Source organism: Xenopus laevis, chromosome 8L (genome assembly GCF_017654675.1).
Source record: "Xenopus laevis strain J_2021 chromosome 8L, Xenopus_laevis_v10.1, whole genome shotgun sequence".
NCBI classification, from domain to species: domain Eukaryota; kingdom Metazoa; phylum Chordata; class Amphibia; order Anura; family Pipidae; genus Xenopus; species Xenopus laevis.
In genome coordinates this window covers 27398256-27686613 of record NC_054385.1, presented here as the reverse complement: position 1 = coordinate 27686613, position 288358 = coordinate 27398256, and the positions used below count along the sequence as shown (strand labels likewise).

At 40.5% G+C, this 288358-nt stretch overlaps 8 protein-coding genes across 14 annotated transcripts; 5 read left to right on the top strand and 3 right to left on the bottom strand.

The window, feature by feature from the left end:
• The first annotated feature begins 64693 nt into the window (after window positions 1-64693).
• On the top strand, window positions 64694-70194 carry LOC121396918. 2 transcript variants are annotated; one of them, XM_041572575.1, is made up of 2 exons: window positions 64694-65086; window positions 69706-70194. In XM_041572575.1, the coding sequence occupies exons 1-2, from the start codon at window positions 64894-64896 to the stop codon at window positions 69849-69851; spliced, it is 339 nt and encodes a 112-aa protein (XP_041428509.1). In that variant the 5' UTR covers window positions 64694-64893; the 3' UTR covers window positions 69852-70194. The 2 variants fall into 2 exon arrangements, with proteins under 2 accessions (XP_041428509.1, XP_041428507.1); XM_041572573.1 differs by lacking the exon at window positions 69706-70194 and adding an exon at window positions 68384-69437 and having other exon boundaries at window positions 64721-65086.
• Window positions 70195-90183: 19989 nt separating this feature from the next.
• ercc6l.L (excision repair cross-complementation group 6 like L homeolog) lies at window positions 90184-96657 on the top strand. Its single transcript, XM_018229606.2, has 2 exons — window positions 90184-90409; window positions 92474-96657. Exons 1-2 carry the CDS (start codon window positions 90315-90317, stop codon window positions 96426-96428), a joined length of 4050 nt encoding a protein of 1349 aa, XP_018085095.1. The 5' UTR covers window positions 90184-90314; the 3' UTR covers window positions 96429-96657.
• Window positions 96658-101440: 4783 nt separating this feature from the next.
• pin4.L (peptidylprolyl cis/trans isomerase, NIMA-interacting 4 L homeolog) lies at window positions 101441-105685 on the bottom strand. Of its 2 annotated transcripts, none has more exons than XM_018228828.2 (4): window positions 105531-105684; window positions 104590-104657; window positions 103737-103856; window positions 101441-102218 (listed from the first exon to the last, which is right to left on the bottom strand). In XM_018228828.2, the coding sequence occupies exons 1-4, from the start codon at window positions 105667-105669 to the stop codon at window positions 102060-102062; spliced, it is 486 nt and encodes a 161-aa protein (XP_018084317.1). In that variant the 5' UTR covers window positions 105670-105684; the 3' UTR covers window positions 101441-102059.
• Window positions 105686-121003: 15318 nt separating this feature from the next.
• On the bottom strand, window positions 121004-230901 carry nhsl2.L (NHS like 2 L homeolog). Of its 5 annotated transcripts, XM_041572571.1 has the most exons (9): window positions 196853-197622; window positions 189629-189664; window positions 141801-141938; window positions 137306-137457; window positions 131448-131643; window positions 128083-128262; window positions 125609-127861; window positions 124332-124461; window positions 121004-121729 (listed from the first exon to the last, which is right to left on the bottom strand). In XM_041572571.1, the coding sequence occupies exons 1-9, from the start codon at window positions 196914-196916 to the stop codon at window positions 121414-121416; spliced, it is 3465 nt and encodes a 1154-aa protein (XP_041428505.1). In that variant the 5' UTR covers window positions 196917-197622; the 3' UTR covers window positions 121004-121413. The 5 variants fall into 5 exon arrangements, with proteins under 5 accessions (XP_041428505.1, XP_041428504.1, XP_041428506.1 ...); XM_041572570.1 differs by lacking the exons at window positions 189629-189664; window positions 196853-197622 and adding an exon at window positions 227688-230901; XM_041572572.1 differs by lacking the exon at window positions 189629-189664.
• Window positions 230902-231054: 153 nt separating this feature from the next.
• On the bottom strand, window positions 231055-237897 carry rps4x.L (ribosomal protein S4 X-linked L homeolog; the record flags this gene model as incomplete). Its single annotated transcript, NM_001091472.1, is given in 7 exon segments — window positions 231055-231203; window positions 231318-231475; window positions 234353-234524; window positions 234950-235047; window positions 235993-236173; window positions 236444-236521; window positions 237611-237897. Coding segments are annotated over 7 exon segments (792 nt in total). The 3' UTR covers window positions 231055-231101.
• Window positions 237898-239128: 1231 nt separating this feature from the next.
• On the top strand, window positions 239129-242548 carry bmp15.L (bone morphogenetic protein 15 L homeolog). Its single transcript, XM_018229611.2, has 2 exons — window positions 239129-239992; window positions 241475-242548. Exons 1-2 carry the CDS (start codon window positions 239683-239685, stop codon window positions 242302-242304), a joined length of 1140 nt encoding a protein of 379 aa, XP_018085100.1. The 5' UTR covers window positions 239129-239682; the 3' UTR covers window positions 242305-242548.
• Window positions 242549-245171: 2623 nt separating this feature from the next.
• LOC121396917 (liver-expressed antimicrobial peptide 2-like) lies at window positions 245172-250829 on the top strand. The gene is made up of 3 exons (XM_041572569.1): window positions 245172-245500; window positions 248782-248963; window positions 249909-250829. The coding sequence occupies exons 1-3, from the start codon at window positions 245444-245446 to the stop codon at window positions 249946-249948; spliced, it is 279 nt and encodes a 92-aa protein (XP_041428503.1). The 5' UTR covers window positions 245172-245443; the 3' UTR covers window positions 249949-250829.
• A 7115-nt stretch (window positions 250830-257944) lies between these two features.
• Window positions 257945-266608, top strand: LOC121396916 (protein kinase C delta type-like). Its single transcript, XM_041572568.1, has 9 exons — window positions 257945-258628; window positions 259692-259804; window positions 260110-260259; window positions 260503-260594; window positions 262206-262268; window positions 262644-262782; window positions 264054-264236; window positions 264547-264675; window positions 264884-266608. The coding sequence occupies exons 3-9, from the start codon at window positions 260113-260115 to the stop codon at window positions 265007-265009; spliced, it is 879 nt and encodes a 292-aa protein (XP_041428502.1). The 5' UTR covers window positions 257945-258628; window positions 259692-259804; window positions 260110-260112; the 3' UTR covers window positions 265010-266608.
• Window positions 266609-288358: the final 21750 nt, after the last annotated feature.

Sequence of the window (288358 nt, the reverse complement as noted above, 5' to 3'; positions counted from 1 at the left end):
GCCCAACAGGTTAATTTTGGCTCATATACACAAATTCAATCAATGAAAAAAAAAAAAACAGGCTGAAGAGCAAGGCAATGACACTGGCTGTAAAACTGCAGACACCAAAAAAAAATAAAAAATTCACCTGGGGCTGTTTTGGTGCTTAGTGTCACAACAAAATAAAAGTGTCTGAATCAGCCCCCCATAAACTAATGGTAGTCATACACGGGTCAATAAAAAAATAGTCTGCGGTTTATTGGCCAGTATATGGGGCTCTCTTGCAGGCTTCCCCTCGGTTTGATGATGCAGTCCCTGCTCCACCTGCATTCCCAGTGTTGTGATCCAATCATTGGGCCCTATTTTCATTAACTCAATATTGCCAACTTAAGGTAGGCATATCAGGGCAAGATCCACTCGTTTGGCAACCTCTCCAAATGAGCGGATCGGCCATGTATGGCCACCTTAACACTGATATTAAAGGAAAACTTAACCCCCAAAATGAATACTTAAGCAACAGATAGTTTATAACATATTAAGTGGCATATTAAAGAATCTTACCAAACTGGTCTATATATTTAAGTGAATCTTGAACCTTTTACATCTCTTGCCTCGCGACACCATTTCGTGATGCTCTGGGTGCTGCCTCAGAGATCACCTGACCAGAAATACTACAACTGTAACAGGAAGAAGTGAGGAAGCAAAAGACAGAACTCTGTATGTTAATTGGCTCAAGTGACCTAACAAGTATGGTTTGTTGGTTTGTTTGTGTGCACGGTGAATCATACGATCCCAGGGGACGGCCCTTATTTTTTAAAATGGCAATTTTCTATTTATGATTACTCAATGGCACATGCTACTAGAAAAGTATAAGTCGAAGCTCTATATAAAAGATGTAAATAGCAAGAGTTCCCAGGGAAAGTTAAACTGAGAGGGAGTGACAAGCATAAGGGGAGAATCAGCAAAAATGGCAATGGTGGAAGGAAAAGGTGTCAGCAGGTGACAGGCCCTGGAGATGACAGGAAGACAGAGCAGGAAGTAAAGCAGGGGAGATCCCAGACCAGGAAGTAAAAGTAGGTGGAGATGGAAGAATTGTTCAGACTATTCTAGAAGGTGGCAAGGGATAAATGTGTTAGTAAGAAATTAACAAGTCAAGATAAAAAAAACCTAGATTGTAGAAGAAAATAAAAGAAAGAAAATGATAAAGCAGGAGGGAGAGGGAGACAGCTGGCAGGCTCCCATCTACAGCTGCCGGCCGAGCTGCTTCCTTTGATAAAGCCCTTGGCAGAACTCCCAGTTCTTAATGTCTGGCATGCAAGTTACGCCCCAGACTAGAACAACCCCTGGCCTGCCCATCCCTCCCCCCTTCAGGGCCTTTGTACAGTGAGAGACAACACAAATAAACAAGACCAAGAGAGGCGGTAAAAAAAAAACCTGCAGTAAAGCCCATTTGTTTGGAAGGCGATGTCTGACCCTGTTTATGCTTTCAACAAACATGTTTTTATGAGTGTGTTTTGGTATAGATAGATCCGTGTGCTTTACTGATCGCACATTGTTGCAGAGAATATAGACGGGAACTAGGGCCAAATGTCTCGCAAGCTTCCATATTCAGATATACCCTTTGCTCTTCTACTGAACTAAGCATCATTTCCACCTGCACGCCTGAGCCATAGTTGGTTCAGTGACCGAGGGGGCAAAAGCAAAACAGCCTTAAAAGTGTCATTTTGTAGTAGATAGAGCAAAGCCAAAACACTGCATATGCATATGGTAAAGGAAGTAAAACTGTAGATTATAATGCATAATGTACCCCCTACTTAAATTTATATAGATATAAGCAGTTACCTTGGAGTTATGTGACCTGTATAAAAGCACTCAGCCTGCGGCCTCACTCCTTGGTGTCTAATCCTATCTTTGTAAATTACAGTAGGGGGTACATTATCCACTATGTAACTTGTGATGCTTTAACTTACCCTACACTGCAGCTCTTAAAGAGGTGGTTGTAAGCAACTTTTTTTTAGTTTTTTAGTTATTTTTTTGTAATTTGCCTTTTTCTTCTCCAGCTTTCAAATGGAGGTCACATCTAAAAAAAACAAATGCTCTGTAAGGCTACACATTTATTGTTATTGGTGCTTTTTATTACTGATCTTTCTATTCATGCCCTCTCCTATTCATATTCCAGTCTCTTATTCAATTCAATCCATGGTTGATGCATGGTAATTTGAACCCCAGCAACCAGATTACTGAAATGGCTAAATAAAAAAGCTAAATAACTTATAAACCACAAATAATAATAAAAACATGAAAACCAATTGCAAATTGTCTTAGAACATCACTCTCTACATCACACTAAAAGTTAACTCAAAGCTGAACAACCCTAAGCATAAAATATTCTGGTTTTGGGAGCTTAAAATGGAGGAGGCTTTGATCATGGGACATTTCTGGGACAATTGTGACTCCGGGCCCATTAAGACAGAAGACTCTCTATATTTAAACTCTAAACAAGCTCATGGGGGTATTGAAGGTGTTATTCCCCTACAGACACCTGTATATGATGAAGGGGGCAGGGTGTCACTTTTAAGGACCAAAGAATATACAAATCACTAGGCCTCTGAGTGCAATTAGTTTATAGGTTGTGTTTTTTTCCACCAATAGATCCTGCCCAATGTGTGCGTTTGTGCATGTGTGTGTGCTAATAGGCATGAATGGGATCTGTTTACAAAATCGGTAATGCTAAATGATTGAATAGCCACAAGAAGCATTTCCTAACAGTGTATAGCTTATGTAACTGAACATAATACAGAGTCCATTGTTAATGAAGTTGAAATGCTCTGCCTATTGAACAAACCCGATACTCTACATCACTTTACGTGTCTCAGCCATGCACTGTGTGCATTATGCAACATTTCAGATTACAGATGCCTGTGTAGAAGTGTGGGCCTGCTCAGACACTCTCCTGTTTATGGACAGTTATATAACTTTTCGCACAGTCTGGCTGTAAGCCAGGGCTGACTGACATGAGTTTTATATATCACACCAGATGTTGCTGAGTGTGCAGGAAGAGGTTTCCTGACAGCAGGGAGCAACATCAGAGGTTACAAGGAGTTAACCAAAGTGGGGTTTGACGTGTCTAGAAAGCTCGGATGTCCCTGCCTTCATTTAGTTTATTGCAAGGTCATTACATGGTTATCAGTATTGGCTGGTTGGGATCTGCATCCATTTTCAGATAGTTTTTAGCTTTTGTTGCACTGGGTAAGTGGCTGCACTTTGGCTGGAGTCCAGGAGTTACACCTCAACCGTCTAATTACCATGGCATCGCCCATTCCTGATAATCAGTCCAGTTGCATGTTGCAGGGCTGCTTAGAAAGAAGTGCAACCTGCAGCATGCATTTGATTACATTAAAGAATGGGAATTGCATTTTTGGGAGCAGTATTAATAGGATTACTTGGCAACTCTGTCTGTTTGTAGGCAAGAACCAAGGAGTTCCTGCATTACTGATTTAGCCCAGCAAAACAAAAAGGATTCAGGTATCCTGCCTAGGCTGTTGGGGTGAGCATCTGATAGAAGAGTGGGGACTCTGCATGAGAATGGACTGCTGAGAGTATAGGTATATTAATCTGGTTAGACTATTAGTGATCATGAGAAGACTTTCTGCCCACTGCTACTGTGTCACTTTGCCCTTCATTTCTATGCAAGCATTATGGTGTCTTTGTGTCTCTCAACACTGCTCTTCCACCTGGCCTTGTATTCTGCTGTTTTGTCACTTATCTCACTGTACTGTCCCGGCATTCAATGAAATATTCACAGCCTAATTCAGATGTGTTATTTTGCAATTGTCCCCTAAAAGTCAGCCCAAGAACCCCCCCCATAAATTCCCTGGCATATTTCTCACTCACATTAACTTTAATAACATACGGCAGGGACAGACAAGGCACATGGGAGCTATTTATAAGTTTATCTGGCATTTAAAGAGATTCTTATTTGGTATTTCCCTCTGTGGTTATATTCCATCCCATGTTCAAACATTTTGTCCCATAGAAACAAAACATAAAGCCCACATACTCTCAGTATGCTCTAAAATCAATGTGTAATCTTCATATAACCATTGGCCACCTTGCAGTGGGGTGACAGATTGGGTGATATAAAGGGGGGTGTCTGTTGGCACACTTTTTATTAGATGAATGTGCAGCCGCTTGATAGTGGCTCATCCCTCTCACTTGAAAGATACTCAGCCACAAGCCACACATACACCACTCACTGCTGAATAAAAAGGTTGCTTGCTCATCTTGAATAAAGAAGCTAGAGTTTTTATAGACTCTAAATGACTTTCATACTGGCCTCATTTTGTAGTTGGCTAAAGTGTCTATAATGCCCAACAGTAAAAATCCACAATAAAGCCAAATCAGTGGTGAGCTAAGCATGCTGGGAGTTGTAGTTCACGGATACTTGAGGTATCTGCAAGCTCAGTTTGAAGGCCTTGATTCTGTAGTTATCTCTCCAATTAACTCATTTGCAAAGAGCAGGTTAGGTAATTTCTAAAAGTGCCAACCAGTGGCAGAAACCTTCCTGGCAGCAGCAATATAAGATGAAAACATGTCTGCCTGACAGTACCATCTGGTGCTTATTTATAAACTGAACAATTTATGGGAGAATTTTATCCAGAGTAACATTTAGATGGTTTTAGCAGCAGCGGATTTAAAAAGGGACAATGCTTTGTCTGCTTTACTGCCCCTATAACCCTTCTTTTAACTGCTTATAATGCCCCTCTATCCATTCTTTTAAATGCTTATAATGCCTCTCTATTCCTTCTGTTAACTGCTTTACTGCCCCTTCTTTCATCTGCTTTACTTCCCCTCTTTCATCTGCTTTACTGTCCCTCTTTCCCTTCTTTTAAATGTTTCAATACCCCTCTATCCTTCTTTTATCTGCTTTAATGCCCCTCGATCATTTCTTTTAACTACTTATAATGCCCCTCTATTCCTTCTGTTAACTGCTTTACTGCCCCTTCTTTCATTTGCTTTACTTCACCTCTATCCCTTGTTTCATCTGATTATAATTCCCCTCTATCCTTTCTATCATCTGATTAACTGCCCCTCTATCCCCTCTATTAACTGCTTACAATGTCCCTCTATCCATACTTTCATCTGCTTTACTGCCCCTCTATCCATTCTTAAATGCTTATAATGCCCCTCTACCCCTTCTATCATCTGCTGTACTGCCCCTCTATCCCTTCTACTACGCTCTTTACTGACCCTTCTTTCATTCGCATTACTGTCTCTCTTTCCTTTCTTTTACCTGCTTTACTGACCCTCTATTCCTTCAATTAAATTACTTTACTTCCTCTATATGCCTTCTTTTAACTACTTTACTTCCCCTCTATTCTTTCTTTTAACTACTTTACTTCCCCTCTATTCCTTATTTTATCTGCTTTACTTCCCCTCTATCCTTTCTTTTAACTGTTTTACTTCCCCTCTATCCCTACTTGTAACTGCTTTACTGCCCCTCTAAAAAATAAAATGTGGTTTGGAGGTGAATTTTGACAGTAACATGGATTAAACATTCGTAGTATGCGCACTGTGTACATGTTTCTAAAGCTAAATATTTGTGTTAGAATACACATGACTGCGCATTTATTACTGACAGTAATTGCCTATATACTAGCGGCTCCTAGATCAGCAACTACATGGCTAAAAATTGGTTGTTCTGTATCTTACTGGGGTACATCAGCTGTTTTTGGAATCTCAGCTTCCTTAAAAAACCAAGAATAATAATTTAAAAAAAAAGCTGGAGGGCAGCAAGTTGGATATCACTACTCTGTTTATTCCCGAGAAACTATTATGGCACCCACAAATGTTTACCAGCATTTTACTACTTGGAGTTGATTCTCTGGTCCGTGGGATCAGGAATCCGACACCCACTTTCATATTTTTAAAAAGTCTATTAAGAGGCTTGTTTATAGACATTCCAGCGTCGGATTAAATTCCCTTGTCTTTTGTTGAGTATCACAGGCAGAAAATGTGCCTGATGTTTCTGATGGCCTTAAAGGTTAACAACAAGCGGCTATTCTAATACTTCTGTATAAACTTTGAGAAGTGATGACGTGCCATAGAGCAAATAAATAAGTGCCATAGCGCAAATAAATAAGTGCTATACGACAATAGATATTAACTGTATATTAAAGTCACTGTCCCCTGAGTTTGCGAGTTCTGCTGCCACTGACAAATGCTTATCAGGATCACTTTAATTTATTTATTTTCCATGTAAAGACTGATCCATGGCAGGGCGTGCCTCATTTGTTTTTTTCACTGATACAGAAAGGGAACGCAAGGGCGCCTACTTATCAAAGACTGAAAAAAACAGTACTTGTTTTTTCTCTCTTCCTGCCTGTCTCCCAATGTTGCAAGGAAAATGAGAATTTTAAAGGGATACTGTCATGGGAAAAAAAAAATTTTCAAAATGAATCAGTTAATAGTGCTGCTCCAGCAGAATTCTGCACTGAAATTCATTTCTCAAAAGAGCCAACAGATTTTTTTATATTCAATTTTGAAATCTGACATGGGGCTAGACATACTGTCAATTTCCCAGCTGCCCCAGGTCATGTGACTTGTGCTCTGATAAACTTCAATCACTCTTTACTGCTGTACTGCAAGTTGGAGTGATATCACCCCCTCCCTTTCCCCCCCCCCCCAGCAGCCAAACAAAAGAACAATGGGAAGGTAACCAGATAGCAGCTCCCTAACACAAGATAACAGCTGCCTGGTAGATCTAAGAACAACACTCAATAGTAAAAACCCATGTCTCACTGAGACACATTCAGTTACATTGAGAAGGAAAAACAGCAGCCTGCCAGAAAGCATTTCTCTCCTAAAGTGCAGGCACAGGTCACATGACCAGGGGCAGCTGGGAAATTGACAAAATGTCTAGCCCCATGTCAGATTTCAAAATTGAATATAAAAAAATCTGTTTGCTCTTTTGAGAAATAGATTTCAGTGCAGAATTCTGCTGGAGTAGCACTATTAACTGATGCGTTTTGAAAAAAACATGTTTTCTGATGACAGGATCCCTTTAAGCAAAAAAAAACAACTATTTGTTCATTGTCAAAAATCATTGTCCACAAACAAATGTAAATATTTTCAGTATCAAATGTGTTTTTCAATTGTATCCTATTAAAATTTAACATGCAAAAATAAAGTTGTTTTTGTTCAGAGAAGAGCAACTAAGCTGGTAAAAGGTATGGGGAATCTTAGCTATGAGGAAAGACTGGCCAAGTTGGGGATGTTCACGTTGGAGAAGAGGCGCTTAAGGGGTGATATGATAACTATGTATAAATATATAAAGAGATCATATAATAATCTCTCTAATGCTTTATTTACCAGTAGGCCTTTCCAGCTGACGCGAGGGCATCCATTCCGATTAGAAGAAAAGAGGTTCCGCCTAAATATTCAGAAGGGGCTTTTTACAGTGGATGCGGTTGGATGGCTTTTTAGCAAGTGAAGGAATACAGTACAAGTTGATCCAGGGAATAGTCCAATTGCCATTTTGGAGTCAGGAAGAAATTTCTTCCCCCTCTGAGGCAAATTGGAGAGGCTTCAGATGGGTTTTTTTTCCTTCCTCTGAATCAGCTGGCAGTTAGGCAGGTTAAAAAAAGTCAAAAGGTTAAACTTGATGTACGTGTGTCTTTTTTCAACCTAACTTACTATGTTAAATTTTCTATAAATGCTCAAAATATAAAAAAAAAACCCTTGGCCCCTCCAGACTGAGAAGCTTATTACCCAATGGAGCCCACCAAACTCCTTCTCAACTGATATCTGGCCAAAGGTTTGTCAGATATATATCCAGCAGGATGGAAAATCCCATAGGGTAAGAACCACATCAACAGGTCTCCAATGGGTCTACATAGGCTCAGAGAAGAATCCAATGCTCGTTCCAAGGGACAAACAACCAGATAGACCCAATTTGGCCCAGTGACTGGGTGCAAACATTAAGTAAAGAGCTTTAGTTATATTGCTTTAAACTACTGTTTGGTTGTGAGCTTATAATTAAAGGGCTAATTTACCTTTAAGTTACCTTTTAGTATGTTTTAAAATGGCCTATTCTTAACAACTTTTCAATTAGTCTTCATTTTATATTTTTAATTATTTGCCTTCTTCTTTTGTCTCTTTCCCAATTGAGTAGGGCAAAGAGACATATTAAACCTCTGATGCTGCATATTTCTTTCATTAAAGCTGAAAATCCCCTTTAATGATACTACTTTGTAGAGGGCGTACGGCTTGTGGGCAAAATGTCCAATAGTTTAAGGCACTTAAAGACTGGGAGCATGAGGCTGACAACTGTAAAAGTACATTTCACCTGCCAGACTCATAAATGTTCTATTGCTCGTGACTCTTTGCACACTTTATGAAGGATGATACAAGCCGATCTTTGACGCTTTCCAGTTAATCCCCAAACAAGCCCTCAGGTCCAATAAGATAATGTGATTCCACCTGGACATGTTATAAATTCAGAACATTTAAATCTGTTGCTTCTAAACTTGGCAGCTGCTATGGAGTTTTCCAGCTTGCATGGCTTCCTAGGAAAGAGGCACACAAGCAGATCCACGTGAATTTATATTTAATCCAGCAATATCTTTACTGCCATGCAATAAATTAATCTTCTTAGTAAGCACACGGGCTATAATAACTAGGGATGCACCAAATCCTAGATTCGGTTTGGGCTGAATGTAAGTGCCTGACAGAACCAAATCCGAATCCTAAAAATCACTCTGCACACATGGTTCTCTTTAACCCTTTCTGGTGCTAATTTACATATGCGAATTAGGGTTCAGCCGAATATTTTATAAAAGAGTCGGGATTCAGCCGAATTCCAAAATAATGAATTCTGTGCATCCCTAATAATAACCCAAGCTAAAGTAGTGAATTCTGTGCGTCCCTAATATTAAGCCAAGCTAAAATAGAGAATTATGCACATCCATAATAATAACCCAAGCTAAAATAGTGAATTCTGTGCATCTCTTATAATAAGCCAAGCTAAAATAGAGAATTATGTGCATCCATAATAATAACCCAAGCTAAAATAGAGAATTATGTGCACCCATAATAATAACCCAAGCTAAAATAGAGAATTATGTGCATCTATAATAATAACCCAAGATAAAATAGTGAATTCTGTGCATCCCTAATAATAGCCCAAGCTAAAATAGAGAATTATGTGCATCCATAATAATAACCCAAGCAAAAATAGTGAATTCTGTGCATCCATAATAACCCAAGATAAAATAGTGAATTCTGTGCATCCCTAATAATAACCCAAACTAAAAAAGTGAATTCTAATTGCTAATTACCTAGTTACCATGCATTGATTCGAATAAGAGGCTGGACTATGAATAGGAGAGAGCTTAAATTGAAAGATGAGTATTAAAAAGTACCAATAACAATAGGTGTGTAGCCTTACAGAGCATTTGTTTTTCAGATGGGGTCAGTGACCTCCATATGAAAGCTGGAAGGAATCAGAAGAAGGTGAATAATTTAAAAACTATAAAAAAGAAAAGATGAAAAGTTGCTTAGAATTAGCCATTCTATAACATACTAAAAGTTAACCTAAAGTGGAACCACCCCTTTAACAAGTATGCCTGCCCTATATATGCTCATCTATAGTAGAGCTGTGTACCAGTGTACCAGTTGTGGTTACTTTGGTGAATAAGGTGCAACATACTTTGAAGAGCCCTAGAGGGTGTAGGTACAGGGCTCCCTTTGCGTGTTGCACCTAAAGGTGCCCCTTGTGACACCTGAATGTCACACAAACAGCATTAATAGAGCTGCATACTCAGGAACACCCATACTGAGGCCAGTGCTCATTTCTTCTAATTTCTGTAACTGGGAACAAATGTTTTGCCATGGGTAAATTTGAAAAAAATTCAGAATATCTGACATAGGTGAAAACCGTATTTTGTAGGAGCTGGCAAGTTCATTTCCAGCTTCCTAGAAACCCTATGTTACTATGTTACTGCCTTATTGATTTTGGGTGCCAGTGAAATGAAACCCAATTGAATGTAAGGCCAGTGTCATGAATTATAAGCAACTTACGGTAGTTACCTATAAGCAAAGGAGTATTTGTGCACTGCTGGTTCTGACTCTTGAAGCAATGTAGCAGAATGTAACAGTTCCCTTACACAGAGCCCTGGGAATACCATACACCAAGATGGAATTTGCATGTAAGAGCAAAGAGAGTGAATGGCTGAACTTGTTATTATATAATAGCCTATAATATATCGAGGAAGGAGGTCTGACCTTAGGACATGGGTTTTCCCATAATGTAGGAGTGAAGTCACATGAGAAAGATTCATACTGAGTAACTTGGTTTGCCTTTCTGTGATATTCTAGATGGAGTTCCTTGCTGACTTTTTAACTTATAAAGAAGCAGTGGCTTTACTCTTGGTAAATATGATTTATGAGGCGTTGAAAGGTGATATTTTGCATGCAATGTTCTGAAACATGATTCTGCCTTCAGACACAAGAACACGCTGCAAATTCTATCCATTCCCAGCAGCCAACCTGCCTGTGGGATATAACAGAGGGCCTGTAGGCATTTCTGATTGGATTTAGTCTGTTTGCATCTGGTCTGAGCACCTGTTCAATGAACCCTACACTCAATAAACAAACACTATTTAATGTGTTTCCAGTGTTTGCTTAAAGCACCTATAAAAGGAACTGCTCTGATTCTGATCTACACATTCCTCTTCATTTAGTCAACTATACAGCAGTCTATAGAAATAGCTAGAGCACAAGCTGACAGTGAAAACAACAGCCACTAATGGTCATTTAAAGGAGAAGTAAAACTGACTTCATGCCATAATAATCCTGTCTGGGTTTCTTCACTCTAAATGAATGTATTTCTCTTTTAAAACACAACCAGGAGGTCCCCATGTTGGCATTGTTGTTCTTCTACAAATGAGTTCCATTTGCTACTTTTTATTGTTACTGTATAGTTTATTATTCTGCAAAAGAGGAAGCTGCCCTTGGTGTATAATTGTAGGTAAAATACACTTTACGAGCGATCATAAAGCTGCAAGTTCAGCCAGCTGGCGAAAGCTTTATGTACATCGTGTTGCTGTTCCTGCAGGGACTGGTATTTGAATTGGCTGCAGGTTTGTCTGTCCCCAGGCTGGATCTAATGGTTTGATTAGACTCAGTTTAGTGATAGACCTTCCACTCAAGAGGGATTACATCACAAAAAAGGGAAATTTGTGATTAGCACTCATTTGTTGGAGTACAATGAAGCTGTGACCACAACATTCATACAGACAAATACAAGAGGTCCTCTGCACTCAACCCATTATCAATATATTAAGGACATTGAGACATTTTGTGCCTCAAGCTACTAAAAAAGCCCTCCTCTTCAATGGATAGATAAATAAATAGATTGATTTATAGATAGACAGACAGAAGACAGATGGCCCAATGTCTGACTGATGGTGTTTTGCACTCCTAATTTTTGGACAAAATGCTAAAATAGATAGATAGATAGATAGATAGATAGATAGATAGATAGATAGATAGATAGATAGATAGATAGATAGATAGATAGATAGATAGATAGATAGATAGATAGATTGTGAGCACAATTAATGGGGTGGTTCACCTTTCAGTTAACCTTTAATGTGTTATAGAAGTAACTTTTCAATTGGTCTTCATTATTTATTGTTTATAGTTTTTGAATTATTTGCCTTTTTCTTCTGACTCTTTCCAGCTTTCACTGACCCCATTTAAAAAACAAATGCGCTGTAAAGCTATAAATGTATTGTTACTGACACTTTTGATTATTCATCATTCTCTCATATTTATATTCCAGTCTGTTATTCAAATCTATGCATGGTTGCTAGAGGTAATTGAACCATAGCAACCAGATTGCTTCAATTTCAAACTGGAGAGCTGCTGATTAAAAAGCTAAATAATTCAAAAACCACAAATGATAAAAAATAAAAACTAACTGCAAAGTGTCTCAGAATATCACTCTCTACATTCAAAGGCGAACAACCCCTTTAATTTAATTACATATGTATTCATGCTATAAAATACCCTTAACTACAAATGATATACGCTATAGGTTTTTGCATACACAGTATTTCTTCAAGCAGAAATCTCCCTGTCCCGACTCCACTGCCTTTTATAGTCTTAACTTGTCCTGCTGGCGATAGGCAGTTGGCAGTTACTTTAATGACAGAGAGTACGTGGGGTGATATTTCTACATTTCCCCCTTAAAAATGTATACCCTGTTTCTCTACTGTGCAGACTGCAGATTTGGAGCATGCCTTTATAAATTAAGTATGATAACAATCTGGAATCCACTGTTGTTTCCCTTCATCACTTTGGCACAGTAGACAGACAAAAAATGTCTGTATCATCAATCTCTCTGACTATGCAGACTGGCTGATTGCAAAGAAGAAGATGAGATCCAGATAGCAATATGCCTTATGTAGCACTGTCACTCACACGGCATAGGCATACAGTAAGTGCCTTCTAATAGATCACTTTGTTCTCGACAGACCGCAACTTGTAAAACCATCCGAAAGCCGAGGCTTTGCATCATAGACAAGTCCTATCCACTTGGACGGCGACTTGGAATATTATACATACACGTTGGACAGCATATTCCGCATAGTGTTCTTCACATTCCTTCTTGGCAAGTTTATGCCTAAGGCAAACAATTAACAATCCCTCCTACTCCTCTGCATCTCCTGCACGCTATGTGCATCCTTATCACTGTATGTATTAGTCTTTTTGGGTATTGGGGCATGTTAAGCAGGGCGTATCTCTCCTCTATAATCTCTCTGCACACACATTATGTCTTGTAATAGACATCAATATCTTTCTGTAGCAGCTTTATTGTAAAGACTTTTTTATTTTTTAAGATTTTTTTTGGATATGTGCCTAAGGGCTCTTACATATGGGAGTTTCTCATCGTATTTCCCTGCAGCTAATAAATCTAATTCTATCCATCGTACCACACTAAAACCTGTTGTGGATGAGCTGTGTTAACTCATGCGTGATGGAACGCATAAAAAAATCACAGCACGGGGAACATATCTAGAAATGCTGTGTATCAGAGTCCTTGCTCCTTCCCCAAAAATTGGCACCCTGTGCCCCTTCTGAATTCTGATCTATCAGAGCAACCATGCATGCATCCTGCTTGCTTTGCCCAATATAGTTTAATTTAGGGGGGGGGGGGCGATAGGTATATTATGATATAATACACAAGAATATCCAGTAAATTATATCCTATGTATAAACGGTGCTTAGTGATGTCATCGGTTATAATCGGTGCTTAGTGATGTAATCGGTTATAATGGGTGCTTAGTGATGCAATTTCTGTCTTATGACTCACTTAAGCTTGTTTGTTATAATAAAGTACCCCCTGTTGTAAAATATGAGGAGTATTTAGAAGAGAAATAATTAACATTATGACCTCCACTATAAGTAGCATTACCAGTAAGTAAACCCTACCTTGTCCTATAATTTATAGTTATACTATTTGGCACAGTACGTTTTGTTCTGTACAAATGGAAGCTGCCATTTTTATGGTTGACATGGATTCTCAGATTTGAATGTAAAGCCCCCCCCTTGAAGTTGGACATTCTACATGGAAGTGCCCTTGTTTCATTTCACAAGAACATCCCTGCAAAACTATATCTGTAACTTGTCAGTATAACGTATGAAAGAATGATTTAATGAATGAATGAGTGCGAGTGCTGCTAAGGGCCTAGTTAAAATCCCCTGTAACCTTGATGGAGTCACTTTCCCTGCCTCGTGCTTGTAGCCTATGAGTGTAGCCTCTGTAGGGAAAGGCCTTGCTGTACCTTGAAAATTCTGAGAAAAGCTAAATGACATCATATAAGAAGTTATTATTGGAACATCAGTGTCAAAGCCGGGACCTTGCAGCCTCAGCAACTGAATAGTTTTAGGTTTGCAGGGATGACATGCAGCCTTCAGAACTGCATGTTCCAATAACCAGTGGCTAAGAACATCTCTGTATAACTAGGTTTTATTATGGGGGCAGATTGCCATATTTATCAAACCAGATTGAAACACCATTCTGTTCTTTAGGGTGCAACACCCATCTGAATTGTTAAAATTCAAGGGGGGGTTAACATATTGGGACACTTGGAAATAAGCTTGAGTAATCCTAAGGTAAAACCGCAGGGTTATCTGAATCCAGGAAGTCCATAGAAAGTGCATAGAGTTCATAAGACTCCCTGTAGAATGCTTGCACAGTATTTACTGTATTTTATAACACTGCTGCAATACTTTGAGTGCAGATTTTATACTGGCTTGGGCCATGGTATATGAAGCTCATCAATTCAAGGAGTGTTTTGATTTTCTGCAGAGAAAATAACCATCATTGCGGTCCACACTTCTCTGCCTGCATTTATGCACAGCTCCTTTATATTGTCTCTTTCAGGAAAATAAGAATGTTTTGCTATAACAGGTCAGTTATCATCAAGGTATCGGAGGTGCTGGGCTCAAACATAACTGCTTGGCGAGGCAGCGCAAGCAGCAAGTCATTATTGTCCACCAGAGGACTCTCTTTTACTGGGGTGAATGGATAAGTCAAAACCAATGATTGTAATGAATGTAACTGGGGAATTCATAAACAAAAATAAAAACAAAACACCATCCTTCAGGCTGAATGCTACAATAAAATAGGTCCTAGAGATACAAAGTGCGTGGACTGTATAACCCCAGTCAGTCAATGATGTTCATGAACACCTGGATGAACTACTGGGGGTGGGAAATATTGTCCATGAATTAACAGACAAGATGGAACTAAGGTTTTTAACATATATAGAATGTACATCATCCTTTATGGGGAGCAGTATAGGTATTAGTTGGGTACTACAAGTGACTCAGTATCTCAGTATCTTCTTAATATTTGTTATTCTCTGACATTAGAGAGTGACAAGTGTAAAAAAAAAACATATTTCAATGTATATTTAACGCACATTGATTGTGATTGTTAGGAGACCACTACCTGCCCAAATGCAACAGCCTCAATACATTTTTGTGGAGGAGGAGTAATGTTCTGGGACTGTTTTTCATGGTTATGGCCCCTGGTTCTAGTGAAAGTAAGCCTTAAAGTCACAGTTTACAATAACATTCTTGACAATTCTGTGCATTCCACTTTATGAGAAGGCTCTTTCCTGTTAAGGAAATTATGCCCCCAGGCACAAAACAAATTCTGTATACAATGTGTTTACTTAAAGGAGAACTCCACAAAAACATAACTTGAGCTTTCTGAAAAGTAAACATAATTTCAAGCAACTTTGCAATATACATCAATTGAAAAATATGCAGACTTTCTTGGTTTTTAATGGTTTCTGACAGTTCCCTAAGCCTAGCCCCTACTCTCCTGCTGATCTTTCTGACTACTTTGCTAAGCTGACTGACTACTGTTACCAGCCATATGTCCTCAGCCTGCATCCTCCAAACCCCACAATTCCCTGCACATGTCATTTCAATAAGGACAGGAACGTTACAGTACAATGCATTGTGGGCTATGTAGTGCCTGCATGCTGTCTGTAAGCTGTGGAGAAGTTGTTACAATGTGTAACATCAGTGTTTAAGTCCCTCCTTCCCTGCCAGGATTTCAAATGATGCAGAAAGAGAAGAACTGTTAAACAGCTGGATTTCAACATAGAAAATGGCATTTATTCATACTTTTTGAAGAAACAGGTAACTGTGATGGGTATATTAGGGGTTTCTGTGTTATGTGGGCCTCTTTATCAAATTGTGGTTTGGAAGCTGGAGTTCCCCTTTAAATTAGTAGAAAGTAGAAAGTCTTGACTAGTCTTCAAAGAGCCCTGCTCACAACCCAACTGAACCCATTAGAACTCCAACTACAAGAACGGTCTGATCCCCAATATCAGTAGCCAACCTCACTAATGCTCTTGTGTGGCTGGAAGAAACACTTCTAGAGGAGAGCCTTCCCAGAAAGGTGAAAGATTTTATAACTATATATATATATATATATATATATATATATATATATATATATATATATATATATATATATATATATATATATATATATATATATAATATATATATATATATATATATATATATACATATATATATATATATATATATATATATAAAAGGGCCAGGTTTACTATCCAGGCACCCCTAGGCTGGCTCAGCTAGTCCTCTCCTTCCCCTTCTCCTCTCCGTCCCCTCCCCTGTTCCTCCGGGGAACTATTCCGGTTGCAGCATTTACTTGATACCGACACGTTCCTATGATTTTTATAGGAACGTGTCAGTATCGCTTTAAAGCGGTTCTGTATTAGATACAAATCACAGATTGTTGATATTTAATATATAACTTTATCCCACAGAGGCCTAAGATAATGCCCTGGTCTAATTTTTGACATTTAATAAAATAAGTTGAATTCCCACCTTATGCACATGAGAGTACTGAGCTGACAAGCACTGCAGTGACCATAAAAAGCACTCCTTGTGGTTTCTGCCAAAGCTGAATCATCTTTATAAGCTAAAATAGTAAATATACAGGGAGATTTGGAAATAAGGAAGAACAGATTCAGTCATATTGGTCTCTTCCTATAGCAGATGTGAGCGACTACGTGAAAGCATGAAGCTGGAACTCTGACCTGACATGATTGCTTTGTGTTTACATACGCCCTGCTGTACAATACCATGGAACTGTTATTAGGGTTAAAGGTGAAGCTACTGTAAGACATGTTATGAAAGCTCTAAAAGTGATGCAAACTCAGCAGTCGGGCCTCAATTTAAAGAAAAAATAGATTTTTTTGTATATCTCTAACATTGTTATTATGCCATGGCAATCTACAGCCAATCCAGGTGCTGGAAAGGGACATTATAGAGGCCATTGTTGTTGATGAAAAAGGGGCAGGCTCACATCAATATGTAATTCATTTGCCAGTCTGCTGGTTGAAGCAGACATTTGATTGGTTACTGCAGGTTATTAGATCCACGAGCAAAAATTGAGCACTTTTTTATTATAGGGTCTTAGATTCTATTCTCGGCAGCCAGGACACTACTCTGCAAGGAGTTTATATGTTCTCATTGTTCTTTCTGGGTTTCATCAAGGTACTTTGGTTTCCTTTCACACTCCGATAACATACAGGCATGTTAATTGGCTCCTGATGATACTTACTATTGTGTGTGTGAATGTGATAGAGACCCCTGAAATGAATGCACAATGTTCAGAATATGTTGGCAAACTATAAATGAAGGATAAGGATAATATAGAACAAGCCATAACATTCTCACAGCCAATCTGACCAAAACTCCTATCTCCTATTCACGTTGGGCAACTAAAATCATCTGTGTGGCACTGACCTTAAAGGTGTTATTTTATCTCTCTCTCTCAAGCTCGCTCTTTCGTTATCTTTTTATAAATACACAGTTATGTATTAAGTGCAACGCAGATAATTTCCCTGTTTCCACTGAAAATGTCATAAACAAGGCACCTAGGTCAGTTGGCTTAACCTCTGAATGACTGTTGCGTGACTGATAACAAAATTTATGACTTTGAGATAATTCACCTTCTGTAAGGAAAGTAAACCTTCTGATTCTTTCCAGTAAGTGGTGCCCCAGAGATTCACATTGAAAATAACCTAGTGGGATACAGTCATTATTATTTTTATACCTACTGATTTCTCTTATCTAGGACAAGAAAACCTGCAGTGCGGCCAGTTCTCATTGAGTTTCCCTTCAGCATACAGCACCATTATGCCATAAATTCTTTAAAGGTAAGGGCAGAGACACACGCTAAGATTCAGGGAGATTTCTCCCCGAACTGCCTTCCCCCTGGCTAGAATTGAAATTGGCGGGAGGATGGCACTCGGAGCGTTTCGTTTTCCGAAGTCGCCCGAAGTTGCCTCATGAGGAACTGCAGGCGACTTCCGAAAACAAATTGATCTGAGTGCCACCCCGCCGGCGATTTCGATTCTAGCCGCTGGGAAGGCTTTTCGGAGAGATTAGTCGCCCGAGGAAGAGGCAATTTGTTGCCGGGCGACTAAATCTCCCCGAATCTTCGCGTGTGATCAGGTGGGACAAAAAAGGAATATATAATCTGATTGATCCAAATGTGTTTGTGATAGAGGTGATTGTGCTTCTGTGGAGATATCCAGAAAACATGCCATGCAGTTGGGGTATAACTTGAGGGTACTGACACATAAAGAGATTAGTCGCCCCCAAAATAAATCTCCTCCAAATGCTTTCCCACTGGTAATAATGTAAATTGCCAGTGGAAAAACATATGCAACACTTCGTTTTTCCAAAGCCACCTGAAGTTGCCACACAAGAAAGCTACTGAGGGCATCTTTAGAGGCAGAGATCTCCAATGCTAAAGGGCAGAGGTGAACAATAATAGATATTGGGCTAGGTTTTGACATAGTCATTTGTGAATTAGGGGAAATTAATAGCTGGTCTGAATTAATGGTAAATATCTGCTATCTGGTTGTCACCAACCAGCCTTAAATCTGGAAAAGCCTACATTCTAAGCAAAAAGGCCAAGCAGTAGTTAGCATTGGTGCCTTCCAACACTGGGGTGCTGGCTTCAATCTCATCCAGGGCACTATAGCCATGACGTTTGTATATTCTCCATGAGTCTGTGTGAATTTTCAATTGGTGAGCTAATGCAACTCACCATAGTGTATATGTGTGGTAAGGTCTTAAGACTCATGAGAATGGTGAACTGTAATATCTGTAATGTGCTGTGTGAGCAGTAGGCACAATATGAATAAAGCAATCGGAAGCTGGGAAGAGAGATTCACTGCCAGTTCTTGCCATAGGGGGTTGTAGCTATTACGTTAGAACATTTTGCAGTTATATAGTTGGGCAGGGATTACAAAAACGCATGCCAAGTGTTTCCAGTGTTCCAGGTTGGAATATAGCACTACTGTTTTATAGGACTTAAAGTGGCTATAAACACACAAAAACCGCACATGATTATGTATACGTGCATGCAAGGGTGTAACTACAGAGGAACCAGACCCTGTGGCTGCAGGGGGACCCAGGAGTTATTGGGGCCTCATGAGGCCCTAATTCATATACAATTTCAATCAATATTAGTAAAACAGGTCAACCTCTAGACATTTTGGGGGTCTGAAAAATAACTTGCTGTGGGGCCCAAAAATATCTAATTACACCACTTTGTGCATGTTGGCCTGCTGATCCCAAACATTATACATGTACTATGGATATCAGACTCTTCAGGGATTGGCCAGGTTTAAACATTTCATCTGCCAATGCACTGTGTTAGCCAGTGCATGGTGCATCGACACATGAAGGCAAAGAGGAGGAAAGGCAGTCATGCAGCATTTGGCTCGGTCTGTTCAGCCCATGGGCCTATCTGTCGGAGAATATATTGAATCACATACATTAAAGGGATTCTCTGTCGTTTTTATTTCTAAATTACACTATTTACACTGCAAATAGTTCACACTACCACAGAAAATTTCATTCCTGAACCATCAATTTTTTTTTTTTTTTTTTTTTGTAATATTGGTGTGTAGGCAGCCATTTTAGGTCAGTTTGCCTGGTCATGTGTTTTCAGAAAGAGACAACACTAGGATGGAACTGCTTTCTCGCAGGCTGTTGTTTCTCCTATTCAATGTAACTGAATGTGTCGCAGTGGGACCTGGATTTTACTATTGAGTTTATATACTATATGTTTCCAATGACAATATCCCTTTGCGGGTACAACTGTATATCTGCATGGATTCCTCCGCTCAGGGCAAAAAAACCCTACTAGGCATTTCAGGATATCTCTCTGACAACACCTACGGCAAGAGATATGGCTGTCCTTCAAAACTATTTGAATGATAAACTCAAATGTTCTATGTACTGTTGACAAGTTAGCCTTGTTTTGCCCTTCAGAAATCACTAAATGACAGTTGTCAATGGTGGGGGCTAGTCCACTAGAATTCTAAGTTTCTGCAACAACAGATCAGTAAATCAGTCATGGGGACAAGCAGATGGATATTATATGGGATTGGCCAGTGCAGAGCCTGAGCCAATTTAGAGCACATCACACACAGACCATTGTATTGGTCAGGGCTGACACTAGAGCAGGAGATGCTCATCTTGGGTGCCTCCACCTGTTGTACTACAAACTCCAAGCTTCCCCCCAACAACTGCAAGAAGTATGAAAAATAACTATAACCCTTACTGTCAAAAATGAAGTTTAATCACAGAAGCAAGGGTACTGACAATAAAGGGCCCGTAGTGGCTTAAGTTACAGAAGGCTGCATCAGCTGAGACGCACACTGGTCATGCTACACTAGTGTTTCCCAAGTAACAAGTCATGTCACATAGGAATTGCTGAGAGGACAATCTGTACTGCTGTCTAGATGCAGGTAAGTTGCATCCGTAACGGATCACTGTCATCCTATCGCACTTGACCACTGGTTGATTGTGTTGGGCCACATACACAAATTACACACCAACACCATCTTTTTGGCCATTCCTCTGTTATATGCTCATTTGTACATTTTACTGCAGCTCAGGGGACATAAAAAGAAGACTATTTCGACTATTCACTGACTAGACTATTAGTTTGCTTAAAGGAGTTGGTCATTTTTCATTTCTTTTATGATGTAGAAAGTGATATTCTGAAACAATTTGCAATTGTTTTTCATGTTCTATAATTTGTAGTGTTAGAGTTATTTAGCTTTTTATTCAGCGGCTCTTCAGTTTGCATTGATTTGACTCGACTATTGATAGACTCGAATATCAAAAGGAGAGGCCTGAATATAAATATGAGTAATAAAAAGTAGCAATAACAATAAATGTGTAGCCTTACAGAGCATCGGATTTTAGATGGGGGTTAGTGACCCCTATTTGAAAGCTGGAAAGAGTCAGAAAAGGAAGGCAAATAATTGAAAAACTATTCAAAAAAATGAAGCCCAGTTGAAAAGTTAACTCTGGTTTACACTGTATATAAAGAAAATCAGTGTACACTCTGACAGTGTTTTACACAGTAGCAGGTGCAACCCTGGGTCTGAAGCGTGTGTACCCAGGTAGACACAGAATGGTTCCAACCAATGTGCTTTCCTGCTACCTTTAGAGTTTCAAAAAGCTTTTTTATTGAATTTAAATACAATAACGCCTTTCACTGGTAGCATTCTGCAAGTCCATGTATGAAAACTCTAAAAAACCAAAACTGTTAAAACTGCTGTGAACTAAGAGGGCTGCAGCAGCCTAAACTCGCTCTTGTTATTTCATTAACACCCAGTGATTTTAGCAGTGGGTGATTTATGAACAACATGTTTGATTTCTTCTGCATGGAAAGTACCTGCAGGTGACTGTCACACCAAAGTACAGGTTACGCTTAACATAAACCAGAATGCTTGAAGTTGGGGAAAGGAATGTTATTTTGCAACGTCCTTGCCAGAAGATTCCAGAAAAGCAAGGGAGAAAATGCATTCACCAGCTTGCAATAGGCTTCTCAGAAACCAGCACCAGCAACATCACATATCTATCTTTAAAAACACAAGGACAACATTTCTTGTCTCTATGAACCAAATCTTATAGACCTTGCCCCCAGCAGACATGTTATATTTTTATGGATAAATCATCTAGTGTCCTCTTACGTCTTGACAAGATGGGAACAAGCTGTTTTATACCCCCTAACGATTCTGAGCTCTAGAAATTCTCTGGATATTGTGCTGACAGCCTACGGGTGTTGTAGGGTGCTTGGATTTGTACATGACAATTGACAACAAACCAGGAGCAACACTGATATAAAGCGTTTTTGTCATTCGTCTTGCTCTGCTACACTTTCTGTCCACCATGCTATTACTAATTGTGGGGTCCAAAGCTGGGGCTCCTATAATGACAGTTTTCAGTTTATACACCAAATGGCTCTGTGCCAATATGTTTCTTTTCATTCATTAAAACTGAATGGAAAGAACAAGCTTTTTTAATCACATTACCAACAGATCCTCCTTTTCCCTTTCCATAGTTTTGTTTTATTAACTTTCTTGATCCACAGAGCAGCTATTCAGCCTTCTAAACTGGATTAAAAAAAACCCATGGCATCAATGCACAACAGGCTCTTTAACTCGGTGCAAATTATTCGATTATGCCCAAGAGTTTATAGCTGGCATACTTTGTTTTATCTTATCAACCTGACAGTGTGTATGATTTCTTTTCAAAAGTTACCTATAGGTTATGTTGATCGTTTTTTGCTGATAGTTCTACTTTTGTAAGTAATTGTCGCTTGAAGTTCCTAAACCTGACTGTTTTGCCAACCTTACTGTCCCTTCTTAACCTATCAGTTAAAGTTTCTAATGCTAACGGACTATGATAAATAATAAAAAAAGGTTATTTTTTGATGTCGGTATATCTTTAATTGTACCACCTAGGAGGTAGGTCCAATGTCTTCTACTGTGTCATATTTCCTTCCCCCCTGCTCAGAAATCTCTAAGAACTATGACTTACCTGTGAAAAAATAATAAGATGGAGAGCATGGTCTGGTCAATGTTACTGTTGCAAATGCCCTCATTGAGAAGATAACAGGGATCCCTCACCACAGGCTCAAGGGAGTCCTGCCTCATGATGCTATTGAGCTTGTCCGCATTGAGGTTTTCAAAGACCAGCTTCTCTCGAAGCTGGCGAAAATTGCTGACGGTAGGACTGCCCAGGTTGTTGTTCTCCCCGCCGCCTTCTTCCATGTCACTTCTGTTGGCCAGGTCCAAGCAGCAGCTGCAGCAGTCCAAGCCAATAGGCGAACGGCAGCCGTCTTCCTCTGACATGCCTGAGATTGGCTCCCCTTTAAAAGCTTTAAAACTTTAAAAGTTTTCTTTTTCCAAACTGCAAAAAAAAATATGAAACAAAAACAACAGTAAATTGCCTGATAACACACAACAAGTATAAACACAGACAGTTTGTCTGATCTGGTTGCTAGAGATAAAGGGAAAATTCCCCCAACTGATGCGACTTGCCTTCCTCTTTTTAGTTTCACTGTAAACTTCTGGGCTTGACACAGCGGAGGCAAATAGAAAATCCAGCTCTTGTGTATCAGCTGAAGTTGAATGTGAACACACACACACCTCTTTCTCCTTGAGCCTGTAGAAACGGGAAGGAGCTTCTGTCCCTCTGATTGGCAGAGCCCAGTCGTGAGAGGTTAAAATACAGTCCTCTCACTCCCCCAGAGGCACAGCTTCTGTGCATAGATTTTACGTAAGAGGACACAAGTGCAGGAAGGGACAGCAGTGCAGAACTGTGTGCTGCTCAGTAGGAGACAAATGAGATCACTCTCTGTGATCTCTATAAAGAGCAAGCCCTGGTGTGTGTGTGTGTGTCTGTGCAGTTTTTAGTTCAGTAGGAAACCCCTCCCAGGGGTGTACAAGTGAAACCTTCCCGTTTGGCTTTTATGACTATCAACAAATCTTGTTATCAACAAGATTTCTTGCTAACAAGGAAACCTTGTCTTGTTTTCTGCTTTCCACACCTGCAATTAAATATATAGTCCTCCTGTTTTCCCAGCTTATTGGCTGCCTCAAAGCCTAAGTTATAGCACCTGTAGAGCAATATTTTATCAAGAGTTAATTACAGGTATAACAGATAGGTATGGGATCTGCTATCCAGAAACCTCCTGCTCCCCCCCCCCACATAATCGCAAGTCACCTGAAACAAGCGTGAAAATCACAATTGAACCGCATGTGACGCAGAAAAAGCAGTCCCAGCCCCCCCCATGGATCAGATCCTTTATACACAGGTCCCCAAGCATTATCCTTATAATAAATCCTTTACATGTAGTCTGACCTTTATTTTGACAGAAATGTGATGTTAATGTTTTTTTACTAACTAGGCCCCAGCTCTTAGATGTCCTATAAAGTCCTTAACCCTTTTTCTGAGAAAATGTTTCTGGACAGTTTCATAATGAAATGAGTTACTAGGAGAAACACAACAGAAGTTGCATAATTTATTTGCCTGACTATGAAGTAATTGGCAATGACAGCTTAGCTCTCGCAACTAGTGTTGAAAAACTCCCAGCTTAACTACAGCACCAAACTGAATCAGACACTGGCTGTTGTAGTTCTGCAGCATCTTAAGTATATGTCGGCATGTACATAATTATAAAAAGCCAATAAAAAATATAGCAATCAATAAAAAATAGCTACAAAGGCTAAGTGCTGCATCTAAACAGTTTGCAATCTAACAGCAAAAAGGGTTTCTGTCCCTGAGCTGGATAAAACAAATATGAAAATGGCAAAATTCTCAAAAGCAAAAATCACTATTGTTCATCAGGCTGATTGCTGTGAGCCAGTTTAAGGTGTTTTAGATACATTGTAATCAAGGAACATCCTCATTTTAAAAGACATAGAGCTGGCCAAACATGGGCTGATAAATGCTAATATCAATAAGTTATTGGCCTGTGTATGGGGCCCTCCGACAGGTTTCTCTGACTGATATCTGGCTGAAAACCAGGCGGATATCGATCTGACAAGTTAAATAATACCATCAGAGCAAGGGCCACAATGTTTACATATAGTGACATCCTCACTGTGAAAAACCACCTAAACTGCTTCAAAAGTTCTTTTCCTCTAGTCTAGTCTAAAGGGGTGGCCTTGGGTGCACCTTGGTGCCTCTGGTGGCTCCTTGATGCGGTCTTCATTTTTGACCCCCTGTATTCCTGTTGTTCCCCCGAGGGCCCACTGATCAGATCAGCCCAATATCACCCACCTCAAGTGCTGAATATGTGAAGACAAAGTACATGAGATTTGTCGCCCACAGTAAATCAGCACTACTGTGGGCGAGAAACCTTCTAAAAATGCCTTCCCCTTTCCTAAACTTCAGATTAAATCAAAGAAGCCCTGGAATTACCAAGTATTTTAAGGAAGTGGTCGATTTACTTTTGTCTGTTGCGCCTAAATGTGCAACTGGCTCAGTGAATCACATGCTAACACCAATTCTGGCACCCCAAGATTAACTAGAAATGATGCAATTCACACTCACGTTAATGCCAGCAAAACACAATTCCAACTTGCTTGCTATTTACCATCACCAATGCAATTCTTGTGTCTGAACTGGTGAATTGGACTCAAATTGCAGGACATGCTTGACCCACACATCACTAAAAAGTTCCCTAATATTTATATATTAAAATTATTTATTAAAGCCTAATAAAAATATGAAAAAAAGAACACAAAACATTGATTTCTGGAGTTTACACAGTTGTAAAAATCAAAACATTTTGCTTGTGGCTGTGGCAACTTGACTTTATGGCCATTTTTGTTTATATAGTCATCTCAAATATGTGGGGCCTGTACAGACCATAAATTGCTAGAAAATAGAACAGATGTGTTTTTGCACTACTTCCATTTTTTGTTACTGAAGACAAAGTGAATTTGTAACAAATATGTGTTTTTTCTGTAATGGAATGTGAATGAATCTGCTTACCTTTACAAATACTTGACCTGGGAGGTGTCAAAATGCAGCCTCAGCCCTAGAGAAGCTTGCCAAGTATTGTTTTGCTAGGTGAGAGGCCAGCCTTCTTTTATTTGGAAAAAAAATGAAAAAACATTTGTTTACAGTAAAAAAAAGGGGGACATAGAAGCATGAGTCTCTCTATAACAGGGATCCCCAACCTTTTTTACCCATGAAATAGCCACATTCAGATGTAGAAGGAGTCTGGGAACAATGCAAGCATGTTCCTGGGTAGTGCAAAATAAGGGTTGTGATTGGCCATTTGTCAGCTACAAGAGGTTCTGTTTGCCAGTACACCTAGTTTTTATGCAAGCTAAACTTGACTCCGAATCAGGAATTCAAAAATAAGCACCTGCTTTGAGGCTAATGGGAGCAACATTCAAGGGGTAGGTAAGCAACATGTTGCGCACGAGCCACTGGTTGGAGATCAGTGCTCTATAACTTTACTGGAGTTCTCTCCAAATTAGAATCTGGGGCTTCTTTCTAAACACTGGACACATTTTGCTAACTATTGGGAGATGAGTAGTAGTAGGTAGTAGTCCCAAACTGTTGGAAGGGTAGTATTGTTGGAGCACATCTTAGGTGAGAAATAGGCTAGCAAGTACAGAAAGCATTGGCTCAAATAAGGAGTGAGTTGCATATTGGCCCTGAGATGAAGCCACAGATACGCATGTAGGGCTCTAGGCTCATGTTAGTCCAGGGAAACCACAAAGCTTGATTAGGAGCACTCAAAGCTATACAGCATGTTCTAACACAACAGGGTTTGTAAGGGAGAATAGAACCTATCTGGGGTGGGTTTGTCATAGGCCAAGGTATGCCACATGGCTGTTACAGAGCGGAGAGAGAGAGAGAAAAAGATGTGGGTGGAGGGTGAACTGAAGAAGGGAGAAAGTGATTGGCTGGACTGTATAGTTATTTTGAGAAGAGTCACCAGTGTTTGGAAAGAAGAGTCACCAGTGTTTGGAAAGGCTATACTATTTGACCATGATTGTAGAGCAGTGGTGCAATAATATGTTAATGTTGGTTTATTGCAACAGTGTGTGCAACATGTTCTTTCAAATGTAAAGGCCTAATACAAATGTATTTTTTCTGGCAAGTCAAGCTGTGCGTGGCTTATAGGTTGTGTTGAGAATTTAAGAGTATGATTGGATAAAGAGGGAAATGTGGCAATGGTATGGGCTGGCAAGAACATGGCAGAAGGAATTAAAATACACTAGCAAGGTTAGCTGGAAAAATATAGGAGAAGCATAGCAATGTTTTTTATGGCAAGTAAAGGTACAAATATGGGTGGTGTGGAGAAACAAGAACAGACAAAATAAAACAGGCAAATATGGGCTGAAAGAAGATAGGCAGAAACAGTTGGCGTTAGACTAGAAAATGTGAAAACAGTGCTGACTGGCAAGAACAGCTGAAACAAAGCAGAAAAACGCTGGCATGGATGGGCCTGATGAGAAGCAAACGCTGGCATGAAGCACGCTGCCAATAAAACAGGCAGACACTAGAGTTGTGTGGACTTCTGAAACATGGGTACTAAAACTGAGTCATTTATTATCTAGAAATGCCTATACTTGTTCAGTAAAATTACTCATAATACCCAAAGGTGTTATGGTTAATAAAATTATATAACCTGTCCTTAAATGCCACAGAAAATTATCTTGTTTTTCAAAATGGAATGTTTGGCAATCTATTAGTCACTGAGACATGTTTAATTGGGTCAGTGTCAGAACCATAAAACAATGAAAGGCTATACAATAAAATTATTTCTAGGAAGATCTTAAAAATCTAGCTTCCAGATGTATAAACCAACCCAAGTGATTATCAGGAGGGCTTGGAAAGCAGCACTACCCTGTCTAATACATTCTATGTCCACACACTGTGGAGTGTGACCTCCAGGAGACAACAGCGTCCCCACGTCACATCTCATTTACCAGCCCAGGGGACACTATTCCCAATCACTATCTTGCCTGTAACGTTCCTCTCCAAACATGACAGGGAACAATTCAGACAAGAAAAACAAAGGCTTGGTTGGATATCTGATGTAAATCTATCATGACAAGCTGTATGAAGTATGGAAGTGTCTTATAAGGAAAGCAGAAGTTGTTTTAGGCAAACTATTTTCGATAAGCCAAATACATAGCTGTAATACAGCCCACAAAATCCGAGGGCTGATTCAATATCCTAATGTGATATACCAGGGAATTTTCACCTGGCGAAGTGTGGTGATGTGAGCGAAGCCGTCGCTGGCGAATTTCAAGAGGTTAGTGAATTTGCCCCTATGGCTGGAGGGGAGGAGGGAGGGGGTTCTATGTAGGGTAGGGGGGTATGTGTTTTTTAACTTTAGGGTTTAGTTATCCTTTAAGGGGGACCTGGCTTTTAGGCACCCCTGATTGTGGACCTGTACATGACACTAAAGTTCAGGAATAGTAACCACCTGTTCCATCACTCTCTCTATTGTAACCCTCAAACAGAATTCCAGTACGTGCACTTACATCAAGTTAAAAGCAAAATTTTATTTGAAGGAGGGCAAGGCAAAAAAGTTACATGTGCCGCTACGACTTTCTTGGTCAGACCCATGCTGGTCTCTTTTTTTGTGTTTGTTGCAGAATGGTAAGAACTTTCAACAGTGGTCTAAAGGAAAACCAAGAGGTGGTATATTCCTGGCCCAGCCTGCATGGCAGTACTGTTCTTTGGACTCCAAAGCATTTATGGGCTGGTTCATGGGATTTGCTTCCTAGAAGCCCAGTTTCCAAAATGGTTGTTTTATCCACCCTGCACAAGTGTGGGCTGGAAAGTTAAGGCCTGGAAGCACACAAAATTACGTGGCCCTACAGCCCCACAAATTCAACATAATTTGAATTTGAAACAGAGTTTACTTTTATTTAAATTCAGTATTTTACATAATAATTTTACATAATACAGACTCACAACCTTAAATGAATTTTAAAGACCAGAAAAAAGGAGAATAAAAAGACTATGAATAGAAATAAACACAAAAAAAAATAAGACTTGGGGGTTATTTATTAAAATCTGAATGATAAAATCTCAAAAAATTCGACTTTTTGTCACTAGTAGTGATGGGCGAATTTGCGCCATTTCTCGTCGCCAAAAAATTGGCGAATTTTGTGCGAAATTCGCAAAATGGCAAAAAATGTGCGAAACGTCGCCGGCGTCTCGTTTTTGACGCCGGCGGCCGTTTTTTATGCCAATTTTCGTGGGTGTTTCGCGAATTTATTCACGGGCGTTTCGCGAATTTATTCGCGGGCGTTTCGCGAATTTATTCGCTGGCGGCGAATCGCGCAAATTCGCCGCGAATCCGCGCCTGCCGAATAAAAATTGCCCATCACTAGTCACTAGAATTTTTAGAGGTATTTTTTGAGATTTTTTATTCCCCGATGCTGCAAAAAGGCAGAATATGAAAATCCGCCATTTGAGACCTGTCAATGTCCTGTATAAGTCAATGGGAGAGGTGCCTATCTCAATTTGAAACTTTTGTGGTCTGCAATGGGTTTAGTTCGAAAATCTGACATTTTCAGGGTTTCAGGCAAAAACTTGAAAAAACTAGAGCAATTCAGAAAAAAAACTGTAGAAATTCATGAAAAGGTCTGACAAATTCTAGCAATTCGGAGTTTCTCTCGATTTTATTGAGTTTTTCAACAATTGGAGTTTTTTTCATTAATAAATAAGCTAAAATCGGGCATGGGAGGTTGGTCGTGTTTTTTTATAATAAAATTTTAAATGAATTTTAAAGACCAGAAAAAAGGAGAATAAAAAGACTATGAATAGAAATAAACACAAAAAAAAATAAGACTTGGGGGTTATTTATTAAAATCTGAATGATAAAATCTCAAAAATTCGACTTTTTGTCACTAGTAGTGATGGGCGAATTTGCACCATTTCTCGTCGCCAAAAAATTGGCGAATTTTGCGAAACGGCAAAAAATGTGCGAAACGTCACCGGCGTCTCGTTTTTTGACGCCGGCGCCCGTTTTTGATGCCAATTTTCGCGGGCGTTTTGCAAATTTATTCGCGGGCGTTTTGCGAATTTATTCGCGGGCGTTTTGCGAATTTATTCGCAGGCGTTTCGTGAATTTATTCGCTGGCGGCGAATCGCGCAAATTTGCCGCGAATTCGCGCCTGCCGAATAAAAAATGCCCATCATTAGTCACTAGAATTTTTAGAGGTATTTTTTGAGATTTTTTTTTCCCCGATGCTGCAAAAAGGCAGAATATGAAAATCCGCCATTTGAGACCTGTCAATGTCCTGTATAAGTCAATGGGAGAGGTGCCTATCTCAATTTGAAACTTTTGTGGTCTGCAATGGGTTTAGTTTGAAAATCTGACGTTTTCAGGGTTTCAGGCAAAAACTTGAAAAAATTTGAGCAATTCAGAAAAAAAACTGTAGAAATTCATGAAAAGGTCTGACAAATTCTAGCAATTCGGAGTTTCTCTCGATTTTATTGAGTTTTTCAACAATTGGAGTTTTTTTCATTAATAAATAAGCTAAAATCGGGCATGGGAGGTTGGTCGTGTTTTTTTATAATAAAATATGACATAAATTCGGATTTTAGTAAATAACCCCCTAAGCGAAACATTGCTCAGAACTGGTACCTCTAAAAGTCCCATGCAAAATAATCACAAGCTACAATATTAAGATCTTCAAAGGCATGAAACATTAAACAATTATTAACAAGTGTGTGTGTCAAACCACTCATGAATGTAATTTAGTTTCCCTTTAAAAACCTGCCCACTCACCTTTTAATTTATGCATGATAATTGCCAGTATTCCTTGCAAAAGGAATTTTATAAATTCCACGGCTGAAATTTTTAATACTCATATTTGAGATTTCAACATGTACTGTAACTGTAATGCTGTGCCTATGTCTCTCCAGCTTCTGTACTCCCAGCACAAAAAATATTCTGGATAGTACTGCCTCTAGCTGTAGTACCTCTAGTAGTGATATGCACAAAATTGTGAACTAAAAATGGTAAGGCAATTCACTGATGATGGTGGTGATGTCTTTGGAGGTATAGGTATGGGACCTGTTATTCAGAATCATCGAGGCCTGGGGTTTGCCAGATAAGGGAACTTTGCGACCATTCTTTAAGTCTAATAAAAAAACATTTAAACATGAATTTAACCCAATAGGATAGTTTTGCCTCTAATAATGATTAACTATATCTTAGTTGGGATCAAGTACATGGTACTGTTTTATTGTTACAGAGAAAAAGGAAATCATTTTTAAAAGTTACTTCCTTAAAATGGAGTCTATTGGAGATGGCCATCAGGTAATTTGGCGCTTTCTATTTAATAGGTTTCCAGATAACGGATAACGAAACTGTACAAACAGAGATTAAAAAGTATCTGTAGTAGTAGCAAGTAGAGAAGTTATTTACAGTGCTGAAGAACATAAGATTCAGGTCAATCCTTCAGACATCAGAAAGTGCTATAGTATTTATGGAGCCATTCTAGTGCTTAGGAAGTCTCTTGCACTAATTCAGTTGGTCTCTTGCATTAATATCTCCCAGATGCTGCTGTAGTTTCCTGACGCTTAAAGACGAGACTTCAAAGAAAGGCCTGCTTTCAGAGATATGTCTATTCAGGATAAGGGTCTCATATGGTGCTGAAGGCAGACACTTAGAGGAAAGCTCAGTACTAAATGAATCCCTAAAGGAGACGTCTAACCAGAAAAGCAGATATTGATTTCAGTAGCAACACATTTACACATAACTTGTTGAATTATTACAGGTATGGGACCTGTTATCCAGAATGCTCTGGACCTGGGGTTTTCCAGAGGTATTTCTCTAATTTGGATCTCCTTACCTTACCTCTACTAAAAATCATTTAAACATTAATTAAAACCAATAGAATAGTTTTGCCTCCAGTAAGAATTCTTATTTGAGATCAAATACAAGGTATTGTTTCATTACATAGAGAAAAAACATTTAAAAATCTGGAGCCTATGGGAGATGGCCTTCCCATAATAAGGAGCTTTCTAGATAATGGGTTTCCAAATAATGGATCCCATGCCTGTATATAAATGTTGCTTAGAATTACAGTACAAATTACAAAGAGGTTTTTTAAATCATTAAACAGAATACGCTTATTTAAGAAAGCAATTATCGAAGCACTGCATCACTACTGTGGCTCCCTGCCTTATCGCTGATCTGTCGATAACAGGAAATTATTCTGTGCGGATTCTTAAACCCACACAGAATCATGGGGGTTTTCATGAACAATATATCAATATTAAAGGAATGCCTATCTCAGGTTCCGATGTTGATTGGTGCTACTTCCTGAGTGCTCAGTACATCAGCAAGTTTGTTTATTTTAGTACAGTAATGCCAGTATTGCTGGGATATATAATCCAGAATAATTGGAACCTGGAGTTTTTGTGGTTAAAGATTTTAACTGAAATTTGGATCTCCATTCCTTAAAGGGGTTGTTCACTTTTAAATTATCTGTTAGTATTAAGTAGAGTGGGATATTCTGAGATAATTTGCAATTGGTTTTCATGTTTTATTACTTGTGTTTTTTTTAATTAATTGGCTTTTTATTCAGCAGCTCTCCAGATTGCAATTTCAGCAATCTGGTTGCTAGGGTCAAAATTACCCTAACAACCATGCATTGATTTGAATAAGAGACTGGAATATGAATAGGAGAGGCCTGAATAGAAAGACGAGTAATAAAAAGTAGCAATAACAATACATTTGTCGCCTTACAGAGCATTTGTTGTTTAGATAGGGTCAGTAGCAAATAAATAATAAGGCAAATAATTTAAAAACTATAAAACATAAATAATGAAGACCAATTGAAAAGTTGCTTAGAATTAGTCATTCTATAACATACTAAAAGTTAGCTTAAAGGCTAACCACCCTTTTAAGTCTGCTAAAAAAGAATTAAAAAACATTAAATAAAGGCAATACTACTGTTTTACCACCAATATGGATTGATGCAGCTTAGTCACCATCAAGTACAAGCTACTGTTTTATTATTACAGAGAAAAAGGAAATCATTTGAAAAAATATGAATTATTTGTTTATAACGGGCTGTATTGGAAATGGCCTTCCTGTAATTCAGTGCTCAGTGGATAAACGATTTCTGGATAAGGGATCCTATACACGTATGTGCAATGTTTCCGGGAGGTAACGCTTAGAAGAGCCACCTTATGGGTAGACTAGGAACTAGGAACAAGGCCAGCATTTTCAGAACCCTGGGACTTGATTATTATTAACTTTGTTTTCGAGTTTTAAACTTGAAAGCAAGCAAGTCGCAGGTAAAACTTAGTCCCTGTGTAAAATGTATAATGAAGCAGTAGAATTCTTAATGACTGGCCAGACCAGGGATGACTTTGAAGTAGTTGGCCAGCTTGAATATATTGCAATAGATGGACAAACAATCCCTGTTTTGTTTAAGGCATTTTTTAGTAGCTTAAGGCACCAAATGTCAAAGGGGCACCTTTACTAAGGGTCGAATATCGAGGGTTAATTAACCCTCGAAGTAAAATCCTTCGACTTCGAATATGGACTACGATCAATGGAAAAACGATTAAATCCTTCGAAACGAACGATTCGAAGGATTTTAATCCATCAATCGATGGATTTTCCTTCGATCAGAAAAAGCTTAGAAAACTTATGGGGAAGGTCACCATAGGCTAACATTGGAGCTCGGTAGGTTGAAAGTGGCGAAGTAGGTAGTCTAAAAATTTTTTAAAGAGACAGTACTTCGACTATCGAATGGTTGAATAGTCAAACGATTTTTAGTTAGAATTGTTCGAGTCGTAGTCGAAGGTCGTAGTAGCCTATTCGATGGTCGAAGTACCCAAAAAAAACTTCGAAATTCTATGTTTTTTACTTCGAATCCTTCACTCGAGCTTAGTAAATGTGCCCCTTAATGTCCTAAATATATTGGATTGAGTGCAGAGGACCTCTCGGGTCACAGCCTCATTGCACCACTGCTTAACGGTTTTAAAATTAGTGGTGAGCAGGCCCGGACTGGCAATCTGTGGGTTCTGGCAAATGCCAGAGGGGCTGCTGTAAGATGCCATAGACACTTACTATTTAGTGGGCTGGTGGGGGCTGTTTGGTCCTCTGTGTGGCCTGTTAAGAATATCAGTCCAGACCTGGTGGTGAGCACAACTTTCCCTTTTTTACTATTACTCTATGATATGGGGTTAGTGGATACCCATTTCTTTCTCCTACTATAACATACTAGAAGTGGCTAATGATGTGCATGTTAAAGTTGTATTTTTACATAGTACTATTGCATTTTAATAATGGCATACACATGGCCGCCTTCCAGATTCTCTAGTTCAGGCACATCATCAGTCTATTTTTTTAATAAGGCTTACTAATCCCTGCTACCTGGTTTAAAAATCCCTGGCATGCAGGTGATCCTGACTCATTTTTGGAGGGTTTTCCTTCTAGGCAGATCCTAATCCCTTTTCATGCTTCCTAGTCTGTAGATATTTAATATGTTTTAGGAGTCTCACTGGTTGAGGGTTGCAGTTAATAATCATGAGAGCCCTTAAGGACCCCCATCTGGAGAATCGGTCATACATGGAAGCACCTTTGTTCTGCTCCACAAAGAGAGCCAAACAAACTCTTGTTGTTTTTTCAAAACCCATAATTGGTCACGGGAATGTTGTTTAAAATAAATGTATGGAGGTGGTGAAGCAGATTAAAATATTTGATAATAAACCAATAAAAGCAGCACCAAGCAATTAGGCTTCAGAACGCTGGCTTGGTTTGTGGCTCCTGCTTCATTTAATGCCGTGTTCATGCGGAACATTCATAAAGGAATTGCTAATTACATACTATCTGTAATCAGTCTGGGCTGTGCTGCTTCTCCCCTTGCACACATAACAAGAACGGTAACTCAATGATCTATATGTTTAAGATCTCTATATCTTAAAAGTAGCAGCTATTTTTTCTGCATATTTGCCAAGTGAGGTCTAGATCATTCATCTGACAACCAGAAATTTATACTGTCTTATGATTTGTTCAAACTTCTACTCAGAATGCCCGTAAACTGTATTGACCATGTAGAGAGCTATAAACTATCCAGACATAATGAAGAATGGGCAGGGGATCCAAAACTATGTGTCATCTTCTTAGGCTAATTCAACATTGGACTGAAAATCAGTCTACTGAAATACACAGGCCAAGTATCAGCCCCTATGCTAGCATTAGCCTCCTATCCTGCCTGCACCCAACAATTTTGTTGGCCCAGGTGCAGGCACATGCAGCAGTTTCAGTACCAAATGCAAGTCTGCATTCTCACACCAAAATCTGCACCTAGGCCAACAAAATTGTTCCAGGTGCAGACAGACAGGAGGATAATGTTAGGTGCTAATTCTCAGAATGTCCAGCTCAAAGTGTGCTTAACACTAATAGCCATCATGGGAAGGTTCATGGCAAGGAAAGGGTTATTAACCAGTATTATTCTTCCGGGTCCAAGTTGAATGCAGGTAAAGCTACAGGTGGGAAAAAGTTTGGACATTGGCAATCCACGTGACAGACACAGGTGAGTATAAAAAGCCGGTCACAGTGCGGCTTCTTGTGACTGCATGAAAGTGGAAACAGTTGGATGAAGCTGGGGAATGTTCTGTGTGCCCTTTCCCTTAGGTACACATCCGCCAGGCCCAGACTGGCAATCTGTGGGTTCTGGCAAATGCTAGAGGGGCTGCTGTAAGATGCCATAGACACTCACTATTTAGTGGGCTGGTGGGGGCTGTTTGGTCCTCTGTGTGGCCTGTTAAGAATATCAGTCCAGACCTGGTGGTGAGCACAACTTTCCCTTTTTTACTATTACTCTATGACATGGGGTTAGTGGATACCCATTTCTTTCTCCTACTATAACATACTAGAAGTGGCTAATAGCAGAGGTGCTGCTATAAGGTCCCATAGAAAGTCAGTATTTAGTGGGCCTCTATGTGGGCTGATTGGGCCTCTGTGTACCTGAAATGCCAGGGCCTATTTTAATTCTCAGTCCGGACCTGCACCCCCCTGAATGGATATGGACAACATTTAAGTTCCAAGCAATGCATTAGTTAATATGTCATGCCCTAAACCAACAATCTACAGGTCACCATGCAATCTGCAGCCATTTTAAACATGTACAAACTGAGGGTCATTGGCTCCCAGGACATAGCACAAACCCACTGAGAATTGATTAATGTGAACACTTCAAATCATTAATACGCCGACCCAAACTGGCATTCCACATTTGTGATAGAATCGCATATCTGAAAATGTGCCTCATGTCATTCATAAAAGTTATGGAAAGTCTTTGGTTATGAACATAAGAATGTTTTTGTTTCCCTTTAAAACAAGGTTTAGGAAAGCACACTGGAAACGAGAAGACAAAAATGAGATCAGGGATGCTGTCAGTCCCCTGGGTTTATATGTATATCAGCCAGAGGAGACAGCTGAGAGTAATTAAAACTAGAAGCTACAGTTATCGAGACATCTATGGGAAAACAGAATGATTGGCAGACTAATTGCTCAGTGTCTCAGGTGGCAGAGACATCAAAACCTGATACACAGGTTCCAACCCATCATGAAACTGTCATTTTATTTTGTCTAATGCTTTTCACATTCATAGGTGTGCTAGCATGCATGAAATTCTCACAGTTCCCTGCTTTATTTGTGCTTCCATTTTATGCTTTGCTGTACATAGTACGCAAGCACCATTAAAAAACACACACACAAAATCCTCAATCCACAAACACAAAGTACTCAATGCCTGGGTGCTGGTTAGAATATGTATAGATATCAAAAACAACAACAAAACCGCACTCACAGGTCTTCTTATAGTGAAAAAAGTTTTTTTTAAAAACATCGAAAAGAGCCAAAATCACGAAAACAGCCTAAATTGAAGTCCTGAAGCGGCAAAAAGACCCAAAGTCACGAAAACTGCCAAAATTGAAATCCTGAAGTGACAAAAAGACCTAAAGTAACTAAAACAGCCGAAATTTAAGTCCTAAAGCAGCAAAAAGATCCGGTCACAAAAACAGACAAAATTGAAGTCCTAAAGTGCCGAAAAGACCCAAAGTCCAGAAAACAGCCGAAATTGAAGTCCTAAAGGGGCAAAAAGACCCGAAGTCACGAAAACAACCAAAATTGAAGTCCTGAAGTGCTGAAAAGACCCGAAGTGATGAAAACAGCCGAAATTGAAGTCCTGAAGCAAAGACCCAAAGTCACAAAAGTAGGCGAAGTTGAAGTCCTGAAGCCATGAGTTCAATTCTACTGAACACCAATTTGTGTTTTTATATTTTTTTAATCCCCTGGCCTCCAATGTATTATTTTAATATCCTATAGGCCCCTGCCACCAATGTTTTTTTTAACTTGTAAGGGGGGCCATGGCGCCAATGTATTTTTTAAAAAATATTTTTTGGGGCCCCAATTTTTTTTAACTTGTATGGGGGCCCTGGCGCCAATGTTTTTTTAAAAAAAATATTCTTTGGGCCCCAATTTTTTTTTAACTTGTAAGGGGGCATTGGCGCCAATATTTTTTTTTTTTACTTATAGGGGGCCCTGGTCACCAATTATTTTTTTTAACTTGTAGGGGGGCCCTGACCACCAATTTTTTTAAAAAAAACTTTTAAGTGGGCCCTGGCACCGCCGTTTTTTTTTAACTTATAAGGACTTATAAGGGGCCCTGACCATCAATATCTTTTTATAGCATGTCTGTGTGGGGGGGTTACCTTTTTTTAGCACTGATATCTGGTCTTTTAACTGTTGTGTGGATCACACAGTGGGTGGGATCTGGGGTAGGGCCAGGGGGCCCCAAAAATTTTGTTGTATGGGGCCCCGTGATTTCTAATGGCTGCTATCCATATATATATATATATATATATATATATATATATATATATATATATATATATATATATATATATATATATATTTTTGATTGTTATTTTTGGCACAGAGGAACAAGACTGTGGAGGCCTCAGGGTTGCAGCTGGAACACCTTGATCAACTACATAGCATAGTGGCATCTGGCCATACATGATTCATAGTTTTGTTCTGCTTGGGTACTCTACAAGGACTTGTATTTTAAAACGCAAGAACACCACCCTTCTTTCGGTAACTTCTTTCTGACACAGGAGATATTGAGGAATGCAGGCCAATTGCAAGATGAATTCCATTACCTAAAGCTTGAAAGTGATCTTATCTGTGAATAGGGATGTAGCGAACGGCGGAAAAAATGTTCGAACATATTCGCGAACTTGCGTCAAAAATGCGAACGGTTCGCGAACGTCGCGAACCCCATAGACTTCAATGGGAAGGCGAATTTTAAAAGCTAGAAAAGACATTTCTGGCCAGAAAAATGATTTTAAAGTTGTTTAAAGGGTGCAACGACCTGGACAGTGGCATGCCAGAGGGGGATCAAGGGCAAAAATGTATCTGAAAAATACATTGTTGACACAGCGCTGCGTTTTGTGCTGTAAAGGGCAGAAATCACACTACATTTCTAAACTTGTGTAATAAACTGCTTTAAAACGTCCGGCGTCTACATGCCAATCAAGTCGTGTAAAGGTTACAGCCTGTTCACACGCAAAGACAAAACGCGGTGCTTACTGCAACGCAAAAAAACGCAAAGAGCTTTCATGAATGATACCGTCAAGTGAGCAAATAATAGTTTTTAATTACTAGTTGCTTGTCACCTCCAGGATGTTCGTCCTGTTGGTGGCAATATTTCTGTAGTGGTGTGTTTAGCAGTCACCATGCTTGTGCGCACGTGCACGGTCAGGCAGAGGTAATTCAATGTACAGTGAAGTGAACCAAAAAACACTGATTCTGCAGTGTGGGCCCAGTTTTGGTCTACTTTATTGATCACCTGCGGTGACCATAAAAGATGCGATTTTGCCACTGTTGCAGAACCCTGAAAAATTAGGCATGTGTACTTTCCTGAAAAATTATGTTTTTTTGTCGCAGCCACTGAAGCACAGAGGCCAGAAAAAAATATGCCATATAAATGCTGAAAATATGAATTTTTTTTGTCGCAGCCACTGAAGCACAGAGGCCAGAAAAAATATGCCATATAAATGCTGAAAATATGAATTTTTTTTTTGTCGCAGCCACTGAAGCACAGAGGCCAGAAAAAATATGCCATATGAATGCTAAAAATATAAAAAAATTTTGTCGCAGCCACTGAAGCACAGAGGCCAGAAAAAATATGCCATATGAATGCTGAAAATATGAATTTTTTTTGTCGCAGCCACTGAAGCACAGAGGCCAGAAAAAATATGCCATATAAATGCTGAAAATATGAATTTTTTTGGTTGCAGCCACTGAAGCAAAAAGTTTTGATTAAAATGAAACCAGTAGGGTTTGCACCCTAGTTTGTAACGGTGGCGGAGGGAGGAGGACGCTAAAGGACAGCTGTGTGTGGAGTCATGCGGCGTGCAGAGAAGGACAGCTGCATGGGGAGTCAGAAAAAGTCTTCCGGCGTGCAGTAACCCTCCGAGATCCATGCCTCGTTCATTTTAATAAAGGACAGGTAATCCACACTTTTGTGACCTAGGCGAGTTCTCTTCTCAGTTACAATCCCTCCTGCTGCACTGAAGGTCCTTTCTGAGAGGACACTTGAGGCGGGGCAAGACAAGAGGTTCATGGCAAATTGTGACAGCTCTGGCCACAGATCAAGCCTGCGCACCCAGTAGTCTAGGGGTTCATCGCTCCTCAGAGTGCCGATATCTGCAGTTAATGCCAGGTAGTCCGCTACCTGCCGGTCGAGGCGTTCTTTGAGGGTGGATCGAGAAGGGTTCTGGCGCTGCCTTGGACTGAAAAACCTTTGCATGTCTGACGTTACAGAGTGGCCAAAGTGCATTGTCCTTGCAGGTGCGCTCGTGGCAGGATTACTGGCACCTCTGCCCCTGGAATGTTGATGAGTTCCTGAAGTGACATCACCCTTAAAAGCATTGTACAACATGTTTTGCAGGCTGGTTTGTAAATGCAGCATCCTTTCGGACTTGTGGTACGTTGGTAACATTTCTGCCACTTTATGCTTGTACCGAGGGTCTAGTAGCGTTGCGACCCAGTATAGGTCCTTCTCCTTAAGCCTCTTGATACGGGGGTCCTTCAACAGGCATGACAGCATGAAAGACCCCATTCTCACAAGGTTGGATGCAGAGGTATCCATCTCCGCTTCCTCGTTATCAAGGACTATATCATCCACGGTCTCCTCCCCCCAGCCACGTACAAGACCAGGGGTCGCCAAAAGGTCACCACAAGCCCCCTGGGAAGCCTGCTCCTGTTGGTCCTCCTCCTCCACAAAGCCACCTTCCTCCTCTGACTCCACTTCTGACACCTCTCCCTGCGTTGCAGCAGGTGCCTGGGCTCGTTCTGGTGATTCCGACCAGAAATCGTGCGCTTCCTGCTCCTCGTCACGCTGGTCTACAGCCCTCATCTGTCACTCGTCGCACGGCACGCTCCAGGAAGAAAGCAAAGGGTATTAGGTCGCTGATGGTGCCTTCGGTGCGACTGACCATGTTTGTAACCTCTTCAAAAGGGCGCATGAGCCTGCAGGCATCGCGCATAAGCACCCAGTAACGGGGGAAAAAAATCCCCAGCTCTGCAGATCCAGTCCTACCACCCAGGTCAAACAGGTATTCATTGACGGCTCTTTGTTGTTGCAGCAGACGTTCAAACACGAGGAGCGTTGAATTCCAGCGAGTCTGGCTGTCGCAAATTAAACGCCTGACTGGCATGTTGTACCGCTGCTGAATGTCAGCAAGGCGTGCCATGGCTGTGTAGGAACGTCTGAAATGGGCCGACACCTTCCTGGACTGCCTGAGAATGTCCTGGAATCCTGGGTACTTCGAGACAAAACGTTGGACTATTAAATTCAGAACATGTGTCATGCAGGGCACATGTGTTAAATTGCCCAGTCTCAGTGCTGCCAACAGATTGCTTCCGTTGTCACACACCACTTTTCCGATCTTCAGTTGGTGTGGGGTCAGCCACCGATCAGCCTGTGACTGCAGAGATGACAGGAGTACAGATCCGGTATGGTTTCTGCTTTCCAGGCACGTCATCCCCAAGACAGCATTACAACGGCGTACCTGGCACGTCGAATAGCCTAGGGGGAGCTGGGGGTGCACAGGTGTGGAGGAGGAGGACCCAGCAGCAGAGGAGGAGGAAGCAGAGGAAGAAGACGAGGTAGAGAGCGAAAAAGGAGTAGAGGTGGTGGCAGAACCGCGTGCAATCCGTGGCGGTGACACCAACTCCACTGTTGTTGTTGAGCCACGCATTCCCTGCTTCCCAGCCATAAGCAAGTTCACCCAGTGGGCAGTGTAGGTGACATACCTGCCCTGACCATGCTTGGAGGACCATGCGTCAGTAGTCATATGGACCTTTGCCCCAACACTAAGTGACAGAGATGCGGTGACTTGGCTCTGCACATGGTGGTACAGGTGTGGTATTCCCTTCTTGGAGAAAAAATTGCGGCTGGGTACCTTCCACTGCGGTGTCCCAATTGCTACAAATTTGCGGAAGGCCTCAGAGTCCACCAGCTGGTATGGTAAAAGCTGGCGGGCTAAGAGTGCAGACAAGCCAGCTGTCAGACGCCGGGCAAGGGGGTGACTCGCAGACATTAGCTTCTTACGCTCAAACATGGCCCTCACAGAAACGTGGCTGGGGGCAGATGACTGGGAACTGGTGGTCAAGGTGGAAGGCGGAGTGGAGGGTGGTTCAGACGGGTCAAGGACAGCAGAGGTAGAGCAGTAAGATGCTGGACCAGAAGGAGGGTGGCTTTTAGTTTGTCTGCTGCCTTTGAGGTGTTGCTCCCATAGTGCTTTGTGCTTGCCTTTCATGTGCCTTCGCATAGAAGTTGTACCTATGTGGGTGTTGGGCTTCCCAAGACTCAGTTTCTGACTGCACTCATTGCAAATTACAACGCTTTTGTCAGAGGCACACACATTAAAAAAATCCCACACTGCTGAGCTTTTTGAAGCTGACAATCTGGCGGTAACAGTAGAAGTTGGCGGCAATGGCGGGTGCGTTGGCCGGCTGACCACAGGTGCCGATACATGTTGTTGCCCTACTGTTCCCTGCGAGCTGTCCTCCCTGCTTCTTCTAAGTCTTATTCTCCTCCTGCCTCTCTGACTCTCCGTCTCTCCATCTGAACTATCCTCCTCTTGCTCTCTTCTACTGGGCACCCACAAAACATCAATCTCCTCATCATCATTCTCCTCAGATGCATCAATTTCTTCTAACAGCTCACAGAAGGAAGCAGCAGCGGGGACCTCCTCATCACTCATTATGTCCATCTCTGTTGTGTTGTCTGCCAGAATTATATCTGGTGTAACGTCCTCATCTCCTTCATCTTCTTCTGCCAATAATGGTTGCGCATCACTCAGTTCAAGAAACTCATGTGTAAATAACTCCTCTGACTCCAGTGAAGAAGGGGCGCCGGTGGTGGAGGAAGTGTTACGTGGGGTGCCCATAGCAGAGGAGGATGAGGATGTTGTGGCAAAGTTAGAAACGGTAGAGGATGGGGTGTGCTGTGTAAGCCAGTCAACTACCTCTTCAGCATTTTGGGAGTTCAGGGTAATTGCCTTTGTAAAACTGGGCAAATTCCTAGGGCCACAGGATAGCATAGCAGCACGGCCCCTAGTGCCTCTGCGTGGCGGCCTGCCTTTGCCTGGCATTTTTTTTAAAACAACAACAACAACTCAGGTGGTGTTTCTGGAGACGGTATTATTATTGATATTTAGACAGAATGTGAACAAGCTCACACAGCTAGGTGGCAGTTGTTTGAAGAACACACTGGGCAAACAATGCCTGCAAGGTCAACGTATACACTACAGCAGTGGATACAGAATATATTATTGCTGCTTGAAAAACGTCACTCAGGTGGTGTTTCTGGAGACGGTATTATTATTGATATTTAGACAGAATGTGAAAAAGCTCACACAGCTAGGCGGCAGTTGTTTGAAGAACACACTGGGCAAACAATGCCTGCAAGGTCAACGTATACACTACAGCAGTGGATACGGAATATATTATTGCTGCTTGGAAAACGTCACTCAGGTGGTGTTTCTGGAGACGGTATTATTATTGATATTTAGACAGAATGTGAACAAGCTCACACAGCTAGGTGGCAGTTGTTTGAAGAACACACTGGGCAAACAATGCCTGCAAGGTCAACGTATACACTACAGCAGTGGATACGGAATATATTTATTTAGCCATGGAGTGCTCTCACAATTTTTCCTTTTTGTATTTTGTATTGTAGCAGATTTATTCTGTTTGGAAGTTCAGCAGCTATGCTGCAGGCCAGGCTTCCATGTGGTTGTAGCACCCCCATACCTGTCTCTTTAAATGGTGTAACAATGCCTTTGGAAATGGGTGTTGGTCTGGGCAGTTTCTCTCTCTTAAAAGCCGCAAGCGGGGGAGGATTAATCTCATGGAACCAATGCTGGGGTCTAGGTTATCTCTCCCCTTTGAAAGCTAATGGCGGGGGAGGACTAAGCCCTATGATGAAAACCAATGCCCAGGTCGGGAGACCTTATTTTTCAGGTAATGCTCTTATGCCGGGAGGCTTTAGCATTTGAAATTATGACCAGAGGTAAATAGTTAGGGACCGCCATATGGGTTTTACCTTGACGTGGTATGGTGGCTTATCAATCTTATGATCATAATTTTGTAACTAAAAAACCCCCTGTCTTTGTAAATACATGCATCTGCATAGATTACTGATATGACAGGGGCCCAGGGAATGTGCATTGATCAATTTTTCTTCTTTTTTCTATGTCTGTAGTTAATTTGGCCAGATCAGTAGCACTTCCAATGTATTTTAGTACATTTTTATTTAGCCATGGAGTGCTCTCACAATTTTTCCTTTTTGTATTTTGTATTGTAGCAGATTTATTCTGTTTGGAAGTTCAGCAGCTATGCTGCAGGCCAGGCTTCCATGTGGTTGTAGCACCCCCATACCTGTCTCTTTAAATGGTGTAACAATGCCTTTGGAAATGGGTGTTGGTCTGGGCAGTTTCTCTCTCTTAAAAGCCGCAAGCGGGGGAGGATTAATCTCATGGAACCAATGCTGGGGTCTAGGTTATCTCTCCCCTTTGAAAGCTAATGGCGGGGGAGGACTAAGCCCTATGATGAAAACCAATGCCCAGGTCGGGAGACCTTATTTTTCAGGTAATGCTCTTATGCCGGGAGGCTTTAGCATTTGAAATTATGACCAGAGGTAAATAGTTAGGGACCGCCATATGGGTTTTACCTTGACGTGGTATGGTGGCTTATCAATCTTATGATCATAATTTTGTAACTAAAAAACCCCCTGTCTTTGTAAATACATGCATCTGCATAGATTACTGATATGACAGGGGCCCAGGGAATGTGCATTGATCAATTTTTCTTCTTTTTTTCTATGTCTATAGTTAATTTGGCCAGATCAGTAGCACTTCCAATGTATTTTAGTACATTTTTATTTAGCCATGGAGTGCTCTCACAATTTTTCCTTTTTGTATTTTGTATTGTAGCAGATTTATTCTGTTTGGAAGTTCAGCAGCTATGCTGCAGGCCAGGCTTCCATGTGGTTGTAGCACCCCCATACCTGTCTCTTTAAATGGTGTAACAATGCCTTTGGAAATGGGTGTTGGTCTGGGCAGTTTCTCTCTCTTAAAAGCCGCAAGCGGGGGAGGATTAATCTCATGGAACCAATGCTGGGGTCTAGGTTATCTCTCCCCTTTGAAAGCTAATGGCGGGGGAGGACTAAGCCCTATGATGAAAACCAATGCCCAGGTCGGGAGACCTTATTTTTCAGGTAATGCTCTTATGCCGGGAGGCTTTAGCATTTGAAATTATGACCAGAGGTAAATAGTTAGGGACCGCCATATGGGTTTTACCTTGACGTGGTATGGTGGCTTATCAATCTTATGATCATAATTTTGTAACTAAAAAACCCCCTGTCTTTGTAAATACATGCATCTGCATAGATTACTGATATGACAGGGGCCCAGGGAATGTGCATTGATCAATTTTTCTTCTTTTTTTCTATGTCTGTAGTTAATTTGGCCAGATCAGTAGCACTTCCAATGTATTTTAGTACATTTTTATTTAGCCATGGAGTGCTCTCACAATTTTTCCTTTTTGTATTTTGTATTGTAGCAGATTTATTCTGTTTGGAAGTTCAGCAGCTATGCTGCAGGCCAGGCTTCCATGTGGTTGTAGCACCCCCATACCTGTCTCTTTAAATGGTGTAACAATGCCTTTGGAAATGGGTGTTGGTCTTTCTCTCTCTTAAAAGCCGCAAGCGGGGGAGGATTAATCTCATGGAACCAATGCTGGGGTCTAGGTTATCTCTCCCCTTTGAAAGCTAATGGCGGGGGAGGACTAAGCCCTATGATGAAAACCAATGCCCAGGTCGGGAGACCTTATTTTTCAGGTAATGCTCTTATGCCGGGAGGCTTTAGCATTTGAAATTATGACCAGAGGTAAATAGTTAGGGACCGCCATATGGGTTTTACCTTGACGTGGTATGGTGGCTTATCAATCTTATGATCATAATTTTGTAACTAAAAAACCCCCTGTCTTTGTAAATACATGCATCTGCATAGATTACTGATATGACAGGGGCCCAGGGAATGTGCATTGATCAATTTTTCTTCTTTTTTTCTACGGAATATATTATTGCTGCTTGAAAAACGTCACTCGGGTGGTGTTTCTGGAGACGGTATTATTATTGATATTTAGACAGAATGTGAAAAAGCTCACACAGCTAGGCGGCAGTTGTTTGAAGAACACACTGGGCAAACAATGCCTGCAAGGTCAACGTATACACTACAGCAGTGGATACGGAATATATTATTGCTGCTTGAAAAACGTCACTCAGGTGGTGTTTCTGGAGACGGTATTATTATTGATATTTAGACAGAATGTGAAAAAGCTCACACAGCTAGGCGGCAGTTGTTTGAAGAACACACTGGGCAAACAATGCCTGCAAGGTCAACGTATACACTACAGCAGTGGATACGAATATATTATTGCTGCTTGGAAAACGTCACTCAGGTGGTGTTTCTGGAGACGGTATTATTATTGATATTTAGACAGAATGTGAAAAAGCTCACACAGCTAGGCGGCAGTTGTTTGAAGAACACACTGGGCAAACAATGCCTGCAAGGTCAACGTATACACTACAGCAGTGGATACGAATATATTATTGCTGCTTGGAAAACGTCACTCAGGTGGTGTTTCTGGAGACGGTATTATTATTGATATTTAGACAGAATGTGAACAAGCTCACACAGCTAGGTGGCAGTTGTTTGAAGAACACACTGGGCAAACAATGCCTGCAAGTGCACTACTATTGGTGCACTACTATGAAGAACAGCAAACAGCACTGGACACGTTAAAGAACAGTAAGATAAGTAAAATAAAAAAATATATATGTATATTAAAAAAAAAAAATTACTCTGGTTGGTGCTGAACTACTAGGAGCAGCACACCAGTCCCACTCCCCAACACAGCTAGACTAATAGCACTGGGCTCTTATAGTAGCAAAGTAAAAAAACAAAAAAGAAAATAAAAGCAGTCCTTACAAGGACTATTGGGTTACAGGCAGCAGTCAGCAGATGAGAGATCAGCAGCAGGACAGCTGCCCACAGCAGCTACATACAGAGCACTGTAGTAGAAGGTAGATTACTAGCCAGCAAAGCTACCTAACCTAAAATGTCCCTCAAATCCCTGCAGAGTTCTGTCCCTACAATACAGAGCAGTATCAAGTAGATTACTAGCCAGCAAAGTTACTATCAACTGTCCCTCAAATCACTCAACAGCTCTCTCCCTACACTAGCTCTTCCAAGCACACACAGGCAGAATGAAAAAACGCTGCAGGGCTTCAGTTTATATATGGAAGGGGAGTGGTCCAGGGGGTGTGGGGGTGGTCCAGGAGGGAGAGCTTCCTGATTGGCTGCCATGTATCTGCTGGTCTGGGGTGAGAGGTCAAAAATAAGCGCCAGCTAAGGCGAACCCAAATTGTCGAACGTCGCGCGACGTTCGCGAACATTCGGCGGACGCGAACAGTCGATGTTTGCGCGAATTAGTTCGCGGGCGAACAGTCCGCGACATCCCTATCTGTGAAAATAAGAGATACAGTATATTGATAGGCCACATAGAAGTAGTATGTACTGAACGGCTAGATGTCGATCGGGCACACTTAAAAATTCAGTTCGATCGCAGCCGCATCTGTTCGTGATCCGACCGCCTGTATTGGCAGCATTATAATCTGATTGTTGGGCCCTAGGGCCCACGTTCGCATTACCCAGCTATTGCCCACCTCAATGTGGGCATACGGAGTAGAGATCCGCTCGTTTGGTGAAATTGAGCAGACAATCCATTAGCATGTGCAATGTTGCTGACACTCAAAAGACTAATAATCAGAATGTGGGGGTGCTGCTGTGAACAATTTTGAAGATCTTTACTCCTACCTCTGGACTGGTGTATTAAAATCTCATTTTATAAAACACCACATTTCTACCCATATCCTTTTTTACACTTGAGTTCTCATATAGAGCTACGTTTATCTATATATTAGACCTATATCTATCCTATATGTAAAAGGTTTTGAATGCATTCGTTACTCTATGCTGGAAACATTTTTTTTACCATTTGTGAAATACAATTGGTTTAGATTTAGTAAAAAATTCCTTAAAGAAAAAAAATACATGAATGCAAAGCACACAGCCATTCCATTAGTGTGATGGTAAGACTAAGGGAGGAAAAAGTGGTGACAATCGTGCCAATAAACAATAGCAGGAAGAGGCTGACAGTCTACATTAAAGGAAAACTATACCCCCCAAACAATGTAGGTCTCTATTAAAAGATACTGAGTAAAACAGCTCATGTGTAAAACCCTGCTTCATGTAAATGAACCATTATCATAATAATATACTTTTTTAGTAGTATGTGCCATTGGGTAATCATAAATAGAAAATTGCCATTTTAAAAAACAAGGGCCGCCCCCTAAGATCGTAAGATTCACTGTGCACACATACAAACCACATGTAAGGTCACATGAGCCAATTAACAGACAGAGTTCTGCCTTTTGCTTCCTCACTTCTTCCTGTTACAGTTAGTGTTGTAGTATTTCTGGTCAGGTGATCTCTGAGGCTGAACAGATAGAGTCACGAAATGGTGGCTCAAGGCAAGAGATGTAAAAGGGCAATATTTATGTAAATATATATTTCAGTTTGGTAAGATTCTTTAATATGTTATTCAATTTGATATAAACTATCTGTTGCTTAAGTATTCATTTTGGGGGTATAGTTTTCCTTTAACTACAATCAACTTCTTGAACCTGGAATGCAAGATATCGTTATATTTATTTACTTTGCCATTACAAAGAAGATGGCTTTTTCAGCTCTACTGGTGTCTGCCATAGCCCTGACCCAGCAATCAAATGTGGAGGAAGGAGAAGGATTTGGCCAGTTTTAAAGGTTTTAATCTATGAGACTGGAACAGAGACCTGGCCAGCAACAGCCTTGATGAGAATTTTGTTTCAGGGTGACCGATAATCCCCCATCAGTGAAAAATTATGTTTCATGATAAGTTCTATCTGTAGAGCCAAGCAAAAGTTATGGGTGTTGATGTAATGTGAATATCTGTATGCATATGAGTGTAACAATCATCATGAATATAAAATGATTATTTTGAGGTGTCTACTAAAAAAAGTGATGGAATTAGGTACTTCTCTCTTTCCCAAACTGCAGAAATGCACCCCCTGTTGGTAGAGAGCGTGTGTGACAGCCTGAAGGCCACTTAGGGTGAGATTTGCAAACAATGACTGAATGTCACTTAAGCTGGCCATAGACGCAAAGATCTGATCGTACGAATCGAGGATTCGTACGATTTTCAGACCGTGTGTGGAGAGTCCCGTCATTTTTCGTCCGGCGGAGATCGGTCGTTTGCTCGATTGGACAGGTTAAAAGATTTCTGTCGGCTGCGGGTAATATGTCTGCGTGTATTGCCGTTCGTACGATTTTCAGAGGGAGACTGTCAATAGCTTTGGTCGAACATAACTCGTATGATTGCTGTCAGGGGCAGAACATCGGGCTGGTCTGTTCTTTTGTACTTTATTTGATTGGAATGGTTATTGGCAGGTCGGGAGATGGGGTAGTCCGATCGTACGTTGATTCGCACGATCGGATCTTTGTGTCTGTGGTCAGCTGAGATTTGGGGTGAACACTTATTTGCCATCCTAGATATTCTTGGAACTATGATTGAATGGCTCAAGCAGCAATTTGTTTATGTATCAGTTACAATCAGAGGTGACTACTTAGCACACCCCTGTTCAAATAAACCTAAAGGCATTCTGTCACAGAAAAACAATGTTTTTTTCAAAATGCATTAGTTAATAGTTCTACTCCAGCAGCTTTCTGCACTGAAATCTGTTTCTCAAAAGAGCAAATAGATTTTTTAATATTTAATTTTGAAATCTCACATGTGATTGACATATCAGTTTCCCAGCCCCCCTACCCTTCTGTCCCCTACTTCCCCGCCGTAACTGTAACAAACTTGCCTCCCTCCAGGATGCCAATATGCAGGTGTTAATACAGAGAGATAATCCTGCAATAGTCTTGGGTTGAGGATTATCTGTTTTGAACAATTGGCCTAAAGCAAATGCAGAGGAGCCCGAACATCTTGCCCGAACAAATGGAACGGTACAAAAATCATCATGCAAATCTATGACCTTCTTTATCTATGACCTTCTTTACCTCATTATCTTGGGGTAGAAATTTGCAGGTAACACTGGCATTGGATTTAGGCAAAGGTTAGGTATATAGGTTTGATTTGTGATCAATTTTTTCTTGAGTTTATTGCAGGAAAGGCAATAGTCCCCCAAACACTGTGTCAGGCCTCCACCAAATAAAAGTAAGCTCCATGCCAACAGTCTTTCAAAAGAAGCATTGCCTTGTGAATCATTTGTGACAGGCTGCAAAGAACGCCGTCAGTTGTTTCTGATCAGATGGAAGAAATCACAGTGCACATGGCTGCTAAAAATAAACTTTCCGAGCGAGCAGAAAATTAGACTAAATTAAAAGCACTATAGGAAAGCATTTTCCATGACTCCTTAAAGTGCAACATTTTTCAGAGCAAGCAGCTAAAGCAGGGCGATTTTTTTTTAAAGATATATCCTGCTACTGAAGGCACATCATAAGTAGGAAGGGGAACCTAAAATCACTGTACTTTTGAAATCTTGTAGTAGGCACAAAAAAATTCTTATCTAAGCTGATTTTGAGTGCTTTGTGATTCCTGGTTGCCAGTCTCCTGATCCTGTGCCAATGCACCATTGGTGGCCATGTATAAAAACATAATAGATATAAAAAAGATGGTCAAGTGGCTATAGGTAAAGATAGCAATAAGTAGAAGACGTGATATCCATCAAGGGGAGACGGGGACATGGAGAGATGGGACAGTCCACATGGAGAGATGCTACAGTCAGGGCTGTAGCTACCATATAGGGATCCAAGGGTATAATATACAGTATATGGATCTTAAGCGTGTGCTAAGTGACATAGGATAAAGGAGGTGCCTGCTCCAAAGAGCTTACAATCTTTTCTCAAAATAGAACTGATTCTCTAGTTTTATTTCTCATAGTGAGCCTAGCAGAAAACAAAAATCATCACATTCCTTTAAAATCTCAGCTTGCGCACTTTCTATAAAGAGTTTGCTGACTGCTGATAACATCAGGCCCATATTTTATTTCTACAAGAATAGTGCTAATGAGGCTTGCTCACTCGCTGAGGCTCTAATTGCTGAGAAATTTTGATGCTAAATAGCACTGTAATCCAGGGAGAGCCTGTTCGTAATCTCCAAATGTCTCCGTGGATCGCTTTGGTGTTTGTGTTGTTTTGCCAAGTACAGTCGTGGGAGGTTATTTGTGAGGTGATACAGCACCTCTTGTAGGACTCGGTGCTGTTCTAATTCCCTATCTGTGGCTAAAAATAGGAGCTTCTGTACTCAAATGCTGGCCAGACAGAGATACCAGCTGAACAGGTCTGTTAGAGGTTACCTCCAATATTTAAAGAGATGGATATTAAATTTGTTAGCTGTTGCTAGTGTAATAATAAGGGATGCCATTTTGGCAAACAAGGATCTTACAACATATTAACAAACTGGGGTTACAGAATAAAAATGGGATCAGAAGGCCCTACTCTGAAAACCTTAAAATCTAGATAATAATTGAAAGATAAGGATGATGAAAACATTAAGTTTGACTTCTGATCAATCAAGATGCATTGCTAATGCTTCACTAATAAAGTGGGTCTTTAGGGAGAGTTTAAAGGTTTGAAAATAACACATATATTATATATACAACAATAGTATGATAGTGTTCCAGAGATAAGCAGAAGTGTGGGAGAAGTCTTACAGTGGGAATGGGATGAAGTGATGAAAGCAGATGAGAGGCGAAGTTTAGACCACAGGTTGCATGAAGTGAAGGAATGTATTTGGGGATCAGAGCAGAGACATAAGTAGGGGCTTTATTGTTGAGGGCCTTCAATGTTAGTGTTTGTAATTTGAATTTGATTGGAGAAGAAATTGGCAGCCAGTGAAGAACTGGTGTAAAGTGGTAGTGGGCAGTCAACTTAAAAGAGAAAAAGTGGCTGGGGAAGGGGACTACTATGTCCAGCAGGCTTCCCAGTCACAGGTTCTACTGTATGGTTGCTACACCACTGCAGTGGGGGAATTTTTACAGTAAGTGATGAGATAGATGAGTCCAGCAGCAGGGTTTAGAACAGATTCAAATTGTGAAGATGGGGTATTGGAATGGAGTAAAAGTTGAAGCTAAGCTGGGGTAAGGTTGTATAGAGTCAATTGTGTGCAGTGATAGGATTTGGCAATGGTGCGGTGTAAAAGATGTGTGGAAGTCTAAAGGTGGCCATAGATGCAAAGATCCGCTCGTTTGGCCACATCGCCAAACGAGCGTATCTTTCCCCGATATGCCATTAACAAACATGGCTATATCGGGGGTAATCTGATTGTTCGGCCGTATGGCCGAACGATCCTATTACGATGTGCCGTAGTCTCCGGCGGGATCGGTCGGGTCAAAATCAAACCCGACCGATCGACCAAACGTCCGATCCCTGGCGGACGAAAGATGTCGGCACACGCCACACACGATCCGAAAATCGTACGAATCCTCGATTCGTACGATAGGATCTGTGTGTCTATGGCCACCTTAAGGCCTGTGTTTTTAATGGATAAAGAATTAGGTGACACTGGGTAAGGTCAAAGGCAAAGACAGGTTTTGCATGCTATTCCATTTAACTTTGCTAATATTTATCTGTAGATCTAAAAAATAGACTACCAGCATGAAGGCCATTTACCAACAAACAGTTTCCCTGTACAATTACTATGCAGTGCACTTCAGTGTATTCCACAGTATTACACCACATGTTAACATTTGCCTCTCTGCTTCTGTGCCCATCGGAGATGGAGACCAAAGTTGCAAACAGAAAAGATTATGGGTCTGTGTGCAACATTCTGAATTTTAGCAAAGCCCATGCAGCCTATGAACTCAATGCTGAAGCCCTTTCAAGCTAAAGAAAGAAAACATTCCACTTGTGTTTTCCTGTCAGAGCAGGAAGGAGCCGCTGAAAATAATGGAAAAGCCTCTCACGAAGAGCAGAAGTGTTATTGGCAAGATTACAGCGAATTAGGGACAGCTAGTTATGAAGTGAACGTACTTGTAGTTTCACACTACAGATATGCAACCTGTTATGTAGAATGCTCGGAACCTGGGGTTTTCTGGATAGTGAGTCTTTCAGTAATTTGGAGCTTCATACCTTAAGTCTACTAGAAAATCATCTGATCATTAAATAAATAGAGAAAAGGAAATCATTTTAAAAAAAAATTATTTTGGATAAAATGGAGTCTATGGAAGACAGCCTTTCTGTAATTCGGAGCTTTCTAGATAACGGGTTTCTGGAGAACGGATCCCATAAGTGTACTAAAGATTTACCAGCTAATATGGCATTAACGGGCTGTTAATACCACATTAGCAGGTAAATCTTAAGTACAGGTATGGGATCTGTTATCTGTTAATAACGCATCACTACCTTTACAGTTGTTTATAAGAACCTTATAGAAATATAAAGAAATGGTAGGAACAACCATACAGAGATAATTTGTACACAGGTCTTAATAAATTCTTTCCATGAGGACAAATTATGAACTACAGTTAACAAAAAGTGTTAAGTGTGTTGCTCAATTAACAGTCAATAGTGTAAAGTTACTGAATTTATATATGATTCTCTCGGAAATGTTTTCCAGCTATTTGTAGTGATGTCAGGCAGTTTAAGGCTAATTTAAGGGGCACATTTACTATGGGTTGAATAACCCTCGATATTCGACCATCGAAGTAAAATCCTTCGACTTCGAATATCGAAGTCGAAGGATTTACCGCATTTACTTTGATCGAACAATCAAAGGAAAAATTTCGAATCGATTGGAAGGATTTTAATCCATTGAACGAAGGATTTTCCTTTGATCAAAAAAAGCTTAGAAAGCTTATGGGGCAGGTCCCCATAGGCTAACATTGGTGCTCGGTAGGTTTTAGGTGGCGAAGTAGGTAGTCAAAGTTTTTTTTAAAGAGACAGTACTTGGACGATCGAATGGTCGAATAGTCGAAGGATTTTTACTTCGAATCGTTCGATTCAAAGTCGTATTCGAAGGTCGAAGTAGCCAATTCGATGGTCGAAGTAGCCAAAAAAAACTTTGAAACTTCGAAAGTTTTTTTCATTCGAATCCTTCACTCGAGCTAAGTAAATGTGCCCCTCAGTGTTGATAAATAATCCCAGCACTAAACTACAGCAAAACTGGAAGTTTAAATTTTTACAAACTAATTATTTTCAGGTCAGACAGACCTAAGGTGGCAACTGAATCATAGGATTTGAACAGGTATGAGATTTATTATCTGGAATGGGGGTTTTCTAGATTAGGGAGCTTTCCATAATTAGGATCACCAGACGTTAAGTCTACTCAAAATGATTTAAACATTAATTACATTCAATAGGATTGTTTTGCTTCCAATAAGGATTAATTATATCTTAGTTGAGATCAAGTACAAGGTATTGAGCTATTATAACAGGGAAAACAATATCATTTTTAAAAAGGACAAGGAAAATATTTTTATAATTACCACATCATGTAATAGAGTGCCCCATGGTGTAACTAATTGCTAAGATGTTTTTTCAAGAAGCCACTCTGTTCTCTTGTATTGCCCTGTGGAAGCTAACGTTATCTCTTCTTTATCGGCACAGACATTTTCTTCTTGTGACGTAACCAAGATGGTGCCGTGAATAAAATGCGCATGCGTCTAATTATTCCCCCCCCAGTCGCTTTGGAGGAGGCTTGTGGCTGAGGCTTGTTTCTTTTCCTTTAAATTATTTGATTAAAATAGGGTCTATGGGAGATGTAATTCGGAGCTTTCTGAAAAACTGGTTTCCGGATAACAGATCCAATACCTGTACATCAAGCTAGTTTCGTTACAACAACGAACAGCACAGCATCCAAAATTCAAATCAGTTTATTTTTTCCAGATTTGTAAACTGGAAGTTTCTGGCAGTGGTTGAATTATTCAGGTGTGAATATGTTTCACTTATTCTGAAGTTGGTGACTTGCACAGTCAACTACAAACTGACTAATGCAACGTACCACTCTTTTACAAACAGGCACGCAAACCCTTCAGGATTTAAGTTTGAATTGAATGCATTTCCCCTTAAGACAATGATCCTAAACATTGCTTTTCCTCTACAGACATTACACTGAATATCTTTGCAAAAGGGAAAGGCAAACTATAACACAAGGCCAACTCTGAAACATTATTGAGGCATTTTACTACTAAACATTAACAAACTTTTCTTGATTAAGTATTATGAATGCTAAATAGTATAATTTTGTTTTAAAAGTATAAATTGAGTAACAGACTATTATTTTTGTGGTGAACGGTGAATATTGTATTTGCAGATATACAATTCTGCGCACACATATGGCCACACTTTAGTACTTTACTACTGCCATGAAGATTTCGTTATAAAAATTCATTTAACTGTCTCAAATTTTAAAGGAGAAGGAAAGTTACAATAACTGGGGGTGCCAAAAGTTAGGCATCCCCCCAATGATTGTATTTCCTTACCAGATACCCCAGGCCGGTGCTTCTGTTAGCAGAAAACTGCACCCGGGTTCATCTCAGTGAGCACCATAGTGCAATCCTCCTCCACTTCTTCCTCTGTTATCCCAGGGCAGACATGTTTATGCATTAGAGTGAAAAAGCTGGCTTTGGCACCTGGCTGAAGGAAGAAGAAGCAGAAGGGGGGCCCGGCAGGGCTGCACTTTTCGAAGAGCCGGGCCCCCCTTGACAGCTCCGAATCTGTGCTGTTCGATCGAAGTCCCGAACAGCCGAATGCGGAAGTGCCGAACAGACGAAGTCCTGAAGCCGCAGAAAGACCCGAAGTCACGAAAAGAGCCGACACTGAAGTCCTGAAGCGGCAAAAAGAAACAAAGTCATGAAAGTAGCCGACACTAAAGTACTGAAGCGTCGAAAAGACCCGAAAACAGCTATAATCGAAGTCCTGAAGCCACGAGTTCAATTCTACTAACACCAATGTGGGGTTTTTTTTAATCCCCTGGACACCAATGTTTTATTTTAATACTCTATAGGCCCCTGCCAATTTTTTTAAAAAAAATATTTTATGGGGCCCCGATTTTTTTTAACTTGTAAGGGGGGCCTTGGCGCCAAAGTTTTTGAAAAAAATATTTTCTGCGGCCCCAATTTTTTTTTTGAACTTGTAAGGGGGCCCTGGTGCCAAGGTTTTTTTTTAAAAAATATTCTTTGGGGCCCCAAATTTTTTTTGGTGCAAATGTTTTTTTTTTTAACTTATAGGGGGGCCCTGGTCACGAATTATTTTTTTAACTTGTAGGGGGGCCCTGACCAACAATTTTTTTAAAAAAAACTTTTATGGAGGGCCCTGGCACCACAGTTTTTTTTTACTCATAAGGGGGTCCTGACCATCAATAGCTTTTTATAACTTGTGTGTGTGGGGGGGTTACCTTTTTTAGCGCTGATGTCTGTGTGGTCTTTTAACTGTGGTGTGGGCGGGATCTGGGGTGGGGCCTGGGTGTACGGGACCCCTTGATTTCGAATTGCGGCCCTGCTGAGAAGAACCCTGGGCCGGGGTTTTCTGCAAACTGAAGCACTAGCCCGGGATAGCATTTAAATGATTTAAATGGGGGGGGTGCTCTCCAGTTTGAAATTTCAGCAGCTCCCTCATTGCTAGGGTACAAAATAGACTAGCAACCAGGTAGTGATTTGAAAGAGAGACTATGAATAGGGTAGGCCAGGATAGAAAGTTACAAAAATAATATTCGCTGAAATTGCTGCCGCATAAAAAGCTGAATAACAAAAAACACAAATAAAAAATGAAATAAAATTGTAAATTGCCTCAGAATATCACTCTCTACGTCATACTAAAAGTTAGTTCAAAGGCGAACAACCCCTTTAATACTTTCTGAACGTGAGTTTGTTTTACAATAGTTGCCTTTATTCTCATTCCAGAGCCGTAAAATTACAACTCTACAAAAGAATAAAACAAGAAAAAAGGGAATGAATTCAGTTCTAACAGTAACTTCAAAGAACTGCAAGATGTCTGGCATACAGATATGTGTGGTTGCAGAGAGACAGACAAGTATAGGCAACATTAGACAATTCTCTAAATACCTAAACCTAACAACACCAATTTCTCATTAGTAGTTTTATTCTTTTCCTACAATACATAATTAATTAGGGCGATATTGTTGTCTTGCTGAGCCTGATCTATTTGGTCGCAAGATACTTTTTTGGGGAACCATTGGCCTAAAGCTCAAATAAAACATGATTAGAACTTCTGTACTTTATATACATTGGCGTAACTACCGGGGGAGCAGGGGGTGCGATTGGGCCAGGGCCCGCACCCCCTCAGGGCCCCCGGCAGCTCGCGCGCCACTGACTCTGCTGCTGACTGATTCTGTGCAGAGAAAATAGCGTATGTAGGAGGACGGGGGCCTGGCTGCACGTCCCGCGCCAGGGCCCGTCCCCCTCTAATTATGTTACTGTTTATATAGTGAATTTACTGTACCAGTACAGAGATTCAGCAGTCCTGAAACAGTAAAAAAGCATGTCTTCATGGCATACTTAGGGCTTTACCATTTTCTAATCTTCCCACAGCAGCTACCCATCTTGGATCTTGTTAGTCCATCTTTTGAATGTCAGTAACATTGCATATGCTTTGTTTCAGGGCCAGAACTAGGGGCAGGAAGAATAGGCGCCCACCTAGGGAGCAATCATGGGGGGGGCGCACTTTTAAGGGGAACTTTTTTTCATTTTTTACAACCCTGTTTTGCTTGGCCTTTAAACACCCTGTTTCAACCCCCTCTTGCCCGTGATTCATACTGTGGACACTCCCGCGTCCCTATCGGCAGCTGCTGACACAGGTGCAGATTTGTGGTCAATATCTGGGCTGCTGCTTGCACAGGTAAACAGATGATTAGGACCAATATGATGGATTTTTGGCTGCTGCTGGCACAGGTACATATTTGGGGGCAATATTATGGATGTTTGGCTCCTGCTGGCACAAGTACATATTTGGGGGCAATATTATGGATTTTTGGCTGCTGCTGACACAGGTGCAGATTAGGGGCAATATGAGGAATTGGCTGCTGCTGGCTCAGGTACATTGGGCAATATGGTGGCTGCTGACACAGATACACAGAAGTTTGGGGCAATATGATGGATTTTTTTGGCTGCCGCTGGCACAGGTACAAATTGGGGGTAACAATATGATGGATGTTTTGGCTTATGCTGGCACAGATATAGATTGTGGGCTTAGGGCAATATTATGGATTTTTGGCTGCTGCTGGCACAGGTATAGATTGGGGGCAATATGAGGGATTGATTGCAATTGGCACAGGTAAAAAGGGGGACAATGTTATAGGTGTTGGCACAGGTACAAATGACGGCAATATGATAGGTGCTGGCACAGGTACAAATGGCGGCAATATGATAGGTGCTGGCACAGGTACAGGGGGCAATATGAATGGTAAGGTGGAAAATGGTAATGCAGGAACAGGTGGGGGGGCACTGATTGAAGCCCTTGCTTAGGGTGCCAAAATATCTTGACCCGGCCCTACTCCGTGTGCTCTGGGCTGCTATTGAAAAGCTAAGCTTAGGGGTTGTCGGAAATTAGCAAAACATTAGTGAAAAGTAGAGCTCCATCTGTCCTAGAAGCTTTAACTACAGGGATGATGAGGGTCGCGGTGGCCTAGGGCTGGTACAGAACCCCAAAACGTAATGTGTAACTACATCTGGACAAAAGTTTATGTTGTCTTTTATAGGCTCAACCTAAACACCCTGCCTGCATTGATTTTAGAAAGAGCCATTAGTTTCTGCATATCGGACTTTCTGGAATACAGATATAGCAGCCTGTAAAACATTGAGGTGCTCCCAGCTATTTTCTATTTTTGGTATGGTTCACTACTCAACCCCATTTTAGATTATAGTAAGCATTTCCTGCAACATAACCCATGCTGTTTTGTGGACCATAGCACACCATCTCTATTGAGTATAATATCCCATGTTGTACAGCTCAGCTAATTGTCAGTGTGCCACTTGTAGGAATATTTATGTGTTTTAAGTGTAATTTAGGCATGGATTCTGCAGTGGGGCTGTAATTTCTATCAGCAATTTCTTCATATCATTAAAACATAAGGGAGAACCAAGCACTGTCTTTCTGTAATTAGACATTGGAGTAGCATCCTCCAAATGTAAAACATAAGCACAGTATATTAGAAATCACAAAAATGTTCTGTGACTATTTATACAGGTTATAAAACTTAAAATGCACATGTTTTGTTGAGTCATGACATAACGAGGCAATTATTACAACTGATGACATCAATAAGCACTGTTTATGAGCATGCATTACAGGTTATATGTGGCTTTTAAGCGTTTTATGCAAATTAATTCTGCAACCTGCTATAATGAATAATAATACATGCCAATTCAGGTAAACACATATGAAAAACAAAGTCTGGACTCAACAGGGAAAATGTTGTTTTGGTCTTACAATTTACACATTTTATTTGCATTCTAATTTATTGTGCACACTTCAGAATCAGACCATTGTTCACACTTACTGATAATGGGTTTCTACCTAGGACAAACTAGGAAGGACACATAGCTACTATAATGACTGTCAACTCAGAAAGCTGGATCTTCTGAAATACAGAATGTGTTGATTAATTACAGGTATGGGACCTGTCCTTTTACACTAGGGGTGCCAAACCTTAGGCACCCCAAGTGATCGCATTTTACTTACCTATCAGGAGAAAACTGTACAGGCCCAAGGTTATTCCAGCGAGCACCACAGAGCGATCTTCTCGCGGCTGCGCATGTACAGTAGAGTTAAAAGCCAAGCTTTCAGGCTCATACTTTCAGGCTAAGAGAAGCAGATCTGCCCCATGCTTCAGATTCATCCATCTGAATTGTTTCCACTTGCTGCAGTCACATGCAGAGGAGCAGAGGTCACCCTGAAAAGTTTTGTTTCCATTTGTGGGCCGACCTTCACATCGCTCTGCTGCATGTGACTACAAGCTAGCGGATCTTATTATTAAAATCAAGAGAGCTGGGGCACGGAGCAGATCCACTTCTCTCAACCATAAAAAAATATGCAAGAGCAGCTAGGCGTGGGTGAATTTGACCCGTTTTGTTTGGCAAAAATTTGCTGCCAGCGAAATGTCGCAGACGGCCATTAAAGTCCATGGGTGTCAAAATTTTTTTGACATGCATCATTTTTATTTTGATGCACAACGCCATACAAGTCTATGGGCGTCATTTCCGTGGCGAAACAATTCGCCCTTCCCTACAGCTGAGTCAACGTACCATGTGCCCTTAGCCTTAACTGTGCACTACAGCCAACAATGCATTAGGGCTCTTACACATGAGCGTTCCGACCTGCGCTCCCCTGCGTTCCGTTTTTTGGCGTTCAGCCGCAGGGGAGCACAGGAATAGACGCAAGTCATTATTTGAAATGGGGCTGTACTCACTCAGGCGCATGTAGGCGCCGAACACAGGAAAAATGCAGCATGTTGCGTCTGAACCTGCGTTCGGCGCCTACACGCGCCTGAGTGAGTACAGCCCCATTTCAAATAATGACTTGCGTCTATTCCTGCGCTCCCCTGCGGCTGAACGCCAAAAAACGGAACGCAGGGGAGCGCAGGTCGGAACGCTCATGTGTAAGAGCCCTTAGTGTGTAAATTGCTGTCAACATTTCCTTTTCGTTATTCTTAGGCCCTGTGTACATATTGTGGGTACAATAAAAGCCTGAATTAGTTGAATTCTCAGAAAAAGTTTTGGGCCTTGTACACAGCTTAGTGGGAACATTAGCTGTAGAGTGTACATATGATCATTGGCAAAATCCATAAATGGGTTCACCTGATGCAATTGTTCAGTTTGCAGCTGGATGATGGGGTATCAACCAATAATCTGGTGGTCTGGCTCTGAGGTCAAGCTGACAAATCTTGCCAAATGTACTCAGTACCCAAGTTGTTTTTACCCATAGCAATTAAACCAACCTTTCTCAAAGAGAGAGAGAAAGCAGTTGTTTATAGATAATATATAGTGCGGCAAGCCCCAATAACAAAGGCACTTCTATAGGGGTAGCCAAACCATTGGAATAGCATTACAGTGAACAGCCTGAAAACACATACAGTAAATGCTGCTTGTCTTTGACATTCTTGTATAGCAACATATCATTACTTTTGGTTCAACCTTTTCATATGAAACACAGTAAAAGGCAATGTTCCATAAAAAAAAACATTAATTACACATTTACTTACCATACACATGCAGTTTCCCTCACGTGTCTCCTTCTACCGACCACAATTTCTGAAGAGTAATTATTACAGTACAACCCATCCATCTTTTAGGAATAGTAGTTTTTGTAATGAGTGTCTTCAGCAACTATCAAAAGAGAACACAAGAAAAACTGTGTGACACAGAACTCTGGGACTTGTTGATTAAAGGGATGAAGAGCAATGAAACCTCCCAGCACTCTGGCTATGAACCTATGGTTTGTACTGTGCTCAAAATACAAAGTGCTGCTGTAGTACTATAAATAAAATAAGTAGTATATTATTTGACCCCATCAGAGAAAGCAGCATGGCAGTTCCTACACATGAAAACAAACTGAAATCCTCATGTGCATATAGAATCTAAACTTAAGGGAATGTATACTGCTCCCATAAGCAGTTTATGTTTTTCTTTTGAGACTGTCAATGCGTGTTGAGAAGCAGCATTATTTTAAGGTCCCCCTATTCCTAAGACAAGTTGCCATAATAAAATGCTTGGAACTGTCAGTCATTGCTATTACAGTCAGTGGAAATAGTGGCTAATGTAGCAGACTGGCAGGACAACTGAAGATATAAATGGACAGACCTATGGCAAACCTTTTAATGAGTTAGGGGCCTCTTTGAAACAATAAGGGGGCCAATTTATTATGGTTTGTATTTTTATTTTTCTCAATTCCAACTTTTTAGCACTAACAATCTTGCATGTGTTATGTTATAGAACGGCTAATTCTAGGCAACTATTCAATTGACCATCTTTCATTTTTTTTTTTTTAGTTTTTAATTTTTTGCCTTTTTGCCACTGACCCCATCTAAAAACAAATGTATGGTTATTGCTACTTTTCTTACTCATCTTTCTATTTGGGGCCTTTTGCTGTACATATTCTGGTCTCGTATTCAAATCAATGCATGATTGTTGGGGTAATTTGGACCCTAGCAGTCAGTTTGCTCAAATTGCAAACAGGAGAGCTGCTGAATAAAAAACAAAATAACTCAAAATCACAAATAAAAACCAATTGCAAATTGTCTCAGAATTTCAATCTCTACATCATACTAAAAGTTATTTTAAACGTGAACAACCCCTTTAAGCTTAAAACTCTAATGTGAAAGTACTCCATCTAAAAGTTTGCAAGGTGTATAAATCAAAAGAAGCCGCTTGTAAACACACAAATAATATGGAGTAAATGAGTAAATAAATTTTTAGTAATCTGCGGAATTATTTACCTTATTATTTACTGGGCCAGTGGAGATAATAATGATAGAAACAGCAAACTGAGCAATGAAAGTTGAGGTGTAAATTGTCTTCACAGTTTGAAAGCGTGCCATGTTGCTAGATTAACAAAGCTAATAAAACTGCCAGTGTATGGGAAGGGAGTGCTGGCCTTCCATAGTTTTTTCCTACCACACCCTTTCCTTTCAGAGCTGATCATAAGTGAATAAAGAAAAAAAAGAGATTTAAAATCAGCCATTTGCTGATTCCCATGTAAGTAAGTGTGAATGTGGTGGATTAACCTCCTGCACTGAGAATAGGTGGCCGCCCAAAACATCATGTTGCTCACCTTCATTTCCTCACCGCAGAGTAAATATGGGGTAATCCCTGAAGATTGTTTATGCGCCATGCCTTTATTATTGCTTCTAAAGCCATGGCAAGGCTGAGCCATCAGAAATTCCACTCCAGACAAAAACATAACACACACTACGCAGACTTTACAACAAGGCTTTTCCATGGCAGTACTTCTAGTTAGATGCTACAAGATTTTGGGTTTATATATATTTTAAGAGATAGCAAGAGTGAGATGGTGGGTGTAGTGCATTTACCTCACCCTATAGGTAATAGCAGACATGTGTAGCATGGTATTTAATAATAAAACACCATTAAAACTTGCTGTATCTATGTACACAGGCCCAGACTGACAATCTGCAAATACCAGAGGGCTCCGAACAGATCCCCCCTTATTTATCAATACATTTTCCCAAAAAATTCAAGTCTGGGCAAAAACACCTAAGAAAATTTGAATCATGCAAATTTTTCATATTTTTTTTGCACGAAACCCAGCGGAGATCATGATATAGCGTTGGGACTTCTCCCACTGACTTATATACAACCTCGGCAGGTCTGAAATGCTGGATTTTCCATTCTCGGGGTATTGAGTCAAGTCAAGAGAGTCAAGAGTCAAGAGTGAGTTTATTGTCATTTCATCCATAAACGTTTGTACAGTACAAAGTGAAACGAAACAACGTTCCTCTAGGACCATGGTGCTACAAAACACAACATAGATGTACCGGACAACAGACATAAAGTGCAAGTGCAAAATATGCAACTCCTGCAAGACAGGTCAGCACAGTGCAGGGACAGGACAATACAGTGCACACTCAGCAGATGTAATATGTTAAGTAAATAATGCTAAACGTCAGACACGATGGGTGTATCATTGTGACATAACAGTAGCAAGAACATGATAAAGAACATGACAAAGTGCAGATGTGCTCATAGGGAACAACTGTTTCCAATGGCTATTCATCCATACAATGGTGTACAGTGGCTGTGTAACATTGTGGTATATAGTAAGGTCAGATGGAGTGTGTGTGTGAGAGAGAGATCTGTCCAGTCCCTGAGTATTCAGGAGCCTTATGGCTTGGGGGAAGAAAAGGTTACACAGTCTGGTAGTGAGGGCTCTAATGCTGCGGTACCTTTTTCCAGGTGGCAGGAGTGTGAATAGTAAGTGTGAGGGGTGTGTTGGATGAGCCACAATGTTGGTGGCTTTACGGATGCAGCGAGTGGTGTAAATGTCTGTGATGGAAGGAAGAGAGACACATATGATCTTCTCTGTTGTCTTCACTATCCTCTGTAGGGTCTTGCACTCCATGACAGTGCAGTTCCCAGCCCAGTCAGTGATACAGCTGATCAGGATGCTCTCGATAGTCCCTCTGTAGAAGGTTTTGTGGGAAAGAGGCCCTTTAGTGGGGCCGAATGAAGTTAGGCTGGGGCCCCCTCCCCCTGGTTTGTGCGGGTTGAGGCACTCCTCACTCCTACCCCTCCCACCCCCCTTTTGGCTAGAACAATGGGCTAGTAAGTCTCGGCGGGAAAAAGGGGGGCGGGAGGAGGGAGCTGAGGGGAGTGCCGTGGGGGTGGTTTAGGGGTTAAAAGGAGAAGCAGAGCAGGAGAGCAGGCATTAACTGTTGTTTTTGTCTAACCTTACTAGGTGCAAGATGGAGCAGAAGCAAGAACTTCGTCCGGCAGGAGAGAAGAGGAAGATACTCAGACCCCACAGGTTCCGGGAAGATACAGGAGTAGCAGGGGAGCCTTTGAGAGGAGAAGAGAGCGGTGGAAGAGCGTCTATTTCCCAGCCGAAGAGGAGACGTCTGATCGCCAGCGGGGAAGATGCGGAAGTGATCGGTTCGGCTGAGACATCGCGAGATTGGGAGCGGGATTTCGACGACGGAAGCGACGGTGAGGAAGATTCGGCTGGCATTCGGCGGCAAGTCAGCGAGGAGGCAGGAGTTCCCGGTGAGAGTTCGGGCGAAGGTCTGGTGAGTGTTGAAGAGGGTTCAGGGGGGGGGAATGGGAGGGGGGGGACCTGGCAGCGGGGGGGGAAAGAACGGGGAACGGGGGGGCGGAGCAGCGAGAAACGGAGGGGGGGAGGAACCGGGTAAGCCCAGAACAAAGCCCCTCAGCAGGCCCAAGCCGTTAGGCAGGACCAACCTACTGGGTAAGCCCAAACCCCTAGGCAGGCCCAAACCCCTATGCGGGCCCAAACCCCTATGCGGGCCCAAACCCCCAGGCGGGCCCAAATCACCCAGCGGGCCTAAACCGCCCAGGGGGCCCAAGCCATCCAGCAGGCCCAACTTGCATAGTAGGCCAAAAAAGCCCATTAGGCCCATAACTAACAACAGGCCCCCGGCCCTCAGCAGTTCCACGGCCACTAGTAGTACCCCGGCCACCAGCAGGCCCACGGACCCTAGCAGGCTCACAACCCCCAGCAGGCAAACGGCCCCCAGCAGGATGGGGTGCCCCAGCAGGACCACGGCCCATAGCAGGCACAAGGCACCCAGCAGGCCTAAGGTTTTAAAGGGTTGGTCAGGACCCAACATAAGGGAGACGGAGTTCGGCAACACCGTCCCACATAGGGAGGGAGCAGCATTTGAGGAAGGGGATTGCGAGTGGGTGGAGGAGGGGGAAGGATGCAGCTGGGGAGGGTACATGAGGGACGAGGGGGAATGGGGGATGGAGGCAGCAACCACCAGCAGCAGCATGGCCCACAGTAGGATGGGGCCATCATCAAGAGGGGGGGGGAGCTCCAGGCTCAGGGGGAGCAGATCGGGGGGCAACGGGGGTTTCTGGAGGGGGCCAGCCCCAATGTTCCGCGAAATGGTCTCAGCCAGGGATGGTTATGGCTTTGGGGGGTGGGAAAGGGAGTATGATTTGTATGGTGGGCAAGATGAACAGGCATATCCGAATGACATGCAATTTTTCCCCATAAGCAGGCAATGGGTGAGGGGGGGGGAGGTCTAGTCAGTGGGAGGATTATAGGCACAATGGTAATGGGATGCCGAGTTTCTATTTCAGAAATAGAGAAGAGGAGGAGAGCTGGCGGCAATGGAGGAAGGAAAAAGAAATGAGGATGGAAGAAGCAGGACCTTCTCGGAGACATAGAAGTGGAACGGGGCAAGCGGCACAGAAGGAGGTGGCGGTTTCACAGGAAGTAAGAGCGGCAGGAGGGGTCAGAGATGCATCTGTTGGTGAGTTGAATGAGCAAAATGCTTTTGATTCTGAAACAGATTCAGAGGACTCAGAGAATGGGACAGAGAGTGAGAAATTTTTAGCAGTCATGAAGCGGTATTTTAGAAAGACTATGGGGGGGAAGATAGTACAAGAAAGCGGAGTAGTAGGTTCGGTTATGGGGGCAGCAGACACATATGCTTGTGCTCTAACGGACACATCTGCTCATTTGCCAAGAAAGGTAGTGAGAAATATAGAAGCGGGGAAATTTGTGGATATATATGAGATAACGAGGGAGGCAGTGCAGTCCAAAGAAGAAGGGGAAAAAACAGTTGAAAAGGGCAGAAAGAAGTCTATTTTTGATTGGTTGAAAGGGTTTTTCGTTTTTGCTAGTGTGTATTTAAAGAAGCAACCAGAGCAGTGCTTGAATGTGATAAAATATATGGATACGATAGTGGATACATACTTGTTTTACAAGGGGTCATCATGGTTTGATTATGACAGAGCTTTTAGGAAGAAAATGGTCAGTTGTAAGATGTTGTCTTTTGGGCAGAAGGATATTGATTTGTGGACTAGATGGGTGTCCAGGGAAGGTAACGCAGTTGGCAATGTCAAAGTGGGATCCGCATTTAAACAGAGGAATGTATGTTTTGCGTACAATGAGAGGAGATGTAGTAGGGGATTTGCGTGCAAATTTAAGCATGCGTGTTTATCATGTGGAGCTTCGCATGTGGTAGGTGATTGTTTGAAGAAGGGGGATAATCAGGGATTTAGGCAGCCTTTTCGAGCAGCTACACAGAAGAGCGGAAACGCCAATTCAGACGGAAAGGCTAAGTGAGGCTTTGGCAAATTATCCAGACAGGAAGACAGCAGAATTTTTGGAAAAAGGTTTTATAGAAGGTTTTAGGATACCAGTATTAACCCCCCCCCCGCCAAACGAGAAAGTAAAAAATTTGAAATCAGCTAGTAATCATCCAGAGGCACTGAAACAAAAGATAGAGAAGGAAGTGGGCTTGGGTAGGATGGCAGGCCCATTTAGTGAGAAGCCTATTGCAGATTTGGTGGTGTCACCATTGGGAATAGTACCGAAAAAGGAGACGGGGAAGTTCAGAATGATACAACATTTGTCATACCCAGAAGGGGGATCAGTTAATGACGCCTTGGATAAGGAACAGTGTAGGGTACAATATCAATCATTTGATGAGGCATTGGAGGAAGTGAAGAAGTTAGGGGGAGGGGCATTGTTAGCAAAAGTGGATATTGAATCTGCATTCAGGTTGTTACCTTTGCATCCAGACAGCTTTAAATTAACCGGTTGTTGTTTTCAAGGAGAATTTTACGTTGATCTTTGCTTGCCAATGGGTTGTGCCATTTCTTGCTCTTATTTTGAGATGTTTAGCAAGTACTTGCATTGGGAATTGGATAGAAGGACAAGGAATGGAGCTACAGCACATTATTTGGATGATTTCTTGATTATGGGACCTAGCAAATCTGATATCTGTAAGAATAATTTGAGGATATTTTTGCAGTTGCTAAGGGAGCTGGGAGTGCCTGTGGCGGAGGAAAAAACAGTAGAGCCAACCACAAGACTGATGTATTTGGGAATTGAAATAGACACAGAGGCTAAAGAGTGCAGGTCGCCTAAGGACAAGGTTAAAAAGATGAGACAGGAGGTCAGGACGGTGTTATCGGCAAATAAGGTAGCCTTAAGGGACATGCAGAGGGTCCTGGGCTTGTTGAACTTCGCCTGTAGGATCATACCAATGGGTCGTGTTTTTAATAGGAGGCTAGAGAAATCTACAGCAGGAGTTAAGAAGCCTTTTCACAAAATAAGGGTTACAAAGGATTTGAGGGAAGATTTGGTCGTATGGGATAGTTTCTTAGAGAATTTTAATGGAATTCGTTTTGGAGAAAGGAGGTTCAGGCTAATCAGGAAATAAAGTTGCTTACGGATGCAGCAGGCAGTATTGGATTTGGTGCTTACTTGGCAGGGCAATGGTGTGCGGCAAGGTGGCCGCGGGCTTGGCAGGAGAGTGGTTTGACAAAAAACTTAACTTTGCTGGAATTATTCCCCATTTTGGTAGCGCTAGAATTATGGTCGAAAGAGTTGGAAAATAAGGCAATTAAGTTTCTTACTGATAATATGGGAGTAGTTTATGCGGTAAACAACTTGTCGTCAGATTCCATGCCTGTTATTCGCTTATTGAGGCATTTAGAGCTGGTGTGCATGAAATTTAATATATCTTTTAGAGCACAGCATGTCCCAGGGGTGCAAAACACATTAGCAGATGCACTGTCAAGGGAAAAGTGGGATATTTTCTTTAAACTGGCACCGAATGCGTCAAAAATAGCTCATGTATGCCCTGATAATCTGTGGCAGTTGGTGACCCAATCCTAGAAGATCTATTTGAAAGGTCGGTATCAGAAAAAACTGTTTCTACCTACAAAAGGGAATGGGAAAGATGGCAGCTATTCTGCAAGGATGGTAAGAACGACGAAAATGTGAATGTATTGTTAGCATTTCTAACAGAGTTAAGAAAAGAAGGAAGGTCAAAAGCGGGGGCAAGTACAGCATTAGCAGCAATTGCTCATTTTTCTATAGCGCACGGGAAGTTAGACATAACGCATTCCCCAGTAGTAAGAAAAATAATGAAAGGATGGGCAAGGATGGAAGGAACAAGAATAGATAAAAGGGAACCAATAATAGAGAGTAGGTTACAGCTGATATTGAGGTCGTTAGAAACAGTTTGTTTGAACAAATTTGAGTGTGTATTGTTTAGAGCAACTTTTGCGTTAGCATTTGGGGGGGCATTTAGGATAAGTGAACTAGTGCCTCCTTCTAAGAAGACAATGGGGAAGGGTTTAATGCTTAAGCATGTTTTGGTGCAGGAGGAAGAGGTTTTGGTATACATTGCTAAGTCAAAAACGGATCAGTTGGGCAGGGGAAAATGGGTTAGGATTGAAAAAACAGAAGGGGTAACGTGCCCAGTGAGAGCAGTAAAAGAGTACATGAGAGTAAGGCCAGCGGGATTTCAGTGGTTTTTGATACACGAGGATTTATCTCCTATTTCAGCTTTTCAGTTTTGCCAAGTGTTAAAGAAGGCAGTGGTGGCCAATGGTTGGGACCCAAGTAAGTTCGGGTCGCATTCTTTTAGGATAGGGGCGGCAACGGAGGCCGCAATGAGAGGAGACAAGGAGGAAAGAATAAAAGACCTAGGGAGATGGAGGTCGAGAGTGTTTAAGAAATATATTCGACAGGTAAAAGGGAAGGAGTAGGAGTATAACTGTGGTTGATGTCTGTTAATTCGTGTTTTTAGCAGGGGGTACAACTCCTTGCAGAATCGTGGTCATAGGCCATTCATTTGTTTATTGGGCAAGCAGACATGCAGCAGGGCAAGAATGGGGGTTACCGGAGGAAAACATGAAGACTGCATGGCTGGGCTGGAGAGGTATGAGGTGGGAACAATTGAAAGGTAGGTTGGTCTCTACCCTCCGACAATGTGAATTTGTTGATCTGCTAGTGATACATGCAGGAGGAAATGACTTGACAGTAGGAAAGACTCCAGCACTAATAGAGGCCATGAGACAAGATATGGAGGAGGTGATAGGAAACCCGAAGGTGGGGAAGATAGCATGGTCGGACATTATACAAAGGGGAGAATGGAGAGGAGCAATTGACCCTAAAGGTGTGGAGAAAGCAAGGAAGAAAGTAAACAGAGCCATGCACAAAATCATGTATTCCTCCGGTAATGGGATAATAAGGCATGAGAATATAAAATACAAGCAAAGAGGTCTTTATAGATACGATAGAGTGCATTTATCACGAGAGGGTTTGGATTTGTTTTTGAAAAACATTGGTAATTTTGTGGAGGAATGGTGGAGGTCACGGGCCAGATAGGTGGGCCATGGAAAAAGGATAGTAGGCACCCTTCCCTATTTTTCCAGTGGGTGGCGTCAGCACGGCTCCGGAAATGGTGAGATTTACAGTGCAGGCCTACCCTTGGAGAGTCACTAGCGTGGATCAGACTGAGACTGCACAGTCTTGTCTGAGTTCAGCTGAGAGGCTGGGTTAGCGCCACTATTGCACATGATAGGGAGCAAGAGGATGGGTAACCGTAGGTCACAGAGTGCGTTTTGCCCTGAATCTCTGCTCCCTGTAAGTCGGTAAAGGTATGGGCGGAGGCCCAGAGGAAATGATAGGAGCCGCAGCTGTGGGTCAGGGGTGCCTAGTCCTTTGGTGAATTTGTAAATAAAGAACGTGACCTCCACAGATTTTGCCACTATTCATGTGTTTGTGTTTTTATTTAATTGAAATGTTATGATTCAGTTAAGGTAAAGTTAAAAGAAGGGAGTAGGGGGATCCTTAGCCTAGTGGGAAAGAGGCCCTTTAGTGGGGCCGAATGAAGTTAGGCTGGGGCCCCCTCCCCCTGGTTTGTGCGGGTTGAGGCACTCCTCACTCCTACCCCTCCCACCCCCCTTTTGGCTAGAACAATGGGCTAGTAAGTCTCGGCGGGAAAAAGGGGGGCGGGAGGAGGGAGCTGAGGGGAGTGCCGTGGGGGTGGTTTAGGGGTTAAAAGGAGAAGCAGAGCAGGAGAGCGGGCATTAACTGTTGTTTTTGTCTCCCACCCTCCCACCCTAGGAGAAGATGGAAGCGAAATATGGTACTCCAGGGTTCTTGGAACCGATCGCCTTAGAGGGGTCAGGAAGGAATTTTTCATCAGGATGCGAATTGGATATAAGCTCCTGAGTTTTTTGCCTTCCTCTGGAATGCCATTATCTGTGTAGGTCAAAGATAGTTGTTCCCCTGACGCAGCTGCGGTTCCACATTGGGCGTCAGCACGGCTCCGGAAATGGTGAGATTTACAGTGCAGGCCTACCCTTGGAGAGTCACTAGCGTGGATCAGACTGAGACTGCACGGTCTTGTCTGAGTTCAGCTGAGAGGCTGGGTTAGCGCCACTATTGCACATGATATGATGTTTTGCCCTGAATCTCTGCTCCCTGTAAGTCGGTAAAGGTATGGGCGGAGGCCCAGAGGAAATGATAGGAGCCGCAGCTGTGGGTCAGGGGTGCCTAGTCCTTTGGTGAATTTGTAAATAAAGAACGTGACCTCCACAGATTTTGCCACTATTCATGTGTTTGTGTTTTTATTTAATTGAAATGTTATGATTCAGTTAAGGTAAAGTTAAAAGAAGGGAGTAGGGGGATCCTTAGCCTAGAGTATGGATGGTGGGAGATTTGATTTCCTCAGCTTGCGCAGGAAGTAGAGGTGCTGTTGGCCTTTCTTGGCTAAGTAGCTGGTTTTGTGGGATCAGGAGAGGTTCTTCCCCAGATGGACACCAAGGAATTTGGTGCTTTTGACGATCTCCACATTAGAGCCGTGGTCACTCCTAGTCTTCCTAAAGTTAACAACCATCTCCTTTGTTTTGTCTACATTGAGAGATAGGTTGTTGGCTCTGCACCAGTCTGTTAACCGCTGCACCTCCTCTCTGTATGGTGACTCGTTATTATTGCTGATGAGACCCACCACGGTCATGTCATCAGTAAACTTTGTGATGTGATTTGTGAGGTGCATGGCTGCACAGTCATGCGTCAGCAGAGTGAACAGTAAAGGACTAAGCACACAGCCTTGAGGGGCTCCGGTGCTCAGTGTGGTGGTTCTGGAGATGATGTTTCCAATCCTGACTGACTGAGGTCTGTCGGTTAGGAAGTCCAGAACCCAACTGCAGAGGGAGGTGTTCATTCCAAGCAGGCTCAGCTTTTCTATCAGATGCTGAGGAATGATAGTGTTGAATGCTGAACTAAAGTCTATGAACAGCGTTCAAATGTAGGTCTCTTTTTGTCCAGATGAGAGAGGGCCAGATGGAGGGTGGTGGCTATTGCATCGTCTGTTGAGCGATTTTGACGGTATGCAATCTGTAGGGGGTTCAGTGCTGGTGGCAGCAGGGTTTTGATGTGTTTCTTGACAAGCTTCTCAAAACACTTCATGATGATGGGGGTGAGTGCCACAGGACGGTAGTCATTGAGGCAGGACACTGATGACTTCTTCAGCACAGGGACAATGGTGATGGTTTTGAAGCACTTCGGGACAGTGGAGGTGTTCAGGGAGATGTTAAAGATGTCAGTGAAAACATCTGCCAGCTGATCTGCACATTCTCTTAGCACTCTTCCAGGGATATTGTCTGGTCCTGCAGCCTTCCGTGGGTTTACTCTTTCCAGAGTCATCCTCACGTCAGCCACCGTCAGACGCAGTGCCTGGTCACTAGGCAGAGTGATGGTCTTCCTCATTCCTCTGTTGTTCATTGCTTCAAACCGTGCATAGAAGTCGTTCAGCGCATCTGCAATGGAGATGTCACTGTCACAGGCAGATGGTGTTGACTTGTGGTTTGTGATAGCCTGGTTGCCCTGCCACATGCGCCGTGTGTCGACATTCTCCTGGAAGAAGCTGTGTATTCTCTGAGTGTATGCGTGCTTAGCTACTCTGATGGCACGAGAAAGTTTGGCTCTCGCTGTTCTCAGGACGACTTCGTCACCTTCCCTGAAAGCAGAGTCTCGGGCCCTCAGTAACACACGTGCCTCTCCAGTGAACCACGACTTCTGGTTGAGGTGTGTAGTGATGCACTTGGAGACAGTGACATCATCAATGCACTTTGTGATGTAACTGATTACAGATGATGTATACTCATCCAAGTTGATGTAGTCGCTGTAGGTTGCAGCCACCCTAAACATGTTCCAGTTAGTGCACTCAAAACAGTCCTGAAGAGCAGTCATGGCTCCTGCTGGCCATGTTTTCACCTGCTTCAGAACTGGTTTAGAGTGCCTGATGAGTGGTCTGTATGCTGGCATAACAGAGATGTGGTCTGAGTATCCGAAGTGTGGGCGGGGCTCTCCTCGGTACGCAATGGAAATGTTTGTGAAAACCTGATCCAGCGTGTTTGGACCTCTCGTAGCAAATTCCACATGCTGATGGAATTTATGGAGCACTGACCTGAGATTTGCATGGTTAAAATCTCCAGCGATGATAATAAGTCCATCTAGGTGAGTGTTTTGTATGTCTGTGATAGTGCTGTACAGCTCCCAGAGCGCATCTTTGGTGTTCGTGCTTGGAGGAATGTAAACTTCAATAATATGAATGGAGGCAATCCAACGGGGTAAATAAAAGGGTCTGCACTTCACAACAACAAACTCCACCAGTGGTGAGCAGTGGCTGGACACAAGTACAGAGTTCCTGCACCATTTTGTGTTGATGTACACAGACCACCACCATGATTCTTACCACTCAGAGCAGCGACTCTGTCAGCTCGAACCGTGACTAGCCCATCCAGCTGAATGGTGGCATCTGGAACTCTTTTGCTGAGCCACGTCTCCGTGAATACGAATATGCAGCAGTCTCTGAATTCACGCTGGGTAGTTTGCTGGAGTCGAATGTAGTCCATTTTATTTTCTATGGAGCAGACGTTAGACAGTAGTATGGATGGGAGAACGGGTCGGCTGGGGTTAGTTCTTAGCCTAGCACAGACTCCTGCTCACTTTCCTCGCTCTCGTACACCGTTTCCGAGTGCTTCTCTATAATAAAACAAAAAAAAAAATTGTGTTTTTGTATTCACTGAAAATTCAGATTTTATAGTAAAAAACCTAAAATTTTCAGAGTTTTTTGCATTCGGACTTTAATAATAGTGTACTTGAAATGCCAGGGTCTATTTTGAATCCCAGTCTGGACCAGTTTGTGCATGTATATATATATCTACAGACAGATGGAGAAGATTTTTTCATACATCAGTTGCACACATATACATTTCAGTGAGAAAAAGGGGCATGATTGTGTATTCAGATAAATTATGTATAGTTGTTGTATATCAGTAGAGGCCGGATGTCTGGATAATAAACAAATGTATGCAATGAGAAATGAAAATCATCCAGTAATGTTGTAGAATTGTGAGCTTTTCAATAGCAATATATAATTGCCACCGGTTAATTACACTTTCATTGGGCCCTCCTATCCTCCTGTCTGATCATGTAAGCCTTGTTTGTTAATCCATTTTTTAAAATTATATGTATGTAAAGTGCTGTGTAACTCACCATCGCTAAATTAATGTTGATTATTTTAAAGGGGACCCGTCACCCAAAATTTTTTTTCAAAATCCTATTTTATCACATTAGTCAAGCAAAATGAACTTTAATTGCACTACATAAATTATTTGAATCTTGCTTCCTTCAGTCTGGGATTTCAAAATGATAGCAAGCAGGCAGCAGCCATGTTGTGGACACTGTTATTAAGACAAGCCTTGTATCATCTCAGAATCTTGTTTGTGCACCAGAATGGGGGACCTGATGTCCATCCCCATGCCCTGGCTACACAATTAAATGGTAAAGAGAACGGGGGAATGTGGGGAGAGCAGTCAGTGACATCTAGGAAGTGCTGAATGGAAAGTGAAAGTAATTGTCTGCCCCGCCTCTATGCCACGGGCATAGAGGAGGGGCAGACAATATTTGATTGACAGCTGAGATTTTTAAATGAGCTTACAACAGCTATGAATGCTTTAATAAAAAATAGAAATTGGATTTCATGTTTAATTTGAAAAGGACTTTTATTATACAGATTTTTGTGTCTGGGTGACAGGTCCACTTTAAATACTGGATACTGAAACCCCTTATAGGGAAACTGCTGATCTGTTTCAAATAAAGCAGCAAATGCAGCCCCACAATAGTTGCTATAAGGTGTTCCCAGAAGCGGACAATTTGTCTTGTCATGCTGAGCACATCAGGTACTAAGGAACAGCACGGTCTTACCTGTGTCAGCACCTGCCCCTCTATATTTGCAGATGGAGGGTCAGCGTGACAAAAACACTTTTACCCCACCTATGCTTAGATCGGTACATCCAGGCTTATAATAAGTATTTTATTGAGTATGATGCATTTATTTATTGCTACAAAACATCTTGCTCTTTTAGACAGAGGCCTGTTCAGCTGTTATATTTTGCCTTAGGATGGGAAATAAGATGTCTCCTTTTCTATTATAGTGTCATGATCTTTCCATAGCAGCCCAGCATGTTATCCACTCTATTTAAAATCACGCCACATAAATAATTTCAAAGATTATATTTCTGCACGTCATTCACGTAATTTTGGCGTGACTAATATTCTGGTAGCTTTTAAATGGCAAGATTAAGTCAGCCGATTGCAGGAGCAGCCTTCTCCTGGCAGGCAGACGTGTGCCACTCTTCTGCACAGGGAAGCACAGGACTGTCAACAGAGAAATAAACAGGGCAGAATTCACATTTTAATATCAAAAATAAGCTTCAGTTTCTATTCCTGAGTTTGATATCACTACATTAATGAATTCTGCTTAACTAGTTTACTGTGCAAAGCATGTTAAAAGGTCACGTTGATGAGGGGGGTTATTTATCAAAGGTCGAATATTAGAGTTTTATACACCTCGAAAGAACTCGCAACTCGAATGGTATCTTATTTAAGAAAAAACTTGAATGGAAAAAACCTGATTCTGCTAGGAAGAGTTGCGAAACCCGAATACTTGAATTAATTAATTAAGTTTTCCACAGGAAAAAACTTGAATCGATCGAATTATTCGAGTTTTCGGGCAAAACCCTTCCAAATAAAACTTCGAACATCATGCAAAGCTGTTAACATCTTCAAATGGTGCGTGGAGACCTCTGCCATTAACTCCTACATTACCTCGATAGATTTTAGATGTGTGTATTTTTGGATTCTATTTCTAAGATCAGGGTATAAAAAAAATCTAGAAAAAAGGTTTTTTTCAATAAAATTTGAAAAATTCAAGTTTTTTTTTACCTAAAAATGTGAGTTTTGGCCCAAAAAAAAAACAAATCGAAAATTTTAATTTTCGAGTTCATTCAAACCTTAATAAATCCGCTCCCAGAAGTAGTAATCAGCACGGCTTCATGAAAGACATGTTATGTGACACAGATCATACCATGACCTGGATGAATGAAAATCTTCATAGTCATCATGTGACACACATTGACTTGCCTTTTATGAAGTTGGACAGAGGGGTTGCAATAGATCAATATGAATTTTGCCAAAGAGTTTGATATAGAGCTGCATAAACGACTGCAATCTAAACCAAGGTCTGTTGGTCTTGGTTATTATGTTTGCACATGGATAGGGAAGAGGTTGATGGATTGTGTAAAGAAAATTGTTGTCAAGAGTCTATAGTCAGATTGAAGTTCTAATATTTGTACCTCTGGGTTCTGTATTTGGTCCACTTTTACTTAGGAGAAGAGCACTGAAAGCAACATATCTGTGTTTTTCAAATAGGTAATATGGACTGCTAAATGGCAGATGAGATTTGAGTGAAGAAGATGTATAGTTCTGCACTTGGTATTTAAAAAATTTGCAGGCTACTTGATACCACAATTGGACCAAGATAAGTTAATCTGCCAAGGGGAAGAGCCTAGGAATGCCTTTGAATAAGTGTAGCTACTGCAAACAATGCAATGCAAGTCAACAACAGCTAAAAATAGAGGTATATATTATTAGGAACGAGAGGGGAAATCTGCCATGATCAAGACGGGAATTCGTACAGATGAGACTTAGCCGCTACTATACCTCCCATGAAGTTGGAAAAAGAGTTGATCCCAGTGGCAGGAGAGAGAGAGAAAATGTAGCTTTCACAAAGCAGAGGTACCATATCAGCAAAGAACAAATCAGAATCAAGAATCATACAAGGTCAAGGCAGACAGCAGAAAAGGGTCAAAGATCAGGCCGGGGTTCAGGAACCAGGGTAGTGGAAAAGGAACAAGTCAAGTTAGTGACAGAAGCTATTAGTTTGGAAATAACAGGCTCAGAGTCTCACCAGTAGGTGCAAGACTAGCGGGTCTGAGCATCCTTTTAAAACTTGTATGCATGAGTCGATATGTGGGTCAAAGTATTTGTGTGTCACGGCAGAGACCAGAACACACAGTGGTGGAGGCCTGACGGAATGAGTTCTAGACATGACTATGAGATATAGGCTTGTGCACTTTAAAATAAATATAATTACCACTTATTAAACTGTGTCATATTGGGAAGAGTTCCTCCCCAGTGTGTCTCAAGTGCAGAATATTTCTACATCCTATTTGGGAGTGTCACCCAGTCAAAAATGATTGCCAAGAAATAGCAGAATTTACACTGGCAGAATTAGCTTTAACAAGATTACTATGCCCCAAGGTCTGCCTGTTTAGACTTGTAGAAGGACTAAAAAACACAACATGGATGCCGATGTATCTTCTTCTGTTTTATATGAAACAGCTAGTAGCTATGACCAGGATGAGTCTAACGTCAACTGCATTAAAAAGATTGAACTGTATAAACTAATATACAACAACAGGATCATATAACAAATTTGAATGCATATAGGGCCCTTGGCTAAACTCTATAACCAGTGGGCTCAGTATGATTAACTGGAAATGTTGCAACAGAAACTCAGCTTCTTGTGCAAGAAAACCCTTGCCACAAACTTTTTTTCCCCCTTTATTTTGTCCTAATACTTTCCATCTCACTACAAAGTCAGCAGCCTTGTTTTGCTTAAGGGCAGAAAGCACTGCCAAGCTTACCAGATTTGGTCAGGCAGTTTGGTCAATGTCTACCATACTGTCTTACCATCTGGGTATGTTTGGAAAGTTGGGGGGCCTGTTCAGACAATTGTACATCCAAGGAGTCGGACTCTCTGTCCTGGCCAAAAATTTCCAGTGTTCGACAAGGAAAAGGTGGAGGGAAGGAGACACAACAGGATTCCCCTGAATTGACTTGCATTAAACGCAAAATGCAGTGTTGCTTTTTTTGTAACATCACAAGTTCCTTGTTAAACTGACAAGTCAAGCCGGCAGAAATTTTCTTTTTGCAACTGACTGAAAATGACATTCGGGACTGCAGTTCAAAAACAATAGGAAGAGCAGTAAATTGGGCACCTCTGTGCCTGAGAAGTGCCTACAACATGACTTTTCCACAACCATTACTTATGGTTTCGGCACACCAGAACAACATAAAACTCAGTCACGTTTGTGTTAATTATAAATAACAACTTAAACTTATTCACATACACAACATAAATTCACATAAAATTATATGATGGATCCCAACAGGAAGGCAAAAACATAAAAACATAATTTCCTCAGCCCAACAAAAAAATTTTTGCATGTAATATGGTACCAACACTATACTAAATAATACATTACGATCACTTTACAGAGTTAATTATTATTCACCATTCCCACCCGCATTGTAGCTTATGATCCATAACACATTCACTATGGTCATCAAAAGATTTGGAGTGTAGATGGAAACCCAACTCTCAGGAAGAACATACAAACTCATTTGCAGATAGCATCCAACTGGATTTGAATTTAGGACCCCAGCACTGCAAGCCACCTGACTATATACACCACTGTGCATTTGTGCTGCAAACAGTGCTTGGGTGGGCTATGCCTATGAAAGGCTGAAGATATTGCTCACAACAGTGTGCCAGTTTCTTAGAGCCTCTCATCACTCCCAGGCCCTTGTACAGTACATTGGTAATTGCGCAATGGGAGTATGGGGCTCAGATAGTCAAAGTACAGTGCTATGTTTAAAGGGAGTTGTTATGATAACCAAGAAAAAGAGAAAAGCTATTTAAAAGGGAAATCTTTAAAATGGTTAAAAGAGATTACCAAACGGTAGTAAACAATGTGAAATACAAGGAACTCTAAATTCATTGTACCGTGTTTATAAGCTTACCGTTTCAAACGGTGTGTCTGGCTGCACATGCCCCAGACCTTCAGCAATAGGGAGTAAATCCCTGGCAAAAATAGTGACAAGCAGCAATCCAGAACCTCAAAATTGTAGAATCCAGGAGTCCATTGTTTAAATATAGTAGACTTTAATTTTACATTATGATTAAAAATAAACATCCTTACGCATTTCGGGTCACAGAGGGACATTTAATCATAGGCTCATGTGTCCCCCTGTGACATGAAACACGTAAGGCTGTTTATTTTTAATCATAATGTAAAATAAAAGTCTACTTAATTTAAACAATTGACTCCTGGATTCTACAAGGTTGCGGATTTCTGCCTTCCTGTCACTATTTTTGCCAGTGAAACATCAGTAGTATATAGGAAAGCTTTTTGATACAGATATCTAGTTTTTGGATCAACTAGCAGTTAGGCAGGTTGAAGTTGATACAAGTCTTTTTTTAACCTCATGTTCTAAGGTACTATGTATGTATTTCAGGTTTTGTGTCAGTATACTACAAACCAGCTGATAACAGTATAAATTACAAGACTGTCGAATGAGAGCATTGTAGCCACCCGTGGGCTTGTCTTTTAGAAGACATAAATGAATGGCTACGAGTGATAATCAAAGAAATCCCTCCATTGGCACTCACGCGTGTAATTAAGTATATGTATTTACTACAGTTGTACTACAGTTTTCTTTTCTTCCAATGGTAGATACAGGACAGAAGGGTATTTTATAATATATTTTGTTGTGTTTGATATATTAACCATCTAGGTAGCTGCTGAAATTCCAGACTGGGGAGCTACAAAAAGCTAAATCATTAAAACACACACACAAATTAAAAGCAAATGCAGATTGTCTCAGACTATCACTGTCTATCTTCATAATATGAAATCTTATTTTAAAGGTGAACCACTCCTTTAGCTCCCAACTATAATACTCTCTGTGTCATTGGGGTTTCTTATTGTGATCTTTAATGCTCTGCTAATAGCCCATTCAATGACAATCCATTCTCCATCTCAGGCACTTATATCCCTGGTATTTTTGGGTCTTCATACCCAACAGTCCAGTTTTCTGTGGGGCAGTCCCGATTTTGATAGCTCAGCCTGCAGTCCCAGATTCATAGTAAACTGTCCTGAGTTTTCTTTTATTCCCTGCAGAAAAAGATACAACGTTTCTCAAACTTAATCAGATAACAGGCTTTTGGCAGAGAGCCCAGAATACTCAGCACCTGCACTTAAATACAATTGTAACTATTTAAGATAAGCAGGTCTCTTGGGAGAAACAAAAAATGGAGCTTAAAGGGGAATTTCACCTTCTGTAGCAAAGCTGTAATAATACATAAAACATTGCCCTAACACTCCCAGAAATGTGTTAGACTTTCCATAACCTGCTAAATTTTGTAGAATATGGTGTATTATGGAGTGTAGCCAAAAAATTGTGTGGTCAAAAAAAAAAATTTGCAGACCTTTTTGTCCCTCGTTCCTTTTTCAGCACAGCTTTGTAAGCACGCCATCACAAAATATTGGGTGCTGAGAATAAAGGGACATAAATTGAACACTAAGGGGCTGATTTATCAAAGGTCAAATGTTAGAGGTTTTTTTTACCTTGAATGAACTCAAATGACTTCGAAAAAAACTTTAATGTTTAAAATTTGAACTAATATTACCAACTCGAATTGAATTCGACTAAACTCGAATGGCGTTTTTTCCCCGAAAAAAACTTGAACGCCTGGAAGGCTATTAACATCTTCAAATGGGTCACTGGACCTCTGCCATTGACTTGAACTGGGCAGGTTTTAGGTGGCGAATAGTCGAATTCGAGTGAAGGTATGATAAATCTCGAATTCGAGTTTAGATTATTCCAAACTCGAATTTGTGAGTTTTGACCAAAAATCCAATTCGAAAATTCGAATTTGAACTTACAATTCAAACCTTAATAAATCTGCCCCTAAGTCACTTTAACAGAAGCAAGGTTTACCAAAGTACGTGAGAAGAGCACTTTACTTTATCTGGATGGTTCATTTCTTTTTAGGATTAACCGTAATAACTGAATAATGAACAGTGCATACAGTCAAGATTTCTGGGACAGGAATTCAATTGCATTGGTGGATTTCATTTCCCAAATGTAAGTGATGTAAGTGCAGTATCTCATGAAATGCTGCGCAGAAGATATTGGTACACTGGCCAAAACCATTTCCAAATTCTTACTACAGGCACTTTCATTTTCCTGTTATGTTGAAAGACATTTCTACAAAAAAAGGAACATGCTCATGTAACCACGAAGGTATATATTTATATAAAAAGAAAAAGCAACATTTATCTAAAAATTTATGTTTATGGTTACACAAGAAATATAGCTCTCATATTAAATGGAGTTGTTCACCTTTACATTTTTTCTGCAGCATCTCTACAGTTTGGAATTTCAGCAGTTATCTAGCTGCTAGGGTGCAATTTACTCAGAGGAACCAGGACATTAAATGAGAGACTGGAATATAAATAGGAGAAGGCCTAAAGAGATAAGTAACATAAAGTAATTATTGCAATAAAAGTATACCCCCATGAACCATAATTTTTGGCCGATGGGAAATAAGAAGGCAAATAATTCAGGAATAATGTAAAAAAATAAAGGCCAGTTGAAACGTTGCTAAGAATAGGCTATGCTAAAACATAAAAGTTTCCTTAAAGGAGAACGAACCATTTTACAAGTGGGGTTTACAACTTAGGCACTCCCAAGTGACTACTTTTACTTACCTGAAACCCCGGGCCAGTGCTCTTATCAGCAGAAAACCGCACCGGCCGTGGTTCTTCTTTCTGCTTCCTCTGTTTTCAAATTTCCCGGAGCAGACGCATGCGCAGCAAGTTTGGCTGTTCGCTCTACTGCACATGCACAGCTGAGAGAATACCCGAAGAAGCAGGAAGAGGATTGCTCCGTGGTGCCCGCTAGAAGAATCCCGGGCTGGTGTGTTTTTTTACTGATAGCAGCACCAGCCGGGGTGTCAAGTAACTCAAAATAGTCACTTAAGGGTGCTTAACTTTTGGCACCCCCAAGAGTAAAGGTGGCCATACATGGAGAGATCCGCTCGTTTGGCGACATCGCCAAACGAGCGGATCTCCCACCGATATGCCCACCTTGAGGTGGGCAATATCGGGCTGATCCGATCGTGGGCCCTAGGGCCCAACGATCGGATCCTAGCGAACGCAAACGGGCGGTCGGATCGCTGGACCGCATCAACGAACAGATGCGGCTGCGATCCGACGGGATTTTTAGTCCCATCCGATCGAGATCTGGCCGACTTTCGGCCAGATCTCGATCGGGGAAGCCCGTCGGGGGCCCCCATACACGGGCCAATAAGCTGCCGACTCGGTCTGTCGGCAGCTTTTATCGGCCCGTGTATGGCCACCTTAAAATGGCATTCCTTCTCCTTTAAAGGAGAAGGTGGCCATACATGGAGAGATCCGCTCGTTTGGCACCTTGAGGTGGGCAATATTGGGCTGATCCGATCGTGGGCCCTAGGGCCCAACGATCGGATCCTAGCGAACGCAAACGGGCGGTCGGATCGCGGGACCGCATCAACGAACCGATGCGGCCGCGTTCCGACGGGATTTTTAGTCCCATCCGAAAGAGATCTGGCCGACTTTCGGCCAGATCTCGATCGGGGAAGCCCGTCGGGGGCCCCCATACACAGGCCAATAAGCTGCCGACTCGGTCTGTCGGCAGCTTTTATCGGCCCGTGTATGGCCACCTTAAGATGGCATTCCTTCTCCTTTAAAGGGAGTGTTTTTTTTTCTAAATTCTAAAATAATTTTCTCTACTATATAAAATGTAATTACTAATCCAACAAATGTATTTTTTTAGTTGTAATATTGGTGTGTAGGCAGTCATCTCAGGTCATTTTGCCTGGTCATGTGCTTTTAGAAAGATCCAGTGTTGCACTATGGAACTGCTTTCTGACAGGCTACTCAGTATAACTGAAGGTGTTGCAGTGGGACCTGTATTTTACTATTGAGTGTTGTTCTTATATCTACCAGGGAGTTGTTAAGCAATAAATCCAGCAGCACTCCGATATGTGAATCAATTATTTATTCATGCCATTAGCAGGGAGCTGTTATCCCTGTTGCTGGGGGGGGTATGGAGGGGGGGAAGGAAGGGGTGATATCACTCAAATATGCAGTACAGCAGTAAAGAGTGACTGAGGTTTATCAGAGCACAAGTCACATGACTAGGGGCTCCTGGGAAAGTGACAATACTGTATGTCTAGCCCCATGTCAGATTTAATTGCTTTAATTTAATAACATTTCAGGCAGGAGACTAAGTATTGATTGGTCAAATGCACTGCTAGGGCCCCCCCCCCCCCGTATTCTAATAAATCCTGTCCAATTTAGCTTTTAACACACAGACTCACATCTACTTGTTTGCTGATTGTTGATCAGTTCAAGCCACTGGCTATTAGCATGTATGGCTAGCATTTGTTTGGAGACATATACAGAATAGTATTTCTGAGGCGGTAAGGCAGGACTCGCATATGCGTTGGCTACTGCCACTGTAACATGTCAATTTTTTTTTCAAGTTGTTACATGTCAAACTGCCCTTTCTTTTTTTGAGGTTACAAATAGGTTATATAAGTGGGAATAACATCCTTTCAATTAGAAATTGATGCATAATTCATAATGCACAGGGATCCAGCTAAAGCATAGTTCAGCTCCCACACAGAGCCCTGGGCATTGGACAAACACTAGCAAGAACGACAGTAATGTACGGGAAAAAATCTAAAAAGGCCCATTACAGATAAAAAAGCTTGTAGGCCATGAGATATGGCGGTAACGAATGGCAACCCATTATGTAAACAGCAAGTGCAAAATGATGTTTTGAGCCAATCCAAAATAACACAGTGCACATTTACAAACCTTACAAAACAGTGACATCTTATGGTTTAACACACAAATTACAGACTGATAAAAAGCAGGAAACTGCTCATCTGCACCTTCATCTGTAACAACACAGAAGCTGCGCACACGCTGTTCACTATACCACATCAAAGCATCTTTCATTACTGCATGACAAATATCTAAAACAATTCCTCCCCACCTAGACTGTAAGCTCTACGGGGCAAGGACCTCCATCGTCTTGTCTCTAAAGCTCCCCATAGACGCGACGATTCTTCTTGCCGAACGACCGATTTTAGGGAAGCCCGACCAATGCTTCAAAATTATCGTGCGGTTAGTGGGATTCGAACGATTGCACATCTTACGATTTTTCGGCCGACATCTGTCAGGAAATTGATCGGCCAGGTCAAAAAATCTTTGTCGGTCTCAGTGCAATCTATCTATGTTTGCAGGGCCAAGCAGGCAGCTCCCCTTTGTTTTCCTGGCAAATTGGTCTTTTTAGTTGATGGTAAATTCATACGATCGTACGACCGTTCTGAGGAGATCGTGGTCTCACGATCAGGATCTGATCTTTTAAAAAATCTCAACATCTATGGCCAGCTTAACACTTAGAACTTACGAATATATTTTACTTGTACATACAGCATTGTGCAGTGGAACAATACATTAAAGGGGTTGTTCACTTTTCAAACACTTTTTTCAATTCAATTGTTTTCAGATTGTTCACCAGAAATAGACTTTTTTCAAACACTTACTTTTTACCGTTTTTACAAATTCTAAGTTTAAAGTTTAATGTCCCTGTCTCTGGTGTTTGAGTCTGGCAGCTCAGTAATTCAGGTGCAGATTCTGAACTGTTGCAATTTTGTAACATTTAGTTGATACATTTCTCAGCAGCATCTTGAGAGTATTAGCAACTATTGTATCAATTCTAACAGCTGTCTTTAAAGGGAAACTCCACTCAAACATAACTTAAGCTTTTTGAAAAGTAAACATAATTTCAAGCAACTTTGCAATATACAAACAGACTTTTCATGATTTTTAATGGTTTGGAACAGTTCCCTAAGCCTAGCCCCCTGCTCCCCTGCTGATCTGTCTGACTACTTTGCTGAGTTGGCTGACTACTGTTACTTTGTATCAGCAGCCATCTGTCCTCGGCCTGCATCCTCCACACCCCACATTTCCCTGCACACGTGATTTCAATAAGGAACGGAACATCACAGTGCAATGCATTGTGGGTTATGTAGTTCCTGCTTGCTATCCATAAGCTGTGGAGAAGTTGTTACAATTTATATCATCAGTGTTTAGTCCCTTCCATGTCAGGATTTCAAATGATGCAGAAAGAGAAGAATGCTAAACAGCTGGATTTCAGCATATAAAATGGCATTTATTCATAATTTTTGAAGAAACAGGTAACTGTGAAGGGTATATTGGGGGTTTCTGTTATGTGGACCTCTTTATCAAATTTTAGTTTGGAAGCCGGAGTTCCCCTTTAATGAAGGGATTCTGCTCAGCTGGGACAAAGATAAGAAATGTATCAACTAAATGTATCCATTTAGAACAGTTTAAAGGGTCAGTGCCCCCCCCCCCTTCCCAGAGCTGCTTGAAGGTGAAAAATTAGACTTACACTTCAATATAAGAAAAACACATTGAAAATAGAAAGTAATTGGAAAATTTCTTTATTTCTGGTGAACTATCTGAAATCAACTGAACTGAAAAAAGTCTTGAAAGGTGAACAGCCCCTTTAAATGAGATGTAAACATTAAAAACAAGAAAACTTGCTCAGAGTGCTATTCTAAGCACTTTTGCTTGGTTTCCAAGATTTTAAACATTTTTGACAATGGGTTAATGTGATGTATTTTGTAACAACAATGCCACCTGCTGGTCATATGGTCAACATGCAAAAAGATATATTCTTATAACGACCCCATCAAAGTCACCCCTGAGGAGTTCCCAGACCACACTTTAGGCGTGTATAAAGAAGAACATTGCTTTAGTGTAAACTGGTAGCATCCGCTACTACCGGGAGTCTATCCAAAGTAATTTCCCTCTCTAACCCCAGTAATCATAATCTTAGGGGAATGCTTAAGAACAAAAATTCAACTAGACGAAGAACACAACAGCAGAGAGAGAAAATATCACCCACCCATGAAACAGTTTTCCAGCCACAGAGATGGCAGAAAGATTCGGTCATTGTCATGAAATGGAAGGGGCCAGTTATCATTACACAACACAAAGTTTCCCTTGGTTTTAGAAACCCTGGCTGTGGATGAAGATTCAATAATGGCAGGTGAGAGGGGATGCTAGTGCTTTTGGTAAGGGAGTGAGTGTATGCAGTAATCTGCGATGTTGAGTGTGTAAGAGTATACATTAGTTAGAGGTCTTTTATTTGATTGTCTGGACCCTGTTTTGGTGATGATACTGCAGCCTGTCGTAGAAGTGTACGTGGAAGGATAGATAGGTTTCGATCTGCAAAACTTCTTTAATCGTGAGTGTCTTTGTTTTACAGATAAGGTCTTGTCTATTGACTGGGGTTGCTGTGCGTGATGTAGGGTGGAATGTAAAAGGACTGGTCTTGTTGTGTTCTTTTCAACCTAGGTGTCTCTTAAACAGGTCATACCCTACTATGTGAAAAAAAAGTGGTAGAGAAAGACCTTCATTCTTCAGGTGACTGGAGATGCAGGTGCATGTGGTAGAGCAGGAGTGCCCATACTTTACTTATGCGAGGTCTATTTTAGTGATGTTGTCCCATAATGATCTAAATCCATGAAAGTATTGTTAGCATTCAGTTCCATGGAAAATATTACTTAAATGTTGGTTTATGAGAACATGTATAATGTTATATCTAACTTCTATTTCTTATTTAACCTTAACATAATAAATATCTGAATGAAAAGCATGAAATAGGAGGGTGATTTAGACAAGCTGTTTGTTGACAGTGTCTTGAGATCTACTGATCACTAGTTAAAGGTCTGCTAGTATACTCCGATCTACCTTTTGGACAACCCTGTGGTAGAGGTTTCCAGCAGAGAAATGTTGACAAGTAATACAATTTAAAACACATTAAGGTCTATGGAACAGGGTGTGTTGTAACCACTGCTGTGCTCAGGTGGAAAAAAACAGCAGTTAAGGTGAGAAAACGTAGATGTTTGTTGAGCAGAATTAGCTATTACTGCTACAGTGCACCATGATTAGTACATTTGAAGAAGTGTTTTGTCTACTAGGCAAGTGTGACGGGCAATTTTGGGTCCTTCTTTCAGTCTGAGCACAGCAGTTGTCAAATAGTCCCATAAGCATAAAAGTTTTGCTGGAAATAGTGTCTTGAATCAATACATGCATAAAGAGTAAAAAAAAAAAAAAAAAAAAGAAGGCAACATACCAGCTACTTGAAACTTGCACCTTGCAAAGATGACTTCCCAGGTGCAATCCAAGTCCACACTCTCTAACTGAATTCCCATTACTTATTTAGCTTGGTTCAATGTGGGTGAAGTCAAGATATGTTACATAGTTCATGATGAGGCTTCTAATACTGTAATAGGCCTGACATTGCATATCTGGAAAATGATGCTTCCATCTGTCACTTTGCACTGCCACCTCCTTTTTGAAGATGGCAATCTGCAATACAGAGAAATACATAAAGAAATTACAAACCAGTTATTTGATCACTAACAAAACGTCTCCGTGACTCTATCTCCTGGAACGTTTTGTAGCATGGTGACTGAAGAAATAAAAGGTTGATTTCTATGCAACTGATTTCCATGGCGACTCTGCATGTAATTTTCTCTGTTCCGGAAAAGCCTGTAGTTTGTCATGATACCTGCATTGCCCATACCAGAACCAAAGACATCATGATTAAGGTGACATTGCAGCAAATTCTGTCATTTCAGCTTCTGCTTGGGTGAAGATTGTTGGCATTTGCAGTTGCACAGAAGAAACTACCATACAGCTGGCTCTGTGCACAACCAGAAATCTACAAATCTCTGTGGACTGTCATTAACATACTGCTGTGCCAAAGACTTAAGATATTTAACACCTTGCTTGTAACAACAATTGCATGAATAACATACACTCAGCTCACCTGCTACATATTTATGATGCTATGTGCCAATGTGTGCCAACATTGTAGACCTATGTTGAAGATTAAATAGTGCCACATTAATTGCAGGTAACAAAAAGACCCTTTAGCAAATGGCATATGCAGCTGTAGAGTTTGTGATGAATGTAGTGTACAAGTCGCATCACATTTCTGCATATCAGGGCAGTTCCATAGTAAGTGCAGGAAACTAGCGATAGGGGCCTTGGGCAGATGGGGTGCCATTCCTCTCCCTGAAATGCAATTCTTGGGGTGTAAGATAACTTTAGTGCGTGAATAATTTTAAGTTATATTAGGTTGTGTCTAGTGCTTGCTAAGGGTTGGTACAGGTTGTCTCTAACCTATTCCCAGTCATCGTAGTATTTTTGAAATGCATTCTTGAGAGAGGTTTCGGTCTGACAGGTTGAGCTTAAAAGAACTAAACCTTAAAAATGAATATGGCTAAAAATGCCATATTTTATACATTAAACTTATTGGACAAGCCTAAATGTTCAGTTTCTCAATAGCAGCAATGATCCAGGACATCTAACTTGTCACGGGGGGGGTCACCATCTTGGAAAGTGTATGTGACACTCAGATGCTCAGTGGGCTCTGAGCAGCTGTTGAGAAGCTAAGCCTAGGGTTGGTTGCAAATTGGCCTGTGATATAAGCTGATGCTAAAGGACTGATTATTAAATTCTCATGCTAGTTGCACTGGTTTCTGACTAGTTTCTGCATATCTAAACTCTGACAGGCCAGGCTGGGAGTTCACAGGTTACAGAGGCTCAGGTTCACTGGGTGCCCTACAATGGGGGTGTCAGGCAAAAGCAACCTTGTCTTATTACTCAGATTCACATGCCCTCCTGTTGGAGGACAAAAAAAGATTTCTATCAAAGTTCCTAACTTAATTGGCTTTTGGCAGAGAGCCCAGAATATGTGGGAGGTGCACTTTTGTGCAAATTGTTACTTTTGAAGCAACTGTAATAATTAAAATAAGCAGGTCGCTTGGGGAAACTGTGACTTGCACCTTATAGGGCAATTCACCTTCATTAGGAAAACACATAAAACCCGCTGAAATGTATTCAAACTTTCATAACCTGCCGAATGTTTTAAAATAAACAAGGCAATTAGGGGTGTGGTCACAAATATGGGTGTGGTCACATTATCTTTGTGCCCTGAAGCAGCACTACATTAAAGTGGACCTGTCACTAAGTCCTTTTCAAATTAAATACAAAACCAAAATTCTACTTTTTTATGAAAACAACCATACCGCTTTTAAAGATATTTAAAAATCTCAACTGTCAATCAAATACAGCTGTCTCTTTTTATTCAGCATTTCCTAGATGTCACTGCACTTCTTACATTTTCCCTCCCTTCCCCTTCCCTCACCTCCAGTGTGACAGGCTTTTGGGGTGATGTGACAAGAGTCAATACAAATGGTGGAACTGTGAGAATATCAGTGTAGCACTTATTTGCATGGGGGGAATAGGAAGACATTAGAATACAACTCTAGGGTACAGCAGCTCTATTTTAGGCTGTTAAAAACTGTAACCTCCACACCAAGGGGCAGATTTACTAGAGGGCGAAGTGGCTAACGCTAGCGTCAATTCGCTAGCGTTACTGCCCGCAGGGAAATAGCCAATTTACTAACAGGGCAGGCGTGACTTCGCTAGTGAAAGAGGTCATTCCCACTCTATCTCCAGGCGACAATTCGCTCTGGCGAATGGACGTTACTCCGCAAGTTACCTCTTTCGCCAGACTTGCCTTCGCCAGCTCAGACCAGGGGAAGTGCTCTGGAGTGCATAGATCTTCCTCAATCTTCTGTTACTAACATCATAATTTTTAGTGGAAAAAGCTTCTAAGTCCAAAAAAAGCTGGCGTCTTTTCCTTTTTGATAGTCTGCAAAAGTCCTTAAAATTTGTTTTGGGTAACCGGGTTCCCCCCTACATTTTCTAACATATGGAACATTAACTATACAGTGGGCTCATGTGTAGGGCATTATAACAACTTTATTTTCTTTATTAAGGTTCCCTGGAATTGTGTAATGTAATGTATTTGCTGCAACATATACGTCCATTTAACTTTAAATTTCCCGCTTTCAATTGCTTGCATTGCCAAAGTAACGCTAGTGAAACGTCGCAAGCGTTTGGCACCAACAACGAAACCCAGTGAATTAGCGTTGTCTGAGCGAATTTTGGACTTGCGAAGTGTAGCGATCTGTGCAAAGCAGTCGCTGCTGAATTTTTGCCCTCAAGTAAATCTGCCCCCATGTTCTCTGCTATGAGGTAGATTACTACATTGAAACTGAGGGACAGGGAAACTATTTGTCAGTTCCCTGTAAATAAGATACAAAACAACTTGTCAAGTGTACATAAAGGCTCTTACTGATGAGCGGTTGAAGCTGCGCTCCCCTGCATTACGTTTTTCTGCATTCAGCTGCAGGGGAGCGCAGGAATAGACGCATTTAGCTTTTTTCAATGGGGCTGTACTCACACAGGCGCGTGTAGGCGCCAAACGCAGGAAAAATGCAGCATGTTGCGTCTCAACCTGCGTTTGTGCTTACACGCACCTTTGTGAGTACAGCCCCATAGAAAAAAGCTAAATGCGTCTATTCCTGCTCTCCCCTGCGGCTGAACGCAAAAAAACGGAACGCAGGGGAGCGCAGCTTCAAGCGCTCGTCAGTAAGAGCCCTTAATCCGTTCAGCCATTAGCCATGCAGGCTGTGGATTCCATGTGTTCGGTTTTAGGGGGTGAGGTGGAAACCCTAATACAGCACCATATATTATTCATTATTGACACATTATAGGGGTCTATGGGTCTCCTTTAAAACCACTGGTATCTTGCTTTTTTAATTAAGGGTCACCACCAGAAATATTAATGCCACGAAACCGGCAGCCTCTTACAGCTGAATCTTTGTAAATACCACCTGGACCGACATATTGCTGTTTTCGGCCCAGAAATGGCTTGTAAACCATGTGGCCTGGTTAAGAGAGTCTTCGCACTGATCAGGGCCATATGCTGCCATTAAATTAGTTATGACACGTTCAGTGCAATTGCTTCAGAGAACTAGGCTGCCCCTACTACCTCACATTTCAGTCCTTGCTTCAGGCTCTGAGGAGAGCGCACAAACAACGGTAGAACCTAAATAAAGCTAATCTACGTCTTTAACGCGCAGCGCCAACCCATGTTACACCCTCCATTCCCACAGTGGCTGTAGGACTACAGTTCCCAGCATTCTTCAGAAGCCGGGTAAGTTTTGTGACGAGTTGTAGCTGTACCACATGATTTCTCATAAGCGAGGGCTGAGTCTGACCAGCTTTTGTAATTACGTCATGCGCCGCGTACACATGGAACGCAGCCCGCCCGCCTTCTCCGCGCTGCATTCTGGGTAACCAATTTAATCTTGACCGGCTCTTGTAGTTACGTCATGCGCCGCGTACACATGGAACGCAGTCAGTCTGCCCCGCCTTCTCCGCGCTGCATTCTGGGTAACCAATTTGAAGGCGAAGCGGGCTTTTGTTATTTGCTTCTTTGCCGCTTAGTCGTTCCTGGCATTTCCAGTCATGGAAACGGAGGAAAGGTCGTTGACTGGCTCCAATCATCCGGAAGATCAGTCCAGGAGCCAAGTGGACCCTGAGCAAGCAGAGAGATATGAACTGTAAGTAGTTAGTGGAAATGTGTGTCAGTGCCCAGGCCCCTATAGAAATGGAAATGCGCACAGACATGGGGGTGGTCATTATTGATACCCTTTGAAAATGGAAATTTGCTGCTGCTATTATGTGTGGCTTATATATATATATATATATATATATATATATATATATATATATATATATATATATATTGTGCCCAACTTGCAGTATCCCTTCATTTTATCATAAGAGCTCGATTATTATATACCCATCAAGGAGCAAAGCCTTATTGATTTTATGTGTAAAGGGGAGGTTCGCTCTTAAAGTAACTTTTCATATACAGCGCTGCAAAATATGTTGGCGCTATATAAATACACGTTAATAATAATATGCTGTAGATGGATCTATGCCAACAACCTGTCAATGGGTCCAGATAGCAGCTCAGAGTAAAAAGAAATTAAGATAAATTGCAGATTGTCTGCGAATAATACCCTTTACATCATACTTAAATTTATTGTAATGGCATGGCCATATTTTGGAGATTTCTGGATAACTGATTTGTAAATCGTAGTTCTCTCAAATCTGTGTGTAGCAATAATTATATTGGTGGTCATGGAGCATAATGTAATATTAAGTATAAGGCTGTAGGCCAGGTTCTTTTAAGGATCATGCCACACAGGGCATATTCTCTGCAGGCATCTGTCAGCTGGCTGAGAAGAACCCAATTGTGGCCTACAGCCTGTCATTTGCATGAATGAAATCAAATCAAGTAATTAAACAGCAGGGTTTAATTGGAAACTAATTAGAGGGATGCTGTCATCAAAATGCATGTTGTTTACATTGACATGACTTCACGTTAAACAAGTGGGTATTATTGTGGGTCTTTCACCTTGTATGTGTACTATCAATTATAGTGTCTGCATCACTTCCCACAGCATCACTCTCCCTGTCGGATATAATAATTGCTGCCACACTTCTTTTCTCCAGCTGTTGTTAGTCTAAAAGCAGTGATCCCCAAACTATGGCACGCGAGCAACATGTTGCTCTCAGTGGCCTCAATGCAGGTGCTTATTTTGAATTCCTGGCTCAGAGGCAATGCAAAACAGATGGACTGCCAAACAGAGCCTCCTGTAGGCTACCAGTCCAAATAGGGGCTATGAGATAGCCAGTTGCAGCCCTTATTTGGCACCCAGGTACTTTATTCATGCTTGTAATGCTCACAAAATCTTTTTACATTTGCGTGTGGCTCACGGATAACAAAGTTTAGGGACCCCTGGTCTTAACGTCACAACTTATTGCACAAGAAAAGCCTAGGCTAGAACACATGCTGCTTATTAGAGTCTTTGTTGTGCTTGTGTCCGATCAAAAACATGGAGTCTGCTAACAGGGAACCAGCAATTTCAGTACTTGATTATATTTGATTTAGCTTCAAAAATGTGTCTCTTTCCAAAATATTAATAGGGGTCATTTGCATAAACCTTGGGCAAATGTTCAAGAGCTCAATCCTTACTGCTTATTAAAGGAGCACTTCTGCCCCATGTCTAATCTGACGTGAGGTGCAGAGCACAGCATAAGCAGGTAAAGGCTAGCTATAGAGCAGGTCGTAACGATAGGACCTGCATCTGCGGCTACTCCCTAATTGCTCATCTGAATGATTCCAGCCCCACAGGGGGCTGTGAGATAGGTATGTGCCTCCCCTCTCCCACCCTTCAGCACTGCTGTATGCAGTCAGTGCTGTATTCATGGGGATGGCCGTAGGTCTCTGAAACAGACTGCACCGTTTGAAAAGAAAACCTTGTATTGGGCTAAATTAGCCACTGTGCCACTGATTTACATGGGAACTTGTTAACATGAAAAAATGCCATTTACAGTTTCTTGATTTCTGAATTGCTCAGTTAAAAATCATGTTTATTTCTCTTTTGAGGTCAGACCCTTCCTGTAAAATACATTTATAATTCCCAGTGTACCAATATTTGTATAGCTGTTGAGCACAAAAAAAGCCCAAAACGTTTCACTAGGACGTTTCCAATTTGTGGTGTAAACAAATAAAATCTGAACTGTTTTAACCATTTCATTCTGTTTTTCTACAGTTATGTGAAGAAAGCAAAACAGGAAGCCAAGAGTGGAAACCTCTCAAAATCAATTGAGTTTTTCCTCAAAGCACGTGAAATTCATCCCAGTGAAAAGATAAACAGTCGCATAGAGAAACTGCAAGAGGCGCTTCAACAACTGGAGCTGCAAGAAGAACAAGATGATGAATTTATTGATGTTTTAAACAGCGGCTTCATGATTTATAATGAATTGTACAATAAGCTTTTTGAACATCAAAAAGAAGGCGTGGCATTTCTCTATAGTTTGTACCGTGATGGCCGAAAAGGAGGGATACTGGCCGATGACATGGGCTTGGGCAAGACTATACAAGTTATTGCTTTTCTTTCTGGGATGTTTGATGCTGAGCTCACAAAATGTGCTCTGCTGGTTATGCCTACCACCCTAATCAGTAATTGGATGAAGGAGTTTATGAAATGGACCCCAGGGATGAGAGTAGCAGAATTTCATGGTGCCAGTAAGAAGGAAAGAACAAGAAACCTTGAAAAAATTCAAAGAAAGGGCGGCATTATAATTACCACTTACCAAATGCTGATAAATAACTGGCAGCAACTGTCTAGTTACAATGAAAGAGAATTTGAGTGGGACTATATCATTCTAGATGAAGCTCACAAAATCAAAACCTCCTCCACAAAAACAGCCAAATCTTGCCATTCGATCCCTGCAAAAAACCGTATCCTTTTAACAGGCACCCCCATCCAGAACAACCTTCGTGAAATGTGGGCATTGTACGATTTTGCCTGTCAAGGGACATTACTTGGAACTTCAAAAACCTTTAAAATGGAGTATGAAAACCCAATAACTCGTGCTAGAGAGAAAGATGCCACACCTGGCGAAAAGGCACTTGGGCTTAAAATTTCTGAAAACCTTATGAAAATTATACAGCCGTATTTTCTTCGTCGTACAAAGAGCGAAGTACAACATAAAAAAACATCTGGACAGCCTACCAGAGAGCAGGACAAGAGTCGAGGCCCCTCCATGCCGTCCCTGACGAGAAAAAATGACTTTATTGTGTGGGTGTATTTGTCTACAATACAGGAGGAGGTATATCGAAAGTTTATATCTCTAGACCAAATTAAGGAATTGCTCATGACTACTCGATCTCCTCTAGCTGAGCTAACTATTCTAAAAAAGCTGTGTGACCATCCCAGACTGTTGTCTGCTAGAGCATGTATTCAACTTGGACTAGAAGGAGATGATTACCATTCCAATGAAGAAGGTGACCATGAAGCAGTGACAAAGTTTGATCATCTTTCTGATGAGATTTTGATTGAGGAATCTGGAAAGCTAATGCTTTTGATAGATCTTTTGCATAAACTAAGAGACGAAGGTCACCGTACCCTAGTTTTTTCTCAGTCAAGAAAAATGCTTGACATGATTGATCGCATTTTGTACAACAACAAATTTAAAGTTATGCGTATTGATGGAACTGTGAGCCTTCCAGAACGGGAGAAGAGAATAAGCATGTTCCAAAGCAACAACAATTATTCTGTATTATTGCTAACGACACAAGTCGGAGGTGTGGGATTAACGCTAACTGCAGCTGACCGAGTTGTCATTTTTGATCCCAGCTGGAACCCAGCCACAGATGCTCAGGCTGTTGACAGAGCTTATAGAATAGGACAACAAGAAAATGTGGTTATTTACAGACTCATAACATGCGGCACCGTGGAGGAGAAAATCTACAGGAGGCAAATTTTCAAGGAATCTTTGATCAGGCAAACAACTGGTGATAAGAAAAACCCTTTTCGTTATTTTTCAAAGCAAGAGTTAAAAGAACTGTTTTCTCTGGAGGATACACGAACCTCCTCTACACAGATTCAGCTTCAAAATATGCATGCAGCCGAGAGGAAAACGGACACTCGCCTAGATGAACACATTGCATATTTGCATACCTTGCAGATTTTTGGCATTTCTGACCATGACCTTGTTTATTCCAATGAACTGTCTTCTCAAGAGGACTATGAATGTGAAAATGAGCACGATGATCAGTATATTGAACAGAGGGTTCAGAAGGCTCATGAGCTGGTGCAGATGGAATCACAGCTGAATGAGCAACTGATGGACCAAATCAGGAAGGGTACTGAAGGTGCTTGGTTGAGGCAGATACCAACAGCTCCAGAGAAACCAAAACAAAGAAGTCTTCCCAAAGAAAAACACAGCCCCCCGCCAGTAACCGTTGATCTTACAGAGGATGATGTTGGAGAAGTCAGCTGCGTCATGACTAGTTTAGTAATTAATGATTCTAGTGGAGAAGAGGATGAAGATCTACCTGCAGCACCTTTTAGCACAAAGCCCCTGAACGAAAACAGTCATTCTTGTGATACTTCTCATGCCACTGGCCCATTAAAGTTAGAAAACAGTCTACAGAAGAGTCCTGAAAAAATATTCAGTGTGCAAGAAGAAATCATTGATTGCGACAGCTCTGTTATAGAAACTGATGATAAGAATACTCCAAGCTTTAAAGATGATAGCAGCGACCCTGCTCCTTCAGTAACAGAACATGTTTCTTATAGTCAACCAACAAAGGATTCCGATATTCCAATTTGGCATGTGGAGCCAGAGATAGCTAATAAATTAAGACAATCTTTCGGTAATAGAACTGAAGAACTTCAAGAGTCTTGTGGACCTGACATGGATATGAAAGATGGACTGGAAGCTAGCCTGTCTGCATCAAAGTCCCATTTGCCTTGTGACTTTAACCTTGTACTGGATGATTCTATGGAAAGAGATGAATGCAATGTATCAATGGAAGGGTTAGAATGTGCCATGGAAATATCAGTAGCAGCTGACAAGAATGCTATTTTAGTGCTGGAAGATTCAGTAGAGAACACAAGTCAAAGAAATGTCTTGGCCATATCTATGAACTCTGAGAAAGGTGATATGGTAGTAGTGGACGATTCCATGGACAACACAAGTCTAAGAAATGCCTTAGCAGCTTCTGACAAAAGAGCATTGCTAGTGTTAGAAAATTCTTTTGAAGACTTAAACCCAGAGGGTGATATATCTGAAACGTCCATGAAACTGGAACTAAAGAAAAATCTAAATGAATCAATGGAAACTGCAGATATCCGCATCAAAGACTCCCCCTTTGAGGAGGACATAAAAACCTTTCATGTAGGTGAAGGCCCTGAGACCGGTAACAATGAATTACAAGCCAGTGTTCACTCCGACAGTGAAGAAGAGTTGGTATTTGTTTCCAAGAAGAAAACTGCAAAAAGAATCTACTCTGATAGTGAGGATGAAACCTCAGTGTATGTTGATGAGAATGACAAGGTATTTTCTCCTTTCAGTAGTCCTTCTTCTGTTAAAGGAATAACTGCCTCAACACCAAAATTGGATAAGTCTATATCAGACTCATTATTCCCTCTCCGAAAAAGTCTTGGGCGTCGTAGATCAATAGCATCCAGAAGATCCCTTGTGCATGTAGCAGTAGAGGAAGCAGCAGATGTGAATGACACAATTCAAAGTTCAAGTGCTGAAGAGAGTGGAGGAGAGGAAGATGAATTCATCACATCAGAAGCTGAAGAGGCTGAAGAGGAAGAATCCGTGCAAACTGAAGAGGAGCCAGTAGGGGAGACTCTGCCCCATGAGGAAAGCATTTCACAGCATTCAGAATATTATGAATCTGACAGTTTTATAGTAAAGAGTTCATCTGGCCAAGAAGAGGGCAGTTCTTCTGATGAGTCAACTGGAGAGGATCTATTACCTGGCGAACAGATAGATTACCTTGCCCTAGAAAATGCAAACCTTAAAGGAGATGTTTCACTTAGTGAAGATCCTTACATCACCCTTGTGAACCGTGGCAAACGGCTCATGGATGCTGGGAAATGGAAAGAAGCACTTGATTGCTTTTTAGAAGCACTGGACATAAAACCAGGAGATCCTGAGATAATGATGATAACCTTGAATCTGTATAGGCAACAGCCCCGTTAAGAGAGAAACTATTTATAGATTCATATATATAATTTGTATGCTATTCATAGTTTTGTCCAAGACTGTGCAAGTCTGGTGTTGATTTGATGACTGAATCACAAGATCAGGAAGTTACTGACAACAGAATTGATATCCCTGTTTCAGAGCCGATATGTTAATTGATTGTACAGAAAAGTTAAAGAGGAACTGTAACATGAAGAGAATACAATAAATTGTAGTGTATGTTTAATATGATAGTCTGTATTGGTTTCCTTACAGGTATTTTATATATTTAAAGGGGTGGTTCAACTTTAATTTAACTTTTAGTATGTTCTAGAACTTTTTTTATTTTTTTAATTAATTAATTGCCTTCTTCTGACTCTTGCCAGCTTTCAAATGGGGGTTACTTGCCCCATCTAAAAATCAAATGCTCTTTGAGGAAACACATTTATTGTTATTGCTACTTTTTACTACTCTCTTTTCTATTCAGACCCTCACATATTCAGTGCATGGTTGCTAGGGTAATTTGGACCCTAGCAACCAGACTGCTGAAATTACAAACTGGAGAGCTGCTGAAAAATAAGCTAAATAACCAATAAAAAATTAAAACCAATTGCATATTTTCTTTGAAAATCACTTTCTAAAACCTACTAAAAGATCCTTTAAAGGTGAACAACCCCTGGAAAGAGTTTCTCCACCTAACATTTTTTTTTCTGATTTTACCTGCCCTAATTGGCTGACTCCAGCATGGGTCAGCAATTTGCATTGCGCTACTGATAAGCATGATTGCTTTGCTTATGGAAGTAAAAATGTTGGATTGAGAAAGCACTGTCAAACTATTTATATCTTTAAACTGCATTTGTGGACTATAATTAAGTATCCACTACAGTTTAGGTGGCATGCCCCCCCTTCAGTTTCCAGCATCAGTAGGGTAAGTATATACAGGTATGGGATCCATTATCCAGAAAGCTTGAATTACAGAAAGACATCTCCCATAGACTCAATTTTATCCAAATAATCCACATTTTTAAAAATGATTTCCTTTTTCCCCTCTAATAACAAAACCGTCACTTGCACTTAATCTCAGCTAAGATATAATTAATCCTTGCTGGAAGCAAAAGCATCTTATTGGGGTTATTTATTATTATTATTATGGTAAAAGGTCTGTAGTACAGAAACCCTCAGGTCTGGATATATATATAAATATATGTATGTATGTGTATCTATCTAAGGAAATTTCAAAAAATGAAACCGTGAATTGGATTCTAGGCACTTTTTGTTTTAGGGACGCTACATGTTCCACTTAAAGGGGAGCTAAAGTATTATCAGTTTTAATAGAAATATATATATTCTCTCTCTCGATTTATCACAATGTGACATTAGAGTTCACCACAAAAATCTCCCCCACTTACAATTCAAAAAATCCCATAGGAATGAACTGAATTTATCAAATAGTGCAATTCCACTCATTGATGAATACGATTTCTAAAAAATCCCAATTGGGGTGGTGGGCTCTAATCTCACATTTTGATAAATCTGACCCATGGAGCTGGTAGGGCATTTTACCAGTTTGTTCACTGACTAAAAATACCAAATTCTGCCCTGACAACTCCTATTGTGTTCAAAGCACCAGCACTAGTGATTTCACATGGAAATACACAAGCAGATTCAAGAAAATCTCTTGGATTGCCAGTGCTGTCTCTTTCACTTGATTCCCATTGAACTCTTTAGGTCTAAAGTTGTTTTCTCATCCTCACTAAATCATTATTTTAACATATTCCTGTGTTATGTAGGAACTCCAAGCCATTCTCTCTAGGCAGCCAATCATTACCATCCAGAGCAGACTCCTGCTCCTAAGGCTATTCTGTGCTTTTAGCTTTATACAAGCTGGTGTTTGTGACTGTGAAACTTTGAGCCCCACAGCACTGGTTGCATGAAAGCAGAGCTCAGGGCTGAAGTCTGCCAGTAATTGGTTGTGCAAGGGAAGACACAATATCAGGCAGAAATAATTACAAGAATTCCTGTAATATCAGTAGATAAACATTGCAATGCTGAACAAATGAACATAAACCAGTTTCTTTGACTTGATTACCATTCATGTATAGGAACTTTAGGGATGAAATGTTACTGTTATAAATGTTAAAACTTGTTTAAGGTAAACGGCAACTTTGCACAAACTGTAATTTCCTTTAGCAGTCGGTCTCACCTTGTAAGTGTGAGAAAGTGAAACTTGAATAAGGAAAAGGTGAGCACTGAAACATTTATTTTCATTGAAGGGGATGGTTCACCTACCTTTAAGTTAATATTTATTATGTTACAATTCTAAACAATTGCTCTTCAGTTGGTTTTCAATTGGTCTGCACTATTTATTTTTTATAGTTCTTTAGTTATTTGCCTCCTTCTGACTCTTTCCAGCTTTCAAAAAGGGGGTCATTGACCCCATCTAAAAAAACCATTGCTCTCTAAGGCTACAAATTTATTGTTATTGTACTTTTAATTACTCCCCTTTCTCTTCAGATCCTCTCCTTTTCGCATTCCAGTCTCTTGTTCAAATAAATGCATGGTTGCTAGGGTAATTTGGACTCTAGCAACCAGATTGCTGAATTTGCAAACTGGAAAGCTGCTGAATAAAAAGCTTAATGACTAAAAATACACAAGTGAGAACCAAATGCAATATCACGCTCTACATCATACAAAACGTTCATTTAAAGGTGAACAACCACTTTAATTAGAAAATTTAGATGTCCTTTAATGTACATTTTCTTATTTTAGTGGTTTTTTTAAATATTAGACTCCTGATAGTAGGCTTTCTGTTCAGTAGCTCTCTTTGAAGTCAGAGGGTAGACCACCCCAACGGGCTTGTTCAGTCAGTTGAGCCTTGTATTAGCAGTCTAAAAATGCAAATATCTTAAATCGCTACTAATAGAAAATTATTGTAAATTGCAAATGTGCTTAGAGAAGCACCCTGGGTAAGCTTCCATTTTCTGGGTTTAGCTCTACTTTAATCTGTAAACCATTTCCTTGGAGAAGAAATAAACTTGCTTAAAAATGGATGCACTTTTGGAGTACAATAGATTTACAAACAGGTGTTTCACATTCACAGCATCCACCATAAATTCACCCTGGCATCTACTTCTGAAAAACTTTACTAGCTTCTTTTGATAGATGCACATCACAAGCAAAATATTGATTGTCCTCTACTCCTCCTGTTAGATGTTGCTCCCAAAAGCATCATATGAACTGGTTATTTGATACTCTGCCTGCCAACACATAGAATGGAATTAATCATCAGCAACCAAGACACAAGCATATAGCCCATTAACAGTTCACAATAAAACCCCTCCATTTTGTTCTTGAAATACACGTGGTTCTCCATATGGCTTGCGTAGGCACAGAAGTGTGCGGAGCAAATGTTTTGAGGTCCTTTTGGCCTAAATATTGTGCAAGATCTGGCGAGGTTGAACCACAAAAGTGCCTTTTCAATTATGAATTAAATAAATCTGCTAAAAATCATTTAAAATCAGTTACAAAGTAATGTTTTATTAGAAAAAAAAAAACATATTGGTCACAATGGATTTATTGGGAGATGGTCTAATAATTATATACATACTAAAGAGATTACCTTTGTATATAGCAAAAACATAAATTGTCAAAAACAGGTACAGATGTGTTTTTGCTTCATCACGGTTGTTCACATTTGAGTTAATTTAGTATTATGTAGAGAGTGATATTCTGAGACAATTTGCAAATGGTTTTTATTTATTTTTTTTTATTTGTGGTTTTTGAGTTATTTAGCTATTTATTCAGCAGCTCTCTAGTTTGCAATTTCAACAATCTGGTTGCTGTGGTCCAAGTTACTGTAGCAACCCTGCATTGATTTGAACAGAAGAGGGCCTGAATAGAAAGGACAATCAATTTGTAGCCTTACAGGGCATATATTTTTAAGATGGAGAAGCTCTGTGCTACTATTTTCCCCAGGGTGGTGCATTTTTCCCTAAAAAAAAAACACGTACTTTGCCATTTCTCAGTATCTGCAAAGAGCTAATGAAACACAAGCAAATGTCCCTACAGCTGGCCATAGACGCATAAAATCGTACAAACATTTGGACGATTCATGGACTGTGTGTGTGGATCATACCATGGCAACGGTCATTTAATCCATCAGACAAGTTTAGAAGATTTCTGTCGCTAACGATAAGATCTCTGCATGTATTTATTATCTAACGATATCGGTGAGAGACTGTCACTACTATTTGTCTGATATAACTTCAATTATATGATTGCTGTCACTTAATGCCCTAAATATGATGTGATTTGTTCTCTTTACTACTTTATATTAATCTGAATAGTTAGTTGTAGTATGTCAAATAAGGGCTGTTATTGGCTGTTTGGTAGCCCCTATATGGACTGGCAGTCTACAAGAGGCTCTGGTTGGCAGTACATCTGTTTTTTTTACAACCAAATCTTGCTTCTAAGTCTGGAATTCAAAAATAAGCACCTGCTTTGAGGCCACTGGGAGCAACATGTTGCTCGCGAGCTACTGGTTGGGGATCACTGCTCTAGAACGTTCTTTACCTTCAAGTATGTGGAAATGGAAAGTGCCATTTAAGGGGATATTTATTGCAGATCGAGTTGTGTTTCTCAATTAATTCGAGTTTTCAAGTTGATTTTTTTTGGTCAAAACTCACATTTTCAGGTAAAAAAAAACCTCAAACGCTGTCGGTCATGTAGGAGTCAATGACAGAGATCCGTTGAACCATTTGAAGATGTTAATAGCCTTCATGATGTTTCCGGTTTTTCTGGATAATTTTGCCCAAAAACTCAATCAGTTCGTTTTTTCCTGCCAAAAACTTGATTAATTCAAGTTTTCAGGTGATTAACTCCGTTCTCACTTATTTGAGTTTTTCCCATTCGAGTTTACTCGAGGTATAATAAACTCTAGAATTCAACATTTGATAAATAACCCCATTAATTTAGAGGTGCATTTACCAGACAATATCACACGTAATATATGAAATCAAATCCAACTCCAATGATTTAGAAAGGGTACTTTATGCATTTACATAAATCTGAAAAAGAACGTCCAATAATCAATATGTTGGTGCCATGAGGAATCCAAGAATGACATCTGGACCATGACAGAGGAATGGAGTTTTATTGTAGTAGCAAAATTTATAGTAAGTGGGTTCATACATGCACTGACAGTCATACAAAACATTTTCAGTACCTGTATGTTGGGGGGGGGGGGGTTGATCCTGACTTATATCTATGTAGTATGGATATTTGTCAGTCAGACATACTGGAAAATGCAATTTGCTGGTGCACCATATCTGTCAGTGACTGCTGCATTTGCAAATGAAGAGGAACCATGGTGATCCTTCACTTCTCATAGTTACAGTCACTCAGACTTACTCACCAAATAAATGAAATAAAAGAGCAAACAGATTATGGCCACGTATACCTGTCCTATGGGCCAAATTTCAGATATAAACAAAAGTGGCCAAATCAGACCAGTCTCTGGAAGGACGGGTTAGGGTCTATTTTGCTCCAGTATTTTAACTCTATGGTATCTGGTGGGAGTTATGGGAAAGTTGTGGGCTGTCTTTCAATACATAGAATTGCTAGGGTAGGCCATTGTCCTGATTTGTTTGCTTATTTTCTTCCTTCCACCATAATAATATGATAGCCAAACTTTGTCTTTACGGGAGGATCAGTGTAAACAGGTTTGTCCATTGTGCTGACAGAAAGAGCAAAAGCAGCATCTTGAAAAGGTCCCACCATGGAGCCCCTTGTCATCCAGCCCAGATCCCCCTGGAAAAAGTGGTGAAATAAAGCAGGTGTTAAAGAGTTGCTTTTTTCTCCGTTATACCCAAATTGCCATAATTCTAAAACTGCATGTCACAAATCTGGGCCTCGCTCTGCTAGACATGAACAACTGCTGTGCATATAGTGGAATTTTCCCTTGCCTAGTTAGCACATACTCAGGGGCTTATTTATGAATTGGGAGCAGGGGAAACTGCTTCACTCCACTTATTAAAAGTTTAAAGTCAGCAGGGAGAACATATATGCAGACTGGCTATTCAAATAAGACTGTGTATGTGTATATATATATATATATATATATATAGTCCAAAAAAGTAGAGGTGCACACTGGGATTTGAAAAAGGTCTTAGACAGAGACCGAAACGTCGACCAGTTCCTTTTAATGTAACTTATAATAAAGCTGAAGTTTTAACTGTTTTTCAAATCCCAGTGTGCACCTCTACTTTTTTTGGACTATTGGATACTACAGCCACAGTAGGTAGCACCTGGGTCTATATTGTACCTGTGAACGGAGTGCGCTGGATTTTTTGGATTTTATATATATATATATATATATATATATATATATATATATATATATATATATATTTATTTAATTTACCCCACAGTTGCCAACACAACAATGGAGAAATAGCTGCTGAGCCAAGCCAAACGTTAGAAGTATAAAGTTGCTGAAATCTTTAAAATATGTAAAATATATTTAAAATAGCTAAAAATAAAAAACTTCTAAGGAAATTTCAAAAAGTGAAACAGTGAATGGGATTCTAGACACTTTTTGTTTTAGGGACACTACGGCAGATTTATCAAAAGTCAAGGTTAAGTTTCGAATGAAAAAAAAAACGAATTTCGAGCTATTTTTTGTGTACTTCGACTAGGGAATAGTCCAAATTCGGTTATAATTTGAAAAAAATTTGAATATTGAAATTTATCATGTACTGTCTTTTTAAAAATTCGACTTTGACCATTCGCCATCTAAAACCTGCCGAATTGCTGTTTTAGCCTTTGGGGAACCTCTTAGAACCTATTTGGAGTCAATTGGTGGACTTTGAAAAATCTAATTTTTTTGGGAAATATTTAGCATCTAATTTGATCGAAAGCACTATTCCTTCAATTTGTACGATTCTAATTTGGCCCAATACGGACCTATTTGATCGAAAACTGACCAAAAAAATACTGACTTAATTTCGGTTGGTCTTTTTGAATTTCGAAGTTTTTTTATCAGTTATAATAGAAATATTTAATCCAAAATATAGTTACTGTCAGTGCCTTTGCTCCAGGTATATAGCCTGCATCTACTGCAGGATTGTTCCATTTGTGGTTGTGGACCTTTTGGGGTGGTTTTGCTGGTCTCCATATAGCGCAGAAGAGATATTAATGGTAATGACTGTTGCATGGACACACCACTAGGATTTATTATGTACCGGCCTGCTCTGCCCCAAGTTGTAAGTGACATTAACAGATCATACTAATAATATGGAATATTATATGATTTAGATAAGGCCATACCCCTTGCCTAGCCTTGTCCTCGCTGTACTGTGTTGCCACCTCACTGAAGCGCACACCAGACTTCAGCTTCTCCATGGCCTCCATTACCTTGCCGTGCTTCTCACAGAGAATGTGTCTCACCTGGGAGTGAGAAAATTCAGAAAATGTCAAATTCACACTAGTGTATTTCTGAAGTTGGTTCATGACTTCACGGCCCAGTACAATTTTGAAATAAGAAGGCATACGAGTACAGCCCTCTGATTCCTGCAAAGTAACTCCAGGTTGAATTTAACAAACAAGTGTTTTCACAATAAAGCTTCCATCACACAAGATCAGTAGTTGTTAGGTTTAGCTAAACTCTAAGGGCACACACATGTTCCCTCTGCTTCTCTCCACCTAATGAATATTAATAAGGAGGAGAGAAGAAAATGCACTGCCATCAGCACTTTGTTTCTGCATTGAAAAGAACAGTTTGCACTTGTGTGCAGCTACACAGAGCCGATTGGAGAACTCCGCTCTGCGTTGTCGCACACAAGCGAAAACTTTTCTTTTAAATTCAGAATCAAAGCACTGATGGCAGAGCATTTTCTTCTCTCCTCCTCATTAGTTAGTATTCATTAGGCAGACAGAGGCTGAGAGAATGCATGGGTGCCCTTGCGCTAATAACAAATGCTGCAGTATCAAGCTGCACATTTGGAATAGTTAGAAATAAATGGTATTGTTTTCTGAGAAAGTTGTCTATCATCCCACCACAGGAAAGAACCCATAACCTTCCAGCTACAAGTAGCAGTTAGTAATCTCCCTATGTGCCATACACCAGGCTCTTACAACCCCCAAGAAAAAAAAATATATAAAATTACAAATAATTATTTACCTTGACAGCATTTCCCCCTTTGGGTGTTTGTGCTTTCTTATCAGCTGCTTCCCCACTGGCTGCTCCACCTAAACCACAGATGAAAATAAAAATAGTAAGCAAAGTGGGGTGTGTGAATAGGGATGCACCGAATACAGGATTCTGTCTTTTTCAGCAGGATTCGGCCGAATCCTTCTGCCCAGCCGAACCTGAATTTGCATATGCAAATAAGGAGCGGGAGGGAAATTGTGTGACTTTTTGTCGGAAAACAAGGAAGTAAAAAATGTTTTCCCCTTCCCACCCCTAATTTGCATATGCAAATTAGGGTTCGGATTCAATTCCGCATTCAGTCGAATCATTCGCAAAGGTTTCGGGGGTTCGGCCGAATCCAAAATAGTGGATTGGTTCGTCCCTATTTGTGAGTTAAAGTATGTTATCACAACACAGCTCACGAGAGGAAGTTACATTGGTAACTTTATGATACTTTCATATAGGTTAGATATAATTGTTTAGCTATAAACTCAAGATATTAACTCGAGATGGGTTCAACTGTATAACCCATACTGCAGCACAAGGTTTTTGTGTCAGCAAATTTCTGTGCACAGGACACTGTACTTCTCACTGGGAAAGTCATGCAGCCAAGGGACCCTTCAAAACTTAGAAACAACCCAAAAGCTTAAAAGCTGTGGCAGATGTTTGGGGGCAAATATTTTGGCTAAAATACTAATTTAATTAGTAATATAACAGATTACATAATATGTATTAGATATACACCTCAGCATACAACTGAAGAGAAAAGGGCTGGATCTGAGGCATTTTATGGGATTCCTATGGCATGTTGAATTAAAGGAATCACTTTCTGTTCAGAATCAACATTAAATATTTGTAGGCAGATGGTCAATTCTAACAACAGCTTCGGGGGAGAACTTGGCCTGTCTGCCCCGAGAACTCCAGGAACGCACCTAGGCTCGTTGTGTTCCGGATATCCCAGCTCTTGTTGATTACCTTTTGCTCCCTTTCCACCCTTCCCCTTTGGCGGCATGATTTCTTCCAAATTCCACGATTATTCCAGGCAACAGTGCTGCGACTTCCGGCGCACATGTGACGTAATCTGTTCTTGGACTTACACTTCCGGCCTGAATTGATGGGCGCATCTTATAATGCCGGAACGCATAACTGGGTCGCAAACAGGAAGACATCCCGCATTTCTATTTGAAGTTTCGTATTTGGTGAAAAATGGATTATGCCGCCGTTCCATATCTAAATAAATAAATCTAATAAATATATACCCGTGATTTATTTAGTTCTCTCTTTATTAACCAGTTGTAGCAGGAAATAATGTCAGTGGTGGTAGAAAAGATCTGGTAGGAATGTATGTAGGCTGTATTAATAAGGGTAGATAAAAAGTAGTACTTACTTGTATGTAGACTATATTAAAGGGTGGTTCACCTTTCAGTTAATAGAATGGTTAATTCTAAGCAACTTTTCAATTGGTAATCATTTATTTTCTATAAGTTTCTAATTAATTGCCCTTTTCTTCTGACTCTCTACTGCTTTCAAATGGGGGGTCGTTGGCTCCATCTAAAACACAAATGTTCTGAAAGGCTAAAAATGTTTAATTATTGCTACTTTTTATTACTCCTTTTTATTCAGGGCCCCTCGTTTATATTCCATCTTCTTATGCAAATCACAATGCATGGTTGCTGGGGTAATTTGGACCCTAGCAACCAAATTGCTGACATTGCAAACGGAGAGCTGCTGAATAAAAAGCTAAATAACTCAAAAATCACAGATAAAAAACAACTGCAAATTGTCTCAGAATATCACTCTCTACGTCGTACTGAAAGCTCATTTAAATGTGAACAACCCCTTTAATGAAGGTAGATAAAAGGTAGTAATGAATAACTTTATCTAGGAAATAATATACAGAGTAATATACTCTACATTCCTACCCATAGTGATATTAGGGTCAAGCTACTCTGCCGAAAAACAACTAACTTTAGTTAACATTTGGGGGCCCATTTACTTAGCTCGAGTGAAGGAATAGAGGAAAAAAACCTTTGAATCGATTTTTCGTTCGATTGAACGCATATCGCTAAATACTTCGACTTCGATATTCGAAATCAAAGGATTTAACTTCGACAGTCGAATATCGAAGGTTAATTAACCCTCGATATTTGACCTTAAGTAAATTTGCCCCTTGGTATGCTATAGAATGTCATGTTCTAAGCAACATTTCAGTTGGTCTTCATTTTTTATGTTTTATAGTCAGTTGCTCTCTTCTTCAGCTTTCGAGCTGTCACATGGGCAACACTGGCCTAAGTACGATTGCCTTGTGAGTCTACAATTGTAATGATAGTGTTACTTTTTATTACTTATCTTACTATTCAGGCCCTCTGGCCTCTCCTATTTATCTTATAGTATTCCATGCAAACGAATGCCTGCTTACTAGGGTAAATTAGTAATGCCTGCTTGCTAGAGTAAATTAGTCTTTAAGCAACCAGAAAAATACTGAAAAAAAGCTTAATTATTCAAAAACCATATAAAATGTAGTTGTAAATTTTCTCAGAATGTGACATCATACTAAAAGTTCATTTACAGGCAAACTACGCCTTTAACAGAGTCGCTTAATAATAAGTTGGTTCTATATGGCAAATTCTCTTCTTTCTGTCTCTCATTTACTTTTATTTTGGAAAAGTAGTTGCTCCCACAAAGTGATTGTAATACAATGTCTGGCCATTTAAAGCTTTTCAGGGTATCCACAGGTTAAACAGTATATGTCAGATGGGTTTCTCTAGGAAGACTTGTTACTCCAACCCATATAAACATATACTCACTGGGAAAATACCATTCATTGGCAGTAAAGCAGTGTGTTTTTTCAGGACCTTTGTCTCCTCTTAAACTTTCAATTTACTCTTGTACTATAAAAAAAATATATGGTGCAGCAGAGAGCAGAAAAGGGGAAAGCAAAAAATGGCAGAACCAAAAAGTATTCCAAAGGGGTATGAGATGAACCAATAATAATAATAACCCTACTGAATTGACTTCCAACAACACCTTTATTTACTTTCTGTAGACTATCAGGGATTGTCTGTGATATCCATGTCGTCTCTTGGTGATATTTGTCATTTGCTGCCAGCCTTGTTGAATTCTGGTTCCAGTGGCTGCTGGGGTGTGGTAAACGTTGAAAGTTGAAGCCTATGTTAAAATTACTGTGTTTGCCATCTGTGTATTGTCCTTTGTCATTTTAAACCTGTCTGGGTATAGTAAGTGAAACATAATATTGTGTTTTTTAAGAGTAGAGGTGACCTGGGAAAACCTTTTGCACCTTTGCACTCCACCGAGAGGTCCGGAAATGCTTCTATCACAGCGCATTCAGTAACTAGCTTGTGTTTTGCACAGAAGGCTGGTATGAGTTGTTCTGTGATTTGGTAAAAGTGCAGCCTCATTTATTGTCTCTGTAGGAGCATTTTGTGAAGCTGCTTTGGGATAAGGAGGTCTATGTGCCCTGTCACTCAGTAGGTATTCTCGTGGGGCATCTGGCAAAACAGTTTGCAGTAAATTGATCACATATGTCAGAAGGTCCATGCAGGAATCTTTTATGAAACACCTTTTATTTTTAGGTTGTTCCGCTTGCTGTGATCTTTAAGACTTCAAGTTCTTTTTTTCAGCCTTCCTATGCCTAGGTTCAATATGAGAACTCACTTTAACGGGTGGTTCACTTTTAACTTTTAGTGTGTGTAAAATGGCCAATTATTTGCAACTTTTCAATTAGTCGTAATTATTTATTTTTTATATTTATTGAAATATTTGCCTCCTTCTTTCTCTTTGCAGTTTACAAATGGGTGGTCACTGACTCCATCTAAAAAAATGCTCTGTTAGGCTTCAAATGTATTGTTATCTACCTTTTATTACTCATCTTTCTATTCAGGCCCTCTCCTCTTCATATTTAAAGGTGAACAACCCCTTTAACTCCACCATCTTTTTATCCAGGTGATCCATTGGGTCATCCAGTTACTTGCTTTCCATCCTGATGCCTCTATACCCCTGAAGTCTTCCTGCAAGTTTCCCCTGAGTGTGGTATGTCTCACAACATCATTGGGGTGACAGGAGCCATTTTAGGAGGGTTTAGTGCAGGGGTCCCCAACCTTTTTCACCCGTGAGCCGCATTCAAATGTAAAAAGAGTTGGGGAGCAACACAAGCATGAAAAAAATTCCTGGGGATGCCAAATAATGGCTGTGATTGGCCATTTGACAGTCCCTATGTTCACTGGCAGCCTACAGGAGAATCTTTTAGGAGGTACACCTGTTTTTTTCCAACCATCCTGGAATTCAAAGGATGTTAGAACAGCATTGTATGTAGCAGACAGGTGGTGTCGAAGGCCCCGCCTCTGTTCAGGGATGGTTTCTCCACCTTGACATGAATCGCCTCTTTCACGCCTCGTTCAAACCAGTGGTCTTTTTTATCTAAGATTTGGACCTTGCTATCTTCAAAGGAGTGTCCCTTGTCTTTTAAGTGTAGAAAGATAGCTGAGTTTTGCCCTGTAGAGTTCGCTCTCCTATGCTGAGCCATTCGCTTGGAGAGCAGTTGTTTTGTCTCCCCAATGTATAGATCTGTGCACTCCTGTGCAACTATATTTAAATACAAGGAACTATGTATTTATATCTGTCTATCTGTCTACTATCTATCTGTCTGTCATATATTGATCTACCAGTCATCTATAGATCTATGTATCTATTATTAGGGATGCACCGAATCCACTATTTTAGATTTGGCCGAACCCCACGAATCTGAATCCTAATTTGCCTATGCAAATTAGGGCTGGGAAGGGGAAAAAATGTTACTTCCTTGTTTTGTGACAAAAAGTCACGCGATTTCCCTCTCCGCCCCTAATTTGCATATGCAAATTAGGATTCGGATTTGGTTCAGTCGGACAGAAGGTTTCGGCCGAATCCAAATCCTGCTGAAAAAGGCCGAATCCCGAACCGAATCCTGGATTCGGTGCATCCCTATCTATTATCTATCTATCATCTATCTATATATATATATATCATCATCTATCTGTCTGTCTATCTATTCTCTATGTCTGAACTGAGAATAAATAGTGACTGTCTATGGCATCTTAAAGCAGCCCCTCTGGTGTTTGCCAGAAACCACAGATTGCCAGTCCAGGCCTGAGCTTGTTTGAATGAGGCTTTTAATAAATGAGGATGGATGACTTGCATCCATTTTAGTGCTACTGCACTTGTTTTGGTTTTTTTTTTGCCTACCTCAATGCAAATTTATGGAAGAGCAAGAAGTATCTTGGATGCAAGTACCTTTAATAAATGGAGTCAGTTCATGCACCAACTGCATCCATATTTGTGCGACCACAACTATAGTTGACGTAAATGAGTCCATTAGTCAATAATATCCCTTAAAGAAGAGATCTGCTATAAGGAAACCATATTTTACTGTATTTTTTGTTGTCATATGTCATGGATATAGAAAATGTATAAATATAATTTATTAAAAATGTTGTTCTGTTGACTAAATAATCAAGTTACTATTCACTACCTCCCTCTCAACAATCTGTCCATCTTCTTGGTGCCAGTTCTTATCTTGGACAGTTAAGCTGAAAGCGGGCCAAATCATCAGTTTATTGGACTGTGTACGGAACCTTTCAATAGGCCTCCCCCAGCTGTATATCAGATCTAGCAAGAGACCTATTAAAATGGCTTTTTAATTGGTAAGTTTAGTTCTTACTCATAGGGGCTTGGCAGAGCTGAACTACTGGACATACCTCTTTTATATAAAAGAGTAGGAGTCCCTCAGGAAGGGGGGTTGAATCCGAGAGCAGAAAAAGTTCTTAGAGACTAAAACAACATCCATTTATTCCAGGTATTGGAAAGCAGTTTCCAAGCACTATATCTATGGAAATAAGTCAAATCAACTGGACTTGCTGTGTTTTTTCCTTGAAGACGTTTCACCAGTCATCCAACTGGCTTTCTCAATTCAGAATAACTTGTAAATCTTCCTTCGAGAATATATATCCTCTGGAATGTTGCTCCAATCAGCATAATCTGTTTCTCATAATCCACAATGATGTCATTAGGTTAGGTGTTGATTGTATTAGCTAAATTTGAGTTTTGGTGTGTTATTAAACCTTCCAGAGTGTCCGTGGGCCTATCGGCTCCCAGCGGGAGAAGTCTGGACCAAGGATGAAGCTTAGGGTAAAAGTTCAACAGTGTCCAAAAGGGGTCTGGCGAAAGAATAGTCAAATTCAGACAAGGATTCAGTAGGCAGGTAGAAGAGTAGCAAAATCCAAGTTCAGGCAGGGTCAAAAGGTTTTGGAATCAATAAGCAGCAAATTTAGCAGCACCCAGGAACCACACAGGAAATCCTATTATCAGGCATTGAACCCATGACCTCAGCGTCTTTTATTTCAAATCTTCGAGCTGGAAGGATGACATCATCGCGCCGTCGGCGAGATGCCTGCGTTGCTACCCACGTGGCACAATGGCGCCGCCATCTAACAGAGATGGGAGTGCCATCGGGCACTACTGACACAGGGAGAGGTGCCAAAACAGCATTGTATGTGGCAGACAATAGATGTCGCACCCCACCGCCCCAACTGCCTCTTTTGTACAGTCGCTCTCCCGGTCTAGAATTTGGACTTGGTAGTCTTCAAACGTGTGTCATTTTCCCTTTAGATATAGGTACACAGCTGAGTTCTGACCAGAGGAGGTGGCTTTTCTGTGCTGTGCCATATGCTGGTGTAACTGTTGTTTGGATTCTCCCACATACAAATCAGAGCACTCCTCACTGCACTGCATACACAATGTTACTCTTCTTGTGCTTTGGGGTTGGGTCTTTTGGGTGAACTAGTTGCTGCCTCAGTGTGTTGCTGGGTTTAAAGCAGAAAGGGATGTGTTGTTTATTAAAAATATATTTTTTTTTTAAATAAAAAATTCAAAAGTTTTTACGACACCCCAGCTAAATATGGGAGGACCAAGTTCTTTTTCCTGTCCTGTTTTCCACCTTCACCAGTAGTGGTGTTATTACGGACATACGTTTGAAGACTGGCAAATTCAAATTCTAGACCGGGAGAGTCTTACAGAAGAGGTATTAAAGAAGCCATTTATGTAAAAACTGAAAAACCAAATTTCAATAGAGGCAGGGGGGTGTGACACCGACATCTATTGTCTTCCACATACAATGCTGTTTTGGCACCTCTCCCCAGGGCCGCTTCTGCCATGAGGCAAGGTGAAACCCTTGCCTCAGGCGGCAGCGAGCGGCCAGTTACAAGGGGCGGCAAAAAGCCGCCTCTTGTAACTTTAAGAGCCGAACTTCTGGGTTTTAACCCGGAAATTCGGCTCCGCTAGTGCAAAGAGCGCTATTGCGCTCAATGCACTAGCAATACTGCCCCCTGAAACCCGCTCCGACGCTAATTTCTAAGCGCGGAGCGGGAGAGGAGGGGGGCGGCATCTGGGCTGCTGCCTCAGGTGGCAGCAGCCCCAGAATCGGTGCTGCCTCTCCCTGGAAGGTTTAATAACACATTAAAGTTCCAATCTTGACATCATTGTGGATTATGATAAACCGATTATGCTGATTGGAGCAACATTCCAGAGGATATCTATTCTCGAAGGAAGATTTACAAATTATTCTGAATTGAGAAATCCAGTTGAATGACTGGTGAAACATCTTCAAGGAAAAACACACAGCAAGTCCAGTTGATTTGACTTATTTCTATAGATACACCATAACCTGGATGAATGAGAATCTTCACAAACATTTTCCAAGCAATAATTATTTCTAGCCATTTGGCAAAGAACCAGCTTTAATTTACATAAGGATCGCTTGAACGTTAGTTCGCAAAAATCTGTGCTTTAACCAAAAAAGTTTCCAATAAATAGAACATTTACAGCCTTCTTTTCCTATGGTCTAATATGCATGAGTGTGGGAGGAATAATTCTCACTGTAATTACCATGACAGCTCTATCAGAATGTTCCCTTTGCCTCCCACTCACAGTTGAAGGAAAGGGGTAGCATGTACCAAGTAATGTACTAATGAAATGCTTATCTGAATATTGGCAGTGTATCCATGTAGAGCAATTTACAGTGAACATTAAAGAGACTTTACCATGAATAATTCTACCTGCAATCCTAAAACAGTGTAGTACTTATCTTGTGTCATTCTTTTAACCCTATAATAATCCCTTGGTGGAGGCAGTGTGTGGGTTATGTGACAGATAATTGCCCCTTACAAAACTTGCTTTGCTTAATTGCTTTGTATTAATGTATAGGGCCGTGGATTCTAACCCTGAGCCCTACAGTACTGGGAGCTGATATGCCTGGCCCTTTACCATCCATCATTCATTGACCTACATGCATATATTAGTATTTGTGAATGCTGTATTATTTAGCATTTTGCCTACAGGCAGTCTTGAATCTCTTCTCTTGAATCAGTAAATGATTGATAATCAGAATATACAGTATTATAATTTTATTTGCAAGACGTACCCTGGGCAAATTATGGGGTCACATGGGCCATGTTCAGAAGGAACAGGCCTTTAGTAGCAAGGCTGCAGGATGCAAGTCTGAGATATAGTAGGGGCTACTAAAGGGTGTATATAGGGATTCATACAGTTCCATTCCTTCAGTTGACATTGATCAGTTTCTCTTCATAAACTCTTGTCACAGATTGCGAGGAAGACAGTATACAATTAATGCAATCGGTTCTTAGTGTCAAGCCAAGTTACCAGTTAAGCAGGCCATACACACACCAATAAAAGTTACTGATGCAGCCCCTCAGCTTATCAACCCATGGCGCCTTGTGAGTGTCTTGCCAACTAATATCTGACAAGGCAGATGTTCATTGGAAAGGTAAGAGTTGCACCAGCACCTTCTTTGACAGGTCTCTGTAGCCCCACGGTATGAGCCAGCCATTGGCTTTAAGATGGTTATACACAGCAATATCACCAAAAGAGTGAACCGCAACCTAGTTTGAGTCATCCGTGCACATATGGAGCCTTGCCGAATGAGTATTGCATTAACAAGCTGATGTGGCCCTTCCTTGACTGTTTTTTTAAACCTGCCTGATAGCCATGAGCCCTGTTTTCAGCCTGATGCTGGTCAGGCAGGCCCACCTGGCGGCTGTATACATGGGCCAATGAACTGCTGACTAGACCATGTATCTAATGACAAATATCTGTAAGCATAAGGCCAAATTAAGCCCTATTGAAACTTAGTGAAGTAAAGACATGGGCTGTAAACCTAAATAGAACAGGGCTTATTTATAACTATACAGGCAACATGCAAAGTGCAAAAAACAGGCCAAACCTACCAATTCTGTGTACCCTGCCTTCCTGACTAAAAATGCCACAGGTCCCCATGCTCCCTTTTCTTTTCCATCCCCTAACCTGGGAGTCACCCAGACGCACACATTAGGGAGCAATAATGTGGCAAGTGCACCCAGACCCCGGGAATATGTACTGAGTGACCCCTAACATGTTGCATAATAAAAGCAATTTTCATTTTAAGTAATTTTCCACTATACCTGAATTATAATTGTTCAGTGATTTAAATGTAACTTTAATTGAGAGTCTAATAAAAAGCAGTATCTGTCTGTTCTTTGCTATTCTCTGTCCTGCTACTCTTGACTAAATATACCACTGACCCAATGTAGCAGCCATTTGCACTCTTCCTGCCAAGACATTTCCCACAATGCCCTGTACACTTCTAAAATTCTTTTTTAAACAGGTTAACCATGATTAAGTACAGGTATGGGACCTGATATCCTGAATGCTCGGGACCTGGGGTTTTCTGGATAACGGATCTTTCCGTAATTTGGGTCTTCATGCATTGTCTACTAGAAATTAATTTAAACATTAAATAAATCCAATAGGCTGGCTTTGCTTCCAATAAGGATTAATTATATCTTAGTTGGGATCAAGTACAAGCTACTGTTTTATTATTACACAGAAAAAGGAAATCATTTTTAAAAATTTGGATTATTTGAATAAAATGGAGTTTATGGGAGACAGCCATTCCATAATTCGGAGCTTTCTGGATATCGGGTTTTCTGGATAAGGGATCCTATACCTGTACCTTGCAGGTACAAAATGCGCAGGGCCGGCCCTATGGAGATGCATTTATACTTTTAACTATGATTAACATACTTTTGGCCCTGTGGATTCCTGTGGAGTGCAGTGTAGCCCTTTCTTTTTGCGGTTTATTTCGGATTGCTGCTCCCTGAAGCTGGGGATCTGGTGCACCTGGACCACATGATTAACTTGGTGAGATATTTACTTTTCATTCTGGAGCTTCCAGCTGTGCAGAAAATAGCAACTGACAGATACACACTGCTCTCAATAGCAATTACATTTACAAATAATATATATTATTTGTAATATTGGAAATATTACAAATACTGGAAAGTTGCTTAAAATATGTTCTTTCATTATGCAAAATATTTGAGTTATACCCTATAACAGCCATGCTATCATTCAGACAATTCTAGGACAAAGAAAAAAAATGGACACCTTTCTATTTAATAAACTGATACATTTTATTACCTGGATGCAAAATAAAAAGCAGTATGTATCAATACTTTGGAAATTGTACACAAATTCAGTTCATAATCATTGTTGACAATTGATCCACACAAATGAAAAAAGCAGAATAACCTATGAAATGGCAGGGCTGACCTCAGAAATGAAGAATCAGAAAGTAAAGGCAAAGTAAAGGCAAACTCAGTTCATCATCATAGCACACGGCTCCGACGGCGACACTTGAATCAGAGATCAGCATTTCCATTAATTACAAAGTACAACATCCAGAAATATATATATGTATTTATATTGTATATATATATTTATTTATAAAATACATGACTGCACCTGTGTGGATTGAAGATAACAGGATGATACAACATTAATCCACATTTAAGAGTACAGTGGTCATTTTTACATTGGGGAGGGGGTTAATAAACTCTTTTAGTGCTTTTCATTCTTTTTCCCTTTGTTTCAATGCATTAACTTAGCTCCATGTTTACATGTGGAATAATGCCGTTTGGGGCTGAATAAAAGGGCAAGAATTAAAATCACAGCATATTTTTTAATTTTATTTTGGAGTTAGGAAGGAATTTTTTCCCCTCTGAGGCAAATTGGAGAGGCTTCAAATGGGGTTTTCTGCCTTCCTCTGGATCAACTAGCAGTTAGGCAGATTAAAATAGAGTTAAAAGGTTGAAATTGATGGACGTGTGTCTTTTTTTAACCTAACTTACTATGTTAACATTGGAGACAAACATCACCGGGGATGCTACCCATAGCAGATCCTCGCTTTTGTTTTCTAACTTGTAGGTGGAAATCTAATTGTTGATATTTGGCTATGGGCAACATCACCAGTGATGTTTTTTCTCCAATGTTTTACAAAGCAAAAGTAGATCCCTAAATCCAGAACAGCCCAAACAGAACAGTTTTTTTCCCCTTTATATATTAGAGATATGGCACAGGACATTTCATGGCATGTCAGCTATCCTCATAATAGTGAAAGGAAGGTACCCCTGCCCCATATGATGTACATGGACATTGTTAAACTGGGCCAAAATACTCTGCTGAAGGCCTGAGATCAGCCTGTGTGTCCAATAACAGACACAATACACTATTCTTTTTCCACTTTGCCACTTTTCCATCTGCATTTGCCCCAAAAAATACTATACTTCCAGTATTCAGAAGCCCTGTATTAATGAGGGTCTGTCGTTGAGAGGCTTCCCACCTCCCACCCCCTACCAGTGGCTGTAGCTTATAATAGAGCCCTGTACTTCCACCCCTGGACATAGTTCTGAATCTAAAATGGGTATTTGGTGAGATCTAGTGCAGTAGCTTAATTCAGAAGCAAATGCCTCCAATATGAATTTCACTAAACTGAGTGGGCACAGAGGTTTTGCAGCTAATATAAATATAATGGTATGGCAACATGACAACATGTGCGAGTATGTTTATACATTAGCACTTGTTGCATTGTTGCAGATATGCCAAAATAATATATAAGATATATGAGTATATATGTGAACAAAAATATGCCAAATATGAATACTAATGAAATGAATGCTGAGGTTCCTAAAGAGAATAAAGTTTTACTAGTATAATAATACTGTGACATCAGTAAATGTTATCAAAGTGCAATGAAAAAAGTTCAAGGCTGTTTGGCCGAAATGCTGGAGCTGCAGCTTTATAGAAACTTAAAGGGACAGTATATCACCTGGTTCAACATGAGTGCAATGAATAGGGCTTTTGCCGACGTACTTTTTGCCTATGATTTAATGCACAAAAAATATTTTTGCACTTAACAGGGAAACTGACGCTATGTTTGGTCCTTGCAAGGTAGATAATTCCATTTCCAGTGCACAGATAACCCCCTGCACAATAGACTCCTGCTAACAAAACAGTGACATCAGTGGGGTAAAGGAGGAGTGCTGTATTTCGGTTTGGTGCCAGTCTAGGAACTGGACCTAACCCCACTGGCACTTGCACAGTATGGAGGTGACATTATGTCACTTCTGTCTGTGCATGGGTTATACCAAGTAACCCCCCTCCTTAGTTGGGGAGAATTGTTTTGTAAAAATTTTTATTTACCATATTGGCACCCGAGGCCTTCCCCCTAAAACTGCCTCCCTAGGCACAGGCACTCAAGAGCATGTATGGTAAATACAGCCCTGTGTATACTTATAATCCACCTGCCTCACAAGACCCAAACATGGAGTAGCTTCAGTTTCCCTGATTGCCCTAAGTTTAAGGGTAGTGGCACACGGGAAGATTTGTTGCCCATGATTTAATCTCCCGAAATTGCCTCTTCATTGGCAATCACCAATATAGCTGGCGTTATCACAAAATAGCCCAAAGTTGCCTCTAGAGGACACTTCGGGAGATTTAGCGATGTTGGGCATACCACCATCAATTTCAATAATAGGCAATGGAGAGGCATTTTCATGAGATTTGTCGCCTGCAGCCACCACCCTAAGTAACAATAAAAACCTTAGATGTTAGTGAATAAAACACTAGACGAAAAATATGTTCAGCTCAAGCCCTATTCAATGCACAAAGGGGTATAGTGCCTGTTTAACCGCAAACACTTTCATGCCCCTAAGATCAATAACAAGGCAGTAAGTACTCATTCCTACTAAGGTGCCTATTTACTAACATTTGGGAAAACATTATCTGGGTGCAAAAAAGCAACATGTTGGTAGGGTGACTTGCTACACTGTTAGCCATGGGCAAGGTGAGAACCCTGCTTCAGGCAGGGGTGCTTTGCCAATGAGGCAAGTTGAGGCTGTCGCCTCAGGCGGCAGCGCCCCACTAGGTACCAGGGGCAGCAAAAATGCTGCTCCTGGTACATTAAGAGCGAATTTCCAGGGGAGGGGGGGGCAGCAGCAACTGCTGCTGCCTCAGGCGGCGGAGGGGCCAGGATCTCCCCTGGCTTCAGGCAGCACTTTACCAGAAGCATCAAAAAACTGATCCTGGTATTTTTAAAGGCCAAATATCTAGAAAATTGTCTGTTTTAGTGCAGAGAGCACAACTGGCCTGTCTACAAATTCACCACCGCCTTCCCTCACCACAGTCGACGTGCTGGTGGTAAGCTTTGGTGGGTTGCTTTAAGAGGCAGCAATCCCAGAAATGCCCTGGCCATCGTTTATAATGGTTTATGTCAACAGCTTTGGTTGGCAAGTATAAAACTGCTTTACTCAATCACATTTTTAAGGGGAAAAAAAAAATTTGCAAAATAAAAATGCAATCTTCACCTGAATTCTAATGTTTACCTGAATACTAATGTTAGTAAATAGATTTCCTATGATTACAACGTAGTTATAAGTGCTTAGCTGTTTTTTTCAAGTGCAAGAGAAGAATTGCACATGATACTCAGCGTTACTTCATGAAACCCAGTGTTTCCTCCAGTAACCTCTTCTGAGCTGGATCTAGAAAATGGGGAACCACAAAACTTGGGTGCATTGTGTGCCTAAAGAAATACTAGAATTGTTAATGAGTCAGGATTATCCAGACTGGGGATGCCTTTTGATGTAGTTGGTCAGCTTGATTATATTGCAATATAGGGACAAACAATCCCTGTTTTTGTTTAAAGAAGTCCACCTTTAAACTTTTAGTATGCTGTAGAGAGTGATATTATTATTATCATTATTATTATTATTTAGCATTTTATTCAGCTGCTCTCCAGTTTGCAATTTCAGCAGTCTGGTTGCTATGGTCCAAATGACCCCAGCAACCATTCGTTGATTTGAATTAATGACTGCCATATGAATAGGCGAGGGCACGAATATGCGATAGTAAGAGATGAGTAATAAAAATTAGCAATAACAATAAATGCGTAGCCTTAAAGACAGATATTTTATAACATACTAAAACTTATCTTAAAGGGGTAGTTTTGCTTTAAGTTAACTTTAGGTATATAAAATGGCTAATTCTAAGTAACTTTTCAATTAGCCTTCATTTTTTTTTTATTTGCCTTTTTCTTCTTCTGACTCTTTCCAGCTTTCAAATGGTGGTCACTGACCTCATCTATAAACAAATGCTTTCTGAGGCTACAAATTTATAGTTATTGATACTTTATATTACTCATCTTTCCTATTCATATTCCAGTCTCTTATTCAATGCAATGCATGCTTGCTAGGTTATTTTTGGACCCTAGCAACCAGATTGCTGAAATTGAAAATTGGAGAGCTGCTGCATAAAAACCTAGATAACGCATAAGCCACAAATAATAAAAAATTAAAACCAATTGCAAATTGTCTCAGAATATAACTCTACATCATACTAAAAGTTAATTTAAAGTGAACAGTCCCTTTAAAGACAAACCATTTGTTAGTAGCTTTAGGCACAAAACGTTCTATATATATATATATATACAGTATACTGTATATTGATATGCGTGAGTGCAGAGGATTTCTTGTCTTTGTCTGTGTGCATTGTATGCTGGTACTGACCTCCAGTTGTAGCAAAACAATATAAAGCATAATGGCCTTCAGCCAAAGAGTTTAGAGCTTAATCTCTGGTCATTCTTAGAAATAATCTTCTCTTTTACCCAACCTGAAACATGCATTTTTTTGCAGAATAATGACAATTTTACGGGCTAGTAACTGACTGGAAATTGTATATGCATCATGGTTCATTTATTTACTTAAACCTACAGACCTGGGCACTCACATTACTACAAAGCATTGCCCCAAAGTAAGACAGGAAGAGTCTGCGCCAGATAATACAGCAGAGCGGAGTACTCATGGCAGCAACATGTGCGTGATATTAGTCCCTCCTGGGGACCAAACTGAACAATCCCCCCTTTATCTAGCACCCAAGTGTACCAATGGCAGTGACGTGTGTTAAGGGGTTACACCTGAATGAGCACTACCCTTTTTAATCAAACATCCATATTAAAAGAAAAAATAAATAAACTGAATTTGGAAAGAAGGAAAACAGTCTTGATGCCAGGAATTACTGGTAAGAAACAAGTCTCTCATTATCAAAAATGTAACGCCCCCTGAATTGTATTCATCTTTTTAAGACATGAAGTATCTCACATTCACACCCAATAAGCAAAAGTGCTTTTTTTCATTAGCACCATCCCTTGATTGTCAACTCACAGCAACAAATTCAATGTCCTATTCATCCCATTCTCATTACCGTAATTAGGAAAAAACAGTTAAAGGTAAAATATCCCCTTTTTATAACTAGGGCCCATCTTCTATTTGATTTCCTCCAAAGGGACAGCATTGCAGCATCTGTTATTGTTGCCATAAATAATTCTTCCTTCCCTGTATTTGGATTTCAATGGACGCTTCTATGTTGCTTTCCTCAGCTCTGACCTCTAGATGGTGATATTGCTATCTGTATATGTGAAGAATGGGACAATGTCTTGGTTAAATAAACCCAGCAATGTCCAAATGCATAGCAGGGTTGGTTTGTGTGTCCCAGTGGGTCCCATCCAAGAACAATTTCCACAAGCTCTTTGTTATTTCTGCATCTAATTGTAGGCCCCCAAGGTCAGGTTCTCTGGTGGGCCCTAGGAGGGCCAGTCCTGCACTATGCTATGCTATGGGCTGTGCTTGACTACTTTCATGTCTATTTAAGGGGAAAGTTTAATAAAATAAAAAATTTTATTACTACGATTATTATTACACGGGTCTACTCAATTTATATATTTGCTTGTCCTTATGGGATATCATTTCCTCTTACACAATGAGATGGGAAATGGGTGGCCAGCCCTGTGTCCTAATTTCCTAAAATAGCAGATTATTACTGGCTAACATTTTAGTGCCAAGTCATACAAAAATTATTGTATGTATGTGTAAGTGCTTCCACTTCATTGTTTTTCTCCAACAAACTGGACCATCTAAGTTCAGTCAGCATATAAGATATATTGGAGAATAATGCAAAAAAAGCTTGATATCGTTATAGAAATGTTTTGGATTTCATGCAGATGTCCCTGTACATTCCAGTAAAGAGATGGTGATGGATGCCACAATATTAATACATACACTTACAGTATTGTATATCAGTCCATAAGCTTGGCACAAGATGACCTCATGGAAGGTCCATTCAGCTAATGTCATCTTAGGAAGGGAGATTCAGCACTACCTGCTAATTAAAAAGCCTTTTTTTTAATCAGGTATCTGCCAAAAGAGAAAAGTATAGTTCTGCAATTTCACTCAAGAACATTTTCGCATGAAGTTACTCAGTAGAACATTGTCCCCCCATTAGAGGATGCGCAGGAATTGTGGTTTCATAAGTGTTCATTCTGTATAGTCCATACGTTATCGATTTCATTTTGCCCAAGGATGGCTTGTTTTGTACATTTCATGGTAACGTTTTAGTGCTGCCACTTTTCTCGATCTCTGGAGCAAACTCATTCATTACCCTCCGTGCCAACGGATTGGTGGTCTTGAGAAGCTCGGCAGCTGAAGGGCGAGAGCCAATGTTGCTTTTGCTGCCTTTTCTCTGGAGAAGGGCCTTAAAGTCTTCATTTTTGCTGGATGACCGTGAGCTGCTCAATGTCCCAGTGGAATAGTCACTACTTGTTGAGCTGCCTGAATTCTTTACCGGTGATACTGAGCTTTGCCTGCTTCCAAAAGAGTCTCCAGAATCTTTCCATCCCAATAACTTCCTTTTTGACCTAGGAAAGAAATAATATTTTTCAAGATTGTCACTGGGAAAGTATCACATGCTATAATATATACTACTGGGATCCCTCATGGTGCCCTTGTTGAGGGATCCTATGATCAATATTGATTGTGCCTTTTTTTGGCAATTTTTAATTTGTAAGGTTTTTCAAGCATGGGCGTTGGCTCCATTATGAAAGCCAATCACGGTCGGACTGGGCCGATGGGACATCGGGGAAAAACCCGGTGAGCTCCGGCCCTCATGGGCCCCCACCAGCCCTACGTGGTGCAAAGTTTTTCATGCATACGCTTGCCGGGAGTTTAGAGGTTGGGAGGAGGCTCCTGGGGACTAGAGATGTCGCGAACTGTTCGCCGGCGAACTTGTTCGCGCGAACATCGGGTGTTCGCGCTCGCCGGAAGTTCGCGAACGTCGCGCGACGTTCGCCATTTTGGGTTCGCCATTGTTGGCGCTTTTTTTTGCCCTCTCACCCCAGACCAGCAGGTACATGGCAGCCAATCAGGAAGCTCTCCCCTGGACCACTCCCCTTCCCTATAAAAACCGAAGCCCTGCAGCGTTTTTTCACTCTGCCTGTGTGTGCTGAAGAGATAGTGTAGGGAGAGAGCTGCTGCCTGTTAGTGATTTCAGGGACAGTTGAAAGTTTGCTGGCTAGTAATCGTTTTGATACTGCTCTGTTATTGGAGGGACAGAAGTCTGCAGGGGTTTGAGGGACATTTAAGCTTAGGTAGCTTTGCTGGCTAGTAATCTACCTTCTACTGCAGTGCTCTGTATGTAGCTGCAGTGGGCAGCTGTCCTGCTTCTGATCTCATCTGCTGACTGCTGCAATAACAGTAGTCCTTGTAAGGACTGCTTTTATTTATTTTTTTGTTGTTTTACTACTACTACTACTACTACTACTATAAGAGCCCAGTGCTATTAGTCTAGCAGTGTTGGGGAGTGGGACTGGTGTGCTAATCTGCTGCTCCTAGTAGTTCAGCAGCACCAACTTTAATTTTTTTTTTTTAATATTCATTTTTTTTTTATTTTACTTTTTTTTATTTTACTACCGCTGTAGTAGTGTATAAGTTGACCTTGTAGGCATTGTTTGCCCAGTTTTTTTGGCCGCAGCCACTGAAGCACAGAGGCCAGAAAAAATATGCCATATAAATGCTGAAAATAGTAATTTTTTGCCATACGTTGACTCAACGTATATGGCAAAAAATGACTATTTTCAGCATTTATATGGCATATTTTTTCTGGCAACTGTGCTTCAGTGGCTGCGACCAAAAAAATGCATATTTTCTGCATTTATATGGCATAATTTTTCTGGCCTCTGTGCTTCAGTGGCTGCAACCAAAAAAATTTATATTTTCAGCATTTATATGGCATAATTATTCTGGCAACTGTGCTTCAGTGGCTGCGACCAAAAAAATGCATATTTTCTGCATTTATATGGCATAATTTTTCTGGCCTCTGTGCTTCAGTGGCTGCAACCAAAAAAATTTATATTTTCAGCATTTATATGGCATAATTTTTCTGGCAACTGTGCTTCAGTGGCTGCGTCCAAAAAAACTGGGCAAACAATGTCTACAAGGTCAACGTATGGCGAAAAATTACTATTTTCAGCATTTATATGGCATATTTTTTCTGGCAACTGTGCTTCAGTGGCTGCGTCCAAAAAAACTGGGCAAACAATGCCTACAAGGTCAACGTATGGCAGTTGTTTAAAGAGAACAGTAGATTACTAGCCAGCAAAGCTACCTAAGCTAAAATGTCCCTCAAATCCCTGCAGACTTCTGTCCCTCCAATACAGAGCAGTATCAAGCAGATTACTAGCCAGCAAGCTTACTATCATCTGTCCCTGAAATCACTAACAGCTCTCCCCCTACACTATCTCTTCCAAGCACACACAGGCAGATTTTTCAGATACATTTTTGCCCTTGATCCCCCTCTGGCATGCCACTGTCCAGGTCGTTGCACCCTTTAAACAACTTTAAAATCATTTTTCTGGCCAGAAATGTCTTTTCTAGATGTTAAAGTTCGCCTTCCCATTGAAGTCTATGGGGTTCGCGAACCGTTCGCGAACCGCTCGCATTTTTGCGCAAGTTCGCGAATATGTTCGCGAACTTTTTTTCCGACGTTCGCTACATCCCTACTGGGGACTGCAAGGAGGGCCCTTAATTTTGCAGACCCAGTGGGCCCCCAAGGCTTCAGTTCGACCCTGAAGCCAACGGCACTGATATTGATATTACTTTGGCCTAAGAGATCAGAAAAGTAATTTATAACCACAGCGGAAAGTGGACACAATTGTTGCACATACATATGCCATTCATCAAAGGTACCTGCATCCAAACACACTTCTTGCCCTTGCATATAGCTGCTCTAAGTGCAACCACATCTGCCATGCCTCTTCTACTCATGCACAAGTGAATTGTAGGGACGGGAATGCTACAAACATTCTTTAAAATTGCACTTGCATACTGCACTGTGGTTTTAAATTACCTGTGCACAAGGGACAAAAACAACAATTGTGTTTTGCACTTTACCTCACCTTAATAAATAAACCCCACCATGTTTCTAGTTAAGTTGACTACAAACATTTCTCTGTCTCTGTTTACCTGTGTATGACAGTAAATAAGTCTTCGGTTGTGCGTGAACTGACGAAAACTTCATCATCGTCCTCTGTAATTGATTCTGCTGTCTTGTTTGATACACTTTTGCACTCGTCGGATACATCTGTAAAACCTCCTGTATTACAGAGCAAAACAGAATTTGAAAGAACTTTAGTTATTTAAGGGGTTGTTCACCTTTAAATGAAATTGTAGTATGATGTAGAGAGTAATATTCTAAGACAATTTGCAATTGGTTTTTATTATTTGTGTTTTTTTATAGCTTTTTCTAAAGCAGCTCTGAAGTTTGGAATTTCTGGTTGGTAGGGTCAAAATTATCCTAGCAACCATGCATTGATTTGAATAAGAGACTGGGCTATGGATAGGAGAGGCTCTGAATAGAAAGTAATAAAAAGTAGCAATATATTTGTAGCCTTACAGAGCATTTGCTTTTTAGATGGGGTCAGTGACCCCCATTTGAAAAGTTGCTTAGAATTCGGCATTCTGTAAAATCCTAAAAGGCGAACCCTCTTCAATATTAAGGCCTGTGTCACAGGGGATGGAGAAAACTACATCACTGTCTTCCAATAGGACTTAACAATTCGCCGACATGCATGGCATCCATACTTTCACATTTTCATGTAGAAATCCAACCTGTTTGTTCACTGACAGTAGGATTTATGTTTTTAGGCCGCAATTCAACCTGTCTGGGACAGGTGGATGCAGTACCAGCCCTAAATTTTGTAGACAGGAGTAATCCAAAATGTCTTTGCAGTGGGTCTATTTCCCATGCTCTGGGTATCTTGCAGAAAATGATGTTCTAATTCTAATTGCACTCGTTTCTAAGCCGCCATGTTATAAGAATCTAAATTAATTACAAATCAACATTCTATCATGACATTTTAATTGTATCTATATTGTTAGTAGGTCCATAAACTCAGGTAACTGACAGCAGCCCAGAGCATGTGCTGTGAGTAGATGGGGAACTACTAGGTGCATCTTCAGAGCAACAGATTGTGCTAAAGGGCTGTGGGTTACTAATGAATCCTAAAATAAACGTATAGCCTACTTCTTTGTTTCCAAAATTTTTTTTTTAATAATTCACTGCAAAGAGGTGTACCTCTTAAACATCTAGAAAAATAATACCTTATGCTACTAATATATAGAATGCAGAAGAGTACCCAATTTGTAAAATATATATAATTTTGTCTTTTTTATCCTGGCAAAATAATAATTTAAATTCATGCATATGTATTGACACCAGAATTAATAGAGTTCTTACTTACCTGAGAGAGGATCAATAGTTATTACATCTGGCTGAGCAGCAGAGATAACTCCATGATATTTTTGGAACTCAATAATGTCAGGAAAAGAGCCTGTGCCGGCATCCAGTGTGATGATAGGTGACGTGCGTTGCTCGGATGGTGAGCATGCCACTTGGTTAGGAGGAGGTGGACTGGAAACTGGAAGATGTAAAACACTGGGCTTTTTGGGAATAGGTGGTGGAACCTTGACTCTCTTTGAATCCATGTAATTCAAGCTTTGTAGAGTTATTCGTTCAGGCAGTTGTTTGCCTTTGTAGAGCTCTTCTTCTTCAATGCTGCTCTGTGAGAAACTTCTTACTACTGAATGGGCTGCAGGAAAGCAACCATCCAAAGTGGGTGAAGGGTCTAAGGAAGGGGGAGTCTCTACACGAGCTTCTGTATCATTTATTTTCCTGTATCTAATAGTCCCCATCACCAGGTAGGCATCCTGTGGCGATACTTGATCTCTGGCAGGTGTTCCAGGAGTACTGGGAGATTGAATGGGAGACTCTGGTGTAATTGCAGAGTTTCTGTAAGAAAGGTTTATTGGTCTTCTGGACATTGGGGGTTTATCTGCTACTGGAGGCTTTATTTTCTTTTCAGGCAATGGGAATGCTTCATCAGCGAGTTCATCAATATGATCTATGCCATCAAAACTGTCTTCTGCCTCTGATTTACTGACGGATCGTAAACGTATGGATCTCAGGTCTGACTGAGTGACCATAGGCATTATGGGTTGCACTGGACTAGTCTTCTGGTTAAGTATAGTACCGAAGGTTGATTCAGAAGAATTTCTGTTGGCCCTTATTTTGCCCTTTGAAGGCCTTCGCAGTGTAGTTAGGTCCATATGGGTATGTGTTGATGGAGTCATTGGTAAATCAAAAGACTGTTGGACTTTTGGGCTTCTGTCAAGTGGTGGAACAGCTGGCAACGAAGACTTTCTCTCAGGAACAAGTGGTCTCACCTTATTGCTTTGGTAAGGAGAGTGGCCAAGAATCAATGATGTTGGCACTGCAGTTGGGGTCTCTGATTGACTAGAGTAACCACTTGATGGTGACATTAGACCAGGAGGTCTTCCAGGGGACATTTTTGAGTCTGTCTCTGTAAAAACCTGGAAGGGGGTAGTAGCCCTAGAATTAGAAGGAGAACTTAATGACTCTGAACTTCCTGGTGTCTTTATGACTGTGGTACCTGTCATTGTGCTAGAGCCAGAGAGCGACCTATACAAGTCATTCGATTTGCAGTCGCTAAGGTTCCAGCTGTGCAAGGTTTTTGATGTTGGCATTGTTGCATTACCCTGCATGGATGTTTGAATATAACTATGTCCTTGGCTATCAAAGGCAATACAGAGACTTTTAGGCCTTTGGTCTTTTGGCATGGTGACTACTGGTTGTAATTTCTGGCCACTTGCATCTTTAATCAATGAAACACTGCGAGCAGGAGGTGATGGCTTCTTTTTTGGCTTTCTCAAAGAGATGCTTCGAGATCTCCTCCTTTCCTGGTTGTCTTGCTCTGCTGAAACAGATACATTCTCAGTACTGGTGCTCTCTTCAGAGCTAGCACTAGGGTAATTTAGGGCATAGTCCCCACTTCCTCTCCTGTTCTCTGTATATACAATATCCACAGAGGATAGTGAACCTGAGTCTGTAGGCATTGATAGTGACCTCTCGCGGAAGGTGCACTCAGTAGATGATGTAGGCAAGGTTGACGAGTTGACTGCCCCTGTTTGGCCAGTGTGAAAGACGCCTTTCAACTCTTCTGTTTTTGTGTGATTGCCTGTATGGGCTCGAAGAGTCGCACTAGAACACATATTACCACTGTTATTTCTTAATATGTTCTCTTTCCTGTGCTTATATGATCCTCCACCTTTAGACATTCCAGGAGAAGCCATTGATAAGGTGGAAGATTTTGTTGTATCACTACTGTGCTGGCTTTTGACTGGGCTAGATGGTGTCATGTAGTTAAATGTGCTTTCCTGCCAGTTTGAAGACGTAGAAGAGTCTTTTGCTCCATTGCATGGAGGATTAGCGTACATAACACCTGCATTGTCCATGTTGCTTGGAGACTGCAAAATATGCCCAAGGTCACTGAACGTCTTTCTTAAAGGAAGCTGCTGTGGATGGGGAGTAGCTGCCCTTCCTCCAGGATGTCTCCCATGAAATGCTTCGGGCTTAGAAGGTGGGGACTCGGCTCTATCTGGTGGGGGTTTAATAGACGTTACACCGTTGACATTGCCTATAACAAAAAAGGAGCTGATTGTCAGACAAACTAACCTACAGAATTTTTAATTGTCCATTTAGAATATAATGTATAAGCTCCATTTATTTCCCATTATTTAGGCAACATAATTCAAGGGCATACCTGTATGCTGCTAAATTTCATACGTTATAGATGAAAATGGGAGCAAAGTGATTGTCTTATCACAAACATTTTGTACAGAGAGTAATAATAATAACCTGATGTGCTCGGCTTGGGGGTTGCTTCTACCGATGAAGTTTTGTCTACGTGATCCTGTGACTGATGGTGGGAGAATCCAATCACAGTCCGTCTGCGTCTCAGAGTAGTCTTCGGATTTACTGCGGTCTCTGTATTGAACAAGGAATGCCGGGAGTTTGCATGTTTATCAAAGAGTTCACCTGAAGTGGGAAAAGTATAAGGTTCAGTTCCATATACCCAGTCATAGTATGTTATATTTACTTGACAATATTACCAAAAAGGTTTAATGTGTTTATAGCAAAGCTATTGCCTCTGGCATAGGTTTGGGCAAAAGCTAGAGAACTGTGTATATGAGTGCACCAGCCTAGAGGGTTTTTGACTATACCCAAAGCTTTCGTTATTGCTGACGCACTGCTGGCTAACTAGCTGACTGCTATGGCTCATAAATGTAAGTAACGTGGGCTATGGGAGACAAGAAGTTCACTATAACACATTAGATTAGTGCCAGGAAGCTTTTTAAAGTGATTTTGACAAGTTCCTTTAAAAAAACTGAAATATGTCAGTTTCTCTTTAACCGTTTTATCGTTACATAACTACCTAATAAGATAAAAAATCTAGATTATATGTTTACTTTAAAAGAAAGGCAAGGGAGTTGCAGTAAAAGGTAGTGGGTGGTGAATGGCGTATTAACTTCATACAGTATCTAATCAGATGAAACTAAGTTAGTGAATAATTAAGCACAATAATCCACATTAACCAACTGGCTGCCTTGGTCTATTCATACATAGTGATGTCAAATGACTTGTTTTTATGACATGCATGCCAGGTTAGCTCCTGGATTATATATATATATATATATATATATATATATATATATATATATATATATATATATATATATATATATATATATATATATATATATATATATATATATATATATATATATATATATATATATGTGTGTATATTATATATATATATATATATATATATATATATATATATATATATATATATATATATATATATATATATATATATATATATAAAATCATATATAACTTTGTGATTCAAATTATTTGCTTTGCTAGCTTTAAGGCCAATGCATGTGGAATTCGGATTTCACAAGACATTTTTAGGTGGTTATACGAGTTATAATCTCAAGAACAGCAGCGTTGTTCATTATGTTTTCTGGGGGTGCTGGGGCAATTACATTTCATTTGCAGTAATAGAGTGATACTTTATTGACCTAAAGTAGCCCTTTAAAATGATGAGCACAGTTATCCAACAGAATAGGCTGTTCCTCACTTCTGTTTCATACTCAGGAAGAGCCTGTTTTGTTTTGTTTTCTTGTCTGGGCTGTTTATCAGGAAATAGTGCATGTTCCCCTAAGGGAAGGAACAGGGTTCTGTCCAGGGCACTTCCCTAGTAAGGTATAGGGGAATGTACAGTATCACAGATATAGAAAGAGTCTACACTGACCCTGAATTGGAGCACAGACTGTGAAATCAGTCTCGGAATGGAGTGTCCGGGGCCCACAGGGACTGCCGTGTGGGGGCCCCCACCCCAGTCACGAGTTCAGTCACTACTTGCAGGCATGATCGATGTGGGAGGAGAGCCTCCAAGGCTCATTGGGTTTTTTTCACGGTGCCCCGCAGACCTAGTCTGACCCTGAGTGGAAGTGAAGTCTTCTGGCAAATTTGTAATACCCCTCAATATTGGGACAATGTCCAATGCAACTGTATCTAGTTTAGCTTTATTCCATCTAAAAACTGGACAGTCTTGTTTATTGCCACAAACAACAAGTAATAAGTACTGCTGTTCACAATGGTTTGGTCTGAAAGTCTTGCCTTGTATGTTTTGTTTCAAAAACACACACTTTCATATAATACATAAGCACATAGAAAAGGGGGGTTGCTTTAGTAGATTTACGAACATTGGGGTACATTGCCCCATGGTAATAACCCAAAGTAACCATTTGGAAAATATCTTTCATCAGTGTGCTGCAGGTAGAACAATGAAATGCAATATCTAATTGGTTGCTAAGGGTTACTGCACAGAGGACAGTTTGCCCATTGTTAGTAAAAAAAAAACACAATGTAGTTAAAATATTTATGATTTCTGTCTGTTTTGTGTTCTCCGTGATTTTTTTCTAATTTTTCTCAGCCTTTTCCATGCTGTATGTGGCTTATGGCAATTCTGAAAGGAAAAAAGGTATCAAAGGTGCAAGGTTTTTCTATAATTCATTCCAGACAAGCAAGAAAATGCTGGCCTTACTAGATAAAGAATGCAACAGACCGCAGAGGAGCCAAAGGAGAAGGACTATGTTCATAGAATATGCATGGGCAGAACAAGGGCAGGACAAGAGAAGAACTGATTCTGAGACACCTTGGAACTGTATGTATGAGAAAGTGAAAAAATTTGCTACAGCTATAGGATATATGGAACACAGTACTGCATCTAGAAAGCCTTGAGTTACGGGAAGGCCAGCTCTGATAGACAGTACAGGTATAGGATCCATTAACGGGAAACCTGTTATCCAGAAAGATTCAAATTACAGGAAGGCAGTCTCCCATAGACTCCATTTTAATCAAACAATTCCGTTTTTTTAAATGGAATTTCTTTTTCTCTATAATAACAAAACACTACCTTGTACTTGATCCCAACTGAGATATCTAAGTAATCCTTATTAGAGGCAAAACCAGCCTATTGGGTTTATTTACTGTTTAAATTGATTTTAAGTAGACTTAAGGTATGGCGATTCAAATTACGGAAAAATCCCTTATCTGGAAAATCCCAGGTCCTGAGCATTCGGGAAAATAGGTCCCATACCTGTACCTTGTACTTGATCCTAACTAAGCTGCATAAATCTATATAGGATCCTATTGGTATGGCAAGAAAGATCCAAATTATGGGAAACCCAAACATAATAGTTCCTATTGGTGGGGGCATGTCATCTGTCTAGGTGTTGGCGAGGGAAACATTTGCTCCATCTGTAAACATAACATAATTCCATAGCATTTTTTACAACATATAGGACCGGATTTAAGTAGTGGGTGCCCCTAGGCCCACTGACGTTTGTCGCCCCTGTCACCTCCCCTTATTCGTGCAAATTTTCATCATCTGGACTGGAGCAAAGGGGATTATGGCACGGAAATTTAAAAAATTATTGTATCTCCAGCGCATACTCAGTGTTTTTGAACCAATGTGGGTGTGGTTGGGCAGCATACCGCCCCCTAAAATCCTGCCGCCCTAGGCCCGGTGCCTAGGTGGCATTTCCACAAATACGGCCTGACAATATATTTATGCATTTTTAGTCCATTCTAAAAAAAAAGTTTGGCCACCATTGGGAAGGAGACATTTTAGGACCCAAGACACATACCTGACACATTAATGGGTACAATGTTTGCCTGGATGGAGTTAGATTGATGCCATCTCCTCTCCTCTGGGATAGGGAAAGGGAAAGCTTTAATCCAGGCCACTTGCTTGTCTGGCGTTGTGGGTAAACTTAGACATGTTTCTCGTGGCCTAACACCTGCAGTGGAGGTTTCTTCTTCACTAACTCTTCTGTTGGTCGGCTGTTGGGCCACAAAAGAGACAACAGATTAAGTGTTAAAATGTTTCTGTCCATGCAAAGGAAATTGCAATCAGCAATGTGGTTTAACAGAGTGTATCCTGTTTGTAATGAAACACAAGAACAAAAAAAAAGATATATGGATGTTGAAATTCTGTTTCCTAGATCAACCAAAGTTGTGGCCATTAACAGGTGCAGGTATGGGATTCATTATCCGGAAACCCGTTATGTCCAAATAATCCAAATGGAAGCAAATACAATTAAACTTTAATTACATCCCCTAAATAAGTTTTCCCTAATTTTACACAGTTTGTTATCCCACCTATATATAATGCATAATGAATCTCCTTGAGTTTACATTTTCCTGGATTTTACATAATTTTTTTCTGATCCCCTGAAAACTGTAAAATGGGGGTTCTACTGTATTGTGTTTATTTGCACCATTCATCAAAGGGGTTCCCCTTTAAAATCTTGAGCAGATAAATTTGAGGGATAATAAATGGACCCCTAAAATTGTATCTCTGCATCCATCTGACCTCTTCTTTTGAATCGTATACAAGGGTACCTATTGACACAGGGGAACCCTGGAGCTACCATCACCCTGGAGATTGATGCATGTTTCTAGTGATGGGCGAATCTGTGCAGTTTCTCTATGCCAAAAAATCCGCAAATTTAATCCGAAATTCGCGAAACGGCAAAAAATTTGCAAAACTCATTGAAATCAATGGGCGTCCGAATTTTGACGCGCGTCAATCTTGATGCACGTCAGTTTTGATGTGTGCCAATTTTTTTTGAGCCAGCGGATTTTTCGGGGGAGAATTTTCACTGCAGTTTCACAAATTAATTTGCTTCTGGAGAAACATGGAAAATTTGCCACAAATTTGTGTCTGGTGAATTTATTTGCCCATCACTACAGGTTTCCTATAGCAGGTTGCGTCAACAGGTGCAAAATATTTACAACAATCAAATCCAAAACCGCATTTTAACAGAGTGGTTGAAATTAAGCCATCCTAAGCCAAATGTTAGAAACCAATTTGAGCACTGCATGCACAATTGCTTTCATTTGACACATCAAATCCAACTCCTACGGGAACAACGGGCATTTACCGTCCGTAAATGAGTGCTTATGTGAGTTTACCCCAAACCTTCCCCTTACTGATCTTCAAGCTGGACATTCAGGATTGTCTAGAAAACCAAAAAGACATTCTCCTTAAAACTGGTCTTCAGGCTGATCCCCCAGCCGCTGCTCCAGGACCCCCTTGGAAGGTCAGTCTCACAGTTTGTAAACCACTGGATTAGGTTTGGATTTTATGTATTTATATGGTTTTAATATTCAGTGTTTCAGTTAAGGTGACAACCATGTTCCATATACATGTGTATGGCCACATTTTATTGTTCTATGGATGGCCATGTTCAGTTTACTGTTCTTCACAGTCTGATACAGGTGCAGGAAATGTTTGCCCTTGCACATAGCCTTGTGTTATGTCCGCAGTACTGGCTTCAGTATAAAATAGTAAAACCTTCTCATCCCCAGAGCAATGCCTGTAGCACTGAAGCTCAGTGGTAGAAATTAATTTAAATGCTCCTAGTGCATTTATAAGCAGCTCGTTGGTTTCCATGACTACTGTTCATTTTCCCCTTTGGCTATTGTAATGAATTATAAGCTTTTTCTGCATGTCAAGCATCCTATTTGGTATCTACACTTCTTCTGTGGTCCAACCATGTATAAGTGCATCACATTACATACATTACATTTTGTGAGAAGTACCAGCTCTACCCCACACTGGTAAAATACTTTTTAAGCATATTGGGAATGCAGCACTAACAGCATTATACAGCAACATAGGGTTGCTTTGGGGCAGTAACCCATGATAGCCAGGTAGCAGTTAATTTCATTGTTCCAGTTAAGTTATAATAAGGAATGTAACTAAATGGTTGCTGTTCTGCAGATAGAGAAGCCAGGTTACTTGGCACACAATTTGTTTTATTGTTGCAAAAGATTGTGGCACTGTATGCCACAAGGCACAGTAAGGCTACGGGCACACAGGCTGAAGGCTCTGGCTGTTGTGTGCCTGTGTATATTTGCAGGCTGAGAGAAGCAGATCTGCTCAGTGCCCCTGCACCATTGATATGAATCTGATCAGCCTGGGTGCACTGACACAGTGGAACTGAAGCTGAGGTCAGCCTGGAGATGCCTCCTATCACATATTTGGGCTGACCTCAGCTTCAGCTCCACTGTGTGAGCCAGGGCTGGAACTAAGGGTAGGCAGAAGAGGCACCTGCCTAGGGCACAAAGATGTGGGGTGCTGGGCAGGAATCCAGTCAAAAGTTTTCTGCCTACCCCTAGTCTAGGTGTCTCCCTCCCCTGCTGCTCTCACCCCCTCCTCTCTCCTCACCTCTGGCACTCTTCCCTCCATCTGTCACTCCACCCTACCTCCCCCGCCTTTCCCTTCTTCTACGTTACTCTGCCTTGTCTTCCGATGGAGCGTGCACACTCGCTCATGAGCGCAGTCCCGAACGTGCGCACGCAGGAGGCGGGGTTCATTAGGGCGCCCTGTCAGCACAGCCCGGTCCTATTGTGAGCGCACACAGGCTGATTCGTTTCACATCAATGGAGAAGGGCCACTGAGCAGATCTGCTTCTTTCAGCCTGCAAATATACACAGGCAGACAACAGCCAGAGCCTTCAGCCTGCGTTCCCAAAGCCTAAGCATTTTCCATCTGCACTAAACATATATCTGACACTATGCTACATATTCTCCACATTCTTTGTTCTGCTCTTGCCACAATTCTTGGTGGGACTTAGTGAGGTTAAATGAGTTTTTGTGTTGACTGCCTACTAGATCTAGTCTGCTCCCTTTTCCTAAGGAGCAAGATCATAGTGAACCCTGTAATGCTCTAGCTGGGATGTTAATGCCGAATATACTGTACCAGCACCCACATCAGGAAAAGATTGGGTAAATAAGATGGAGGATGTGAGCTACTCTGAGGTTCCACCAAACTATGTTAAAACCTCAGTTTCATTCGTAGAAGTAAAGTTTAACTACAGAAGTAGGCTAGAAATGTTGTTAATTAAGTTTTGACTTCTGTACCAGTCCAAGACAACCACAGCCCTTTAACAGTAAATATCTGTGCCTCCATAGATGCCCCAGAAGCAGTGGCGAAACTACCGGGGGAGCAGGGGGTGCAATTGGGCCAGGGCCCGCACCCTCTCAGGGCCCCCCGGCAGCTCGCTCACTGCAGATTTCTGGCCGCTCGCTCACTGCAGATTTCTGGCCGCATCGGCTAAATCTCGGGTAAAAAAATCTGGTGCGGAGGGGGGCGGGGGCCCGACGGCACGTCCCGCACCAGGGCCCGCCCCCCTCCAGTTACGTTACTGCCCAGAAGTCCCACCTCTTCTTTTCTGCTGATTCACTGCACATGCTCTGTGCTGCTGTCACTTACTGAGCTTAGGGACCCACTCACAATATACTGTACACATAGAATATAAATGTCACAATATAAGGCTAATATAGATAATTACTACGTCAGCTCAGAAACCAGTACAATTAGCATCATAATGTAATAATCAGCCTTGTAGCATCAGCTTATATTACAAGCCAACCTCATTTTCTGCTTGATAATTTGCGACAACCCCTAAGCTTATCTTCTCAACAGCTGCTTAGAGCCCACTGAGCATGTGAGTGTCACAGACACTTTCCAAGATGGTAACCCCCTGTGACAAGTTTGAAGTCCTGGATCATTGCTCCTATTGAGAAGCTGAAACTTTAGGCTGGTGCAATAAGATCAGTATATAAAATATGTAATTTTTAGCCATATTCATTTTTAGGGTTTAGTTTATGACTTGAGATCATTGGCACAGAATTATATTATAATATAGATCAACACAGAGTCCCCAAAAATTCCCTCCATGTGTGCAACCTATATATTTGATGACAGGTCTGCAACCTCCTCATCTTTGCTTTTGCTATACAGGTATGGGATCTGTTATCTGGCCATCTCATAGACTCCATTTTAGCCAAATAATCCAAATTTATAAAAATGATTTCCTTTTTCTATGTAATAATAAAACAGTACCTTGTACTTAATCCAAACTAAGATATAATTAATCCTTATTGGAAGCAAAGCCAGCCAATTGGGTTTATTTAATGTTTATATGATTTTCTTGTAGACTTAAGGGGGTATATTTATCAAAGAGTGAAGTTAATAGTGAAGTTCTGCCACTAGAGTGAAATTCCGCCACTCTCCATTCATTTCTATGGGATTTTTATAGGCGTATTTATCAAAGGGTGAACTTTCACTTTCACCCATTGATAAATATGCCTTTCAAAATCCCATAGAAATGAATTGAGAGCTGCAGAATTTCGCTCTAGTGGCGGAACTTCCCTCTTTGATAAATTTACCCCCTAGTATGAAGATCCAAATTACGGAGAGATCACCCCAGACGATATATGTTGATATCCTGTTGTGCCTGTAGACAAAGCTATACTTGCTAAGACAATTCATTCATGTTACATACAGTTTTATAGTTTTCTAATTATTTGCCTTTTTCTTCTGACTCCCCAAAAGGGGGTCTCAGACCCCATCTAAATACAAATGTTCTGTACAGCTACAAATGTATTGTTATTGCTACTTTTTATTACTTGTCTTTCTATTCAGGCCTTCTCCTATTCATATTCCAGTATCTTATTCAAATAAAATCATGGTTACTAGGGAAATTTGAACCCTAACAACCAGACTACTGTACATTACAAACTGGAGGGCTGCTGAATAAAAAGCCAAATAACTTAAAAACCACAAATAATTAAAAAATGAAAACAAATTGCAAATTGTCTCAGAATATCACTCTCTACATCAATGGTCCCCAACCAATAGCTCATGAGCAACATGTTGTGTCCCAACCCCTTGGATGTTGCTCTCAGTGGCCTCAAAGCAGGTGCTTATTTTTGAATTCCAGGCTTGGGCACAAGTTTTGGTTGCATAAAAACCAGATGTACTGCCAACCAGAGCCTCATGTAGGCTGCCAGTCTTCACAGGGGCTACCAATAGCCAATCACAGCCCTTATTTGGCACCACCCAGGAAATATATCATACCTGTGTTGCTCCCCAACACTTTTTACATCTGAATGTTGCTTACAGGTGAAAAAGGTTGGGAACCCCTGCTTTACATCATTCTAAAAGTTATTCAAAGGTATTTTTTGTATTATTATTATTATTTTTTGTATTTGTGGTTTTTGAGTTATTTAGCTTTTTATTCAGCAGCTCTCCAGTTTGAAATTTCAGCAATCCTGTTGCTGGGGTCCAAATTAACCTAGCAACTGTGAACCAATACGAATAGGAGACTGGAATACAAATAGGAGAGGGCCCAAATATAAAGATGACTTATAAAAGTAGCAGTAACAATAAATGTGCAGCCTTACAGAGCATTTGTTTTTAAATGGCATCAGTGACCCCCAATTGAAAACTGGAAAGAGTCAGAATAATTGAAAAATTATAAAAAATTAAATTAAAAAAATAAATAACGGAGACCAATTGAAAGTTGCTTAGAATTACCCATTTTATAAAATGCTAAAAGTTCACTTAAAGGTTAACCACCCACCAAAGAAGTGAACTAGCGCAATGGAATTATTACAGGTTCCACTATTGCCCTTCATATTTCATACTCACCAGGTATACAAACTCAAGGCGCTTGGGGGTATTCCTGGTGGGAGTCTCTGGAGGAAGTGTTGCAGACTGCGATAGGGCAGAATAACGGAATGTTTGTCCTGTGACTTTAGTGTCTAGATAGCGATCTTCAAATTCTTCTGTAAAGCAATCACCTGTGAAGTTAAAAAAAATTAATTAGACTTGATGTGATGACGTTTAAGGATGGCAAATACAATTATAAGGAGCTTTAAAAAAGGAATACATTCTGCTGGAATTTAAAGAGGGTATTTATAAGGGTAAAAGAAAAAACAAGAGCCATGAATATCGTGTAAATGCGATCCTTATAAGCGGTGCTTACTTAGTGATGTCATCAGTTATAATTGGAGCTTAGTGATATCATTTCTGTTACATTACTCACTTGTTCATTATAATACAAATTCGAATAAATTACCCCCTGTTGCAAAATATTAGGATATTAGAAGTCACCTCAGAGTTCCATGAACTCAGCCTTCGGCCTTGTGTTTTTATATGGTCTTGGGACTCCTCGGTAACTTATAATATCCTTATATTTTACAAGAGAGGGGTATTTTATTCACTATATTAGACATGGGTGGAGCTCATATCTAACAATATTTTATTTAGCTAAATGTTGATTAAAATTAAACCCAACAAATGCCATTTACCACCAAGTTTGCCTACTTCTTTTGACCAGAAAAGGATTTTTAAAGAATAGACATTTAGCAAAGTTAGATAAATACAAAATGGTTTCAACCTCAACACATAATCCGGTCAAAGTAGCAGAAGTTACTTGGAGCTAAAGTGGTGGTTCACCTTTGAGTTAACTTTGAGAATGTTATAGTATACTAGTATATTAGTACTATACTAGTAATTCTAAGCAACTTTTCAATTGGACTTAATAATAATATTCTTGGTACTTTCATTCAAGAAGGGGTTTGTATATTGTAATGCTTTTTTTGGAACTTAGATCTATAAGATGGACATTGGCCTACATCATTTCATCTGTCTCCCTGAACATGAGTAACTATGTTAGGCTATTAATGATATCCTCTATGGACTGTCAGATATATTTATTGTAAATATGCAGTATGATATAAATGTCATGTATATATGGCTGACTGCATGTGCGCGTGTACTGTATTGGAATGACATCAGCTTCACCAATTCATAGGTACCATACCAGATGAAAGCGAATCTGAGAAAATCACAAATTGGGGCTGTACTGAACTAAGCTCTCTTAAAACCCAGGGGTGTATGCCATCAGGCCCCGGAGCCTTGTTTACATTAATTTTTTTTAAAGCTTTATGAACCATATCCTGAGTCAGCCACTGACTAGATTGAGCTGAGCCAGGTCCGGACTGAGAAGTAAAATAGGCCCTGGCATTTCAGGTACACAGATGCCCAAACAGCCCCCACCAGCCCACTAAATACTGACTTTCTATGGGACCTTATAGCAGCCCCTCTGGCATTTGCCAGAACCCAGAGATTGCCAGTCCGGGCCTGAGCTGAGCTATCAGTGCAGCTATGAAGTGGGCCTGCGAACTCAGACTCCTCTATTGTATACACTGAAGAACTTATTTAGCACATTTGCCTTTTCTGTATCTGTTACAACCATACTGGTACCATTACTGGTACCGTTATTTAAAGGAGCAACACTCTCAACCTGCATCTTTTTACTATAACTACTCTTCATTTCCTTTCTTTGCCTTCCGGATTGCTGTTTTACAACATTTATTATAGTGTTCAGTGTCGGACTGGGATGACAGGAGCCCACCAGAAAACCTTAGACAGTGGGCCCACTTTCCAAACTATTATTCCTCCTCCCATCTCTCAACCTCTTTATTCTTCTAGTCATTTATATCTACTTACTATATTTTTCCATTATTAAGCATTTTCCCCATAAAGGAAAAGGTAAGGATCATAAAATATGCTAAATGGTTAGAAGCAAGAGGGCCCACCGGGAGTTTTCCTGGTATCCTGGTGGGCCAGTCCGACACTGATAGTGTTTATATTCATTAAATGCAGCTTCTGTCCCCACAGACTTGCAGTTTTAATATGCCTTTGTCTTATTTGTCTTATTTCCTATTAACTTATTTACTTCTATATTAAGCCACATAGGGTGGTTCTTATTGATTTTACAAAGGGAATAAATTTTGAACATTAACAATTTAATATAATTTTAAATAACAACCAATTTTATAAACTTGTTCCCATTAACTGATCTGGCAATACTGTTGCTCCAGTCAATATCTGGGTAATTAAAATCCAAAAACTAACCAAATAACCAAACTAGCAGCCTTTTTTATTTGCATCAGAAGCTTAGCCTCCTCCTCACTTACATTAGGGGGTCTATAGCATACTCCTACAATTAATTTGCTGGAGTCTTTACAATTGATGAAGAACTCTACCCATAAGACTTCTGCCCCCTAATTTTCTAACATAACCTCCTTCTTTATATACGCTTTTAAATCCTGCTTAACAGACATACCCCCTCATTTTCTATTGCCTCTGTCCCTCCGAAACAAAGTATAGCCACTGATATTAACTGCCCAGTCATGCGACTCATTCAGCCATGTTTTGGCCACACCAATCACATTATATTTTCCCTCCAGCATCAGCACCTACAGCTCTCCCATTTTACCAGTCAGATATCATGATATAAGTGTTGAGATCTTGACAATCAGTTTGGGGGTTTAAATCCTACATCACAATAAATTGTGAAAGTGAGGTTGTGGTTAGTAGCACAGGTTATGGGTCATATCACTGTCCTCCATGATTCCAAAAGCATTGGGGTAAGTGGGCTGCTGAAATGTTTATTATCTCTGGCTGACTTAGCAGTGTTTGGGTGTTTAGTGCACTATTGGGGCGAAGTAGTAAAAGACACAAAAAAGACATACATTTGCCCAGGAGAAGCAACATATAGCAACCAACCAATAGGTAGCATTACTGGTCAAACATCTTATTGGGTGCTTTGGTTTTCTACACCTGGTTAAATGTAATTTCAGAACACCTGTTAATAAATTGCCTGCTTCTTTCTTAACTTTTCTATCATTTTTAGCTGTGGGAAGTAGGCCCATCCAAACTTACCACAAAGATCTTTGTTAACAGTTCTCCTGATGGCAGTTAATTGCCTGTGTTTTATGAATAATCATTTGGGTTTCTCTGCTGAGGAGTAACTTGTGCCTGAAGCCAGAGCCATAGGGGTAGGCAGTAGTGATTTGTGGGCCGGCCCGATACCCGTGGACCCGCCGGTCAGAAGGGTTCGAGCTGACCTCGCTGGTACCTTTGTTTCTCCTCCTCACCCTTCCAGTGTCTGTTGGTCTGTGGCCAATGCTAACTTTTATGGATAGGGTAAATGCAGTGACATAGGGGGTGCAGATTATTATGCTCGCCTTGGCTTTCAAAACTCCTTTGCCCCATTCTGCCTGAAGCTATATAGGTTTTGGGTTATAGATTTATACAGTATATAACTATATAATACACAAAAGCCATGAATATCTTGTAAATTATATCCTTATAAACGGTGAGTTCTGATGTCATCAGTTATAAACAGTGAGTTCTGATGTCATTTCTGTCACATGACTCACTGAAACGTGTGTATTATAATAAATAAAGTACCCGCAGAGTTCCATGACCTTCGGTTTTTATATGGTCATGGAACTCCTCGGTAACTTATAATATCCTTATAATTTACAAGAGGGGATACTTTATTCACTATATAATCTATATATATTATTATAGACACAATTGCCCTACACTTTAGGAACCATAGAAATGGCTATAGCTATAAGTTTTGTATTTCTCTAATTCTGTACATTGGCTATTCTAGATGCTTTTCTGAATAACTGTACTGTGCCGTTGAGGAGGGAGGTATTTTTAGGGCCTGGTAACAAGAAAAGTCAGTTTATCTCTGCATGGGATATCACTTATGGGTGATTTAGCTTCTAAAATGATTTGTAGCTAGTTTTGTAGCTATTCCTAATCCGCCAGGCAATGCTGAATGTAATATTGACTCTAAAGACTGTGCTGTGATTTTCAGCAGAGCACACAATGCAGAAGTTGTACATTGTATAGAACATCTAGTACATTAATGCTTCTTGAGGCCGGCTTAGTGGAGAACCTGCCGCGGGATATTTTTGGCTTAGCCATGCATTCACATGAGCACTCAACACTATGCTTATTAACTATAATATTTTTATTTAATAGTTTTTCAAAACAGATTTTATGGGCTCCATAGACCAATTTGCAATATATTACTTGTGGACGACATTTACACAAGCACAAAAAATATCTATTTTTAATTAAATATGGAAATTACAAGAATGTTAAAAACTAATAGGTGTTGAGTTACTATACTAGCTGCTTCACTTTCACACACACAATATCAGTCTAAGATAGAGCACTTTATGCTGCCAGAGCAAAGATTTTAGGTCAAAGCATCTTCTGAAATAACCTGTAAAACCAAAGTCTTCCTATATAAACTCATATATTTTCTTACCCTGAAGAAGGCTCTGCAGGTTCAGTTCAGCCTCCTGATGAAGCTCTTCCACGCAAGGTGGCCGTTTAGTGGACAGAAAAACATTTACTGGCTGTTGTTGCCAGTTTCCCAGCTTCGACTGGTCCACAGCAGAAGCAGCTATAAATAGGAAAATAAAAGATGATTAAATATCAATACCAAGCTTAAAGGAAAACTATACTCCCCCAAACAATGTGGGTTTTTATAAAAATATATTGCATAAAATAACTCATATGTAAAACCATTTTCATAATAATATACTTTTCTAGTAGTATGTGCCAATGGGTAATCATAAATAAAAAATAGCCATTTTAAAAAATATAGGCCGCCCCCAGGGATCTTACAATTCACTGTGCACACAAACATACCAACAAACCATACATGTTAGGTCACATGAGCCAATTAACAGACAGAGTTCTGTCTTTAGCTTCAACACTTCTTCCTGTAACAGTTAAGCTGGCCATAAATTTTGAGATTTTTAAAAGATCCGATCGGCATCGTGAGACCACGATTAACTCGGAACGATCGTAAGAATTGTCCACCAACTAAAAAGACCAATTTGCCATGACTTACGTATGACTCGATGTCGGTCCCAACACCCACCTACTCCCCAAAAATACTCAGACAATCGTTATGGGTGAAAAGGCCGCAGCTTGTTTTTATTGCTTAACCTTATTTAAGCTTACGTAAAATATCTCCCAAACAAAACCTCATTATTATTATCAACAAATTGAGTAACCTGTTAACATGCATAAAAAACACATTAGACGCTAAAGGCTGCATGTATCAAAATATATAACATGTTGATGAGTGTAAACTATTAGCCACTGAAGGCTGCATATAACATTTCACAATAACTTGTAATAACTTACAGTATTCCTGTTAACCAACCCTTTTCTCCAGCCTAAGGCTAAGCCTCGATCACTTCCTTCCATGCCTGCTGTGCCTAAGCCTAGCCCCAGGTCAATCTCACCTAAGCACTACAACTCCCTTTCGGCTACCCATTAGGGGAGCCCCACTACGCCTGAGCTGCGACTGATCTCCCAACCCTCCATGTCGGGCAGGCGGGAGGGAAACACTCTTCCTCCTGCTGTTCCCCAGGTAAGACTGGCTAACCGCCTCTTACTCCTCTATTTATAGCCTAAGCCCAACCCATTGCAGCCCTGCCTCTATTCCTACAATCCCCATAGTGCCTAGCATTCAGACCCCCACTTTAGACCTACTCGTCCCTCAGTCATGCCCCTCTCTGCTTCACCTTTTTCCAGGGGCACTTTATGGGCTTCTGGAAAACAAAGGGGAGCTGCCTGCTTGGCCCTACAGACATAGATAGATTGCACTGGGGCTGACAAAGATTTTTTAACCTGGCCGATCAATGTCCTGACAGATGTCGGGCGAAAAATCGTAAGTTGTACGATCGTTCGAATCCCACTAACCGCACGATAATTTCGAAGGATTGGTCGGACTTCGCTAAAATCGGTCGTTCGGCAAGAGAAATCTTTGCGTCTATGGGGACCTTTAGAGTTGTAGTATTTCTGGTCAGGTGATCTCTGAGGCAGCACAGAGACCATCACGAAATGGTGGTTCAAGGCAAGAGATGTAAAAGGGCAAGATTTACTTAAATATATATTCCAGTATAGTAAGATTCTTTAATATGCCACTTAATATGATGTAAACTATCTGTTGCTTAACTGTTCATTTTGGGGGTATAGTTTTCCTTTAATCAAGAAATCCCAAAATGCATAACTTTTATCTGTCCAAGTCAAATAAACATGTGCTTGATGTGGCACATACATTTATATACAGGTATGGGGCCTGTTATCCAGAATGTGCAGTACCTGAGGCTTTCGGGGAAAAGGGATCTTTCTGTAATTTGGATCTTGATACTTTAAGTCTATTAATAATCATTTAAACATTAATTAAACCTAATAGGATTGTTTTGTATCCAATAAGAATATTTATATTTTAGTTGGGATCAGGTACAAGGTACGGTTGCATTCTTACAAGAAAAAAGGAAATCATTTTTAAAAATCTGAATTATTTGATTGTAATGAAGTCTATGGGAGACCAAATTTCTGTAATTTGGAGTTTTCTGGATAACCGATTTCCGGATAATGGATCCGGTAATGGATACCTGTAATAATATACAGTAAAGTTATATTGAACATGAGCAAATTACATAGTTAGTCTCAAATTTCATCCATATAACTAAACATTCATAATGTCACTGTAATAAACATGAACAGTAACTGCTGACTAAAGCATTTACAAACACTAAAAGTGATGCACTGAGTGCTAGAGCATTGTCCACAGAGCAGCTTTGTCCCATAATGTGCTTAGATTTATGACCACAGAGGAATTTATTTTTGTAAGCATAATAAATATGTTGGCGACCAATAACGGAACTATCACCACGAGGACCCGGGTGCAGGCAGAGCAGCAGGGACCCGTAGCAGGGACCCCCACCCTCCCAAGGGGGTGTGGGCCCTGGTGCAATCGCAACCCCCACACCCAGTAGTTACACCCTAGTTGGCGACTACTTGGCACATTGTCATCTGTGACATTTAGAGTTTAACACCAGAGATTGACCTGTTAATTTCCTATGGTGATTTAAGGCAGACTTTTAAAAGCCATGACAAAGCCACTCCCTGCACTTCCATATAGTTGCACTTGGCACCACTGCATCAGTCCTGCCCCTTGTTCCACAAACACATGAAAGTGCCTCTATTGAGGCACTGGAATTATAGAGGAAGAAACATGGCAATTTATGTCCAAAATAGCACTTATATCCAGTGTAGGAGGAGAGAGACGGATCGAAATGTGAAAAGAAACTGTCTTATATATTGCAAATTAGGTCCAGGAAGGGTTAAAGAGAGCTGTGTAAATGTTTGGATTCCCTTGTTCATTTAACCAGTCCAGGGTCTTACTGGGGTGTGAGAGGTCCACCGGGACTGCTACCCCAGGTACCCCACTAGGGCCCCAATGCCCCACTGTTCAACCACCACCAGGCCCTCCCACGCACACCATCCTTATTACTTAACTTCTGACACAATCAGGGAGGGTGGGCAGTGGGGGAGTGAAGGGGAGGCCAAAGTCAGGGATGGAGGGAAACAGGGGAGGCCAGAATCAAGGGAGGGAGGGCAGTGGGGGAGCAACAGAGGAGGTGAGATCGGGTCTGGACTGAGGGAGGGAGGACGGGCAGCGGGGGAGACCGGGATTGAGGGAGAGGATGCAGCAAGGGAGTGACGGGGGAGGACAGGATGGAGTCTGGGTGGGCGGGGCCCATCTGTTTTTTTCCAAGTGTCCTGTTGGCCCAGTCTAATCCTGCAAAAGTCGTATGATTATATGAGTTTAGTTTGACCATGCACAATTACAAATCCTCAATATGGCTAAATTCTGAACGTAATCTGGAATTCGTGCATCCTTAATGGAGACATTAAAATATGCTTCTAGATTTCGATGGCTATAAAACTGGCATTTCCAGCCTTGCCATGGTCTCCCAGGCTGGCAACCTGGTTCTTATCACCTGTCACGAGTCTCTCCAGTAGAAACCCTTTAAGGTTATAACTTGAGCGACTGATAATATTGAGAGCCTTAAAAGAAGAAAACCAAAAACTGAGCAATGATGGTTTCATGGAATGAAAGTTCTCCCTGAGCTATGGTGCTGTCAGTCAAGAGTCCATTTGTTCAGGAGGGAGGGGGCGCAATTCTGAAGAAATGAATGGAACAAACATCCAGAACATGAACGGGGAAGGGGGAAGTTCCGGGCCAAGTACTATTGCCTTGGGCCCATATACTACTTGGCCCAATTCTGCATTTGGCTCCAAAACAGATTCAACATTCAAAACACTTTTGTTCAGACTGTGTTACTTGACTGAGGATAAATTAACATTATTGCCAATTTATTCCAAGTGAAGGAACCAGAGAGCTTCATTATTCTTCATAACCGGAAATATTCAAGTGGATGTTTATCCAGTTTTTTTTTCTTCTGCATAATGAAAGAAAATGGAATTGGAACTTTCCAATGCACATTAACAGCATCTGCCTGTTGCTTTCTATTCTGTGCAGTGCTGCTTCTGAGATAATGTAGCACAGGACTGTCCAACTGGAGGCCTGTGGACCGGATAGGATAGGATAGGATTTTATTTTGGCCGCAGTCTATTCAGATGCTCCATAGACATTACAATATGACATCATTATTTTAGTTGAATCCGGCCCTCCATCATGCTGTATGAGATATAATTGGCCCACTACTAGTTGGACAGCACTAATGTAGCAGAACCAGCTGAGAAAGAGTCAAGAGTCAGAGCCAGCAGTGCTGTTTTCATGTTCAGTTACCTTTACAATAACTTCAAAGTCAATGACAATTTTTTATTTAATTTATACTTAGAATTACATATTCTTTCACTATGTATTTTTTATACCTTCATTTCCTGCCATTGCTTTATATCATATAAATCATAAAAAATATGATGTACACTCTCGATATAACATTTGGATCTCACAGCAGGAGTTCTGTCATGCAGCGTTGGACGGGGGGGGTCTGGGGCTCACAGGGGCTGCCACCTCCTGGGGCCGCATACCCAGCACCGGGCTGTCTCGCCACACTCCTGAGGTCCTTTAAGGACGCCGCAACCCCCATCCTCCCTCCCAGTGTACCATGTAGTCTGATTGGGGCTGTAGTCAGGAAGGGAGGTCAGCGGAGACAGCAGATATTTCAGGCGGCTCTGGGTCAGTGGGGTCCACCGGGTTTTTTGCTGGTGTCCCACCAACCCAGTCCGACCCTACTGTCATAAGAATTCCTTCATCAAGAGACATGGCAACTGAGATTCCTCTAACAACTCACACACCTCTATTGCAAGGTGTATGTTAAAATAGTTGTGCAGTTGCCATAAAAATAACAGGAAAGCAACTAAAGTCTTGTGGCTTTTGCTTTTTTTTCTCTGCATTCATCTCTGTGGGAAAAGTTGCTTTGGAAAAAAACTGCAGATAAAAGAAGGAATAACAACAATTTGTTCTTAATTTTCTTTCAGCTCCAGTGTTTATTTATAGTTTTAATGTTTTTTGTTGGGTAAATGGTGGGCCCAATTTGCCAATAATTGTATTGTACACATATGGGATCCGTTATCCGTAAACCTGTTATACACAAAGCTCAGAAATTATGGAAAGGCCATAGACTCCATTTACTCCAAGTAATACAGATTTCCCTTTTCTCTGTAATAATAAAACAATAGTTGATCCCTACTAAGATATAATTAATCCTTATTGGAAGCAAAACCAGCCTATTGGGTTTATTTAATGTTTACATTATTTTCTATTAGACATCCAAATTACAGAAGATTTGTTATCCAGAAACCACATGTCCCGAGCTTTCTGGATAACAGATCCCATACCTATATAATTGTATTGCCCATTGTTTAGAAGAAAGAGGTGTCAGAGAGGAGCTAATGTGGCCAAACCTGTAGTCCAGAGTTAGTTTATGCATGAGATGAACAGACAGGCCAACAGTGGAAAGATATGTAGGAGTAGTTTCATTATTTTTGCAAAGAGATATTTCTCACATATAGCAGAACTAGAGAGAACTTGGTCAGATTTGTTCGATACACACCAAGATATATATCTGTCATGCAATAATGTTTATTTTACACCCTTAGAGTTCACATATTTTACCAGAATGGTTGCTTATTTCTGTATATTATTCACATATAATTAAATATTACATATTAGGCTAATTTACTGCACTTCCACAGGACAGGTATGGGACCTGTTATCCAGAATGCTCGGGCCTGGGGTTTTCTGGATATGGGGTCTTTCTGTCATTTGGAAATCCATACCTTAAATCTACTAAAAGATCATTTAAACATTAAATAAATCAAATAGGATTGTTCTGCCACAAATAAGGATTAATAATATCTTAGTTGGGATCAAGTACAAGGTACAGTTTTATTATTACAGAGAAAAAGGAAATCATTTTTAAAATGGGAATTATTTGATTAGCGCTTTCTATATAATAATTGTCTGCTAGCCATGGAGTTGAATTATATTAGTCAGGCAAAGACATGGAGTATAATATTTGCATCAGCTCTGGACATAGTTATAACCTTTTTTTAAGTAGTACCCTTACAAGAAAGATCTATATTGCGTTGCAGAGAATATTCATCATATCTCACTCATCATACCTGTTCTAGCTGCTACTTTAACTTGCTATTCCTGGCCAGTATATATATAAAGCACAGACAATATTAGCACCCAACATATAAAATCTGACTTTTGGGAAGGGCTTTCTATTTCACAATCCCTCTATCCGTTTTCCCCTCAGTTTCGTCAGAGTTTAAGATTTACCAACTGATAGTTATTTCCCCTTTCTTACTGTGTTTTTTTCTAACTCAAACCATGGGTTGAGCTGGGTGTGTTAAAAAAAATTGTCATAGCCTGTAATGCCATGCTAGGCCTTAAAAACATATTCAGACTTATTTGTGTTCTTGCTCTCAACTGTTCTGCAAAACCATTTGGTGAGCTCTGATCTGATTCTCTTCAATTTGGAGCTATAGTTTGTAGCTGTTGGGGTCATTGACCACCATTTTAAAGCGAGTCAGAAGATGACAAATAATAGTAAAAAAACATAGAAAATAAATTATGGAGACCAGTTGAAAAGTTACTTAGAACTGGCCATTTTATAACATATTAAGAGTTAATTTAAAGGTGAACCACCCTTTAATATGTCTTAAAGTGATACTGACACTAAAATATCAATCTAAATTAAAAGTTACATAGAGGTCAAGTTGGTTTTTGCCGATAGTTCTGCTTTTGTAAGTAATTGTTACTTGAAGTTCCTAAACCTGACTGTTTTGCCAACCTGACTGTCCCATCTCAGTCTGTCAGTTAGAGTTTCTAATGCTAATGGACTACTGCTGCACAAATATGGCAGCCCCCTCATAGAGGAACAGGGTAGTAAGAAAGGTAATGTAAAAGCATCAGGCAAATACTTTTATGGCAAAATTATAAATAGCATTCAAACATAATGTTATGATTTCATATAAAAAAGGTTATTTTCTGGTGTCAGTATCTCTTTAACATAACTGGTCATCAATTGAAGCTGTGGTCTCCGAACAGTGCGGTGGGGGCTAAGCCTGAAGGCCAGTTAAGGTGAGATTTGGGAAGAATGTCTATTTGCCCTCTTAGATATACCAGAAAACCCAGTTTGAAGAGGTTATAATGGGGTGAAATTGTACTTTCTGTCCTAGATATTCTTGCAACTATGGCATAATAGTTGATACACCCACCTCCATTTTGTTAATATAAATTAATATCTGACGATTAAACTACAATATCCTGACAACATGGCAAGTTTTACTTAAAACAAAGACAAAGCAAAATAATCCTTAAGGCAATAAGTTCTCATATGTAACCACATGTTATTGTAGCTGTGGTCAGGTGGTTACATCTGAAACCTCTGTTGCCACAGGCAAAACAAGGTCCTTTATTAGCAATATCCTGTTTGGATTTCAACAGAGGCAGCACACAAATACATATCAAACCTGGGCTTGTGCTTTACCATCCTTTAATCATCATTGCAACCTCTTGCTGACTTAACAGTCATCTAGAAGGGACACTGGTCAGGGGGCTCAGCCTGAAGAACTGGGGAGAAGAACTTAGAGTTTCTAGATACACTGGAAGGCCCAGCTAAAAGAGAATTTAGGATGAGATTTTGGGTGAAAATGTATTTGCTGGAATAGAGATTTTTGGAAATGATTGATATACATCCTATACCTGTAACCTAGTTATTGGCTAAGGGGGCCCTAACCAGGGGTGGATTAATGTACTATAGCCTAGGGGCCCAGTGTGATCAGGCCCTGATCACACTTACACACTTGGCAACTTATAGCAGCTCCTCTGGCATTTGCCAGAACTCACAGATTGCCAGTCCAGGCCTGGATCAGGGGCCCATCTACCTTTTTTCAATTGCTATTTTTTCTCTTAATATATATTTTTATTTGCTCTGCTGGGTCTAGTTGGGCCCACCTGCAAGGAGAAGAAGGCAGACAAGGCATGGGACCCCAATAGAAAAATAGTCATGCCACATTATACCTACCTAGCACGCTTTCACGATCCACCAAAACCCACCCATGCTCCCACAAGCTTCTCCTCCTTCCCGGCCGGCATATTATATATTTGCGTTACTTATGACCCACTGTTTAGTGTACAGAGGTGATCTTTTAACTTAGGGCTCTCAGACTTTTGCAAAACAGCTGCTGGGATGCTGAACATTATAGTCTAACAGCTGATGAGGCGCAAGTTGAAGATTCCTTCATCTTCTTCAATACAACAAATAATCTACAATGTCCCACCTGTATGTTCAGTAAAACAGTCACTGCCAGTACTTCTCCCATTACTCCATGTGATCCCACGTATAAGAACACAAACTGCTTCTTATCTCTCCTATGTACTGTATATAACCTGCTCTAACCAGAGTCCTGTCATACCACAGACCCATACGCAATGTTTTTTCTTTAATAACAGACATTTGGCTGGAATATATATCTTTCTCCTATTTCCTATAATCTCAGTTACCATAACAACAACACTTTCCATACTGCTCCCTCATCCTCTGTGGGAATCCTAATAGGGCAGTTTCTATGTCAACAGAACAGAATGTTTCATGCTCTGTGCTGAGTGAAATCTACATTAACACATAACATTTCTCCCCCACCCCATTCCATGGTTCTGCATTGTACATGCAGCCATTTATTGGCACTGACCTGTAGGCATTTGTATTATCTTCTAGGTCAGAGCCATTAAAACCTTTCCTGGTCTGACCCAAAACACTGATTTATAAATCAGTAACTAAAAATGAGTATTGTTTTCCTGCTGGGTCCTTAAACTTCAGTTGGCACATGATTCACTGGATTTGTCTTAATATCATTGTTAAAGGAAAAGTTCACCTTTTAGTATAACACAACCTATTCTCTGCAACTTTTCAGTCGGTCTTAATTATTAATTTTATATGCAGTATGAATTTTTGGTGTTCCTATCCTGCATCTCTACAGGCTTCCAGAGAAAAGGCTGGGGTCAATGGCAACCAAAAAGCACAGAAAGAGTATGAGAGTATATTCTTGTTTTTCTTTAAGACATCTTATGCCTTCCAATCTGCTGCCTGTTTGCTAGAGCAATTCAGCTCTAGCATCAGGATACAGTTAAAATTCCAAGTCTGAGATCTGCCCAAAAAAAGTTTAATTATATAAAAAATAAGACGTATCACATACATCATCCTAATACAGGTATGGGATCTGTTATCCAAAATACTCGGGACCTGGAGTTTTCCAGATAAGGAATCTTTGTGTAATTTGGTACCTTAAGTCTGCTAAAAAATCATTTAAAAATTAAACATTGTTTTCCCACCAAGGATTAATTATATCTTAGTTGGGATCATGTACAAGCTACTGTTTTATTATTACAGAGATAAAGGAAATCATTTTTTAAAATTTGAATTATTTGATTAAAATGGAGTCTATCGGAGATGGCCTTCCTGTAATTCGAAGCTTTCTGGATAACAGGTTCCAGGATAACGGATCCCATATCTGTACTACTGTAAAAGTGGCATACCCATTTGGAATTCATTCTCAAAGAATTCATTTGCAAACAGATCTCCATATGGCATTTGGAACACTGCAGAAGAAAAATGCAAAATTAATCTTGCTAGACTATATTCTAGAAAGACATCAAGCTTGGTTTACCTTGCACAGTTTTATTGTCACTTTAGTCTGCTGCAAAATATCCCGGTCATTGATTGACTTTGTTCCTAGGCTCACATGGTACATACCTGGCGCCTCTCTCTTACTTTGGTGTTGAGGTGTTGGACTGCGTTGGATGGAGAGGGGCACACTGTCCTCTCTGTCAAGTTGCGAGTTTCTAATTATAAGAAAGTGGAACTTAGCAACACACACTCATCTCCCATCTGTTGGGAGGGAAGTCATGCCCTGCAGCTGCGGTTACAAAGCAGGGTGTGTTTGTATAGTTATTTGTGTTTATATCTGTTGCTTTGCATCCTTGTACACTATGTGTGCACATGCATATAATATCCATACAATATATATGTGTGTGTATCATATACAGGTATGGGATATGTTATCTGGAAATCCGTTATCCAGAAAGCTCAGAATTATGAAAAGGTCACCTTCCATAGACTCCATTTAATCCAAATGTTCCACATTTTTAAAAATCATTTCCTTTTTCTCTGTAATAATAAAACAGTAGCTTGTACTGGATCCCAACTAAGATATAATTAATCCTTATTGGAAACAAAACCAGCCTATTGGGGTTATTTAGGGCTCTTACTGACGAGCGTTTGAAGCTGCGCTCCCCTGCGCTCCCTTTTTCTGCGCTCAGCCGCAGGGGAGCGCAGGAATAGACGCATTTAGCTTTTTTCAATGGGGCTGTCCTCACACAGGCGCATGCAGGTGCAGGAAAAATGCAGCATGTTGCGTCTCAACCTGCGTTTGGCACCTACACGCGCCTGTGTGAGTACAGCCCCATTGAAAAAAGCTAAATGCGTCTATTCCTGCGCTCTCCTGCGGCTGAACGCAGAAAAACGGAACGCAGGGGAGCGCAGCTTCAAACGCTCGTTAGTAAGAGCCTTTAATGTTTACATGATTTTCTAGCACAAGGTTACTTAAGGGCATAAGGGGCAGTAGGAAACCCATTCCCTTTTTTAATTATTATTTTCTACTTCCCTTTTTATTGTATTCAGAGATCCTGCCACCACTAACGAAACATAGTTGTAGCTTAATAAATCTTTTTCACAAATACCAACCGACGCACAAAGCAGTCGCACGCATTCTGATACACTGACACATTTATCTGTTTGATACATTTGTTGGAGAGAGTAAGCACTGCTGTGCTGGGGGCACTTTATTTATTATCTGTTATTTATATATAGAACAGACACATTTACATAGCGCTTTACAGAAAATACACATCATTCAGTCCCTGCCCGATGGAGTTTACACCTTGGGGCGGACATTAATCCAACTCTGCCTTATACTTACATCCATTAGTTGCATGAATGCGTGACTGTTGCAAGCAACTGCAACTGTTTCTAGTCACCTATGTGAACTGCTACGTTGCTGGGAAACAGACAGTGAGAAATAGGACTTGTATACACACACACACACACACAGAGCAAGTCATATCTGTAAGTGAAACTGATGCACTGAAGTAACTGAAAATCTGTGCGGAAATACCACACCCACCTTTCAGGGGAAAGGGAAATTTCCTGCTCTTTATGATCCCTGTCTGAAGCCTGTACAATACAACAGGATTATGCTGTTGCTTACATGGTGATTTCATAGGATAAGCATGGAATGGTTATAGTTTATTTCAATGACAAGCCATTGTTTTAGGATTACAGTGGAAAATTTCATGTAGGGCAGGGCCCTCTTCACCTCTTGCATCAGATGCTTTGTATGTAATGTTCTATCTTCAATGTATAAACCCATGTATCGTACAGGTATGGGATCTGTGCCTTCCAACCTGCTGCCTGGTTGCTAGGATTATTCAACTCTAGCATCTGGATAGCAGTTACAATTCCAAGTCTGAGTTCTGCCGAACAAAGCGTTTAAATATATAAAAAATAAGACGTTGCATTCATCATCCTAATACAGGTATGGGACCTGTTATCCAGAATAATTGGGACCTCGGGTTTTCCGGATAAGGGATTGTTCTGTAATTTGGATCTTCATACTTAACATCTATTAAAAAAAACAAGTTAAACGTTAAATAAACCAAATAGGCTTGTTCTGCCTCTAATAAGGATGAATTATATGTTATGTGGGATCAAGTATAAGCTACTGTTTTATTTTTACAGAGAAAAATTAATTTACTTTTAAAAATTAGAATTATTTGATTACAATGGAGTCTATGGGAGACATCTACTGTATCTCATAATTCAGAGCTTTCTGGATAACGGAATTCCGTATAACGGATCCCATACCTGTACAGCACTGCTTAATATGGTGGCACTTTATAAACACATGTTAATTGTAATAATAATAATTGTAAAAAAAAAACAAGAATAATTACTTATTTAAGCAATACATTGGCAGATCCCATCCCTCATTGTTACAGCTAAACCAGTGACAGTAAACTGCACTACCCATTACAGAGTAGCACCTGACGACTTTTTCACAGACTCTTTTAAGAACCTCAGAATATCCTGGGCTACAATTAGTTTTGTGTGTGTGATTGTGGGTCTTTATGCATGTGTGTGTATCAAGTTCTTTTTCACCTGCGTTTGGCACATGCATGAGCCTGAATGTTTACAGACAGATCTGGAAGAATGGGCTGCGTTTATTCCTATATTCTACTGTGGTAAAGTGCAGTCGAGATTTACTGCAGAGGATTGGAGTAAACCCCCCCCCCCCATTAAAATGGCATTTTACACACTGCAGGCATAGAGATAAATGATCCTCAATGACGTATGTTTTACTGGGGCTGCTGGACATAGTAATGGTGTTAGTTCTTAGATGTATGTATAGAACGCCAGTACTATTCCTGGCATAGGATTACCAAGAAAACCACAATAAGGCTTTGTGGAAGCTGCCGAGGGTTATTCACCATATGGCTGTGTTGATGTAGCCCTGTATTAATATTGCTTTTATGCACTATACTCTCTTCCCTGAAACCAGCTTCCTCTCTCCGCAGAAACACAGAAACATTAAATACATTTCTGCTAAAATTTTACCAGAAAAGCAACCTGTATTTTAGTTTTACCACCTCGGCACAGGTGTATTCAATGTTTTCATAACAGATGCGAGAATATACTTTCCTGCCAGGCTGAGCCACTGAAACGGCTTTTTGTTTCCTGCCTTTCCTCCTACATCAGCTGACTAGATCACACAGGTTTACATTTCACTGATTATCACTTATAAATCTCCTCCTGCATACAGCTCTGTCCTCACCTCCAACCAGCCCCCTCTGCAGCCTTCACGCTTTGCTCATTTAGTCAAACAACCCTCCACTGCTCCATTACATCCCTTTACCAGGCTACCATTTGTTCCTGGTATGTTACCAATGTATATAAGAGGAACAAGTACAATTATCTCCATGTTAACTTATTGCTTTCCCTACTTTCTATGATGGTGTTGCTAATTACTCCCATAGATTTTTTGTTGTACCATTAAGGTAATTAAGTATTTCAGAGCAATATTTTTACCCTCCTGAAACCATTGAGAAAGTGACTGTTTTGCACATGTAATTATATAGACTGTAGAGCCCATGGGACCAGGGGCGTAACTATAAAGGAAGCAGACCCTGCAGCTGCAGGGGGGCCCGGGAGGTACAGGGGGCCCCATGAAGACCTGATAAATGAGCAATTTCAACATATATTGGCACAACAGGATAACCTCTGGATATGATGGGGGGCCCTCAACTTAGTTTCCTGTGGGGCCCAGTAACATTTATTTACCCCACTGCATTTATACTTTTGGGGGTATTCTTGTACCCCAGTTGGCACAAGGATCTTTGGCCATTTGGCCACAACTTTATATAAACTCAAGGCACTTCACTAATCTGATGATCCCTTTAAAATAAAACAGGAAGGGTTTTGGCTTAATGACGGGGGAATATGATATAATCATTGGGGGTATGGTCAGCAGGAAGTGATCATTAATGGAATAATATGGTTACAACATTAGCAGGAACAGCAACATTCCTTAGTTTCCTGTTAGCCTCTACGGAGAGGTACCATAGCACAGTATCAGCAATGATATTCTTCTCTACTAATCAATCTTCAATAAGAAGGCTACTCTAACACAAGTTGCTAATATTTGGAAGAGGAAACTGTAAGGATCATTTAAAGGGGTTATTCACGTTCAAATTAACAATTATTAGTAGAGAGTGATCTTCTGAGACAATTTGCAACTGTTTTTCATTTTTTTTATTTGTGGTTGTGGAGTTTTTTAGCTTTTTATTCAGGAGCTCTCCAGTTTGAGCTTACTGCAGTCTGGTTGCTAGGGTCCAAATTACCCAAGCAATTCATGCATTGACTTGAATAAGAGACTGGAATATGAATAGGAGAGGGCCTGCATAAAAAGATGAATAATAAAAAGTAGCAATAACAATAAGGGGCTGATTCACTAAGGGTCAAATATCGAGGGTTAATTAACCCTCGATATTCGACTGGGAATAGTTTGATCGAACGATCGAAGGATAATTCCTTCGATCGAACGATAAAGTCCTTCGAATCGAACGATTCGATGGATTTAAATCCAACGATCGAAGGAATATCCTTCGATCAAAAAAAGTTAGCCAAGCCTATGGGGACCTTCCCCATAGGCTAACATTGACTTCGGTAGCTTTTAGATGGCGAACTAGGGGGTCGAAGTTTTTTTTAAAGAGACAGTACTTCGACTATCGAATGGTCGAATAGTCGAACGATTTTTAGTTCGAATCATTCGATTCAAAGTCGTAGTCGAAGGTCGAAGTAGCCCATTCGATGGTCGAAGTAGCCCAAAAAAAACTTCACTCGAAGTTAGTGAATCGGCCCCTAAATATGTAGCCTTACAGAGCATTTGTTTTTCGATGGGGTCAGTGATCCCCATTTGAAAGCTAGAAAAATTCAAAAGAAAAAGGCGAATAATTTAAAAACTGTACAAAAGATATGAAAAGTTGCTTGGAATTTGCCATTCTATAACATACAAAAAGTTTACCATCCCTTTAAACACATTAGAGCAATGTTCATATCACCATGTTTTTTACCCAAAACACATCAGTTTTCACACATCAGTTTCCCCCTGACTATCGAATGGTCGAATAGTCGAACGATTTTTAGTTCGAATCATTCGATTCAAAGTCGTAGTCGAAGGTCGAAGTAGCCCATTCGATGGTCGAAGTAGCCCAAAAAAAACTTCACTCATAGTTAGTGAATCGGCCCCTAAATATGTAGCCTTACAGAGCATTTGTTTTTCGATGGGGTCAGTGATCCCCATTTGAAAGCTAGAAAAATTCAAAAGAAAAAGGCGAATAATTTAAAAACTGTACAAAAGATATGAAAAGTTGCTTGGAATTTGCCATTCTATAACATACAAAAAGTTTACCATCCCTTTAAACACATTAGAGAAATGTTCATATCACCATGTTTTTTACCCAAAACACATCAGTTTCCCTCTGGGGGGTTTCTTAATGAACTTGTGTGTGCAAATGGAGTCAAATTTGGCATGACATATGGCATAGGTGTACAATTTACTAGGTGCAAATCAATTGTGCATGTAAGCACATGGAGGAAACCTTGCAGTGCAACCTTTTCAAGGCCAGAGTTTAGAAAATGTTTGCTCTACCACCGCAAACCCGCAATTATTTTCACTGGCCTTTTGAGTTGTCTGCACTAAAACCTCAATGAATATGATCTAATTCTAACCAAGGCCCAAATATAAAAAGCAAAGGATTATTCACAAAAAACTATTTATAAATCTATATAATTCTAATTTAAATATGCACAGACAAATAATTATATGTTTTTATGTCACTGTTTATGGCTGTTTTAGTACTTACAATTTAAGACGGCCAATCACCAGGCTGCCAGACAATGTAGGCAATTCAGACAATTCAGGATTTCAGATATTATGGGGCATATTTATCAAGGGTCGAATTTCCCTATGTCAGAGTGTCCTGTGCTTCACAAGAACAAGCTGAACCAGTACATTTGAACTATGTACAGGTTATAAGGACCATTTATCCAAGGAAAGTACCTTATCAACAGGGTTCAAGCACTTGCCATTGCATTTTAAATGATGTGATGTGTGATATAGTGTGATGTATAAGGAAGGGTGTAAAAGTTATTCTTAACTAATCACTATGAAGCTATCCCTTTGCACTAGAATTTACCCCACCCTTACTTCATATATTTATTGAGTCTTAATCCACCCATTTCCAGTATAATTATAAAAGCTACCATCAAGCTTCTAATATGCTCCACTTTTTAACTCACAAGTAAAGTGGGGTATAATGTGACCATATGATTTTTCTCCTGTGGCATATCCTTAATTGGAATACAGACTCCCAACAAGAAGTTATAAGGCATAAAGAGCAGGATGTATATATCCCATCCTTGGCCCAAAGGATTATCCTGATTGGCCCAGTGCTTTGGAAAGGTCACCAAATGAGCAGATGTTTAGCCACCAAACTAGTGAATCTTGCACCGCATGTCCAACTTTGCTCGCCAGCTCAAACCTAATACAATTATTCCCTATGTGATGATGAAATGTTTTTATCGTTAACATTAAAGAAATGTAATGAAAGAAAATGTTATTATACAGGTATTTGAGTAACATTGTACCATAATCTACTATATGATCTATAAAATTGCCTTACTACATTGACAGCTACTTTAGCATCAATGGTGCACTCAATTCCAGACTGAAGACCAAATGTCATACATTATAATGCTACATGTAAGATCTTATAAAGAATTAGGCGGAGGGCTGGGGTAACAGAGCAGCTCCCCAGAATAACAAATATTTGCTACTTTAAGATTTTTATCTGTCAAATGTCTCTTTTGAGTTAACGCATGAAAGTCCATGAATCCTCTTTGGTAACCATGGAAACTGCAGCGTGAGAATAAACTGAAAATGATATTTATGTATGTATGGCTGTAAACAATGTAGAGATGCTCAGCTGCGCAACCTGAATCCTAGAGTCTGGGGCACAATTATGGTTCTACAGGTTTTCTAAAAACAGGCCAAAGTTTAATGAGAAATATATTCTATTCCTAATTCATATGTGTCATAGAGTAAAGGTGATACTGGAAATAAGCGATTAACCCGCTCTTCACTCACCAGAAATGGCTAGTTCTGGGCAAGATAAGCAGTAGTAATTACACTACGATCACTGTGTGCAAGGCCAAGGCTATTCATTTACTCCAGTAAGGCTGAAAACTCTGCCTTTTTCAGCTTGTGGGCTAGATTTAATAAGCAACATAAAATAAAAGAATGATCTTGTGGGCTAGATTTCATAAGGCAACATAAAATAAAAGAATGATTGTGATTTCATCTATTTTAAAGAGTAAAGTAAGGCTGCCTGCCATTGTAGCTCCAACCTTAGAAAGGACACAAACATACAGTATCAACATGTAAAAGGGGTAGTTCACCTGTAATTTTACTTTTAGGAAGATGTAGAATGTCCTATTCTTACCAACTTTTTCATTGGACCTAAAATTTATTTTTATTGTATATTTATCCTGTTCTGTATGTAATATTTTATAATTTATTTTTTTGATAGCTCTTTAGAAGTTTCTCATTCTGCCTCTTTCCAGCTTGCAATTTTAAATGCTAACCCCTGCACCTAAAAGCTATTGCTCTATGAAGTTAAAATTGTATTATTGTTATTGTCACTGTTTATTACTTATCTTTCTATTCAGGCATTCTCGTACTGATCTTCTACTGCCTGATTAAAAGAGTAAATTGGACTTAAATTATTATTAATATTATTATTATTATTATTATTATAGGTATGGCATTCATTATCCAGAAACCCATTATCCAGTAAGCTCCGAATCACAGGAAGTCTATCTCCCATAGACTCCATTTTATCCAACTAATTAAAATTTTAAAAAATTATTTCCTTTTTCTCTGTAATAATAAAACAGTACCTTGTACTTGATTCAAGCTAAGATATAATTAATCCTTACTGGAAGCAAAACCAGCCTACTGGGTTTAATAAATGTTTACATGATTTTTATAGTAAACTTACAGTATGGAGATCCAAATTACAAAAATATCCTTTATTAGGAAAAACTCCAGGTCCCCGGCATTCTGTATAACAGGTCCCATAACTTTATTGTTATTATCAATGATAATGATTTAAAAAAGACACCCAACATGTAAAAAATGAAGATCTTTTCCAAATTGTCTCATAATATCTACATCATACTAAAAGTAAATCTGAAGGTGACTTAACCCCTTTAATACTAATAACACTTGCACTAATGGCGTTCTAGTGGGTCCCATGGAGGGAGGGACAGCCCTGGTGCAGCCCCCTCACCCCTGGTTACACTCAGCATTCTACCATTTACCAGTTTAGCCACTCATGTAACAGAGTTCATGGATAAGGTTAAAGGACAAGTTGCAAGTGTCGGAAGGGATTGCAACATGCCACTACTTTTGTATAATATGTTTAGTCAGTCTGAATATCCCATGACCTCTTCGGAGTGGCAGTGATTGTTTCCATGTAAATAGTCAGTGCTGAATTTACACTTTCTTTAAAAATCTGATCTAACTGAGCCATAGAAATTGCAGTGACATATTTTGGCTGACAGCAGTATAAGCATTCAGTTGCATATAGTTTTTATTCTGCTAGCATTGACCGCAGACCGAAATGAGTGAGTAGTGCTTCCCCTGGCTCTATCAGTGCGTCCCATATTTCTTAGCTGCCGAGTCAATGATTACTTCTGACCAGAAGTAAACTTTAACAGTTTATTAAATGACACCCTTGAAGCCTCTGCACGAGTATAATTGTGTTTGGGAAGGGTAAAAAAATGAGTTTAGAAAATAAACTCTTGTGAGGAAGGTTAAAACAGAGCAAAATTGTTATGTTGCAGATAAAAAAATCTTGGACCAAATTGATGAGAAGGTTCAGAAATTAATTTTTAAGATGACTCTGTGCTTCCCATGTTTGTTCTGAATCAATATGGCTGCAGTCAAGGGGCCCCTAGTCCTTGCATTCAACTTCCCCTTAAAGTTAACTTTTAGTATGTTATAGAATGATCAATTATAAGCAACCTTTTAATTGACCTTAACTTTTTTTTATAGTTTTTTAATTATTTTCCTTCTTCTTCTGACAGCTTTCAAATGGAGGTCACTGACCCCATCTAATAAACAAATGCTCTTTAAGGCTACAAATGTATTGCTGCTTTTATTACTCGTTTTTATAATCTGGCCCTCTACTATTCATATTCCGGTCTCTTATTCAAATCAGTGCATGGTTGTTTGGGTAATTTGCACCCTAGCAACCAGTTTGCTGAAATTGCAAACTGGTGGCATAATTTAAATGCACATAAACATGAACATGCTCTGAAAATGCTAAATGTTAATTGCACCTTATTTGCATCAATTCACAATCAAGTCTGTAGCATTTTTGGTGCTTCAGACACAATTGCACACTGCATTGAGTTTGTAAAAGACTCCTAGGGGCCGATTCACTAAGGGTCGAATATCGAGGGTTAATTAACCCTCGATATTCGACTAGGAATTAAAATCCTTCGACTTCGAATATCGAAGTCGAAGGATTTAGCGCAGATAGTTCGATCGAACGATCGAAGGATAATTCCTTCGATCGAACGATAAAATCCTTTGAATCAAACGATTTGAAGGATTTTAATCCAACGATCGAAGGAATATCCTTCGATCAAAAAAAGTTAGCCAAGCCTATGGGGACCTTCCCCATCGGCTAACATTGACTTCGGTAGCTTTTAGATGGCGAACTAGGGGGTCAAAGTTTTTTTTAAAGAGGCAGTACTTCGACTATCGAATGGTCGAATAGTCAAACGATTTTTAGTTCGAATCCTTCAAATCGAAGTCGTAGTCGTAGTCGAAGTAGCCCCAAAAAAACTTCGAAATTCGAAGTTTTTTACCTTCGAATCCTTCACTCGAAGTTAGTGAATCGGCCCCTTACTGTCTTACAATATACAATAAAGGGGTGGTTCACCATTAAGTGAACTTTTAGTATGTTATAGAATGACAAATTCTAAGCCACTTTTCAGTTGGTATCTATTATATATTTTTTATAATTTTTTTTAATTATTTGCCTTTTTCTTCTAATTATTTGCAACTTTCAAATGAGGAGTCACTAACCCCATCTAAAAACAAATGCCCTGTAAGGCTACAAATGTATTGTTATTGCTACTTTTTATTACTCATCTTTCTATTCAGTCCCTCTCCTATTCATATTCCAGTCTCTTATTCAAAACATGGTTGCTAGGGTAATATGAACTCTAGCAACCAGATCGCTGATATTGCAGACAGAAAAGCTGCTGAATAAAAAGCTAAGTGACTCAAAAAGCACAAATAATAAAAAATGAAAACCAATTGCAAATTGTTTCAGAATATCACTGTCTACATCTTACTAAAAGTTAATTTGAAGGTGAATTTGAAAGTGATTTGTGTTGCTTGCACTTTGTGCAAGTGCTTTGTGACATGTGTTATAGAGGGTAGAAAACATGGCACCATGCACACTAGTCCTAATCATGACTTTAGTGCCAGGTAAATTAACATAACAACCTAAACTTAGTAGTGATATATAAATATATAAATATACAGTGTTTCTATACATTGCTCTACAGTCCAGCAAGTTGGATCGAACAGGTGAGACACATTTGGAAAATAAATTGTGTAATGGAGGAAAAAGATAACAACAAAGAAATAGGTTGCGCTCCAGCCTGCATTGTATTTGCCAGATGCTCACTTGATGTATTTAACCTGAATGACTGATTGAGAATTCACATTGTTATGATACATTGTACCTGTCATCATCATAATAAAGACACATAATAAAGGCACAAAGGGCATTGTTATGCATATTACGTGCAGAGCTGTGTGTATTATTGTGCTTCCATTTCTGGGAGAATCTGTATTGACAGTATACAGTACAGGTAAGACCAGTATACATTTACTCCAGGATCCAATGTACAGTCAGTAGTCTGTAGCATTTCAGCTTGTTTTATAAAAGATTTATGTAGTCAGTTAGGTTTCAGAGCAGTGTAGTGTTCATATGCTTAAAGTGAACTTGTGTAAAAAATTACCAAAATCTGTATAACTTTGTCTTGATATCTATCAGGTTAGACTCAAGCTTCCCATGCAGTAAAATATATGATCCTTTGGCAAAGTTGCCCAAATGAGTGGATATTTTACCGCTATGCCCACCCCTAGGGCCTATTCGCTGGAATCCGTTTTGTAATTTCAGCAATCTGTTTGCTAGGTTTCAAAATACCCTAGCAACCTTGCACTAATTTGAAAAAGAGACTGCAATATGAATAGGAGAGGACCTGAACTTAGAGATGAGTAATAAAAAGTAGCAATAACAATACATTTTTAGCCTTACAGAGCATTTGTTTTGTAGAGTCAAGATCAATGACCCCCCTTTGAAAGATGGAATCAGCAGAAGGAGGCAAATAATTAAAAAAATTATAAAAAACGACAGTCAGTTGAAAAGTTGCTAAGCATTAGCTATTCTATAACATAGTAAAAGTTAACTTAAATGTGAACCTTTAAACTTTAAATCCTAAAAGACAAGTGTTTGTCACAGGACACAGATATTAGTAAATAGTAGACACAACTGTACTTATATACAAAAGACTGGAAACAGAATCCAGACACAGTTTGGGGTGGGTAACATTTTCTATGTTAGGTGCAGGTAACTGCTGTAGTGCCTAACTGTGTCTGTCTATTGTCTCCAGTGTTTTAATCCTGCTCCGACTGGGTTTGTAGAATGTAAAATGCAATAAACGTGTAAGGCTGTGGATACAGTAAACTATTTTTCACTTTGAAAACCTTTGCCTGGTGGAAGTTTGCCTTACTGAGTGCCTGCTTCAAAGAATTTTCGGTTATAGGCTCCCTATGCTGAGGGCTCAGGGCGGTGCACCTGGGCCACTTCCTAAATGTGGTGAGTTATCATTCTACTAACTTGGAGACCCCTATCTCTTATATACTCTATACATGTAAAATGCAATACACATGTAGATAGTCGTAGTAGTAGATGTATGAAGTTTCTATCCCCAATAAATATTTCCTGCTGTATTCTGTAAAAAATATCCACTTACATATCCTTAGAAGTGTCAGTAGTAAATATACTCACCTGTGAAAGGCAGCTATCTCAGCAATGGTTTGTAAGGTAAGATGTATAAAAGAAAATAAGTTGTTTGTATTCCACAGAGCATTTTGCAACACTTGTAGCTTTCTACAAACTACTCTTACAGCAGAATGTTGGGAAATATGTCACAAAGGGACACAAACAATGTCATATGTGACACTAATCATACACAGTGACATAAGGTCAGGCAGTTCAGTCAGAGGTTTTTATCTGCCTCGGCAGGCTGAACCAGCTGTACAAGAGCACTCAGGTTGCACCTAGATTTGGTACATGGCAAGGCCCCTTGGTGGGAGAAAAAATTGGGCCTGCATGATCTATAACCTCTCAGCTGTTGTTGACCTACAGTTCCATAACCCCTAACAATCTCTAGGAGTAATAGGGCACTAAGAGTTGGGTTACAAGTCGGACTATAAAAAGGTCACTACCCCCAGCTTGCTCTACTCTTACCATATTGCTCTGATATACCTGATACCCACCAGCTCTTCCCATCTACAAAACTAAAACGTTTGCTCTGTGGGACCCAGTGAGCTCTATTCTAGTTGTACCCACTAAAGGCAGATCTGATGACAGAATTTATATTGAAAAGAAGTATATTAAAAAGTGATATATTTACTTTAGGGAATGAAAGGAAGAAATAAAAGCATACTGTACTCTTCTGAAACTCCTAAAAAGGTGTAATACTATAGAAGAGATGACCTGTCAATATAGGTGTTTCTAATGGTAGTCTCCTGTATAAGAGGCATCTGTTTCTCTTCCTATTGCTCTTCTTCTCTAGACTACACAAGTCTTGTACCTAACATAGGTTTTGCCTATTGTTTTAATGTTTAGGATTTTGTTAAATTTACCGCCAAACAATGCAAACAATCCAATTGAGGAAGGAGGTGAATAATTACTAGTGCACCAAGTGCACCAATAAACCTCCTGTATAATTAACTCCTCTTTACTAATATCAGACATAGGGTTTTCTCTGCCGACATAACACGGCATCACCTGTCACTGCACAGGGGGCAGATTTTGGAGTGAAAAAGCAAATTTATGCATTTTGGCACTAAAATCTGTCCCATGTGTACTGACAGGCAGATACCGTGGAAGGCAGTTAATCGTCATATTGATGCCAGTGGAAAAAACATCATGTGTCATACTAGCCAAAGACACAGGCTGCAGCCGGGAGAAGGTTTTGTTTATAATGAGTATGATTGGGCACACCATGGGACAGGTGGCATAATGCTGATATACATATAGGAAAAGGCGTGTGCACAGAATGGCAAAAAGAATCGAGAAAGAAGGAAACTATGAAACATTGTTGCATTCTGTTTGGCACTTTGAGAAAGGGAGGAAAAATCAGACCCCAGTTGTACCCCACTAGCAGCCAGCCCCATACTGCAGGCAGTCTTTTAAATTCTTTTAAATTCTTGTACAACCAAGTCTTTTAAATTCTTGTACAGCCAAGTCTTTTAAATTCTTGTACAACCAAAAAACATATTCTTTAATTAAAAAGTTCCTATTCAGTGTCTTGAACTTTCACCCAAGTTTTACATTTTTAGCTGACTGAAACCGGTTTCTCTCTATTCAGCACCATTTATCCTTTCTTCTGTTTTAACAAGATGATCTGACTTTAGTTTACTGTAAATATGGTGAGTTTTGTGTTTTGGGCTCTGTCTTGATCTCATCTAACCATAAAACTTTGACTCCTACATTGCAATATTGATTACATTAAGGCTTTATGGCAAACTCCATACATGTTTCACAGGGTGCTTTTTGATTATTTTGTGCCACCCTACAGCGATTGTTACACAGAGCCCTGGTGGTGGTAGCAGGGCAGGAACTAGGGGTAGTAAAGGCATGTGCTTAGGGCACCACAGTGCCAGGGGCATTAGGACCTTTGGCACATACCTTTGCCACCTCCTCTAACTCCTGCCCTGTGCTAGATAACCAGATAGTATCAGGAACCAGAAAATGTGAACAGCAGTGGTGACGCTGCAGGAGGAGAGGGAGAACGTTTTTGACAGGAGGGTTAGTCCAGGGGTATTGCCTTGGGGAACCTTCTATGTTGAGCCAGCTCTGGGTGGTAGTATTATGCTATGGGGTTTGTTTTCATTCATGTGCACAAGTAGTGGCATAACTATAGAGGAAGCACACGCCATGGCCATTTGGGAGCCCCAGCGGGACAAGGGGCCCGGACAATGTGGTCTGCTTTTTCTACAGCTTTAAGGAATCCCCTCCCCAGCCACTCTCTTACCTAACTTGTGCATGTTGTAGGGAGCAGGGGGATAGGGTCGGGTGGGTGGGCTGGAAGGTGTAAAGAGGCCCTGGTAAGTGCATACCAGGCCCCTTCAAGGATTTTTTATAGGGAAAAATGGATCAGCGCCTTTGGCAACGGAGTCAAACTCACCAGAAACAAAAAAGAATAAGGGGAGAAAAAGAGGAGAAAATCATGTAGGGGCCGATTCATCAAGGGTCGAATATCGAGGGTTAATTAACCCTCGATATTCGACTAGGAACTAAAATCCTTCGAATATCGAAGTCGAAGGATTTAGCGCAAATGCTACGATCGAACGATCGAAGGATTATTCCTTCGATCGAACGATTAAATCCTTCGAATCGAACGATTCGAAGGATTTAAATCCAACGATCGAAGGAATATCCTTCGATCAAAAAAACTTAGGCAAGCCTATGGGGACCTTCCCCATAGGCTAACATTGACTTCGGTAGCTTTTAGCTGCCGAAGTAGGGGGTCGAAGTTTTTTTTAAAGAGGCAGTACTTCGACTATCGAATGGTCGAATAGTCGAACGATTTTTAGTTCGAATCCTTCGATTCGAAGTAGTAGTCGAAGGTCGAAGTAGCCCATTCGATGGTCGAAGTAGCCCAAAAAACACTTCGAAATTCGAAGTTTTTTTACTTCGAATCCTTCACTCGAGCTTGATGAATCGGCCCCATAGTGTAATATTTTTTAGAAATATTCGTTTTACACCAGGTGCTTATGTGAAAATTTTTTTTGATTATTGCTGTATTTGTTCCCCTTTTTTTCCAAAAATTCCTTTTATTTTAGTCCTCCATTTCGGGGGCTGTGCCTAATATTTAATTTTCAGCATGCATGTGCGTCTTCCACCAACAAATGGTTAAAGTGCCTACTTACAAGACTTTTATTTTTTCAACCGCATATAGTAGTGGAGGGGGACCTGGTGCACCATTGTAACTCCCCTGTGCAGATGCGTCATCTGACAAACTAGAACAACCTGTGACAGAATATTATATATATAACTCACAAAAAGGTCCGCACTCTCAGGACTAACTTGAAAATAAAAAATGTTTTATTAAAAGACTAACGTTTCGGCCTCTCCGAGGCCTTTCTCAAGGCCTCGGAGAGGCCGAAACGTTAGTCTTTTAATAAAACATTTTTTTATTTTCAAGTAAGTCCTGAGAGTGCGGACCTTTTTGTGAGTTAAATGTACTTGATTTGGACACTGCACCCAGGCATATTTGCACACTGTGACGAGAGTGCCGGCTTCTCCATGGATTCTCTATATATATATATATATATATATATATATATATATATATATATATATATATATATATATATATATATATGTAACATGGAATTTCGTTAGCTTGTTTATTAAAATCAGTTACTCTGAGCCTGTTGAGTGTGGTATTTTTGTGTATATATAGTTTAAAAATATTCTGTCATTTTGGCTCATTCTTTCAGGCAGATTTGCTAGAGGTTGTTCTGGTTGGTCAGATGATGCTTGTCCACAGTGATGTTACAATGATACTGAATACTTATCCCAACAGCATATTTCCATTTTTTTCTTCTAAATAATTTTTCCAAGATAAAATAATGTCATGGTAAAAACGTCATTTGGTGATTTAAAACAAAAATACGACAAAGAACTATATTTCATTGTATGATGGGATCAGGAAAACAGTCAAGAGTTGGAATATTTTAACAAGGCGCTAGATTTATAGATAGATACAAAATATACATGAATACGTAGCACACTCATGAATTGTGTTAAAGGATGGCGTGATAAAGGCTGGATTTGGTCAGAGTTTCCAGGATCCAGATGGATATCGTAGGTGGCAAGACAAAAGTGGGTAGAGGGTTTGAGATTGGTGATAGAAACAGACGTCACATTGATAACCTCTTCAGTGCCAGGAGGCTTCATAACCAATAACACATACACAATGATTTTTACTCTGTTTCACATACAAAGACATGCAAGCCCAAATAATACTCCGGTAAATATGCAGATGTAACATATGCAAGGGAATGATACACATGCTGTAGAAGCCCTGAAGCCTGGATGATAAATGTGATAAAGTCAGTGAGGAGGTGTCTGAAGATCATGTATTAAACAATTTCAGGGGGGCTTACCCAATGAGCACACAGAAAGAGGATAGGGGGGAAACAAGGACACACTATAAATTGGAAATCATACATAAGTAAAGCACATGTTTGAAGCTAGGGCCTGAATTTATTCCATAAGTCTATAAAAAAAGCAATATATCATTTGGGGACTATGTGAAACAAGCACACACACTGGGGCTCAGTCAAACGATTGTTACGCCGCAAATGCATTAAAGTTACCCTTTTCAACGCTGCCCAGAAGTGGGTAAACCAGGTAGCGACGGTAGCGCGATTGGCCATCACTTCCAAATGGAAGTCCCTAGAAATTCCATCAATTCGGGAGGTTACATACAGGCTTGAGAGCAATCGGAGATTCGAAGAAATGACTGCCCGAATATGTAATAAACTACCATTACATGACAAAATTTGGGGTAATTGGGTCTATTATGTCACGACCAACAAAGCGGACTCCCTGGATTGTTGAGAGAGGATATGCTTAAAACATGTATGTTACAGTGGTGGGCCGGGTGTCTCGCCTTTCTCATGCGTATTTAATGCCAAACTGTGGGGGTCCTTTCTTTTCACCTTTTCTGTCAGTTCTTTTTTTCTTTTTTTTTTTTTTTTCGCTTGTTTTTTGCATATGATTCTTCCTTTGATGGACTTGTTTTATGTGAACAATGTACTGGCTAATGTTGTGCAATTCTACGCATGCATGGATACCTAGTACGGTTGGAAATGTCTGTATTTTTCTTTGTTTTATTTTTTCTTTTGGAAATCAATAAAAATTAAGTTACAAAAAAAAAAAAAAAGTTACCCTTTTCACCAGAGTCTGGTTGCCAGGATATTTAGAATTAATAAGGTGAAGCTACATCCTCAATATATCATATCCTGTATGCCGCAAAGTCATAAAAAAGACAAAACTGTGGCATTTTTTCATATTTTAATGTGGGCTTATGTTTAAAAGTTGTAACTGTTAAATGTATTTTTTTGTAAAAGTACAACTTCCTTTTAATTTATAACATGCCTTATGGAAACAGTAGTATTTCAGCAGTGACATAAAGTTTATTGGATTAACAGAAAATATGCAATATGCATCATAACAAAATTAGACAGGTGCATAAATTTGGGCACCTCAACAGAGATATTACATCAATACTTAGTTGAGCCTTCTTTTGCAAATGTAACAGCCTCTAGAAGCCTCCTATAGCCTTTGATGAGTGTCTGGACTCTGGATGGCGGTATTTTTGACCATTAGTCCATACAAAATCTCTCCAGTTCATTTAAATTTGATGGCTGCCGAGCATGGACAGCCTGATTCAAATCAGATTCCTAAATTTTCAATGATATTCAAGTCGGGAGACTACGACGGCCATTCCAGAATTTCTCCCTCTGCATAAATGTCTGTAGATTTCGTGTGAGATGTGTGTTTAGGGTCATTGTTGAATAAAGAATTTGTTGATATTGGGATGAATTCATCTGACCCTCGACTTTAACAAGGGCCCCAGTCCCTGAACTAGCCACACAGCCCCACAGCATGATGGAACCTCCACCAAATTTGACAGTTGGTAGCAGGTGTTTTTATTGAAATGCCGTGTTCTTCTTCCACCATATAACTAACCGTGTTCTTCTTCCGCCATATAACTAAATTTTTGTCTCATCAGTCCAAAGCACTTTGTTTCAAAATAACCGTGGCTTGTCTAAATGAGCTGGCGTGTGTGCAGAAAGGGCTTCTTTCTCATCACCCTGCCATACAGATGTTTTTTTTGTACAAATTGCGCTGAATTGTAGAACGATGTACAGATACACCATCTGCAGCAAGATGTTCTTGCAGATCTTTGGAGGTGATCTTTGGGTTGTCTGTAACCATTCTCATAATCCTCCACATATGCCGCTCCTGTATTTTTCTTGGCCTTCCAGACCTGGGTTCTACAGCAATTGTGCCTGTGGCCATCCATTTCTGGATTACATTCCTGACAGTTTAAACCTCTGAGATAGCTTTTTGTAGCCTTCCTCTAAAGGCATGATACTGAACAATCTTTGTTTTCAGATCTTTTGAGAGTTGCTTTGAGGATCCCATACTGTCACTCTTCAGAGGAGATTCAAACAGAAGCGCAACGTGCAATTGACCACCTTAAATACCTTTTCTCATGATTGGACACACCTGCCTATAAAGTTCAAGGCTTAACGAGCTAATCCAACCAATTTGGTGTTGCCAGTAATCAGTATTGAGCAGTTACATGCATTTAAATTAGCAAAACTACACGGGTACCCAAAATTGTTGCACAGCCAGTTTTTCACATTTGATTTAATTTCAAACAACTGAATACTGCTTCACTAAAAAATCTTTGTTCAGAAAATACCCCACTGCTCAGATGATCCTGGGAAATGAAAGACATACCACTGTTATTTTTTTTTGGAAAGTGGAGTAATTTATTATGCAGGCTGAGAGGGGTTCCCAAACTTTTTCATATGACTGTATGTGACCTGTATGTACCCACCATATTTAGACTGACATAAGCGCAAGTATGTTAACAAAGTTTCGCTAGGAGGAAGGTTACGCTATCAAACATTCGCTTAGAAATGTCAACACTGATGAAGTGAAAATTGGCCCATTGGTAAATTTGTCCCAGTATGGGGCTAGATATCAGCAAAGTACATGGTTGACAATAGGACCATGTATTATACAAGCACATACTGTATGTACATTTGGGGCTATTTATCAAACAAGTATACAGTATAAATAGGTGGACTTGTCTTAAAGGGGAACTAAAGCTTAACTAAAGAAGTAGCTAGAAATGTTGTACATTATGTTTTGTGCTTCTGTACCAGCCCAAGGCAACCACAGCCATTTAGCAGTAAAGATCTGTGTCTCCACGGATGCCCCAGAAGCTCCCCATCTTCTTTTCTGCTGATTCACTGCACATGCTCTGTGCTGCTGTCACTTACTGGGCTTAGGGACCCACTCACAATATACAGTACACATAGAATATAAATGTCACAATATAAGGCTTAATACAAAGTTATTAATACAGATAATTACTACATGGCAGCACAGAAACCAGTACAACTAGCATCAGAATGTAATAATCAGCCCTGTAGCAACAGCTTATATTACAGGACAACCTCATTTTCTCCTTGATAATTAGTGACGACCCCTAAGCTTAGCTTCTCAACAGCTGCTCTCAACAACAGCCCACTGAGCATGTGAATGTCACAGACACTTTCCAAGATGGTGACCTCCTGTGACAAGTTTGAAGTCCTGGATCATTGCTGCTATTGACAAGATGAAACTTTAGGCTGGTGCAATAAGTTCAGTATATAAAATATGCAGCCCCTGATTTATGCAAAGGCCACCAAGGCCCGGGCCTAGGATGGCAGGATTTTAGGGGGCGGCATGTTGTCAAACCACACCTACATTGGTTCGGAAGCTCTGGGGCAGATCATGATATAAAATAGTTTTTTAAATTTGCCAATACAAAGTGCTTCCAACCTGAAGATAAAAATTTGTACATGTGCACAAATGAAGGGGAGGGGACAGGGGTGACGAACAGCAGGGGCCTAGGGGTGCCTGCTAAGTAAATCCAGCACTGAAAATATGTAATTTTTAGTCATATTAATTTTTAGGGTTTAGTTTTCCTTTAAACAAGCCCACAGTATAAGGCCATATATAAAGCAAGCATGCAATCTGTGTTTGGGATCATATATCCAACAAGCACATAGTAGGCTGCAGTTCCAGTCAAACTGACTGCAGTCATTTTATGAAAGAAAAATCGCATTTATTGCATCTAAAGACACTCCTTGCACTACTACATAGATGCAATGATGTGCGCAAATTTCTTTTGGTGCCAAATGCCAAAAATTACGCCCTTCCAACAAGCAAAATTACACTGCCTTGCCTTGACTTTTTACATATGTTGTTACATTCCAACATGTAATTCAAATGTTTCTTAATCTGATTTTATGTGATGGATCTGCACAAATTACTAAATTGTTGAAGTGAAATGAGAAAAAAATATATATAAAAAAGAATAAAAAAATAAAAAACGGAAAATTAACATGTGCATGTATTCGCACCCTTTACATGAAGCCCCTTAAAAATCCTGGTGCAACCAATTACCTTCAAAAGTCATATAATTAGTGAAATGAAGTCCATCTTTATGCAATCAAAGTGTCACATGATGTGTCAGTATAAACAAACCTTTTCTGACATGGTACCACAACAATGGTACCACAACAAACCTGCCAAGAGAGGGCCGCCCACCAAAACTCACAGACCGGGCAAGGAGGGCATTAACCAGAGAGGTAGCACAGAGACCAAAGGTAACCCTGAAGGAGTTGCAGAGTTTCACAGCAGAGACTGGAGTGGTCCATAGGACCACAATAAGCCGTACACTCCATAGAGCTGGACTTTATGGAAGAGTGGCCAGAAAAAAAAGGGCAAAATCAATGTGACCCCGTTTGGTCACACACTTATAAGCAGGATGGTGGCTGAGCTGCCTACAGCTTCTGATGAAGTGGCAGTGAGCCACGAAACGCGTTAAGAGGGCAGCCCCACAGGAGAGATGCTGTTGTAATTTTTAATGCATTTATAATAAATTTTGACTTTTCTACATATTATTCTAGCTCTGTGGTGCTCCGTTCCTCTACATTGATTTTGCCCTGGATTGCCGTTTGGGATAGCGGTCTGGACATTGCAGCACGCAGAAGCTTGGCTGTGTACCGGTAGGTGCTCCCACTATCACATTGCTGGACGCCATAAAAAAAGCCATTAAAGTTAAAAATAAGAAGGCACATTTTGAGTTTGCCACAAGGCATGTGGGCAACTCCCCAAATGTATGGAGGAAGGTGCTCTGGTCAGATGAGACTAAAATGTAACTTTTCGGCCACCAAGGAAAATGCTATGTCTGGCGCAAACATAATATATCCCATCCTTTTCAGCAGAAGGGACTGGGGAACTGGTCTGAGTCGAGGGAAAGATGGATGGTGCTAAATACAGGGATATTCTTGAGCAAAACCTGTGTCAGTCTGCCGGTGATTTGAGACTGGGACGGAGGTTCACCTTCCAGCAGGCCCGAAGACCCGAAGCATACTGCTAAAGCAACACTTGAGAGGTTTAAGGGGAAATATTTAAATGTGTTGGAATGGCCTAGTCAAAGTCCAGACCTCAATCCAATTGAGAATCCTCGGTCAGATGTGAAGATTGCTGTTCACAGGCGAAAACCATCCAACATGAAGGAGCTGGAGCAGTTTTGCCTTGAGAAATGGGCAAAAATCCCAGTGGCAAGATGTGGCAAGCTCATAGAGACTTATCCAAAGCAACTTGCGGTTGTAATTGGAGCAAAAAAGTTCTGACTTTAGGGGGGATGAACAGTTATGTACGCTGAAGATTTATGTTATTTTGTCTTATTTGTTGTTTGCTTCACAATACAAAAAAAAGCTTCAAAGTTGTAGGCATGTTCTATGAACGAAATGGTGCAAACTCTCAAACAATCCATTTTAATTCCAGGTTGTGAGGCAACAAAACAGGAAAAATGCAAAGGGGGTGAAGACTTTTGCAAGGCACTGTATAGCCACAATTGCACCGGAGTCTCAAATGAGTGCTAGTGCTATTATGTTCTGCTTGTCATATTGCATTAGGCACATCACTGCCTTGTGGCCAAAATTACTCTGGAATTGTGGTTAAAGAAAACACTGAATTGTGGGTAAAAAACATGGTGACTATTGCCTTAAATTTCACTTAGCACACTGCACTTTCACTCGTAACTGAACCTATATATATATATATATATATATATATATATATATCTATATATATATATATATATCTATATTTACTTACCCCTTTCCTTTCTCTGGTTCTGACTTTTGAAACAATGTAGCAGCAGCCAGCTGATTGACAGACCTAGAGAGCTGGATTCTTCTACATTGTTTCAGGAACCTGAACTAGAGAACAAAAAGGCATACATAAACATTGCTTTTTACTACAATTATGTTTGCAAATACTTTGAAACCATATTTAAATTTGCTTTCATTGGGTAAAAAAAAGCCGTTTTGGGGCGAAGATCCTCTTTAACAGTTTATGTGAATACGGATAATTTAGTTCACATCGTGGCTTGGCTTTTTTTTTTGCTGGTTGACCACATTTGTGCTGGGGACTGAAAAATGTGCTTTGGAGGCACAAATTTTAGGCATGCATCTGATTAGCATGTTCCATGGAGCCAGCTGAAAATAAAAGGGAATCTCTCCAAAGGGAAGGGCTGCCCTGTGTCACATTGATGGTCGTGTGGATTTTGCAACCGATTAAATGCAATGGATGTGAGTGAACCCGATTGGATGTTGGATCATTGCACTTGTTGATCATTATATAAATAAATAAGTAAATATATATATAATCCTGATGATGGTCCAGTGTGGACCGAAACGCGTAGACATGTGGTTGGAGGAATAAAAGTATTTAAACAATTTATGGAGAACGTGCCATTAGTGCTTTCTGTCTGTGAATTCTACATTTTGGTAAGCACCCGGCCTTTATTGATTCGAGTGGTGTGTGCTGATTTATGGAAATATATATATATACATTCTATTTACCTGCTGCCAGTGCTGATGTTTTAGAAAACATAGAGCAAACATTACAGCCGTTTAACATGACAGTGTGTCTATGGTAACACCAACCAGTATACAATTTCCCATGCCGTTTGTACTCTCCAACATTAAAAGATACAGCACATACTGGAGCTATATAAACAGAGTGCACGTATATCTAATTGCTTTTAGGATGTACTAAGTTAAATGGAGTAGTTCTGGAGCAAATGGATTTTTCTAAAGTTATCAGCAGGAAACATAGAAATGAAATCAATTGAACATCCTGCTTCATAAACATGGAACCACCCTAGAGCCAATCTGTTAGTCTCTGCTGTTGTGAACTACAACTCCCAGCATGCCCAATAGTCAATGTAGTCATCTCACAGCAGGAGAGAAACACATCTCTCTGTTGTAAGTGCAAGTACAGTGTATAATACACAGAACAACATGGGGGGGGGTTTAAGTACAATTTCTAGTTTTAATCGGTCCCTTTGCTTTTTAAATGTGAAGACACACAGAGCAAGGTCCACATTATTATCTGGTTAAAGACATTCATTTATTTGTGTATACTGGTCCCTCTATCAATACTCCTAGACAATTTAATTCATGTATTCTTGTTGGATATAACAGACGTTAAAGAATTCTTACCTTTTCCCCATGAAATATTCATGAATGTCTTATCCATCCCGTGTGTCCTAAATCAATTGCCAGTATCTCGTTATCCTTAACAGTTCCTAGGCTGTCCCCAGAGCTCCCAGTTCGCTGCTCTTCCTTCAAACTGGTTTCCTCTTCCAAAGATAGATTCCCCCCAAAAAAGGAGGTTCCTAACTGGAGCAGCAGCTGTTTAAACAGAATCCCTCTGTCTCTGACTTGCACAGACATACACAGAATAATGCCCAGACAGACAGATAGATGGATAAACTGACTGATCAATCCAGTTTGTCTTGGAACCGTCACTACAGACAGTTAACATTGGCCATGCATCGACTGTAAAGTTCCAGCGGATCCATTAATCTTGGGAACATGTAGGTGCCCTCTAAAGCTACTCTGTTCCTGGACTTTAGGCATCAGATCAAACCCAGGATCTATAGGGAACGGAGAAGCCCTCTAATTGTATCTCCTGTGCATCAGTCCTGCTTTGTGAGAGACTGCAGGAATATTACAATCACACACACAGGGGGAGGGAGCAGGAACTTAGTATTTTATTAAGCTTCTCTCCCTAACTATTGTTTCCCCCTCCCTATGTTTCCTTCCTTCACATAACGTAGCATTTTCCTCCATTGTGATAAAGACTCTTACTGAGTTTCCTATAGGCTCTGCAATTAACAGGGCCGTCTCTCTGACAATACCAGATTTCCATATAATCAGGACAGGTTTAAAAGGGACAGTATTTACTTGGTGTCAAGAAGGCATATTAATAGGTCAGGGTTGTTGAATATTTGGTTTGTGTGCATTGCAGTATGTCGTGAAGACGTGAAGGCAGCAGATTATGTGCAGGGTTGGTATGTAGTTTAGCATGATGTTATGGCTGTAGATGATGAACACAGGCTCATAGCCAAAGGCTCAGCCCCCTTGACTAGAAATTATTTGGAACAAGCTCAGGCAGTTCTGGGTTTTATCTTGGGCAGCATGACCCTGTTTATCTGCTGCCTGGATCTGCACATATCCCTTTGACTGTTATGCACCGGAATACATTGTTGTGTGTGTGTACATAAATAAATGTATCTGTATACTGTATATATATATATATATATATATATATATTATATATATATATATATATATATATATATATATATATATATATATATATATATATATATATATAAATATATATGCAGCATTTGCAAGAGGCACAGAGTCAGAGCTGAATATTAACACAGTGGTTCTATTAGATGCATAGCTGTATCAATGCAACCCATAGCAACCAACCAGACTTTAGCTTTCATTCTCCACCAGCCCAATAAAAGCTTGCTGTTGATTGTTGTTAGATAGCGCTGCTGCAATGTGACACATTAGTAAATGAGCATTTGAGGCACAGTCCCTGCCAGCTGAATATCGGCTAGGGCTAAACCTCAAATCTCAAATTCCTCCTTGAATATATCCCTTTTACTTACAAGGACATAAATATGTAAAACATTTATTTATTTTTTCACACGCATTCCAATGTGCTAAGACACATCTCATTGTCTCATTATGCTTGACTAATAGCGTATCACTAATTAATTGCCTCATTTGCTTATAGGTGAGAATCAATTTCTGTTAAGTGTGTGGTGTTTAACTAGGGGAATGAAAAGAGCCATGTTCATCTTTGGACCTGCTAAAGTCCAGAGCAAAAGGCCCTGTCTGAGGATTCAGACGTGGCTATCCAACTAGAATTGTTGCATTAAGACTCCCAGAATTCCTTGCTAGGTTAAAGGAGACATATAGCATAGTTAAAAACCTACCCTAAAATTGTAGGCAATATTGATTAATATATGGTGCTGGTTTGACTTTAGGCTAAACATTAATATTATCTTTAAAAATGGCCCCTTTATTGGAGTTACCTATAAATACGCTATGTTCCCTGTCAATGTTTCAAATGAAGGGTGGGCATGTCCCTGCCAGAAGCACAATTGGAGGGGACGGCCAATTACAGCCCTGCACTTACACAAGCAAAGACAGGCTTCAGTTCCCTATCAAGTCCACCTAGATGCCGACTGGTCATTAAACTACAGTGCCGCTGGCTCCTCTGCACAGCCTGGGTTAGGAGGCAGCAGGAAGTGGAAAAGGTTTAGAAGGGTTTTTGTAGAAATCTTCAATAAATCAGCCCAAAACACTACTTTGTTTTAGCACATTCCTTCCACATTTTTGTTTTTACATCATATGTTTCCTTTAAGGATGGGAACTGTACTCCATTAAAACATGGAAATTGCAGGTTGGACAGCACTGACACTTTCTATACCTACTTGCGCACAGCTGTAATAATCTCCTAGAAACTATTTATGGGGTGTCGCCACCCCAAGAGAATTTAGTGGGTTTAGCACCTTAGCTACAGTGGGCCTGCAGGAGTTGCATTTTGTATAATGGGAAATATACCCCAGGTGGCACTAATGTGGGCAGCAAGGTGGTGCACTAAGAAGTGTTTTTACTCTAGGTCCTAGGTTTTATTCCAGTCAGGACATAGTGCTGCCACCTAGCCAGTATTTTACCAGCTTAGCCAAAGCTGGGCCAGTATTACAAATATACCAGCTTGCCAGTAAATTTGTTATACCCTAGCCTGCCAACTAAAGCCTACACTAGCATCATCAACCAGCCCATTATATCCCTGCCCCACCTCATTGTGTCATTGTTTACCCACACAACCCAGCTGCTAAGAACATTTACAGAAGGTGGCAAATCTACCAGCACACCATGGGAGGATTTTAATGAAGGCTTGGGCTAAGCCTCCCCAAAGCAGCACTAATGAATTTCCCTATCCTTGAAATTGTCATTGTATATATACTGCCATGTGTTCTGGGGTTATTATACATTAAAACTACACTGTATTATTTCTGCCTTGTGTTATAGAATATATGAAATGGGCAAATTGGCTGTCGAGTGTTCTTCTGTAAACGTATATATATGAAATTGGCACTACAATTATCCTGGGTATTTTACATGAAACTGTCACTGCATTTATCCTGCTGTGTGTTCTGTGATATTACCACTAAGCTAGCCTTGGGAAAATATGAATACATCGGTGAATATATCTTTATTTAGTCGCCTGAAAAAAAAATCATCATATGCCTATACAGGGCACAATATGAAACGAGTTAACATGTTATCCCTGTGTTTGCGTGGGTTCCCCCAGGGTATTCTGGTTTCCTCCCACAATGCAAAAACTCACAGGAAGGTAGAGTGACAAATTTGTACATAGTGTGTGAATGTGATAGGGACCTTAGATTGTAAGTTCCCGTGGGGCAGGGACTGTTGGTTATGATGTATAATCGCTGCTACAGAATTTATTAGCACTATATAAATAAAGGATAATAATAATCTCCTAGTGAAGGCAGGAAGGAATAATGCAGCATAAATCTCTAGGTAGATATCAGTACTGGGCCAATTTAACTCTTTCCTGTGCTTCTTTTGCCCAAAGCAAGCATAGTGGAAGCACTTACATAAACCTTTAAATACTGTATATATATATATATATATATATATATATATATATATATATATATATATATATATATATATATATATATATATATAAAAAACTTAAAACTGGTTGAACTCAGAGGACATGTATTTTCTTATCGGCTCTTTTTGCTGTCCCAATTATGTTTGGGGACAGACCTGATACAATAGCACTAGATCAGTCAAATGTAATCTAGTGGTTACTAGACCATGCAAATAATCCCTACCACATAAATTCCTTAGTTATCTAGTCTAGAGTTGAGAATAATAACGGTGATGATGTAGATATAATGCATTATTTTCACTTATTGGAACTGCACCCCATATCCCCTATTTAATTAAGCTGATCATCTCTTAGAGATGTTGCAGTGGTTAAAAAAAAAAGTCACATATCAATTAACGATGAATCATTCACTCAAATTAATTAGTCATTAACTAGTCTAGATGATTCAAAGGCAGGTAAAACCCCCAAATCAAATTAAGATGAGAATTAAAGCCATTAAAGAGGCCATTACATAAGCTCTCCCTCAACTGAGCAGTCTTTTTGGAGTTCACTTTTCAAGTTTAAAGCACCCCAGTGCCAGTGGTGTAACGACCAGGGGTGTGGGGACACGCACCCCCTTGGGGCCCGCTGGAGCCACAATAACAGCTATTACGGGCAGCTGGACAGGGGGAGATTTTACAGCATGCATGCCCCGGCACACGATTTATGGTGGGAGGGCCCGACATGGTGGCCCATCCTGTACCAGGGCCCGTCGTTGAGTAGCACCTGAAGCACCCTATATAAAATAGCATACGGAATCTAATATTCTTCCTTTTTACTGATCAATATTTACTGTCCTGTGTCCCCATTCCCATTCTGTCCAGAAACATCAACTAATTCCACATCAAACTAGCTGACTGTCATCATCAACTACCAAGGGGTTAATTTTGCAGCCTTTTTTTTTTTGCACAAAAATGTGCTTTTAACTCTCCTAACACTCCACTCTATATCTCTCTGTATGATCCTTATCCTCCCACGCCATAATCGAAATGGTATCCTAGCAACCAGCATGTAGGAAAGAGAAAAAACTTTATTGAGCTGCCAGAAAACAAACATAGAGGAATTAACCCTGTGTAGATAGAAGAAGATGTAATGGAAAAATGATGATTTAAATTCATTCTTAGGAGAAGGGAGAGCAGTACCCCACATTTCAGAAGGACACAGGGAACCCCCAAACCCTGTATTTAATGTTAAACATGGCAATTGCTTGTTACCTGAGTGTTCCCCTGGGCTGTGTTGGTGCTGATCTTTACCTTTCTGTATGTTATCTCTGCTCTCTGCTACTCTGCAACATTTACCAGCTGTTCTATCACTTTTGTCAATCTAAGCATCCCAGTTAAATGCAATATAAATATCAAACAAAAAATATAATGTCAATGGGACTTATATACGAACATGATTGATTCATTTCTTGGAGCTTATGTGCAAATGTAATTGCCAAAATACTAGGGAATATATTTGCTGTAATACTGGGGCTCATGTTTCAGTGCGCCTGTAAGAACAACGGGTACTTTGCAGGAATACTGGGTATAGGGTTGCCGCCTCACCCCTTTAAAACCGAACAAATATGGAATCCACAGCTTGCATGGCTAATTAGCAAATTATTGTAATGTGTATGACCATCTTTAGTCCAAGTCTAAAATAATTCATGGCATACCAACTATGAGCATATATAAAATCTGGCGTTGCTTTGCCACTTTGTACCCTGCCTTCTAGCCTAAATGAATTGACACTGGTCTTTGTACATAAATAAGCATTACATGTTGTAAATAAGCCGTTATATATTAGAGCAGTAAACCATTAAACAGCCGCTATAGGCTCTGTAGCATAAGATTTGCTCGCATCCATTGATTGTGTGTTATATTGTGTTATCACTATAAGGGGCAGATTTATCAAGGGTCGAAGTGAATTCGAGGTAAAAAAATTCTTTGGATAATAGTAATTTTTTGGATACTTCGACCATCAAATAGGATACTACGATTTCGACTTGAAGTAAAATAGTTCGAATAGTCGACCATTTGATAATCAAAGTACTGTCTCTTTAAAAAAACTTCGACTTCAATACTTCGCCAAATTAAACCTGCCAAAGTGCTATGTTAGCCTATGGGGACCTTCTACAGCATTTTTCTAAGTTTTTTGAAGTTGAAGTAAAATCGTTCGAATCGTTCGATTCGAAGGATTTAATTGTTTGATCAAACGATTTTACTACGACCGCAGAATACCCAAATTCGGTGAAGAAAAGTTCGCATTTTATTTGATGGTCGAATTTCGAAGTAATTTTTATTTTGAAAATCGACCCTTGAAATCGGACCCTTAATGTAGCAAGGCTAGGAAATCAGTGCATAATAAACAATATTAGAGACCATGCACATGTTCCCCTTCATATTGTAGGTAATAGCACCAAACTCCAGCAAGTATCTTCTTAAAGATTTAATGAAGTGCAATATTCATGTATATCTAAGCAATATAGAAATTGTAAAGAAGTCAGTGGTTCCTACAACCAAACTCCAGCAAGTATCTTCTTAAAGATTTAATGAAGTGCAATATTCATGTATATCTACGCAATATAGACATTGAAAAGAAGCCAGTGGTTCCTACATCCTTGAATTCACTAATAACCTTATGGGCTATGGAACACATGACATTTTGATTACTGCTATTTGAGACAGCAGTCACAAAGCTCCTACCCGCCATGGATAACTTCTCATTCACTTAAATAGGAGGAATAGCGAGGTACCCTGCCAGGGCTATTATCGCTTGAAACAAGCACTTCTGTGTTTCTGAGGGATAATTGGGGGTACCAGTTAAAACTATCGGATTAACCTTCGAGTGAATGGTAAGTGATTTGCAATGGAAAGCAGCATTTTGATAACCTACTCAAACAGACATAGCCCTAAAATATCTTTAAGAATAAACAGAAAACCAACATGTTTGAAATCCTACAAATATCCTCTTCCTAATTCCCTTCTCCCGGATGATTCCAATAACGCATTGAGGAGCAGGTCTGTGTTTAGTGTTATTCTAGGAGAGAAAGATACTTAGCACTTGTCAAGCGTGACAGCTGTCACGCACTTTTTCCCAACAACAGAATCCAGCTATAAATAGGAGACACAGGTGGTTTTTTGTCTGTTTGCTAAACTACGCATTCTTTTTAACGCCTTCAGTTCCAGAAACATAAGCAGTTTGTTGTCTGTAGTGTCCACAGCTCTCTGGGGACCCATATTAATCTGGCAAGCACAAACTGACATTATTTACCATATTTTACTTGCTATTGTTTATTGTTAAAAGCACTTTTGTTGTACAGGTATAGGATCTGTTATCCAGAAAGCTCCGATGTATTGGAAGGCTATCTCCTATAGAGCCTATTTTAAGCAAATAAATATTTAAACGTAAAACAGAACCTTGTACTTGATCATACCTAAGATATAGTTAGTCCTCACTGGAGGTAAAACAATCTTATTGGGCTTAATGAATGTTTAAATAATTTTTAGAAGATTTAAGGTCTGATAATCCAAATAACAGAATCAGGAAGATGGGAAGCGGGGGGGATTTGTTGCAAACGTTGGTAATTAGTGGGGGGTTACATCAGGGTCCAGGACTTGCCTTGGGCACTCTTCACTTTTTGGTCTTTAATTGATGGAGAACTAACCTAAATGAACTACCTCCACTTTCTGAGATTTGGACATCAATGAATTTGGCGCTGTAATTGGACGCAGAAGCGAAATGTGTTAGGGCTCCCAGTTCCCCAAATCTCAGGTAAGCTGATTTCTTTTCTTTAAATATAAATATGCAATTGTACATGAGTCAGTACTTCCTTTTAGCTCCTATTTATATACTCCTGTCCCTCCTCTCCCCTGGATGTTCTGCTGAGAATGTATTGATATTAAGAAGTCAGTGTGCAAGAGAAGGGCAAGGATATACAGCCACATGCTGCAGCTTCTCTTTTCTGCTATTGCAGTGTTATTAAACCAGCTGTCTCATGGCTTTTGGGAGCTAGTGCATCCATGTGGGAATTCACAATAGCTGGTGGCACAAAAACATAGCATTCTTCATATGTCATGTATGTAGCCATGCTTGATAGAGTAATATTTCATATGTACGTTTGGTGCTTAGAGTCATGGAAGAGCATGCCGGCAGATGCGATTCAACATTTACCAACATTTAATGCAGGTTATTACTCTTTAACAAACAATAAACTTCTCTTTTGCTCTTTGTGTATCTCATGGGCATGTAGAGAAGGCCCATGGTACATGGAGCAGTAAAGTTGGGCACCTTGCCCAAGAGAAGGGCAAGGATATACAGCCACATGCTGCAGCTTCTCTTTTCTGCTATTGCAGTGTTATTAAACAGCTGTCTCATGGCTATTGGGAGCTAGTGCATCCGTGTGGGAATTCACAATAGCTGGTGGCACAAAAAAATAGCATTCTTCATATGTCATGTATGTAGTCATGCTTGATAGAGTAATATTTCATACATACGTTTGTTGCTTAGAGTCATGGAAGAGCATGCCGGCAGATGTGATTCAACATTTACCAGTCATAGCAATGTACTGCTTCCATGTGAGCCTCACTGCTCCCTGCCTTATGGCGGATATCAGTTCTGCATTGCCTCCACAAAACATTATGTTTGTGGTTTTCTGCTGCATTTAATGCAGGTTATTACTCTTTAATAAACAATAAACTTCTCTTTTGCTCTTTGTGTATCTCATGGGCATGTAGAGAAGGCCCATGGTACATGGAGCAGTAAAGTTGGGCACCTTGCTGCATATGTTTTGGACTTGTCATGAGGTGCAGACGCATTACTGTATCCATGGAACCTGATCTCTTACCACTGTTGCCAAAACTGGTCAACGACCTTGACTTTTCAGTATGTAAAATAATTATTTTTTTAATTTGCTATGCCAAAATTTTTTTTAAAAAACCCTGCAGTGGAAAAGTTCTTCATCTCCAACGATAAAAAACATTGAAACAGGGACATAACAAAATTGGGAAGCAGACCCTGTGACTATTGGGTGTACCAACAGGTCTGAAAGTGAAATCTATGCTGGCAAAATACAATTATAAAATACAATTTGTTGGCCCCTATAAATGCCAAACTTTAACACAGATTTAAGGGCTGATTTATGATCGACATAAACAAACAACAGTCAAAAAAGTACTTGCACTTACTTATACAATATTATGCATTTATACTTTCTTTGATTTTTTCATATTGTGGTGGTTAAACTTTTACCTGTCAGATCTTAATCTTAATAACAGATTAATAACAGGCTCTGGATGTGATCACCATGCTGCACTGAGAAACTCAATCCACTCCCCTGCGGTAGTATTCATACAATTTTCAAAAAGTCTAAACCACAACATCCAAAATTTAAGCCACAACATCCAAGCCTAGACTACTTATATAGTAGTGCATACAACTCAAACATTTGTTTCTTGCCCGTTTCAAACTCACTTACCCATTGGTATTATTTGGTACCTGGATTATGTAACACCACTCAGTGGCAGCCCTTGTAGCCTTCCAAAAAAGTAGACGTAGCAGCAGGGGTAATGCAGTCAGGGGTACTGTGGCAGAGGGGGCCATAAAGAGACCTAAAAGTGTGATTTGTGGGTGGGACAAAAGGCAGAGCTTGAGAGAGACTGCGTGGGGGTTTGGCTGGATCATGGGAAAAGGTTTTACCATAATGGGCGTTGCTGAGATGGTTCAGGGTTGTGGCTGCACATTTATGGCTCATTTATTCATTGGAGCCCCATTCTACTAGTAGTAAATGCTCTAGACAACCATTTATCCGGTGGAAAAATGGATAGGCATAATGTTCATTAAATATCCTTGCATTATTATCTTATAGACAGTATCCTTGTACATTCAGTGTGAGTTCACGCCCTCTACATTCAGGAAATGGTTCCTATTATTGCAGCATGTGTTTCATTTTGTGCTGGAATTAACAGTAGGATGTTGTAGACTTTCCTGTGGGTGTGAAGGAATCATTGAAATAAGCAATATAGGACATTTGGCTGGGTAAGAGAAAGTATTCTCCAGCTGTTACTGAACTCCCTCCACCTTTTGAGATTTGGACATCAATGAGGTGGGTGCTGTAATTGGACCCAGCAGTGAAATGTGTTAGGGCTCCCCATTCCCCAAATCTCAGGAAAGGTGATTCCTTTTGTTTAAATATAAATATGCAATTGTACATGAGTCATAACTACCTTTTAGCTCCTTGTTATATACTCCTGTCCCTACTAGCCCCCGGGTATTCTGCTGAGGATTGTATAGATATTAGGAAGTCAGTGTGCAAGAGAAGGGCAAGGATATACAGCGACACACTGCAGCTTCTCTTTTCTGCTATTGCAGGGTTATTAAACCAGCTGTCTCGTGGCTATTGGGAGCTGCAGCATTCGTATGGGAATTTACAATAGGGCACAAAAGCATAGCATTCTTCATGTGTCATGCATGTAGCCATGCTTGATAGCGTAATATTTCATACATAGGTTCGGTGCTTAGAGTCTTTGAAGAATATGCCAGAAGAGGCAATTCACCAATTTACCAGTCATCATATGAATGTACTGATATCATGTGAGCCTCACTGCTCCCTGCCTTATAGGAGAAGGAAAGGTTAAAATTAAGTAAGCCTTATCAGAAAGGTCCATCTAAATATACCAGTAAACCCCCAAAGTAGTGATGCTCTGAGTCCCCTGTCAAAAGAAACACTGCATTTCTTTCCTTCTATTGTGTACACATGGGCTTCTGTATCAGACTTCCTGCCGTCAGCTTAAACCTCATTGCCCTGGGCAAGAGCATGCTCAGTTTGCTCCTCTTCCCCTCCCCTCCCTTCTCTGCTGTAATCTGAGCCCAGAGCAGGGAGAGACTGAGGCAGGAAGTGATGTCACACCATGTTAATACTGCAGCTCCTATCCTAAACAAACAGAGAGTTTCTAGATCTTTTTACTCAGGTATGGTAAAACATTCTACAGAATAAATAAAGCATTCTAGCTTGCACTATTGCAGCTAATCTATTGGCAATGAAATGCCTCTGTAGCTTTCCTTCTCCTTTAAGGCAGATATCATTTCTGGTTGACTTGTTTTACCAGTATTTATTGATATTGTATATGCCCCCATACCTTCCTCTGTATGTGTGTCCCTGCATGTAATATACATGTGGCCCTTATATATATTTCATACACATGATCTGTTTCATAGTAGGAATGGTCAGAAGCAAAGGGAATGAAATGCTAAATGTGGATGGCCTAATTTAAGTTATAATTATATGTCCCTAAACTCTGTTTGAGTTTCAGATCCATTAATTGTGTCATTGTTATTTATGTACTTCATTATGTTGCTAAAGGGGAACTGGTTGCCAGATTTCATTTCATCTATATTTTTGTTAATATTTAACAGATTCCTACAATCATAGTGAAGCACTGGCAGATGTTTAGTATATAGGCCCCTGTATAGTATCTGAAATTCTGGGTTACAGCCTTGTGTATTGAATCTGCTTACGCCAGAGAACCTTATCAGAAGGAACAGAATTGTTGCGCATGCTCAGGATGGCGCATTCTCAGGGAGGCTGCCAGCTTCACTGAAGTATGACCCTCTGCTGCACCGATAAACAACAGCAGGTAGCAATAAGTAGCTGCAGGGCTTGCACCCTGAGTGCTAGGGGGCACAAAAAATGCAACCTTTTCCAGCAATTTGATGGGGCAATTGGGTAGCAGGGCCTACAGGGACTAAGCCACAATGCCTGTTATGAGAGAGAACCACCTCAGTGTTTGCTCCTTTCCCTTGAAATTAATAGCAGTATGGTCACACTGATCAGCAAAGACTGAGAAGGATTCATTATTTAAGAGTCAACATAGCATTTTAATTATAAGGGCGCTCAATCTGACCTTGGAATAAGTATTCTTAAATATAAGGGGGCAAGCGTATAGGGTAACAGTATCTAAAAAATAAAATGCACTGTGTGGAGACAATTATCTTTCTTAGGGTAATGGGACAGAGTGCATTTTGTCTGCTGCTGCCATCCAGTGGAAAACAGTGGCGGACAACCCTCTTAGCTTGTTACTGCTCATAATGTTCCTTAAAGCCCTGGATAGCGCACACAGGTAGGTGATAGACACACACAACATAAATGTGTTCCCTACTTTTCACTTCTATTTGAAATGTACATCTGCAATCACTATCTTTTTGTACTGACAAGGCATGGCCAGCAGAGCACATTATATATGAATATTAGTTATTCTTGAGTTCTGAGTAAAGTTCCCCTGGTATTTATAGTACTAAGTTGAAACTACCCCATTCCACCCCTGCTACATCCCGTTTCACTCTTGTCTCAATACTATACCATACTGTACTATTTCAAGTGCTATTAATATCTGAATTACTGCTCTACAATCTGTATGCAAATATTTCAAAAAGTGTTTTTTTCACTAGAATGCATATTATCTAACTGATGCTTTAAAAGCCAAGTTTGCCTGCAGTAAGATGTAACCAATTATATTTTATATATATGAAATAAACCTGTACCCCCCCATAGCAAAGCTCTATACAGAAGTTTACTTTGCTTTGTTCTCTTTCTATTGACACCTATTCTATTGGACGGCATATAATACTTAATTTTCAGGGCACTGTCATACAAACCTTGTGTGGCTCATTTAGAAACACTGGTTATTAAAGGAACAGTAACACCAAACAATTAAAGTGTTTAAAAGTAATTCAATTACAATGTACTGTTGCTTTGCACCGGTAAAGCTGGCATGTTTGCTTCAGAAACACTACTATACTTTATATAAATAGCCTGATTTGTAGCCATGAGGACAGCCAATCAAAGGAGAAAAGGCTCAGGTTACATTGCATATGAATTCTGTAGAATATAAATATTAGTGTTCTACAGAGCTTATCTGTATCCCTAGCTTACCTGTGCCTTTTAGCTCCCATTGCTACACAACTGTTTGTTTTTATAAACTATAGTCGTGGTTTCTGTTGTGTTTCTGTTACATGATATTTTCATTGCTTTAAAGCACTTTCATTTTTTTGTGTTACTATTCCCTCAAAGGGGTTGTTCATCTTTGAGTTAACTTTTAGTATTATATAGAAATTGATATTCTGAGACAAGTTGCAATTATTTTCATTTTTATTATATGAGGTTTTTGAGTTAATTCGGTTTTTATTCAGCAGTTCTCCCTTCTGCAATATGAGCAATCTGTCTGCTAGGGTCCAAATAACCCTAGCACCCATGTATTGATTTGAATAAGACACTGGAATGTGAATAGGAGCGGCCTGAATAGAAAGATGAGTAATAAAAAGTAGCAATAACAATACATTTGAGCCTTACAGAGCATTTGTTTTTAGATGGGGTCAGTGACCCCTCATTTGCAAGCTGGATACCATTAGAAGAAAAAAGGAAAATCATTAAAAAAAACTATAAAAAAAATAATAATGAACACAAACTGAAAAGTTGCTTAGACTTGGCCATTCTATAACAAACCACCCCTTTAATGGACTGTAAGACAGTAGGAGTCTTTTACAAACTCAAGTGCAGTGTGCAGTTGCTTCAGTTGTGTCTGATGCATCAAAATGCAACAGACGTGATTGTAAGTTGATGCAAATCAGGTCCAAGTAACATTTAGCATTTTCAGAGCATGTTCATGTTTATGTGCATTTAAATTATACCTATTTATAACCGAAATGTATAAACTTTACTCTTCTATCCTGACAGTATTTATTTTTCCTGCACATTGCCTAGCCTCATGATAATTAGACTCCACAACACATTGGCTGCCTTAGTGGAACAGCTGGATTGTGGAGCAGGCGGCACCACAATGGTGTTTCAGTGTATCCATGCCACATTCTGGAAACAATGGAGATGGTGACACTTTACACATCAAAGGTTACTTGTTAGTATTCTGCAGGAATGCAGACCCACAAGAAGATATCTGCTCAGACATCACTAAACTGTAGGACCCAGGCAGAACAGATGCATCTTATATAGGCAGTGCAGTGAAGTGGCAACACAACCAGCTGCATAGAGAAATAACTATATAAAATAGGGATGCACCAAATCCACTATTTGGCATTGAGCCAAATCTCCGAATCCTTCATGAAACATTCGGCTGATTACCGAATACTAATTTGCACATGCAAATTAGGGACAGGATGGGAAAAAGTGGGAAAAACATTTTTTACTTGTTTTGTGACAAAAAGTTACCTGATTTCCCTTCCAGCTTCTAATTTGCTTATGCAAATTAGGATTTGGATTACGGTTTGGCCAGGCACAAGAATTAGGCCGAAACCTGGCTGAATCCCAACTGAATCCTGGATTCGGTGCATCCCTAATATAAAAAGGAACAAATGAAAGCTCTCAGAGAAACCCCAGGTCCTGTCAGTGAACCCACCGCTCTGGCTTCTTTCTGCCCTGTCAGTGACACTGTATTATATTGAAGTGATCATGTATCCCCCTATAATACTCGAAAAGCATATCAGGAATAACATAGGAGTTCTTAAGAGTAAAATGCAAATTAGCATGTAATCTATTTCATCTTGTTTAGTTGGGAAAATGCTACAAAAAACAGAAGTGGCAACACTTTTTTTGTGTAGTGGTTGGATTTCTCTAACCAATTTACATAGAAAGATTTGTTTTTACTATATTTGTGCTATTCTTTGCTAAAGAAAATGCATTCAAATACAAAATGGAAAGGATTAGATCTCTAAATGGAGCAATTCCATAGATAGACTGAGGTCACTTTAAAGGTCAACAGACAGAGAACATGAATAGATACCTGTCCCCAGTTTGCACAAGCTTAAAAAGGTAGAAAAGGAAAGAATCATACCTGTGGTGATCGGGCAGTGAGCAGCAGCAGCAGCAGCTAAGGACAACAGGGAGAGGGCAAAAAAAGGATAAGAATAACAGAAAAGGGAGCTCATTAAAGTGCCAGTAACACAATAAAGTGAAATGTTTTTTATTTACAGCTTGAGTATGTTTCATTTCAATGAATACAAAATCCTTGGGGGTTACTGGAAATAAATAAATATGTATATATATATATATACCACTAAACCTGTGAAATTCTGAATAAAATGAAAATGAATAAAAAGTGGGCAGTGAGGCCCTATACTTTACATCAACATGGACTAGGGGTAGAGAGTTGTGTGTTTCAGTAATAGTAACTGTACAGGCAGCCATTACAGGCTATAAGTCAATACAGGCATGGGGCCTATTATCCAGAAAGCTCAGGATCTGGGGTTTCCCAGGTAACGGCTCTTTCTGTAATTTGGATCAACACAATTTGAGCCAACTAAATATATGCAGATCCATATTTATAAATGATCAGTGCTGATCGCCATGTCTTTCAAGGGGGATCCTGCCCAGTTTGCTTTATTGGTCTTCATCCAGGCAGCCCTTCTGAAAACCAGGCTGTCCGGGTCAAAACGGACGGGTTGCAACCCTGGATCCATTATCTAGAAACCCATTATCCAGAAAGCTCCGAATTATTAGGCCATCTTCCACAGAGTTTATTTTAATCAAATCACTCAAAAATTATTTACTTTTTCTCTGTAATAATAAAACAGTATCTTGTACCTGATCCCAATTAAGATATAATTAATCCTTATTGGAGGCAAAACAATCCTATTGTGTTTTATTCATGTTTAAATGATTTTTTTAGTGGGTTTAAAGTATGAAGATCCAAATTACAGAAATATCCCTTATCTGGAAAAGCCGGGGTCCCCAGCATTCTGGGTCCCTTACCTGTACACAGTGCCCCGTGTCTCAGTAATATGTCTTATTAAATGCCAGTACTTAAGGCTATCTGCAAACTGGCTTCCATTGAACTCAATTATTTTCAGAGTGCAGGATACAGCAATACACACAGGATGCTATAGGTTATGGTTAGCACAGGGTGGCTAAGACGGTTCACTGACTTTGGTTATAAGCAGCAGTGTAAATTACTACAAATGGTGAAACAGTGTCCTATAATGCTCACTTAATACAGGCATACAATATAAACAGCAAACACAAAGACTGTATAGAGGTCTTGTAAGAGCCTTATTAGACCCATGGGGGCTCATTTATCAACACAGGGCAAATTTGCTCATGGGCAGTTACCTATAGCAACCAATCGGTGATTAGCTTTTTAAAGCCAACTGCAAGTAGAACAATGAATGCAGCAATTTGATTGGTTGCCATGGGTAACTGCCCATGGGCAAATTTGCCCAGTGTTGATAAATGAGCCCCACTAAGCTGGCCATAGATGTTGAGATTTTTAAAAGATCCGCTCCTCATCGTGAGACCACGATTTTCTCGGAACGATCTTACGAATTGACCATCAACTAAAAAGACCAATTTGCCAGGAAAACAAAGGGGAGCTACCTGCTTGGCCCTGCAAACATAGATAGATTGCACTGGGACAGACAACGATTTTTTGACGTGGTCGATCAATTTCCTGACAGATGTCGGCCGAAAAATCGTAAGATGTACGATCCCACTAACCGCACGATAATTTCGAAGGATTGGTCGGGCTTCCCTAAAATCGGTCGTTCGGCAAAAAGAATCGTCGCGTCTATGGGGAGCTTAACTCAGCATGACTGACAATGTCATTAGAACATCCTTTTATTACAGTTTTTAAACAATAAGGTTGATGTATCTCATACTATTTTGTCTGCAAGGGTGGCATCTCTCTCCTGGTGTCTGTATCACCAAAATATTAGCTATATACATATCAAATACATAACAAAAGATGTCATTTGGGTCTGAACAGTGAACACACTATCCAGTGTGTTGTGCCATGTTTGAGTGATTTTGTTTTGTATTGAGAAGGTTAGTCACTTTTTTTTTTTGCTTTCATGGGGAAGTGTATTTACCCATATGAGTCTACTTTGTTCCTGTTAAAAAAAAACAACATAACCAGGATGTCATGATTTAAGCCTGTGATTCTAGTTATAGGATCGGAAACACAGGCTCAAAAAACGTAATGATCATTTATATGAAAGGTCCTGAACTCAAGTTGTTTACATTTACACCACTGTAACCCAGCGAACCCCTAATAGGATTTGAAAGAAGAGTGGGGGAGATAAATGTTAGCTGAAGCAAAGCAAACAACACCATTGAACTTTTAAAATACATAAATGATGAGAGTTATAATTCACAACAGCTGGAAGGCCAGAAGTTTCACATTCCTGTTCTAAAGGGGAGCAATATCCTCTTTAGCTACCTAATATGCCATAGTCCTGTTCTAAGTAGCTTCAACTCTCCTAAAGTTAATTGCCACCACCTGTTAAAATAGAATGAGACATAAAAGCCTCCATTGTTGCACAGCAGAGTCTCCAGGATTAGTGGAATATTATGGAAGGGAATTCGTGTTGCACGTATAAATGCCTTAATGTGCCAATGGTTAAATCAGTATAATTATGCTAAATGTATGATAATGATTTTTGTTTCCCTACCATAGGTTAGTGCTTAGGTTAAGGCTACACTGGGCTGATTCTGAGACTGCGGAGACAGGCAGGCCGACAATCAGCCCCTACTCTCGAATCAGAGATGTTCTGTGCCTGCTCACCCGAAATATAGTGCTGCTATTTGACCAGACTAGCCAGCAAATCAGCAGTTAGGCCCTCCCTTCTTGTATCCTCTCCACTGCCAAACTCCCCTTCTACCATTAGTCCAAGCCTTTTCCCTGCCCAGTCTGGCCATTTCCCTGACATTTTCCAGCCCTGTCCACTCAACCCAACTGTTTTCTCACCCCATACATAATGGCCCCACGCAAAGTGACATCATGGACCGCCCCCTGACATGAAGGCCAGTACAAGGTTAAAAAAAAGATGACAACCCTAACCCAGAACCACTGCGTTAGCACGGGTGCAGACAGATGGAGCAGATTTTGGCACTGAAATTTATACCCACACAAAATCTGCTCCATGTGCCTGCAACAGGGCTGACGCAGTGGTTCTGGGTGTAGGCACAGAAGAGCACTGATTTGAATGTAGAAGCTGATTCTTGGCTGGGTTTTATCCACAGACTGAAAGTCAGTCCAATGTGGCCTTAGCTTTAGTGTCATTTGTGTCTCTACAGTAACTATAGCTATGGGATCCATAATCTAGAAACCCATTATCCAGAAAGCTCCAAATTACAGGAAGGCCATCTCCCATAGACTCCATTTTAATCAAATTATTCAACATTTTTAAAAATGATTTCCTTTTTTTCTGTAATAATAAATCAGTACTGTGTACTTGATCCCAACTAAGATGTAATGAATCCTTATTGGAGGCAAAACAATGCTTTTGGGTTTATTTAATGTTTAAAATACGGAGATCCACTTTACAAAAAGGCCCCTCATCTGGAAACCCCAGGTCCAGAGTAGTCTGGATAACAGGTGCCATATGTGTATTGTTGTTTGTTTTATGCTTAGCTCCTCAATACAGTGATGCCAAGTATGTATGACTTGTGTAACCTATGCATACAATAATTTATGTGCTTTGTTTTGGAAGTTTGCCTTCCTACCGGACTGAACTTAAAGTCTGAACTAGAGATATAACAAAGTCACAATTCTCCTAAGTAGCAGATACTATTACAAACATGTTCAGCTTTGCCTTTGTATTTTTAAAAGGCTACTATAGGTATTGCAGCTGTGTCTTCTGCAATGGTATAGTTGGAAAACACATGGTTATTGAAAAAAATTACGAATTTATGGGACATTGCTGGGATACACTCGTGTCATAAGGTATATATATATATATATATATGTATCATTTAAGTCTGTACATGCATGTTAATGTTGTTCCTTTGGAGACGTAGATGCAACCTCTAGTAGTGCACTAACAAATAGCAAACCATCAGTCTGTAATCAGTCAGTGATCAGTAAGGTACAATTAAAAAAAAAGCAAAAAGATATTGCTATGGCTTGTGTGTTTGCTTCTCTTTATTAAATGAGCACTGCTGAAGATGGCATTACTAGGAAACAGCATGAGATCATGGCATTAAGCCAACAAAAATGATAAGTAAATCTATAGCTATAAATCCAGAATCGCTTATACCTCTTAACATGGGTTGAAATCACAAGTGATAATATAGAACGTCCCACAAAGAAAATCGTTTAAAAGAAATGCTATATGGTAAAATTGAAATCTTATGTGTATGTTCTGCTCCCTCCAGTGCTGGATATGAGCATTACATACAGGGCGACTACTGAACAATCATTACAATTGACGTATTGGTCTCCTCTTGGACACTGAGCATGTGAACTTGCTGTGACTGTATTTGTAACACAATGTGGTATCTAGGGTATATGCTAGCTATCAGCTGCACTGATCAGGTTCAGCCAAGGTGTTGTTATGTGGAAAAGTTAACCACTTCTGGCAATGAAATGGCAAAAAATGTACTGTCTACCTGCAAGATAGGGCAGGAGTTTACCTTTTTATCTACAGAAAGAGCTATAGGAACCTAAGGGTCTGTAAAATAAGAAGGTCAATGGATCTTTTGGCAGTAGTTTTGTAACTACTGCTGTATTAGGGCAAAGCGACAATGAAAAAGGACATGCCATCAGTACATCAGTTTTAGGGCACTTTGGCCTGATCTATTGTTAAAGAAATTTAAAAAGACAGACTGACTAGTCTCCACTTAAACCAAGCACAGTTGAAATTGTATCCCAGGGCTTTGTAACTGTTAGGCCTTATGGTACAATGACTGCTATGAACAGTGTCAGTATACAAGTACTATTGGCACCCATGGTTCTGGAAACAGTTCCCTGGGCAGTGCATAAATGTCTCCCATGAGTGGAAGTAAGAGTCCATACTGCTATTGTCCAGCCCAAGCAGATTAAGGGTTCAGGAGTGAGACATACCAGTTTCTTAGAACCAGGCCCAGTAGCCTAGCTCCACCCTACACAACGGCAGTCTACAAGGTACAGGCATACAGTTCCACATGGTAACTGCTGCTGGTGATTGTCAGAGACATAAGTAGAATTTACTAGGCAAAATCATTTTAGGCCCCTCTAAACTTTGGCAATAAGGCATTTTTTCTTTAACTACCTTTCAGCCAGTGCCTGCTTCCTCTATAGTTAGGCCCTGGTGCAGGTTCTTAAACAGCCAGCAAATGGACAGTGATACTCCATAGCCAGGCCCGGACTGGCAATCTGTAGGCTCAGGCAAATGTCAGAGGGCCTGCTGTTAGATGCCAAAGACAGACACTATTTACTGGGCTTATGGCGGGTTGTTTGGACCTCTGCGTACTGAAAATTCAGTCCAGACTGATTCTAAATTCTTTTTAGTTATGATGACCTAAGTTTGCCTTGATCTAATATTTCATAGCAACCAATAGAAAGTTTGCTGTTGATGTTCTAACTGCAGTAGATCAGTAAAAGGGAAATGCTTATTGGTTGCAATGGGTCAAGAACTGCTCACCCCAGTGGGGAGCGGCATACACCCCTGGATCCATCAGTACAGCTAATCTGGGGATGGGTTTATTTACATAAGCTGCCCACAGACCAGCAGGTGAGGTTTCCAAACATGAACATGAAATTATGAATTGCTAATACAAATTAAGTTTTTTTGTTTGGTAGATGGGGGCAATTTCCTGTCCAATTTCCTTAATGCTTCCTCCTGTCACAGGATATTTCTATAACAATGCTGTGTATGTATACAGTGACTGTGCCACTCTAGTTCTGCTTGGCTCCAACGTTCTCCCCCTGCTGATGTATTGCCATGGGGACAGTATGTGCTTATATTCCCATTATTTGTGTTCTCACAGTGCCACTACTATATTTAGTATGTACTGTTCACAGCAGCCCATTACTTGTTACTCATTGCACCAGATGGAGTGATACATTCAGTTACGCTGCAGGGATTACTTCATGTATATACCTAGTGACCCAGAGCTGTCTCTAAGGACACACAAAGAGAAGTTGGGGAGCGCACTAAGCCCTGGTTGATATAGCAGGTATAGTCCCTCACCCTTTGTTGAACTATAACCAAAGACCATGGGGGTCTTTATCTAAACACAGATAAAGTACTGCAAGTTGGAAACCCCTAGTTTAAATAAGTTATGGCCCAGGCCTCCACAAATTATGGTTTGTTCCCATTCCATCCTCACTAAAGATAACCTTGGATACATCAATATCTTGCACACTCAGTACTAGCAGAACTATTGTTACATGTGTGGACACTCACTAAAGTATTAAGAAAATACAACAAATGGCAGCTGACAGACCACAGGATACTCGGAGGTGTAGTTCACAAACATTGTGCTCACTGTGCATGTCTTTGGCATCCCTTTTTAAGCACTTTGCATTTATGACCCACTACTTTTGCAACCATTTATTTACAATCCAGAACAATCTAGAACAATCTAGAACCGGTTTCCCGCGTTGTGCTTGTTGGGTACATGCATTCCGGCCATCCAGGCAGTGCCGCTACCAACACATTTGCGAATTTACATGAAGTAGTTGCTTATTACAGACAAACAGTATACAAGACGGCCAATGGTACTCCTATAAGAGTTAAACTATAAATCCCAGCACCTCCTGAGAGCCAGATGGTTGTAGTTTAGCAATAATTGTAGTGCCCCCTTGCCCATGCCTGAAAGTTTAGCTTCTGCATGTTGGCAGCAGGCAGATTCACTCATTAATATTCTCCTTGCACTGAAAATAGCACTGACTGATACATATACATATTTGCACCTTTAGCTGTAACATTATTCAGCTAACTTTTCTATAAGACCATCTGTGCTTTGCAGTTGGACCCCAGAATTCCAGATTGCTATTGCTTAACAGACAAGGAGAGCACAGACGTAATGCTGGGTCTGCCATGAACATGCACACAGCACAATACTTTATTTTGTTTCATGGCACGTAGGCAGAATGGTATTGTCTTACATGAGGTATGAGGGAGACATAATGCATGCCATACAGTATTCCGGTTGCTATATCTGTCTGCAGAGGATACTTGCATGCCACCCATCTCCTTGACTAGTGCATTCCCAAGGGGGTAACATTGAATCCATTTAGCATTTCCCCACACACACTGGGGGTGTCAGGGTGAGGATGGAGCAAAATGGAGCCCTGTACCTGTTGCCGGCTGCATTCTGTGATGCTTCTTGCTTCTCTGTTTGTGCGGTGAGTTCCCCATCATTCTGCAGCAGGAGCTTGTCCTCCCTCTCTCTCTCTCTCTCTCTTTTTCTCTGTCTCTCTCCTTCCCTCCTTTCTGAGCTCCCTCGCTCCCCCTCCAGGTATTTACATCACCTCTGCCTGTCTGCAGGCTTCACCATTTCTCCCTCCCTTCCTCGCTTTCCGCTATCTTGCTCTTTCCTCACCCACTTATCTGTTCTTTATGGACCTATGTGTCACTCCCGTTTCTTGCTTTTCCTTCTATTTTTAGCCCCCCAGTAATCTTGCTTTCCTTCGCTCTCATTTTTGCCCCTCGCTTTCTTGTTGTGTCTCTTTATTTTAAAATCTTTTTCGTTCCTTTGCTCTCTTTTCTCTCCCCCTCTGCCTTCTTTCCTTACCTTCCCAATTCACCTATTTTCTATCCCTCCTCTATCTGTCTCTCACCCCTCCCTTATTCTGCCTGGTAATGCCTCTCTGCCAGTTCTGGCCTTGCTATGCTGAGAGCAGCCAGTCAGCATCAGCAGTGGTCCAGCCGCACTCCCCACCCCGTCTCTCTGGTCCCCTCTTATCTCTCTGCCTAATTCTGTTCACATCCGTCTCTTTGCTGACACCCCTCCTTGCATCAGTACTGCATCCAGCTCCCTCCCTCCTTCTCACTGCCTCTCAGCATCCCTGACTCCCACTCTGCCACCCCAGAAGCCAGATAGCTCTATGCATCCCCCATTCCCCTGTATCCATCCTGCCATCCCTTCTCCCCCCCTTTCATGTGCTTAGCTCCTCTCACATGCCATCTCCAGGTCTCCTTTGTCACCCTTTTGATTCCTTTCCATCCACCCTCTCTAATTTCCTTCTATGCCTGCCCCTTCTTTCACCTTCTCACTATACAGAGGTAGAAGACTTTGCGGCAGGGATGTGTCTCAGAGATGCTGATGTGAGCACAGTTGCAGAATGCAGGCGAGTCCCTGCCTCTTTATTCCTTTCTATACTCTCACCCTCATTCTCTCTATTTTTCCTCCCATGGGAGCTTCAAGCGTCCATCTCTTGTAGGCAGCAAAGTGACCTAATGGCAGTGACATTTCCAGCGGGTGATAGCGCGCCACAGCAAATCATACTAACGACAAGTGTCATGTTTAATTGACTGAAGGGACGGCTCCATACAGCAGAAGCCTAACACAAGGAAAGTGATAGCCAACGTGTTTAGTCCCCTATAGGTGCAAAGTGACACAATGACAGGCCGCAAATTAATTGCTGAATAAATCAGCCCCAAATGGGGTTAACCTTATAACTAGAATATAATTCTCTTACTGTAGAATTGAACCTTTATCTGGCTTCTGTATTGGCTGCACAATATATCTCAGTGCTCTTGCTGTATGGCTGCCACCTTTGGGTGTAGTGTGTTCTCAAATACCACTCTGTATTTGTAGCCAGGCTGACAAACACTGGCTAACATGGGGACACTTGGAGAAGATACCATGATACTTTCATATCTTTACTCTCATGTTTATGTTCAGTCCTTCTACCCCCTCCCATCACTGCTGTTGAGGTACAACTCAAAGGAGATGCTGGGAGCTAAAGTCAGCTTGAGGGGTGCCCATTATACAACCCTGTTGTTTAAAGATAGACCACTGGAATGTTTTTTAAAGTACAACCCATCCAGGGTTCCTTTGTGCCCATATGCACAATTAAGAGCAGGCAAGGTGGGCACACTTTTATAGATGCAAATGAGCCACATTGTCCAGGGTATCTTGGACAATGTATCTTGGAGGTATCTTGTCTAAAGACGGCGTCTCCTGAGGAGCAAAACTAGTGGACAGATTATTGGGAGGGGCTGGGGAAGACCTGGCAGTCTTGGTACACATGGGTACAGTACCAATGACAAAATTAGAGGAGGTGGTGAAGTCCTCAAGAACAATTTTAAAAAACTAGGTGTAAAGTTGAGGGCGAGGACTTCCAAGGTAATTTTCTCAGAGATTTTACCTGTGCCACGAGCAACGCTAAGAAGATAGTGAAAGTTTAGGGAGATTAATGCGTGGCTGAGAGATTGGTGTAGGGAGGAGGGTTTTGGGTTTTTGGAGAACTGGGCTGATTTCTCAGTCGGCTACAGGATCTTTGCTAGGGATGGGCTGCACCTCAATGATGATGGTGCAGCTGTTTTGGGGGAGAAAATGGCTAGACGGTTGGAGAAGATTTTAAACTAGGTGTGGGGGGTAGGGTTCAGTAAAAGATTCAGTGGAAGACAGGTTAGATGATAGTGGGCAAAGGAAGGGAAAATGGGGGAGGAGATATGGTTGGGGGTACTGTTAAGGATAGGGAGGACCACGTCATTTGTTCAATATGGTACCAGTATTAAATGTATGTTTGCAAATGCAAGGAGTCTGACTGGTAAAATGGGAGAGCTGGAGGTGCTGGAGTGAAAATATAATGTGATTGGTGTGGCCAAAACATGGCTGAATGAGTCGCATGACTGGGCAGTTAATATCAGCGGCTATACTTTGTTTCGGAGGGACAGAGGCAATAGAAAAGGAGGAGGGGTATGTCTGTTTGTTAGGCAGGATTTAAAAGCTTATATAAAGGAGGAGGTTATGTTAGAAAATGAGGGGCAGAAGTCTTATGGGTGGAGTTCTTCACCAATTGTAAAGAGTCCAGCAAATTAATTGTAGGAATATGCTATAGACCCCGTATGTAAGTGAGGAGGAGGCGAAGCTCCTGATGCAAATAGTGTGTATAAGAAACGGATCCGCACACACGCTGATTAATGCAGTCGGGGAATATCCCCTTTTATTCAGCCACCAAACATCAACGTTTCGGGGGGGAAACACCCACCCTTCACCCATGATGAAGGGTGGGTGTTTCCCCCCCGAAACGTTGATGTTTGGTGGCTGAATAAAAGGATAAATTCCCCAACTGCATTAATCAGCGTGTGTGCGGATCCGTTTCTTATACACATTGGTTGCTAAAGGACCCGGCTGGGTCAACGGAAGGAACGCACCACCAATTGCAGGATTGGTGAACTACAGGTGTGCGGTAGGAGAATTACATTGTAATCCTGATGCAAATAGAAAAGGCTGCTAGTTTGGGTAAAGTAATGATAATGGGGATTTTAATTACCTATGCTATAGACCCCAGATATAGACTATAGACTGGAGCAACAGTACTGCCAGATCAGTTAATGGGAACAAGTTTATAAACTTGTTGCATGACAATTTTATGGCACAAGTTGTTGAGGAGCCAACCAGAAAAAATGCTATTCTGGATTTAGTGATCTCAAATGACCCAGAACTAGTGATGGCGAATTTGTCCGGTTTCGATTCACCACAAATTTCGCGAACTTGCAAAAAATTTGCAAAATGTAGATTTTGACACCAGCGACAACTCGTCAGCGTCAAAATGGGCACCGGCGTCAAAGTTTTCTTTATTCGCCAGCAGCAAAATGTGAAAATTTGCTGCAAATTTGTGCCTGTCGAATAAATTCGCCCATCACTAGCCAGATATAATAGCAAATATGCAAGTCATTGAACCCCAGGGTAATATTGACCATAATGTTATATTATTTAATGTCTGGTGCAAAAAACAAAAATACACTGGGGCAACAAAAACTATACATTTCAGAAAAGCTAATTTTAGTGCCTTGAGGGCTGCCCTTCAGAGCATTGATTGGGGCATTAGGTTTTCAGCTAAAAACACAGAACAGAAATGGTTGTCATTTAAAATGATATTAAATCATTACTGTTCTCAATTTAAATGTAGCAGCTCTAAGAATCACCCACGTGGCTTAATATAGAAGTAAAGAAGTTAATAGGAAAGAAGGAAATAGGAAAGAAGAGAACAGCATTTAAAAACTACAAGTCTGTTGGGACAGAAGCTGCATTTAATTAATATAAACACTATAATAAATGTTGTAAATCAGCAATCCAGAAGGCAAGAAAGGAAATGAAGAGTGCATTGCGGCAGAGGCCAAGACTAACCCCAAAAAGGTTTTTAAATATATTAATAGTAGAAAGATGCAGGCTGAGAGTGTTGCTCCATTAAATAATTGTACCAGTATGACCAGTGGCGGAACTACCGGGGGAGCAGGGGGTGCGAGCGGGCCAGGGCCCGCACCCCCTCAGGGCCCCCCGGCAGTCCGTTCGCCGCTGAAAATGCGGCCAAATGTGGCTGTACGGAGGGGGCGGGGCCCAGCTGCACGTCACGCACCAGGGCCTGCCCCCCTCTAGGATCACTACTGAGAAAGACTGGCCAAATTGTGGATGTTCACGCTGGAGAAGAGGCGTTTAAGGGGTGATATGATAACTATGTATAAATAAATAAGGGTATCACATAATAATCTCTCTAATGCTTTATTTACCAGTAGGTCTTTCCAGCTGATACAAGGTCAACCATTCCGTTTAGAAGAAAAGAGGTTCCTAAATATTCGGAAGAGTCTTTTTACAGTGAGAGCTGTGAAGATGTGGAATTTTGTGGCTGATACATTAATTAGCTATAAGAAGGGGTTGGATGGTTTTTTAGCAAGTGAGGGAATACAGGGTTATGGAAGATAGCTCATAGTACAAGTTGATCCAGGGACTAGTCCGATTGCCAGTCAGGAAGGAATTTTTTCCCCCTCTGAGGCAAATTGGAGAGGCTTCAGATGGGTTTTTTTTGCCTTCCTCTGGATCAACTGGCAGTTAGGCAGGTTAAAAGGTTGAACTTGATGGACATGTGTCTTTTTTCCAACATAACTTATGAAAACTTATGAGATGCATGAAAATGACATACAGTAATTCTGTGTTTTCAGTTCCAATCATATTTAGTGGGATTAATTTTTTATGGCCCCTTAGCTAATTTAATGCAGTTGGAAACAAGCCTGCAGTGTGCATAAGGCCCTACAGTATGCTGTGTTTTCTCCATTGGATGCCGTACAGATAACAGAAAGAATTTTTTTTTCAGCGGTTAAGTTTAATGTTTAGTGTATTTGCAGAGGGTTTCAGAATTGAGCACAGGGCAATCTGTTGGGCTCATAGCACGAATTTGTTGTTGGTTTTAAAGGAGACATATATGATAAGCGAACCCCCTCCCTAATCTTGTAGGCAGTAATGAATAATATATGGTGCTGGCAGTGCCGGGCCACGCTGGGCAGGCGCCCTAGGCAGGCCCGGCAGTCGCGGAGCCTGTTTTGCATGCGCGAATTTGCGCTCACGTGCGCAAATTTGCGCTCACGTGCGCATGCGTGAATTGAAGAAGAAATGCAGAGAGTCTGGCAGAAAAGGGAACCGGACTTGGGGTAGGCGACAGAGGAGGTACGTGCCTGGCGCCTTCCCAGCTTTGCGCCCTAGGCACATGCCTACTCTGCCTACCCCTAGTTCCGGCCCTGGGTGCTGGTGCTGGTTTCACTTTGGACTAAAAGTTAATATTATCTTTAAGAAAGGCCCCTTTATTGGAACTCCCTATAGATCTGATCCCTGTTTCAAATGAGGGGGGGGAGCATGTCTTAAAGGACCAGTAACGTCAATTTAAAAAAAAAAAAAATTTGTTTGTATAGAACGAAAAAAAAACACCAAGCCATATGTAACTTTAAAATTATAAAAAAAACACCAAACCATATGTAACTTTATTAAAAAACAACTTACCAAAACTCCACTTGCGCTCCTCTTCAGAAAAGCCGACAGGGCAACGATCCATTGTGCGGCGATCGATTTCTCCTCCCTATCTATCTTCTATAGAAGGCAGGGAGGAGAAATCGAGCGCCACACGATGGATCGTTGCCCTGTTGCCTTTTCTAAAGAGGAATGCAAGTGGAGTTTGGTAAGTTATTTTTTAATAAAGATTTTATTATGGTGTTTTTTTTTTGTTCTACACAAACGTTTTTTGTTTTAAACAAAATTTGACGTTACTTTAACACAGTAGGAGGGGTATAACCAATCACAGCCCTGTAGTCACACAAGCAAAGACAGGCTTCAGTTCCCTATCAGGTTAGCCTAGCTGCTGATTGGTTCTTATCCTACAGTGCAGTGTGCTGAGTGCTGCCTGCACCCCTGCACAGCCTGGGAAAGGGGGCAGCAGGAAGTAGAAATTATGGCGGGATTAGTATGGTTTTACAGAAATATTCAATAAATCAGCCTGAAACACAACTTTTTAAGCATTTCCTACTATATTTAAAATGGTATAATGCACTGGCACTTTAATGGGGCAGATTTCAGACAGAAAACACACAATTGCGTAAAAAAATAAAGCAGGTAGGGCTTAGGAAAGATAACTTGAGTGGCTTGCAACGGGGATTGTTTTGTGTAGCTTTGGCCATGGCCAGAATGGAATGCTTTGATATTAGAAGAATGGTGTTTCATCTAAAATATTGCAACAGCTTACTGCTTCTAATAGCAAAGTTTGGCTTCCTCTGGAACTGGTCCAGTTGGTATTTCCCACTGGTGGCAAAAAAGTAATATAACAGCTTATATACTGATGTACATAACTGTAATCTGTTTTATCATATGTTTGCTTATGCAGTGTATTGACTTTTTTAGTCAACAGTATTGTTATATTGCCACATGTCTAATTGTTTATGTTAAAATGAATTAATAAAATTAATATTAATTAAAAACAATTAAAAAAGTTTTGAGTGTTATGGCCAAGGTGATTGTACGGAGCAAGAGTATTAGCAGGTTAGTATATGTGAAACCTATGGCACTGCCAGCGAGATCCAGGGGAGAAATTTTGCAATGTGGTCCTTTATATAACAGATAGTAGGGGTACCCTCTGCATTCAACTTTTCTACACCACTATTTACAAGGCGAAGGGAGACAGTTGAAGTTTGCTCTACTTTGTGAGTGACAGTATATGAGGCTAGAAAGAGAGAAAAGAGAGAGAACTAAAGAGTAAGACTAAAAAGGCCACCATTGCTGGAAGGCTCTTTTTTTTTGGTCGAAGGAGTGCTACAGTAAATTTTCCGTTTATTGCAAAAGTGCATTCATTGTGCTCATAGCTTTATAAACAAGGCCCTTAATATTAGGGATGTCCATAATTAAACCACCAGATCTTGTTGCATGGTGCCTGGAGTAACTGGGAGTTGTAATTATGACCACCTAGCTGGAATTTCTGGTTTATCTAGAAAAGCAGACAGGCATTTAACCAAGATCTTACCCAAACTGCTATTCAGATTGAGCCTCACCCTGCCCCACACATGCTACTTCTCCAAACTCCCTGACAGTTTGGGAACCACTGCCCTAAATGTTACCTGTAGTTGCATATCTTCTCATCAAGATCATGTTAAGTTTACAAAATGTTCAAGTGAGTGTTTACTAAAGACTGGCATGCGGTGGGAAGTTGGGGGAGGATGGAGCTGCAAGATAGATGTTAGGTTCATGAGTCATAATGCGTGACAGCTCAAAGGTCTTTCACCACAATGTGTTTTCGTTAGATTTATGGCCAATGAATAAGACAGAATTTCCCTATCATGTTCATACATATCAGATCTGTGTCTAATGTACCTGAATCATCACTGTGGGCTTCCATCTGTGGTAGTAACGGTGCTTGATGCAGCCTGCTGCAGTGCCTATATTAAGTTGGCTAGCTAACTGTAGATTTAACAATTGAAAAGTTTGTTTGTCTCCTAGGGACCTCATAGATATGGATTCAGCAATCAGCATAATGTGTATGTAGAAGACAATTCAATAAATAGGTGTCAAGGGAATATAAATCAGTGCTGCAAGAAGCATCATAGATTATTTATTTATTTACAGAGTTTTTGTAGTTTTGGCAACACTTGGTCCTTGCTTTTTAATTTTTTTCTTAATACATAGGGGGGTCATTACTATACTGATAGTGTTTCCTTTATGATGCACTATTCTTGTTTCACATCAATGGTTATTGCCAAACCATCAGAATTTTAGGGGCAGATTTATCAAAAAACAAAATTGGGAATTCTGCACAGATTTTGTAACATAACACATTTACTTGCTTGTTATAATAACAATGATACAATTATTGCTTTTAGGCAGTAAAGTCTGGGGGGGTTATTTACTAAACTTCGGTCGGGCTTTTTGGGGAAAAACTCAAATTTTTCATGGTATTTTTTAAAAACTCATATTTTTCGATATCTATTAAAACCTGATGCAGCAAAAAGCCAGAATCTGAAAATTCGCTATCTCAGACCTGCCAAGGTTGTCTGTAAGTCAATGGCAGAGGTTCCTATCCTATGGTCCGCGCTGGCATTAGCCTGAAAATTTAACCATTTCTGACTTTTTGGGCAAAAGTCCGAAAATTTCGGGCTTTTGGGATTTTAACGGAACCTTTTATATTGAACTTTCTAAATAATATATACGGTAAAATCGGTATGGGAGTTTGGTCATGGTTTTTTTATTTAAAAAATGAGATAAATTCAGATTTTAGTAAACAACCCTCCCTATGTGCACAGAGAATCCTACTTCTCTACATTTATACACATACATGGAAAAGGTGTTCAAGTGGTCCCTAAAGAGTTTGCACCTCTGTACAAAGACCAACTTTTCATTCTGTTTTTATAAACCTATGTTGAGTTTACAGTGACTTCCCATCCTTATCTTATACTTTGTAGGGTAAATTGGGCAACTGCTCTGGATTTAATACCATGGCTTATAGTGACATAGTATATTAGTTTATCAGTTTCCAAAACTACCACCACTGATCCAGTAGAACAAATACAAACTGCCAAGCAGGCCCACTTCCAGGGTATCTCAACACCTTCTTTTGACCCAAAAATGAAAATTAGATTACTCCCTGACTCAATTACTAGTGATATATGTCCTTTTCCGATCCAGTTATGAAACCTACCAATAAATCACTCCCATAGCTTCTATCATTTCATCTTGTACCTGTTTCTTATATGACTTTTCACAGTTGTTTTCAACAATCAATTAAAGCAAATACTTAGGAATAAGCCATCTGATACTGTGAAAAATAGGAGTTGTTTCGCCCCTTTCTTGATTCTCAACTTAAATGTAGGTTCCACTTATATAAATACTGTGGAGAGCTACCTGCACAAGGATTCAGACTTTACTGTAAAAAACTGTAAATGGAAAATAAACCCTATTCACAAAAACAATATATTTTCCTTCCAACATTTTATTTAAAACTTTTCCCAGCATGTGTTTAGTAATTTCAACTTTGCAATTAATATCATTATTTGCTGTGTGTAAAGTACCACGCAGTTCGAATAATTACCGAAAGATGTGAAGTTAGGATGAAAAGTGAAATAATTTACTTGATTACAGTTAAATGAGAAAGAGTAAACCATAAAAACGAAATACTAATTCTCACCGATTTATATTCTTCTTGTCTATTACAGTAACAATGCAGATAGGCTTTTATTCATCTACAGCATTCTCTTTAATGCTAATTCCTTTAATGCAGGGACCTCAAGCCAAAGACTTGTCTTGCCATTTGTTTCCTACCTCTCTACATCTATGATCTGATTAATATTGAGGTTTGCTCTGGGGTTTGTTAGCATTTGAAAATTGTTGTTAGAAGCCTTTAAGGTTATTATTATTATTATTATTATTACCATTATTAATATGTATTTTTAGAGTGCCAACCTATTCCGCCTCACTGTAAATAAATGGGTTTATACAAAGAACATACAGAATTACATACATAGCGGCAAAAAAAAGCAAAAAGGGCCCTGTCCAAAAGAGCTTACAATCTAAAAATATGAAGCGCTGCAATCATTCCATAAGTAAGCAGGTATAGGGAAAGCGCTGCCTTTGCTCAGGGACAAGTAAGAATTTGTGTTTCATTAGACTTACTAAGAAGATTGACCCAAGTATTATATGGCAGGCTTTGTTGGTGTTTAAAATAGATGTTCCTTTGTGGCAATTGACTGTTTTTATTAATCTATATGCTCCCTGCTTAGAGTTACCACTTTTTTGGAAAAAAAATACTGGCCTTCCTATATTTTTTTCTTTTGATCCCGCTTAAACCCCTTAACAGACTGCACATGAATTGAGTACAGTTGGTGCCCAGCTAAGAATGGTTGCAGGACAAGAAATAGCTGCTACAATTTAGGGCACTCCAATGACAGGGGATTGATTGCCCTCTGTCCCACATCTCCTGGGTTCCTGGTTTCAAAGACAAGATTAACCATTAAAGAGGCACAGCTAAAAGAATAATTCATGGGGAGGATTCTAGAAATATCCTTTACATTATAAGTAGTTCCACCTTTACATTTTGTATCATTTGTTGTGTTTTGCATATAATGTATATGCACAATGTATCCACCCATTTATTGTATTAAAATGGGGATATGATTAAAGGGTCAGTTCAAGCTGGGGTCCTCCAACTGTAAAACTGTTTTCCAAGATCTCTACAAAATGATGAGAAGTTTAAATATAGATTTTAGAACTTTTGGCCTATAAAAAGTTTATTTTTCTAGCATTTATGTATTACTTAAGGTTGGAATTTCCAACAGCAGGTCTGGGACCTGGACATGATCCTCTGGTAGATTTTTTTTTATGGTCTGCAGCCTGCCAAATACCCCATAAAACTCCTTCATATGGTATTATTGCAATACAGTCCATCCCTGAACCAGGATAATTGGCTTCAATACATAAAACAGCACTGAGTTAAGGGAATATCAAGCACACTGACATAAGTTGTAAATTAACAGACCACAGTGTTCTGGTACATGCTCACAGAGCTTAAAAACACAACGGATTGTCCTGGTTTGTTTAGTCACTTAACAGATTTAATAGATTTGTGTCTGGTTCTTATAAGGCAGAAACGTGCACAAATATGAATTGGGCAGTTGGGCAGTTCTGACACATATGAGATTCTGTTTATAAATATTTACTGCTAGAAAGCCGTCTTATCATAACACAGATATAGGATCTGTTATCTGAAAACTTGTTATCCAGAAATTTCCGAATTACAGGAAGGCCATCTCCTACAGACTACATTTTAATCAAGGCCTTAAAAAACATTGTTCTATTTAACAATGAAACAGTACCTTGTACAGGAATGGGATCCGTTATCCGGAAACCCATTATCCAGAAAACACTCTTCTAAATGAATAATTTAAAAACATATTTCATTTTCCTCTGTAATAAAAAAACAGTACCGGCCCAACCCGGTCAGGCGCCCTAGGCAACCTGGCGGGCCATGGCGCTGGCTCAGTGCGTGCGAAACTGCGCATGCTCAAAGCTTCGCTCCAGTGCACATGCGCCAAACGACGGGCGCGCATGCGCAGAAGCGCATTTACGTGAAAGCTACAAGCGGCAGTCTGGGAGAGACAGGACCGGACACGGGGTAGGCGAGCAGATACGTGCTTGGCGCCCCCCCCCCAGCTTTGCGCCCTAGGCACGTGCCTACTCTGCCTACCCCTAGTTCAGGCCCTGACAGTACCTTGTCCAGGTATGGAACCTGTTATTAAGAATGCTCGGGACCTGGGGTTTTCCTAATAATGGATCTTTCCGTTAATTGGATCTACATAGTTGGATTCCGGATAACGGATCCTATACCTGTACTTGATCCCAACTAAGATATAATTAATCCTTACTGGAGGAAAAACAATCATATTGGGTTTATTTAATGTTTAAATGATTTTTTAGCAGACTTAAGACCACTTATACGGAAAACCCCTGGCCCCAAGCATTTTGGAAAACAGATCCAATACCTGTACTTAATCCAAACTATGATATAATTAATCCTTATTGGAAGCAAAACAGTTCTATTGCGTTTATTTCATTTCAAGACCCAAATTATGGAAAGATCAATTATCCGGATTTTAAACTTGTCACAGGGGGTCACCATCTTGGAAAGTGTCTGTGACACTCACATGCTCAGTGGTCTCTGAGCAGCTGTTGAGAAGCTGAGCTTAGGGATCATTGCAAAATATCAAGCAGAAAATGAGGCTGGCCTTTAATAAAAGCTGATGCTACAAGGTTGATTATTAAATTCTCATGCTAGTCACACTGATTTCTGTGCTGCCATGTATTATTTATCTGTAATAATTATTAATCAGCCTGCATTGTGACATTTATATTCTATGTGTACTGTATATTTTGAGTCGGTCCCTAAGTGACAGCAGCACAGAGGATGTGCAGATCAGCAAAAAAGAAGATGGGGAGCTACCAGGGCATCTTCAGAGACACAGATCTTCCCTACTAAAGGGCTGTGGTTGCTTTGAGCTGGTACAGAAGCCCAAAATATAATGTACAACATTTCTAGACTGCTTCTTTAGTTAGGCTTTAGTTAAGCTCTCCTCCAATTGTAAATTGTCTCAGAATATCACTCCCTATATCATATTAAAAGTTAACTCAAAAGTGAACAACCCCTTTTAGGGAAGCCATCTGGAAATTTCTGGTGTGGACGTGAGTTTATTGTTAGGATTTACTGTCATATGTTCATATGTTTAATGTAAGAAAGCACAATTATGTACAGATGTGGGTCTTCAGGTTACATATTGCTTTTTCAGCACTTAAATGCATCTGCTAATGCAGTGATCCCCAACCAGTGGCTCATGAGCAACATGTTTATATAAATGGCCTGTAGATGTCACTGTGCTCAAGACATACTTCCTGGACAGCTTAAAAGTGAAAGTGAAAGTTACTGTTGTGTAATGCCTGCAAGACTCTGCTATTATTATACTCTACTCATCCTCAGCTACCCAAACCATAACAGTTGACCAACCCCTTTGGATGTTGCTCCCAATGGCCTCAAAGCAGGTGCTTATTTTTTCATTTCTGGCTTGGAGACAAGGTGTACTGCCAAACAGCGTCTCCTGTAGGCTGTCAGTCCACATAGGGGCTACAAAATAGCCAACAGCCTTTATTTGGCATCTCATGCTTGTGTTGCTTCCCATCTCTTTTCACAATTGAATGCGGCTCATGGGTAAAAAAGGTTGGGGACCCCTGTGGTAATGCAAATGCTATCTGCTCAGAAGTAATAGGGGGGCAGATATCTACCTGGTATTTAGGATATAATGATCGCTGAGCCTGTACCAGAAAGATGCAATGTGAGCTATTCTTCTGTTTCATTATGCCCTGTCCTTTAGGGAGCTATCCGTCATGCATTTATTTTATTTTATTCTCTTGTACCCGATGTTCAAGATTGAATGCCTTAAGATGCAGAACTGAGACAAAGAGCACGGGAGCTTGGATTATACAGTACATTTCCCATTTAAACCCTATTTTCCATTCTGACCAGAGAAAGAGCAGATTCAAATAATTTTAAATATATACACCCTTGAAATATATCTGTATAAAGTAAATACTTGCTAAATGAAAGCTACGTCCAGTCTTGATAACCCTGTCAAGGTAGGGAAGGCATGATTGCTGAGGTTATACACAGTGAAAGGAGAGTGGCAGGGAATCATTTGCTCCCATTGCGTGCCATGGTTTAGACTGAAGTGCTGTTCCGGTGGTGGCACCATGCAGTGAGGATGACCTGGTTTAAACTGAGGATAAAGCCACCAATATGGAGAACTGTACAGCTGCTGAGTCCATGCTGGTATAAATATGGGTTAGGATTAGCAGCATCTGCTGGTTTAGGACCGACAAACATTTATGTTAAAACGAATTTGCCTTCATGTTTCTATGTACACATGCCATATATAATTGTGGTTTCAATCTATAATCCCATATTTACTTGAAAGAATGAAACCACTTTTATTTGTTTTGAATAGAACTAATAAAATCCATGTGTATTCCCAAAAATTCCAGATTGCTGCAGCTTGTCTAGACACTACAACAGAGTAGAGAGCCCTTCATGGGTCTAATTGGGAATCCAGACCAGGAGACTAGTTTCCTCAATCCATAGCCCACATATTTACATACAGCTAACTTTATAAGCAACCTGATTGGCTACCCACTGTCCAACATAAATTTCTTAAATACAGAAGTACCAGCATCCAAAGAGTGGTGATAGTGGGAAGTATATTATGAGACCAATGACCAGACTTGTAACCAGCAACCATACCCACCAAATACCTGCAAATTTGGTGATCACAAAGTAGTCCTTGAAGCCAATAGAAGCAATGCACCTTACTAGATTACTAGAGATAATGGTGGCTAATAGTCCAAGCATCAGTACCAAGTCTGGGCACAAAGTCTCCCATTATAACCCACAGAGTATCTGGAAGGGTCTCCAGAATACTAAATATAAGGGTAAAGCTATAACATTCATCTCACATTGTTCCTTTAAATTTAGCACAGCAGCAATAGTTGAATATATACATAATAGAATTTGTTTATTTTTAATTCAGAGGATGCCAAAGGGGCATTAACCAACAGGGATAAAAACATAGACATAGACTTAAAACATAGATACGTTCAGCAGCTATTTTTTAACAACTTCAGCCATTATCACCATCATAGGCAATTATCCCTTCCTTTGCTGATGCTTAAATCTCCTTTATTCACTTGCAGAATGGATTACCACTGCCAGTTCCATCAATCTGAAAATCAGGAATTGCCTTGAGAAATCCCTTTAATATTCTTAAATGTAACTCTAAATTATTAATAATATCTACTTCTAGGTATCTTGTTGTAGAGGGGTTGTTCACCTTTAAATTAACTTTTAGTATGATGTAGAGCAGGAATGTGCATACTTTACTACTGTGAGGTCTACTTTTAGTGATGTTGTCCCATTATGATCTACATGCATAATATCACTGTTAGCATTCTGTTCAATGGAAAATATTAATTAAATATTATATTGATTTATAAGAGAATTTATAATTTATATATAGCTATATTTAAAAAAAAAATATTATGTAACCTTAACAGAATAAATATCTAAATGAAAAGACGAAAACAGGAGGGTGATTAAGTCAAGCTGTTTGTTGACAATGTCTTGAGATCTACTGATCACCAACTAAAGGTCTACTGGTAGATCCCAATCTACCTTTTGGGCACCCCTTATGCAGAGAGTGATATTCTGAAACAATTTGCAGCTGGTTTTCATTTTTTATTATTTGTGGTTTTTGAGTTATTTAGCTTTTTATTCAGCAGCTCTCCAGTTTGCAGTTTCAGTAATCCAGATGACAGGGTCCAAATTACCCTAGCAATCATGCTTTGATATGATTAAGAGACTGGAATATGAATAAGAGAGGGCATGAATAGAAAGATGAGTAAGAAAAAGTAGCAATAACTATAAATTTGTAGTTTAAGGGCTAGTCCACACGAGGAGATTCGGGGAGATTTTGTTGCCTGGCGACTAATCGCCTCATCTTTTGCACGACTATCTCCCCGAACTGCCTCAGCGTTTTTCCCCATAGGCTAGAATGAAAAGTCGCCTGCGCTAATGCACACGCAGCGATGCGTTTTCTATAGTCGCCCGAAGTTGCCTTGTGTGGCAAACACCTTACAGAGTGTTTGCTTTTTAGATGGGGTCAGTGACCCCCCCACTGAAATAGATCAAAGAGTCAGAAAAAGAAGAAGGCAAATAATTCAAAAACAATAGAAAGGAAAAAATGAAAGCCAGTTGAAAAGCTGCTTAGAATTAGCCCTTCTATAACATATTAAAAGTTAACTTAAATGGATACTGTCGCGGGAAAACATATTTTTTTCAAAACACAGCAGTTAATAGGGCTGCTCCAGCAGAATTCTGCGCTGAAATCCTTTTATTAAAGGCACAAACAGATTATTTTATATTTAATTTTGAATTTGACATGCCTTCTCAAAGCTTAGAATTGGGCACAATGTACTGAGATGGCTGCCTCCACACCCATATTACAGCTAACATTTGTTGGTTCAAGAATAACATTTTTAATAGTAGAGTGAATTATTTGCAATGTAGACAGTGTGATTTAGAAATAAAAAGTAAGCCATAAAAATCACGACAGAATCCCTTTAAAGGTGAACCACCCTTTTATGTTTATTGCCCTTTTCTAAACCTTTTTATGTTTTATTATACTGGCATCCAAATGTGAACCCCATAGTCAAGGTTGTATACAGTGAATATATGTAAAAATATTGATTTATTTAAAGTCAAATGTAAACATTGAATGTACAACTGTGCATAATTGTATTCTAAGCACTGTTATTGTCCTATACAGAAACTTGCAATAAGTGGTTGAAATGTTAGCCATACTCTATTCACTAATAAAAAATGAAACAGAATGTGCTAAGCATTCAGGTGTTCAATGCACTTGCATGGTTTTTTCTATATCTACATCCGAGCTCAGGCACCATGAGACTATTTTAACCCTTGCAGCAGCATTTTTGATTGGATTTACATTCTCCCAAGAATGTCTCACTGTGTATTCGTATACTGACAATAAAGATTACTTTGACTTTTAAATTACTTTCCCCTCCATATAGATGGACTCTCCCTGTTAGTGATGCTTTTGGGTGCACACTAGCAGATGTAGGAAGCTGGAAAACATCTGTCAAAACTATCACAGAAACAAATTGTCTTTCCTGCAGTTTAGCAACAACAGCTGGGTGGGTCTGATACAGTCACAGAGGGGTGGGGGGTGGGGGAAATAAGTGATTATGAGCTGATTTTTTTATGGGGTTTAAGAGCAACTGACGTATCAGTTTGCCACCATGGGATTTCATCAGATTTTTTGCATTAAAGGGCAACTCACGTACGTACCAAACTACAGAACTCTAAATTAAATGGCTTTTATACTGCAATTAAAACCAGCAGACAAGGCTGAAATGGTAGCAGAGTAGCATGTGAAACTTCATATAGTGGAACCCTTATATATTGATTCATACATGTTAATGCCCAATAGTACCCCTATACACACTACTTTGTAGTTAGATTTCATTCTAGCTCTAAAATCATAAGGTGCCCATAAATTGGCAGATATCAGGTGCTGATTAGGACATACTTGAACAAATCAGCAGCCCGTTGTCTTTGGACTCTCTATGCTCCAATACAGGGATGTACAATTTCTCTTGACCGCCAGTTAGTGTGCACCCAATTATATAAATATATAAGATTTACGTAAATATCCCAGCAAGTTTCCAATCCCATCCCTTAGTTTAGACGTATTCCAAGTTAAAAACACCCTGTCCTTGGATGCAGCAAATCTCCTGATGAAGGGTTGTTCCCCTAAAAACTTGAATTACACCTCGATATATATATGGTAGGGCCAAGACTGCTTTGAGGACAGTCCACAGGAGGGACCCCATGAGGGAAAATAAACATAATGAGAATTGTTTTTTAAGTATATACATCTGGGTTGTTCGACCTTGAGCCCTTCAAGCTGCTGTTGGAGTATAACTTGCAGAACCTGCCTACAATCAAAATGTGTGTTTGGATCTGGGAGATGTAGTTCAACAGTGAAAGGGTCATCATTTGGACATCCCTGATTCACATCATTTTATTCTCTTCAAAAAAGGGAATGCAGTGTTTCTGCCTCCCAGAACCCTTTTCTTCTCAAACACCTTACATGCTTTTTCATTCTATTACAGACCAGTACGTTGACCCCTAGCAACCAATCAGAAACCAGCACAGATCAATTTAATGCAGTTGCACTAGTAAAAGACCATATCTGATTGGTTAATGTGGATTACTGCACCGGCCCAAACTTCACCTATTACACTAGCTTTTATATCACCACCATAATAAAATGCTGAATACCTAACCACAATTCCCTACAACTTGCATGGCTTTATACATCCCAATGTAGGACAGCACTATTTCTCTGTAAAATGCCCCACATTATATTAAATGTGCACAACGTGGTGCTGTACATACCCCAAACTGGCCTTGTGAGTGTGAATTCTGCAGAGTACCAGTGGTAGAAGGGAAGTAGGAACCCACAACATCTGTTTAGCCCGACTCACGCGGTGTGCTTAAGATCGTGTATTTTGTGCCTCTGGAGAGGGAGGAGAAACACAAACGTCTCGCTATGAGCACACAAGTCTCCCTCCCTTCTTCTTTCCCCAAACTCAATCCAGATTCTCCCCCCCCCACCACTGCCCAGACAGCCCCCTCTCTTCAGCTAAAATTCAGCAGTTAAATCACTTTTTTTCCCAACAATATGGGAATAAAACATATATACGTGCAGATGTTTAAATCTAATATACTCTTTCCAAAAATAATTTTATTGTAAGATATAAAACTGGGATATTTGGAGGCTGTTCACCAGCAGATTCTGGAATAAAGAGGCAGGGGGAATAATAATGTAGGAACTTACATTCTCTGGTATTTATTGCTCACTCTTACTGTTAGTTGCTCAGCTTCCATCCCCTTCCATGATATTTTTAGATTTCACCTACTAATGCTGATTTTATCCCTGTTGTATCCATACTAATATACAAGTACAGGTATACAGGTACAGGATCTATTATCCAGAATGCTTGGGACCTTGGGTTTTTGGATCACCATACATTATGTCGGCTAAAAACTATTAAACGTTTAATAAACCCAATAGGCTTGTATTGCCACCAATATGGATTCATGTAGCTTAGTTACCATCAAGTACAGGCTTCTCTTTTATCACTACAGGTGTTGGATCTGTTATCCAGAAACCCATTATCAAGCCTTTAAAGGAGAACCAAACCCTAAAAATGATTATGGCTACAAATGCCATATTTTATATACTGAACTTATTGCACCAGCCTAAAGTTTCAGCTTCTCAATTTCAGCAATGATCCAGGACTTCAAACTTGTCACAGGGGGTCACCATCTTGGAAAGTGTCTGTGACAGCTCAGTTGTCTCTGAGCAGCTGTTGAGAAGCTAATCTTAGGGGTCGTCGCAAATTATCAAGCAGAAAATGAGGTTGTCCTGTAATATAAGCTGATGCTACAGGGCTGATTATTAAACTCTGACGCTAATTGCACTGGTTTCTGTGCTGCCATGTAGTAATTATACATTTCTATTCTATGTGTACTGTATATTGTGAGTGGGTCCCACGCTCAGTAAGTGACAGCAGCACAGAGCATGTGCAGTGAATCAGCAGAAAAGAAGATGGGGAGCTACTGGGGCATCTTTGGAGACACAGATCTTCCCTGCTAAAGGGCAGTGGTTGTTTTGGGTCCAAAACATCATGTACAACATTTCTAGCTACTTCTTTAGTTAAGCTTTAGTTCTCCTTTGACTTCTGAGTGCTGGAAATAACAGCTAGTGCAGTAATAGCCAGTAGATATTCATGATATAGAGGGAGCAGCAAAGGGTAAGAAAACAAAGGGTGTCAGTGGGGATCAGCAGGGCAAGGTCTAGTAGAGATCAATTCAGCAAAGGTTTTTGCAAAACAAGTAACCTAACACCCTCTGAATAATAACGTTATTTCCTTCCCGTGGGATCAAGCTAAACAAAGCTAGTGCTGTAGAAAGGTTGCTGGGAGTTATTATCATCAAATAATTGTGCTGGAGGACGGTGCACTTTGTATTTTTTACTTTTTTTTTTTATTGTTGAACAAAATCAAACTTTGTGCTACAATTCTTACAGACTCATTTATTAAATCAGTGTAAAATGTCACCATGTTTTTCATTTTTGTTTTGTTTTTTTTACTAGCAATGCACCAAACTGCCCCTAGACTAATTGCACATGCGGCAAAATTTGCACAAGATGCAACTTGTTCCTGATATTGTCATTCCTTGTGCACCACTTGTGCCTGCTTCATTCCTAACATTATTCAGCAAATTAGACTCATTCGATTTAATAACTTGAGGTAAGACCAATCTAAACTAATGTTACTGCTGTCTCTCCCTGGCTATAGGGCTGTTCACATGACCTGTCACATCTTACTTTCTTCCATATTTTCCTGTTTCTGTAGGATTAGCACTTAGGGGGTTACCGTATGTTATATAGGACACTAAATTTGCCCAGAACCTGTAACCCACAGCAAACACTCAGCAGGCAGCATTTAATGGTCATTTGCTTAAAAGCAAACATCTTATTGGATGTTATGGGCTCCTGGGCAAACGTAGTGCCTTTTATTACTACAAGGAAACTTCGGGCGACTTTGGAAATTGAAGCGACGCGAGTGCATTAGCGCAGGAGATTCTTCATTTTAGCAGGAGAAAGGCAGACCTTCCACAGTTCGGGGAGATTGTCACCCTGCAGAAGAGGTGATTAGTCGCCAGGCGACTAAATCTCCCTGAATATGCCCGTCTGCCCCAACACTTACAAAACAGGCCTCTTGAATCTGTCTGGATTTCGACATTACCTCTAGACACATATGGCATACCCCAAGCTTGTGACATTGGAGTTGAATTACAGAATCATAGTTATCTATGCAGTTTTCTGCATGAACAATATGCATGTTGCCATTATTTACAATCCTGTTGATTCTGCACTTTTTTGGTTAGTACATAGCCGCAATGCCACACACTTCTATTACTGCAGTGTATATAGAAAATATAAATTTTCTATATATCAGTATACAATGAAAAGATGTGACAGTCTAGCTTTTAAAAAAGGAATCAGGCTTTGCCCCTATACGGTTGATATGGAGAAGACTCTGGCCTATGGCAGGTTGCTGGTTCCCTGGTACCTCCTGCCTGGTCTCACAGTGTGTGGTCTCCCCATCTATTTACATAGTACTGCATTAACCCCACCATCCCCTCCTTCCCCTTGCTCCTGTTATACAATATATCTGCTCACTACAGGGGTGATACACTAACTGCTGAGAGAACACATCGGTTCTCCAGTTACAATGTTATTCTTCAGCACAGGATCTAAAAGACATACTTCATAGCATGACACGGAGGCCAGGGAATTAGGAGATAAATCCAGATCAACGCCCTGCTTTGTTATGTAAGGTTTAGCCCCAGTATTATCTCATCACTTGTGCATTTCTCATTTTGCTAAATCCTCTCTCTCTCTGTAAGTCGAGCCAGCCCCAAGGCTCCTCCTATTATTTCATACATGAAACGAAATGATAGCTTGAAGCGCATAAGTAAACTGTGTGATTGCTTAGGGTCCCAATCCCCTTGGAGTCCCCATGGGTTTCCTTCTTTTTCATGTTTATTTTTTCACATAATTCACATTATTCCTTATCAGCGGCATAGGAAGACTGGCTGCCTGGCTCAGTTTCTTTCACTCTGTGTTCTGTATTTGCAAAAATACTTGATGGATCCTTAGGGGCACATTAATAAATATGTGTAAAAGGTGCTGTAAAATAAATGGTGCTTTTTTAAAGTTTAATTGCCATCTTGCATCACAGTCTCAGAATCAGAAATACCTTCCATTCAGTGGCCTACTGGGTAACATGGGATGCACCAGAGAACTGGCAGTGCCTGCAGAGGCTCATGGGGTATTACGTAGTTTTTTAACTATAAAGGGCTTCAACAGACCTGTCGCCAGTGGGCCAGTCCCAACTATAGTATGTCCCATGCAATTTTTGGTCAGTGCTCTCATTTGCAGTGGTTTTGGGTCACAAAGTAAAATCAGACTCCCTTGAAAATTAAGGGTACTTGGGAACTATACCATTTACCTTATGGGGAATGAAAGTATATTCCCTCTAAATACATTTATATAGAACAAGTGGATACTGCATGGATTTTCCCAGCAGTTGAAATATAGCCAGTAATAGACTTCGGGGGGACGGGACTGGGGGCTCTGCTGCAGCAACTGGTACTGACACATTATAGAGTACAGTCACAGCTCAAGTAAAAGCTGTCCGGCAGTCATTGATTCGATGTTTCTAACTAACAAGTGGTCTCTTCTCCTGCTTGTGCCCAGTAGTAACATATGAGAAAGTTATGTATTCTAGAGCATGGATATACAGCCTGCCTTTATCAGGTCAAATCACTGTCCTGATCACTAGAATTTGGCTATGTAGGACATCAAAGGTGATGTGGGGGGGGGTTACCAAGGCTTCCTATAGTCGTTTCCTCATTGTCAAGGCTTCCTATAATCATTTCCTCATTATTACACTTTTCGTGTAACACTTTTGATGATCACTTAACAGTATCTAACATCATTTTAGCAACTCCCCGTTGTTCATATTACTATTATGCTCTATTTATGTAGCACTTTACAGAGATTTGTATCCTTCTGTTCAGTCCCTGCCCCAGTGGAGCTCACAATCTTTGGTTCCCATCACCTTTAAACTTGGGTTAATATAATTAGGAGCCAAGTAACCATTATATGGTTTGCAGTGCAAATCTGATGAATCTCCATATTAACAATACCTTGCAGAATTAGATATTTAATTTGTACCCCAGTCGCTTAAAAGGGCATTCTAACTCTAGAACAAATCTGGAAAGTGAATTACTATGTTATTGCGAGAGTTACATTTCCCCCTAGTGCAATTTACTGTAATTGCACCATCTAAATCTTTATGGGGAGAAACAGAAAATGATGAGCTCACCAAATTTTGGAAGAAAACAGGTTTTTAGGTTACAAAAAAGCCCTGGCCCTCCCCTACAATCATGGAAACACCTACACCTCCCACCAGGGCCTGGACAAGTGATGGGGGGCTAAGCCTGAAGGACAGTTGGGGGCAGGTCTGGACTGGGAGTCAAAATAGGCCCTGACATCCCAAGTACACAGAGGCCCAAACAGTCCCCAGCCAGCCCACTAAATATGTGTCTATGTAACCTTACAAGCAGCCCCTCTGGCATTTGCCAGAAGCCACAGATTGTCAGTCTGGGCCTGGTTGGGGGAGATGTAGGAAGGAATTGTTATTTTTCTCCTGGATTCACCTGGAAGCCCAGCTTGAAGGTCTGTTAAGTTGAGATTTTTTTTAAACATGTATTCTTCTAGACCAGAGGCACCCAGTTTTATCAAAATCCAGATGAGTCTCTTAGCCACACTCCCATACTACCCAAACCATGCCATCCCACAGACCCTCCCCAATCCCACCCAGGTCACACTCCCAACCTCACTCCCTGATCTGCCTGTTTTGGAGTATTTAGGGTACATTTCAATGGTGAGGGAAGTAAATCTAGGGTGAAAATTCTGAAAGTGAGTGTCTGGGCTGTAAATGCAGGTGACACAGTGAGAGGGGGCGAATTAGGGCGAATTTGTGTTGAGAGTTGACATGTCTGCTAGACATTGTAACTATGGCTGACTCACAATGTTTTCCTGTATATGTAACCTTTTTATGAGCAAAGGGAGTTCCCCTGACCTACTGTAGACAGTCAGGTTTTATATAAAAATAAATCTGCTCTCTTTAATCAACCAGTCCAGTAACTTCTACTAAGGTGTCCAGAAGCATTCACCCTCATCCACAGAGTAAAGTCCAAAAGACCTATGGGGCCCTTCTATTTTGAAGGGAATACCCATAATATTCTTGGGATAATTGTGACATCCCTTACAGTGCACAGGTTACTTTGCAGTGAATTTCCCATAGTAGAGGAGGTTTAACACTGTACATCCCCCACATCGCTGAGAGCTGACAGGCATGTTAATGTAATCCTGGCCAAAAAGATCCCATTGCTTAGAAAAAAAGCCAGGGATTTTATATTTATTTATAGAAACTGAAGAATCTGTCACTAAATATTTGTGCACTCCTATAAATAAATCATAGTAATTATTCCAAACTAGGAAGCTGAAGAAATAAACTTCGGCAGTAAGAACACAGTCAGTTAGAATAAGGCGATGGGCTCACTAACTCAGAGTGTGAGTGAAAAGCCATCACTCATTCCTTTCTAGGCTGGACCTGAAGATTGAAGCGCTGGGTGTTTCATGTCGCAGAACTGACCCTTTCACTGCTGATGGTTTGTCAAGTGTCAAACTCACTCAGTCATAAACGTGAAACTGGCTTATAAACATTAGGAGAATGAGGCTTATACTAAGTTGCATTTATCTTACCATTGAATTCTAAAAAAGCCCACTCAGGTTTTGTCCACTTATTTAAATGTTATTTGCTTTTTTTGCTTATCCCTCATGATGTAATATAACACATGCATGGTATCTGTTATCCAGAAACCCGTTATCTGAAAAGCTCTGAATTATGGAAAAGCCGTCTCTTCCAAATTAAAAAAAAAAAAAAAAGAGTTCCTTTTTCTCTGTAATAATAAAACATAACCTTGTACTTGATCCCAACTAAGATATACTGTAAGCAATCCTTATTTTAAGCAAAACAGGCATATTGAGTTTATTTAATGTTTACATGATTTTTTAGTAGATTATAGTATGAAGATGAAGATCCAAATTACAGAAAGATCCATTATCCGGAAGAATTCCAGGTCATGAGCAGTCTGAAGAACAGATCCTATACCATACATGTTTATGCAACCCAGACAAGAAAAAAAGTCATAGCAATATTTCTAAATTTCCAAGTTATTATTATTATCATTGTTTGGTTTGTGCTGTAGGTATAAATTGTACCCTCTTCCAGCTCCTGCAGTCTGGGAGACCGGAGTTTTTTCCCTTTAAAAGGGGCCTCCCAGTCAGATATTTCCTGCATCGTGTGCCCCCCCCCCCGCCCCACACCCCTGTGTTATGGTACTGCAATGGCCACTGGTGGAACAGAACAGTATTGCTGAGTATAGTGCAATGCTACACCCAAAAACACTGTTTTTCTGCTGTTTATTTTAATCCTCCATTAGCTGCAAAAGCTCATCTGGAAACAGCTTATGATGGGCTATTTTTCACCTGGGTCAAAAAGAAGTTAGATAAAAAGGGTTGAGCTTGATGGATTTGGTCTGTTTTTCAGTCTTATCCACTATGACAGTGTGAAGACCATTGATATTATTGTCTTAGATTGTAGGCAGTCAAGCAGCAGGGTAGCTGCAAGTTTAAACCTAGCCACTGCATTGACAGAAAGAAAAAATAAAGCACAATTATTGAAATAAAGTTTTACCTGTGCCTTGGCTTAATCCAAGCTGTTCCTGATGCTCAGACAGAGGCTAAATATACAGTGAAAGGGGATAATGCGGTGACAGGGACTGGTTATTAGCCCTTACTGTCTAATAGAGTTCTGCCTAGACCCACAATGCGCTTTTTATCAACTTCACATGTCTGGTAGAACCAATACATTCTGTGTCTTGTGCTCTAGGCGTTGGGCCAGAAAATCTAGAAGAGCTGAAAGGGGAGTGGTGCTGCTTTACATAAATAGAGTTTCATGCTAGTAACAGAAAATGGGACCCCTTCCTCTCCTTATGACCACTCAGCTTCAGAGAGGAGTTGGCCTGGGTTGAGAGGTAAGAGATGATAAAGAACAGTGAAAAAGGTATGTACTAATTATGAAATTATCACACAGTTGAATGGGAAATGTTTGGTTTTATATGATTTAGCTGGATCTGACTTTTAACCCTTTAAAGGGTGCTGAAGCCCCAAATAATTTGCAGTCTCAGTCGTGTGCCTGGAGCAGTGACATAGTATTAGTAATAGTCAGCAGACTTTGTAAAATGCAAAGAATATAAAATTGTATTTATAGTGCACTGTTGATCCCTGGGTTGGTCTGATCAGAGGTTGGTTGGCAGCTGCAGGTGCAATGCTGAAAGCAAGCCTTTAGCTCTCTCTGGCAAAGTTTACCAGCATCCCTCTCTCACCACCTTTCAATATATGATTTGATCTAGCCCCTGGCTTATACTATGTAGAGAATAATGAACCCCCTATTGCAAAATATTAGGATTTTACAATTCCCAAAGGAAGAGTATGACAGAGTTTCCAGAAATCCAATTACTTTACTACTTAGAACATGTCTGTAAGTATATTTAGTAGTGTAGTAGTGCTACTATAAAGGCAGCTTTGTATATTTTTATAGATTTTTACAGTGCACTATTAGAACAAACAGGTTGGCAAATGCAGCAATACATCAAATTGTTTGCACAAGGAAGGAGGTCCATGCTCCATAGCTTACAACAGGTCTGTAACTAGAAGTAGGCAACAGAGGCACATGCCTTGGGTGCAGCACATGGGGGGGGGGGTGCCTAAGTGGGGGCGGGTATCCATCAGCTGGAGAGGAAGAGAACTGTGCAAACTACAGTATCATGGGGGAGCTTTGAGTGGGCAGGGTGGGGTGAGGCAGGATGCCAGGCCAAGCAGCGTTGCCTTAAATGCCAATACTTTTTGAACCAGATCTGGCTTACAATTTAAATGGTTACTTAGGGGCTCTTCTTTTATAAAGTACAATATCGCGCTATTACCATAACTTTTCTGGATGATTTCTGAATGCTGCACAGTTAGGGTTGCCACCTTTTCTGGAAAAAAATACCGGCCTTCCTATATATTTACCTTTTTTCCTTATTAATAACATTGGGATCAGCCATCATTTTTACCGGCCAGGGCAGTAAAATACCGGCCAGGTGGCAACCCTATGCACAGTACTCTTAACTTAACTGCAGTCTGAATGAGGCCACAATTCACAAATTTACATACATCTGTGAGACTAAAATGCCCCTTGAGCACCAGGAGAAAAGTAGTGATATCTGCAAGTGCTATCTGAAGCACAGGCATGTCAATAAGAATTCAATAAGAATTTAGAGCTGGGGTGGGCCACCTGCTGTCCGTCTAGTGGGAAAGCTGAAAGTAGTAGTGGATGTACTATGGAGTGTTTGTGTATTGGTCTCTCAGGCACTAAAAGCCACAGAGCTGCGCCCACCAGAAGGCAAAAGGACAGTGGTCAGCTAATTGAAATGATGATAAAAATGCCAGTATTGAATCATAACCCAGTGATCACTTGCAGCTACAGATAGATTTCACATGCACAAATCGCATCATTCCTGTACAAATCTTGGCCGCTGCATAAACAATTAGCAGTCAGGGTTAGACCCTGAGGTGGAGCTGGATTGTGGCTGTGGAGGGGGCCGGGGGGGGGGGGCTCCAGCTCTGTTAGCATTGATCCAAAACAGCATGTTATTGTTTGTATACCTATTGAAACTGTCTATGGTCAGGGTTGGACTGGGTCAGCGGAACACAGGGATAAAACCTGGTGGGCACTTGCCCCCCATGGGCCCAATCAACCCAGACCCGCTCCCCTGCCTTTTCACAGGTTCAGATGAGAAAGGAGGGAAAGGTAGGCAATACAGCACGGGAGGCAGATGCCAGGAGGGGGGGGGGGGTCCTGAGGTTGCAGCCATGGTGGGCCCTGGGCACCCAAGTAAAATGGTTGCCATGGTGTTAGATGCCCCAGTTCATTAGCTCATTCAGTATGTTGGTCAGTGCATTGGCAGATGAGGGAACGTAGAGGAACCCAGTGATTGACTGGGATGCCAGAGGGCACCAGAAATCCTTTGTCAACTGGCCCAATCTCTTTTTCCTTCTGTAAGGAAAATAGGAGAGCCCACCGACTTAGCGACAGGCATGTATGCATTTTATACCCATTGTATGTGTGTAAGTGTTAGAGGTGTGATTGTATTTCAATTATTAGTGTATTGCCAGCCTGGGACCCCCCCTGTTGCACAAGACATCATGTTATTTCAGTCTACATAATATGAACTGAAGACACAGTTTAGCTAACAGAAAGAAGAGGGAGTACATAACCATTAACAGTGTGGGAACATGAGTGAGACTGAAGTACAGTATGTATTGCATGAATCCCACAAATAGTGACTGCTGGACAGTTATTGGGCTTATCTGTGGGATTTTCTCTCCAGGGACACATTTTCTGGCTTCTTTTCAAGGCTCTGATATTTCCCAGGCTTAGAAATGTTGAAGAAGTGTCCCCTGGGTATTGAGCAGATACTGCACAGCCATACTCTATGAGGAATATGTGGAACCTTGGATGAGAAGGCACGGAGCAGTAGAACTTTATATATTTGCATCAGAAACAGAAATGTGTTTGCAATTACGGGGTTGAGGGATATATGGAACATACATACTTTATTAGGGATAAATGATAAGTAGATGGCATATTAGGTGGCACTGACATGGGTTTACAAGGTGCTACAAAAGAAGAGCTAGAGAATGTAGAGTAGTAAAGGTATAAACTCATAGTCTAGTATAGTTGCAAACCATGATAGGGTATTGTAACAAGGGTCACAAAGTTTACGCCAGTTCTAGTAAGCTATAGCACCTTATCAGGTTGTGCCATTAACTGGCCACTTACTTGAAAGCAAGCATGCCATTTATTGCTATGGGTTACGAGGCCCGGATTTGTGGTGAGGCCACAAAGGCCTGGGCCTAGGGTGACAAAATTTTAGGGGCACCCTGTCGCATCCTGAGGACCTGGTAATAGTACTTTTATGGCATGAACCCCTCTAACAAATGTATTGAAATATGTATTCCCTAAGGAAGGGTTGTCAAATTGACATAATGCAGGAGTATATTCCCAGCAGTATCACTCATGCAGACTGTAATGCCATAGACATTGCCAGGTAAATTCTGTACTCTATGTCCCAAGAGAGACCATAAGTAGGCTCTGTGCCTACTTAGAATATTAAGGGTTGAACAAGCATTGCACATACAGGATTGGGTACAGAGGGTGATTGTTAATTGTATATTCTCTACTTGGAGTAAAGCTGGCCATAGATGTTGAGATTTTTTAAAAGATCAGATCCTGATCGTGAGACCACGATCTTCTCAGAACGATTGTACGAATTTACCATCAACTAAAAAGACCAATTTACCAGGAAAACAAAGGGGAGCTGCCTGCTTGGCCCTGCAAACATAGATAGATTGCACTGGGGCCAACAAAGATTTTTTGACCTGGCCGATCAATTTCCCGACAGATGTCGGCCGAAAAATCGTAAGATGTACGATCGTTCGAATACCACTAACCCCATGATAATTTCGAAGGATTGGTCGGGCATAAATTTGAGGGAGGAGGGGGTTATTCTTCCACTGTATAGAGCACTGGTAAGGCCCATCTAGAATGTGCTGTTCGGTTTTGGTCTCCAACATGCAAATGGGACATTATTGAATTAGAGTGGGTACAGAGAAGGGCAACTAAGCTGGTAAAAGGTATGGAAAAATTGGAGAGGCTTCAACTGGGGTTTTTTTTTTTGCCTTCCTCTGGATCAAGTGGCAGTTTATATATATATATTTATATATATTTATATATATATATATATATATATATATATATATATATATATATATATATATATATATATATATAGTACTGTATATAGACTTAAAAGGTTGAACTTGATGAACGTGTGTCTTTTTTTAACCTAACGTACTATGTTGTATAGCACTCTTTTCACTTACTGCCCTGACTTGATGTCTCCTTACAACTCAGAAAAACTTTATTTTACATCTACATAAACACTTTCCATTTTTTATTAGTTATACACAGCCCAACTGTCTCACTGCTTTACATTAGTATAGAAAAAAACTCTAAAAACTGTTATGATTTTATATGTGATTACATATGTAATATGTGGGTTCATTATTAAATTACCAAATATGATATAATGTGATAATAGTATAATCATAATTAATAACTTATTCTTACAGCCAATCACAGAAGAGCTCTTCCCAAACCCACAGGAAGGGGCATTTTCAAAAATGACAGATGACCCTTGTAGTAGGTGGTAGGAGGCCACTTGTATAGGGAGAAGGGGCAACAATAAATATAATTTGACCATCCCTGATATCCTTGTGCCCTACATGGATGTTATGCCTTTATGGTGAATGCTTCTGTAAGCAAGGCCCTCTAATGTGTTTATTGTCATGTAGCCATTGCATAAATGATAATACATCTCCGCATGCCATTGTTATTTTGTGTGTGTGTATTCTCCCAGTAGGGTTAAATATCTCTCTTGTTGTGTTATTATTGGGTTTATCTCAGGAAAGAAACCTCAGGGCAGTTCTTACCATGATATCAGAACTTGAGTTCCTGTGGGTGTCGCTTCCCCTCTATCTTAACCCTCTCAGTATTTCTCTTCTCTTTCTATGCTCTTGAATCTGATCCCCTATTCCACTCTTGAGATAGTCTGTGGATTTTAGCTTTTTCTTCCACACCCAAGTCATCCCCTACTCCAAAAGAAGTGAACATAGAGGCAGGGAACTGTTCCAGCGGTTGTGTACATGGGATAGGCTGATAGGCCCGTTACTGTCCTATGGGGTTCTCTGGAATTTGGCCTTAAAAAACATTCTTTCAAAATCTTAGCTGATGTGTCTTCTTATAAGAAATATAACACAAACACACACCCACTCGCAATGTCTTACACCTGCTGATGCACAAAAATCCTAAAGTGTCAGCATACATTGCAATGCAAATACACAGTTGCTTCTAAACGGGGAGTGGGAGCAGCACAATGGGGGCCTGACACATAGTAAATATAAGTGTTTTAATTGGGTTCAGAGATATAGATAACTAACATAACATCTGTGTCTATGCAGTTATAACACTTCCTCACATACCCCTGGTGCACTGATGTTACTACTGACATCTAAGTCATATATATTTTATAAGGATATTTATACACTGGTTATATCCATGATATTGTGTGTATAGATTCTTGCAAATAATTCACTGGCAGCTGGTATACAAACATTGAGGCGAGAGTTCCTGTTAGATTTCATGTAACTAAAGCTGGCCATAGATGCAAAGGTCCGATCGTACGAATCAAGGTTTCGTATGATTTTCAGACAGTGTGTGGAGAGTCCCGACATTTTTCGTCCGGCGGAGATCAGTCGTTTAGTCAGGTTAAAAGATTTCTGTTGGCTGCCGATAATACCTCTGCATGTATAGCTGATCACATGATTTTCAGTGTGAGACTGTCACTAGCTTTGGTCGGACATAACTTTCATACAATTGCTGTCAGGGGCAGAACATCGGCTGATCTGTTCTTTTCTACTTTATTTGAGCTGAAAGTTTAATCGCAGGTCGGGAGATGGGGAAGTCCGATCGTTCCAGGATTTGAACGATCGGATCTTTGCATCTATGGCCAGCTTAAGGTGTTGTTTGCAACTCAATCACAAATGACAAACCTTGGATAAAAAAGTGTGAGCACATAGTATAGCCTAAATATACTAGAATACAAAGCATATTTTTTTTCCAGTAGTAACAAGTGTGTAACGTTTAGAAAAAGGGTCCTACCGACTCACCTAGAACAATGTTGCCATGCTGGGTTGTCAGTCCTCGTTGGCGGGCCTTACAGATAGTCATGTAGGTGGCTGCAGTTCGGTGCTGGAGTGTTGCGGTACGTCTGTGCAGAACAAGTAGCTCCTCTTCCAGCTCATCATAGAGTGACAGTGAGAGACGGCATAGATCAGAAAGCTGGAGGAGAAGGGTTACTAAGCAGCGCAGGCAAGCATCTGTAAAATTCTGGACCTGTACAGATGAAGCATCTCTGGGTTTACTTAGTTCAGATGTTTTAATCTGACCTTGGGTGCCTGTCTCTGTTTTTGGATAGGGAATAACACAACCAGGTTGCGCATGGATAGCCCCAATCTGTTCTGGAAGAGTTTCTTGACTCTCATGGTCAGTCCTCTGTTTGTCTCCATGATATCCCCAAGCTCCTTCATTCTGAGAAGTTAAGCATTGGGATGTGCCAACACACCATGAACTGTGATCTCTTCTTCCCCAGGAAGACTGGGGTCTAAGTGTCCTCTTGTGAAAAGGCATAAAGACCAGCTTGGGGATGGATCAGTGCAAGTGCTTTACTATGGACATTGCTCATATACATATAAATCCACCTCCTGAATTTGGTTGGATAAATTGAGGGGATATTTGCCCTTTAAGGAGTTCCAACCATAGAACAAACCACCTTCAAGTCAATAGACAACACTCCCAAGATGCAAAGGGTTTAACACAATCCACTATTTGCTGTAGTAGTATAAAACAGAATTCACTGCGATGCATGTAAAGTAGTTTGGTTCCTTAATGAAATCCAGTTTTGCAGGTAAATATGTTGATGTGCCAAAGCCCACCATAGACCCCAGTGCAGAGTGCTGGATGTAACCGTCAGTCAGGAAAGACCCATTCAGGATAACGAGGGTGACATACTAAACATCCCACAAGTAATTCACCATCCCAGGCAGTGCTTTTAACATCTGTCAGTGACAAAGCAACTGATAAAAATATTACACACTTCAAATGAAGACACCCCCTCTCTTTCCAGGGGTAGGGCCACGGGGAGGTGGGACTATTAAAATTGCAGGAATCAATTTGCAGTCCCAAAGGTCCGATCTCCACCCTCTCTCTAACCCTTTCACTACTCGAAGAATCTGGCTGTACAGGAAACTTGGAAACGCCTCAGTGTAAATGTATTCAGCACAGATTTTGGCATTCCATTTCCACAGTCATTCCAGGCTGAACAATTTGCCCCGGTATGGACTGCTGTAGTGTAGGTGTAACCACAAAAAAAACAGTTACAGTGGTGCATTCCATTAGATCATGTGACAGCTTTATTACGGTTATACTGCTAGCATATTCAGCCAAAGAGATCAACCACATCTGTCCCTGCCCCAGTGGAGCTTACAATCTAAAGACCCTATCCTATTCACACACAGGAGTCCAGTCCATCAGGAATCAATTAACCTGTCTGTATATTTTTTTTTGGAGTGTAGGAAGAAACCAGTGTTTTTCCAGAGAAAACCCACACAGATTGGGAAGAACAATGTGCAAATAGTACCCAGGCTGGAATGGAATTTAGGACCTCAATAATACAAGGCAGCAACTGTACAAAACTGGGGAAATTTAGGGGCAGATTTATTCAACTTCATTTATATCCCCATTTCCAAAAACCAACTTTTTGGCACTAAATTGTGTATTAGAATTATAATTTTAGTATTTAAGGGCAAAAAGCATGAAAAACTCACTACAAAGCTTTTCCATCTAAAAGCTGGTGAGGTCATGTAGAAAGAAGTCAAAGGGAATTATCTTTATCAAATTGTAACATCTGTATTTACTTTAAGGTTCTAATGATTTTTTAATCTTATAATCTCAAAGTTTTTTATGAAAACAAGGATTTCAAGGTTTTCTGTCACTTTCGTATTCATTCCGTGTTTTTTCATTTCAGCTTTTATTTTTTTAAAGGAGGCATTTGTGCTTTTTATAAATGAGTTTAGTATAGGTTGAAAAACCTTGAAAACTACGCAAAGTCACATTCTGATAAGAAATAGGTATTTTCATTCTTCTAAAGGTTAAAGGGACAGTGCACCTTTAAGTTAACTTACAGTAGTATGTTCTAGAATGGCAACTTTTCAACTGGCTTTTTTTTATATAGTTTTTGAATTATTTCCCTTCTGCCTTTGAAGCTTTCAAATGGGGGTCATTGATCCCATTTAAAGATACAAATGCTGTTGTAAGGCAACACATTATTATTGCTACCTTAGTCCTAATCTTTCCCTAGGGCCAAACGATTGGATTACAATAAAGGGAATAGGCACAGACAGAACTAGGACTGCATCAACTAGCAGGAGCGGTCCTCAACCGCAAGAAAAATAAGGGGAGGCCAGTCGGAACGCTCCTTACATCGGCAGATAAGATGCCAAATCTGTCTAAAGGACCAATATCGACACCTTTATTCAAATAAATCTGGTTTCTAGGGCAGTTTGGACTCTATCAACCACATGGGGGGTGCCAAAGTGTCCAGCACCTCCATGAATACAAAGCTTACCTTCCACCCCAGGCTGGTGTTGTTACTTACATGGAAGTGTGCTGGTGCAGTACCACTGCTTGAGCACCACATGAAAAATGTATGCTAATTGCCATGTCACCTTTAAATTTGTATTCTGGAGAGAAAGCCTTCAGTATACAAGTTATCCCACGATGTCCTCAAAAGCCTAGTTTTTTTTTGCTCAAGTAAACAGGGAAAACTACAGAATATTGAGGATACTGCCTACCAAAAACAACAAACAGTTGCAAAGCCAAGAATTAAGATGATGCCTTGTTTCCTGTACATTCTAGTACAGCCTTTCCAGTCCCACAGGAAGCAAAGGACACTTCATCCATTGTTTCCTTGTGCTATGGCCACTCATGGGAACCAATTGTTGTTCTTATGCAGCGCAACACATCAAAATAGCTCCCTTTACCCAGTAACTCCATTATGTTAAGCATTACACAAATCTGTAGGCTCTAATCATTTAGTGGCATATAGTAACATAGTAAAATTAGGTTGAAAAAGACACGTCCATCAAGTTCAACCTTTTTAACCTGCCTAACTGCCAGTTGATCCAGAGGAAGGCAGCAAACAATTCAGGCACCCTCAAATATTGCTATTTTACCTGACTGAAAAGTAATTAACCCACTGTATACTGTCTTTTTTACCCAAACAGAAGCGTGAATTATATGTTCTGTGGCATACAAATGGCTAAACTAATCAACTTATTTTACCAATAATAACCTTGTGGCATGTGAAACTTAAGCATAATGCAAATGACAAGGTTCCAAGAACACACTGGCATTTTATGCAACGGCAAGCCATTGTTGTACACTGTTCATCACTGTGAAATAAATGCAAAGCGCAAAGGTTTTCAAAGATTTTTTATTTTAAAGGAAGGTGTGATGTGGGGAGATTAACCGCTGCTCTGTTTGGCTGCCAGTCTCTTGTCTCTCTCTTCAGCAATGGTGAGACGGATACCCTTTCCACGAGGCAAGGAGATCCAGGGTTTGTTACCCTGCAAGAGAAAAACAGGTAAAGTTTTCAATTCTATTTTAAGTGTTGGAAGCATTAATCCTTCTAAAGACTACAGAAGGGAGGACATCATGGAAATTAACTGTATGCTACTCACTTTGCCAATGACAAAAATGTTGGATAGCCTAGTGGCAAAGTTGTTGCCATTTGCATCCTTGACATGGACCACATCAAATGAGCCTGGGTGCCTCTCCCTGTTGGTGATGACTCCAATTCGCCCCAAGTTGGCTCCTCCAGTCACCATGCAAAGGTTACCTTTGTGCATAGAGAGAGTTAACAGGTTAATAAGGAGAAAAATGAAGTTATGTAAACATTCCTACTATCACCAATTGTGATAATACACAAACTCTTGATAACAATCAGGTCATTGGAAAATTCATTGTGCAGAGTGACAGCGATTTATATTTTAGATGGAGGGAAGGCAGTTCGGAAGATTAGTCGCCCCGAGGAAGGGGAGATCTGTCGACGGGCGACTAATCTCCCTGAATCTGCCTTTGTGCCCTGACCCTTAGGATAATTTTTCATAAAAATACACTGGATAAAGAGCTGTGAGGGAGAAATACAATAACCCAATCACACTCAGACAAGACAGCATACAGGAATCCCAAGTTAGATGCTTGAAGTCACCACATGGCTCAACAGTCCAGCCATAAAAAATAATAAAATTGCAGAAACAGAAATCCGTAAACTTCACCACACCTCATTCAATCCAACAACTATTCAGAATTGATATTCTTGAAACTAAGGGAGAGAATCTTTGTGGGTAACCTTTAAGAAATTCCTTGAATGCAGGAACTCATACTGTGGAGCTGCCACCTTTATGCACCCAGAGGTTCAAACTTGTGAAGTGAGTTGTAACACATTGCTCTAGTCTCAGAGATAAGTTTATAGATGTGCAGCGTTAGTCAGGTACCAGCTCCACAGGGTCGCTTCCAGCGAGTATCAAAAGCATCACCAGCCTGAAGTGTTTGTGTCTTGGGAATAACAAGACTATCACAAAACTTGCAGTTATCCATTAGGGTAGTCCACCCAGTAGCAGCCATCCCAGGCAGAGCACAGAAAATCTGGAATTTACTGGACAGCTAAAGACAGACAGAAGCATATTCTGACAATGTGTACATGTCCCATGCAAAACCATAAGATAAGATAATTGCCTGCTGACCCTATGGGGCAAATTCACTAAAGCGTGAAGCGGCTAGCGCAAATTTGCCAGTGTGACGTCATTTCGTTACTTTGCCGATTTACTAACGGGCGCAGGCATAAATTCGCTAGCGAAGTGGACCTACTCTATCGCTACTTCGCACCCTTATGCCAAGTGAAGTTGCGCTATGGTGAATGGGACGTAACTACGCTAATTCACCAACTCGCGCATTTTACTGAACTTTATCTCTTGTGCCAGACTTGACTTCGCCACTTCAGACAAGGCGAAGTGCAATGGAGTAGATAGGGATTGCTTCAAAATAAGTTACATTTTTTTTTCTAAGTCCCAAAAAACGCTGGCGTCTTCCTTTTTTAAGGGTGATAGGCTGAAAAAGATTGTTTTTTGGTGGTACCCTCTTCCCCCCCTACATTTCCTAAGATATGGCACCTAAGCTATACAGTGGGCACATGTATAGGGCAAAATAAACTATTTTATGAAGTTTTCCCAGGCTTGTGTAATGTATTTGCCGCTACATATACATCCATTGTACGTTAACTTGGCAACGTATGCAAATTAGGCATCGCTAGCGTAACTTTGCTTTGCCTGATGAATTTTTGGATAATGGGTTTCAGGATAGGGGAACTCTGCCTATACTTGCTCTACATGAACACAAAAAACATCAGCAGTCGAAGTCAGGAGCGACTAGTCAGTAGCAAACCAAGCTAGGACATTCCATCATAATCAATCAACCATAAAATCAGCCTGATCACAAACCATGCCCACTTAGCTTAAACATTTTTTAAAGTACTTGTATTGTCAGGGGGGGGCAGTGAAGTACCACCTACATAAAAGACAGCAACTGCAGTCTTTCACCTAATTCGGTACACTGCATCATCTGTAGCAGTTTACAGGGGTTATGACAGGGTCTGAACATTTCCATCCAACCACCATTATATATCTTTAACCAACAGCAAATTGGTTAAAGTGTTAGTTCACATTTAAATTACATTTTAGTATGGATGTAGACTGTTTACAATTAGTATTCATTTTTTATGGGTATTTGGTTTTTGTTCAGCAGCTCTCTAGTTGCTAGGGGTCAATTTACCCAAGAAACCAGGCAGTGGTTTGACCAAGATGCTGGAATATGAGATGGAAGATGAGTAACAAAAACGTAATACAAAAATAGCCTCAAACAGCAAGCTATTTGTCAGTGGGGCTCATTTATAAACAATGGGCAAATGTGCTCCTGGGCAGTAAACCATAGCAACCAGATTGTTTTCAGTGTTCACCCTGCAGCTGACTGAAAAAGCTAATCACTGATTGGTTGCTATGGGTTACTGTCCAAGTGCAAAATTGCCCAGTGTTTATAAGTGAGCCCCAGTGATCACAATTTGAAAGCTGAAAAGAGGCCAAAGAGTAGAAAAAAATACAGCAGAACCCCCATTTTACATTTTCAGGGGACCATGTAAAATCAGGGAAATGTATTATAGGTAAAAACAATGTAAAATAAGGGAAAACTTAAAATCAGGGGATGTAAAATTGAAATTCTCCCTGATACGCTTTCCCATTGGCAAAAGTAAATGGCTGATAGGAAAGCATACAAGATGCTTTGTGTTCCAAAGATGCCCAACGTGGTCTTCTTAGGAACAAATCATGCGTACGATCTCATCAGCGACATGGGAAAGCATTTATAGGAGATTTGTTGCAGACGAAGAGTGATTGAATGATAAATCTCCCTGTGTGCCATTACCCTACAGGTGAAGCACCCCTTTAAGATTGATAGAACCTCCAGAGCAGAGGCAGATATTTTTTGAATACATCAAATGCATAAGTATATGAAGACTAAAAAAAAAATGCAGTTTTCACATGAAAGTAAATTGTACCTTCAAATAACACCCCAGCAGGGCCACAAGAATTAGAGGTTTGTAAAGAGCATTTAGCTTGATAAATACAGTATACAGAACACAGGAGCAGGATTGGATTAAACTTACCAGTATCAAACTTAATGAAGTCTGTGATCTTTCCAGTTTCCAGGTCAATCTGGATGGTATCATTGACCTTTATCAAAGGATCAGGGTAGCGGATTGTGCGTGCATCGTGGGTAACCAGATGAGGGATTCCTTTGGTTCCCACCCATGTCTTCCTCACCTTGCACAATTTGTACTGATAGATAGAAACCAAAAACATTTAGATGCAGAAATAATACCGCTCATGTAAAACACTGACATGCATTATAGCAGACTATTCTGGCAAGCATGACAATCTAATTTACAGATATGAAATATACTCGATTTAAAGCTTTGTAAAGCCACTGTAGCTTTCCAACAGATGTATATATATATATATATATATATATATATATATATATATATATATATATATATATATATATATATATATATATATATATATATAGAAATATGGTTCAATATTTCAGAGACTACAGGGATACCATGTATGCACTCAAGCTGTACTCAATTCTTGATATTTCAAACAAAAACATGGAAGTTGAGCTAAAATGATCTGAAATTTTCCATTTATTTAAGAGACAGAATTTAGAAGAAGATCTGGCTGCAAGTGGGACATACCTTTGCCTCTTCAGCTGTAATTCTATGCACTGCAAATCGGCCCTTGGTATCATACACCAGACGGAAGTGTTCACCAGTCTTTTCAATACTGATGACATCTGTGGAACAATCAAGAACAATGTCAAACTATTACCCCCAGAATGAATACAGCATATTGCATAAAGTCTATGCTCCTATCTCTTTATCCCTGCAAAAGATTAGGAGGTGAAGAATTGAGTAATTTTTTTTAGCATCTCCAATGTTAAAGGGGTACTCCGGCTTCCAAACCAAAATTCGATAGAGGCCAACTTAACAGAGAACCCCCTGATATACCATCACGGTTTCTGCTTTCTTCAAAAAGTATGAATAAATGCCATTTTCTATGCTGAAATCCAGCTGTTTAACAGTTCTCTTTCTGCATCATTTGAAATCCTGGCAGGGAAGGAGGGACTAAAACAGAGTTACAAATTGTAACAACTTCTCCACAGCTTACAGACAGCATGCAGGAACTACATTACCCACAATGCATTACACTGTGATGTTCCATTCCTTATTGAAATCACATGTGCAGGGAATTGTGGGGTTTGGAGGATGCAGGCTAAGGACAGATGGCTGCTAATACAAAGTAACAGTAGTCAGCCAGCTTAGCAAAGTAGTCACAGGTCAGCAGGAGAGCAGGGGCTATGCTTAGGGAACTGCTCCAAACCATTAAAAATAATGAAGAGTCTACATATTTTTTAAATTAATGTATATTGCAACGTTGCTTAAAATTATGTTTACTTTTCAAAAAGTTTGTTATGTAGAATACATTTACACAGTGGCATGAAACACGGGAAACAATAAATTTCACACTATAAAAAGCAATATGAAGAGTAGGGGGCAAAGGTGTCCGTAGGAAAAGGCTACAGGGTTAAACTATTTGATCATTCAAATTTCAAATCCAAATAATACCCAAGCACTGATCCTTCATTGCCAGTCTGTCAACAAAGCACAGCAGTACCCAGTAATTCCTTAAACTCTCACACCATTTTCTTCCCCTAATAGTCCTGCAGTACGATGCTCACCCATGAAGCCTGCAGGATATGTGATGTCTGTGCGGACCTTGCCGTCAATTTTAATAAAGCGCTGCATGCAAATCTTCTTCACCTCGTCCCCAGTCAATGCATACTTAAGTCGGTTCCTAAGGAAGATGATCAGGGGCAGACACTCTCTGAGCTTGTGGGGACCAGTGGATGGACGAGGAGCCTGAGAAAAATGGACATCTGAGGTCACTGGTACGTAGGATGACATGCTTGCTAGATTAGCATCATTTTGTATTTAAAATAAAGCTTTCAGACCCCTATATATTCATATACTCTGGATTAAGATCCAATTACTGTTTACTATAAAGAATATCTTGAGCTTGGAAGCTGTTTTAGTACACACAGTCAACCACATTGCTTCTTTGTAGAGATTTATGAAGACTAGTAGTTCCTTCGATGTTCAACAAATGGAGTAATAGGGATTTTTACTTACAAAGACACCAGTCAACTTGTCCAACATCCAATGTTTTGGCGCAGCAACACGCTTCAAGTGCTTTTTCGGTCCACGAGCCTATAAAAAGAACAAGTGGGGTGAGAGTGCATAGAACAAGGCATTAGTCTGATGTTACATTTAAAAGCAGAGTTCATTGCTTAAATCCATAACTTTAAAAGTGACAGCGTAATCCAACTGCCATCAACTCACTGGGAGACAATGTTAACAGCAGATAGAGGGCAGAGTGTTTAAAATACTTCTAAACAAAATGGGAAGCAAGTCTTTATAGATGGTTATATATTTATTATCTGGCAAAATACAGATTTTTGGCTTTGGATTTTAGTAGATGTGGGGGGGCCTTTGCTGGAAAAATCTGCTCAAATAGAAAACCAGCAGTTCATGCAGCTTATTTACCAACTAGGGTAAGGGATCCATTTTCCAGAAATCTTTAAGTTATAGTATATTCCTATATAAACTTTGATTTGACTAAAGGACTATAACAGAACCTTTCACTGGAAAATCCTATGTGGGACTTCAGAGCTTTCCAACAGCTTTAAATGGGTTGTTCAGCTTTGGGTTATCTTTTAGTATGATGTAAAAAGTGAGAGAGATTTTGCAATTGATAATTTTTTTTTTATTGCATAGTTTGAGTTATTTAGCAGCTCTCCTGTTTTCAGCAATCTGGTTGCTATGGTCCAAATTATACTAGCAACCACACAGATTTGAATAAGAATTGACTATGAATAGGAGAGGACCAGTATAGGAGCAAAATAAAGTAGCAATAACTATACATCTTTAGCCTTACAGAGCATTTGTTTTTAGAAAGGGGTCGGTGACCCGAATTTAAAAGCTGGAAAAAGTCAAGATGATGATGGCAAATAAAAACTATAAAAATAATGAAGACCAATTGAAAAGTTGCTTAGCATTGGTCATTCTATAGCAAACTTAAGAGTTAACTTAAAGGTGAACCATTATGGAGAGACACCCCCTGTACATAAAACCCAAAGTGTTCTGGATAATTGGTCCTATCGCTGCACCAATGACTACAACACTAGGCCACAGCCAGTAACAATATGTGAGCGAATTTGAGTATTTCCTATTGAAGGAAGCAAAGTTATAATGCAGTAAAAGCAACAGGGAGAACCGAACACAATGTTTGAAACAAACCATTTTCACTGGCCCCTTTCAGATCGCCGTGGCAATTCTGCGGACACTACAGATGAAGTGACCTGGGGAAGGACACAAGTAACGCCCAACGCTAAGTACTTTTCTCAGACACACAACAAGCAGAGCGGCCTGCGACTACTCCTTTCATACACCCAAATAACGCAGCCACACTGTATAAACCCCCACCACTAAGGCGCTAACCCTACTGCTCGGGACAATTCCCTGCACTCTGAGGCGGTCGGATAGCGATGGAAAGCACGAATAAACAGGATGGAAAAAGATTCGATATCGAAGGCAATGAGAGAACAAGTCTCACCATGGCTGCGTCTGAAATGGAAAGGACCTCCTTCTTCCGGTCCCGCCGGGATAAAGAGTGCGCACTGAACGTCAGGCAGGAAAAGACAACGCGTCCACGAAGATATCACTGCACCCTGCTGGCTTGGAGGTGGTACTGCACTTTCGCACGTGTACGGGAGAGAACCATTAAAAAAAAGAAATGGGAAGATGCACTTCAGTCGTGTGTGGTCAAATATGTACATCTGTCCGCCGGCATACAGAAATATGATAACAATAGCCACATCAACTTAGTCAGCAGAGCTCACCCTCAGGCTGGGGGGAGGGGTCTACAGTGACGTAATGGGGTTGGACGACTGATGGGGGATATTGTACAGTTATATTTCCTATATATTTTATAAATCCGTGTATTCTCGAGCCATACGTCTGTGTAGACAATAAAATCAGCACGTTACTTTTTACACTAAAATATCATGATTTTTAAGTATTAAGTCTTTTAGGAGCCCCACGTGTGCTTAAACTGCACAGTTGTATTGATATTAAAGGGGTTGTTCGCCTTTGAGATAACGTTTAGTATGATGTAGAGAGTCTGAGACAGTTTGCCATTTGTTTTCATTTTTTATTACTGAAAGTTTTTGAGTTATTTAGCTTTTTATTCAACAGCTCTTCAATTTGCATTTTTAAGCAATCTGGTTACTAGGGTCCAAATTACCCCAGCAACCATTCATTGATTTGAATAAGAGATTGGAATATGAAGAGGAGAGGCCTAAATAGAAGGATCAGTAATAAAAAGTAACAATAACAATAGATTCGTAGCCTTAGAGCAGATTCGGCGAGATTTAGACGCCTGGCGACTAATCGCCTCTTCTTCTGGGCAACAATCTCCACGAACTGCCTCTGCGTGTCTTCCCGTCCGCTATAATGAAAAGTCGGCCTGCGCTAAGCACACGCAGCGCTTCATTTTCCGAATTTGCCCGAAGTTGCGTCACGACTTATTATAGTGGACGGGAAGACACGCAGAAGCAGTTCAGGGAAATTGTCTCCCAGAAGAAGAGGCGATTAGTTGACAAGCGACTAAATCTCTCAGCGACGCACATTTGAAAGCTGCAAAGAGTCCGAAGAGAAAAGGCAAAATAACTATAAAAAAAATAATGAAAAGTTGCTTAGAATTGGCCATTCTATAACATAATAAAGTTACTTTCAAGGTGAATCTCCTCTTTAATGCCTGCAGATTTGTCCATCCTGCATGTACCGAGGTGTAGTTCAGCAATGGCTCTGTACAGCTACAAGCTGGTAATTGCCTAGTCTGGAAAATGTTTTACTTTCTTCAACAAGCTTTGTTAAAAAAATAAAACAATTATTCCCCATTCCAGTTCTTCATCTAGTAATGGTATGTGAGGGGTTAACCGTGCAGCTCCTGCTCCCTCAGAAATCTACCTAATTCTATATATAAGAGAGGAGAGTGGATCATCAGCCCCTATAGCTGCTCTAAAATTCAAATAAGGTTAACAGGTTGAGCCCAGTGTACATATAACTCCCAAATTCGACGAAAAGACCAGTTATATGACATTAGTTTGAGCCAGGCTGTTATTATTTTGTACTAGCGATGACGCTCAATACTCCTCCCATTCTGAAGTAATGGCTACACCTGGGAGAAAAGATTCTGATGACTCCCTTGGCCTTCCATGAGTCTGTCAAAACCTGTTTACCATATACCCCTCCATGAAACCACCTGGAAGCTACTTCAGCCTTAAAGGACCGGTTGCGGCACTGTAGCCATGAAGTCTGCATCCCACCATCACTTGCTGCCCCTTTTGCTTCTTTTCCTTTTGTCAACAACATATGTACGAAATGAGTTCAGGGCTCTGTCAAGGTCTCCTTCTCTTCCGCTGATAAAGACTCTGCTGGACCATGGGCCTCTCAAACCAAGCATGGCAGCAAAACAAGAGCTGAGCTTGCAACACCTGCGCTTCATGTTGGACTTGTACAGGCGGTCAGCCGACGGGGATGGGAGACCAAGGACTGGCCGTCAAGCAGGAGCTGCAGTGAGGCTGGTGAGACCCCTCAAACAGGCATCTTTTGTTACCGGTGAGCAGTGTGGCCACCATATTTATAAATTGCACATGGCTGACTATTAACTCATAACCCAAAAGCTTGCAGTCATTATAAAAACTTTTTTTTAATATATACATGCCTGCGTTTACCTTTAAAAAGAGAGACTTGTGAAAATGAGTTTGGGTGCAGCAATTCATTAGGTGTATTAATTAAACCTTCATGCAGTACAGCTAGAGTTGCCCCTTCAATGCTTTAAAAACTGGGCACATATATAATCCACATCTGCAGGATTTTTGTTGACCGGGTCATTCTATTACCTTAATGTTATTACTGTGATTTACTGTGATTTACTGATTGCTAGCATTCACAGTTATGCTGGCAGTTCATGCAGAATTTGCATGGAATTTAATATCCAATATCCAGCCCTGAAACATATATAAATCCCACAAGCTGCAGGAGTGATTAGCAATCAGTTCAGATGGTTGTTTAGATAACCGGTGCAGTCTGCAGCAGGAGTGTTAGTTAATTGCTAATTAGCTGTACATTTCATTTCATATGTGTTTGTACTATTTTATAGGGTTCCTGCACACTTTCCTGTGTTTAGCAGCAGCCCTTTGTTAGTCACCTGGTACACCTATGAATTGCACTCTGCCTCTTTTTTGCATAACATTGAATTTGTTTTCTGAGCCATGCAGATGGAAACAGACTGCAGTTCCAATGTAGTTGCAGCAATAACATTACTCCTGTGTCTATAATGAATTTGGAGTGTGTTTAAAAAAAGCTGAAATTTGGCATGATAACTGAACACACTTACAAAATTCACATGCGGATTACTGTGAATTCTTATGCACACTGTACTAGTTTCCATGTAGCCATGTTACATTTTTTTTCAAATAAGACTATAAAATACCTCTCTAACCCCTATGTGGGACTATCTGCCCTATTTATTAACACATTCAATTACAGGTATGGTAACTGTTATCCGGAATGCTAGGGACCTAGAGTTTTCCGGGTAAATGATCTTTCCATAATTCGGATTTTCATACCTTAAGTAGATAATCACGTAAACATTAAATAAACTCAAAATGCTGGTTTTGCCTCCAATAAGGATTAATTATATATTAGTTTGGATCAAGTTCAACTACGGTTTTATTATTACAAAGAAAAAGGAAATCCCTTTTTAAAATTTTAATTATTTAGATAAAATGAAGTCTGAGACCCTCTTCTTTCCTTCCTCCACCTATAAAACTGTAAACTGGATGAAAATCTAGAAATCGCGTAGTAGCTTCCTATTAATTATTTTTCTGCTAAAACTGCAGTTAAGGATCCTCGGCCCGACTAATATGTCTTGCTGAAACCACATGTAATTTTTGTATGGTGGGTTATGGTCCCAAGTGTGAATGTACAAAATAACCATCAAACCCAGGGATGATTTTGCCGATTGTGGGATTTAGTATTCTACGTTTTACTATTATAATGTGACTCTAAAGCTTTCTCCCTTTCTTCCTCTCTCAGGAGATCACTGGCACACATGGACATTCATATTCAACCTTTACGGGCTGGTAAGTGCAGAGCAGTTGTTGAGGGCTACTGCTGTGCATCCATTTGCACTCTGGCTGGGTGACACCTCCTTTTCCTGCAAGGTGGATCTCCTGCCCAAGGCTGCTCTCTCCTCAAAAACTAGACATCATGCTGGAAGACGAATGTGGGCAGAGACAGATTTAACATTGCACCTTAAAGCTGTGATAGAGAGCTCAGATAAGGCTTTGTACCTTCAGCTTATGTGCCACAAGTCTGGAAGGCAACCAATAAAGCAGCCAGCTGTTTCTTCCTCCCAAATTCCATTTTTGCTACTGTACCTCAATCACACTTTGCACAGTTTAAGCACAGTGAACAATATGGCCGCTAGGGAACCAGGAAAGGGTTTGTCAGGAAATGCTGTGCCTCGCCTGCTCAAAAGAAAATCACGCCAGGCAGGAACTATCGGTATCAAGCTTCCATGGTTTCCAAACCAAAATGGAAAGTTCAAGAATCAGTGCAGTCTCCGTCCATTCTGGGTTAGCTTCCACCAGCTGGGATGGGATCACTGGATCATTGCGCCACATAGGTACAACCCTGGCTACTGCAAGGGAGACTGCCCCAGACTTCTCCACTCGGGTTATAATTCACCCAATCATGCCATCATCCAGAACTTCATCAATCAGGTAGTGGATGGAAGCGTTCCACGTCCATCTTGTGTGCCATACGCCTATGGTCCTATTAGTGTCCTCATGATTGAACCTGGAGGCAACATTCTCTACAAAGAATATGAGAACATGATGGCGGAATCTTGCACCTGCCGATGAAACAGTGGCCCTTTCCTGGCTGCCCTTGCAAAATAACAAGCACTTTATTAATGCCACTTTAACTATTTAACCTACTTGTATAATGTATGTATATATTTGTGTGTGTTTGAGAACTAATGGTGAATCAAGCCTTTAGATGTGAATTATTACTAGCAGGTTTGCCCAAAAATAATAATGTATTCTCCTTCCATTCCCTGTCTTCCTCTGGCGAAAGCTAAATAAAGACTTTTTTCACTTTTTCTAATCCTATGTACGGGTTTCTGTAGCTTAACTCACAGAGGCAGAATAGAGTGTTTCTTGCCTTGTTGCATATAACAGCATAAACAGCCTCCGTTTTCATTCAGCCCATTACAAAAAGACAAGGGGCAGATTTATCAAGGGTTGAATAGTAAATTTGAATTTTCGAATTTCAAATTTCGCACATTCGAATTTTAATGGTCCTATTAAAATGTAAATTTGAATGTGAGATTTATCACTCCTCGACCATGGAAAAAGTCCTAATTCGAATATTCGCCTCATAAAACCTGCAGAGTCAGTAGGAGAGACCCGTTGAGGCATTTGGAGATATTAATAGCCTTCCTTACATGCAAAATGTTTTTTCAGAGTAAAACTTAACTCATACGAATCAAATACAATTCAAATTTTCGTGTCGGAACCATTCAATCGAATATTAAACATACAATTTTTTTCTTAAATAACCTCCCAGTCGAATTGTGAGTATATTCGAATTAAAACAAATTCACATGAAATTTGACCTTTGATAAATGGGCCTCAAGGTGTTCAGCTGTCCGTCCAAGTCAAGACATGGGTTTTGTATTATACAATGCCGAGTCACTTAGGGGCCTATATATTATGCTGTGTAAAATGAAACTCGCCAAAAAACTATGTAAAAAGCTGTGTAAAATAAATGGCGAAGTTATCAACCTGTGTTTTATTTTATGGTATGCGAACGCCAGATTTTCCACCATTATTTTACACTGCTTCAGTCCTTTAAGTTACGGCGGAAGTTGCTGAAAGAAAAAGTGCATAAAAAAATTACGCCATTTTTACGCCGTTCTTTACATGGCGATGTGTGGCAAATTATTACACCTTTTTTACAGCATGTAATAAATATGCCCCTTAGTCACCAACTGCTACTTTTCTTTATTACCCATTCCTTTATATGGCCACTGCCCCTAGACAGTAGAAGGGGGTCCCCAAACTTTTATACATGAGCAACAAAGTTCCTGGGGTGCCAAATAAGGGCTGCAATTGCCTATTTAGTAACCCCTAAGTGGTCTGGCAGCCTACAGGAGTCTCTATTTGGCAACAACTTGCCTCCAAGTCAAAAACTCAAATTAACACCTGGTTTGAGGCCACTGGGAACAATATCCAAATGGTTGGTGAGAAACATGTTGCTCATAAGCCACTGGTTTTATATATATATATATATATATGTATATATATATATATATATGTATATATATATATATATATATATATATATATATATATATATATGTATGTATATATATTATAGCTGAGGGTCTCTTGTATGTGCATTCAAGATACAGAACACTTAATTTCAAGCCCCCACTGTCCATTTTAATATGTTTATATGAAAGCTGCCATGTTTGCAGTCAGTGTAAACCCTCCAGTGTGACTCATGTAGGTACAGGTATATAAATGTGTATTTACAGTAGGATAGGAACACTATTTTAATGATATGAAATACGCCACTGAATGTGTTAACCTTTCAAGTAGATGTTGAAATTGAAGAGAGAGAAAATTAAACACACACAGGATTTTGTAATGCATCGTAGGAGTCAGTGAATTTTCTAGTAAAAGAACTGAATGTAAGGGTTTTTTTTTTTTTTGAAGAACAGGTGCATAGCACTTGGAAACGTATGCTGTATGACTGTATGCTTTTGGGGCTAGATTTACAAATTATTATACATAACCTTATAGACCAAGAAAAACATTTCCATCTGCTGTAATCCAACACCCAAGGGGTTATTTATTAAAGCTCTAATCTGGTCGGGCTTTTAAAAGGGGCGAACTCATTTTTCTAGGGATGCACCGAATGCAGGATTCGGTTCGGGATTCGGCCTTTTTCAGCTGGATTCGGCCGAATCCGTCTGCCCGGCCGAACCGAATCCTAATTTGCAAGTGCAAATTAGGGGTAGGGAGGGAAATCACGTGACTTTCTGTCACAAAACAAGGAAGTGAAAAATGTTTTCCCCTTCCCACCCCTAATTTGCATATGCAAATTAGGATTAGGTTCGGTATCCGGCCGAATCTTTTGCAAAGTATTTGGGGGTTTGGCCGAATCCAAAATAGTGGATTCGGTGCATCCCTAAATTTTAGAGAAAAAACTAAATGTATTCGATTTATTACAGATTTAAAGATACTGGAAGCTTTTAAAAGTCCGAATCTGAAAATATTCCATCTCAAACCTGCCGAGGTCCTGTAGAAGTCAAAGGCAGATGTCCCTATTCCAATTTAAAGATATCATGGATTTCGTACGATAATCCAAACAATTTAAGGTTTTTAAGGTGATAACTCCAAAAATTGGGAGTCAAATGAGAAAAATTCCTACGATTCCAGTTTTCGAAAGATTTTATCGAGACTTTTCCCAAACCAACTACTTTGTTACTAAATAAGGTACAATCATGGTTGGGAGTTTGGTCACATTTTTTTTTGTGAAATTATGAGAAAAAAAATTGAGTTTTAGTAAATAAACTCACCAATATCCACCAAAAGCCATTGGATATAAACTGTTATTTCTCTTGACTTTGTTTTTTTTTTTTTTAGAATTTTATTGCTGTTTTTCCAATTCAGATTCTGTCTTTGGCTCTCTTTAGAGAAGGCTACCCAAATGTGAAAAAAACCGTATCCAATTTATTATGTATTAGAAGAAAGGTTTAGTAAGATTGGCAAGGCTCGGGCTCAAGGGATTTCACACTTACATCCTTGACTCGTGTAGTGTTCAAATATAATTCTCCTCAAATATTTGCTGGGTTTGGCTGTACGTGTACGAGATGACGTAGGTTTATCATTGAGAACATAAAGGTTCTTGTGAGGCTCAGATGCATTCTCTCAAGGAGAGGGAGTTAAAGCAGAATAAGTTCCAGTCCTGGCATCCCCCGCACTATCGACTATGGGCTCCATTGAAGCAGCTTGCCTCTGCATCCTCTTACTTCTGTGTGGCAGTGAGGTAAGGAACATAAATGGATCTGGCTGGTCAACTATCCAAGGTCCCTTATAACGTTTAGAATGTTTACAGATATTTTACACTCCCGTAAAACCTGTTAAAGTGTGGTTTATATTTAAGTTAATTTTTACTGTTATAGAATGGCTACTTCATTTTTTATAGCTTTTGAATCATTTGCCTTTTTGTTCTGAATGTTTCCAGCTGTCATATGGGGGCCACCGAGGCCATCTAAAAAAACAAATGCTCTGTAAGGCTACACATTAAGGGGCAGATTTATCAAAAGTTGAGGTGAATTTTCGAATTCAAAAAATTCAAATTTCAAGCTTTTTTTTGTGTACTTCTACTAGGGAATAGCCGAAATTCTAATTTCAAATTTGAAAGAAAATTTGAATATCGAAATTTTTCACGTACTGTCTCTTTAAAAATTAAACTTCGACCATTCGCCATATAAAACCTGCGAATTGCTGCTTTAGCCTATGGGGGACCTCCTAGAACTTATTTGGAGTCAATTGGTGGAATATAAATTCGATCAAATGCGCTATTAATTCAATCAAAAAAGGACCTATTTGGCCAAAAAAAATCTTCAACTTAATTCCAGTTGGTCTTTTTGAAGTCGAATTTCAAAGTTTTCAAATTCAAAATTCGACCCTTGATAAATATGCCCCTAATAGTTAATGTTTTTCTATCCATATTCCAGTTTCTTATTCAAATCAGTGCATGGTTGCTAGGGTAATGTGGGCAACCAGATTGCTGAAAGTTGCTGAGCTGCTGTACAAAAAGCTAAATAACTCAAAAACCACAAATGATAAAAAATGAAAACCAATTACTCTCTACATCATACTAAAAGTTAATTTAAAGGTGAATGAACCCTTTAAAGTAACCCTGCCATAGTTGCAGGGGTAATCCAATGTTGCAAAGGCAGAGCAGCAGAGGACCGGTCATTCGAATCATTCAGTCTGTGAGCTCTTTGTGATTACCATGGGCGACAAGATCATGGCAATAACCTCTGGAGTTGTCCAGGCAGTAAAATCACCATCTGTGTCATTATCCTCTGTAGAGATCTATTCAATCCAAACTAAATTACAAACAAGAGTGGTGTAAATGGGTGGCAAATGAACTAGTGATCTTTAGTGTGGCCCAGGTAAAAAGGGCATTCTTGGAGATGGGAGACATCATCATAAGTGTAAGAAGGATAGGAATACCTACTGAGGGAGCTTCTGATTATAATCATTGGTAGAGCTTAAAAATGGATCGGTATTTTTCAAATACATTATGAAGGGGATGTATGTAGTTTCTGTTTAAAAAAAAAAGACTTTACTGTTAAAGCAAGAATTAATTTCTGCTTCATGGGTGCTGGTTTTTTTGTTTTTGCCAAGCCCAGTTTTTAAAGTACAGATATGGAACCTGTTATCCTTAATGCTCAAGACCTAAGGTTTTCTGAATAACGGATCTTTCTGTTATTTGGATATCATAAGTCTACTAGGAAATCATGCAAACATTAAATAAACCCAATAGGCTGGTTTTGCTTTCAATAAGGGATTAATTATATCCTAGTTGGGATCAAGTACAAGCTACTGTTTTATTATTGCAGAGAAAGAACCTGGATTATTTGATAATGTATCATAACTATGACTTGGCCAGGCCCATCCACAAAAAATATTCAGTTGGGTATGGCGCATACTAAGTTTAGTGTGTGTGGGCACCATAATACCAGCAAAAGCAGCTGGGAAGGGGGAATATTATAGGGCAAATTTACTTACCTCCCAAATTGTGCCATCGGCAGCTTCGCTGACATCGCAACACTTCGCCAGACCTAGATTTGCCAGGACAACGCTAACGCTAATGCATGAAAATCCCGAAGTTGCGTCCAGGGTTCTGGACGCTTGCAAAGTTGCGCTAGCGATAATATGATAAGCAGTTCGAAGTTCCGCTAGCGATGACTAATTAGCATACAGCGTGAAGTTAAAGTACAATGGACGTATATGTTGCAGTTAACTACATTACATTACACAAGGCCAGGGAACCTTAATAAAATAAAATACAGGTGTTATATTGCCATACACGTGCCCACAATATAGTTTAGGTGCCATATGTTAGGAAATGTAGGGGGGAAGGAGGGAACCCAAAAAAAATGTATGATCTTTTTCATCCTATTACCCTGTAAAAAGTAAAAGACGTTTTTTGGGACTTTCAAAAAACTTTTCAACTTTTTTTTGAGGAACTCCTATCTACTCTATTGCACTTCACCTGGTCTGAGGTGGCGAAGGCAAGTCTGGCGCAAGAGGTAACTTTCAGTAAAATCTGCATCTTAGTGAATTTGCGTAGTTACGTCCATTCGCCAGAGCGAAAATTCGCCTTGCGTTAGAGTGCAAAGTAGCGTTAGAGTCTATCTCCATCCCTAGCGAATTGACGCCCGTTAGTAAATCGGCAAAGTTACAAAATGACGTTACGCTGGCGAATTTTCGCCAGCGTTAGTCACTTCGCCCTTTAGTAAATTTGCCCCCATGTATTTTGCAACCTTTGCTATAGGGCTCAAACTGTTAGTTTTGGTAGTTACCGTAGTCATTGCTGAAGCAATGTAAAAGGAGCGGCCTATGGCACAGCACAGTTGTTACCCGGTGAAAATTTGACAAGTAAAATACCAGACAGTTGCACTTGACAGGGAACTCCAGCATATCCTTCCCTGTGTGAAGGCAGCGGAGCTATGATTGGCCACCCTTGTATCCTACTGTGCTTCTGTGCTAGGACTGTTAGGAGTTGCCCCTCCCTTAACTGTAAGATACACAGAACAGAGAGTGTCTTTAGGGAGCTTCAATAAAAATGTCATATAATTGTTTGATTTTACACAGAAAGTGTGTACAGAAAAGATTACCCTTCCCAAAATCAAAGCCCAGATCACCTCTGTGACTTCTAATATCTGTATCATTTGCAATGCTGCTGTAGGAGTACCATAAAAAGGGCACTCCTCTTCTCTGCAGTTCTTACTAAGTTTCCAAACCCACCAGTCTACCAGTATCTAAATAATTAAATTCTGTGGTAGAGACTTGCTCTGGGTGTGCAATCTTTTCTAGCTGCAATAGCATTTTAGCCTCCTCTTTTGAGGGTGTCTGTAACATTCTCCTACATTTAGTAAAACATCTACTCATATTGAGGGCACTGCAAATTATCACCTATTGCATTATACTTCATTTTGAGGGGACATTTCCTTTTAAAATGACACAATGTTCTTGTTTCCTGGAACCACTGCATTTTCTCTATCCCACCTCTAGTTTAATTTTCCAAAGGTGCAGTCACAGCCACCCTCCCCAGACACTGGCTCTAAAGATGATATAAAGAAGATGGAGTGGCCTGTGCTGCTGCCACCACAACGGGGGCCAAGAATGACACCATTTTGGAGAACAGTTGGGAGCAAACCTCTGGGAGCATACTGCAACCAGGGCATGGAATGTACCACCAAGATCTGCAGGTACAGTATATGGTGCATCTTAACATAGGTGCCAGTTAACCTCATCAGAAAGATAATGATCCAATCCTGGATTTTTTTTAAACATCTGGTAACATGAAATTAGGTCTCACAAATGACTGCAGTGGATATTTACAGTATCTCCTTAATGATATTAGGTTTATTCATATCTCTGAATATTAGAGCTGATATCCTTACCATATTTTTTTTTTTATTTTATTGACAATGAAACCCATATTCACTAGGGATACTAATATGTTGGGCACATACTTGTGGCTCTTCTCTAAAAAACACACCGGCATGGGGTACTTTTCATTAGAGACGTGTGTCACCATATTTTCACATTTTCTCAGAGATCCCTTGTGCTGCACTTGGCCACTGCATATTACAGGTTTTTTTACTTTACTACATTGTTGGAATGATCCAGGAAAACAATTGTCAGTGGATACTCCTACTGACCCCACCAAATGTCCTTGTATGGTTATCCTATGGCCATTAATCTCCATTTCTATATTAGAAGAAAGAAGAGAAACAGAGGAAAGGATAATATGTACACAGAATAAAGAAAGTGAGTGAAGAAGAAATAAATATAATTTTGAGAGTGGGCTTCATTTTTTAACTATAACCCTACAAAGAAATATTATCAAAAATAAATCATCGCCATAAGCAGAGACAATGCTGGGATGTAGGGGAACAATGCGGGAGGAGATGAGTAGGGGTTGGGGGCACACCCCAGGGCTAAAGCAGCAGTGAATTCACCCCTACTCCACAGTTTATGAATGTTGCCTACAGCATTTCTATCTAGTGAGTCTCATTCCTTACAACCATCATTCTTTACAATAATAAGTGCAATACAAATATGCTCTCCTAATAATATTCAGTTTAACATGTTTAATAGATACTATTTCAAATTAGGTGAACTCATTTATATTTCTCTGTGTCTTGCAGGAGGGGGCAGTGTGCATATCTTCTGCAGTACCGGTCTTAAAGGAAGCACTTTGCCAGATTAGTCTTCAAATATCATTTATACGAAGGGCATTGTACAATCCACATAGCTTAGTGACATCTGAATGGTGGTCGTCATATTACTCACCTTAGCATTTTTCTCTGTTAGTGATCATTGAGCCAGCTCAAGGCCAAAGTCAGGCTATAACTTGTAAGAAGGGTTAATATGTTTTATATTTCTTTATTAATACTTGTTGCAGTCATTTGAAGGCAGCATGGAAGGTTCTAAAAAGGTGTCAATCAAGAGGAAGGGGATTGACACAGAAGTCCATATAAGGAGTAGCTGACCCAGGCTCCTTGATTGATGACGGGAAAGACTTTTGACACCAATGACCTGGGGGCAATTAGCTCAGAGAAGTGCCCATGGTGAGAGTCTATATTTTCAACATTACTTCATCAGCCCAGCTAGTGTTAGAGTAGCTTCTGTTGAACTCATCTTAGTTGGTTAGTGATAAAAGTAGGATAGCTAGATGAGCCATAAGGCTCCACCAAGGAGAAAGGAAGGACCCAGCAGCACCTCAACAGTTAGGGCCATAGTGGCAGGGCTAGGTAGGTCTTTGATCTGCATAAAGCAGTACACCTTTAATGCTTTATCCTGGGCCTAACACCTGTGTGCCAAGTGAGTAAATTAAATGAAATTAATGTGGGCTGCGGTAGAAGCCAAACACACTATGACCCTTAATAAATAAATACTACGACTGAGAACATCTAAGGGACTGATGGGAAGCTAAGACGGTGACTGTGAATAAAATCTGTTCCTGAAATCATCTGCTGAACCTGTGTGGACCTCCAGTGTATTCTTTATTATAAATGTGCATGCAAAGGGTTAATTGAGCCTTACTATATAAAAAAAACATATGCCCTTTAAATGAGAAGTAATGCATGAAAGATCGAGCGCAAGGAACCTCATGAAGAAATGTTGTGTGTAAGAATGCTTAATTAAGTATCATTGAGACAGAAACTCATCCAGAAACTGTGTATTACTGTTAACGATTCCGCTATCACCCCATCCTTAGATATATTTCTGATTGAATTACTGTTTTGTATTATTGTTATACTGCAGCCTCTGTTTAGAAATATACAGATAAAAACAGTGTTTGCATGCTGCAATTCAGGGGCCACACCCATATATCTGTCCCAAAATTTTACTTTGAAAATTGGGTACAGAAAGATAAACTTATAGGTAGGCCCATATTTTTTTTCTTTTTACAGTACAGGGGATTTCTTTAATAGCAGAAAACATGCAAGATGCCTGTTGTTCCCTGACAACTGGCAAACCTGCACTAAGCCATGACAAACAATTCAACTTTTCTAGGGAGCATTCATTCACCCTGATGCCATATCCATGTTTTTTTCCTACACTTTTTTCCATAATTCATACGGCACTGCACACTCAATGCAGATGTTGAATCGGATGCAATTGCAATGTGCCTGACTCTTGTGTGCTGCCTACAGAACAGCAACGTCCCATTAATCAAAGTGGACACAACTGCATATGTGGTTTGCTTTAGATCGGATGCAGTTGGGCCAAATAGTTTCTTAGTCTTAGAGAAAGGCATTTAAAAGTTTTTTTTAAAAGGTATGCAAGAGGTGGAGGGGTAGAAGGTACAGCTCGCAACTAGGGCAGGGGGCCATGACTGGGATGGGGGGTCCCATACCCACCAGTACCACACAGCACCATCCACCTATGATGGTGAAAGTTAATAAATCATTGAAAAAAAAAGGTTTTAGATTTACCCTTTAAATTAGTTAATTGATGTCTCTCAAATTACGTAGAAATATAAGGGTATCAATATGACTTTTTTTGAGATGATACTTATTTTGGCTTTGCGCCTTCTGGATTTGGTTTTATAGGCTGTAGTATTGCAAACAGCCAGCAGATGGGAATGAAAACCTGAAGCTCCCTGACTGAAGGAGAGGTTTCTTTGGTAAGGACATTAATCAATTACATCAGTAGGAGGAGGGCAGCTAGACAGTGTGACAGATTGCTTGTTAAAATGTACAGAATGGAGTTTGTAATATAATGACATCCTTTTGTGCACTAACCAGATTTTGTTCTCATACTTTAATATAAATAAGTCTTTTGTATATGTTTTTATCTGTGTATGGTCACAACTAGTTATATACCATGAGAGACATTCATTCTGTGTATTAGGGATAGTTTTGTATACAGAATGTATTTGGGACAAACGGCACCCCATACTTTCACAGGGACAGGCCTCAATTTCTGGACAACAAATGCAAAGAACTGAGCAGAAAACAGGTGTTATTTATGGGTGAAACTGGGAATTCATTTTAAATGTTTGGTGTATGTTGTGTATTTTCATTGGGGGTGTTAGAATAGTGAATATAATCAATGGACTCTAGGAAGGCTATTTCACTGCAGTACTTTATCATTTACTGTATGTTTAAAAAAGGTTTAATTTTTGCCAAAGTATCATGCTCACTGTAACTAGATACCTACAACTAAACAAAATGTAGAGTGCTACTGAAAAGAATCACATTTTTAATGCGATTTTCATTTCTTACCACGAGATGGAGACAAGAAGTTTTAAAACAAAAAGTTACATAGTTAGTTACATAGTTAAATTGGGTTGAAAAAAGACAAAGTCCATCAAGTTCAACCCCTCCAAATGAAAACCCAGCATCCATACACACACCCCTCCCTACTTTTAATTAAATTCTATATACCCATATCTATACTAACTATAGAGCTTAGTATCACAATAGCCTTTGATATTATGTCTGTCCAAAAAATCATCCAAGCCATTCTTAAAGGCATTAACTGAATCAGCCATCACAACATCACCCGGCAGTGCATTCCACAACCTCACTGTCCTGACTGTGAAGAACCCCCTACGTTGCTTCAAATGAAAGTTCTTTTCTTCTAGTCTAAAGGGGTGGCCTCTGGTATAGTGATCCACTTTATGGGTAAAAAGGTCCCCTGCTATTTGTCTATAATGTCCTCTAATGTACTGTGTAATCATGTCCCCTCGCAAGCGCCTTTTTTCCTGAGAAAACAACCCCAACCTTGACAGTCTACCCTCATAATTTAAGTCTTCCGTCCCTCTAACCAATTTAGTTGCACGTCTCTACACTCTCTCCAGCTCATTTATATCCCTCTTAAGGACTGGAGTCCAAAACTGCACTGCATACTCCAGATGAGGCCTTACCAGGGACCTATAAAGAGGCATAATTATGTTTTCATCCCTTGAATTAATGCCCTTTTTTATGCAAGACAGAATTTATTTGTTTTAGTAGCCACAGAATGACACTGCCCAGAATTAGACAACTTGTTATCTACAAAAAAAGTGCCCGCTGATCGCCCACTTCTCAATATTAGTAATGAAATAAAGATACTGACATAGTAAAAAGTACAGCAGAGACACGGGTGAAAGTTGCAGTGCTTTACTAATCGTTAAAAGCCATGCAATCTTTAAAGGGGAAGGAAACCTCGTCGGCGCTAACCCCCCTCCCCCTCCCGTGTATTGCCCCCCCTCCCTCCTCCCCCCTGGCCTACCCCTCCCGCTGGGCAAATGCCCCTAACTTGTTACTTACCCTTCTGCGCAGGTCCAGTCCAGGGAGTTCACAGGCGACATCTTCTTCCACGCGATCTTCTTCCTTTTGGCGCATGCGCAGTAGGAGCATTTCGCCGGTACGGATCTACTGCGCATGCGCCAAAAGTCACGCGCATGCGCAGTAGATCGTACCGGCGAAACGATCCTACTGCGCATGCGCCGGTCAAAGGAGGAAGAAGATCGCGTGGAAGAAGATGTCGCCTGTGAACTCCCTGGACTGGACCTGCGCAGAAGGGTAAGTAACAAGTTAGGGGCATTTGCCCAGCGGGAGGGGTAGGCCAGGGGGGAGGAGGGAGGGGGGGCAATACACGGGAGGGGGGAGGGGGGTTAGCGCCGACGAGGTTTCCTTCCCCTTTAATAACTGGTCATTCTAGTGCTATCATCCCAAAGCCCTGCTTAAAGCGGATGTTCACCTTTAAATGAACTTGAAATGATGTAGAGAGTGATATTTTGAGACAATTTGCATTTGGTTTTCATTATTTATTATTTGTGGTTTTTGAGTTATTTGCAGGGAAGTAGAGAAGTGACAGGGTAGAAGCAAAGAAAGATGATATTTGATGATACAGGCAGAACCAGGGCAAAGGTTAATAAAGTAATTAACACAGAAGGATTGCTATAAGAAGCAATAGATGGTGAGCACAGCAAATTTAGAATGTTCAGTCTGTAACTCTTTTTTTTTTTGAGCATCAACTGGAAAGACATGGTAATAATTTTAATAATAATGAATACATTTCTATTTATATTAGATGAAAGTAAGGTGTTAATGAGAAGTCAACCAGTCATATCCCTTCTGTAATAATACCTGTGCGGCAGGGTCGTCCGCTGCGCCATCGGCGGGGACGCCCGCCACACCATCCTGTCCTCTAGCCGCGCCGGCTCTTCCCTAAGGGCGCGCGCGGCGCGTTCCCTCGTATTCGTATGACGTCAGCGCGCAAAGGCGCGAAATTCAAAAAGTATTTAAGGCCAAGTGACAGCCACAACTTGCCTCATTGGCGAAGCACCCCTGGTTGGACCCAGTGTGCACATCCATGATGTATATAATACTGCAAGAGCATAACTTAATTTTATTTACATACCCCGTGGGGCTATTATTCTGGAGACCTAGACAAGTGTGTCCTTCATTAAAACTTTATCAGTCATCTTTATTATCCTGCCTGTCTCCCAATTAAGGGTTAGTTCACACGAGGAGATTGGGGAAGATTTTGTCGCCTGACGAGATTGTCGCTCAGAAGACGAGGCGATTAGTCGCCAGGCGACAAAATCTCCCCCCGAATCTCCTCGTGTGAACTAACCCTAATGCCCATGCAAGCCTTATTCTCTTTATTGCACGGAGGAGCATATCTGCTTCCAGATTGAGCCAACCCTGGTTTCGAGAAGGATGTAAAGGCTAAAGATATCCTTTGTATTAGTATTATTGTATTATTAGTATTTGTCTTTCACAGTCATAGTTAAGTAGGGTTGAAAAAATACCAAGTTTAACTCCTCCAAATGAAACCCAGCGCACAAACATAAAGACCCACACATAAACTATATATTCTTTATTGTAGATTTTACTATCACAATAGCCTTGGATATTATGTTTGTCCAAGAAATCATCCAACCCCCTCTTAAAGGCACCAATAGCACCAGCCATCACAAGATCTTCCAGCGGGGCATTCTACAGCCTCACTGTCCTCACTGTGAAGAACCACCTATGCTGCTTCAAATGAAAGTTCTTTACCTCTAGTCTTCCATCCCTGTGACCAGTTTAGTTGCCTGTCTCTGCACTTTGTCCAGCTCTTTAATATCCTTATTAAGGATTGGAGGCCACCACTTCACTACATACTCAAGATGAGGCCTTACAAGGAACCTATAAAGTAAGTACAAAATCTAACTATAGCCCTATTTCTTAGCCTTGTGTCCCCTTATGTTGCTTGTGTCAACTCCCAGAATTCTTCAACACAACATGATGGGATTGTAATTCAGCCAACTGGGAACCCTATAATTTAAGAAACACATAACCCCCCTGCATTCCTGTTGTCTACAAGGTGCCTATGACAGAAAGATGATTTTGTACTTTTCACAACAATTTCACCATATGATATATAGAATTTTGGAATTTATTGCAATGGTAAAAGTTTGCATTAGTCTTGTGTTCAACTGTTTAACTGCCACACAACAGTGACAGTTATAGGAAGCAGAGCAGAGGATAGTGGACCAGTCAACAGTTGGTTGGAGAGAGGGGAGCAGCTAGCGACAGACTAGAGATAGTGAAGGAGCAAAAAGTGACAAGAGGTGAGTTTAGTGAGTGTTGGGGGAGAGTTTTGCATCTGAAAGTGGAGAGAAGGAGGACTAGAGGAGCGGAAGAGAGGAGAGAAGGAGGACTAAAGGAGAGAAGGAGGAAGAGAGGAGTTAAGGAGGACTAGAGGAGAGAAGGAGGACTAGAGGGGTCAAGAAGGACTAGAGGAAAGAAGAAGGAATAGAGGAGAGAAGGAGGAAGAGAGGAGTTAAGAAGGAATACAGTTGAGGAAGACTAGAGGAGAGAAGGAAGAAGAGAGGAGTGGAGGACTAGTGAAGAGAAAGAGAGGAATTAAGGAGGAATAGAGGTGAGACAGGGGAAAAGAGGAGTTAAGGAGGACTAGTGGAGAGAAGGAGGACTAGAGGAGAGGAAGAAAGGAGAGAAGGAGGACTAGAGGAGAGAAGGAGGAAGAGAGGGGTCAAAAAGGACTAGAGGAGAAAAGAAGGAATAGAGGAGAGAAGGAGGAAGAGAGGAGTTAAGAAGTACTACAGGTGAGGAGGACTAGAGAGAAGGAAGAAAAGAGGAGAGTTGGACTAGTGAAGAGAAAGAGAGGAATTAAGGAGGACTAGAGGTGAGACGGAGGAAAAGAGGAGTTAAGGAGGACTAGTGGAGAGAAGGAGGACTAGAGGAGAGAAGGAGAGAACCTTGGGATTTAATGCAAATAGTAAAGTTTTGCATTAGTCTTGTGTTCAACTGTCAAGTTTAACTGACACACAGTGACAGTTACAGGCACCAGAGCAGATTGTGACAGACTAGATATAGTGGAGGAGCAAAACCAACTAGAGGATTTAGTTAGTGTTGGAGGAGAATTTGGATCTGAAAGAGGAGAGAAGGAGGAAGAAAGGACTTAGGAAGGACTAGAGGAGAGAAGGAGGAAGAGAGGAGAGAAGGAGGACTAGAGGTGAGAAGGAGGAAGAGAGGAGTTAAGGAGGTCTAGAGGAGAGAAGGAGGAAGAGAGGTGTTAAGGAGGACTAGAGGAGATAAGGAGGAAGAGAGGAGTTAAGGAGGACTAGAGGAGAGAAGAAGGAAGAGAGGTGTTAAGGAGGACTAGAGGAGATAAAGAGGAAGAGAGGAGTTAAGGCGGACTAGAAGAGAGAAGCAGGACTAGAGGTGGGCAGAAAAGCCAAAATGAAGCCTAAGTGCTTCCAAAAAAATGATCGAGGATCAGGAGCTTGGAGGAAAATGAAAAGGAGTCGTGAGGATGATAAGGAAAAATCAGATGAGAGAAGGATGAGCAAAAAAGCTAAAAAATCAGAGAAGAACTTTGAAAAGAATAAAAACATGGGAGAAGAGAGCAGGAAGGAGATCAAAGAGCCAGAAGAAAAGAAGAAGATTCAGCAGAAAAGATCTAGGAGCCCAGAGAGCAGCACAGGTAAGGAGAATCAGCAATCCGTTTTGTTCAGTCTACTACCAAATTGAAAATTAAAGCTAAAATCTGTTCCCCTGTGCTTTGGATATATACAGTACCTAGATAGCATACAAGATAAAGACAAAAAGAATCCAAAAATGAATATATAGTACTGGGGTATAAATGATTTCTCAATGTTAATTAATAATCTTTCCACAGTTTTCAATATTTGGATTCGTTTTTAGTTTCAATCAGACCAGGGGTGTCCAAACTTTTTGCAACGAGGGCCAGATTTGGTGAGGTGAAAATGTGCGGGGGCCGACCATTCAGCTTGACACCGATATCCCTTTCGAGGTAGCTAACTAGTGATTCAGGCCCTAAATGAGTAATAAAAAGTAGCAATAACAATAATTTGTAGCCTTCCAGAACATTTGTTTTTTAGATGGGGTCAGTGATCCCCATTTGAAAGCTGGAAAGAGTCAGATGGGGGGGGGACAGGAAGAAATAATTAACCCCGCAGCCCAGTAATCTAATGTCACTGCTGCTGCAGAACCTCTAAGGAACTGCCACTCACTAGCCCCACACCTCATTGCCTGTACCTGACAGCAGAAGTATGCAGACTTGCCTCCTTATTTTACTCACTGATCCAAGAGGCTGCAGTCACACCTCCGCGCTGCAGATTTCAGCCCCGCCTCTGGGGAAAGCACCTCCGTCCCAATGATGAAACGATGTTTGGGATCAGCCCACAGACTCCGGAGCAATAGAAATAGTAATAAGGAGGGGCTTATGAACACAGGGATTGCGGCAGTGAGTGGAGGGAGATTGAGTTTTCCTGTCATAGTCAAGAGAAACTCTGCGTCTGACTATAATGCATCGCGTGTATAAATTATATTGTCACATGTATATTTGTATAACTCTGTAGGGAAGAGTCACACACTCCCTGCCCTAAAGTACTGGCATTCACTCTCTCTCTGCCCTCACACAGCGCCATATTTGTTTCTCTCCCTCTGATCCACTTTGTACTGACAGATCCTATGTCCCCTGCACTGGACTCACAGCTTCCCCTTGTGTCCATGGCAGGAGTGTCATGTCAGCCTTGAGCACAGAGGGTTAAGAGGGGAAGGGCTGAGGAGGGAAGACTAAGTGACAAGGGCTGAGAAGGGAGGGGCTAAGGAGGGAGGACCCAGCGACTCCTCCTTCCTCTCCGTCCAGGTCCCCTATGTGTGGACGCCCAGGTGGGAGGACCCAAGTCAGGGAAGCCGGTTTTGGGAGGTGGACGCAGCCAGGCTCACTGCTTCCTCAGAGGGAGGGGATTCGGCTTCCTCACTAGCTGCTCTCTACCGGCTACTGCACGATGCTCTGAAAGGCAGGGGCAACAACAGCTCGTCATTACCTGCTGCCAATAAAAAATGGATTTGGACACCCCTGAATCAGACAGAGAGTGATAGATAAATAACAGGTCATGTTTTGTTGCAATAATCTGCTGTTTTGGTCATTTGAATACTTTTTCTCTTATGTTTGCTAATGTATTGACTTTTGCAGTCATTGTTCTACTGCTACACGTTTAAATGTGTATGCTTACAACTTCAATAAAAACAACTAAAAAAGAATAGGCTATGAGACTGTACTGATAAAAGCTTCCATTGATTGCTTTCTGTGTAATGCATATACTTTGTGCCCATGAACAAAGGCTTTTTATCTGCCAGTTCTGTTGATACCTTAGCCCGTGTCCATTATTTAGAGACTTGTTTCTTAACCTTTAGTCCCTATATATTGTATAACTTCCATAATGCTTTAACCATTGGCTGTATGATGAAGCATGCTGGGAGTTGTAGTCCAGTAACATCTGGGTTGAGAAACAAGGCTGCAGACTCTAGTGCATATGTCAGTTGGGATAAACCATTGTGTGGGGGGGAGCACTAGTTACTGGTCAGGAAAAATATTGGAGCAGGTAATAAGGATCTACAGGGACAATGTGTAATTCTTTCTTTTCAATTTTTCTTTATGGAAATAATCAATTAACTCTGCAGACTTTTTGACAGAAAAATGGGCTGCTGGATACTCCCAATGGCTCTAGAAATCTCACTGTCATTGGATAACGAGAGATCATTATTTCCAGCTCAGGGAAGGGTCTCTATAGCAATGATAAGGGATACACTGGCTGAAGACCAGATCATACTGTCACATCATATTAAGAAAAGTCTGGGTACCTCATTAGCAATCCCTGTGTCAGAGATAGCCAGCTCCCCTATTTTAGCTCCTTTATCAACTATTCCTATTGCCTTGTATAGTACAGACATATTCCCTTTGTAAGTTGTGAGAGGGTCTTATTTTCCCCCAAAATTCATGACAAACTGCCTTATATAAATGAGATATTGAAGATAATTGCCAATACAGTATAATTTAATTCAATTTTATAGAAAATATAAAGACTAAAAGCCTAATGCTTATCAGGGTTTATTTCCCCTATAAGAGACATTGTATTTGCAGTGAGACTTATTAATGTGATTTCTTCCCAACAGGAGAAGGAAGCAGCAGAAAGAAGAGACCCTGTGTTCCAGCCACAAGACCTGCCTCAATTAACATCGACTGCTTCAGATTCCACTCTGAGCTTGGACGAGGGGCCTTTGCCAAGGCAAGTAATGGGTTTCCTTAGTGGAATTCTCAGGACCTTTGTTTCTGTATAGGGACCATAGGGCCAATGCCTAAGGTGGCAGCTTGAGGGCACATATAAAGATTTTGTTTTCTTTTTGTTTTTTAGAGCCCCTCAGCAAAGTAGATAATTGGAAATATAACTATAAATAAAATGTTAAACTTTTATCTCAACATAAAATAAATTCATATAGATCAGTTATACTGTACTACAAAGCTCTAGGTTGTCTCTGGAAATGTCCCATCAAGAGACCATGTAATATTTACTCTCTCCTCTGCCTTTCTTAGGTCATGATGGCTACTTGGACCAGCAGGAAACAACGCGTAGCCATGAAGGTCTCAGAGAAGACACCAGAGACTGAGATGGAAGTCCGCGTGCTAAAGGTTGCTAAGGGCAGCCCTTTCCTTTGTCACGCCTATGGGGCCTTTCAATCAAAGGTAACATTTAATAACCCTCATGTACCAAAGGTACACCCAACTGCAGGAGTGCCATGGGCTGCTAAATTGAAACCCTTGGAAATTCATATACTATAATGTGTTCAAGGGTCTTTTAGTGCTTCTGCATTTTGTACTCTGTACCAGACGCCCCATTCTTGGCGTTTCATGGCACAAATCTAATTGGGTGCTACCTACATTGTGTTGTTCAGTTGTTTCACTCTCATTGTTTGCCTCCCTGACCAGAACCATGCCTATATCGTCCTGGAGTACATCAGAGGGGGTACACTTATGGCTGCGATGAGGAAGGCAGGACGCCTGAAGGAAGACAACATCGCGTAAGTAATATATCACTTGAAAAGGAGAATAGGGAGTAACAGACAGACAGAATTTTCATTAAGACTTGGAAAGGCTTAATTAACAGGAGAAGCATAGAGTAGCAGCAGACCCAAAACTTGCTCTGGGCAACACAGTCTTCTGTTTATGCCTGTGATGATTCAGTATCCTTATAGTAAAAGAATCATAATAAATAATATACTGTATATAGTCACTAAAAGAATGCTTTTTGTTTTTTCCCCTTTAAAGGAGAACAAAAGTTAAAAAAAAAAAAAAACTCTTATTAGAAAGGCTTCCTTTTGTATGACTTACAGGCAGGGCTGGACTGAGAATGCGCTGCGTGATGATAGCGAGTCCAGGAGTTGGCTGACGTCACCAAAATAGCTCACTGCTTCCTCCCCACTGCCTCGGGCAGCCTTGAGCCGCGTTAGGTGTTGTTTGCCTATTGCGCAAGTTTGTAAAAAGAGGATTTCCCCTCAGCAGCAATGACATGCGTCATAATTGATACGCCTCTCTCGCGTTCTGTGCATTCTATTGGTATTTAAAGGAGAAGGAAAGCCCCAGGGCGCAAAACCCCTCCCCCCTCCCCTGTGATGCCCCCCCTCCCTCCTCCCCCCTGGCCTACCTGTCCCCCTGGGCAAATGCCCCTAACTTGTTACTTACCCCTCTGCGCAGGTCCTGTCCACGGAGTTCGCAGTCGCCATCTTCTCCCACGCGCGTCTTCTTCCTGCTCTGACCGGCGTCTTCTGGCGCATGCGCAGTAGGAACAGGTACCGGTACAGCTCTATTGCGCATGCGCCGAATGTCACGAAGTTTTCCGATTTCACTTCGTGACATTCGGCGCATGCGCAATAGAGCTGTACCGGTACCTGGGCATTTGCCCAGGGGGACAGGTAGGCCAGGGGGGAGGAGGGAGGGGGGGCAACACAGGGGAGGGGGGGAGGGGTTTTGCGCCCTGGGGCTTTCCTTCTCCTTTAAGATGATGTGCAGCTCTGGTTAAGGGGAAGGAATTTTCGCACACGAATAAGCGCAAAGGAAGCAGCTTCTTTAGTAACTTTAGTAAGATGTAGGTCGCATAACTACAGATGGGATGTGAATTAGGAATGCTTGAAAAATCGTTGGTTAATCACATATAAATGCAATACTGATTACAGACCTCAGTCAGACAAAACACGCAGCCTTTCCTCCCCCTTCCTCCTCTGTTCGCAACACTATCTTATAAGCGGAGCGGGAGTTTAGAACAGCATTGCGTTGCGATGGTAACAGAAGCTCTCACGCTACGCATACAAGATAGTGTGTTGCGAACAGGGGAAGAAGGGGGAGGAAAGGCTGCGTGTTTTGTCTGAGCAAGGTCTGTAATCAGTATTGCAACTATATGTGATTAACCAATGATTTTTCAAGCACGGGGAAGTCAGTGGGGATCTCAGTTGAATGGGGAAGTGACGTATAGTCTTAAGAACATGGCGCCCGCTAAGTTATTGTACTATAGATAAGTTTGGAACGTGGACAGAACTTTTAAAAGGCACAGAGTGAAAATCTAATTCAGAACAGGGGGTAATTGTCAACATTTTGGGTTAGTTTTGTAATTTTGCCTTTCCTTCTCCTTTAATAAGGTTCTACGCAGCAGAGATGATTTGCGGCCTGCAGTTCCTTCATTCCAACGGGATCATCCATCTGTTAGTAAAATGCTTGTCTCTGATTTATCTACAGTGTTTTTATTTATAATTTATGACCTCACTTGTTCAAGGCAAATCTGAGCACTTTATGCAATTGTGCTCTTTACCACCCCATTTTCTATATGTTCACATCTCCCTTTCATTTTCCTAATACCTACTCAACCTGTGTCTAATTTTATATGAAAGGGAGATGTGAACATATAGAAAATGGGGTGGTAAAGAGCACAATTGCATAAAGTGCTCAGATTGCATAAAGTGCTCAAATCTGAGCACTTTATTCAATTGTGCTCTTTACCACCCCATTTTCTATATGTTCACATCTCCCTTTTATTTTCCTAATACCTACTCAACCTGTGTCTAATTTTATTCTTGCAGTGACCTGAAACCAGCTAACATTCTGCTAGACGGAGAAAGCCACATAAAAATAGCTGACTTTGGTCTGGCAATGGACAACATGGTCGGGAACAACACCACCACAGGCCTGGTTGGAACCTTCAGATATATGGCACCAGAGGTGAGAAACTAAATTCTGTACAGCACAGTAACAGCAATGGGTATATAGGGCTGTGCCTACAAACTACAAGCAGTTAGGGGTATGAATATATCATAGTTACATAGTTAAATCGGGTTGAAAAAAAGACAAAGTCCATCAAGTCCAACCCCTCCAAATGAAAACCCAGCATCCATACACACACCCCTCCATACTTTCACACAAATTCTATATACCCATATCTATACTAACTATAGAGTTTAGTATCACAATAGCCTTTGATGTTATGTCTGTCCAAAAAATCATCCAAGCCATTCTTAAAGGCATTAACTGAATCAGCCATCACAACATCACCAGGCAGTGCATTCCACAACCTCACTGTCCTGACTGTGAAGAACCCCCTACGTTGCTTCAAATGAAAGTTCTTTTCTTCTAGTCTAAAGGGGTGGCCTCTGGTACGGTGATCCTCTTTATGGGTAAAAAGGTCCGCTGCTATTTGTCTATAATGTCCTCTAATGCACTGTAAAGTGTAATCATGTCCCCTCGCAAGCGCCTTTTTTCCAGAGAAACAACCCCAACCTTGACAGTCTACCCTTATAATTTAAGTCTTTCACACCTCTAACCAGTTTAGTTGCACATCTCTGCACTCTCTCCAGCTCATTTATATCCCTCTTAAGGACTGGAGTCCAAAACTGCACTGCATACTCCAGATGAGGCCTCACCAGGGACCTATAAAGAGGCATAATTATGTTTTCATCCCTTGAGTTAATGCCCTTTTTTATGCAAGACAGAACTTTATTTGCTTTAGTAGCCACAGAATAACACTGCCCAGAATTAGACAACTTGTTATCTAGAAAAACCCCTAGATCCTTCTCATTTAACTCCTAACACACTGCCATTTAGTGTATAACTTGCATTTATATGATTCTTGCCAAAGTGCATAAACGTGCATTTATCAACATTGAACCTCATTTTCCAGTTTGCTGCCCAGTTTTCCAACTTAGACAAATCACTCTGCAAAGTGGCAGCATCCTGCATGGAACCTATAGTTCTGCACAATTTAGTATCATCTGCAAAAATAGAAACAGTACTTTCAATGCCCACCTCCAGGTCATTAATAAACAAGTGGAAAAGCAAGGGACCTAGTACAGAGCCCTGTGGTACTCCACTAACAACACTGGTCCAATTAGAAAATGTTCCATTTACCACCACTCTTTCTAGATCAGGATGATTCTTATAACTCTGCATTTCATCAAGCTATTTTCTTGTTAAATAATCTGTTCCTTCTTTTGAAGGTGATCCAAGGAGAGGAGTACGGCGCAGCAGCAGATTGGTGGTCTTTGGGTATCGTCATCTACCAAATGGCCACCTCCACATTCCCATTTTGTACCACAAATGGGAAACACCTGTCAGCACTCAAGGACGAGCCCTTTTATCCCAGCTGGCTCAGTGAAGAACTGGTGGATCTCCTGCAAGCAGTGAGTATAAGCAATGATACTGTGAAATAATATAAAAGAGACATTTAGCTTAAAGTTATTTTTTTAGAACTCATTCTTGTGCTTTCTAAAATATATGTATTCTTAAATTCCATAATGTAAGCCTAAGTGAGTGGGGTCAGTGCCGTAAATGATGTGGCCTCAGTGGAAATGGGCATGCCTAAATGCCACCACTGTGTGTGGCCCAAAGGAAAAACAACAGGCTGGAATATGGCACATAGAAGATGTTAGAGTCTTTTTATGTATATAAATGTACTTATCTCTGTATGATGTAAATATTTTATTATTTAAGCTATTGAAGAAAGACCAGCATCTTCGCCTTGGCACAACCGGAAACATCAGGAAGCACCCTTTCTTCCATCATATTGACTGGGTGAAACTGGAAAATCGCCAAGTACAACCACCTTTCCAGCTATCAGTGGTGAGTATGTGCCTGAACCAAGCAACAGGGAACTGCTGCTTTACTGTTAGTACGAGATGCACTCAAACACCGGAGCCAGAATGGGTTTTCACCAAACCAGTACCATAACCTCATCCCTGATATCAGGGAACAGATTTAATAATTTCTAGAAATTGGGAGGTAAATCTTTGTTATGTATAAAACATTATAAAACATTTTCTTTTTGTAGGGATCAGTTGAGGACTTCTGTGACTCCGATGGAGACTCTCCATTTTTTTCAAGGAATAAGATCAGGAATGGTGGTAACAGAGTCCTAGAGGATTTCTCCTTCCTGGATCCCAGCCTCCAGGAGTAAGTGCCATGTGACATCCAAGGCCTTCAACTACAGTCATCATCATCTGCTGCAACTGTCTAAAGTCTTTTCTGCTGACTTCCAAGGAGGTGACCGATCCATTATATAGATCAGGATTTTATTGGGTATTGTGGGGACTTAATTTATTATTACTTGATTAAATTCAGTAGGTATTTAGAAGTATGTATATATATATATATAATACATTTTATGAATTGGGTATTGGGGGGATGTAATTTATTATTAGTTGATTTAATTCAGTAGGTATGTAGAAGTATATATATAATACATTTTATGAATTGGGTATTGGGGGGGGACGTAATTTATTATTACTTGATTTAATTCAGTAGGTATGTAGAGTGTATGTTAGAGTTAGGCCAGGATGTTTTTCTCCCTTAACAGGTAATTAAAAAGAAGATAAGGTAAGAGACAGCAACGAATGGTGATATTGTATTTAACCACCCTAATATTAATAACAATCTTTTCCTGGGTTAAACCACATCCCAATTATCCATCACAATCATTTGCACGCAGACATGCTTCCTAAAAACTTTGGACTTTCCATACTAATAGCATTAAAAGTGTATCCATGAAACAAAAACACGTAGCGTGAGATGAGTATGGGCCATGCACATCATGAAGACCAAAATCAGATGTCATTGATCTATAAATTCTGGTTCCAACAAGCGCTACTACTGACACTAAGGATCTAAATAAAATAATATCTATTTTAGATTTAAAAAATGGGTTTATGGAATGTAGTAAAATGATTGTTTTTTCCCTGGTGCACCAGTGACGTTGTGCTTTTGTGCACACTAGGCACACTTGCAGTTCATAAAGCAAAGATTAATAGTTAATAAGGTTAATAGGCATAAATAAAATGAAAATTGTCCATATTATTATTCATTTACAGATATTTCTAAACTTCATGGATACTAGTTCCCATTCTGAGTTGCTATGCCAGTGACTATATGGTTAATTGACTATGCATATGGCTTCATCAATAGACTCCCCTCTGCACAGTTCTCTCCGCACCTCCATTATATTTTAAAGCTTTGCAACAGCAAGGTCAACTTCTAGGTCCCCCAGTGATGACATATAGTGGTCATGTCAGCAATCTGATATAGAGCCTAATCTGATATAGAACCCCTGACTCGAGGAAAGAGAGTCAATAAACCAGGTTTATGTCATTTCCCCGATAGAACCTTGATATTCAGCTACCCCAGCTTTAAATCTAAAAGAAAGTATAAATAAAAATAGAAAGAAATGTAAAAAGAATAAATATTAATTGTACAATCTGTCAGAATTACCAGCAATTCCATTCAGACACCCCTGTTGTTATGCACCTGCCAAATTAGGACTCAAATTCACCCAGCAAGGCCTCCCCACTAAACCAAGTCTTCCCCAGGAACTGCCTCAAAGCACACCACTCTGTCCCTACTTAGCAAACGTATTCCACCGGCTGTTAATTTTTAAAGAAAATTCATTAATTCTGTAAAACAAGCATTATTAGACAGCATTATATCATTATCATTTATTTACATAGCGCCAACAAGTTATGCAGTGCTTTACATTAGATAACTAACAGGAAACAAACAGTAAATAACAAACAAGAGTTTACAGCAGGGATCCCCAACCTTTAGAACCCGTGAGCAACATTCAGAAGTAAAAGGAGTTGGGGAGCAACACTAGTATGAAAAATGTTTTTGGGGTGCCAAATAAGGGCTGTGATTGGCCATTTAATAGCCCCTATGGGGATTGTCAACCAACATTGAGGCTCTGTTTTGCAGTACAACTGGTTTATATGCAACTAAAACTTGCCTCCAAGCCTGGAATTCAAAAATAATCACCTGCTTTGATGCCACTGGGAGCAACATCCAAGGGGTTGGAGAGCAACATGTTGCTCGCGAGCTACTGGTTGGGGATCACTGGTTTACAGTGTACAATAGGATTAGAGGGCCCTACTCGCAAGAGTTTACAAACTAAAGAGTTAGGATACAATTGACACATAGGAATTTTAGAAACAAATTTGGGATCTATAATATGACGGACTAATTAAGATACATTGAATAAGCTTCCCTAAGCAGGTGGATCTTTAGGGAGCGTTTGGAAGGAAGGAGAGAGACAACTCGAGGCAGAGAGTTCCAGACAAAAGAAAAAGCCAGAGAAAAGTCTTCCAGACGAGAAAGATGAATGAGTCAAGCAGCACAAGAAACAGATTGCAGTAGTCATTATACATTGTTTAAAATGCTTAATTTTACAATAAAGTTAAAACCCCTAACAAGTTAAACACTGTGTCTTGTTGCCTTACTAATACACCATAAGGTATTCCTATACCCTCCAGGTTTAGTGTTGATACCAAAGGGTTATACTTTCATAAGCTAGGTCTTGTAACAAGGGAGAACGTGGAGAGTTGTGGGAGAGGCGACGGTTGGAAAGCTGTCAGATTCAGTATGATAGATTTGGGGCAATTCAAAGATTGGAGGAAGGGCTTTTTAGTGAATTAAGACCCTACTGCATGTGGTAACTGAAGGTACCTGAAAAACATTTGGGAGGGAAAACAATTGTCTCAGTTTTGGAAAAGGCAGCAGTTTTCCTTCCGTTATAACATCTAAAACGTATTTAAACCTGTATTTTGCCGACACCTGAAATTGTGTATAGAAAAGCTAAGGGTATTATACATTATGGCAGATAGGAATGGGTGCAGTTACGTGAGTTATAAAAGTGTTTATTAATGTCACATTCCTGGAATATATGGAGGCAGGCCTGAACTGGTAAATGCCAGAGGGGCTGCTGGTTGGGGGCTGTTTGGGCCTAAGTGTACTTGATATGCCTGGGCCTATTTTGAACCCCAGTCTGGACCTTTATGGAGGCATAATGCAAAGAAACTTGTGCCTGTGAATGAATGAGGCAAAATGTGTTTTAACCTGCTCTGATATTCCCTGATGCCCCACTAGGTGGCAGATTCATATAACAAATGGTACAGGAGTCCTTCGCCTCTAAGTGAGGATGTACATACAATATGAGTATTATGAGTAACATTTAAGTGTTTAGGCCTATACATTTCCAATAAGCTTTCCTTTGCAAATATCTGGTATTATACTCCAGAGAAAACAACCTTGACAATCTACCCTAATACTTTAAGTCTTCCATCCCTTTAACCAGTTAAGTTGCACATCTCTGCATTCCCTCCAGCTTATTTATATCCTCCTAAAGACAGGAGCCCAGCACTGCACTACATACTCAGGTGAGGCCTTACCAGGGACCTGTAAAGAGGTATTTTCATCCCTAGAGTTGATGCCTTTTTTTATGCAAGGCAGAACTTTATTTGCTTTAGTGGCCACAGAATGACACTGCCTGAAATCAGACAACTTGTTATCTACAAATAAACAAAGATCCTTCTAAATTAAGGAAACCCCCAACACACTGCCATTTAGTGTACAACCTTGCTAAACACCAATATGTCCTACCAAACTCTATACACGTAAAGAGACGGATCCGCACACTCAAGTTAATTCAGTCGGGAAGTATCCCCTTTTATTTAGCCACCAAACATTCAACGTTTCGGGGGGGGGGACACCCTCCCTTCATCCTACATCCTCCCTTCATCCTGATGAAGGGAGGGTGTTCACCCTCGAAACATTGAATGTTTGGTGGCTAAATAAAAGGGGATACTCCCCGACTGCATTAACTTGAGTGTGTGTGGATCCGTCTCTATACGTGTACGTTGCTAGGGGACCCGGCCAGGTCAACGGCAGAACGCACCACCATTGCAGGACTGGTGAACTACAGGTGTGCGGTAGGAAAAATTACATTCTACCAAACTCTGTTGCATCCAGAACTGTCTTGTACAGAAGCACAGGGGAGCCTTGTATTTTTAAACCTGCTTTTGACCTGTTAAAAAGAACAAGGAACCCTTTGGACATTCAGCCTACGTGTATGTTCTGTACCCCCTCAATCACAAGTAAGGGGGCCCTATAAGCCTATTCCTATATCTGCCCTATAATAATGGCCAAGATGTTGAAAGTATGCCATTAATATACCACTGTTGCTATACAGGCTTGCATCTAGCAGCATGCACACTGGTATAGCATAAAACATATAATTCTTGGTTATCTGAGCAGATAACGTTACTTAGATAATTATTTTGCTTAATGATATGCCATTATGGTGCATCAGTTAAAAATGACAGTACAAGGACCCATTCAAGCCTCTCTAGAAGCGGGAAGAGATTACAAACATACAAGCTTTGTCATGTGACCCCTGAAAGCCTGTGTCAGCGACAGAACAAATAGATTAAGGTGTTAATAAACATTTTCAATATGTGGTGTGACCAATTTGGATTGATCTGCAGAAAAATGTGGGGACTGGGAGCAGCTGGAAGTGAGAACGCCAGCCCCTAAATGGTTTTGGATGAGTATCTGACACTACTGATGTCTAACACACACTCACGGTGTGAGACACTGCCCTACAGGACATAGAGGAACATAACATAAGTATGAGAACAATATGGGAAAATGTGACCAAAACTGAAACTGGAAGTAAATATTTATGGATTTGTAGCAGATGCTTTCATTAGAGCAACATATTGTAAACTTTTTCAGCAACCAGACACCAATTTCTATCAGCCAAATTCCTGGAGTCCGGGAGGTTCGAATACCTGCCTGCAGGGCTGGTCTTAACTGCGGGGCCGAATTTGAACCATTTTGGCGGGGCCCCTTAGATGGAATTTTGCCGTCTGCCACAGGGTTCTAGGGTTGGTGGGCAAATAGTGTCTGCATTTCCCTCTGTCCAAGTGACTGCTGCCAGTTGGGGTTGGAGGTAGGCTGGGCAGCTGGGAGACAATATTAGGCTATGTGCGCTAAAAAAAAAAATTTGTGCAAATTTTGGTTACTAGTGTAAAATACAAGGATTATATATACAAAATTAATACATTTCATTTGTTACTCAGTTTTATTTTCATGTGGCAACTGCATACTCCCCCAGGTATACATTTTCATAGTAAACTATTGATACATTCTTTAAAGAACTACCCTCAGACCTTCCTGCTCTATGGTACAGGGAAATGCTGGTATTTATTTATGGAATCTCTTTGTACAGGCAATAAACAAACCTAGGGACTGTTCCTGCTGAATTGTGCTTAGTACAGGGGAATACCTATGCTGCCATAGTTTTATGGGATCTCTTTGTACCGACTATGAGCAAACTTAGGGGAACGCATATTAGGACCTCGTCAGGGGAAATCCATCTTCTGTGTGCAATCTCCTATGCTAGAGGACTGCAACGTTGCCTGCTTTTCCACTCACCCCTCCTCAAAGCAGACTTCACACCTCGCTCCTCCTTCAGGTCCTGCTCCTCCCTCCTCAGCCATCCGACCTGGGTCCTCGCTCCTCAGCCATCTGACCTGGGTCCTCACTCCTCAGCCATCCGTCCCGGGTTCTAGCTTCTCCCTCCTCAGCCGTCAGCTGTAGCTCGAATTTGATTGCTGCAATTAAAAAACCTAAAATGCCTATTGGCTAAAATAAATGGCAAAACCAAGTAACTATATTCAGGGCACATACATTGGGTTAAGACTGCAATAATTGATATGGTCAAAGAACAACTCCTCAGTGACTTCTAATATCCTTATCATTTACAGTAGGGGGTACATCATCCCTTATAATACATATAATATAATATAATATTTAGTCCTCTTTGTACTTGGAATACCAGAGTTTATTTTGACTCTCAGTCCAGACCTGGTTAGGGGGGTGCTATGTTTAACAGTAGTACTACACCTTTTCATCACAAACAGAGGGTGCTGATCCTGCTTCTTCATATATATATATATATATATATTTTTGTAAATGTAACTGAAGAGTATTTGTCTGTCCATTTTCGTCACTTCTGTCTCTTCAAGCAATGTAGCAGAAGTCAGCCTTGTATACCTCACAGGTAAGTTAATCAGCTGGCTTCTGCTTCATTGTTTCATTGCAAATACCCTGCAGCACTGGGAGGTCCTAGGTTGATTCCAGCCAAAGCACTATTTGCAAGGAGTTTGTATGCTTTCCCTTTGCTTGCATTGCTTAAGATTGAGCATAGAGTGTGAATGTGATAGGGACTTAGAATGTAAGCTTCACTGGCGAAGGGACTAATGTAAACTATATATAATCTTTGTAAATGGCTTTGGACAATGTTGGTGATGAATAAAGAACATTCATAATAATCATAGTCAAAACCACCAGGGTAGAGAATAAAAAGGGACAGACAGATACTGTTTAGCAACCACTATACCAGTTATACATTTACAAATAACTTTCAAACTATTTAACATTTGGTAATGAATATATATTAGAATTACATATTTCTTGTTACATTTTATTACTTATGTTTATATTCGGGCTATGCTGCTCCTATCCATATTGTAGTGGCTCATTAAAAACATTCCCTGGTCGCTAGAATAAATTGTAATTTTGCTGTAATGCCAATAAATAATTAACCACAAAAAAATAATTATGAAGAACGACTGCAAATGACCTCAGAATATCACTTTCTAGATGGGGAGGCCCATATATCAAAATTAAAATTTTTGTAGTTCTAGAGGTTTTTAAAAGCACAAATAAACTCATTCTCTTTAAAACCACGAACAACAGAAATGAAAATGTTAGTAAATAGGTCCCTTAGGGTGAAACGAATGCATAGCAAGGCAAATATTTTGAAGTTACAATATGTAATTTTAGTAAAACTGAATATATTTAGTAATAAAGATGGCACTGATGTTTTTTTACTTTGGAACACTCATACAAATAATGCAGCAGTCAGCACATGTGGAGTTACAAAATAGAAACTGCAGTATAATGAATGTAAGGGGATGAATTATCTAATGAATTATCTATTTTTGCATACATCTTATACACAAATTTTAGACTGCAAAACATTTTAGATCACCCCTCACTTCATCTGACTCAAAATAAAATCTTGCTGTATCACACATCATAGCAAGGCTTTATGCATGACTGCTATTGCTATGGCAAATGGGCAGATGCCTTCTCTGGAATTTCTTGGTTTCTCAGCAAAACATTTCTCTTGTAGAATTCCAACTCCCTTCTCTGCCCTCCTTTATGTTTCACTGCCCCAGATGTTAGAACACATTCCTAAAACAAGACCAAGATACTAAGCACCCCAGCCACCATCCTTAACCTTCTCCTTTTATACCTGTTGCCTCCTCCACTCAGCTGCTCTCATCCCTAGAACCATGAATGCCTTTGTAATTTTCCAGTTCCCCTCCTTCCACTGACCCACTTTGAACAGTAGCAGTAGTGTGTGTCATGGTAATTGCATAAAAGAACGCTTATAGGTACATAAGATAAATCCAATTACAATCCAAGAAAACATAAGGAAAATATAGAAATATATTTTTTTAAACTTAATGAAAGGAAAGATTATGGTGCAGCTTTTAAATAGTACCATTATCTGCAGAACAAAAGAGCCTCCAAGGTGGTGCAAATTAGATTATCCTTCATTATCAAATAATCTGCTGGCTCAGAGCTTTCTTATAGGTCAATGTTTTATAGAAAAAAGAACCCAGACACTCTGGGTCAGTGGAAAAGATTGTCAGTCCGGGCCTGAGCACAAACAGCAGCGTGCAGTGTCGGACTGGCCCGGCGGGACACCGGGAAAATACCCGGTGGGCCCCGACCCTCATGGGCCCCGGTCGGGCCAGAACCCCTCTCTAAATATTTATATTTAAAAAAAAAAAAAAAAAAATTATCGCATGCGCGCCAAGCGGCGCTGTTGCGCATGCGCACCGAGCGGCTTTCTTGCTGAGCCGGCGCGTCACAGTGGGGGACGGGTGGCCGGAGGGGGGCCCTCGGTAACAGTCCCGGTGGGCCCCGGTCCCCCCAGTCCAACCCTGGCAGCGTGCATTCTCTGTTAGGCCATAGTTTTCTGACTGAGCTTCTTGTGTAACTCAAGAGATAAACAGGGCCGGATTTCTTCCCTGCCCGCCCCTAGGCCGCGCGGTCCAACCAGGCGGCCGCTCGGTCCTAGCGCCCGCCTTCCCAGCGCGCCGACGAAAAAACGCCGGCGCAGCTGGTGTCGGTGAATGGGGACGCGAACGTCCCCATAATGCGGCTGGGCGGCATGCCGCCCCTATTTTTTGCCGCCCTAGGCCCGGGCCTATGCGGCCTTGCCGCAAATCCGGGCCTGGAAATAAATACAGGGCTTAGCAGACACCTACGTTTGTGTGGAATGTTTCAGACAGGAGAACCACCCTGGGGTGCCAAACCTCATGTTTCATCACAAAATGATAGTTATTGCATAGTAATGTAGGGGAGAAGAGAAATCCTTCCCCTGCTTTTCTGTCTGTGACATCATTCAGCCCAGTAACAGGCTGGAGAGCGACCTGATTGGCTGGAGACCGCAGTGCATCCTGGGAGGAGAGGGTGTGCCCGACGGTGAAGCTGTGTGTGTAGGCCCTGCTGGATCTGTGAGGTGTGTAGGAGTGCAGAAAGAGGCTGTCTGACCCTGCCACGCTGCTAAAGCTTCAGAGGAGGAAAGTGCCATTGGTGAGAGTGATTCTGGAGAAGAGTTATTTGTGATTCCAATGTGATCTGCCTCTGAGAGAAAGCGCTGAGTAAATCCCTTGAAGAGAGGATTTGCCACAGGAAGACAGGCCTTGTGTAATTTTGCCTGCTACGTGGGAAGCTGCTATTTTCCAAGGGAAAAGGTACTCTGGGAAAGGTAGCGCTACCAGGGGAATAAGAGCTCTGGGGAAAGGGACATTGCAATTTGAACTGTGTGCTTTTAACCCTTCCAGACAAGTGGGACTGTGATACTATAAGAACTGTGTTGAACAGATAGTTAAAACCTAATAAGGATTTAGGTGGTGTCCCTTATATTCCCATACAGGCGTGACTTGTGTATTAGTTACTACTTTACAGTTTATATAAAGTTAAATATTGTTATCCGCAAAGTGTGTGTTTATTATTTCCTAGGGGATTCCTCTGAGGTAAGTTCCTCAGTGCTCCCTAGGTGGAGGCACTGCGCTGTGATTCCTAGTTCCCAGTACTTTTCGACTTGCAAAAGGGACTCAGGGCCCCTGAATTGCCAAGGAAGCTATTATTTAAAGGGACCGTAACCAAAATAGCGTTACATTGGAGGCACTGCTGAGATGTCGACTGGGAAGCTGGGGATGTTTGATGAAAATATGTCTGCCTTTGAAACTCCACAAAGTGTTCGCCAATGGTGTACTGCATTGGGACTTAACCCCCGAAAGGTTGCCGCTGTTGGGCCCATGGTGCCCAGAGTGAAGGAAGAATTTATTTATCAAGTTCTGGATGGGGAACAGATTTTTTACCGCCCAAGGGTGGCTGCGTCACGGCGGGATTCTGCCGGGGTCCTGTTGAATGTTCTTATAGACAGCCCCAGAGAGATAGATCGTGACCGTGTTCCCCCTGATATTGATGCTGAAAGTGAAGGGCCCTGGAAGATTGTTCTGCCTGATATGTCTGATGACGCAGATGAGTTAACTTCCCAGGGTGATGCCCTTACTACCCAGTATGCAGTGAAGGCACCGGAGAGTGTGCAACTGAACAAGACGTTGTTTGATTCGCCAGCTGAAAAGAGTCACATAAAGAGATGTCCATCCTGTGAGAGCGTGGTCTCCAAGGGGAGTCGCCATAGTTCTGGTGGCCGGCTGGATACCCCAGAGATTGTGAGCGCGCTGGGACAACTGACTGACCAACTGACACAGCTGGCCTGGAATGGTAATTTTAAGAGACTTAAAGTGTTTTCCGGGACAGATCCTGTACCTACTGGTGAAGAGTCCTTTGAGAGCTGGAGAGACTCCACTGTTGTGTCCGTGAGAGATTGGACTGGCCCCGAGATGACTATGAGAAGGAAAATCCTTGAGAGTCTCCGTAGTCCTGCCGTGGATGTTGTTAAATCCTATATGGTTGGCCACCCTGATGCTACTTCAGGTGATCTGATTGAAGTTCTGGAGGTGACGTTCGGCCCTGTAGAGAGTGCTACAGAGATGCTTCATCGCTTCCACTCTACCTTTCAGAAAGAGAAGGAAGATTTGTCTGTTTATCTTGTGCGGCTAGAACAAGGCCTGAGACTGCTAGTGAGCCGTGGTGCAATTACAGACAGTGAAATGGATCCTCTGAGAATTCGCCAATTGAAGAGAGGGACCCTGAATAGTGACCCTGTTGCCATGACAATTAGAGCACACTACCAGGATAAGCTACCCCCTGGGTACATTGCTCTGATGGAGAGAGTGCGGCGAGAAGAGGCGGATGCCTATGTGAGGGTCAGACGAAGTCCCACTTCAGGGCATACAGAGAAATCCACTGCTGATGCTAAACTGTTGGAGGAAAACAAGAAGCTTCGCAAAGAGTTGGAGGAGTTAAAAGCTCAACTGTCTGAGAGAGCCAGACCACCCCCAGCTGAGGCTAAGAAAGTTCCTAAGTGTTACCGGTGTGGCAAGCTTGGCCACATCCAGCCAAACTGTCCAGTTCCTGATGAAGGTGAAACCCAATCTGCACTGTGTAAAGTACGCCGTAGTCGTAGAAGATTCCATGGGAGATGTTACAAGTGCCAGGTGATGGGTCATCAGGCCCGAAGTTGTAAGACTTACAAAAATCCCAACATACAGAAGTCTTATTATGAGCCTTCTGTCTGTGAGAGTGACTCCCCTGAAGAGGATAGGGTGTTGAGTCGAGAGAAGACTACTGTGGAGAACCCTATTGGCATGAAGGTGGCCCCTGAAACCTTTGATACCCCCGATAGATCTAAAGTACTGGGTCTGGGTAAGCGCAGGTCTCCAGGTAAGGCCAATGTTAGGGTCCCAGGTAACAATAGTGATAAAGACATTTTTGACTGTTTTGCAGTCCAGGCATGCCAGGGCATACGGCAAGCGAGGACGTTGCCGATTTGTCCAAGGGGAGAATGTAGGGGAGAAGAGAAATCCTTCCCCTGCTTTTCTGTCTGTGACATCATTCAGCCCAGTAACAGGCTGGAGAGCGACCTGATTGGCTGGAGACCGCAGTGCATCCTGGGAGGAGAGGGTGTGCCCGACGGTGAAGCTGTGTATGTAGGCCCTGCTGGATCTGTGAGGTGTGTAGGAGTGCAGAAAGAGGCTGTCTGACCCTGCCACGCTGCTAAAGCTTCAGAGGAGGAAAGTGCCATTGGTGAGAGTGATTCTGGAGAAGAGTTATTTGTGATTCCAATGTGATCTGCCTCTGAGAGAAAGCGCTGAGTAAATCCCTTGAAGAGAGGATTTGCCACAGGAAGACAGGCCTTGTGTAATTTTGCCTGCTACGTGGGAAGCTGCTATTTTCCAAGGGAAAAGGTACTCTGGGAAAGGTAGTGCTACCAGGGGAATAAGAGCTCTGGGGAAAGGGACATTGCAATTTGAACTGTGTGCTTTTAACCCTTCCAGACAAGTGGGACTGTGATACTATAAGAACTGTGTTGAACAGATAGTTAAAACCTAATAAGGATTTAGGTGGTGTCCCTTATATTCCCATACAGGCGTGACTTGTGTATTAGTTACTACTTTACAGTTTATATAAAGTTAAATATTGTTATCCGCAAAGTGTGTGTTTATTATTTCCTAGGGGATTCCTCTGAGGTAAGTTCCTCAGTGCTCCCTAGGTGGAGGCACTGCGCTGTGATTCCTAGTTCCCAGTACTTTTCGACTTGCAAAAGGGACTCAGGGCCCCTGAATTGCCAAGGAAGCTATTATTTAAAGGGACAGTAACCAAAATAGCGTTACAGTAATTTAAAGAAAGGAACACAAGATGTGATCATTTTATAATGTGTTTTCAATTGCTATACTGAAAATGACACACACATTAAAAGAGAACTAAGTGCAACAAAGAATTCAGTGAAATGCTATTTAAGCCAGTGAAGATTTTGTGCTCAATATTGCCATTGACAGTCTACACTGGATGTATCAGTGGTTATTGGCCAGCAGAAAAAATGCTGTGTGTGACATTAGCCATAGTGCAATACGGATGGTCAGTTAAAAAATCATTGTGTGGCTTTTTAGGATGCTTATGTACATTTATAAATGGAACTGCCAAACTTTTTGGCTTAGATATTATAAATTTAAAAGTTATGTGCACACCCGGGCCCAATCTTCTTTAGTTATGCCCCTGGACTCAGGATAATATGCAGGAAGCAGACACCACATGACACAAGCTAAAACAACAAGGCACTTACTTCAGAAAAACTCTGTTCTGTCAATCCGATGGATTATATCAATGTTTACATTTGCTAATCTTTCTGAAAATGTCTGGAACTGCAAATAGAAACAAGAAAATATTTATTATTCAAAATTTCATTTGGCATGCATGAAAGTGATACAAACATGTTCCTGTGAAAATCTAGGTATGTGCAAGTATTACTAAACAAAGCGCCATGTTTCACAGGCCCAGATTTGTGTGCAGGCCATAAAGTGGAGGGGGGGGTGGCATGCTGACTGTCGGCCACATCACCATTGGGGACTGAACGCGAGATTTTGACAGCAGTTTGAATCTCCCACCCAGTCCCCACTGCAAGAAGACACTGCAACTGGCCCAAAGAAGCAAAGCTGGTGGGGAAGCAGGTCGGTGGGAGACTTTTGAGCTTGGGGTAATATGTCCAATATTAATATAACATTAATGTATAAAGCACCAACATATTCTCCAGAACTGTATATAAGGGCACATAACTGACATACATCAAATTCATACAGTATGTTAAGAGGGCAATGGTAAGGGCTTCCAATCTTAAATTCAGTAAAAATACAAAGCTATATACACTTGTGCAGGTTGCAATCTTAAAGGGGGTTGTTTTAAATGAACTTTTAGTATGATGTAGAGAGCACTACTTTGAGACAAATTGCATTTGTAATGCATTTTTATTATTTGCAGTTATTGAATTATTTAGCATTTTGTTCTCGTTGCTAGGGTCCAATTTAATCTAGCAACCAGGCAATGGTCTGAAAAGAGAGTCAGCCTAAATAGAACATAAGGAATGCAAATAACAATAAAGCTGTAGCCTCATAGAAAACTCGTTTTATAGCTGCTGGTTCAGGGATCCTTATTTGATAGTTAGAAACTCAGAAGAGGAAAGCAAATAATGCAAAAACTATGATTAAATAAAAAACATGAATACCAAATGAAAAGTTGCTAATAACTGCCCATTCTATTACATACTAAAAGTTACTTTAAAGGTGACATAGCCTTTACAGAAAACCTATCCCATATAGACATAAATGCATTTTACAGAAGCAGGGAAACCTTTAAATACTAATTACATCAAACAAGAGGCTGCACAGACATCAAGACAGCCCCACGTCAAATAGTTATAAATGTTATGAAGATGTATAAAACTATAAAAGCATTATCAGATCACTGAAAAAGCAGAGTATATTAAACTAAAAGGAGCCATCTTTTCATAGTACAGACAGGTTCTCAGAAACCTGCAGAATGTTTTGATGCAGTAACCCATGATAAATTGCACTCTGCCAGTAATATGATAAATTGCTTAAGTCCCTAACAATTTCATTTAGGGATGATAGGTAGCAGTATAAACAAACACAGTTTCTTATAAATAACAAATGATCATTCTGAAAAGCGCGTGGATTAATAAAATGGCAACATCGGTAGCAAAACAAAGTTATACATTGTAACAATCGTTCTTGCTTTGTAATAACTGCTTAACCCCTTGCCACACATAACTTTTCCACCCAAGGCAGGCATTTGGGAACATTGACGTTTTCGTTTCCTAGAGGGAGTTTACCTTATAAGTGTTCTCAGACATGTGATGAGATGATTTCGTTTTCATGTTCACGGTTGCGAGTAACTTATATCAGAAGGTAATGCGTTTTTCTGGTTATTTTGAGTGTTTCGGATTTCTAAATTAACTTCAAAATAAGCACGTTCCAAATCAACACTAAACACACGCCTCTAGTTACTGGGAGCCGCCATATTGCCTGTGATGACGTAGCACTACGTAACTTCCGGAGTTCCAAACAGGCCTGGAAAACCAAACGGGCGCCCCAAGGCTGCCGCCGCTCATTGACCCCCCTGTCCGCGTCTCCTTCCCATTCCTCTTCCGTTTCCGCATCCCCCATCATTCCCCTGCCGCCCGCGTCCGTATAATCTTAACAGTGACATTCAAGGCCCTAATACTTACATCACCTCGGTATGCATGAGAGAGCAATAGCATACTGATACATCACCTCAGCTATTATTTCAAAACAGTCCTTCATGCTTCCAAATCCAGCTTGCCTTTGCCTCTGTTCTCCTAAACCTTACTCCATTATTTCCTACCACAACCCATCACTCGCTTCTTCAAATGTTCACCCTAAAGACTTACCTGTTTAAAGATGCACCCTGGATTCTTAGACAGCAGTGTACCATAAATAATAACCAACTAGTCACTATTGCTCTAATAGGGAAACCTCATTGTTCCTCTGATAGAAAAAAATGTTGTGTGCTTTTCAAAATGAATCATACATTTTGAAGTACGTCTCTCTTAAAAACTTTTATTTATGAAAGCACATGAAGTGCAAATCACAAAAATGGCCACAAAATTGAGCACGCAATGACACTATTCACTGGTGTTTGTACCTGCTCCTTCTCAACTTGCAGTGTGCATCAAATAAACCCATTATAGATTACATGCAAGCGCACTAGTGCTGTGCAGATCCATTTTTCACCCATAGTAACCTGAGCCTGTCCCAACCTGCCGCGTTACACTATGCTGTACCCAACCTGTCCATCTCCAGGGTTGCCAGGTTTACATTTCAAAACATTTCAAAAAAGTCGCCCCAAACTAGCCAAATCAATACACTTCCAATTCCTTATACAGGTAACACATTCACAGAGACTGGCAATGGGAGCTGGAGCAGTGGGGCAGGCCCAGCCAGCATCACTTTAAAAGAACAAGGAAAGTTAAACTGACAGGCTAGAAATTTTGTACATTATGTTTTGGGCTTCTGTACCAGCCCAAGCAACCAAAGCCATTTAGCATGGAAGATCTGTGTTTCCAAAGATGCCCCAGTAGCTCCCCAACTTCATTTCTGCTTATTCACTGCACATGCTCTGTGCTGATGTCAGTTACTGAGCTTAGGGACTGACTCAAAATATATAGTACACATAGAATAGAGCTGTCACAGTAGAAGGCTGATTAGTAATTCATATGAATAATTACTACATGGCAGCACAGAAACAACTGCAACTAGCATCAGAATTTAATAATCAGCCCTGTAGCATCAGCTTATACGACAGGCCAACCTCATTTTGTGCTTCATAATTTGAGACAACCCCTAAACGTATGTTCTCAACAACTGCTCAGAGCCCACTGAGCACGTGAGTGTCACAGACACTTTCCAAGATGGTGACCCCTGTAACAAGTTTGAAGTGCTGGATCGTTGCTGCTATTGACAAGCTGAAACTTTAGGCTCGTACAATAAGTTCAGTATATAAAACATGGCATCTTTAGCCCTATTAATTTTTAGGGTTTAGTTCTCCTTTAAACTCAATTTGCATTAAAAAATTGGGCGGGACTTTTAAAAACCTGCCAATGACTTTTAAAAATAGCCCAATTTGGCTATAAGCCCTCCAATCTGGCAACCCTGTCCATCTCTGACATAACAGGAGGAGGTGGAAACGTATATAAATACAGTGTCACTTTGTGCCCATTGTCAGAAGTTGGGTTTGGGTAGGAGGGGGTGGTGGTTGGAGAGTAGCTGGGCTGGAGGCAAATACGGCCCTCCACCTATTGCAGGGGGCAATTGGTTGGTCTGAACCCATCTGGGCTATGACACAAGGGAGCCCTGGAATAACTGTGAGCCTTGACCGATGGTAATTGTAGGATTTCATTTATTGATTTAACATCACCATCCAGGATTAAATACATAAAAAGCTTTTATTGCAAAAAGGCTATTAACGAAATCAGCAATTCATTTATGAATTTGACATTTAACAGCATGTACCAGAAGTGCAATCTTTGCAAGAGAAAAATGGACTGCAGCTTGTGCGTGATTTGCTAAATTGTATGTTAATGTGCACAAATATTGGTCCATTGTGTGCAAGTTACAGCTGACTCAGTTTAGCATGATGTGCCCACAATTACACTTGGATATACAATGTAGGAATTCCCACATGACACATTCAATGCACTGCATTTGTAAACATGCCTTCATGTATTTAAACACTCCAGATGAGCTGGAGTTTGAGGATTTAAGGTAAAAGAAAAATATTTCCCACAGATTTAATCAACAAAGAAAAATAAATGTGCTTGATCTGGCCATAGTCCAGTATTTATAGGTTTTTCTGCAGAATTCTGCACTGAAATCGATTTCTCAAAAGAGCAAACAGATTTTTTTATTTTCAATTTTAAAATCTGACATGGGGCTAGACATATTGTCAATTTCCCAGCTGTCCCAAGTCATGTGCTCTGATAAACTTCAATCACTCTTTACTGCTGTACTGCAAGTTGGAGTGATATCACCCCCCTCCCTTTTCCCCCCCAGCGGTCAAACAAAAGAACAATGGGAAGGTAACCAGATAGCAGCTCCCTAACACAAGATAACAGCTACCTGGTAGATCAAAGAACAACACTTAATAGTAAAAACCCATGTCTCACTGAGACACATTCAGTTACATTGAGATGGAAAAACAGCAGCCTGCCAGAAAGCATTTCTCTCCTAAAGTGCAGGCACAAGTCACATGACTAGGGGCAGCTGGGAAATTGACAAAATGTCTAGCCCCATGTCAGATTTCAAAATTGAATATAAAAAAATCTGTTTGCTCTTTTGAGAAATGGATTTCAGTGCAGAATTCTGCTGGAGTAGCACTATTTCCTGGGAAGCCTGGGGGTTCAGTGGCCCCCCTAGAGGGGGGGTAATGTAATAATACCTGTGCGGCGGGGTCGCCCGCCGCGCCACAGGCGGGGACGCCCGCTGCACCATCCTGTCCTCTAGCCGCGCCAGCGTGTACGCCAGCCGAGCCGAGATCAGGGTACTTGGCACCTGTTCTGGTATTGGGTGCTGGCCGTGACACCTTCCAGTACAATGCCTGGCAGCTTGAAAACTCCCAGGCTGATTATACTCACCTATATTAGTAATAGATTGATGATGATGATTATACTCACCTATATTAGTAATAGATTGATGAAGGTGAGGGAGTTGCTAATATTTACCTATTATAAAAACTTTTCTCTCTTTGCTGTTACTGTATGTTCAGAGTAAATTACTTCTTTCTTTGTGAAAACTGGCTTTTTGCTCAATGTTTTCCAAGAAGCCCTGAAAAGCAGCTGCTCTATACAGCACTCTGATTGGCTAGGATAGCATTAGTTTAAAAAATGTAATCTTTTACCAATCGGAGCCATTGTTCTCAGCAGAGCATCTGAGTTTCCATGATCAGCAGCAGCAGCATCAACAAGACAGCTGGGTTTTAGATTAAGTTTTTGGTGCTGTATTTCCAAGGGTTGGAAAGGTTTAAGCCTTAATAAAAAGTCACCTATGGAGAAACTAATGATTTAATTTGGTATCCATTTATATAAACATAAAGGCAGTTATGGAGACCAATGAAAGGTCTTAATGTCCCTGATTCAAATGTTGCACACCCCTAGAAAGTATACTGTAATTCAATAAATATCCACTGACGCTTTCATTAACTGGAAATAATTTTCAGAATCAGATTCTCCTACGTAAAGAGGTACTATCCTTAGTAAACTGGAACACTGTGGGTTGACTGTCTTTGGAAAAAATGCACATAATCTACATAACCGATTACGGCATAGAAATAAAATAATAAATAACATTATTTTTTAAATAAGTTATTGATTAATTCTTAAACTCAAGAACACATTGATTAGTTGTTCATATATTTTTGGCTGAGAAAAAGCAAAAAGCCTTCCCCGGTAATTTTATGAATTGAATATACTTTTTTTTCTTTTTAAATGAAGCAAGTGTTACATCTGAGAGTAAGAGGGTGGCATTGTGAGGGTGGTCAAGGGGGAAAGCATCTGTTTAGTTTGTATTTCCAAGATGCTCATGGGTGAGTGGGCAGGCAACAGGGGCTCCAGAGGGGGTGTGGGGGGCCCTGGGGTAGCAGGCTTGATAGGCCTCCCAAACCCTAATCCAACCCTGACTAGAAGACACATTCCATTATGACAGCCACACATGCATTAACATCAGAAAACCAAGATTCCTAAACCATTGGATTTTATTATATGATTGCATCAGTCTAATATCATCACAAACAACAGTATCTGACAAAAGAAATCAGTTTTCTGGTTATATTAGAACTGTTTATGGAAGCTGAAAGCATGACAATAAAGATAAAAATAAAACAATTTGCATTTCAGTTCAGAGTCCTAAAGTTTAGATTGCTGCAGGTTGGACAAACCAGGAGATAATAAATGTATTTAATATTGCCCAATTGAATATTGCACCAGTGGAGCTTACAAACTAAGGTCCTTACCATACACACTCATACAGCTGGAGGAAACCACATAACCAAGAGGAAACCTACGCAGACCCTTGTAGAACATCTGGATTGATTGTAAAACTCTAGGGTTATCTCAATAGTCAGGAAGAACATTTGGCTAGAATTATCTTTCTGGGAATTGCAGAGAGGAGGCTCCCTAGAGATGCTGGGAATATCCTATATAATAAAGTCCAAGTGTCTCTGCGTCCGGTCCCAGTCCCTGTGTCCGTGGAAATGCGCTACTGCGCATGTGCCCCACGGCCTGTCTCTGGCGAATTTACGCTGGCGTCTCTGGCGAATTTACGAAGTGCGGCCACCAATGTTAACCCCCCCTGGCCACCAATGCCCCCTGGCCACCAATGTTAACCCCCCCTGGCCACCAATGTTAACCCCCCCTGGCCACCAATGTTAACACCCCCCCTGGCCACCAATGTTAACCCCCCCGGCCACCAATGTTAACCTCCCCGGCCACCAATGTTAACCCCCCCTGGCCAAATGTTAACACCCCCTGGCCACCAATGTTAACCCCCCCTGGCCAGCAATGTCAACGCCCCCTGGCCACCAATGCCCCCCTGGCCACCAATGTTAACACCCCCCTGTACACCAATGTTAACCCCCCCTGGGCACCAATGTTAACACCCCCTGGGCACCACCATTAACCCCCTGGCCACCAGTGTTACAAAGGGGGCCCTGCCTACTAATGTTACCCATTCTGAAATGTTGGGAGGTATGTGACGACATATGTTCTAGCGCCCGTTAATTTAACGGGCTTAATGTCTAGTAGTGTTATAAGTTAACAGTTACCATGTTAACAATGGTGTATGGGCTATTCATGAAAGCAGAAAAGTTTATACTCCTCTATGACACTCATCTAACTATAGAAGGAATATGTTTAAAAATATGTTTGGTGCTTATTTATTGAAAAATTCTACTTCTTGCCCACTCAATTCTCTGACTGTGCAGGGGACTCAGTTGCACTCAGCACACTACACTGTAGGATATGAACCTACAGGCTGACTACCAGTCCTAATCTATATTTTATTTGTAGAGTATTGAGAGATATTATAATTATAGTGTACACTGTAATCATTTAATGAGCTCTTTTTCAATATGGCAAAAGGTTTAATGTAGAAATCTCCTGGGTCATAGTTGTAAGTGGTATACAGGAGGGGTCAGTGTTGTACCTTAAAGGGGTTGTTCACCTTTAAATTAACTTTTAGTATGATGTAGAGAGTGATATTCTGAGACAATTTGCAATTGGTTTTCATTTCTTACTATTTGTGGTTTATTATTATTATTATTATTATTTAGCTTTTTATTCAGCAGCTCTCCAGTTTGCAATTTCAGCAATCTGTTTGCTATGGTCCAAATTATCCTAGCAACCATGCACTGATTTGAACAAGGGACTGGAATATGAATAGGAGAGGCCTGAATAGAAAGATGAGAAATAAAAAGTAGCAAAAACAATACAATTGTAGCCTTACAGAGCATTTGTTTTTTAGGTGGTGTCAGTGACCCCCCATTTGAAAGCTGGAAATAGTCAGAAGACGAAGGCAAATCATTTAAAATGTATAAGAAATAAATAATAAAGACCAATTGAAAAGTTGCTTCGAAATGGCCATTCTATAACATACTAAAAGTTAATTCAAAGGTGAACCACCCCTTTAAAGGAGAAGGAAAGGTTTGCATAGTTATTTCCAATAAATATACTCCTTGTGGTTCTGTATTCAATCCCAGAGAAATCACTGCTACAAATAGCCTCAGCATTGTTAACAGGTTCCATCACAAAATCTAAGGGTTGTGATGGTTGTGGGTCTATTCCAGGATTTCTGAATGTGGACCCACATAGGACTCTAGCTTATGTAGTACAGCAAGTACAAGGATAATTGACAATATATCACATTACGCACTTCTCATCTTCATCACATCTTATAATTAAAGGAACAGTAACACCAAAAAATGAAAGTGGTTTAAAGTAATGAAAATATCATGTACTGTTGCCCTGCACTGGTAAAACTGATGTGTTTGCTTCAGAAAACACTACTATAGTTCATATAAACAAGCTGCTGTGGAGCAATGGCGGAAATTGAAAAACGGCTAAATGGCACAGGTTAACTAATGGATAACAGATAACACCATTAGACAGACAGAGCTTGTTTGCTATCTGCTGTGTAACCTGAGCCTTTTCTCCTTTGAATGTCTGCCCCCATTGCTACACAGCAGCTTATTTATATAAACAATAGTAGTGTTTCTGAAGCAAACACAGCAGTTTTACCAGTGCAGGGCAACACTGCAATATATTTTCATTACTTTAAAACACTTTTATTTTTTGACGTTACTGTTCCTTTAAAGGTGTGCTGAGGCTAAAGATATAGTCCAAATAGAGGGCTTTTAAAGCAAATTGATTGCTGGGGAGCACCAAGCTGAAAATTGTGACAACCTACAGCACTGTGGTGTTCGCTACAGAATAAAAGAGGATTTAAATGACATCTCCGGCGGCAAACGCAAATTGATACAAATTTGATGTTGTTAAGCTTTAACAATAAATGCATCTCAGTAGCAAAAGGTGTAGATAAACTAATACTGGCCCCTGTGCATTATATCAGCTTGATATATTATTTTTTTATTATTATTGATGCAATTTTGGATGTAAATATGAAATGGAAATGTATTTAGATGCTTACGTGTATATTTATGAATTGTCATAGAATACTTGGGGGTATGGATATATAAATTGATCAAAAGAGTGTTTAATGATGAAATAAAATGTTTTGTGGTATATGAGCTATATGTAGAGAGGAGGGAAGTTGCCCTAGATGGCAGATATTACTTAATTGTGGGTACAAATGCAATGTGCTAGCTAAGAGGCACTTACAATGGAGGTTTGAGTTATATTGAAACTATACTATGCAAGATGCCATTTTCCCAAGCAATGCATCTCAAGCCTGTCAATGGTTTTCCTTATAATATTCTTCACCTTAAGTAGCTTGGTCATCTTCTTAAAAGAACATTTCCCATAAGTGTATCATATATACAATTCCTCATCATTGGATTGTGTGCAGGTACTGGGCATTTGGTGCTGACCGTAGCAATTTAAGGCTACCAAGAATAGCAATTTCTTTTTTTTGGGGGGGGGGGTTGGAGGGGGAAACTAATGGTCCTGAAATGCAGCCCCACACAAATCTGAAGATCTGCTCCTGGTTTTTACGTTGCCATGACAGTATTCTACAGCATATGAAGCAGATTTAACACTAATGAGCTATTCACTCTACCAAACACTGTGAAGCAGTTGGAAATATAAAGAATTGGGTACTGGGCTGTTTGATCCTTTATCTATTCTTAGACAATTTGCAATTGTTTTTTTTTTAAAGCTGGAGTCAGAAGAAGGCAGCAAATAATTAAAAAAATTATAAAAACGAAGTAAATTGTTGGGGCTACAGTATCAAGACTGAATCAGGTGCTGTGCACCCGTGGTCATTGCCTGTCTGTCTGTAACCAACATATAACCTTTTAAAGAGGGGTTTTACAATGCACAAGAGATCTTGCAGCTGTTGGGGACCCAGGCTTATAGAGGGATTTGCAGGGCTGTGCAATTTTAAATGACCCCACTAATCACAAAGTGACCCAAACATTAGCAGTGTGACTACTGAATAAATGTGTGTTTGTTACGTGTAACTGTGCATGTGTAGATATTCTCATTGACAGCATACCTGCAATTATAGCTGCCTTGAAGGATGCGACTGCCCAACTTGAGCCCTGCTCTTTGCTTGTCCTGCAGAGATAAGAGTGTGGGATAGGTTGTATTGATGGCAGCAGTACCTTATAGCAGGGCTGATTATAAAAAATAGGGCCCCACACTGGATACTTTTACCTTGCTCCCCACCCCCATCACTAACAACAGCATTGCCTCAAATTTAAAGATAAGTTTAGAAAAAGTGTAATGTATATTACAGCTTCAACACTATTTACCTTATTGATAAGAGACATTGTACAGGTATGGAAAGGCAGTCTCCCATATACCTTGTACTTGATGGTAACTAAAATATAATTAATCCTTATTGGAAGAAAACACAGCCTTTTGGGTGCTTTTTATTGATCGCCATGGAGTTGATTGGAGGAGGAGAAAGCCTTTTATCTATCGCTGCCGATCGGAGGGCAGTGTCGATGCTGTTAGTGTTAGCCTTAAAGGCTAACAGGCTATTTTTATTTTCTTTTATTCATCAAGCACAGTAGGATATAAGCAGCCAGTCACAGCTCTGCTTTAAGACAGGGAAGGAGCTTCATTCAACAGTACCCAATCCTTAGATAAAGACATGGACAACTGTTCTAAAGTGAATCTGTGATGGTCACAGCTTTATTATATTTCAGTAATAAGGGTCCCAATAGAACCCACAAAGGGCTGTTGGATCCCAGGGAAGGCAAAAAACCTCAGAAAAGCTTGAGCCAATCTGCTTCACGAGAGGAAAAAATTCCTTCCTCACCCCCGAATGGCAATCGAATTACTCCCAGGATCAATATGCCCTATTCAGCTTTACCAAAATACATTTATGACTGTCAGTAAGGGAAATATGCGTCTGTTTGCATGTCAATAATGAGATATGTGTCTGTGCGGGTGCATGTAAGGTTGGTAGTATGGATATATAGGAATGTATGGGTGCATGTAAGGTTGGTAGTATGGGTATGTGGTAATATGTGGGTGCTTGTATGCTGGGCAGTAGGGGTATGAGGGAGTGTATTTGTTGTGTAATTGCAAATTTACCACTTGATGATAGGCACTTGTCTCTGTCTCCTCTACTGTTCTTCTGCTTTCTGGTGATATCTCAACCCAGTGGCTCATTCCAGGTAATGGGGGCAGTGTCTTTGGAACACTACTGGAAGCAGC

Excerpts from the sequence above, each read along its gene's own strand:
- nhsl2.L (XM_041572570.1), bottom strand. The coding sequence starts at position 228,207 with ATGCCTTTTCACAAGAGGACACTTAGACCCCAGTCTTCCTGGGGAAGA. Across the intron at positions 141,939-227,687 it reads GCATGGCAACATTGTTCTAG|CTGCTTCTGCTGTGGACCAG; the intron begins GTGAGTCGGTAG and ends TCCTATTTATAG. Across the intron at positions 124,462-125,608 it reads AACTATTGATCCTCTCTCAG|GAGGTTTTACAGATGTATCC; the intron begins GTAAGTAAGAAC and ends TCTGTAATACAG.
- LOC121396918 (XM_041572573.1), top strand. The coding sequence starts at position 64,894 with ATGCCGAGTTTCTATTTCAGAAATAGAGAAGAGGAGGAGAGCTGGCGG. Across the intron at positions 65,087-68,383 it reads GGTCAGAGATGCATCTGTTG|CAGGGGGTACAACTCCTTGC; the intron begins GTGAGTTGAATG and ends TCGTGTTTTTAG.
- ercc6l.L (XM_018229606.2), top strand. The coding sequence starts at position 90,315 with ATGGAAACGGAGGAAAGGTCGTTGACTGGCTCCAATCATCCGGAAGAT. Across the intron at positions 90,410-92,473 it reads CAAGCAGAGAGATATGAACT|TTATGTGAAGAAAGCAAAAC; the intron begins GTAAGTAGTTAG and ends GTTTTTCTACAG.
- bmp15.L (XM_018229611.2), top strand. The coding sequence starts at position 239,683 with ATGAAGTCTGCATCCCACCATCACTTGCTGCCCCTTTTGCTTCTTTTC. Across the intron at positions 239,993-241,474 it reads ACAGGCATCTTTTGTTACCG|GAGATCACTGGCACACATGG; the intron begins GTGAGCAGTGTG and ends TTCCTCTCTCAG.
- LOC121396917 (XM_041572569.1), top strand. The coding sequence starts at position 245,444 with ATGGGCTCCATTGAAGCAGCTTGCCTCTGCATCCTCTTACTTCTGTGT. Across the intron at positions 245,501-248,781 it reads TACTTCTGTGTGGCAGTGAG|GTGCAGTCACAGCCACCCTC; the intron begins GTAAGGAACATA and ends AATTTTCCAAAG. Across the intron at positions 248,964-249,908 it reads TGTACCACCAAGATCTGCAG|GAGGGGGCAGTGTGCATATC; the intron begins GTACAGTATATG and ends TGTGTCTTGCAG.
- LOC121396916 (XM_041572568.1), top strand. The coding sequence starts at position 260,113 with ATGATGGCTACTTGGACCAGCAGGAAACAACGCGTAGCCATGAAGGTC. Across the intron at positions 262,269-262,643 it reads TCCAACGGGATCATCCATCT|TGACCTGAAACCAGCTAACA; the intron begins GTTAGTAAAATG and ends TTATTCTTGCAG. Across the intron at positions 264,237-264,546 it reads TGGTGGATCTCCTGCAAGCA|CTATTGAAGAAAGACCAGCA; the intron begins GTGAGTATAAGC and ends TTATTATTTAAG.
- pin4.L (XM_018228828.2), bottom strand. The coding sequence starts at position 105,669 with ATGTGCGCCGGAAGTCGCAGCACTGTTGCCTGGAATAATCGTGGAATT. Across the intron at positions 104,658-105,530 it reads CCGGAACACAACGAGCCTAG|GTGGAGCAGCCAGTGGGGAA; the intron begins GTGCGTTCCTGG and ends TCTGTGGTTTAG. Across the intron at positions 102,219-103,736 it reads AGGACAAGGCTAGGCAAGGG|GGGGATCTGGGCTGGATGAC; the intron begins GTATGGCCTTAT and ends CACTTTTTCCAG.